At 53.3% G+C, this 285,033-nt stretch overlaps 3 protein-coding genes and 1 long non-coding RNA gene across 5 annotated transcripts; 1 reads left to right on the top strand and 3 right to left on the bottom strand.

Annotated features, from left to right (window-relative positions):
* Nucleotides 1-83,154: 83,154 nt before the first annotated feature.
* Nucleotides 83,155-163,444, bottom strand: SETD3 (SET domain containing 3, actin N3(tau)-histidine methyltransferase). The gene is made up of 13 exons (XM_086708838.1): nucleotides 163,294-163,444; nucleotides 148,211-148,320; nucleotides 146,067-146,159; nucleotides 143,423-143,571; nucleotides 140,840-140,912; nucleotides 140,298-140,554; nucleotides 100,164-100,222; nucleotides 99,109-99,223; nucleotides 94,086-94,160; nucleotides 92,939-93,105; nucleotides 92,005-92,090; nucleotides 85,431-85,591; nucleotides 83,155-84,514 (listed from the first exon to the last, which is right to left on the bottom strand). Exons 2-13 carry the CDS (start codon nucleotides 148,311-148,313, stop codon nucleotides 84,047-84,049), a joined length of 1,806 nt encoding a protein of 601 aa, XP_086564964.1. The 5' UTR covers nucleotides 148,314-148,320; nucleotides 163,294-163,444; the 3' UTR covers nucleotides 83,155-84,046.
* LOC147579714 (uncharacterized) lies at nucleotides 103,877-110,361 on the bottom strand. Its single transcript, XR_015252040.1, has 2 exons — nucleotides 109,473-110,361; nucleotides 103,877-104,055 (listed from the first exon to the last, which is right to left on the bottom strand). It is a non-coding gene; the product is annotated as an uncharacterized LOC147579714 (long non-coding RNA).
* Nucleotides 163,445-163,706: 262 nt separating the features above from the next.
* CCNK (cyclin K) lies at nucleotides 163,707-193,941 on the top strand. Its single transcript, XM_086708839.1, has 11 exons — nucleotides 163,707-164,015; nucleotides 176,132-176,380; nucleotides 176,833-176,914; nucleotides 178,442-178,573; nucleotides 183,676-183,781; nucleotides 184,473-184,530; nucleotides 185,252-185,421; nucleotides 185,744-186,015; nucleotides 186,605-186,638; nucleotides 189,752-189,823; nucleotides 192,582-193,941. The coding sequence occupies exons 2-11, from the start codon at nucleotides 176,184-176,186 to the stop codon at nucleotides 193,205-193,207; spliced, it is 1,749 nt and encodes a 582-aa protein (XP_086564965.1). The 5' UTR covers nucleotides 163,707-164,015; nucleotides 176,132-176,183; the 3' UTR covers nucleotides 193,208-193,941.
* A 495-nt stretch (nucleotides 193,942-194,436) lies between these two features.
* On the bottom strand, nucleotides 194,437-273,679 carry CCDC85C (coiled-coil domain containing 85C). 2 transcript variants are annotated; one of them, XM_086708840.1, is made up of 7 exons: nucleotides 272,570-273,679; nucleotides 213,517-213,566; nucleotides 207,438-207,476; nucleotides 203,953-204,060; nucleotides 199,467-199,562; nucleotides 198,490-198,588; nucleotides 194,437-197,695 (listed from the first exon to the last, which is right to left on the bottom strand). In XM_086708840.1, the coding sequence occupies exons 1-7, from the start codon at nucleotides 273,390-273,392 to the stop codon at nucleotides 197,606-197,608; spliced, it is 1,305 nt and encodes a 434-aa protein (XP_086564966.1). In that variant the 5' UTR covers nucleotides 273,393-273,679; the 3' UTR covers nucleotides 194,437-197,605. The 2 variants fall into 2 exon arrangements, with proteins under 2 accessions (XP_086564966.1, XP_086564967.1); XM_086708841.1 differs by lacking the exon at nucleotides 207,438-207,476 and having other exon boundaries at nucleotides 272,570-273,675.
* Between the last annotated feature and the right edge of the window lie 11,354 nt (nucleotides 273,680-285,033).

Below are 285,033 nucleotides of genomic sequence, written 5' to 3'. Positions count from 1 at the left end.
AAAATAGAAATGAGAAAATATTCTGAACGAAATGATACCAAAAATAGAACAAACCAAAACATGACATGGAACTGAAGTCTGAGGGAATATATGGTCTCACAGGCAGATACGACAAAAGAAGAAACACTGACAGACAGAAATAGGAAATAATTAAGAAGAGAGCAGAAATTAATGAAAGAGGGGAAAAACGTAATAGAAAAATCAGCAAAGTAAATAATATTCCTTTGAAAAATATGATTAAAATGGATAAACATTCAGAAAAATCAGGCAAGAAACAATGAATTCCCAACTTAGAAATGAAAAAAATGGGCATCACTACAGATTCCATGGACTCAATATGAACATTGTCCAAAGCATTTGAATATTTAGATAAATTGTCCAAAGTTGTAGAAAAATGAACGTGTTCAAAATTGACATGAGAAGGAATTTTAAATGTGACTACTATATAAATATGTTCAAATTATTTAGTAATTTAGGGGCGCCTGGGTGGCTCAATGGGTTAAATGTCCAACTTTGGCTCAGGTCATGATCTCATGGTTCGTGAGTTCGAGCCCCACGTTGGGGTCTGTGCTGACACCTCGGAGCCTGGAGCCTGCCTCGGATTCCGTGTCTCCCTCTCTCTCTGTCACCTCCCCTACTTGTGCTCTGTCTCTCTCTCTCTCTCTCAAAAATAAATAAACATTTGGGGCACCTGAGTGGCTCAATCAGTTGAGCATCTGACTTCGGCTCAGGTCATGATCTCACGGTGCCTGAGTTCAAGCCCCTCGTCTCGCTCTGGGCTGACAGCTCAGAGCCTGGAACCTGCTTCAGATTCTGTGTCTCCCTCTCTCTCTGCTCCTCCCCTGCTCACAGTCTGTCTTTCTCTCTCAAAAGTAAAATAAAAAAAAAAAATTTAATAAATATACATTTAAATAAATGAGTGAATGAATAAATGAATAAATGAATAAATAATTTAGTAATTTAAAATCTTCCCAAAAAGAAATGTCCTGGCACATACAGTTTCCCGGGTGAATTCTTCCAGGTATTCAAATGAGAAATAGTGTCCATATTACACACATTTTTCCAGAGAATAAAAAAAAAGAAGAAATACTTTCCAATTAATTTTACAAGACCGACATAATCTTGTTGTCGAAAGATGTGATAAGAATGAGAAATTACAGGTCAGTTCCTCTTTTGAAGATAGATGCCCAAATCCTAAACAAAGTGTAAGCAAATTGATTTTACAAATCAAATGATCTGTAAAAAGAATAACGCATCATGACCTTATATCATTTACTTCAGAGAGGCAAGGATGGTTTAATATTTGAAAATCAACCCATTTGATCCAGTACATTCTCAGAAAATGCAGGAAAAAATATCATTTGATAAAATTCAACATCCTTTCCTAGTTAAAAAAAAAGAAAAATCTTACCAAACACAGAATAGAACTAAACCTCCAAACACTGGTGAAGATTATATATTTTAAAATCTGTAATTATCATCATCCTTATCTTTTCCCATTAATATAGAAAAGAAGACAAGGATATCACTGCTACTATTTATATCAGAATGGTTCTGAAGATCCTAGATGGTGCGATAAAGAATGAAAAAGAAATAAAGGATGTAAGAATCATAAAAGATAAAGCTGTCATTCAGACACAAATATTAAAATTAATAAGGGAAGTTAGCAACATTGCCAACTACTAGCTCAACATAAAGATATCACTCTTATTTCTCTATAACGGCAGCAAACCATAAGATAACATTTTGAGGGGCGCCTGGGTGGTGCAGTCATTAAGTGTCTGACTTCGGCTCAGTTCGTGGTCTCATGGTTCATGAGTTCAAGCCCCACGTTGGGCTCTGTGCTGACAGCTGGGAGCCTGGAGCCTGCTTCAGATTCTGTGTCTCCCACTCTCTCTGCCCCTCCCCTGCCCATAATCTGTCTCTGTCTCTGTCTCTCTCAAAAATAAACATCAGAAAAAAAAAATTTAGGGGCGCCTGGGTGGCTCAATAGGTTAAGCATCTGACTTCGCCTCAGGTCATGATCTCACAGTTCGAGTGTTCCAGCCCCACATCAGACTCTGTGCTGACAGCCTGGAGCCTGCTTCGGATTCTGTGTCTCCCTCTCCCTCTGCCCCTCCCCCACTCACACTCTGGCTCTCTCTGGCTCTCAAAAATAAACAAAAATTCTCAAAGAAAAAAGAAAATAACACTTTGAAAATGCTGGGATCCATGCTGGGTGTGAAACCTATTTTAAAAACAAACAAACACAAACAAACAAACAAAAAATACCACTCTAGACTCTGCCCAAATCCCTGGCTGATAGCTAATTTTATATGCATGGAGGAGAAACCAAGGAGCCCAGCAAAAAAAGCAGGCAGAAATCAGAGAAGAGTCTGCCTTTAAAAGATAGAACTACACTGGAAAAGATTTGTAAGTTTGCTGTATTTTTTACTAAAGGTATTCCCCCACACGGAGTGCTCAGGCAGCAGAAAGTTGAATCCTTACTGGCTTGAGAGCTCAGAGCTCAGGAATGGCAGACAGCTAAAATTTTAAGAGAAAAACCAAAGGAACAAGGAAGTCAGAGACAGATTGAATGCCAAAATGTGGGCATAAACTCTGTTCAGATCCTTGGCCAACCACCAAACTATGCTGATGCAGCGGTGTGCCCAGGGAACCAAGCTGAAAATACAGCGAGAATTGGAAAAACTGAGGATGGAAGGGATGGTGTTTGAAGATTGAGTACCTGCCAGATCAACTGCCTTCTAGGACAAAAAACCAACAATCCTTAAAAAACGTAGCAGAGTCCAGAATCACTACAATGTATTGTCTATAAAGTCTAATTTTCAACAACAAAAAAAGTACTAGACAGGCAAATAAACAGGACAACGGGACACACATGCAGGAAAAATAATCAATCAATAGAAACTCCAAATGGGTACAGCCATCAGGTTAGCAAGCAAAGACTTAAAAGCAGCTATTATAGTTATTGAACATGTACAAAGGGAAACGTGGTATTTTAAAAGATTAAGCAAAAATGTCAACTTACTAAGTAACCAAACAGAATACATTAACAGAGAAGATTTTTTTTGACTTTTTGATTTTTTTGATTTATTTGACTTTTTATTAAAAAGTCAAATATTCTATGAAGGAAAAGTGCATAACTTAAAAATAAAAATGTAGTAGAGGTGCTTAGCAACATATTGGGGATGGCAGAAGGAAACATATCAGTGAACTTGAAAACAAATGAATAGATACTATCCAATCCAAAGCAGAGAGAAAAAATTGAGGGAAAATGAACATCAGAGAACTATGGAAACAATACCAAGAAATCCAACATATGTATAATTGGAGTTCAAAAAGAGCAATGACAGAGGAGGTCTGAGAAAAATATTTGAAGAAACAATGGTTTAAAAGTTCCCATACTTGGTGAAAAGTGTTAAGTTACAGAGCAAGGAGCCAAACAATCCCTAAACAGGATGAATACAAAGAAAATGACACCTAAGTATCCCATAATCAAAAGGCTAAAAGCCAAGATACAGAGATTCTTGAAAGCAGTCAAGAAAAATGGCATATTACATAGAGAGGAAAAAGAATAAAATTAAATGCTGACTTCTCATCAGAAACAGTGCGGACTAGGGGCATCTGGGTGGTTCAGTGAGTTAAGCATCTGACTCTTGATCTCACCTTAGGTTTTGATCTCAGGGTTGTGAGTTCAAGCCCTTTGTTGGGCTCCACACTGGGCTTGGAGCCTACTTTAAAAAAAAGAACAGTGAAGACTAAAATTCAAATTTTATTCAAATTTTATTCAAATTACATATTCAAAGTACTCAAAGAAAAATAAAACTCTCAACCAAAAAACTGTCCTTCAAAAATGACTGCAAAATAGAGATAAAAAATTATGTAATTAGTTCCACTTTACAAGAAATGCTAAATGAAACTGAAGGGAAATGACACCAGATGGTAATTTCAATCTATAGGAAAGAATAAAGTGCACCAGAAATGTCAAATATGTGGGTAAATTTTAGGATGTATATTTTTTCTTGTCTTAATGTCTTTAAAAGGCATATGATTGTTTAAAGCAAAAGTAACAACACTGCATTGTTGAGTTTATAATCAGTACAGAGGTAATATATATGATTATAACATTAAAACATTGTTTCAAGGGTTCTACATGTATCTGAAATTTTTCAATATAAATTCTAAGTAGATAAATAAAAGATGTCCATTGTAATCTCTAGGACATTAAAAATTAAAATGGTAATACATAGCCATGAAGCCATCAAATGAATTTATTTTTTCAACGTTTTTTTTTATTTATTTATTTTTGGGACAGAGAGAGACAGAGCATGAACGGGGGAGGGGCAGAGAGAGAGGGAGACACAGAATCGGAAACAGGCTCCAGGCTCTGAGCCATCAGCCCAGAGCCCGACGCGGGGCTCGAACTCACGGAGCGCGAGATCGTGACCTGGCTGAAGTCGGACGCTTAACCGACTGCGCCACCCAGGCGCCCCTCAAATGAATTTAAATAAAACATCAGAAAACTTTATTAACCCATAAGACAGAAAAAGGTAAACAAAAGAACAAAGAGGACACATATAGAAAACAAATATCAAAATGATAGACGTAAACCTTACCAAATTGGTAATTAGGGTAAATAAAAATGGATCACACACTAAAATGAAAAGGCAAAGACTGTCAGACTAGAAAAACAATGCAAAACCCTGCTAACTGCTATCTGCAATAGATATACATTAAATGTAAAGACATAGTTTGAAAATAGATGGTAAAGATTACTTTAAAAATTACAGTGATATAGGCACCTTGGTGGCTCAGATGGTTAAGCATCCAACTTTGGCTCAGGTCATAATCTCACGGTTTGTGGGTTCAAACCCCACATCGGGCTCTCTACTGTCAGGGGGGAGTCCACTTCAGATCCTCCATTCCCCTCCTCTCTCTCTGCCCCTCGCCCCACTGTCAAAAATAAGTAAACATTTTTTTAAAATTATGGTGCGTCTACACTATAAAATGTCACATAACCATTTTTTAAGGGTGTAACTTTCCATGTATGTACTAATTTGAAATGCCCTTGGGGCACTTGGGTGTCTCAGTCCATTAAGTCTCCGACTCTGGCTCAGGTCATGATCTTGCGGTTAATGGGTTTGAGCCCTACATTGGGCTCTGTGCTGACAGCTCGGAGCCTGGAGCCTGCTTTGGATTCTGGATTCTGTGTTTCCTTCTCTCTCTGCCCCTCCCCTGCTCATGCCCTGTCTCTCTCTGTCTCTCAAAAATAAATAAAAATTTAAAAATTTTAAATTAAAAAAAATTTTTAAATTAAAAAAAGAAAAAATAGGGGCGCCTGGGTGGCTCAGTCGGTTGAGCATCCGACTTCAGCTCAGGTCATGATCTCACAGTCTGTGAGTTCGAGCCCCGCGTCGGGCTCTGTGCTGACAGCTCAGAGCCTGGAGCCTGTTTCAGATTCTGTGTCTCCCCCTCTCTGCCCCTTCCCCACCATGCTCTGTCTCTCTCTGTCTCTCAAATATGAATAAACGTTAAAAAAAAATTGTTTTTAAAAAGAAAAAAGAAAATGTCCTTAACACACCTCAAAGGAAAATAACAACAACAACAAAAATCATATAGTATGATATTAAATTTCAGAATGATCTATTTATTATACATTTAAGTGTGTGTATGTATGTACACACACATTCATTTTAGATGGATGGATAGATGAAAAATAGTTTTGAATGAAGCACAAACATACAATAAATGTGAAATTCAAGAGTCCCAACCAATATGAAAATTTTCAAAGAAAATACCTAAGTCAATGGCATATCATGGCATATCAAGTGTAAGCTTATGAGTATGGTCTGCCCTGTGTATAGGCAATTATCTACAGATAATTTTAAAACAATAGTAAAACAAACAAAAAGTTGATCTGCTTGTTATTAACACCATGCATTTGTCATTCTAAATAATGACAATAATAAAATACTTCTTCTGGCAAAAACCCCAAAATTTTTGTTGGTCTAAACTCTAAATAATTGCTGCTATTACATTTGAGTTTTAATAATATGTAGACAAGTTTCAAATTAACACATTTTATTACTTACCCTTTATTGAATATTGCATCCTACAAGGAAGTTAATTCCAAGAACTTCTAGTTAAAAGACTTGTACACAATACACATGAACTCAGTTACATGTGTTCATTTGGAAAGTGAATGCATAATGGTTGGGAATTGTTCAGGCTTGCCAATTGAGAGGTTTAGCATTTTCATTTGATAAATGAAAATTTTAGTTCACAAATAAAATATTTTACTGAATTTAAAAGTATTTAATGTTGATATTTCTTTTTTAATTGTTTTAGAATGGAAAAACAATCAAGAAAACAGTAATTATTACTGATTATTGTACAATTGTTATTGAAAATAATTTTATTATATGGAGGATGTAAAGTGTTAAAAAATTACCTGCTTCAGGAGTTAAACACACTAGGTATGCTGCTACTGACCACTTCACAAGGGTACTATAAGAGTTCAATAAGAAAACGTATACAGGGGTGCCTGGGTGACTCAGTCGGTTTAGCATCCGACTTCGGCTCGGTCATGATCTCACGGTCCGTGAGTTCGAACCCCGCGTCAGACTCTGTGCTGACAGTTCAGAGCCTGGAGCCTGCTTCAGATTCTGGATTCTGTGTCTCCCTCTCTCTCTCTGCCCCTGCCCTGCTCACGCTCTGTCTCTCTCTCAAAAATAAATAAACATTTTTTAAAAATGTGTACAAAGTTCATGGCACAGTGCCTAGTATATAGCAGATACCCAATACATGGTCGCCTTCGTTGTTAATATGCACAACTGACTGGTCCCCTGTCCATCTTCCTCAACCTCTTATCCCTCTATTTCCAGACTTTGAGAAGTCGAGATTCAAATTGAGATCAAAGTTCCAACTATGCACCAAGCCTTGTGATTAGGGTTTTAATGATCTGATTGTTTCTCACATTATCTAATTTATTTCTCACAAAAAACGCTATGAGCACTATTTTTATCCCTATCTAATTTGTGACAAAACTACAGACGGTTCAATTTTTCTCAAACTTATTCAGCTCATTAATGGAAGTTTTATGATCAAGCCTAGTTTTTCTGATATCAATCCTGCACCCATTCTGTGTACCCACCCTACAAGCTGTATTCTTCATCATCGTCATCGTCATCGTCATTGTCATTGCAACCACTGATGAACACCTATTCTATACGTACATGCTGGTGCTCCTGGACTTTGTTTTCTATACCCCATATAAAGCCATTTCTACCCACATTTTACACTTACTTAGTTCTTCATTCCTTCCCTCACTTCATACCTTTCATCTGAGATCATTTCCTATCTGCTTAAAGTATATTTTTAAGAGTTCCCATAGTGAGGATCTACTGGTGGAAGATTTTCTGGGTTCTATTTCTCTAAAACTAACTGTATTTATTCCCATTGCTAAAAGATATTTCCACTGGGTATGGAATTGGCCGATGTTTTCCAGTACATTTACAAGGTCATTCCACTATGCCCTGACTCCAACTGTTTCTGTTGAGAAGTCACCTCTCAGCCTGTCCCTCTTTTATGTTAAATCTCTCCACTCTCCTGCTTACAAAATCTTTTCTTTGTTTTAGGTGCCCTACAGTTTCATTGCACTATGTTTTTCTTTGCATTATGCAATGATGTTTATGCATCATTGCATTGCATTATGTTTTTCTTTTAATTTAGCCTGCTTAGAATTTCTAGGGCTTCTGAGGATTGTTCTTTCCTCAGTTCTAGAAAGTTCTCAGCCATTATCTCTTCATATTATTGGCTTTGCCCCATTCCCTCCCCTCCCTCACCTCCAGTATTCCTCCTCCTCTCCCTTCTCTCCTCTCCTCTCCTTTGTTTTTGGAGTTGTAATTAGACTACATCTCACTCCTCACTCTATCTTTTAAGTCTCCTAGCCTCATGTTCATATTTTCATCTTTGTCTCCTTATCCGGGTTAATTATCAATAATTTTACTTTTCCATCTTCAAATTCACTACTTCTCTCTTAACCTTTGTCTAAACTCATATTAAATCTGTCCATTGAGTTTGTAACTCCAATGATTATATATATGTTTCATTTTTAGGAGTTCATTTTCTAATCTACTTTTTACTTACTCATTTTAAACCTTCTGCATTTTCTTGGGATGCCTGGGTGGCTCAATCAGTTAAGCACCAACTCTTGTTTTTGGCTCAGGTCATGATCTCATGATTCGTGGGTTTGAGTCCCAAGTCAGGCTCCACACGGTGTGGAGCCTGCTTGGGATTCTCTCTCTTTGGGATTCTCTCTTCCTCTCTCTCTACCCCTCCTCTTCTCTCTCTCTCTCTCTCTTTCTCTCTTTCTCAAAATAAATAAATAAATAAACTTAAAAAAAATTAGCCTCCTCTTATTTCTTAAATATATTAAATGTACTTTTTTCATTCATTGTATAATCCTAATATCTGAAGCTTTTCAGTTTGGTTGTCTGATTCTATGTTCTCTGTGTGTGTGTGTGTGTGTGTGTGTGTGTGTGTGTGTCCCGTTTCCTTGTATGTCTAGTGATTTTTATTTTTTTTATTCTTTTTTATAAATCTTTTTTTAATGTTTATTTATTTTAAGAGAGAATGAGAGAGCAGGAGAGGGGCACAGAGAGGGAGAGAGAGAATCCCAACCAGGCTCCCCCACTGTCAGCACAGAGCCCAACACAGGGCTCTATCTCACGAACTATGAGATCATGACCTAAGCTGAAATCACAAGTTGGATGCTTAACCGACTGAGCCACCCAGGCGCCACTGTCTAGTGATTTTTAAATCAGAGTTGCTCATTTTCATGGAGCTTTATAGAAAGTGCTTAAAGCCTAGGATGGACGTGGTTTCGTTTTGAGAGAATTTGTGTTCTCGCCTCTCAGGTGCCTGGGATCACTACCAGGATGGGGCCACTTTAAGCTAAAGTTTTGGCTTGAAGTTCTTTGGGTTCCCAGGTTGTGTTAATTCAGGCTACAAACTGTCCTTGGTGACAAATCCTCAGAAGAAGCTTCCTTTTCACTTCCACCCGGCCCCGGGTCCAAGACAGGCAGTGCTCTTTCTGGTCTCAGGAGGGGACATTGATTTCCAGTTCACTCTTACTTTTACTTCCTCATCTCAGAATATATGAAATCAATGTGCAATTGTACCTGGTTCAACAAATATCCTCAAGTCCGAGCTGGCTTCACCCTCTGCTCACCTTCCTGAGTCTCTGTCTTCACTTATTTCCTGGCTGAGTATACCTTATTTTCTTGCCAACTCATAAATGCATTTAGGGTTCTCTCAATCCAAGATTTTTAGTTGCTTCCAGTAAGAGAATCGTCCTTTTGGCCCACAGTGTTGCTGGAAATGGAAATTCTGGGGCCTCAGCTTTTCTATCTTCAAAATGGGCCACTATCCCTGCTCTCCAGGTTAGTTGGAGGACCAAATGGGCCAACAGTTTTGTAACTAAGCTGTAAACAAATGTTCCTGCTGTGAGAAAACAGGATGGAACACCTCAGAAAGCAATGGGGATGCACAGGAAGGCCCAGTGTCCAGGGCTTCACGGGAATCCAACCCCAAGAAAAGTCCGTCATTTCATGCCACAAAGACCCTTTGCATTGCTTGGTTGACTTCAGCATCTGATGCCACAACACTCTGTTCCCTACAAGCAAAGAGATGTGGGAACACAGGCTTCAGAGACAAGGTGGCCTAAGAGACAGGCTTTGAAGGGGCTTCAGAGAGGGTTAGGAAGAGACTGGGAGAGAGCATGTCAAGCAGAAGGAACAGCACAGACCAAAGCACAGAGGCCTGCAAAGGTAGAGTGATTGTGGGGAACCATGGGTCATCCCATGAGGGGAATGAGGGTGAAGTTAGAAGGGAAGGGGGGCACTGGATAGTTGATGCCTCAAATGCCTGGCTGAGTAATTTCCTCCCCACTCTTAGACACCAGGGAGCCCTGGCAGGTTTGTGAGCAGGAGAGTGTCACCATGAAGCAAACTGAGACAGCAGCTATGTCTGCTTCATTCATCAATTTATGTCCAGCACCTAGCACTTTGCAGGTACCCAACAAACATTTGATGAATGGCTGGCAGGCTGGCGGGCTGGATGGGTGAAGTCTTTGGCCTGACCTCTTTAAACTGAGGCCATACAATGCATCTTTGCTAGTTTCGTTTGGCTTTGGATGGGAGTTTAAATAATTTTTTTAATGTTTATTTATTTTTGAGAGAGAGTGCAAGCAGGGAGGGGTAGAGAGAGAGGGAGATAAAGGGTCTGAAGCGGGCTCTGCACTGTCAGCACGGAGCCCAATGCAGGGCTTGAACTCACAAACCAGGAGATCACGACCTGAGCCACCCAGGTGCCCCATGGGACATTAAATAATTTTAAATAATTTAAATTATTATTTTAATAATATATTTAATGATATATTAATTATATATTAATAATATATTTAATAACATAATAATTTTAATAAACATTTCTAAGCATGAATTCAGGGGCTCCCTGAGGGATCCATCCTATTATTGGTTACTCGCTGGCAGTTCCAGATTCCTCGTTGTCCTCAAAGAGCTTCTCTAGACATTCCCAGGCAATTCCCTGGACATCCAGACACTTTTCTGACTCCTCCCATTGTTACTGCCTTTTCAGCCTAGCACAGCTCCCCAGTTAGGTGTTTGGGAAACAGGTCTCACCTCCTAGCCACAGGGATGAGCTCACAGTCCAGGCTGAGTCCATTGGCCTCTGTAATTGGTCCACACATGGCCGTGGAATGAAAGATGGCTAGTTGGGTCCTTCTCCAGTGTGTTTTCTGGATGGAGCTTATGGAGAAAGGTCATCTTTCCTCTAGAGTCACTAAACGGGACAGGTGTGATTCTGGAACTGCCTGGGGTCATAACCTCCTCCCAGGTCTGTTTTGCACACACATGGAGGCAGCATGCAGAGCTGAATTGAGATTATAAAATGGAGAGAGAGAAAAAGATGGGGGGGGGTGGGTAGGAGGGAGCAGTGTTGTCCAAGCCCCCTACCTCCCATCTCTAAGGATTCTGTACCTGGGCCCTGGAGGACATTTGATCACATTAACTCTTTCCCCCTTAAGAAAATTTGAGTTGGAAGTATGTCATTTACAATCAAAAGGATTTCGAGGAATTCAGAAAACCGAGTGCTATGTTACTTTGACAATATCTGTGGACTTCTTTGTTTATTCAATCAATCGCAGTCGAAATGCACAGTTTTTCATTAATTTCCTCTGGCAACTAGTAGCACAGAATTTTTCCAGATACCACATCTACTTTCTTTCAGCTGCCTGTAACCCAGGACCTCAGGCCAGGTGCTCTGACCACCAAGCATTCTGTGTGTGTGTGTGTGTGTGTGTGTGTGTGTAGCCACTGAACTTTCCCAAGGCCACTCTGGCTCTGAACACCACACACACATGCACACCAGTCCCATCACCATCACCTCCACCCTCACTATGCACACACACACACACACACACACACACACACACACACTCCACCTAGGGGGTGGCAGCTCACCAAGAGGAGTTGCCTGGAGCTCCACCAAAGTGAGAGGCCTGCCCTCTCCAGGTGCATCTAGGATGCTTCCGCATCAAGGTGAACTTATCATGCCTTCTTCTCTCACTGCCCAGGCACCGAGACCGCCATCTTGCAGCTGAAAACACTGAGGCTCGGAGAGGTTCAGGTGCTCCAAATCCTTCCACCAGCAGGAGGTGGAGCTGGAAACCGAGCGTAGGTTTCCCAGTGTGTGTCCAGGATATTTTTTCTGGAGACTATGAGATTCATAGAAGAGGCTGAGGGCAGAAGGCCTGGATGCAGGGGGCACCCATTCTGCCGAGTTGACCTCAGGCAATTACCCAACCTCTCTGAGGCTCAACTGTGATCTCTTTGGGGCATGAGAAAGTGCTTGGTCAGTGCCTGGCACAGGTTTAGCTATTATTATTTATACACTATGAAGAACAGATTAGTAGGATGGAGGGAGCGGTGACAACAGAGGGGTGTGTGGAACTATGAAGGGTATCACGAGGAGGCTCCTTTGTTCTGAGGGAGAATTCTGTCTCTGATAATGGCGTTACTAATCTACCTGTGTGATAAAATGCCATAGGACTATACCAGAAACATGCCCCAAAGACCAGCGCACTCACACGCTGGTGAAATCTGAGTTAAATTCTCTAGTCTAGTTCATCGTATTGTGCCCACCAATTTCCTGCTTTTGATAATGCACATAATTATGTCAGATTTCACCATTGGACCAAGCTGGGTGATGGGTCAGTGGGACCCCTCTATGACTTTTGCAATTTCTTGTGAGTCTATACTTATTTCAAAATAAAATTGTTTTTCAAAGAAATCTAGGCAAAAAAAAAAAAAATATGGAAACTGCCTGCAACTTTGCCTTTGTAGATACCATCCAATGTAATTTTCACTCATCCCTACTTTGAAATTACAGTGGTTGATAGATGTAGTGGTTGGTTAGATCTTATTATTTAATGCATTCAGAACAAAGCACGTGCATTTCTATATCTCAAACTTGATTTTAAATATCTCGATAATTGTATTTCAATATAATCCATTTCTTTTCATTTTTTAAAGTTTATTTATTTATTTTGAAAGAGAGAGAGAGAGAGAGCATGTAAGAGTGGGGGAGGAGAAGACAGAGAGGGAGAGACAGAATCCCAAGCAGTTTCCGCACTGTCAGTGCAGAGACCGATGTGGAGCTTGAACCATGAGATCGTGACCTGAGCCGAAATCAATAGTTGGACAGTTAACCACCTGAGCCACCAGGCGCCCCTAATCAATTTCCTTTGTAATCTTCCGGTTTTATTTTATGCATTAAGAAAAAGTGGTTGTAGGAAGGGATCCTTTGGCTTCCACAGCACAGAAAAGCTGAAGAACCTTGCCTGGGGTATGGAGTGTAAGCTGACCACCATGGTCCAGATGAGGAAACTGAGGCCCAGACAGGGGCGTTAACAACACCTCGAGGTCTCTGGTTTTCAGACTCACGTGGAAGGAAATCTCTGTTCCAGGAGAAAAAAAGAAAGCTCCTCTCATTGCCACCGGCCACCTCTAGATGAGTGTTTACTCTGCCAGGTGGAGTCCATCTGGGTCCACTCAGGGGCCGCGCAGTGGCTTTTGAGACAGAGAACAATGCCACATTGTGGCCCTGGCTTCAGATGAAAGAGAAACTTGGCCTGATTGCCTGGGCAGCAGCGACTGTCCTCTTAATATTAATACAAGGAGGGTGTGCCCCTGGCCCACACCCTTGCCACTTTCACCGTTGTGGCGGTTGTATAGAATGTGATCCCACTGCCTTCTAATGGATGGTCAAAGGCCAGCATGCCGGGCACTTTTATTGTCAGTTGCCTCAATAATCTTTAACCTCCCACTGGCCAAAGGGCTGAAACCCAGAAAGACAAAACAAACATGGGTTGGGCACCAGAGTAGAATGACTCAAGAGAATCAGAACTGGAGGAAGATGGTGCACCCCCCCACCCCCGGCCATGCCCTCCCAACACCCCCATACCACAGAGCTGGTCTGAATACTGGGGAACAAGTACTGAGGCCCACGTCCTGGATGCCATCACCATGTGTCCCTTGCTGGTGGTGGAATGCAGGATCCTGAGTAGTGGCTATTCGCTTGTCACTGCAGGTTCAGGGAAAGAAGGCAGATGCCACCCCAGCCATGCTCACACCCCTAGCCTGTGGCCGAGATGCAAGGCTGGCTGGGCCTGCTCCAGGAGCAACACTTCTTCTGGGGTCAGTCAAGGGGGGGAGAGGGGCTGGGTGAGCAGTGGGAAGGGTGGACATCAGACAGGCCCAGCTGACCCAGGTCCACCATTCATCTGACCATCCTCCTGGAGCCTCAGTTTCCTCCCTGTCAAATGGGAACATTAACATCTCCTCTCAGCCTCGGCACTGGCCGCTGCCATTGCTGAGCAGTTACTATCACCAAGGACACACTGCTTCAATTCTCACAACACCCAAAAAGTAGGCCTCACTATCCCCATTTTGCAAATTGGAAAACATAGTGTAGAGAGCGGACTTGCCCAATGGCGATGCCGAGAGCTGAACCCAAGAGTCCGAGACTCAAAGCTGCCTTCTTTCGACCCCATTGCACATGACGAGCCCCCTCAGTAAACATGCACTGAGCTCTCTCATGGTGGCTGTGAGGTAGGGATCATGGGTCCATTTGGAGGATGAGGACCATGAAGCCCAGTTTCTGTGCAAGTGAACAGGTGTTCCAGTTGAATCCTGGGTCATTTGATTCCATGTCCTCTTACTTCCTATCAAACTGAGGCTGCCTACATCCAAGAGCAACTACTGTCACCATCATTAGAAGGTTTAGACACAGAACTGGGTCTGAATCTTTTTTAAGGTGCAAAGATGGAGACCCAGGACTCCCTGATGGGCCCTGGTAACATGGAGTTCTTATCCCAGGCCGCCACCTCACTCTCTGAACAGAGCCATTGTCACTGTGCAGGAGAAGGACAGACAAGTAGAACTGGGCTGAATCTAACCCCATGTCCCCTCCCCAAGGGGCAGGAGCTGATGACGGAGTGGGGGGCGAATACACTAGAGATAGACAGGACATCATTAGCCTGGACTTGATTCCTTAACCCCTTTATTTCTCAAAGCTGGGCAACTCCAGGTCTCTGCTGTGCCGGCATAACTCCCCCCTGTCACCATCCAGGGCTGGGGCCCCAGCCAAGCCCTCACCAGCCCTGCTAATAAAGTTACCTTCTGTGCCTGGGGCAGAAGGTCAGGAAAAGCCAGCAGCAATTTGAGGAAGGTTATGGTCTTGGGCTCTGCACCAGGGTGGGGCTTGGGGAGGAAGAAAGATAGGAGTGGGCAATAAAAGATAGGCAGAAAAAGACAGTGGGGGGGGGGCGCTGGCACAGGAGCATGGCCCCCAGGGGTGCCATCTCTTTATAACCCTCAAAGGGCACATAAACAGGCATTGGCAACAGCCGTATCTCCCCCTCTGATCTGTAAATGATCATCCAGAGTCCACCACTGGCCTCAGAAACACAGCGGTGGTGGCCACACGGTGAGTGCCAGGTTCCTGGACACAGGAAAGCCCAGGATGGAAGGGCTCTCCTAGGCTCTGCTGACAGGCTGGGAGGCCCTGGGCCACTCCACTTCCCTCCTGGGGCCTCAGAGCCTGTGGCTGGTCAGCAAGGGGACCTGGATGTTCCCAGTGGAATGTAGTGTCTCATAGGCCAGGGACGCCCCTGTGTGCGGGGTGGTCACAGTGGGGTGAATACTGGTTTTTTTTATGTTGATTTTGTTTTTGAGAGAGAGAGAGAGAGAGAGAGAGAGAGAGAGAGAGAGCACAATCAGGGGAGGGCAGAGAGAGAGGGAGATACAGAATCCAAATCAGGCTCCAGGCTCTGAGCTGTCAGCACAGAGCCCGACGCGGGGCTGGAACTCACGAACCGGGAGATCATGACCTGAGCCGAAGTCGGATGCTTAACCCGCTGAGCCATCCAGACTCCCTGAACTCACTCCCTTTGGATGGTGCAGATTGTCAGGGGTCACCCTTTGTAGCATAAAACGGGGCTGGACTGCAAGGGCTGGAAAGGGAAACTGATGCCTGCTATGTGGCCAGCACTTTGGGCATTTTTGCAAATAACTTAGCAGCATCCCAAACAGCCTGTAGCATACCACAGGCACACGCTAAATGAATACTGTTTTTACTCATTTAATCCTTGCTCCAGGCCTGTGAGATGTGCCTTACCATCTGGAGCCCATGAAAATGCACTGAGCAGGCCTCCAATCTCAGGGGGCTCCCTTGACCTACTCACCCCACCCCACCCCACCCCCGCCCACTGCGGTGCTCTGGAAAGCATCCTCAAGCATTTGCACCAAGGCCAAGGCCTGGCTTCCCACAGACGGCTCCCAGGTGAGGACTGAGCATGCAGGGTCCTCATACCCACCTCAGAGGCTTTCTCTCTCTCTCTGATCTCTCTAAAATACGTGGAAGGTCATGGATGTGGAGTGAGCCTTTTCGTGATGCCCTGGCCACCGGAGACCAGGTGACTGACCCTGCTGACCGTTCTCCACGTGCCACCACTTGCCCACCCCGCAAGTCAGACTCCGCCCTCCTCTGTCCTGCTCTGAGGCCCGGTGGCCGGCAGCCCGCACTTCCTGGGTGGCTCTGCCCGCCTGACTTCCTGTTGGGTGCAGCTCGTAGGAAGCCCCAGCTGGGGATGAGATGGGTAGTGGTTGAGGCCGGCGTATTCTTGGCTTTCTTAGCTTTGTCTTCGCACGACTGCAGCTTTATCAGGTGACATCCACCCCACCCCCACCCCTGAGCCGGGGCTCCCAGCCTCCCGCTGCTGCTGCTGGCGCCTGGTGCAGTGACGTTCCCGTTGGTTCCTTTAACCTGGCTCACACCTCCGCAGACCCTCTCGGTGCCACTTTCCCTTCCTGAGTGCAATTCTGCTTTACTGCAGGACCTGGGACGCCTGAGGACCAAAGCCCAACCTCAGGAAGGCTGACAGGCTGGTGGCCGCCCAGCTGTCCTTGGCCATCACCCCAGGCAGCAACAGGTGGTGACCCTGTCAGTCGTCTTTTTAGGCTGTGTGTTGGCTGCTGCTTCACCCGAGCCAGCCTGTCTGGGGAGGGAAGAGAGAACAAGAGGCAGCCAGTTTCTGGGGCGGGGGAAGCAGAAGCGGTACGGTTTGCTGTGCCAAAGCACACACGTGTCTCCCTAAGACCAAGAGGACCCAGAGCAAGGTGATGAGGTCTGAACTCACCCGAGACAGCCACCTTGGAGGAGGGGGGGGGTGCCTGCAGGCAGCCAGAGGCCACAGGAGCCTGGCCGCGGGCTGGACAAGGTTGAATAGAGCCGGCCCTGCCTTGCCAGCCACCCTGCGGTGGGGCAGTGCCTGCACTCACACATGCCCCCCCCCCCCCCATGAGAGCCAGCGTCTGGACAGGGCCGGCCGCTCAGGGGACCAAGGGGTCAGGGGTTAAAAGAGGGCAGGGGAGAGGTGACATGGTCCAGATGGGGCCAGAGAGCGGGGAAAAGGCAAGCCATGTTGCGTTTGGGCCCCGCCCAGTTGGGACTGGTCGGCAAATCTGGGACATCCACGTAAGGCCCACGTCCCTCAGGTTTGAAAACCCGAAGCCAAAATCATCCCGGCCGGCGAAGCGGGAATGGAACAGTGAGCGGGGTGCCTCCACCTGCTTCCCCGCGCCTCTTTCCCCTCTGTGTTCTGTCCCCTCCTGTGGACACAGTGTTGCACCACCATCCTGTGCCCAAGCAGCGACATTAGAGCCACATGCTTTCTTATCAGTGCTGCCAGTGCGTGACCACACAGATTCACGCGGTCTCGTTGCTGCGACATAGCCCGTGGTAAGGAGGGCGCCACGCAGGAACGAGAAAGGTTCGAACCTGAATGTCGGAAGACTTGGGGTATGAAGTAGCTGTGTACCTGTCTCCGATTCTTTTTTTTTTTTTTTAATTAATTTATTTATTTTGAGAGGAAGAGAGAGCGAGAGAGGGAGGGAGAGAGGCAGAGAAAGGAGAGGGAGGATCCCAAGCAAGCACCCCTACGTTGGCACAGAGCTCCATGCGGGGCTCAAATTCATGCACCGTGAGCCAAAATCAAAAGTCAGAGGCTTAACTGACTGAGCCACTGTCTCCAATTCTGACACATCTAATGCACACCCACCGTATGTCGGACACCTCCAAGCCCTTCCACACACGCGACCGCATTCAGCTCTCAAAGTGACCTGGTGCCTCCCCGCACTGAGGTGTCCTCGTCTCAGACGGAGCATTCGGGGGATCCGTGTCCAGAACACTTTGGAAATGGAGCTTCAGTGAATGGCCGTCTCCCTTGATGGGCTGTGCGCAGGCTGTGGCACAGACCTGGCCTCTTTATTTTGGTGCCCCAGCTCCGAGGAGAAAGCCCGACGTGGGGCGGGGGGGAGGGGGGAGCATGGGAAATATTTGCCGGGATCGTGAACACGCTTCCCGTGAACACGCTTTACTTTTTTGATCAATGATTTGGGGGGCTTATGCTTTTCAAATAAGAGGCTAACACAGCGTACAGGTGATTTGCATGTTATGGAAACCCAAATTGCATGCGGCCGCACCCCATGGCAGCGTGAATGAAGTCTGGGCGAAGGAACAAGACTGGAATTGAGGTAGCCTTCCCCTCCCGCCATCACCCATTTAAAAGCTCATCAAGGAATCAGGGAATTTCAGGGCGGAGGCAGCAGAGGTCGTGGTAGATGTGTTCCTGCTCTTGCCACAAGGGGGCACCCCTCTAGCTGGCAAACCCTTGTCCCGGCGCCAGGTCCCAGCTGCCCTTGCTGGTGGGAGGTCCAAGGACTGGCGACCCGTACAGAGAGCAGGTGGGGGTGCAGGGGGACTGAGGCGGGTGGAAGGCCCTCCTCTCGGAGGACCCCCTCCATGGGCTGGTTTGGACCGAGTGGGGAGGCAGACAAGCAGAAAATGGTCAGGCCCGCTGAGGTCAGGAGGTTTCTCAGGGGCCCTAAGGGAGGCCCAGGGCAGAGGCCCAGGGCAGCTGCAAGGTGTGGTCTGCACAACTGTCACACGAGCCCCAGCAAAGGAGCACCCCCTCCCCCAGTGCTGGGGGATTGTGTGGGGGGCCACAGGAGGGTGACCTTCCGGAGTGAGAGCCTGGGCCGGCTGGCTGACCACACAGATGGGCGGCCAGGCCGGGCCTTTGTGGAGGGGTGAGAAAACACCCCCGAGCTGAGCTGGGTTCTCACCTCCGCCCACCCGTGTGGCCTCTGCTTCTACTTCCTCCCTGGACTGTCCTCAGGCGGCGAGGCCCTGGCAGGTCATTCTGCTGGAGGCCCCGGGAGGACATCCAGGAGGAAGGACATGCTGGCCCTGACCAGGCACACTGTCCCCGTTCCGTCCGTCGGGGCTCACCGTGAGGTCATGTTGCGAGGACAGGACGCAGCCCCCTGCCAGCCCAGAGCGAGGAGGCTTCTCTGCTGCCCCGGGCCCTCTGCCAGGGTGATGCTGGGACCCTGGCCACCTCCTCAGGTGGCCGGAGAGTAGAGGCTGCAGGCCTCTCTTCTCGGGAGACGGGCCAGAGTACCCGAGGGTCAGCCGGCTGAGGGCACCTGGCTCTCCTCAGCCCCGGCGGATGCTACAGTCACAGGGCACTGCCACCAAATCCCAGGTGACTGGCTGCCCTCATGGTGTCCTCACCCACTCACAGGCGATCAGCAGATTCCAGGGCGCAAGCCCACCACCAAGACCCGGGCATACGGCCAAGTGCCTGGGGGGCCTCTACGCGCTCGGGGTCTGTGCCCAGACACGCTGAGTGTGCCACTGAGACTGGTCCACCCAAACCCTTCCTTTTGTGCATCGTGCACTGACCACTGCTTATTGAGGGCACTCCTGTGCACATGCACGCACTCACCTAGTCAGATATGCGTGTGCACACTCAGACACGCACGCACGCTCACACATGCATGCACACACACACTCAGGCTCACACATGCATGCACGCACGCTCAGGCCTGCACACACACACTTACACTCAGGAATGCACACACACACACACACACACACACACACACACACACCCCAGAGCACCGACAGCCTCAGGAAGAAACAGGCTGCAGGTTTCCACGTTGTACGACATGTCTGGAACCCCAGCTCTCTCCTTCTCCCACCCCCACCTCCCGCCTCGCTGGCCCAGCCCCCGAGACACAGGACGTCTCTTCTCTGTCCCAAGACCCACCCCTCCGTTCAGGTCCTGGTATGAGCAAGCCCCTCTTCTTCCCCAGCACCTCCCTGGGGCCCTGACCTGGTTCCTGGGAAGTCTCTTCAGGAATCGAAGGGGCTCCATGCACCCAGACACAGACCCTGGCTTCAGGCTGGCACTTGGGTTCAAATCCTGACCTCACCTACCCTTTGCTTCCTGTGTGAACACAACTCACCTCCCACTTCTGAGCCCCCACTTCTTTGCGTTTGTTTTGTATCTCAAGTACCTGCATAGGTGGAAACACGCCTGCAGCACCTCTTCCGCTCCAGCCTAATTCCAGCTGACTTCAACTGCTGCTTCCTCCGGGAAGCCCTCCTTGATCTCCCCGGTCAGCCAGTGACTTTGCCTTCCGGCCACATTGCCCCTGTCCCCTCCTGTTCCTATGTCTGTCTCTCCTTAGGCACTGTGACTACCCGAAGGCAGGGGCTCGTATGACTCTGGCACCCACTGTTAGAAGCCGCTCAAAGCCAGGCCCTAGAGACCCTGGTTATTGTCCCTGGAAGGCACTGGAGGGAACAGAAAGGAAACGGGACAGCAGGCTGTGGAGGGGTGCCTGCCTCTCCCGGCAATGTGGAAGACACGGCTTTTTCCATATGTTTCTCTCCCCTCCTCCTTCCTCCCCTCCCCTCGGCCCCCACTCCCCGCAGCATTTGCCTGAGGAGCGAACTTTGGGTTTGGCAGCGACCCCAGGACTCCGTGTTTCTCAGTTCCTTCCAAGGCTCCAGGAAGCATCTTCCTGCCCAACAAAGTTTGGATCGCGGGGACTCTGTGAAGGGGGCTCCCCTTTCCCAAGGTGGTTTTCCCTCCCAGGCACCCCCGTTTCCTGCCTCCTACTCTCCGGGGTATTGGAAACAAGGTCTGGGGAGCAGCCAGCTGGCCTGAGCCAAGAGCCCCCAGCCAGCCTTGCCCTGGGAGGCTGGCCCCACCCGAGGGTGCCTCCTGCCCTGCCTTCATCCCCTGTGTCCCAGCCCTCCTCCTCCCTGGGACTGGAGCCTGACCCCCAGCCCCTGGCCACTTGAGGCTCATGCTGCCTCTGTACCCCCTCAAAGCTCTCACCTGCTGCAGCTCTGACCCCAGACCCTGGCCTCAAAAACCACCCCGTTTCAGGGAAGAGAGCAGGCCACAAACTGAGACATTGAGGTTTGAGCTTGGCCTGTTATGTCACCGTGAGACAGGGGCCTCAGCGTTCTCATATGCAGAATGCGGACTGTGGCCCCGAGCCAGAGATTCAGGTGAGCTCGCGTGCCTGTTCCCATCCCTCCCACGCTGCTTCTGTTCCTCCCACAAGCCTCCACCCCGTCCACCCCTGCACCCTGAGGCTGGCCAGGCCCAGCCTGGACCCCCCCTCTCCCCTCCTTCCCCGTTCTGGTGTGTCCTTCTCCAGGAAGCCCTCCTGTTGTCCAGCCTCAGAGATGGTCCTCCCCTTGAGTCCCTCAACTTAGCATCAAGCCCCAAGCTTCCCCAAACTGCCTCCGAGAGGAGTTTCGCTCCACGCCCAGCAATGTGTGCTGCCCACAGGGGTTTGTTCAGGGTGTCTGAGGCCTCAGGGGGTCCAAGGAGCCCTGATTCCACCCCCCTTGGGGCTGCAAATCACTCCACCTCTCAAATCTCAGCTTCGGTTTCCTCCCCTGTACAATGGGTATAGAAAAGGTGCTTCCAGAGTGCAGGGAGGACTCAGGGAGGAAGGCACCAGGGTGCTGAGCCCGGCACCGGGCACCTGGCACTTAGAAAATAAAGCCCGAACCCCCAGGCCTGTCTCACTTCCACCTTAAAGAAAGGTCATCTGGTGGTCACCTCCTTGAATCCCCGTCCCAGGCCAGTCTGTTATGATAGACAACTCCAGCAGCCCACCTGCCTGTCCCCTCTTCTTGTGAACTTGAGCTCCCCCCCCCCCCACCCCCAGGGACCATCAGATACAGCCCCAAGATGGGCTCCTGTGGGTCTAAAGTTTGATCCAGACGCTCAGCGCTCACGAAGGAGCCCAGACGGCCAAGTCCAGGGCAGCAAGAAAGCCCCGCTGGCCAGGTTCAGCCCAGCGTCGCACGCAGAGGAGACCAGAGCATACGCACCGGGTCTGCCTTGGTGTCTGGCTGAAACCAGGGGACTGGCACGTGGGGAGGGAAGCGGGGGACAGGCCTGGCCACTCCTCCTCTGCTGCTCGGGGGCCACAACCGCTGGGGAAGACGCATCGCAAATACACGAAGGCGTGAGAAGATGTACCTATTAGCACAGAGAAGGGGCCACCCTGGGGTCTCTGCCTGGCTGCTCGGCCACAGCAAAACACCACCGAGTCGGGGGGCTTACCCAGCACACATGCATTTCCCGTGGCCTGGAGGCTGGAGTCCAAGATCAAGGTGGCTACAGAGTTGGTTTCTTCTGAGGCTCTCGTCTCGTCTCGTAGGTACCGTCTTGCCACGTGCCCGCGTGGCCTGTCTTCAGTGCGTGTGGCCAGAGGGAGAGCTTTCCAAGGCCTCTCTTTTTGAGGACACTAACCCTATTCAATCAGAGCCCCACCCTCATGACCTCACGTGACCCTAATTACCTCCTCGGAAGCCCCATCTCCAAATATGACCACATGGGGCCGTTAGAGCTTCAACGTAAGAGTTTGGGAAGAACACATGGGGCGCCTGGGTGGCTCAGTCGGTTAAGCATCCGACTTCAGCTCAGGTCATGATCTCGCGGTCCGTGAGTTCGAGCCCCGCGTCGGGCTCTGTGCTGACAGCTCAGAGCCTGGAGCCTGCTTCCGATTCTGTGTCTCCCTCTGTCTCTGCCCCTCCCCCGTTCATGCTCTGTCTCTCTCTGTCTCAAAAATAAACGTTAAAAAAAAATTGAAAAAAAAATTGAAAACAAGAATTGGGGTGGTACAAACATTCAGGCCATACTGCCTGGTGACAGTGGCAGAGTCACGCTGGCTCTAAACTCTGTGCCCAGCTCAGACACCAGGGTGCCTGCCCCATTGTCAGGAGAGTCAGAAGGTAACACGAGAGAGAACTGTCCCCCAGAGCGTCCTTAGTCAGCACCTCACTTGTCCCCTGGAATTGCAGCCCGGGGAGGGCAAGGGCTGACCACTTGGGTGCTCGGGATGTCCCCACAGGCCTCCTCCCAGGTACACACACAGGAATATCCTATGCACGCATACCCATGTTTGCACGGGGATATCCAGGCCTGTCCTTGAGGACACACGTGTTGTTTTGCGGTCATGTGGACACCGGAGATCACGTGTGAACACACACACCATCATCCCCTACGCTCTCCCCTACATTTGGCAGTTTTATGACAGCGTTTTCTGCCAACTTTGAAAACCTGTCCTTGTCCTACCGTTTCAAGATTCCTAGCTGGCTTTTAAGAACCCAAACTTGCAGAAGCAAACAGGAGCTTGAAAAGGAGTGTGTGCGGATGGTGTCTGAGTCATCAGGAACTTCGACATCAATCAGTTTAACTGGCAGGTTCAAGGGCCCAGCGAGCGTCTCATTATCAGAGTTGCCTAGAATGGCTCCCCAGGTGTCAAGACGGAGCCCTGGGGACAGGCAGGTTTTCCAGTGACCCAGAAACCCGGCGGCCCTGCCTGGGGAGGACTGGGAGCCCCATTAGTCCACCCTCTGTGCCCCGTCCCCGCTCCAAGACTAATACAGAACACAGCCGTGGCCCGACTGTCATTTGAGTCCAAGGTCCTCGTGTATTAGTCGTGTGGCCCACAGCGGATTACCTAACTCCTCTGAGCCTCAGTGTCCTCATCTGTAACGTGGGGATGATCGTGAAAATTACATGAAATAATGTAGCGAAGGTGCCTGGCGTGCAGACTAGATGTCAACGCTCATTATTGCTATTGCTGCTGTTGTCATTGCTATCAGCCTGGAGGTTTGGGGGGCTGGGCTCCCCAGACTCCATTTGCCTGAAAGATGAAGAAGACTCACAGGGAGGAACCATCTTGAGGAACAAGTGCAGGAGGCCCAGGGCTCAGCCCTGGAGAGGTGAGCGGAAGCACGGGGCCCGGGTCCCCCCACTGCTCCCTCATGGCTGCATCCTTGAGGTCCAGAGCTTTGCCTACACGTCGGGGACATTGGGGCGACAGTCCACGCCCGGGGTCACGTGGTGTAGGTGGCCCGGGCTCCAGCAGCCACAGGAGGCAATGTCTGAGGGTCTCCCGGGGGGACCAGACCCGGAGAGGAGGAGAATGACAGGCACTCAAGGACCGCTGGAATCCTCTAGAAGCCCTCTCAGTTGGGAGGGGGGGGGTCTTCTTCCGGCTACAGCAGGCGGAGCAGAACCATGGAAATACCGCCTGGCTCCTGGATCCTAACTCTGTGTCCCCTGATTTTGTGGAATGGAAAACATTTTTGTTTTTCCTTACTGGGGGGGGGGGGGGGAGTGAGTTGGGAAATCCAGTGTGAGCTCCCATGAGGACGATCCAACCACCTCCCACGCCTCTGTGTTCCCGAGGATGGTCGCTACAATGCCCCTCTTCCCGTATAGACCTGTAGGGAAGGATGATGTTCACTGGCTCAATAAATGTTTACTGCATACTCTGCACATGCCAGACCCTGGTGATTCTGCGTCGGGCAAGCTAGACCCCGTGGCCCTGCCCCAGGAGCTCACGGGGTACAAGGAAGTTATCGACGATGTTTTGGTTCTCGCGTTAGGCGGTGGACCCCGGGGTTTGTGACTTACAAGCATAAAACGTAAACACACTGGGCCAGTCGCGAGTGGGTGGCGTAAACCAAGGACCCTAATTATCTGGTCCTGTGTTCCCCAGGTCCTCACAAGAATTAAAACAGAACAAAATGCCGCCCGTAGGGAGCCTGGCTCCCAGGCAGCACTGGATGAATGCCTCCCCCATCTTCCTTCCTGCAAAATATGACATTTCCCTTGCTTCTACCAAGCAGAGTTGTGCCATCCTGGTGAATTTTAGAAGAGACAAGAAGCACGTCTCCCTGCTGAAGAATCCGCGTTTGCTCCGGAGCCCCTCAGTCCCCACACGGGCCGGAGACAAGAGTCTACTGCAGCAGTCCGTGCCGGGCCCGCCCAGCGCCTCGGTTGTCCCCGGCAAGGCCACTTGTGCCCAGCAAGCCCTCAGCACACCGACACGTGCGACCCCAGCCACAGGAAGCAGCTGCAGCTCCGGGGGGGTGACGAGGACAGGAGCTGGGACTCCCCATCACCGTGGCCACCGCACTAGTCAGGCTTCCCCCGGAAAGGCAGAGCCAGTATCTGTTGCTGAGGGATTTATTATAAGGAATGATTATTTATTGTATTATTTTATTATAAGAAATGATTACATGGGGCGCCTGGGTGGCTCAGTCGGTTGAGCGGCCGACTTCGGCTCAGGTCATGATCTCGCGGTCCGTGGGTTCGAGCCCTGTGTCGGGCTCTGTGCTGACAGCTCAGAGCCTGGAGCCTGTTTCGGATTCTGTGTCTCCCTCTCTCTGACCCTCCCCCATTCATGCTCTGTCTTTCTCTGTCTCAAAAATAAATAAATGTTAAAAAAAAAAATTAAAAAAAAAAAAAAACAAGAAATGATTACGGAGGCCGATAAGTCCTAAGCTCTGCAGTCAGCCAGCGGGACCCTCAGGAGAGCTGATATTCTGATACCAGTCCAAACCTGAGGCCTGGGACCCAGGAGAGCCAACTGGGGGGTTCCCATGTGGTCCAGTAGGCTCAAGGCCCAGGGAGAACTTATGTTTCAGTTCGAGTTCACAGACAGGAGGAAGCCAACGCCCCAGCGTAATGGCAGTCAGGAGGAAGAATTCCCTCTCACTCGGGGAAGGGTCTGCCTGTCTGTTCCAGTTAGGCCTTCAACTGATTGGATGTGGCCCACCCACACTGGGGAGAAAGATCAGCTTTGCTCAGTCTACAGACTTAAATGTTAATCTCATCCAAAAAAACGCCCTCACAGGAATACCCAGAATAACGTTTGACCAAGCATCTGGACATCCCATGACCCTATGGAGTTGACATATCAAATTAACCATCACAGCTGCCAAGAGCCCCTTCGGGAGCTCAGCATCAGAGCCCTGCTTGCCTGGACCCACAGCCTGGGCCTGGCAGGACTGCACTTGGCGTTATGGCCCCAGCCCACACCAAAGACGGTACGGGAAGCCGCCGTGACGGTCCTGGGTGGTGCGCTGAGGGTGCCGAAGGCTCCATCGTGCCCTCTCCTCTGGGAGTAGGTCGCCGCATTTGGCAAATAAAAACAGCAGTAAAGGTCAATTTCGGTACGTTTACTTAAAAGTACTTAAAATTGCTAAAATTAACTAAAATCACTTACAAGCAAATTTACCAGTAAAGGTAAATTTCAGGCGGAGGACGAGCAAGTATCTAGGCTCACGTATATAGCACTTGCTACACTCCTGACTTTGCTGCTGTTTTTCCTGTACTCTGATGCCCGTTCTCCTTCAGCTTTCGGGGATGAACAGAGAGACCAGGAATGGGGCCGGGATCCCCACCCTGCCCTACTCTGCACGAATCACCCTTACGGCGGCCCCACAGCGTAGGCAGGGCCCCCGTGCGGTTTCGTTTCCCACGTCAGCCTTCCCCCCGCCCCCCACCTCCCCCGGCAGAATTCTCTCTGTCTCTGTCTCTCCATCGACCTCTCTCGCCTCGGCCCTAGGTGCTTCGTTCCCTGGGCATTCAGCCCTCGGAATCAGACCGTGTTGGTGAACACAGGCTCATTGCTCCTGTCCCCTGGCCAGCAGCCTAAACAGCTCCGGTGAGTGCCCCTGGGGTGTCTCCTGCAGGTCAGATGCTCTGAGTGCAGAACATGAAGAGTCTGTGACAGAAATGTCAGTACCCTGATCACCCGTTAGGGGAGAGGCTTCTGTTTCGGGGACCTACACACCTCAAACTGTCAGGCAGACCAGCCCGGCCAGTGTCTGACCGGCCCTTACAGGTGAGTATCCTGGACCGAGAACTGGCAGAGCCTGCCCCACCCCTACCCCCACCCCCGGCCCAACCTCCTTCCCCAGAAGGTCCTGGCGCGACCTTGGGCAACCTACGTCACCCTTAAGCTCCTTTCCTCCTCCTCGGCGATGGCGAGAGTCCCGCCTGTCAATCAATCCAAAGTTTGTTCTTTACTCCCCGATTCTGCGATTCTGTATATGGGGAAGGCAGACAATCTGGCAGGGGTCAAGATTAGCAGGATGGAGAGACTCAACCAATATCCAATCTGCCTCGGAATAAACATGCATCCATTTGTTCAACAAATAGCAAAGGTTTGCTCATTGATGGTGCTTAGAACAAAATCACCCACACACTAGCAATGCTCGCAAATGCTGACTTTCAGGGATGCCAATTTCATGGTGAAAATACTGGAAAGGTGGTTTGGTCTTCTGAGATGAGATATTGATCGGCCGAGCGTCTCTGGCTACTGCCAGAAATGGCCGAAGGATCTTGACAGTGGATGGACCCACGTCTTGCCGTCTTATCTGTGTCGTGGGTAAAGGAACCGATGGCAGAGAGAAAGAGGGTCACAGAGAGAGAGGGGGATGAATAGAAACCACTGACCCTCTGCCTCCTGCCTGGACCCCATAGGACGTGAAGTGAATCCTTGCCGGGCAACAAGTGGGTGATTGATCAACTCCCCCACCTGCTGTGAAGTCCAGCACCACCTTGGTGCTGCCACATTTGCCCCCAAATTATCACCAAGCTCCCCGCAAGAATAGCTTCTAAGGTCTTCAGTCCCTCCACCGCGATAATAAAAGCCATTCGAACCCCCAAGAACCACTAACCTTCAAACTGAGAGAATTCTGTTTTTTAAAAAAAAATATTTTAAGCTTATTTATTTCTTTTGAGACAGAGAGAGAGAGAGCGTGCATGGGAGGGACAGAGAGAGAGGGAGAGGGAGAGAATCCCAAGCAGGCTCCGCACCGGCAGCACTGAGCCCGATGCGAGGCTCCGACTCACCAGCTGTGATAACATGCTGGTTATCACGGAGTCCAATGTTCAACTGAATGGGCCACCCAGGTGCCCCCAAACTGAGAGAATTCTAACAAATCACCGACACCCAGTATCTTAGCCCATAGGGTACAGATGGGGAAACTGAGGCTCGGGGAAGGAAAGCGCCCTGCCAGAATTGTGCAGGTGGGCGGTGTGGCTGAGAGAGGACCGCCTGCTACGGTCACTGGATGAAATAAAGAGATCTTTAAAGGACTCTCTGGCCCCATCACGTGACTCCTGCCCCCCAAAGCACCAAGAGCCCAGTTTGGACGGTGCAGAAAGCAATGACTCCATCACCACAGCCGGCAAAGCCATTTTCACCGGCCCTGCTTTGGGCCACCGGGGACTCTTAGGAGTCGCTACACCAGGAATTATTAATAGTATGGCTCCAGGAAACAAGACATCGATTTCAATGGGTCTCTCCCTCCACTTTTTAGATGGGGAGAGTTGGATGATGGAAAGTCTCTGCTGAGACCACACACACATGAAGCTGGCTTTGGCAGTGTCTGGGACCCAGGCTGCAGGTGGAACCCAGCTAGCCCCTCCATCAAGCCCTGGGTCTCTGTGCCTGATAAAAGCACGGCCCAAACGGACAGAGGAGACGAATTCCAGGAATTTGATCTTTCAACACCTAAGGAGCTGGAGCCTGGGGCAAGAAATTCTCTCCTGCCTCTTTAAATGCCTTCGGAGCTTCTAGGACTTGACATCTTTATGCCCCCTTCTGTGGGCCTAGGGATGGATGCGTCCAGAGAGGCGGGAAGCACCTGCTGTGTCTCAGGCTGGCAGCCCCTGGGGCCCCAGAACTCTCCTGGCCTCAGGACACTGTTCCTGCCCTCTCTTTCGGGGTGCACATCACCCCACCTTACACCTGGCCTTTGATGTGTCCGACTGCCCCACCAGACCACGATGTTCACGGGCAGAGACTAACACAGAATAGGGTCAAGTAAAGATGAGGTCATGAGGGTAGACACTAATCTAGCATGACCTTGTCCTTATCGAAGAGGAAAGTTGGACACAGACACCCAAACCGGGGCAAGGCCGAAATTAGCCTGCTGCGGCTGCAATCCAAGAGCACCAAAGATGGCCAGCAAACAGCCAGAAGTTCGGGGAGAGGCCAGGAACAGAGTCTCCCTCCCCGCCTCGGAAGGAGCCAGCTCAGCAGACACCTTGATCTTGGACTTCCAGCCCCCAGAGCCGTGGGGATATAACTTCCCGTTGTTTGAGCCTCCTCGAGCGTGGTTCTTTGCTACAACCGACCTAGCGGCTGCGTACCGATTTGGGGGGGAGTTTGGTGGGATTCGGCGCAGAGGGCAGTGAGGTACCTGCCCGCATCCTGCCTCGGAGGAAGGACGGGCTCCAGAGTTGGACGTCGACGCGAACATGGTCACCCGTTGAGCGCTGCCGGGCAGCAGCCACGCTTCAGCCCTTTCCGTGTTTCCTCACCTGCCCCTGCGAGGCAGGCCCTCGACTCGCCCTCCCCGTAGGGGTGAGAAAACGGGTCAGCGGCCGGCCGGGCTGGGGAGGAGGCGGGATTTGAACGCAGGCAGCTCAATCCAGAGGCCACCGTCCGGTGAGGCAGGCGGGCGGGTCCCCGTGCTGCCTCTTAGTGGCTGTGCTATTTGAGCAAGTAACGCACGTCTCTGAGTCTCGGGCTCGCCGTCCGCAAAAGGGGGCCGCCGCGGCCTTCCTCGGGAGGTGGTGAGGGGAGGACCCAGGTGCCCGGGACCCAGCCTGCGCAGGGGCTTCCTTGGGGAGTGAATAGGGCACGGGAGCCGATCATGATCGTTCCCGGACAAGGCGGGCACGCTCAGGGCCACCTGAGAGGCGCAGCGGGCGGCAGTGGACAGGGAGTGACGGGCAGGGCGCAGCGCCTGCAGGGGGAACACCTGGCAGGGGGGCTGCTATTTGCCCAGACCCTGCTGCCCACGCCCTGGCTCTCGATTCCAGGACACCTCTTGGCAAGCTCGTGGGAAAGGGTCTCTTGGTCCTTTGCCACATTCGGGAGAACTCGGTGCTTGGACGTGCGTCTTCTGACCTCAGCATGCCGGGTACCCCCTGTCCCGCCTCGGGGCCCCTGTGGAGGACGAAAGCGCCCATGCCTGCCCCCTCCCATTTCACCCGGGACCCGGCAAGGAGGGGCTGGCCCTCTCCCCGTGGCCATCTCTCTGGCCCCCGGGCATGTCCGAAGACAGCTTGGGAAGGAGAAGAGGGGGGATGTGGAGGGTGGCGGGGGGCCTCTGCCTCCCCTCGCACCTGCTGTCCCAGCCTTAAGCTTCTCCCTGCCCTCAGCACTCTCAGTAACCCTCTGCCCCATTGCTAATACGGATCGGGGGGGCCTCAGCAGGGAGGCTTGTGCCCCCACAGCACTCAAGTCCTCCTGGTGGCTTTGCTGCTGCAGGGACCCTCCGATCCCGGCAGAACGCATGGCTTCCCCCCCCCCCCCACACACACACACGGTCCTGCCCCTCACTGCCGTAGAAGCTGCCGTTTCTTCTGCCCAGGACACCCCTCCTGCCCCTCTTTACCTGCTGAAACTCCGCTCTCCCTCCATTCCCCCACCACCACCACGTGTGGCCTCTGCGAAGCCTCCCCAGAGCGCCAAGGGACGTCCCAGCTTGGGTCCCCCACCCCCAAAACTACTCGGCGCCAAGGAGAGGTCACGCAAAGTTCCCTAAAATGTGCCAAAGGGCGTGTGCCTCTCCTGCTCACAAACCATCTGTGGCTCCCACTGCTCACAGAAAGGCTCAAGTTCTCGCCTGGCCTGCCACCTTCCCGGGGCTGCCACCAGCCACCCCACCGCCCCTGCCCACGGCTTGGGCTTGCTCTACATCCCCTATGGGGCGGGATGCACCTGGGTTTAAATTTCTGCTCTGCATAACCTTGGACATGTCACTGAATGTCTGTCCCCAGCTCCAAGTGGGAAAGATTCAAGGCGTGAGATTCTGAAGTCCCTCACACTTCTATGCCTCCGATGCCGAGGGAGCCACCCGAGTCCCTTCACGGGGCCACCACGCACTCAGGACCAGAGCCTCCCTGGCCACCAGCAGCTACCGGGAACGTCTGTGAGGGGCTCGCATGTGTGACCCTGAGGTTTGAGCTGCAGAAACCACTAACCTTTGGAGTCTCAGAGAAGATTAAAATAGGAAGCTGTCTCTGCCTCCCACACGGGGTAGACAATTTTCACAGTTCACACGGCACTTTGGCTCAGAGAACCGCGGCTGCCGCTCCGGCATTTTCAGACGTGACAATCAATCCTCAAAATCGGATGAAAACGGAAAGGTGAGTGGTGGTGCCAGCAGGCTGTCTGCTTCCCAAAGACTCCACCTGCCTCCCAGAACATCCCCCCGCTTTGCCTCTGAGCAGCTCCGAGGGGCACCTGCACACACACGGGCAGACGCGCGCACCGCGAGCGTGCGTGCAAACGTACTCGCGGAGAAGCACGTGTAAACATGCACAGGCTCTCACGAACATCCCCAGACCCACAAACAGCCACACACGCACGCACGCACCCTCAGCCGCCCACAGGCACGCCCAGTGGCCAGGCACGTGGCAGGGTGCTGTGTGCACGCTCGTGCCTGGGGGCAGGGTGTGTGTATGTGTGTGTGTGCGCGTGCGTGTGCCTGGCCCCCGGGCACGAGCAGGCACACCCCTCTCCCCGGCAGTGCCCAGCCTGACCCTATGTCCATCCCCCAGAGCTCTCTCTCCTGAGTCTCATCTGCCTCTAACCAAATCTAGGGGGACAGCTGTCTACAAAGACACAAAGCAAACACACCCACACACCCTCTCGGTTAGCTAAGATACACACACACACACACACACACGTAAGCACACGCCGGCACGCAGATGCACGCTCATAAGCACCCGCTCCGCGGCGCACTTGCTGTGAAGTGTGCAGAGGTCAAGCTTCCGGGACCCCTTTAAGGCCCGGAAGGAGCAGAGGGCAGGTGGGCCCGGGGTGGGGGGCGGGGAGAGAGGGCCGCAGAAGTCACGGCTGGGGAAGCCGGGCCCGGCTAGGCTAGTTCCTAACCACGCCGAGAGCTCTCTGCCTTTGGGCACCCAGCCGGTGTCCCATCCTCCTGCGTCTGAAGAAACTGAGGCCCGGTGATGGGGTGCCAGCAGGTGGTGGGGAGGGCTCCAGGGCCCGGCCTCCAGTCCGCTCCAAATGCTGGAGCTCCGGGAGGGGTCCTGTGCTCGCTGGACACAGATACTGACTGAACCCCTCCTCCGTGCCGGAGTCCCGGGGTGTGGGAATCAAAGAGGCGATCCTTGGGGGTCCGGGTGGGGGGACAGGTGTGCGGGGAGGCGGCCGCCCGGCAGAGCAGAGCAGGGAAGAGGCGGGAGGGGCGTTCAGGAAGGGGATGCGGGAGGTGACGGGGACGGGGACGGGGACGGGGACGGGGCTGGGGAAGCTTTCCGAAGCTACAAGTGGTCTGGCGGCGAGAGCGCGGGGTGGGCGGGGCAGGCTGCTGGCACGGCTTGCCTGAGAGTCAGGGTGGGCTCCTGGCACCCAAAGCGTGTCTTCTGGGCTGCTGGCTCCGAGCACCCAGAGGAGGAACTTCCCTTGGTTCCTCGCCGACAGTTTGCTTTCTGGGCAACCTTTCCCATCTCTGAGTTACACGCCCGGAGATTTCAGGGTGTCGTGCCGACATTTCAACTCGTCCAAGCTGCTTGTCTCTTCCGCGTTTTCCTTCCACGCGGCGAATCAGAGGGTGGGTGTCTGGCCAGCCCCGGAGCCCGATGAACAGGTCTGGCCTTTTCTCGGGGAACATTTGAAAAGCTCTTTGGCAGGACCCCAAATACACATGGGAGGGGGCTGCCGGGCCCACTGGAAAAACTCCAGCGGGGGAGAGAAGAGAGTTCCAGAAACCAAGGGAACTTTCTGAGCCTGCAGTCTGAGGAAAGCACCTGCTGGCAGGCTCCCCCTGACCGTGGCTCAGTCAACCCGCGAAGCCCGCGAAAGGCGACCCCTGGCAGTCGCAGTGGGACGTAGGGCCGGTCCCCTCTGGAGCTGGGGGGGCGTTTGTCTGCCTGACGACGGCTCAACGCTTCGATCTCGTTCCGTCCAAAACTGGGCTAATGATCAATAGCTCAGGGGGGTCCCGCGCTTTGTGAAACATCCGTGCTTTCGAAGATGGAAAACACCATCTGTACATAAGGGATTATTGTTTTCATCAGTGACAGGACGAAGGAGGAACCTGAATCCCTGAGTCACTACGAGGAGCAGAGCCGCCCAGCAGACGAGACCCCCTGCAGCAAAGCGGGGGGAGGCCCCCTCCTGTCTTCACGACGTCACCGGATCGGGGGGCACCCTGTTTGCGCAGATCTCCGCTAGCTCGCGTGTGCGGGACTGTTAGTCACCCTTGCAGGGCAGCGCCTCCCGGGGGCTGGGCAGCGCAGGGTCATCTGGGAAACCGCTTCAGGGGAGCCCGAAACCAGCCTGGAGAGGGCCCGGGCTTGCGGCGTCAGAAAATAGAGAATGAACATAGACAAAGCTTTCGGGAAGTCTTCGCTGGGGAGAGTCACGCGGGGTCGAGATAAAATTGTGTAAAAGATCTCTGAAACATGGATGGGAAGGAGCCAGATTGGCAGGGGGGTGTGGGGGGTGGGGCACAGAACAGGTCAAAGTAGAGGAAAGGGGTAGAGACAAGGAGGCAGGGCCCGATGTGCCCGGTGTGGAACGGACCCATCTCAAGGTCACTGTGGATGTTTAACAACATGAACCCTGTTAGAACTCAGCCGGGGTGGTCAGCACATAGGGAAAACTATTCTTGTGTTAGATGATGCTATTTAAGAATGGGAATAAATGTTCATTTTGGCCAAATGCCTTTCAGGCATCAATCGAGATAATCATATATGGCTTTTCTCTCTCTCTCTCTCTCTCTCTCTCTCGTATAATCTATTGATGCGCCTTAAATATCCAAAATAACTTATACATAAAACTACCTGAACTGCACCTTCTTTTGAAAGTATTTTTATTAAAACTTCAATGTGTTCTATAATCATTGAAGTTTTTGATATTTTCACCAGATTTTTGGTAACTTATGGTGCTCCAGATAATTGTCTATTTTCATTGAGATTTCCCAACCATCAACGTAATTGTATATATTCTATATATATTCTATACAGAAAGTACACCACTTCCCTGCAATTATATCTTCCCGGCCATGTTGTATGTATTTTTTGTCTTTTTATTTAATTAGAGTCACCAGATTATTAAAGCTTTTTTTTTTTTTTTTCCAAATCAACTCACATTTCTCTGTCAGCTGTGTTTTTTACTGCATTACGTTTGGCTTTATATTTTTGTATTTTCTTGCGGTCACTTTTCCTCCTTTTCTGGATTATTGAATTGAATGCTTAAATCACACATGCTTTGGCTTTCTTTTTTGATAAATAACGCATTTAATACCGTGAATCTGTGAGATTTATGTTTTTTTGGAACACAATAGGATTTTTATGACCTCACATATCCTTGGATCTGGCCATGCTGAAAAATAAGGTGAATTCTTTATTTCTGTGTACAAAAGGAGACATTTTATTGTTATTATTATTATGAGAGTCTTTACCTTTTATTAGATGTTTTGCTCACTTGTGTTTGTTCTGGGGGTGGGGAGGAGAGGGATTACAGAAGGAATGTTTGGGGGTTATGGGTTCATCCACTATAGTGATGATCCCAGGTTATGATCCCAGGGTTGTGGGATCAAGCCCCTTGTCAGTCTCAGTGCTGAGTGTGTAATGTACTTGAGATTCTCTCTCACTCTCGCTCTGTCCTTCTCCCCTCCTTGTGCTCACTCTCTCTCTCTGTCTCAAATAAAAATAAAATAAAATAAAATAAAATAAAATAAAATAAAATAAGACAAGCAAACGCACACCCAAGCTTCTGTTTCTATATTTGCCAAAATCAAGAACAACATAACAAACCTGACTGCTTGCTATATACTTTTGGTCATTTGTCACATGCCCCCTTCCCTCTCTGTCCCCAAATCTTGGCTGTTTCAATTTGGGGTTAACAGATCCAGCCTTTTCTTCAGGTAGTTTTTAATTTTATAAATCTTTTTTTCGGGAAATTGTTGTGGCCTTTTTCATTCCACCGTATTGTTCTATTCAGAGCAGCATTTGTATCTAAACCCATATGTGTAGTTGGCCTCCACGCTTCTGGCCAGCCCCTTTAGACCTCTGATGTCCACCCTCGCGGGCTTTATTTTGATTCCCTCTCCCTTGGCTGTCCATCTTTTTTTTTTTTTTTAATTTTTTTTTCAACGTTTTTATTTATTTTTGGGATAGAGAGAGACAGAGCATGAACGGGGGAGGGGCAGAGAGAGAGGGAGACACAGAATCGGAAACAGGCTCCAGGCTCGAGCCATCAGCCCAGAGCCCGACGCGGGGCTCGAACTCACGGACCGCGAGATCGTGACCTGGCTGAAGTCGGACGCTTAACCGACTGCGCCACCCAGGTGCCCCTGTCCATCTTGGGGTAATTGTTTTCCAGGAAGGTAACAAGAGCCATACTTACCCTGTCTTTGCCTCCCTAAGGATATGCCCCCTGACATTCATTCATGAAAGACGCTTGGCTGGTACATGTCTCCTGGCCCACAAACTTTTCCACTCAAAGCTCTGAAAACAGCCTGTATTTCCTTCTAGCATATATTCAGGCTGGGAGTAGGGTTCAGACGTGAAATCCGGAACAAGCCCGTGTTGTCTGCCTTTGTAGGTAACCTGCTTTTAAATACCTCTCCGCTCAGTGAAGGAAACTTGAAAACCACAAAGGAAAATAACCGATCACCTATAATCATACCAAACGTGGATAATGAGATTGTTAACACTTTGATATAAGCCTTTTTGATCTTTTTCTCCTGCGGAAGACACAACCACGTATACAAAGCCGAACCGAGAACGAGAACTACAAACAAACAAAAAAAAAGTATAGGCAACGTGTGGTTAAACTTTTTCCAGCTATTTGGAAGAGAATTAGCAAGTGAATCTGTTTCTGAATGCAGTGTTTATTAATAGAAAACGACTTGCCCCTGGAGCTCATAAAATTAATTTTGAACAAATATTTAAGGAATACGCATGGGGGTGGGGAACAACAGTAATTACTAATTCGTATGTACTGACCACATGCCTCACTGTTGAGAAAAAAAGGCATCTGCTGTTTTGCGTGGCGATGCCAGCATCTGCCTGTGGCTGGAGTCAGAAACTTGAGAAGTCCGCCCTCTGACGTCCTCCTCCCTCGCGCCCGCCTACACCTGCTCAGTGGTGAAGTCCTGTCCTGTCCTGTCCACCTCCTCGAGGCCTCTTCAGCCAGCCCTCTTTCTGCCTCGTTCTAGCTGGTGCCACCCCGATCTCCCACTGGGACCGCTACGCGGTCTCGTCCGCTCTGCTCTCCTCCTGCTCACTCTCGGTACGTCGCACGCCTCACAGATCTCTGATGCCCCACCAGAGCCCCCGGGCCTTTGCATGTCATGTGCTTTTCCCTCTTCCAGAATGTTCTTGCCTTCCATGACCATCTCCTTGTCATCACCCCCTCTCCGGAGCCCCAGTTACCCCTAGAGAGCATCTCTCCGTCCCACTCCAGCAGGATTTCTATACCTTGCTCGAGGCCCACCTCCTCCAGGAAGTCTTCTTTGACTTCTTCTGGACCCCTCAGCACGTTCTCTTTCTCAGAAATGCATGCTGGTCTCGAGGATGGTTTTGAAAGGTGTTTTCTCAATGACGCGTACATTTGCCAAACCCGAACTCAGCGTGTGTGCTTTTTCCAGGACAAATATGCTTTGGGGAGGGGTGTGCAGAACGCAACCTTTAACGGACTTGAAGCGTTTCTGGAAAGTCTAGGATATGTCGTCTCCAGATTGTTCTTGCTCCACTAAGAGCAAGTATGACAAAATGGAACCAGCCAGACCTGCTTGACCACTTACCACCCAGGCAAGCCACGTCACCCCTACAGCCATAAGTTTATCATTGTAAAATGAGGATAATATTGTCACCGGGAGCACTTGCCTGGAGAAGGAGGGGCAGGAGTGTGTTTATAAAGAATGAAATCGGGCTTTGAAATTACCAACTCCGTGCGTACCGATAAAAAGTCCGCTATGATTGGCTCTATGATTGGTGTCCCTCCACCGCCAGTGTCCCTGCTATGGGACACTCAGGGAAAAACCCCTCCAACTCGGCCTGAGAATTTCAGACATTACCATGTAACCGTTTTCCCCTCTTATGGAAAACAGATGGGACTAACAGATTGTAACTATTGTCTCTTGTTCTTAAGCAAGGTACACAAGGATCTGCGTGTCCCCTCAGAGAAGACAGGAGCTGTAGCTGCTACAGGGAAGCAAACATGTGAGGTCTGCAAATACCCTCAGAGTTCCTCTTTGTTTAGAAATCAAGCTCGCTTGGTGTATCAGTTAGGATGCTGTTCAGCCACACGGGACTGAACACCCAAAATCACAGTGACTCAAATGCAAAGAGAAGTTTATTTCTCTTCCACCCGGAAGAGATCCGGAAGTGGAAAGTACAGAACTGCTATGAGGGACACAGGCCATCAAGAACCTGTGTGTTGATGGCACCACCGTCACTAAGGTGTGACCCTTGTGATCTAAAATGGCTGCTAGAGTGCCAACCATCACCTCTGTGTTCCAGACAGCAGGACAGAGAAAGGATCGAACAAGGGCATGCTTCTAACTTATTAAGTTAAATTCCTGGCAGCCCCACAGGACGCTTATGCTTACCCTTCGCTGGCCATCAGTTATTCGCTTCGCTGCAAGGGGAACTGGGAGGCAGTCTTTTGGATAGGTAGCAATATACAGGCTGAAAATCAAGGTGCTGAAATGGCCCTATTTAGGCCAGCTGGCAGAAAATTCCAGGAGGTCCTGAAGAGGAAAGCATGGTGAGGAACGAGAGATCTTGCAAGGCGACCTTTGGTTTCTTGAGAGGGGCAGGGGCTGCGGCCAGCTCGTGGTCTGGTTCGGCCATCCTGGCCCAAAGCGAACAGGTCAAAAGCCGGCGGGGGGTGGGGCCAGCCAACCTACTGGGACCATCCTTCTCCAGTGGCCGTGATGACGACCTCCGGCCTCAAGGGGGAGTGTCTGAGTCAGATTCCAGGGGTGACTCGGGGACCAAAGCCTGTGCTGAATCCGTGCCCGCTGTTCCCGCGACCAGAGGAGGCTTTAGGAAGAGAAGCCGCACGCGTCACTCCTGGAACCACAGGGATGATGGACTCACGTGATTACTGAAACACGACACGGCCGTGTGTTGATCTTCGTGGCCCGGGCTGCTGAAAGACACACGATCGTTTCCGGTTGGAAATGCGGAGCCTGGTCTGAACGTTCCCGGGACCTGAGCTCCTTCGGGTGGGGAGGCCTCCGCTATCAAGGCAGGAGGGTGTGACGGGGCCGCCGGGGACAGGCTGGCACGTGCCATACCATCAGCAGTAACACTTTGTCCCAGACACACCCAGAGCTTGTGCCGGGGAGCCTGGGGCTGAGGAGGGCACTCGCGGGCCACACGCGTGTGCACGCACACGCACGCAACCCGCACGCTCACGGACACACCACCCTCCTCAGACGGGGGAGGACTTGGCCGAGGTGGCACAGGCTGGAATCCGCGCTCAGGAGGAGAGGAGGAGGCAGAGAGTGCCTCAGAGTCACAAATGCGGGGGAACGAGCTCCGGCCACCGTTTGACCGGGAAGAGGGCGACCGGCGATTCTTCCTGGAGACAGATAAGCCAGTCCCCAGGGAAACGGGGCCCATCAAGGGCCTCCCTGATGACGGTCGCACGGTGGGGCTTGCCCCGACCCCTGGGGCCCAGATCGGAATTCAGCAGGTGAAATCTGCAGGGAGGCAAACGTGGCCAACCAGCTTCCAAGCTGAGGGAGGATGAAGTGAGACCACGTGTGACCACCGGGCACATTGGCCTGTCCCGAGAACGTGCCAGGTTCCTCCCTGTCTGTCCTGAGGGACCAGGCAAAGAGCAGGACGCGCAGGTCGGTGGAAAGAAGGCTGCGTCAGCACCCAAGGACCTGACCCTGGATGCTCAAGAATCTTGGGCAGGTCACATAATGTCCCCGAGACTCTGTGCCCTCGTCCGCCATGCAAGGCCTCTGGACCGACGGTCCCCAAGTGCAGTCACAGCTGAGAGTCCTGCTCTCTGCACGGAGGTCGGCGGGGACGGCATAAGCCCTAATGGGGGAAGCCAGGAGGGGGCAGGGCACAGAGAGGAGAGAAAAGGGAGGGAAGGAGGAAGCATCCAGGACATCTGTGCCTTTGACTCTAAATTTCAGTCTCCAAGTAGCCATTCCTCCCCCTCTGTGCCTGTTTCCTCATCAGCAGAATGAAATGAAAGTCCCTCCCTCGCAGGATTTTTGTCGGGTTGGAAGCATAATGCTTCGCCACCTGCCAGCCACTAAGCACCAGGCACAGGTGGGCCTTTCTAAAACTTTATTTTTAGTTAATCGGATGGAGAATGGAGAAACGCAGGCTCCGGTCTGGTGACCTTGGGTGAGCCCTTCTCTCTGGCCTTTGATCCTCACTCCTCCGGCCAGAGGCTGGCCCGCGGGATAGGCCCCAAGCCTCCCGGCATTCATGTCTCCTCTTCTGTGAACCGGGTTCTGCCTTGGAACCGGAGCCTCCAAGTCCTAGGAAGCAGGTGGCAGAGGGTACGCCCGGTGCGGGATCCCAGAGCGTGCACTGAACATGGGCACGTGTGATGTCACCCGCTCTCCCTGTCTGCCCTGCGTGGCGGTCGAGCAGGCAGGCGGGGGTTTGCCGATGTTGCGGTGTTTAGGATTGCCCGCTAGTTATTACATTTGTGTCTTATTTGACCCTAAGTGCCATGTTGATGAGTAAATGTTCCCAGAGGATGCATCTGTCTTGCTTATCCTGGCCTGAGCTCCTTTACGTGTCCATCTTGGCTCGCTCGAGTTGTAATCCACTTTAGGTAGATGGAAAGAAGTGAGTCCTGTGCCATCTGTCCATTCTGACTCCATCAGCCCCATTTTTTAAACCCCTGAGGGCCACCCTCCAGAGGGATAGAGCAAAACATTCTGTGGCATTCTGCCGGGGTTTCACAACGTGTGGTATCGTCGCATGGCATTTGATGGGGCGCTATGCAATGTTCTGGGTCACATTCGTGGGGGTCCCAGCCACCCTGCTGGAGCTCCGGTAAGGCTGGTGGGGGACCTCCCACCTCTTCACAAGATAGGAGAGAGATGCCACTTGGTCTCGGATGGGACCTGGGTAGGAAACCAAGAAGCCTCAATTTCGGGACGTGGTCGATGCAGAGAGCTTGAGATCCTAGGGGCCGGGGTCGGTCAAGCCAAGGCCAGTTACCTGAGGGAAGAGCCTGGGTGCCAAGAGCAGGACTGGGTCTACGAGTAGGATCGGTGAGGAGGGAAGGCCTTTCCAAAGAAGGGGTGCTGCCTTTGTGAGACTCCGACAGGCCAGGCCAGAGGCAGAGCACCAGGCCCCCCACTCTAGGTGGACACAGTTGGACAGAAGTCCCCAGAGGAGATCAGCCACCACGATAGGAAGTGACATTTAGAAAACGCACTTGGAGGGGCTCCCGGGTGGCTCAGTCGGTTAAACATCCAACTCTTGGTCTCGGCTCAGGTTCTGATCTCAGGGTTTGTGACATCAGGCCCCGAGTTGGGCTCTGTGCTGACAGTGCAGAGCCTGCTTGGGATTCTCTCTCTCTCTCTCTCTCTTTCTGTCCCTTCCTCTCTCTCTCTTTCTCTCTCTCTCTCTCTCTCTCTCAAATAAACCTAAAAAAAAATGTTAAAAAAGAAGAAAACATACTTGGAGCTGGATAGTTAACTACACAAAAAGGAAAAAATGTTTCGGAAACATTAATCTCCTAATACTGTTCTTCACTCTTATTCTTTCATCTGCACCCCCACCCCCATGACTCATGGACCGTCCCTCCCCGCCTCCAACTCCTCCCGCCCCAGGAGCTTGGCTCTGTGCACGGAGGCCTCGAGTGTCAGCCTGGCTGGCACCACCAGGACCAAGGAGCTGAATGGAAATTCAACTTTAACCCAAGTTCCAGCCTCTCGAGCAAACTAAAATAGCACACGGCCTTGCTTTTGGTGGACAGTCATCAATCTGGCCACGTCAGCACCCACTGGAGGTTTTGTATATCTTTGTTTAAAAAAAAAAAAAAACCCGGGGCGCCTGGGTGGCTCAGTCAGATGGGCGTCCGACTTCGACTCAGGTCACCATCTCACGGCTTGTGGGTTGGAGCCCCGCATCGGGCTCTGTGCTGACAGCTCGGAGCCTGGAGCCTGCTTCGGATTCTGTGTCTCCCCTCTCTCTCTGTCCCTCCCCTGCTCATGCTCTCTCTCCCTGTCAAAAATAAATAAATGTGAAAAATAATTTTTTTTGAAAACCCAAGAGCAAATCAAATATTAAAGTTGTGTGTGTGCAGTAACCTTTTACTTCCAAAACATGGGACACCGGTGGAGGAACAAGGGGTGAATGAAGCCAAAAGAGAACCACTGGCCTTTGTCCATGGTCCAACCCCTACTGAACCCCGGGGTCAGGCGAACAGGAGCCCCACCCCCACCCTGCCCGGCTCCAGACTGTGCTCGAAGGCTGGTAAGACTTCCACTGATATATTGGTTTAATGAACAAATGTGGGGCCCACATTTCACTGTTTTCTGCTCCTGCCGATTAATGTGGGCCCACGGCCCTGTGCAGCCACCCCACTACACGCACACATGCACACACACACATACATGCACGCACGCACACACACACCTGCTCAAGGATGTGGGGGACTGCCCCTGGAGGGGTCTCACCTAGGCTCGTACACAAGAACAGTAGCTGTGGGACAGGCATGTCGTGTGCCCATCTTTTTCCTCTGGCTCCAGCCCTCCCACCACCTTCGAGCCCACCTGCCTGGCATCAGCACATCCCGAAAGGCATCCGCCGCTTCTTCAGGTCGCCCCCGGGTCCCCTGGGCGCCACTGTCCTCTAAACCCCCGTGGCGGCATACCCTACATGCAGGTGTTAGGACTCTGACGGGCCAGGAGCATGAAACATTCTCCAGGCTTCTCAGGGGATTCTGGGAGAAGGTGAGACAAGAGAAAGGTTAGTATTAACTTTTCCCACCTGGAGGGAGGCTTGTGGACCCCAGCCCCATCTGCCCTTTCCGGTATCTGAGTGGTAAAGTCTCAGAATGAAGGAAATGTATACTTTTACTAGGTTACTCATCAGTAGTGTGCCGGCAGGAGGCAATAATGGCCATCCAAGCACTATCCGTCCACTCCCCGAATGGTTATCTATTGACCTACGTACATCATGCTAAGTGCTTTCCGGAGATGAATTAGGCACAAGTTTTAGAGCTTAATCAGGCAGAGGAATCAAACAGTGATGTGATTTGGATCAAGCAATGAAATAATACAGGAAAAGAACAAGGTTGGAGACAGGGAAATCACAGAGTTACTCACCGGTATTTATAAACAGGAGATAAGAAGGAGGAGTCTAGATCTTTTAGGATGTAACGCCATAAAATTCGCCAGTGACGTCATAGGCACGCAGGTTTCTCGGCTGGGTGACTGGGGGGGGTGGTGGTGGGGACCTTCACAGACATCAGAAAGCCAGGAGGAGAAGATCTGGGGAGAGGGGATGAGGTTTTGGGCTTGCTGAATTGTCGGCATCTGGAGACGTCGGGTGACGAGAAAGGCTTCTGGGCCCGGCGGGCTGGCAGCTGAGACCCCAGAAATCGCGTCACCGGCTGAGCCAGCCAGCGAGTGCCTCCCAGCCAACGCTCTAGTGGGGAGCTGTCTGGAGAGAGACCGGACCGTGGTATGGTGAGGAGGATGTCAAAAGCTACACCAGAGAACATGGATTTCGAGCAGGTGGAAGGTACGAGCCAGCAAGGGCAGACACGAAAGAGGTTTTGTCACCCATTCGTCAAGGGCCGTGGGGCAACGAGACCAGATGTGGCTGCACAAAAACGCAAAGAATTTGATAATTCATGCCACAGACAAGAAGAGTCTGTTAAGGCCCGGGGCAGGCAGCCCGGAGTTACAGGTCAGACAGGACTCTCAGGTGGGGTGGAGGGGTGGAGGGGACTGCCCCTCGCCAACCGACGGCAGGTGGGGTCAGACACATACCTACAGCGACGCCCTGCATCAGGAGCAAAGACGTCGCCAAGGAAAAGCCGCGGCGTCTGGGTCCAAGTGTCCCAAGCTGGGCTCCTGGGGGGATCCCTATGACCCAGACCCATTCTGAGTACCCACCCTGTGGTACACGTGTGACCCAAAACCCAGCGTTGCTATGGTCCTCCTCCTGGGGGCCAGGCCCATCCTATGCTGTGGAGTCCTCCCCCACAACCCAGGCCACCTGGACTGCTTTCATTTGCCTAGTGAGGAATCCAAGGGACAGAGAAGGAAGGGACTTGCCCAGTTCTCACTGCGGGGACCCAGCAGATGCTTTGGAGTTAGAAGCAGGGGGTGAAATGAGTTATTTCTTTAAAAAAAAAACTTTTAATGTTTATTTATCTATTTTGAGAGAGAGAGTGCGAGCCGGGAAGGGGCAGAGAGAGAGAATCCCAAGGAGGCTCTGTGCTGCCAGCTCAAAGCCTGATGCAAGGCTCGATCCCATGAACCATGAGATCATGACTGAGCCGGAAGCAAGAGTCAGATGCTTAGCCGACTGAGCCACCCAGGCGCCCCAATGAGTCATTATTTCTAAAGTGCTCACAGAACAAATATCTGGTCAATTAAAACTCAGTTGGGACTCCCAGACCCGAGTTTGCTGTGTTAAGTACGTGGGCTGGTTCCCACGTACTAGCAATGGTGTGTAAGAGGCACCTGGCTGTTTTCCACACATGGCATGGCCCGTTATTTCCCTGTGAATATGATGGAAACCACAGTCATGACGCCTACCATCCATCAGGGCAAATGTAAAATCAAGACCTCTCTGCTCGCAGGGCCCAGTCTAGTTGTGTCTGTGACCACGTGACGAGACCAAGGAGAGCAGTGGAAATCTCCACTGGCCCAAACTCCCAAAAACACATTAAAAGGATCGTACACCATATGACCAAGTGGGATTTCACCCCAGGGAGAAAGGATGATTCGACATCTATAATCAATCAACGTCACATGAATAGAATGGAGGGTAAAGACCATATGATCCTCTCAATAGACGCAGAAACAGCATTTGACAAAATACAAAATCCTTTCATGATAAAAGCCCTCAACAAACTGGGTATGGAAAGGATGTACCTCGATATAATAAAAGCCATGTATGACAAGCTCACAGCTGACCTCACACCCAGCAGCAAAAGGTCGGAAGCATTTATTCTAAGAGCAGGAAAGTCAGGATGCCCACTCTTGTCACTTCTATTCAACATGGTACTGGGAGTCCTAGACAGAGCAATCGGGCAGGACAAAGAAATAAAAGGCATCTAAATCGGAAAGGAAGAAGTAAAATCGTCTTTATTAGGAGATGATATGCTCTTATATATAGAAAATCCTAAAGTTACCACCACAAAACTGTTGGAACTAGCCAAAGAATTCAGTAAAGTTATAGGATATAAAAATCAATGTACAGAAATTGGTTGACATTCTATACACAAATGACAAAATATCTGAAAAAGAAGCAAGGAAAACTATTCCATTCAACACCAGAACAATAAAATACTTTGGAATAAATGTAACCAAGGAAGTGAAAGATCCTTTCTGTTCCATTGCAATACAATGAAAACTATATGACTGATGAAAGATATTGAAGAAGACGCAAATGGGAAGATAGCCCATGTTCATGGATCAGAAGAATTAATATCGTTAAAATGTCCATAGCAGGCAAAGGCATCCATAGACTCAATACAATTCCCATAAAAATTCCAGATGCCCCAAATTTCTCCTTGAAAGAGACCTCATGAAAAGTTACTGGCCCATCACAGACACCCTCCAGATGACCCTGAAGCCATGACTACTGCCCTGCTCGGCCCATGGAGAGCACTGTGGGGACAGCATCCAGAATACACTGCCCACATGGGGAGATGTCCACAGCAGTGGAGTCCCCAAGAGCAACAATGATGGGAGCAGGCCAGGGAGAAGGACACGTGAATGACTGTCTTTGGGCTGGAATGTCCCCTGCAGGGAAGGGACTGTGTCCCCTGCAGGCTCCTCTGAGCCTGCTCCTGGGCCTGGCAGGTGGCAGGTGCCCAGCAAGCATATGTGGTGGGGGTTGGAGGAAGGATTGGGTGGAGGAAGGTTTGCGGGGGGATTGGCGGGGCGGGGAGGCAAGGAATTTCGTAGAGAAGAGCAGATAGATTCCAGGCAAGAGGACCCAGATCTCTGGCATCGGAGGGTCCGGGGGTGGCTGCTTCTGTGACCCTTAGGGTGGGGAAGCCCCTGCCCAGTTTCGACATGGGGCTTGGTCTGACTCCCTCAGGCTGAGCCAGGTGGCTCTCCTGGCTCCCCTGGGCATCCTGTCCCACAACCCCAACCTCAAGGTGCTACTTTCCTGCTGGTTTTCTGCCTCCCCCGCCAGGCTGGGGCCGCCATGGGTGCAGGGGCACAGGGGTGGGCCCATGGGGTGGGGGTGGGGGCAGTTCAGTACCATTTGTGAGAGGAATGAATAGGTTTTCCCGGAAGTTAGGGGGATGGGGGCTTGGGGTGCGGCTGGATGAAGAGGGGGAAGGACTGGGGCTTCCTCCTTCTCTGCCCCCCACAGGCCTCCTGAGTCCCGAGTGTCTGGGTCCCAGCGAGGAAGCCAGCAGACAGCGATGACGTCCTGACTGCCGGGAGCTGTGACTCAGCCGCCATCTGTTATTGAATGGGAAGATGACAAACCGATTGGCGTGCTCCCGCCACCCTTCTCTTTAATATGGCAAATCGAAAAATGTGCCTTTCTTGATCTATATTTTAATGATTCTGACTTGCTCGCTCTTGCTTCTCTTAATTCAGCGGTAAATAAAGCTGTGATTGGCCCAGGACTCCCTACTGGGGCTTCTTTTGATTCTGCTCAGGGGGGTTGGGGCTTTTTTTTAGGGGGTAGGAGGGTTTGGCCAGGTTAGACCCCTCCTGACTGCCGCTGGGAGGGACCAGTTCAATCCCACAGTGGCTCTTTGAATCACCAAGAAACGGGGCCTGGGAAAGCCCTCTCCCACCCCAGCCCACTTCAAAGAGGACAGGCCACGGTGGCCGGTGACAAGCCAGCCCTGCAGCGTGAATGAAGCCGGAGGCTGCACTGTCCCAGGCTGGCTATTCCGCTGACCCTGCACAGCCCCCTCCTTCCCCGGGGCGGATCCCTGAGCTCACCTGCTGCGAGGTCCTGAGACTGGGGACTGCAGTCGGGGGGTCTCGTGCATAGATTTTCTAGCTGTGGGACACCATGTTCCGATGTTTAAGAGCAAATCCTGCCTCTGCCACTCACTCCTCATGTGACCTGAGCAGTTCCCCATGCGTGGACAGGCCTTCGGCTGGGGTCCTGAACGGGGAAGACAGCGCCCCCCCCCCTCCACCCCTTCCTCACAAAGCCCTGAGGAGCTCTGCCTGGGCCCCAGGGGAGGGAAGCGCCCAGGAGAGGCCAGCTGTGGCCCGGTATTGTCACACTCTTCCAGTTGTACACTCTTCCACTGGGCTCTGTGACCGGGAGAGCCCCTCCCGCGCTGGGCCCATCTCTGATCCCCGAGCCCCAAGCAAACTGCAGTAGCTTCCGGCTCGGGAGGCTACTGAGAACACGGGTTCAGAGTGTAACAAACCAGGGTGTGGATCCGTTTATCAGCTGCGTGACCTGGGGCGAGGCGGCCCTCCGAGACTCAGTTTCCCAATCTGTTCAGCCGGGCCGAACTACCCATTCACCACGGGCAGGAGTCGATGATACAATGCAGGGCTCAGCAAACCAAAAGTCAGTTAAGAGACTGCTGGGTTTTCCTCGTTGGTGACAAGTTTGGCCCAACTGCCCTGGGGCCCCACCCCGCTACACCTGTGGAGCCACCAGACCCCTGCCTGGACAGAGGGCTCATTGGGGCGGGGTGGGGGGGGTTGGGGGGGGGCTGAGATCTGGCCACGTGCTCTGCCTTAGTCCAAAAGCCACGCTCACGTGACCATCGGCAGTGGATTGATGAAATTAAGCACAGATGGCTACTTTGTTGTTGTTCTTTGAACTGACAGCTGCTGGTATAAAAATAAATTAAATTAAATTTCACATAAGTCAGACTTTTTTGTATTTTTTTTTAAATGATCTAAGTTTTTTTTTTTCTGTTGTTGTCGTTAAATTGTTTTCTTTCTTTTTACCATGCAGAGGCAGAGAAAACTCCAGGGCGACAGAAACAAGAATCACAAGGAGAGCGCTCCAGTGTGACCCCCCAGATTTGGAGAAAGGTCTCCTCTATCCTGCCCACAGCCCCACACCCTTCACAGCTTTAAAACCCACTGGAGCTGCAAGGTTAAAAAAAAAAAAAAAAAAAAAAAAAGTCTTGGCACCTTTGTCTTAAGAGCCACAGGCCAGGGAGTCAAACAGGACTGGGTTTGAATCCAGATTTAGCCACCTGCTATCCATGTGCCCTCGGGCAAGCCATTCAACTTCTCCGCACCCCCGTTCTCCCAATCCCATCCAGCTGAGGGGTAGTGACAATGCCTCCCAGGAAGGCACCTACGGCCTCAGCAGTTCTTGGCGTGTTATTAGTTGCACACGCTTGAGTAAATAGAAAATCTTTCCTCGTGGAAGGACTGTTGTGAAGAGAAAAGCCACCGTCCGTGGAAAGAAACCCCCCGCCCCACCTGTCTCCAGCTGGCGCTGGAAACCCACCAGCTCAACCCCTCCCTCTCCCTTCCCCACATCACATCCCTGTGCTTTGGGTGTGCGGGCACAGCCACGGGCCTGCACAGAAGTAGGGGGGCTTGGCCTGGGTCTGGAGCAGACGGCCCTCCATCCCAGGCTCTGGGGTCTCCCTTCTCCTTCCCGTGGCTTCCTTCTTGGACAGCCTGCTCCGGGCCCCCGCTGGCTGGTCCGGGGGTGAGCGTCTGGCCCAGGCAGACCGATCCCTGGGGCAGGCCTTTCCCCGGGGTTTTTCTACAAGAGGGAAGGTGGGGAGAATCGGAGTGTTGGCTGATAAGCCTTGAACCTTCGGCGAAGGTAGTCCGAAGACAGAGAGGATGAGAGATGGGGAGTCAATCCGGGGGGCCTTTCAACGTTTATTTATTTTTGGGACAGAGAGAGACAGAGCATGAACAGGGGAGGGGCAGAGAGAGAGGGAGACACAGAATCGGAAACAGGCTCCAGGCTCCGAGCCATCAGCCCAGAGCCTGACGCGGGGCTCGAACTCCCGGACCGCGAGATCGTGACCTGGCTGAAGTCGGACGCTTAACCGACTGCGCCACCCAGGCGCCCCCCGGGGGGCCTTTCAGACCCCGGGCCACTCTTTCCCGCTTCTCTACTGTATCCTGACCCTTCCCACAAGGCAGCTGGTCAACCGGGCTGTGGCCTCTTTCTGCCCGAGCAGCTGGGTGGCTGTCATTGGGACCAAAACGCCCCGTTCATCTTGCCCTGACCGGTGGAGGAGAGGATCTGCGTCGTCGATGAGAAGAGAAGGCAGAGCCCTGAAGGCCAGCGAAGGGCCGAGATGCTCGGAAGAGACCCATTATGACAGGGAGTATGACAGCTTCCTGGCAGAGGCAGTGCTAGAACTGAGGCGGGCAAGCCAGAGTGGCCTTGGACACGCACAGACAGGGAAGGGACTTCCATGCCGAAAGAGCCCGTGAGCAACAGTGGGGGGAGGGGGGCGGGGAGGCGGGGGTCGAGGGCAAGATAGGCACGGTGTCGTGTGCATGGTAGAGAAGAGGAACAGGGGAAATAGTGCTAGGGAGGTGGGCAGGGTCAGATCATAAAAGGCCTAAGTGCCACACTAAAGGATAATAAAGATTTGTCTATAATCAGGGATGGCAAGAATGTGCACACACACACACACACACACACACACACACTGCTCTTCCCTCTCAGCCCCTGGCAGGCACTTCTAACTGACCCCACTTTTCCTCCCCACTGAGGTGGGACATGGTAGCTTCAGAACCCTTCCGAAGGATTAATGCTCCCGGCTGACTAGACGTACAAATGGGGTAAAAACCCATTTGCCATCCCTGCTGCCCACGACGGGGAAGCTACCGCATGGTGCGCCCCCAGCCCAGACCCCCCAGGGCAGCGACGCGGTCCTATCTGGATGTGAGCAGGGCACCCCCGGCTGCTGGGGCGAGGATGGGGGGAAAGCCAGGGAAGAGACTGGAAGACCAGGCTACGGCAATAAACCAACGAACAGCGACCGTGGGTGTAGTGACAGAGACGGAGGAGAAGGCAGGCAGGACAGATGCTCACGGACTAGGCACCACCCGGCCGCAGGTGGACAGGAAGGGAAGAAGTGGTGGGCGCGTCCAAGTTCACGCCTGGGGCCTGGAGGCGGGACTGGGCTTGGGCAGATCACAGCTTTGCAGTGAACCTCTGACCCCTCCTGGGGCTGCCTCCCCACCCCCGCCCCGGAGCTAGGGCTCAAGCTCCGCACTTCCTGGGCAGGCTTCTCAGCTCCCCTCCAGGAGGGCCCCAGGGCTGCCCACAGAGTACACGAAAATGAGCACAGGAGGGCCTGAAGTTGGCAAGGAAGGCGAGGTCACCTGCTCCCAGGAAACACCTTTCTGAGAATCCAAAGGCACGGACAGGGCACACGAGCCGACCCTTTCGTTAGTCACTGCAGGCTTTGGACCAGACCCTGCCCTTCCCTGGGCCTCCGACCGCCGTCCAAAAAAAACAGAGGAAATTAACAAGACCAGTGACTTCTGTTTTTTTTTAACCAGCCCTTTACTCAAATTCCACACCCCCCCCCCTTTAGGTATATAGAAAGGGATCCCACTAAATGTTACACTCCATCTCTGTTCTAGTGACAGGTGACAACGAATCACCTTGGTTGTCAGTAGCTCCCTGTCCTGAGGGCAGAGCTGTGTCCCCGACGGTGGACAGAAAGAAATCAGTGAGGACTGCTGAGTCCCAAGGGTAGGTGATGGCCCAGCCCTATTCTGATGGAGCACCAAGGATCACGGGTCCCCTGGACTGTGGCCACCTGTGGGATTAAAGCGCTGAGCCCCCAATCCTGTGGCCCAAGCGTGGCCTGGGGAAGAGGCACAGGCCTCCTCCTCGGGCAGCAACAGACCCCCATCCTCCAGCGGATGGACAGCATGACACAGGCTACCCCAGGAGGGAGCACAGTGCTCAGAGCCACATCCTGTCCAACTGGGTGGGGAGCAACAACGAACCGGCACCCTTTCCGGATGCCTGCGCTCCGGGCTTGATCAGCTCTGCAGGGAGAGGAGCGGAGTCCAGGGGGGGACCCTGTAGACATCCGGTCGATGGGGCAGCGTATGCCATTTCGTTAGAAAATGACACCGCATGAGAATTTGTGGAGCGCTTCTTACCAGTTTCATGCAGAGCAGGAAACAGAAATCGCTCTTGCCGGAGAAATGTGAAAGAGTGTTCCTGAATCTCACGCCTGCCCACCTGCCCCGGCAAGGTGCCCTCCAGATCCCAAGTGCCCGATGGGAACCCACAGGCCCAGAGAATTTCTGAGAACTACCCTCCACATCCCAAAGTCCATTCTCAGGGCGCCCTCAAAAGAACCCCGGACTCAAAGCCAGAAAAACCAGGGTTCCTGGGCCCCGCGATGACGCATAATACGGTAGTTCCTTCTCAGCAGCCAGTCTGATAGAACTTTCTGCAGTATCGACTTATTCTACACTGTGCTGTCCAGGAGCATAGTCACTAGCCACAGGTGCCTGTTACACAGTGGCAAGGTGGCTAACACAACTGAGGACCTGAACTTTTTAAATTTTATGGAATTTTAATGGAAATAGACGCTTGGGGCTACCATAGTGGCAACCAAGCTTCAAATTCTGAGCCTCAGTTTTCTTTTTTTTTTTTTTTTAAGTTTATTTATTTTGAGAGGGAACATGAGTGAGGGACGGAGGGGCAGAGAGAGAGAGAGAGAGAGAGAGAGAGAGAGAGAGAGAGAATCCCAAGCAGGCTCCATGCTATCAGCTCAGAGCCCAATGCGGGGGCTTGAACTCACGAACCGTGAGATCATGACCTGAGCCGATGTTGGACACTCAACCGACTGGGCCACCCAGGTGCCCCCTGACCTCTGTTTTCTAATCTGTGAAACGGGACTAGGAGTCCCCACCTCCTGGGGGATTTGAGGGTTGAAATGAGATGTGTGGATATAAAGGGACTTCATGAGCTAAGAACCAGTGAAGAAACAAAGGATTCCATTCAGCAACCTTCGGTTCATTGCTTTTATCCTCACGAGTCCCTCTGAAGCCCCAGGCACTGGGCTGGAGCCCTGGGGGGTGCAGGGCATGAGCTCGCCACGCAGTGGGAGTCAGGCTCTGAAGGTACAGTCACCCCAGTGCATGCTGTGATGACGCTAAGGACAGTCTGGTCAGCCAGTGGCAAGCAAGAGCTCTTTCTCGAAGAGCTGCCCAGGTGGCCACAGGTAGACATCTTGGGTGGCACCTTTGCTCACCCCATGACATTAGCGCTGCCCCCGGGCTCCCAGCTGTGGACCACTGGGACCCAACTCTTGAGGCTTCTGCTGACGGAGCGCAGGGCTCTCCTGATTCTGATGACAGCACATCGTGCGGCAGGAATCGTCCCCAAATGGATCCCTTCCCTCGGGCAACTGACAGGTCAGATCACTTGCTTTCCAATGCAGGCGGTTTTATTTTTCCATTGATAAGGAGAGGACAGAAGGGTGGAGCAAAGTTCTGCCGACTCTCTGTGGATCCCAGGTTGAGCACCGGCTTCGCCCCCTCTCGACTTGGTTTCCCAATTTGAAAACGATGGAGGTTGGGCCAGGTGACCTTCGCGGTGTATGACAGCTGTGACTTTCCCCAATTCTGAAAAAAAAAAAAGTCCGTATAACGACAACGATGATGGTGGTGACGGTGAAGAGCCTCAGTCGCTACCAATTTAGGGACGTTTCCTTGTCGCGAGACGCTGGGCTAACGTGTCAATCTGTGTTAATCCCTCGTCGGTGAGGTGGGGATTATTACCTTCATTTTTTGCTTTTAACTTTTTGTAATTTTTTTTTTATTTTTAAGAGAGAGAGAGAGCACACAGGAGCAGGGAGGGGCAGAGAGAAAGAGGGAGACGCAGAATCTGAAGCGGGCTCCAGGCTCTGAGCTGCCAGCACAGAGACCAACGCAGGGCTCGAACTCACGAACCGCGAGATCATAACCTGAGCCCAAGTCGGACGCTTAACCGACTGAGCCACCCAGGCGCCCGGGATGATTACCTTCCTTTTGTGGATGATGCAGGCAAGGCTTGGAGAGGGAAGTGGCATGGCCCGAACTCACAGAGCCCACCGATGCGGAGCTGGTGTGACGACCCCAGACCCCTCTCCTGCACGGCTCACAGTCTGAGTACCTGAAACACCGTGTTCCTCCCTGCCTCACAGGGTTGGGAGACCCGGGAGCATATCACATCTGGGGTCTCAAACATCAAGCCTAAAGGCATCACGTGATCCGTCCCCTCACTTAAAAGGTGGGGACCACACCCTAGAGGACGGAAGGAACTGACTTGGGTCCCAGCGTGTGGTGGCACATCTTCCTGAGAGCTAGCTCCGAGAAGATCCGAGAAAGGTCTCTGCCACCTGTGAGGGGCTCCTTGCTGATGTGTGGAAGAAGACCCAGGAATGGACAGACGGACTGACCTAGACAGGCTGCCGCTAGCTAAGCAGACTTAGCCAAGGCTCTTCGGTGTTCTCCGTCTGGCTCCCATCTGAAGACGGGGTGACCACGGCCCCCTCCCGCCACGGGGACGGTGGATGTGCTGTTGGCACAGGAACACGGCTCCAGGCTCTGCTCTGGGTGCACAGTGGGTGCTCCGGGGCGCTGCATCCCAGGGACTCACAGCCCCGGTCCTCCCCGTGGAGCACAGGTGTTCTGGAAGCCTGCAAGTCCTGGTCAGGTGAGAGGGCCGTCCGGCCGCCAAAAAGCCAGGCCCTCGGGAAGGACACAGAGCTGGGGACGCAGCCCAGGCCCCTCCGTCCATAGGGTCCGTCCTCAGGGCTGAGTCCCCAGCCGCGTGGCCATCCAGGAGCCTGGCAGCCGCCCATCCCAGTAGCACCAAGAGAAGACGATTTCAAGTAAATTAAAAACAAGCATGTGTGTTTCTCCTTTGCCCATCTGCGGTGGTTTCTCGAAGCACCAGCTCGTGGAGTGGGGGGAAGGAACAAGGCGGAAGTAGAAAGGCTCTTGGAGGAGCTGGAAAAATTAGCAATTAGGAGGGAAAATCGTAATGAGAAAATTAGCCTTAATAAGGCAAACACAATACTGCGGCAGCTTTTCTCTTGCTCCCTCGCCGAAAACAAGCGGTGACTTCATGTCTGGGTTTCTCTGCTTTCCCGCGGCAGAGCCAACTGGGAAAGAGCCGGAGAAAAATGTCTCCATTGTCCCTAGACGGGGTCCCTGGCATCCAGGAGAGAGGAGGCTCGCCTAACTGTGATGATGAACAGGACAGTCCGTGGCGGCCTCTCGTGGGACACCTGCTCTGCTCTCGGCCCCTTGGCCGTGTGCACATGCTCCATTAAGTCAGGGCGGGCCGGGTTATGATGTGGGAACAGCCCAAGCCCTCAGTCGCTTAACTCAGCCAAATGGACTTATTCACTATCTGACACAGGTTGCCAGGGAGCTAGGTGAGCACAGTCCTCAGGGACGGAGACTAGCCAGAGGGTCCACCCGCCTGCGTGCCTCTGTGGTTGTCCTCATTGGGGGTGGGGGGAGAGAGTCCCTCCCTGGCTCTTCTAACAGTTTTCACTGGAAAGGACACTTATCACTTACACTCACATTTTATTAGCCAAGGCAATTCACTTGGCCACACCTGACTTCAAGGGGGCAGGGAACTACATTCCTAATCAACGCAAAGGAGGATCTAGAAAACCCATGACCGGCCCTCATGACTTCCACACACGTGTTCTCTAACCATGTCCCTGGCAGGGGGACAGTCTATACTAATGCTGGTATCCACACCTCACAGGTAAGGCAGCCCCGGAACAGGGTGTGTGCCCAGCTCACTCACTCACCCGTGTGTTCATCCAGCCTTGATCACTTACACATTCATTCAACAACCAATCAATCTTGGCTTGTTAGTTTCCTGTAGTTCATTCAACATTCAGCCAACATCGCTTGAGGACGAGCACAGCGCTGGGCACTGAATCAACAAAACACACAGACCCTGGGGCCCCCCAGGCGGCTCAGTCGGCTAAGCGTCTGACTCCTGATCTCGGCTCCAGTCACGTTCTCACGGTTGTGAGATCGAGCCCCTGCGTCGGGCTCTGCGATGACGGTGCGGAGCCTGCTCGGGATTCTCTCTCTCTCTCCCCCTCTCTCTCTGCCCCTCCCCACTGTCTCTCTCTCTCCCTCAAAATAAATAAATAAACACGTAAAGAAACACACACGCAGACGCGGGCGTCGTGGACCTCACATTCTCAGGGGAGACAGACAACCAAGAAAGCAGGTATGTAAACAAGAGAAAGATTCTGAAGCCGAAGGACATTATAAGAAGCGTGAGATCAGCCCGACGAATGAACGGGTGCACACGTGAGTGAAGCAATGTTCTCCAGCTGGACCTGTCCAGACCCGGCTTGAGGGCTGAAAGGCAATGAGAGAAGGACTTCGGAATCAGAAATCAGGTTGTGGGTTCCAGCCCGGTCATTTTCTGGAGGTAAGGTTTCGGGTAGATTACTTAATCTCTGTGGGCCTCGGTTTCCCCATCTTTACAAAGAGGATGAGGAAGCTTGCCATCGAGGGCCTCGCGTGTTTGGAGAGTTGCTATCAAGTGTCACGGGCAGTAAACGTGCCAGTGCACGTTCAGCAGATGGCGGCTGGTGCTAATAACGGCCACCCACAGAACGCAGGTCAGGGGAAAGGAGAGGGGTCGTGGGGTCACTCAGATGCAAAGAAAACCGCGCGCAGAAGCCTGGGGGAGTGGGGGTTGGGCTCGGCTCCTGCCCAGATGCCGTTTTCCGGCCTGCGAAGTGGGGAGTTTGGGTTTTCCTGGGTCTCAACTCCGCCATCTCTGGCCCATGAGTTAATACCGTTAAGGGCCAGCAGACAGACACCCTCAAAACGGAAACAGCTGTCTCTTTTATAAATATTGATGTTGATCACTATCATTGCCCCTTGCAGTGTGTAACTTCCCCGGTCTGTCTGCAGGTGCTGGAAGCCACCAGCAGTGACATCGTGGGAAGCTGTACATGGCTGGTGGCCCTGCTGTGGGTCTCTAATCACCTCCAGAGGCCTGGTCTAAGGACGCCCCGAGTTCTCACCTGGGGGCATCAGCACCATCTGGGAACTCGGTCCCAGGGCACCCGCAGGGCGCCTGAGCGCCTGGGAAGATCGGGAACGACGCCCACTCGTGGTGGGGAGTCCCACCCGGGGGCCGTCCTGGAGGAGGTGTGCTGGCGGCTCGTGAGGGCCTCCCTGAGCTTTTGTAGCGCGTCCAGGACGGGCGTTCCTACGGGACAGAGCCCGTGCCCGCCACCGCCCCCCTGTGGCTGTCTTTGGCTCCGTGTCCTCTGCCCCCACGCCCTGCTCCATATGCAGGCAGGTGATCGTGGGGCCCTCTCTTCAGGAGCGCAGGAGATGCCCACTCCAAGGCCAAGTGGCTAAGTCACTTCAGGTGCCACCGCCCCTCCCCCCCCCCCCCCGATGATCTTGGGCAAGTCACTTCCTCTCATCAGCAACATGGGGCGAGCGGACGGACAGATCCTACCGGCCCCGCCACCCCGGGGAGAGGTCAGGCTGGCCGTCACACGTGGGGGCTCGAGGACGCGAGTGGAGGAGAGAGAGGCGGGGAAGGCGAGCCCTGGAAGGCGGCCTGAAGCCCCCAGCCCCTCCGTACACGGTGGATGGGCAGCACCTGGGACACACTGTTTGGCCTCTGTGTGCCCGCTGCCTCTCCCATCTGGCTTTTCAAGCATCGGACCGGCTCGCAGGGCACCAGCACCAAACATGCTGCGGGTGGAAGGCTCCTCGCTGCCAACGATCACAAGGGGGGCGCATGAAGGCCCTGCGTCGCCGTGCGTTTCCGGCCCTCCCACAGCCAAGCCCGTCCTTCCAGCCCGGAAGGGCCAGAGCGAGGGAAACAGCTGGGCTGCCTGTGCGTGTGCCTTAATGGGAGTTATAATTTCTCCGGCTCTCCATCCAGAAACGGGAGCGATGTACATAATTTATGGGGGTCTGGGTCTGCGCAGCCGGGCTGGGCGCCCGCTTGCTCACAGTTGAACGGATGTAGGAGAATTGGAAAAGCACCCCGAGGGGGGCCTGCTGGGAGCTGCTGCCCTCACCTGACTCCTCAGCCCCGAAGCTGAGCATCGGGGGCTGAAGGAGAAACCCGGAGCTGACGCCTCCCTGGGCCCCAGGTTCTGGGCGCAGCAGGGGGAAAAGGGATCCGCGGGTTATATTATTGGGTGGCTTTTATAGCTCTGAGTCACAGCCCAGCTGAAGAGGGGGCGTGTCACGGGGTCCTCTCGTTTGCCCTCAGTCCTGATGCCAACCTGGATGTTTTTAATCCCAGCGGCTCCCACGGGAATAGCAGCAGCATGAGGGCAAGGGTCCCTGTCTGGCTGGTTAGCTGCTGTGGCCTCAGCATCTAGAATGGGGCTTGGCTCACAAGGGGTGCTCAGTACGTGGTTGTTGAATGCCCAAGTGAGCTCAGATCTCAGCAGACATGAGGGGTTGGTGTGGCCGAGTTGGTGAGAGACAGGTCTGAATTTGAATCCAAATTCTACCACTGACTTGCCGTGGGACCTTGCACAACTTAAATCTCCTCTTAAACCCTCTGTGCTTCCGTTTCCTTCCCTGCAAAATGGGGATGACGGGGTTATTCTCCTGGGACCCTCCTGGGGCATCTCCGAGTTGGGCACAGGGGCCAGGGGAGCAGCAGACGCGGCTGGCATGGCAACCATGAATCAACGCGGAGCTCGGGAACCGATCCCGTAGACCAGTGGTTCCCAACAGGAGGAGAGTTTACCCCGCCCCCCCCCCCGGGGACATTCGGCCACGTCTGGAGACGTTACACGCCGCTGGCATGTAATGGACCGAGGCCAGGGTTGCGGCTGAACCCTCTACAACGCACAAGGCAGCCCCCCACAAGAAAGGATTACCTGGTCCGAGATGTCCATAGTGCTGAGGTTGAGAGACCCCGGACTAGGCCAAGGGGGTGCTCAGAGCCTCAGATTTTCCACCTGAAGAGAGGGAGGAGGACGAGGGCATCGCAACGTGGGTCGACCCACACCAAGTAGGAGCCTTCCAAGGAGGCCCCCAACCCTGCCACGGCCCAGAGGGCAGGGGTAGGAAGAGGGAGCCAGGAGGCCTCGCAGGGGAGGTATGCTCCCTTGAGCTGCTGAGTGAGCAGTGGTGCTCCAGGATGGGGCTCCGCTCACATAAGCCCGCACAGGAAGGCAGGGACTCTGGCAGCCCTGACTGACCGCAAGTAACCGTGTCGCAGTTGAAGAACTTTCCGGCATTTCTCTGACGGCCAACCGCGGGCCTTCCCTCCTACCAGGTGCAAAACAAACCAGGTTTCCTTAGACGGACTCTGCCCCCAGAAGGCCCAGGAGGGAGCAGGTGAGCTCTGCACAATGTGACCGAGAGCTCGGGTATCGAGACTGAGCGGCACCAGCATCCAAAACCACCCCCCAGGGTTCTAGAGCCACCAACTCTGAGGTTCAGGAAATCGCCCCGAGGTTCCAGAACCGTCCACCAGGATTCTAGAGCCAATGGCTCTGGAGTCCCAGAACTGTCTGACGTGGTATTTTGGTTCTCAGAGCCATACCCAGGGGTTCAAGAGGGCAAAGACTCAGGAGCAACACATTCTGTGACTCTGGAAGCACGGGCTTTAGTGTTCCACCTCTTCTCGGGGACCCCGTCCACACTGCGCTGAACCATCACAGAGAACGAGGGTTTTCAAGCTGACGGCTCCGGCCGGCCTGCAGCCGCATGGCTGGCCCAGTGCTAAAAGCAGGGTGTCCTGAGTTCCTGGTCTTCTTGCTAGAGGCGACTCCCTGCAGGGACTGAGGGCAGGGGGTCTGCCACCGTGGTCTGCACAGGCCTGGCACAGTGGCCCAGCTCCCCCTGGGAGTGGATTCTTCGAGGCTCCTACCAGGGGAACGCAGCTGAGCTATTTGGTCCAGGAGTCTGGTTGGAAAGAGCCCTTGTGCTCAATAATGCATTCTCCCTAAATGGGGACATCCATCAGGTGGCGGAGGCAGCCTGCACCCCTGCCTGGGTCAGGCCCGGATGACAGATCTGTCCCAGAGCCCCGCAGCTTCCCCAGCCCCCGGGGCCTGATAGGCTCAGCTCCTCAACGCAACAGCCAGAATATTCCATGGGCTTGAATAATGCAGGCCTCCCGCATCCCAGCAAACCAACTGGGGCTGGTGGGAAACTGCAGACAGGAAGGCTGGTGGGCTCCCCGTTCGTTTCCCTGACCATTGAGAAGCAGGGGAGGTGCCCGCCGGACTGGGGACCAGGCCCGATACGGGTGGGGCAGGGCGGGGGGCAGTGGGCAGAGGGGTGCCAAGCCACCCCCAGCCTCCGTGGTGTGGGAAGCAGCTGTGAGTGGGAAGGGAAAGGGGGTTGGAGGCAGGCCAATTCAGGTTCTGATCCCAGCTCCCCCCGATTTACTGACGGCGGCCCCTACATAAGTCGCCTGAACTTGTGGAGCCTCAGTTTCCAAATCTGTACCCGGAAGCGATCGCCTTGGAACACCGCGTGAGGCTCCGTGGAGAAAGGAGCGTGTCGGCCAGAAATTTCAGCCTGAGTTGATCCCCCCTCCACCATCGCCACCGCCGACATCTTCACCGTCCTCACCGTCACCGGGTCGGTCTTCACTCCTAGGATACAAAACTATCGATTTGAAGGGGTACATGCACCCAGTGTTTATAGCAGCATTGTCAACAATAGCCAAGCTATGGGGAGAGCCCAAATGCCCAAATGACGAATGCATAAAGAAGATGTTGTGTTGGTATTTACAATGGAATGTTACTCAGCCATCCAAAGAACGCACCTCGCCATTTGCAGCAACGTGGATGGAGATAGAGTGTATCGTGCTAAGCGAAATTAGTCGGAAAGACAAATATCATATGATTTCACTCGTATGTGGAATTTCAGAAGCAAAACAAATGAACATATGGGAAAGGGAGAGGGGAACAGAGAGAGGGAAACAAACCGTAAGAGACTCTTTTTTGTTTTAATTTTCTTACATTTATTTATTTTGAGAGAGAGAGAGCACGCGTGGGGGAAGGGGCAGAGAGAGAGGGAGACACAGAATCCGAAGCAGGCTCCAGGCTCCGAGCTGTCAGCACAGAGCCCGACACGGGGCTCGAACTCATGAACCGAGAGATCATGACCTGAGCTGAAGTCGGACGCTTAACCCACTGAGCTGCCCAGGCGCCCCTAAAATTCAAATTGAAAAAAATCTTGTTTTATAAATGCAAAAAAAGGGGAGCATGCTCATTACAACGATCCGAAGAGTCAAAGCATATTTAAAAACCTAACATCCTCTCCCACCCCGTCCAACCCCATAAGATAACCAATGTCAGCAAAGTGAATTAAAATGAGATATAATTTCTATTTCCATGGTTACTCCCCATAGGTCCGCTAGGCCTGATACAAAGTACCACAAACTGAATGGGCTCAACAGAAATGTACTGTCTCGAGATTAACAAGGTGCCTGGGGGGCCATGTTTTCTCTGAGGGGCTGGAGAAGGTCCCTCCCCAATCCCTGGTGACTCCTCGGCTCAGGACAGCCTAACTCTGACCCGTGCCCGGTGGTCCCCGTGTACATGTTTGTGTCCACACTCCCCCTTTTTATAAGGACTCCAGTCATACTGGATTGGGGGCCCACGTTACCCCAGCATGACATCCTGACTAATTGCATGTGCAACAACCTTATTTCAAGTAAAGCTTCATTCTGAGATGCTGGGGGTTAAAACTTACATGTATAAATGCGGGGACAATAGAATCCAACCCATAACACTTTGCAACTTTCTTTCTTCACTTAAGTATTTATCTTAAAAATCTCTCTAAGCCAGTATAATCGTCCCAACCCATTCTTTAAAAACAAAAACAAAAACAAAAACAAAATAAAACACACACACACACACAGCTTTATTGAGATATAACTGACATACCATACAACTGACCCATTTAAAGCATCTAATTCAATGGTTTTAGTGTACTTGCAAATGTGTGCAAGCATCATCACCATCCATTTATTTCATTTTAGTTTTATTTTATTTTTTGGAGAGAGAGTGTGCAACTGGGGAGAGGGGTAGAGGGAGAGGGAGAGAGAGGGAGAGAGGGAGAGAATCTTAAGCAGGCTCTACACTTAGTGCAGAGCCCAATGTGGGGGCTCAATCCCATGACCCTGGGATCACTACCTGAGCTGAAATCAAAGAGTCAGATGCTCAACCCACTAAGCCACCAGGCGCCCCATCACTTACCCTTGCCATTTACCCTTAACCCTCCCATCCTCCCCAGCCCCCGCCAGCCACTACTCTATTGTCTTGTCTCTATAGATTTTCCCACTCTGGGTATTTCATACAACTGGAATCTTACACCGCGTGGTCTTTTGTGGCTAGCTTCTTTCACTTAGCATCATGTTTTCAAGGTTTATCCATGCGGCAGCCCGTGTCAGGTCTTTATTCCTTTTTCTGGTGGAGTAACATTCCGTTGTATGCATTTACCACATTTGGTTTATCCATTCATCAGTTAGTGGACATTTGAGCTCTTTCCACCTTTTGGCTGTTATAAATAACGATGCAATAAAAGTCCACGTGAAAAAGCATCTATATAAAGGGTTTTGCGTAGACAAATGTTTTTACTGCTCTTGGCACGTACATAGGAGTGGAATTGCTGGGTCATATGGTAACTTTATCCTTATCATTTGAGGAACTGTCAGACTGTTTTTTTAAGATTTTATTTTTAAGCAATCTCTGCGCTCATTGTGGGGCTTGGACTTAAACCCCAAGATCAAGGGTTGCGTGCTCTACTGACTGAGTGAGCCAGGTGCCCAGAATGAAATTTTTAGGGGTGGCTGCACAAATTTTACATTCCCAACAGCTATATACCATGGTCTTGGTTTTTTTGTATCCTCATCATCACTTGTTATTATCTGACTTTTTTAATCTGGCCATTTTAGTGAGGGGAAGTGGTATCTCACCGTGGTTTTCATTTGCATTTCCCTAATAATTAATGATGTTGAGCCTCTTTTCAGCTGCTTATTGGCCATTTGTATATCTTCTTCAGAGAAATGTCTATTCAAGTCCTTTGCCTGTTTTTTTTTAACGTTTATTTATTTTTGAAAGAGAGAAAAAGAGAGAGACAGAGTGAGAGTGGGGGAGGGGCAGAGAGAGAGGGAGACACATAATCTGAAGCAGGCTCCAGGCTCTGAGATGTCAGCACAGAGCATGACACAGGACTCGAACTCACGAACTACAAGATCATGACCTGAGCCGAAATTGGACGCTTAACCCACTGAGACCCCCAGCTGCACCCCCCCACCCCTTTGCCTGCTTTTAAACTGGATTATTTGTCTTTTTATTATTGAGTTTCATGAGTTCTTTGTATATTATAGCTACTACTCCTTTATCAGATATATAATTTGCAAATATTTTCTCCCATTCTGTAATGGGCTGTCTTTTCACTTGATTGATAATGTTCTTTAAAGCACAACCATTTTTAATTTTGATGAACCAATTGGTTTAGTCTTTCTTTTGTCGCTTATGCTTTTGATGTCATACCTAAGAATCCATTGCCAAAACTGAGGTCATGAAGGTATATCCTTGTGTTTTCGTCTACGAGTTTTACAGCTATGGTTTGCTTTGGATCACTAAGCCATTTTGAATTAATTTTTGTATATGGTGTGAGGTAAGGGTCCAACTTCACTCTTTTGCATGTGACTATTTGGTCGTCCCAGAACCCTTTGTTAAAAAGACTTTTCATCCCCCCCATTAAATGGTCTTGGCTCTGGGGTGCCTGGGTGGCACAGTCGGTTAAGCGTCCGACTTCAGCCAGGTCACGATCTCGCGGTCCGTGAGTTCGAGCCCCGCGTCAGGCTCTGGGCTGATGGCTCAGAGCCTGGAGCCTGTTTCCGATTCTGTGTCTCCCTCTCTCTCTGCCCCTCCCCCGTTCATGCTCTGTCTCTCTCTGTCCCAAAAATAAACAAAAAAACGTTGAAAAAAAATGGTCTTGGCTCCTTTGTAAAAAACAAAAACAAAAACAAAAACAAACCAAAAAACCAAGAAGTTCGCCATAGACACATGGGTTTATTTCTACACTCTTAATTCTATTCCACACATCTACATGTCTGTCTTTATGCCCATACCAGTCTTCATTATTGTTGCTTTGTATTAAGTTTAGAAAGCAGCAATATGAGTCCTCCAACTTTGTTTCTCTTTTTCAAGATTGTTGTAGCCATTCTGTGTCCCTTGAAATTCCATGTGCACATTAGAATCATCTTGACAGTTTCTACAGAGAAGTCAGCTGGGATTCTAATAGGGATTGCATTGATTCTATAGGTAATTTGGGGAGTATTGTCATCTTAAACAATACTAAGTCTTACAGTCTACAAGTATGGGATGTTTTTCCATTTATTGAGATCTTTAATTTTTTCAACAACGTTTTGTGGTTTTCAGAGTATAAGCTGTGTGCTTCTTTTTGAAAAGTTTATTCGTAAGCATTTTATTCTTTTTGATGCTATCATACCTGGAAGAGTTCAGATATTTTTTCAAATATTTTGGAAAAATATTTTTATTCCCATTGTGAATGTGGTTTTTCTGTTCCCATTTCTGTCTTTTGCTAATATAAAGAAAAGTTATTTTTTGTTGTTTATTTATCTAGTAACCAGCCACCTTAGTTTGTTGGTGGTGGTGGTGGTGGTGGTGGTACTGTTGAATTGCTTGAATTTTTTAAGATACATAACTATATAACCTGCAAACAAAGACAATGCTATCACTTCTTTTCTCATATTTACATTGTCTCTGTTCATTCTCCTTTCCCCTTACCTTAGTTAGAACAGAGTCGAATAACAGTGTAATAACAAGCACCTTCTCTTAGTCTTAATTTGAATGGCAGGGGCTTCAGAATTTATGTTTGCTATTCAGTTTGGGTTAAAGGACTTTACATGTCTGAGTACTTTTCTTAGAGCCACTTTACTTAGGAGAGTATAGTAGTTAGAAATGCGCATTCTAGAGTCAGACAACGTAAGTCTGAATCATGAGTTGCTAGATTTGTGACCTTATCCAATCTCTCTGTTTCCTTATCTGTAAAGCAGGGCTGATAATAGTACCGATGTGACAGGGTTGTTATGATGAATGCATTATTCTACTCTCTTATGACTTGTGGGGTGTCAAATGAGAAGTCTGATTTCAGTCTATATTCCCAGAGTAAGTTAACTTTTTTCTTTTACCTGGAATTTTGAAGGCTTTAAAAAAGTTTTCCCCGGAGTGTAGAAATTTCACCAGGCTGATCCTACCTTAAATCCGGTGTGCCCTTTTGATCTGAAAAATGGGAACCTCATACTGGCAGCAGTCTAAATTACCAAAGGCGTTTTTTCACATTATGTGATAACGTTGAGGGAATGAATACGCCACAACACAGTAGTTCTACCCGAGGCTGTGTCCCTTAGAGGGCTCTGGCCCATGGTCACCAGAAGACCGGGCTGGTACAAGCAGCCCTGATCGGATAGAAAAGAACTGGAAACTACCAAATTCCGTCGGAAGAAGAATGAATCCATAAACTGTGGTCTATCCAGAATGCTATGCAGTGGTGAAAAAGGACGAACTGCTGTTTGCATAACATGAATAATCTTGACAGCATCGTGTAGAGCGACAAAAGCAGAGAGCAGAAGGATCCACGCAAAATTACTCCATTACATGAGGATCAAAAAACACACGAAACTAAACCGTGTCACGTGTAGGGCCACGTGCATGTGGGGAAACAGCAAAGAACGCCGAGAGAACGACACATGAACGAAAAACAAGGAGTCTGCTCGCCGTGAGGGAAGGCGGGCAGCGATAGGAAGGGGAGGGTCCACAGAGGGCCTCAAAGCTGATGCATCGTCCGGTTTCTTAAGCCGGGTGGTGGGTAACAAGCATTCCTGCAGTGTTCCTCTTTTGACCTGATGTATTTTCACAAATACTCTTTTGTTGGTCTCGCTATTTAGCTCGGCAGACGTTTTATAAAGGATGTGGTTTATGAGGGGAAAGGCGCTTGCCATGAAAGGGAGTAGGAAAGCAGGCAGGTGCTGGGGGGCCGCGTGGGACCGAGGGGCCGCGGACCCCGGGCGGGAGCGGTAGGAGGGGCCCACCCAGGTGCATTGGTAGAGAATTCAAAACATAAGAAAACAGACTAAAAGGCAGTCTAATGGTTAGTAGCACCATGTGCCTGCAATTCTGTATAATGTCGGTGATAAAGAACCCTCCCTGGAAAAAATCTTCCATTAGTCTGAGTCCTAAGCAATTGTGGTAGTAACTGGTGGGTTTTAATGGCATACATGCAAGTGTCAGGTCGGCTTACCCTTTCATAAACATTGACGTCTACATGGAAATAAATTCCATTGGCCCTGGAAACGCATAGACCCAGCAACCCCCAGCAGACCCGCTGGTCTCCTCTCTGTCCCCAGCCGAAGGGACACACCCCAGGCCTCCCGTATCCAGTCCCTGGCATTCTACCTGGCGTCCCTGGGCACCCCTATATGGCTCAAATGACATCTGAACGGACCTTGACATGAACCGAAGGGGGTCTCCTCTCCAGCTGCCTTTCCCCTGACGCAGGCCACCCCCCGCTCGTCTCCTTTCCCGTCCACGCAGCTCGGGTGTGCGTGAAGCGTCCTCTCCCTGCATGGCCCCGTTCCCAGTGCTGCTCAGGAAACCTACCCATTCTGCAAAGCCCGCCTTTGGGCTGGCCCCTCCAAGAAGCAGCCACTGGTCCTTTCCTCGGGATCCCACACGCTGCTCCACGGGCAAGAGTGCGTGATCTGCCCCCTGCCTGGGTCACCTCTGCACCTGGACCTCTGGACACCTGCTGGCAGGCCCTCAGCATTGGTTGAGGGTAAGTGGCGTGGGAATCGGCCATTCCGGGGCAGAATTTCATATCCCAAGGAGGCCCCACAGGAGGAAGCCCCAGGGGCTCTGCATGACTCAGACCACACACTAGGCTCGTTCCTGGACCCCAGGACCAGAGCCACGCTCAGTGACCCAGCTAGCACAGGCGACCCACCTTCCACGGAAAAGCCCGGTCCTGACTGCACACGTTCTCTGGGCCCTATCATAATACTAAGAATTAATATTTTTTTCTCCATTTTAATCCCCCCAATAAATCTATAAATCCAACACAATCCTAATCAAAACCCAATCAAGATTTTAATAAGATTTGACAAGCTGATTCTAATATTCAGATAGAAGAGTAGATGTTCAAGAATAGCCAAGACAGCTTGAAAAAAGAAAAAACAAAGAGGGGAATTTTGCCCGACAAGATGTCAAAGCATATTATAAAGTAATTTTAATAAATATAATGTGATATTAGCACATGAATAGATAAATAGATCCTTGGAACAAAAACAGAGGATCAAAAAAATAGACCATGTATATACTGAAATCTAGTATGTGAACAAAGGTGGCATTTCAAATCACTGAGGAAAAGGCAGATTGTTCAATAAATAGGGGAACTTTTTACTACCTGGGAACAATTAAATTAAATTCCCTCTTCATGCCATTAACAAAAATTAATGGAATAAAGACATAAACTTTGTTTAAAAACCACACAGGAGTAATAGAAGAAAGCACTGGGGACTATATTTATGACCTTGAGGAATCTTAAGGAAGATTTAAAGAAAAGAAAAATTTCTAAATTTCACTGCTGATTTTAAACGTTTGTATGAAGAAAGATAATGTACAGTTAAAAGAGAAGTAGCAGTTAAGGCAAAAATATTTACACCATATGTAACGCACCAAGGATTAGTATCCAAAATATATAAAGAATTCCTTTATATATATATATATATATATATATATATATATGAAGAATTCCTTTAAATTTTTTAAATGTTTATTTATTTTTGAGAGCGAGAGAGAGAAAGAGAGAGAAAATCCAAAGCAGGCTCTGAGCTGTCAGCAGAGAGCCTGACCCTGGCTCGAACTCACAAGCCCTGTGATCATATCTGAGCTGAAGTCAGCCGCTTAACTGACTACGCCACCTGGACGCAGCAGAATTCCTTTAATAAGAGAAGAATATGAATAGACAAGCTGCAGAACAGAAATTAGAAAGGGTTAAGACGCATATTAACAGATGCTCAAGTTATTAGTAAAAAAAAAAAAGGGAAATGTAAATTAACTTGACATATTTTTTCCCCATCAATTCGCAAAAATTTAAATGTGTCAACATCAAGCTTTGGAGAGCATGTAGGGAAATAGTTCGCTCATCCACTGCTGGTGAGGTTGCAAATGGGTAAAGTCACTTTGGAAACTGATTTTGGCAACGGCTACTCAAATTTAATTTTTTTTTTTATTTAATGTTTATTTTTGAGACAGACAGAGCTTGAGCAGGGGAGGGTCAGAGAGAGGGAGACACAGAATCTGAAACAGGCTCCAGGCTCTGAGCGCTCAGCACAGAGCCCAACGCGGGGCTCGAACCCACCGACCGTGAGACCATGACCTGAGCCGAAGTCGGACGCCCAACCGACCGAGCCACCCAGGCGCCCCAACAGCTACTCAAATTTAATATGCGGCGCGCCTGCCGGCTTTTCTTCTAACATATTCAGACCACAAGCCGTTAGATAAGGCTGAGCAGGGTAGGTGCCACCCCCCACGCCGAAGGAGGAAAGGAGTGGGCAGCCCCGCATGGGCGTGGGAGACCAGATGGGCTCGAGCTGGGTGAGATCTTCCTCACGGAGGGCCCATATCCAAGATCCCGGTGGGCTGAGGGAGTGTCTAGGCAAACCAGCAGGTGTTTATCCCCTGATTTCTTGAGGAATAAGTCAGCGTTATGATTTGGGGCAAAATGCTATAACTCGGTTTCCGCTTTCTTGTTGGAAAAATAGAAACAGCGATAACAGAACTGGACGGGACAGTGCTTTGCTGCTACATGGAGGGAAGTGAAAGTCCCAGTCTCTGTCCGGGAGCCGGCCCCACCCGGAGCCCTGGACGACAGAGGCCCCTTCCCCCTCCACAGAGACCCAGTCCACGCTGACTCCTCTTTCCCCCAGGAAAGGCCCCAGGGCGTCAGCCTAGACCAGCCCGTGAGCTGGACACCGATGGACCAGCTTCAGGCTGGTCGGGGCAGCAGACGCATCAACAACCACGAGACGGCGGGGCACCTGCCTTGGGGGCCCCCGAGGGAGGAGGAGAGGAGGCCGACAGTTGCCTGGGGTCTGAAGAGCAGAACCTTGAGACTCGGCTCTGAAGCAGGGCCCGCCCACCCAGCTCGTCCCTGGGGCCCAGCACAAGCTGGGACATACCAAGTGACTGCGGCTCTGGCCACAGTGGGTGGGCTCCCAGCTCTGGGCTAAGCAGCCCACATAATGCATCCCGGGTAATCCATAAAGCAGCCTCGGGAAGTCGGTGCTGATAAAGGTGAGGCTCAGAGAGGGAGACTCACCTGCCCCAGCAGCTCTGATGCGGCCACAGGCGATCCTGTGTGTTCACACGTGTCACTGCCACCCGGGCCAGCGCCCGTCCGCCGGGGAGGCTCCTGAGAACCGAGGCGGGGCTCTGATGAACGCCTCGGTCCGGGAAGATTTACATTTTTTTATGAAAAATGTCACAGGAAGTCCACTCGAACATTTGAAGTCACTGCCGAGCATGTGCACGTTTGATATTAATTAAGGCAAAAGTTGACAGGCTCCAGGCAAAGGAATAATTTTCTTTTCTTGGATAAGTGACCTTTCCGGAGAGCTTGCTCTTTGTTTCTGGCTGGTCTTTCCAGAAATTACTGAGCATTGTCAAGAAGGCTGGGGTTACCGGCTCCCTTTGCAGTGTTAGGCCTCCTGGAAAGGGGAGGGGCCTCGTGCCTGCGAACCCTTGGCCGTGGGCTGCAGCCCCCCAAGCCACTGATGATGTCCGTGGCCAACCAAGGAATGGGGTCGGCTTGGAATTCAGTTCTCTGTCCCCAGGGGTCCCTGTAGCCACCTCGGGGACAAGTCCTCACCGAGCACCTGGGCTTCTCCGCCATGGGGCCTCATGCTGGCCACGGACTCACTGTCCACCTGGTCTGAGACCCACGGCCCCGGCCACACCTGACCTTCATCACCTCCCCCCAAAGCAGCTCCAGCTTGCCCCTCCCACCCTCCAGCACCCTCCCTTGTAGTCTGGGGCTCAGCCCAACACCCCGCCTCTCTAGCAGCCCCCCCCCCCACCTCTCAAGTGCTCCCCTGCTGCCTCCAAACCCCAAACCGCAGCTGGGGTTTGCCAAGTGGATTAAACTGCATTCTTCACTCCTGCGCAGGAGCAGCCGATGGCGGCCACAGAGAAGCGCGGGTTCCTTCTATCGGGTTTCACCTCAAACCCATGTGCCGGGCACACCGACCTCCCCGGCGTCGTGGCGCCCTGCTCCCCGAACCCCAAACGAGGAGCCTGCCTTATTTGTCACTACCCTTGTCCCCCAAATCCACCCACCTCCCCCACCTGGGCCCACACTCTCTACCCCCAGCTGGGCACGAAGTTCCAGAGGATACTTTCTGAATGAGTGAGGATCCCGGTGGGCCTTCAGGAATCTCCAGGACCCCCTCCCCCATAGCCAGGTTGGAACCCTGTGGATGCGGGCGCCCAGACCAGCTGGGGCTCCTGCTGGGGTCCGCCTCTCCGGACCTGCGTGCTTGTCCCTCTGCATGGGACAGCAGAGCAAGGTCGGGACAGCCAGACTCCAGCCCCTCCAGGCCGGTGCGGCCCGGCCCCAGTACTGGGATGAGGGCGGCCACCCGGGCGGCTCAGGGCCCCACGCCACCGCGTCTAGAGCCCGTGCCACACGTGCCCGTCCCTCCCGCACACCCACCCATCTGCCTCCACTCAGCTGGGCTGCCCGGCAGGCATCTCGAAGGCAATCTGGCCCAAATGGGACTCCTGACCCCCTCCTCCCGCCCCGCATTCTCCCCATCCCAGGAAACGGCTTCCACGCCACCCACCCGGCCGCTCAGCTGAAACCCGGTGCAACCAGCTCCCGGCTTTTCCTCACAGAGGATTCGTCACCGTGGCGCCACACCCCACTCACCCCACACCCCATGAGGCCACAGTGGCCTTTCTGTGCCTTGAGCCACCTCCCCACCCCCCACCCAGGTTCCTTCCCGCGCCAGGGCACTTCTGTGGGTCACCGTGTGGCTGGTGCGTCGCCTCCCTGAGGGGCCTCTGTCTCCAGCCACCAACCAACCTAGCAACATCCTTCCCTTCCCTTCCCTTCCCCCTCCCTTCCCCCTCCCTTCCCCCTCCCTTCCCTCCCCTCCCCTCCCCTCTCCTCCCTTCCCTCCCCTCTCCTCCCTTCCCCTTCCCTTCTCTTCCTTTCCCTTCCCTCCCCTCTCCTCCTGTCCCCTCCCCTTCCCTTCTCCTCTCCTCCCCTCCCCTCCCCTCTCCTCTCCTCCCTTCCCTCCCCTCCCCTCCCTTCCCCTTCCCTTCTCTTCCCTTCCCTTCCCTCCCCTCTCCTCCTGTCCCCTCCCCTTCCCTTCTCCTCTCCTCCCCTCCCCTCCCCTCTCCTCCCCTCCCCTCTCCTCCCCTCCCCTCCCCTCCTCTCCCCTCCCTCCTCTCCTCTCCTCTCCTCTCCTTTCCAGTACTTGTCATCCTCTGGAGTCATCTTACCTGTTACTGGTCTGTTGTAGGATTCTCCCTCCAGGATACGAGCCCCACAAGCACCTGGGGGTGACTGCAACCCTCCACTCTCCCTGGCGCAGGCACCACGTGGTCCAGGAGCTCCCCAAGGTCACAAAGGAACAGGCCCAGCCTGGCTCGGCAGGAGCCCCGATCCTGCAGCCCAGAACCAGCCCGCCTCTCTGAGCCTGTGTCCTCATCCACAAAATGGGCAGCCTCCCCCCACCCCCCCACCCCCACGTTGAGGTCAGATGGGACTTCCAGTGTCCCGGCCGTGAGGTTCCCCAATGAGCTAGCCTCGCCCTGGCCTCGCTCTGCGGAGCTGTTCGCGAAAGCCGAGAAATGCTCGGTGTGAACCACCTGTGCTCCTCGGGACTGTGGACTTCCAGAAGCATTCCTTCGTCCTGCTGCGTGAGGCCCCTTCCCTGGTCCCCAGCTGTCTGGGCACATCACAGATTCCAGCCCCAGCCCCGCGGACTCACTCCGATAACAGGCACTGAACCTCTTTTCTCCGATGGAGAGGAAGTGTCCTCACGACTACGATTTCTTTTTGCAAGAGAAATAGCTGACCGGAAAGTGATAGCACTTAATAGAATAGAGTCGAGGAAGGGGGTATTTTAATATAATCGGATGCAGCTACAGTTGGATGTGGGTGGTGAGAAATAGTTTGGTTTGTTTTTAAATAAGAAGAAAGAGAGGTGAGAATTTCATCCTGGTGGTAGAGCTCCCGAGGCAGACACGGGAGGGCAGACACCCAGGGCTGGAAGGACTTCCCGACACTGGCCACCGCGTCCGGGGAAGAGGACAGGGGCAGAGAACCACAGCATCTTCCCCTCAAATGGGAGGGAACGAGTTTGACCTCCAAGGCCTCAGTTGTCCACCTCCAGGAAATGGGGTGATAAAATCGTCCTCCTTCTTGGCGTAGATGTTGCGTCGTCCTTCTAGGGCGTGGGGGTGGATGGAGGGATCCTTACAATCCGAAGCAGGCCTGACGACAGGGTCCGAGTCGTGAGGACTCAGGAGCCACATTCCGTCTTCAGCCTCCCGGGTGGGTGGAGAAATGAACATCCTTCAGGGCGGGGCACTGGGTGTGCAGGACTCAGTTTAGAAATGTGGCCGCATCACAGCCGAACGTGAGGTGTCTCTGACTTTGAGGGGTTCACAGCTTGATGGCGGAGACGGACATGAGCACATGTGAAAGGCCTGCTGAGGAGGCCTGGGGGGGGTGGGGGGGGGGAGCCTACTGATTTTGAGGAAGCCCATCTGAGCGACACCCTGCAGGACCCATTGTCACAGCAAGATGCTTCTCTGTCCTTTCAGTGTGGCCAGAAGGGCTGCTCCTGAGCCACCCGAGGCCGCTTGGACCCGGGGCCGGCCACTTAGAGGGAAGCCGGCCTGGCCCTCCCTGACTGTGCCCCTGGGGAGGGGACGCAGGCCTCTCTGGGCCCAGTTCCTCGTCTGGAGAAAGCCGGTGATCACAGTGCGTGCTGCCTCGTCCAGCGAGGACACAGGGGCTGCAACCAGCCTCCCCAGGCCCCGGTCACACGGCCACACGCGTAAGACATTTGCACAAACACATACACACGCTCGTGTACCTGCACACGCACGTGCACTCACGTCACCAGGCCTCAGCTCCCTCGGCTGTCCAGCGAGACACTGGAATGTCCAAGGGGGGCTGGCGACACAAAGGCTGGCACTTGGGAATCGAATTCATTCTTCCTTCTGTCTCTGCGACTCACAGAGGGGACTCAGGGGACTCAGAGGGAGACCAAAAACTAGTTCCCATGAAATGTCCATGTTCTGGTGATCATGGGGGAGCGTGCAGCCTCCCAGGGGGAGGGATTTGGGTCCACCAGGTGGGGGAGGATATGGGGGGGGTCACCAGGTGGGTGGCAGGTCTGCAGGGTCAGAAAGGACGGATTTGTTAGGCACATTGTGGCAGGAAGGACATTCCAAGCCAGAGGGGGAGGCAGGGCAAGGCATTGGAGGAAGCCACCTTTGAGGTACTGCGATGACCCATCCTCCTTGGCCCGGTGGGGAGGCACGGGGGTGGGGAGGAGAGTGGAACCTGTTAGGGCCCCTGAAACCCACCAGACAGGTAAGTGCTCAGTGCCGGTTACTCCCCCTTCCCTGGAGATGAACTGCAGCATTGCTATTGGCTGAGCTTTTTATTTTTTATTTTTATTTTCTTTAATGTTTACTTGTGAGAGAAAGACAGAGCACAAGGGGGGAGGGGCACAGGGAGAGGGAGACACAGAGTCCGAAGCAGGCTCCAGGCTCCGAGCCATCAGCACAGAGCCCGACGCGGGGCTGGAACCCGCGAACCGTGAGATCATGACCTGAACCGAAGGTGGACACTCAACCGACTGAGCCACCCAGGCGCCCCTTGGCTGACTTTTTTCAATTGCCTTCACTGTGTGGTCGACCGGCCTCCCAGCATTTCATCTGAAAAACAAAAAAGCACCACTTGGACCCTTCTGTGCTGCTACAGATTTCTCTACTTCTCTCCGTACTTGTACAAAGAGAAACGGAAAACTGATTTTGTAGTCTCTCTGTGCAGCCTGGCAGCTGACTTCCCGGCGGCCCCCGGGGCCCGGGCGCCTTCCTGAGAGCTGTGTGCAGGCCCTGTCACCGCGACCCTGTCCACGCGGCCAGGCCTGGGACCCTGAGGCGCAGCCAAGTGGCAGGGCAGGTCCAAACCAGGCAGTCTTAGCCAGAACACAGGGCCCAGATTTTTGCTTCCTGACTTACAGAAGACTGTACGTTTCTGGTCAGCAAACTCGGGTTTTCCACTTGCGTCCTTTTCCGCCGCAGGACCCCATCGGGACCCCACGCTGCTTTAGCTGGGAGTCCCCGGCCGCTCCAGGCTCGAACACTTCCTGGGGCGTTCTTGTCTTTCACACCCCTGGCGCCGTGGGAGAGGGCTGAGTGGTTGGTCATTTTGTAGGATGTCCCTCAGTTTGGCTTTGTCTGAGGTTTCATCAGGAGTGGCCCAAAGGTGTGCATTCTGGGCAAGAACCCCACGGAGGTGATGTTGTGTCTTTGCTCAAGCTTCCTGTGGGGGGGGGGGTGTTCGTGGTGCCCCTGTCCTGTGATGCATGAGTTGGGACACTTTTTCTCTGTTTGATAACTTCGTGCGTGTGAATTGGCTTCTCATCTTTTCCCCATTTTTCTTTCAAGCGTTTGGTCCTTTGTATCTCGAGTTTTAGTTCTTTCTGTAATAGAGGTACTAGTCCTCTGTCCACAGTAAATGTTGCAAATGCTTTCTCCCAGTTTGTGGGGAGGAAATGTCTTTTGCCTTTGTTTATGGTGGAGTTTTCTTTTTTAAAAGAAATGTTTATTTATTTTGAGAGAGAACACACACACACACACACACACACACACATATACACAAGTGGGGGAGGGGCAGAGAGAGAGGGAGAGAGAGAATCTCAAGCAGTCTCCGCACTGTCAGTGCAGAGCCCAATGCAGGGTTCAAATTCCCAAACTGTGAGATCAGGATCTGAGCCCAAATCATGAGTCGATGATTTTTTTTTTAATTTTTTAACATGTATTCATTTTTGAGAGACACAGAGTGTGAGCAGGGGAGGAGCAGAGAGGGAGACACAGAATCCGAAGCAGGCTCCAGGCTCCGAGCTGTCAGCACAGAGCCCGACGCGGGGCTCGAACTCACAAACCATGAGATCATGACCTGAGTCGAAGTCGGACACTTAACCGACCCAGCCCCCCAGGCGCCCCGGTGGAATTGTCTTCCAGTCGATTAAAGAGAAATGAATGTAGTCCCATCTATCCATCTTGAATGCCCTGGGCTTTGCGGGATAGTGCCAGCCTCCTCCACGTGCCTGCAGGCCTTCCCCGTGGACCTGGGGCGGGGGGGGTGGGGTGGGGGGTGGGTGGGCAGAGCCAACAAAGGGAAGGTGCAGGCTTTCCCAGCAAAGGAAGGCACTTTAGATTTGGGTAGATTTGCCGAAATTGAGCGAAAGGCCCATGCTTCCCAAAGATGTAGCTGTGTTTCCTGCTGAGATAAGACAGCCAAGAGTCCCACGTCCCTCAGGCACATACATCCGGTGGTTCAGGTTGGTGCTCAAGCTTTCCCGCGTTCCTGGGTCTCCCGTCCTGCAGGTGGAGAAGCCCAAGTCAGTTAAAGGCCTGCCTCCATCAGAGACAGTGATAGAAGAGGGGGCCTGAGGCAACTCTCTGCCCTAGCCCCTCCCTCCCCCTCCCTCCACTGCTGCAGATACCTGGGCGTCTCCCCACACTAGTCTGGTCCCCCCAGGGCTGGGTGGGGCCCCACAGGAGCCTCATGGAAGTTCAGAGCACCCCTCCCTGGAGAAAAGCCAAGCTTCTTTTGCCTGGCGCGGAAAGCTGTGTGACAGGCCCCTCGGAGGCCCCTCCCTCCACTTGGCCCAGCCCCCGGCTCAGCCCCTGGGGCCCTAGGAGAGCCAGGCAGCACCCATCTCCCTGTCCACTGGGGCCAGGCTGCCCTGCCGTGTCCTCTGCACCACCAGCCCCCCCTCCCCCCCCCGCCACATGAGCACTTGTCCCTCTGATGTGCCCAGACCAGCCCTGAGCCCATGGTGGGGGGGGGGGGGGGGCTGGCTCCCTGTAAATCCCTAGCATTGTAAATCCCAACAAAATCTGCGAGGCAATCAACTGTGGAAACAGGAGCAGAGATGGGGTGGCAAAGAGGGAGCCAGGGAGGGTGGCGGGGGGACCGTGTGAGAGGTTGCCAAGGAGGTAGGGAGGCAAGACAGCGAGAGGGCAGGGGGCAGGTTCCCCGTGGGCGGTGGAGGTCGAAAGGAAGGAAAACAGAAGGCCACAGTCGTCTTTCCCGATTTCTTGGCTAGGTCACAACAGCCTCTGTTAGCACCAAGCCCCACAAAGGGCTCAGACATCAGGTGCGCTCAGATTTAACCCAGGTTTGCCACCTGCGGGGATATTTTGGGAACCGCAGACGCAGCTCCTCTCCCCTGCTTTTCCTTCCCATGGCATCCCGGGCAGGTGGCCCTCACGGCATGAAAAACAGTTCCTGAGGCCTTGCAGCCAACCAGAGTTTTGTAAACTGAGTCACCTCCTTGTCTCCCGATGACATCTCTGGGAAAAGTCTACGCATGCACACTGTCTGCTTGGCATAGACCCGTGGAATCGGTGGGAAGAGGGCACGAAGTCAGTCACCCTTCTTTTTATTTATTTTTGAGAGAGGAGGAGAGACAGAGTGCGCGAGGGGCAGAGAGAGAATCCCAAGCAGGCTCCGCACCGGCAGTGTGGAACCCAACACGGGGCTTGGACCCACAAACCATGAGATCATGACCTGAGCCGAAACCAAAATCCGGACATTCAACCTGCTGAGCCACCCAGGCACCCCCAAACGTACCCCCCCTAACAATTTCCCAAATGGTGTATTTTCGGAGAGACTATTTTTGTTGTTATTCAGTTTCAAGCCCCCTTGCTGAGCTAAACGGCTTGGCCTTCCTTTTTCTTTGGCATTTTCTGGGTACCTACTATGTGCGAGGCACAGGAAGCAGACAGAGATGCTAGGAGGACCCCGGATACAGCGGGCAGTTGCACCGTGCGGGGGAAGCCAGGCCTCGGCCCAAGAGTTTAAGCACGGAGAAGCAGGTGGGGGCGACGTCCAGGGCCGGACGGCCTGGGGCGGAAGACGTAGGGTGCCGGCTGCTTGCACATCGTTGTTGGATAAACAGATGTCATGTAAATATGGTTTTGATATATTGGTTCTTTAACGCTGGGCACATCTCGCGAGGGGCCTTTGTTTCTACAACACAACAGCAGCAGCAAACCCCACCCCTTGTAGAATCAGTCTCTTGGCTGGGTCTGGGCAGGGTACCTGCTCCCAAGGGTGTGTGAGTCATTTTTTATCCTGGGCAGCCTCCTGGCGGGCGGTTCGTCCCACGAGGCACTGCCACCAGGGGGCGCTGTCGGAGCAGGGCAATGGGGATTGCCCAGGTAGGAGCCCCCAGGAAGCTTGCCCTCCTGGGGAGTTGCCCCAACTGGAGGCTTTGATGAGAGCGGAAAGGGAAGTTTGGTCTGCCTTGTTTGGGTGGTAAAGGAGGGGTCTGTGGACTTTCTCTGCTGTTTGCCGGGCCATGAACCGGTGGTGAATTTCCCCTCCTCCCCCCTCATACACCTGCGCTGCCCGTTCTGGGGGCGCTGTCCGTTCTGGGGGCGCTGTCCGCGGTGGCGGTGTGAAGGAAGGGCCCTGGGGGCTCCGGCCCCGCCCACCCTCTGGGCGCGGTGAGGAGGCCGCCTCAGTTGCTGTTGACCCATCTGCGGGTTCATCTGAGGAATCCAGTCTAGCAGGTGACACTGGTTCTTTACTCACATTGCACTTGGCGCAAGTGTGCCGAAATTACTGCCTTTAAAATGTGCAGATTCAACGGCGGAAGCCTGAAGTCCACGTAACTGAATGACTGGAACCGGGAGATGATTTAACAAGGGCATGTACTCACAGCACCCTACTAACTGCACACAGCACTGGAGCTTAATTTTTCTACTTCCTGGGCTTGTAGTCTACTTTCCGTCAGATACACAGCAATCCTGTTCTTCCAGTATCGGCTGTTTTATAATCATCACCCTGACAGCGGAACCACATCCTTGTGTTCATTTAATAACTATTTATCATCCCCTATCTTCCCATTTTCAAAAAAGAATAAGTTAAGTGCTCCAGAAATTGGAAAAAAAATTGAAATTTGACCTTTATTAACTGGGTTAATTGTCAAAATCTCTGCTTGTAAAAAAAAAATTAATGACCAAAAAGTGTAAGTTTCGGAGTTTCAAAGATTAGGTTAATGTCCAAGGAAGTATAAACTTTGACCTTTTTGACACATGTCATAGTAACATCTATCGTAATAAATTGCTACCTGGGAGCAATTATAAAACTTTCCCTGTATCCAATCATGCAATTTAATTGCTGCTGGAAATCCTGACTTCTTTCGAGGTAGCCTGCAGAATTATCTGATGCCTACAGGAGTCGTTTAATATTTGTTTCAGGGAGGTATATTTGGACCATTCGCTGCACTGCAGCTTCCACGAGCAGAGCACCTGCCCGCTTGGCCCAGAGGCGGCTTGGGCAGGAAACACCAGGAGCCCCAGGAGCAAAGCGGAAACTGAGGACCAGCTTCCGTGCCTGACTCAGTCTATCACTGACCCTGGATCCCCTCCTTTCCTTGCTAGCTGTCCATTTAGGATAGGGTGTTGTTCGTGTCTGTGGCCCTGTGACTTTTCCTGTACTGGTAAACAATCAAGTCAACCCCAAACGGGATTAACAGGTGGTTTCTTTTTTTTTTCTTTAAAAAAAAAAATCTTTTTTAATGTTTATTTATTTTTGAGTCAGAGCATGAATGGGGGAGGGTCAGAGAGAGAGGAAGACACACAATCCGAAGCCGGCTCCAAGCCGTCAGCAAAGAGCCCGACGCGGGGCTCGAACTCACGGACCGTGAGATCATGACCTGAGCCGAAGTCGGAAGTTCAACCGACTGAGCCAGCCAGGAGCCCCGACAGGTGGTTTCTTAAATGACCTCATTTGGGGACAGGGCCTCTACCGACCGGTTTGAGCAAATGGGATGAATCCCCACTGCTGAGGCTCTCCCAGGCCAGCCACAAAGGACACAGGGATTTCACGGTCACTTACTGAGTCCCTTGAAAGCTGGGGTCCCCTCTTATAATCCCACTACCCATTCAGAACATCCCGGAATGTGAGAAGACCTGAAAATTAGTATCTAGGAACACGAAGATGACCCCAGCTCCCGGAGTGGGTTTTCAAAGCACTTCCAGGAAGGTGTGAAATCAGAATTAAATTCTCTGTTGTTTGACACCAACAATGAACCTGTTGGGGGAGGAAGGGGCAAAAGGTGGGCAGAGATGAGCATACGGGTAATCTCTAATCCTGTATACTGTGGAGTGAAAAGCCCTGGCCTCCTTTCTGGTGAGAAGGGAAAACGGGAAAGCAGGTGCAGCCGCGGGCTGAGCCGGGGTCGTCCTCGAGCTGTCCAACAGCGGGCCCCAGATCATGGGCTGTGTGTACCCGGAGCCTGGTGGCAGTGTCCAGCCGGCGCTTAGCGGACATCAAGTGATCCAAATCACAAGGCGGTGAGTCCCTGTCGCCCCAGGACCCTGGGGCGACAGCATCTCACTTTCCCGTCGGCTCAACATGGTAATCGGACCCACACTTTGCCGTCTGTGAAACCGGGCTTTAAGCACCTGCCCCTGCCACGTGGGTCAGCACCGAGAGCAGAGCCGGTGGGGGGCGGAATCCCCTTTCCCCCTTTTCTGCTACTACTTGGCCAAAACAGCCATTCTGGTTCCTTTTAAGATCCAAGGAGCGCTCGGACTGGATTTCCGGACTCTAGTCACACCGTAGTCTTAAGAGCGTGACACGTAACTCCTTAGAGAACGGAAGCCCGAAGCTGGCGATTTTGACGACTGCCGGTGACCAAAATAAAATTTTTCTTGCAATTCTTGCATGAAAGAGCAGTGTTTCCCCAGGTGCACGCCGGGACTCACCTGACAACGAGATCTGGGATCTGGCACCAGCTGAGGTCTGCCCGGGTGGACCTCGATGGCTCACTGTCCCCTCTCTTGTCCTCTGCACCTGTTTCGAGGTGCCTGTGAGATTTCCTTGAACACTGCAAGCCAAGACATTCAGAGGTGCCCGTTATAGGAGGCTGAGACACCTGCCAGGTTGGGAGAGCACCCGGCCTGCACGACGGTGGCCACAGAACGAGGTCCGTCTCCTGTGACCGCAGGGCTGACGGGCAGCCCTCTCATCCACGCAGGACCTGCTCCCTCAGGATCCAGAGCCTAGCGTCCTGCCGCTGGTTTAGTACACGGCCTCCCTGTCACGGTTCTAAGGCCAGGAGCTATTTCTTGAGAACCACGTCAGAACTCCCCCTCCCCACAGCCTCACGTGGTTATTCCGTTTTGCAGATAAGGGATTCGAGGCCTTGGGGCCCCCGGGTGGCTCAGTTGGTCAAGCGACTGACGACTTCGGCTCAGGTCATGATCTCGCGGTCTGTGAGTTCGAGCCCTGCGTCGGGCTCTGTGCTGACAGCTCGGAGCCTGGAGCCTGCTTCGGACTGTCTCCTTCTCTCTCTGCACCTTCCCCTCCCTGCCCCTCTCAAAAATAAAGAAACACTTAGAAAAATTTGTTTTAATTTAAACTTGGAAAAGAAGAGAAAATCAAGGCCTTGAGCATCAAGAAACCCGCCACGGGGCCCAGACCACAGCAGGAAACAGAGCGATGGGATCCACCTTACCTCTGCCTGGTATCAGAGCCGGACCCTGTTTTCTGGACTTCTTCTGGGGCTAAAACCTTGGTTGTAGGTCCAAATGCAAATACTCCGGAAGAATGGCAGAGTCTCTCCAGACATTTACACTTGAGTGGGAATTGGACCATCGCGTACTTTTCAGGAGTGCAGATTTGGCGTGGGTGAAGGGTGGAGTGTGTGAGTCTGGGGGGGTCGGGCGGAGGCCCCACACTCTGTGGAAAGGGAGCACAGGGCACCGAGCCCCACCCCACCCCCACCCCACCCGGGGTGTGCGGGCCCGAGAGCAGCCACTCATCCTAAAATTAGCTTCTCCAGAACCGTGTTTTAGGAGGGGAAAGGATGCTTTGAGGTGCAAGCCACAACGCGGTCCTCTTCTCCTGGGACACGCTGCAGGGGTCAGGGCACAACAAGGCAGGACAGCAAGAGGACAAGGGTGAGATTTCACGCCAGCCTGGTTCCGGGAGGGAGGGGGCGTCCCCTCAGTGGGGCAGCCGGCGAGGCCGTTCCCCGGGGCTCTCTGTTGCCTGGAGCTGAAGGTCCGAGCTTTGACGGAGTGCTATACGCACGTATATGTGCACATGTGTGTGTGCGCACACGTTTACACATATAAAACGTACTGACACACACTCTCACCCGCAGGTGTGTGGGAGTCGGAGCTGATCCGTGTGACAACCGGCGCCAACGTTCCCAACTCCACAAGTCCTGCTGAGGAGTCCACGAACACAGGCTTCTCTGCCTTTTTATCTTGTTTCTAAGGGAAACACCGACGGTGGCATTTGTGTCCAAGGGAGCTGGTGACCGCTCCATTTTCCGCCTAAAGAAGCTACTCGGTACAAGTCAGGTGGCCTCCCCTCCTTGAGTTCTCCTCGAGGGATCTGGGCACAGTGCCCAGGACTCCGTCTCCTGCAGGACCCCTCTCCAGGAGGCAGGGACTTGGGGCTCTCCTGGGCCCCCCGAAAGCCCCGCCAGAGGCCCATCCTCCCGCACCTCCCTTCCTCCAGTACTAGAGCACAGGGTCCCACCCCTCTAATGACCCATGGCGTGGTCTGCCCGGATTATTAGTTCAAGTGGCCGCCTCGTCACCTCGAGGGCAGCGAGGGTTTCTTAGGAAGCCAGAACGACCCACAGAACCTGGCACTGCACCAGGGTCGCAGCTGTCACTTGGCCCAGGTCCGCAGTTGCTCACTCAGTGCGCACTCCAAGCTGCCGGCCTGCGGAGCAGGGATCCTTTTGCTATCCCGGGTCCCAGGAACATTCTCTGCATCCTGAGAATGGCTGAGGCTTAGAGAATCCTAAGAACCAACATTTCCTGAATGCTTAGCATGCACAGACACGGTGCCAGAAGCTTGGAAATGCATGATCCCATTCGGCAGACCCGGAGCCTGTAGAGGTAGGAAGCACAGATATCCTGCAGGAAGGCACAAAAACGTCCAAGGAGCGGGCCCCATCCCGCGGCCAGGAGATCCCAGGTCTGTGTTCGGAACGCGAACACTTAGCCGCTGTGGGTGGCCTCCCCGCTCAGCTCTGTAAAGTGATTAAAAAAATCAAAGCACGCCGGACATTTAGAATACCCTCTACAACAGTCACCTGCTGGTGGCCGGCAGCCTGAGCAGGTCCTGGGCAGTGCTCGTGAGTCCTCCCTTGCAGACTGCGGCTGGCTAAAAAGTGCTCCCTCGCTCGGGGTTCATTGGGGGGACGGCTGCCTCCCGACCTGCTGGCCTGGCTGGGCCTCTGCCGAGACACAACTGGGCCCACCCCTCCTATGCTCCCGGACCTTGTGGACATTATGGCCTCCTCCCTCTCAGCCCAAACTCCCACCCTGGACCAGCACTGCAGTTTCATTTAAATAACAAATTTGCCAGTGCATTTGAATACAATTCCAGTTACTCAAATTCAATTTACACCGAGAATTTTAGGAATACATTATGTAAGGGGCTGCGGATTCAAATAGGAGGCTGACCCCTAATGAGCTGCCTGAAATTGACATTCAAATTCGAGTGAGCCCAAATCTTGGCTCAGGGCATCAGCTAGACCCGATTGAACACGCTCATTTCGCCAGATCAATAATACGAACATGGCATAATATATCACATAAAAAGCTTCTTCCCGTAGCCATGGTTACAGCACTTAAAGATCTGGGCTCTCTGAAACTCACCCCCCAAATCAGCCACCACTCCGACTCCTCATTTTCCTTATGGACAGTCCGATTTTAGTTCTAAGCTCAAGTCACAGGTACTTTCTTCGTTTTTATTTCTTTGTTTTTAATACCCTCACTCCAACATATACATATTAACCACCAAAAAATACAAGGAATGATTTGCAGAAAATTAATTCCCTGTTTTTAAAGGAAGCCTTAATTTAGCATAACCCAGTGTACTATATGGAGAACCTGAGAATATTTTTTTTTTTAACCTGAGAATATTTTTAATGCCTTACTCTATCAAAAAAAAAAAAAAAAAAATACATCTTTTAGTGAGCCCAGTCTAGAAACTATTGGGGGAAGTCACCTATCAATTGCCAGTTTGTGGGAAAAACTGGGTAGTTTTTCTAGGCTGGTGAAATCTAATTGCTAAGTGTTTACACAAATAACACACAAAGCTAAGAATCAGAAGCAAAGGCTGGCATTTTTCCAATGACTAGCCTGAACAGCCTCCGATCCGAAAGCATGAAGAAGAAAGTAAACTTTAAAATGATTTGAGAGAAAGGTCTATTTTCATGACAGATGGCAATGAGGGTTCTTCAATGCCAATTTAATCACTTTTCCTCAATTTTCAAATGCTTAGGATGTGGCTCTGACTGTTTGTGACCAGCACTGTGTCTGCTGAGCCGGAATGGGGCAGGACGGAGACTAATGTGTGCTGTGGTCTCCAGGCCACTCTAGGGCAAGGCCACCCAACTTAGGGCAGCGATGTTGTTCAACAGATAATCTTTCTTTCCACGTGGAAAAGTTCTGTTCTTACCAGCCCCATTTTTATGTCACAAAGGCAAAGACCGTTCTTGATTGGGGGCCTAATTTATATAATCACTTTTTGGTCTGATAACCTTAACAAATAGACCTGTTGATGGGGATTTAATTGACAGAATGAACAGTCTCCAAATTTTCAAGTAGGGACTTTTAATTTTTTAATGTTTATTTGAGAGACAGAGAGAAAGAGAGAGAGAGAGAGAGAGAGAGACAAAAACCCAAGTAGGCTCCAGGCCCTGAGCTGACAGCTCACAGCCTGACACGGGGCTCAAACCCACAAACCACGAGATCATGACCTGGGCTGAAGTCAGACGCTTAACAGACTGAGCCCCCCAGGCACCCCTTTAAGCAGGGACTTCTGATAATTACCTTCCAAGTAAGTGAAGAGAAGGGCCTGACACCCACCAGCAGTGCTGTGAGGGCCAGAACTTGAAGCCCGATTTCCACCCAGGGCTCTGTGAGCTCCATCTGGACTCGTATCTTTTCCAGGAAATATTCTGACAACTATCCTGTCTCACGACACTACTTTACATCTGAACCGTATGTAATTTTTCCAAGGAGATATTGGATACTAGACTTCACTTTTAAACCAATGAGAAAATGTATCTACAGACAAATTAGTCATTAAAGTTCTAATCTCTGGGACTTCCCTATCCAGAGTAGAAAATGCCTCGAATATACCACGGTGCTTCTTTGGGAAATATGTACGTTTTATAGGCTCTTCATACTTTTGGTAAAGTGTCTCAGATGCAAGGCTGATGGGGGAGTTCACCACCACAGGTGTGCTTATTAATAAGCTGGAGTTGAGTGCGTACCAACAACGCAGGAGAGTTCTAGGCGTCAGTGCTGATGAATGCTGCTAAGCACCTGTAAAGACGAAACCTGCCCCTCGCATTCAACAACCTCCTGAGCTCTGTAAGACTCCGGATCCTCGGTGCGGAATTAAGCAATTTATCTGCAGAGCCCTGTCTTCTCCAAGGAGAGACACAGACAATGTCCTTAAGACTACCTGTGCACAACAGCGTTTACCGAAGCGGCCGGGTTATTTACACAGCGTTTTCCAAAAGAACTCAATAGTCAGGACCCCGGAGACAGCGTGAAAACCCGTAGTGGAGGAAGGCTGGCAACCTGTAATCCGGGAGCCAGTGGCCTTCAGGGGACGCTAGCCTGAGACTTCACCTCCCCCACAACCTCAAGCGCTCCTTTGCTTGTGTCCGGCTCAGCCCCGGGTCAAGCAGAGCACTGGACATCGGGCACCGGGCAGCTTCCAAACAGCTCCGCGGATAAAGCAGGATGGTTTGCATCGGAGCTCAGTCCGAAGGGCCTGTCCCACTCCAAGGAAAGGAAGAGACAAAAGTATTAATCATGTTTTCCTTTTAATAAGGCTTTTTACTCAAAAGTGTAGCTTTGAAAATCTCTAGCTTGTGAAAACCGAAGAGCCGGGGAGCCGCCTCGCTGTGCACGCGGCCCCGGAGAGCTGAGGCCCCACCGCCGCCACAGACCCTCCGTGACTGACGTGGGAAATCAAATGCACCACGTTAAAATCAGAGCCAACATTTAAAATGAGGAGGAGGATGCATGTCCTACGGTGATTCAAGGAGAGGGAGCAAGTTCTTCATACGGTAAAACCAAACACAAAAGGTAAACAAATCTTTAGAAATCACTAGGGCTGTGTGTGGTGTGGGTGTGTGTGTGTGTGGGTGTGTGTATTTATATAATTAGGATTATCACCAACATTTAAAACTATTAAAAATAAGGTTGCCACCTTAACCTTTCTTTCAGTACCGGGGCGTTATTTTAGGGAAAAAAAAAAAGATGTCGCCCCGAACCTCCAGCTGCCAAACCTGGAGCCCGGCCTGCGCTGAGCATCCGGAGCGCGTCACCCCGTCCTGCTGGCAGGGGGCAGAGAGGCTGCCGCCGCGGCTGGCAGGGGGCCAGACCCGCCAGAGCACGGCTGACGGCCGACCTGCGTGCGTCCCCGGGTAGAAAACACGGGTGCCCACAGTGGGTCTACAGGGGCTGCCAAAGCACCCCTTGCCCGGTCTGCCGTCGAGGCCCGGCAACCTGTTTGTTTTGCCCAGAAGCAAGATGGCTATCTTAATCAAAAAGGGAAGCTAGATTTTTTTTAAATAACTTAAAAAAAAATCATTTTTATATAAAGCAGCAAAAACATATTTTCCTCTCTGCGGAAAGAAAAAACGTGAACAAGGGAGCACGGCGATGCAACTGGACGGTCCATGAACTTCCGCTCAGCTCAGCTCGGTGCAGACGGCACCTCCGCGGGGCTGCTGCTCCCTGGTGCCCTCCGTGCCGTCTGCACAAGATTCTTTGGTGCCCTCGGCCGCTCTTCGGCTTTCCTCCCGATTTAAATTTTCCTTCTCCGCCCCGGTCCCGTTGGGGATAGAGTTCTCGCCGTTCACGAGCCCATTCTCCACGGCCTTCGCCCCGCCCACGGCCTCGGCCAGGGTGAGGGCCTCGTGGGCGCCGGCCTCCTCCTCCAGGCTCCTCAAGGCCAAGGGCAGCCTGGCGCCCCCCGCGCCGCTCTCCTCGCACCGGGGCAGCGGGGCCCCCGCCTCCATCTGCTTGCGGTAGTACTTCCGGTTGGCGGCTGCGCTCTTCACCGCTTTCTCCAAAATCTCCTTTTCTCCTAAGCGCAGCTTGATGGCCATTGTTGCGCGCACAGAAAGGTTGTGGTTTTTCAAGAAGGCCTTGTCTTCCTGGCCAACGAAAAAGAGCGAGATTAATTCTGAGAAGTCTAAATCGGCAAAAGTGTGGCGACAGAAGGCAGATCAGTTGCTGCCAGGGATGGGGGCACGAGGGAGGTGTTAGGGGTGACAGAAGGTTCTGGAACTTGACTGTGGTGGTGGCTGCAGGATTTGTGGGCTTCTAGCAGAACGTCCACGTTAGAAGTGTGGATTTTATTGTATTTATTTATTTATTTTTAACATTTATTTATTTTTGAGACAATGTGACAGACAGAGCATGAGCCGCAGAGGGACAGACAGAGGGAGATACAGAATCCGAGGCGGGCTCCAGGCTCTGAGCTGTCAGCACAGAGCCTGACGTGGGGCTCAAACCCACGAACCGCGAGATCACGACCTGAGCCAAAGTCGGACGCTTAACCGACTGAGCCACCCAGGCGCCCCGATTTTATTGTATTTAAATTCCATCCCGGTAAAATGACCCTAAGATGAAAACGGTGAGCCTAAATCTCATGCCTGCTGCACCACATGTGACAGCGAGCTCGGCCGATTTTAGGTGTTGTCTGTCCTGTGCACTGATGGCCCAGGGGGCTTGACACCTGGTTGGGTGCATGTGAAATTAGGGACGCGAAGGTTAGCTTTAAAAGCACAAATGAAAACTCAGAATGACAGAAGAGTGGTGAAAAAAATTTTCAAATCTGTCTTCTTATCAACAGTGCCTCAATGCGATTCTTCTGGTCAGTGCCTCAATGCGATTCTTCTGGTCAGGTATACATACGGTAAGTAGAAAAACCTTAGTAAGCTGAGTGACAAAGATCAGATGCCCAATGCTCTTGCTAAAGAAAGTAATTGACATTTAGGAAGGAATCTCTTATCAGAAACCCTTAACAACATGACACAGCTCAACTCCTCATCTACGCAATCTAATTACCTCAATGGTTGTTTTGTAGGTTTTTAAAAGAAGCGAGGCTCGATCTTCAAGAAATGTCCAAAGTTTGACCTCATTGTCCCAGCTAACGGGATACTCGGAATTACCCAAGGTGAAGATTCTGTCTATAGCATTATCTCCCAGCAAATGTTCTTTCAATTCTTCTGCAAGAAACACAAACAGCCATCTGTTAGGGAAGAAACAGCACGGCTTCTCGGCTTCTCATTTAACAAGCAACCCACCTTGGAAAATATCTTCCCCAATGACATCGTCCTCCTGTGGCTGAAAGCTCTCCCTGATGGAGGGGGCCGGGCCGTGCTAGGCTCTCCAGGGTGAGTCAGGGCTAGGTTCAGGAGGGGTATGTGTGTGTGTGTTTGGGGGGGGGGGGGTCCTCCTGATCTGGAGTCCGGACCAAGCCTTGGGGCGGCACTGTCGCTCGTTTTTATGGGGGACGCCGAGAGCTTTTACACAGTCTCATGAGATACATTTGAAGGACAAACTCTAGGGACGCGGCCCTCATGCTGACGATACCCTTCTCACAAACCGTGAGCTCAGTCACACCCACGGGGTCAAAACGACATTTAGGTTGACGATGTAAATAGCAAAAACGCGTTAAACAGGACAACAATCCAGTGACCCTTCTCTGTGTCAGTCAGAACGACGCTCATGCCAGTAGTTGACCTGACAAAGCTGTTTACCTCCTAACACGCAAACCCCGAGCTGAGAGAAGCAAGAAAATGGACTATAAAAACCTTAGTTAATGAAAAATGTGCCTAGATCCCTCCCTTGTCAGGAATTAAACAGAAATTACAAGTAAACACAAGTGAACATCTCAATTACCTTCAAATATATGTAAGAGGAGGAAAGAATTCAGCAACTGCTCTGAGCATTTCATCTCCTGGCACATTATCTTCAAAAGACCCAAATATGCCCGTCCTAGTCACGCTCAAGAAATATCCCCGTACTTCTTATGTAATTATGAGACAGTATCTCTTTCAGAGCAAAATGCCCCACAGCTGTCACTCTTTACAATTCAAATTGGAGAACTTCTGCTGCCAGCAAACTGAACTTTTATTAGTATTAGTTAGAGGAATTCAAAGGATAATATAGCAATTGTCTTGACATGACAAGTTGTCTTTCTAGGACTAAAGAGAAACTACAGAGAATCATCGGACCTAAAATGACTCAAGCAGTTTGGTTTTTTGGTTTTTTTGAAGAAAATAGAAGTTAATCGAACATTCAAAAAAGAAATTTATGAAGTTGCATTTGTTAGCAAAAGGGCATGAGAAAATTCAGGGTTTTTAGATTTTGGATCCTCCAGTTTATATTTTGGGTAAAGTGCTGACCGTTTAAGACGCGCTTCCTTGGTGGTAGACGTTTCTTTTTGGAAGCTCCCCCCAGTCCTCAGGTCGCTAGTTTTGATTTGTTCCTAAGCGCACGCACGTTCTGCCCTCCAAGCTGGCAAGCTGACTGAGGGGCAGGAGCAGAGACTGGGGACTGCTGGCGACAGGACACCCCCAAGAGGGGACACACAACAGCGTCACCATGCGACCAAAGGCTTCAAGAGTAGGTTCCTCCCTATGCTTCCCTGCAGCCAACAAAGAATGCAGCCCTGACAGAGCCTCCGTGCCTTCCCCCAGCCACCACGGGAGTCACGTTAGGTCACCCCCGACAGAGATCGGTGCCCTCGCTCCTCAGCCTGGCTCCATGTCAACCGCGGGTTCCTCCAGACCCCTGGACAACTAGTGTCTCTTCCACGGATCGTGTTCTGTGCAAGCCAGCGGGAGTCACGTGGGATGCCCGGGGCGCAGGCCCTGCAGGGAGAAGAGCTGGTCCTGACTCGGGCCGCCGTCTGCCAGCTCAGGGCCACGTCACTCAATCCCTTGGAACCGGAGCTTCCACGTCAGTCAAGCGCGAAGCCCTACACCTCACAAGCCTGACGACAACTAACAGAATGTAGCATGGCGCCTGGCATACAGCAGGTGCTCACACATTACAGGGATCGGCATCACTGTCATTTTTCTCAGTCATAAGTCTCCTTGGGATCGGAATGGTGACCTTCACCTTTATACCTCTTTACTGTACATGGGACAGGCCCATGGGAAACCCTTCACTGGTGTTCGCTAAACTGACTGATGAGCCACCACCAAAGGAAAACCTCGCTGGAAGCTGGGCCTTCGACAGTGTGGCCACTTCTGAGGGACAAGCTCCATCCATCCACCGCCCCCCCCCCCCCCCCCCCCGCCTTGGGTCCTGTGGTTGGGTGTCGAAATCACCTGTTTGGGGCCTAAGTTTCTTCCACGTCTGTCCTGACGTCAAAGCCTGGACTGGGCATCCAGACGTGAAGACAGGGGGCCGAGGACAGCAGAGCCCAGCACACCCCACCACCGCGGGCCACGATTCACCTCTGCAGACCAGACTGCCCTCTCCCCAGTGCCCGGACAGCCTTCTTCAGAGGAATGCTTGTTTGTTTGCTCAGTTAGGTGCTAACTCTCTCACTCACTTCTTCCTACCCAATCTGTTTTGCACAGGATTTGAAGTCGTTTACAACAGCAGACACACACACACTCACACGCGCACACACACTTGCAAATGAAACTTCAGGGAAGGAAATAAGAAAGAGTAGAGCAAAAATAAATGATATAGAAGCGAAAAAAGAGCAGATCAATGAAACCAGAAGCTGGTTGTTTGAAAAAACAAATAAAATTGAAAACCACTAGCCAGACTTAGCCAAAATAAAAGAAAGGACCCAAGTAAGTGAAATCACAAAGGAGAGAGAGAAGAAATAACAAACCAACACCTTAAGAGAAATACAATCTTAAGAGAGTATCATGAAAAACTATATGCCAACAAAGTGGGCAATTTGGAAGAAACGGATAAATTCCTAGAAACATACAGATTAGTGAAACTAAAACAGAAAGAAATAGAAAATTTGAACAGACCCATAACCAGCAAAGAAACTGGGTCGGTAATCAAAAATCTCCCAACAAACAAGAGTCCAGGGCCAGACGGCTTCCCAGGCGAATTCTACCAAACATGTAATGAGTTAATACCTATTTTTCTCAAACTATTCAAAAAATACAATAGGAAGGAAAACTTTCAAATTACAGAGGCCAGCATTACTGATACCTAAACCAGATAAAGGCACCACAAAAAAAAGAACTACAGGCCAATATCCCTGATGAACTGGATGCAAAAATTCTTAATCAAATACTAGCAAACCGAATCCAACAGTTCACCCCGATCAAGTGGGATTTATTCCTGGGTTGCAGGGGCAGTTCCATATTTGCAAATCAATAACGTGGTGCACTGCATTACTAGAAGAAAGGAGAAGAACCACATGACCCTCTCAACAGATGCAGGAAAAACACTGGCAAAGTGCAATGGCCATTCAGGATAAAAACCCTCAACAAAGCAGGTTAGAGGAACCCAATAAAGTCCATATATGAAAACCCCACAGCCAGTATCATCCTCAATGGGGAAAAACTGAGATCTTTTCCTCTGCAGTCTGGAAGACAACGTGGATGTCCACTCTCGCCACTGCTCTTCCACAGAAGACTAGAAGTGCTAGCCTCAGCAATCAGACAACAAAAAGAAATAAAAGGCATCCAAATCAGCAAAGAAAAGGTGAAGCTTTCACTATTTTCAGATGACAGGATACTATATACAGAAAACCCAAAAGACTCCACTAAAAGCTATTAGAACTGATGCACGAATTCAGTTAAGTTGCAGGATACAAGATCAATGTGCAGAAATCAGATGCATTTTGGTACTCCAATAATGAAGCAGCACGGTGAGAAATGGAGGAATTCATCCCATTCACAACTGCACCAAAAACAATAAGATGCTTAGGAATAAACCTAACCAAAGAGGTGAAAGGTCTGTACTCTGAAAACTATAAAACACTGATGAAAGAAACTGAAGACGACACAAAGAAATGGAGAAACATTCCGTGCTCACGGAAGAATAAATATCGTTAAAATGTCCATACTACCCAAAGCAATCCACGCATTTAATGCAATCCCTATCAAAATACCAACAGCATTTTTCACAGAACTAGAACAAACAATCCCAAAATTCGTATGAAACCATAAAAGACCCCAAATAGCCAAAGTAATCTGGAAAAAGAAAAACAAAGCTGTAAGCATCACAATTCTGGACTTGAAGTTATATTACAAAGCTGTATTGATCAAAACAGTATGGTACTCACACAAATATAGATACATAGATCCATGGAATAGACTAGAAAACCCAGAAATGAATCCCTAACTATATGGTCAATTAGTCTTTGACAAAGCAGGAAAGGATATCCATGGGAAAAAAACAGTCTCTTCAACCAACGGTGCCGGGAAAACCGGACAGCAACATGCCAAAGAATGAACCTGGACCATGTTCTTACACCATACACAAAAATAAATTCAAAACAGGTGAAAGCCCTAACTGGGAGACCTGAAATCATTAAAATCTAAGAGAACACAAGCAGTAACCTCTTTGACATTGGCCATGGCAACTTCTTACTAGATATGTCTGCTGAGGCAAGGGAAATAAAAGCAAAAATAAACTATTGAGAATTCATAAAAATAAAAAGCTTCTGCACAGCAAAGGAAACCATCAACAAAGCTAAAAAGCAACCTATGGAATGGGAGAAGATATTTGCAAATGATATATCTGATAAGGGTCAGTATCCAAAATCTACAAAGAACTTAAAAAACTCAACACCCAAAAAACAAACGATCCGATTAAGAAATGGGTAGAGAACGTGAACAGACATTTCTCCAAAGAAGACATCCAGGTGGCCAACAGACACACAAAAAGTTGCTCAACATCGCTCATCATCAGAGAAATAAATATCAAAACTACAATGAGAGATCACCTTGCGCCTGTCGAAATGGCTAAAATCAACAACACAGGAAATAACAGGTGTCGGTGAGGCTGCAGAGAAAGGGGAATTCTCACGCACTGTTGGTGGGAATGCAAATTGGCGCCGCCACTCTGGAGGCCAGTATAGAGGTTCCTCAAGAAACAAAAAATAGACGTACCCTATGATCCAGCAATTGCACTACTAGGTATCTATCCAAAGAATACAAAAATACAGGGGCACCTGGATGGCTCGGTCAGCTGAGCGTCCAACTCTTGATTTTGGCTCAGGTCATCGTCTCACAGTCGGTCATGAGTTCAAGCCCCATGTCGGGCTCTGCACTGAGCATGGAGCCTGCCTGGGATTCTCTCTCTCTCGCTCATGCACACACACTCTCTCTCTCTCTCTCTCAAAAATAAATAAACAAACATTAAAAAGAAATTAAAAATACGACTTCAAAGGGATACATACACCCTGAGGTTTATAGCAGCACTATCAACAACAGGCAAATTATGGAGACAGCCCAAAAGCCCATCGACCGATGAATGGATAAAGATGTGGTGTACATATATATTTCAGGATATTACTCAGCCACAAGAAAGAATGAAATCCTGGCATTTGCAATGATGTGGATGGAACTAGAATGTATTATGCTAAGTGAAGTCAGTCAGTCAGAGAAAGGCAAATATCCTATGATCTCACTCATATGTGGAATTAAACAACAAAACAAAGGGGAAAAGGTGTGTGTGCAGGGGGAACCAGAAAACAGACTCTTAACAACAGAACTAAGAGGGTTGCTGGAGAGGAGGGGGGGGGGGGGGGGGGGATGGGCTAAATGGGGGATGGGCACTGAGGAAGGCACTTGTTGGGATGAGCACTGGGTGTTGCATGTACATGATGAATCACTGCATTCTACACCCTTAACTAGTATTAAACCGCTGGTTAACTAACTGGAATTTAAATAAAAACTAAAAACAAAACAACCAAAAACAGTAAAAGCGAAGCCTTAGGACCATGGGATTGGGCCTACTGGGGTGGGGGTGGGGGGACATTTTCAGACCAAACACGAAAACGCAAGCACAATCAGTCAGGATAAGAAAGGCCAAATGTCTGAGCTTAAGCAAACATAAAAGTAGATGCTGAATACGTGCATTTAACTCTTTCTCTGCCTGAAGGGAGAGGCTGCCGGACAAGACCATTTTGTGATGCAAACAGGGTCGTCTTCAGTGTTAACCTAACAGGATGCCTGACGTTAGGAAGCCTGCCAGCAATTTCGCATCTAGAAAGCAGAGTCTGCCAGCCAGGGAGGTCCCGTGGCCCACGAATGCCACGTTGACCACATGACTTCCGGGGGGACTCCCAGGTCCGTGCACGGTGCGGGGAATACGGCTGTCTGCGGAACGAGCACATCAAAAACTCCCCTCCACAAACACAGAATTCTGATGCAGTTACAGGATCCCAGATGTTTCTTCTTCCAATGCAGTAGAGAATTAGTTGTTTATTACAAATGAATATTGACAACACATCAAGGACTTAATAAAACATTTCCAGGGTAAAACGGATCAACTTCTTTCTCCAATGTTGCCCTCCCCCCTCCCCCGAGAAAGCGCTCTAGTTTTAAACAATTTTATCTTGAATCTGCATCACTATGCTTTACACTTGATGCATTTTTTAAAAAGTCAACATCTTTTTTTTTTTTTTCCTCCTGAAATGATTTACCTTCAGTCATGCAGAATACGCGGAGAAAAGCCAGGAGCTGGGCAGAGACGGGCGGCTCGGTAAAATGCAGCGCAAACACACTGGAACTGACAAAGGCAGAAGCATTAGTCGCCCTGCCCGGGCACCTGCTCTCACCAACTGAGAGCCCTTCACTTCACACTCGGGAAGGGCGGCCGCCCTCGAGGGGCGCTGACCCGCGTGACTCATCCCGACCCCTCACCCGAACCGCGCAAATGTTGCTTTCAGTGCCTGCAAAGTGCAGAAGGTAGGGCCTCTCTCGGAGGATGGCAGTTTCTAAAAGCCTTAATCTCAGGGTGCGTGTGACAACTAAGAGAATTAAGTGTGCCCACGGTTCTTAAAAAATGTTAATAATAATGTACGTTGAGTTCACATTTTAATCATTAATCAAATATTGACAAGTTCAATAAAAAAAGGCCTGGTTAATCCATTTTCATTAAGAATGGTTCCTCCATTCCCGGGAGAATAATAAATCATAATTCTTGGCTTCTTTATCATTTTGCACCTCAAATGCGAGAAAATCTTCAAGAATTTAACCAGAAATTCTTGAAATCACTAGGGATCATGACTTCATTACAGAAACTAATGGTGGCAAAGAATTAAATGAAACAAATTGATCCGGGTCATTAACCTTTTCAAGGTGAAAGACACTAATGATCCACAGTATTTATTTAACTTAATGAGGAGTTCAGGCCGTGTCCCCTGGAAGGGACCATGAGCGCCCTCAACGACGCTGACGTTTATCTGAAAACGCCCGTAAGTCTCCACGCGTCCCGGTCTAAATCTGCTGTGCTGCACGGATGCAGACATGGGGACAGACCACTCTAGAGAAGTTCTACTGACACACCAAGGAAACACTGTGCAAGTGGAAATGCTTCTAGGCGCGCAGGGGAGAGCCGGGAGTCTCTGTACGTACGTGGGGATGCCGGCGCGGGCCAGGACCTCGGCCTTCATGGCGTAGAGTCGGTCACTCTTACTCACTCCCAGCTTTATTTTCACTCTGTCGTGTGAATTATTGTCAAAGAAAAAACCACTGTGGATCACAAACTCTGCATTTGACCGAGTGCCATAAAAAATGTAAATCTGAGATGCAGTAAAGAAAAAAATAAAGGGATATAAAAGAAATTTAACATCATTCTCAATACAGAGCAGGGCAAAGGATCAGTTCTCACATGTTCAACTGGACGTCACACTCCACACACAAAACAGCCCTCGCGTGATCACGTGTCTCTCCTGCAGCCCCAGCAAGGCGTGCAGTTCCCCCTTCCCCAAACCGGCTGAGACGGGCCAGGAAGGGCGTCCGCTCCCGCCACCGCGCGGGCCTGCCTGGTTCACAGAGGAGCCCCGGCCGGGGTGCGCACTGCCCCTTCTCTGTCCCCAGGACGGCGAGACCGGCCGGCACGTTATGACTGCACGTGGCAGTTCGTCACGGTCCCCCCGCCTCCTTCCACTACAAGGGTCTCTTCTGGGACAAGAGTCTCAGGCCGTGTCCGTCAGAAACTCATTTCCAGTTCCTGTGGCAACTCTGCACCCCGCAGGGGGTCTCTAACTCTTCTGCGGGAAGGGCCGACCGGCACTTCGTTAGACTCGCATTGCTCATTTTGTCTCAGCTGGGGCGTCAACGGTCGACGTCAGTTCTGCTTTCTGGGGGTAACTGCTCGGTCCTGAGACCGAGGGGCGGAAAGCAGGCATTCAGGGATGCGTATTTTCAAACTCACCGAAAGGCTCACCCCTGCCCCCACCCAAATCATGAGATGAAATCTGCAGATTAAAGTGGAAAGACGTACGGTGCCCGAGTCCCTTGATTTTGCCACTTAAATAAATTGCAAATACGAGGTCAACTGTGCAAATAATTGCACTTAAATCTGTTTTCTCCGCGGACCCAAAGCACAGTACGTTTCTTACGGCTTCAGGTCTCGAGACGTACTCCCCAGACGGTCCTAAATCCAAATCGCTAATTTTGTGCCCGAGCTAAATCCCTTTTTAAACTTATCAACACAACGCGAGCTCTGTGCCCACCGGCCGGCCCCCGGTCCGCGAGCCGGTGCGTGAGCGCCGCCCACCTGCTCTCCAGCCCGGAAGTCCTGCAGGGCCACACACTCGCATCGGTCATCTTCCAGGTTGTAGCCGGTGGTGATCTAGGCGGGGTGGAGGGGGACAACTGTGAGCACGGAGGGGAGCGGTGCCCTCGCTCGCGAGGGTCTGGTTTGGCAGTCAGAAGACAGAAGGCAGCCGAAGGTACCTAAAAGGGCGCCTTCCGCATGCGCTACAAAACTGCAAACAACTTCTTGGTTATTGTAATCAGTTCTATTTACACCAGAAATTCTTACACAAGATTCCGCACGTGGAGCGAGGGAAGGACCTGACTCTTCGGAAAATACAGTGGACAGAGTGGCTCTCGTTGGTCTCAAGCAAGGTCACCATCTGTCCCAAAGCGAGCCCCACGGACGGAAGCAGGGTCTCCTGGAGAGCACGAGCTGACTCCAAATGACTCCAAATACCGTTGCTCTCACCTCTGGCCACTAAGAAACTAACGTGTGTCTTCCATCGGGTAAACAACCGGGGAAAAGGAAAGCCTGTTTCTAAACTATGTACTTACTTTACTCTGAAATTAGAGAAATTGAAACTTTCAGATAAGCAAAGGGAAAATCAAATAACTTAGCTGTGGTCTATCTTTCTGCTGAGCGCTGTATGTAAGCATCTCTGAGGCCATTACAAGTAAGTACCCCAGACCCGGTCCCAGGCCAGAAACCCACATCTCCCCCCACCCCAAGTCTGTCCTGTCCTGGGGGGCCAGGCCACTTCACGTCCTGACACACAGGCCACAGAGGTGTTCTGGTGCCGCTACAGGCCAGCACTTGAACTCCTAAATTAGCCTTCGGGTCCTTGCCTTCCTCATCACTCCCTGGCATGGCTGAGGTCCTAACCATCGGCAGCTGGCTTCAGATTCCAGCACTGTCCCTCCCGCATCCCTAGTGACACTACAGTGCCGGCCTCCTGTGTAAAACCTTTTGGTAGCGGGTGCCCGGGTGGCTCAGTCGGTGGAGCGTCCGACTTCGGCTCAGGTCATGAACTCGCGGTTTGTGGGTTTGAGCCCCAGGTCGGGCTCTGTGCTGACAGCTCGGAGCCTAGAGCCTGCTTTGAAATCTGGGTCTCCCTCTCTCCCTGCTCTTCCCTGACTTGTGCTCTGTCTCTCTATATCTCAAAAATAAACAAACGTTAAAAAACATTAAAAAAAAACCAAAAACCTTTTCGTGGCCATCCACCTTACCTACAGGCAGAAATCCAAATTCTTGAGCGAGGCCAGTTTACGGGGAGGCCCACGTCCCCCTGGGGCCCCTGACCTGCTACTCGCCTGCCACGCCCAGCCACTCTCCCATCTCCTTCGTGTCTGGAGCTACCTTTTGCTCCCGTTTTGCCTGAGCCCTGGCTTCTTTGGGGACAGCGCCCCTCACCCGACCCAACCCCCCTGTACTCCCAGAGTCCCTGTACTGGCACCCTCCCACCCCACACCCACCCCCAGGAGCAGTCTGGAAGCTCCCGTGTCAACCATGTCCCCCGACACTGTCTCTGACAGTACTCACGGATGCGTGAGCCACTGGGATAAGAACACGGCCCCCAATTTACACGAAAAGCTCCTTATCGGAAGTCTGTCCTTTAGAGCGGCCCCCCGATCTCTTAGACGGTCTGTAATTATTCATTAATTCCTTTGATCTCTTCATTTTGTCCTAGAGAATCAAAGTTCAAGACCACCGCAAGTGCCACTTACTGAAAAAGGCATCAACAGCGTGGACCCAAAAACTGACTTCTGAGTCCAGGGAATAACATCTTTAGGACGGAGGGCCACGTGACGACAATCTTTCAACCCAGGACCCCCAGAACCCGTGGTTTATGAACTGCATCATACTGCCACTCCGCAAAGACCAAGAGAAACATGAAAGCAACACGAAATGAATGCAGCCAAGGGATCTGGCACATTTGCCCTCACAGAACAGGTTCCACACTTGCTAAGATCAGCTCTATGAGGTTCCTGCCCAAAGTCACAATCACTTTTCTGACCTCACACGGGATTCTGAGAAGCATGGAGTAGGAACTGCCCACAGACCCCCAGCCCTGAAAGTCTGCGGCTCCATGGTATGGTTGCACAGGGACCTGGCAGGAGCATCACACAGCAGGAGGGAAGTCAGGGAAGCAGGAGGGATGGGGAAGGGCCAGCGATAAACTGAAATAAACAGGCAGAAATACAGGAGACAGATAACGGGACAGGAGGCGAGGCTCACAGAAGGGGGAGCGTGGCGATGCCACACAGGGGACCCAGGGCAGCCTTCCTTGAGGAAGTCTGTGAGTGGTCTTTGTAGACATCTGAGGAACATGTATTTCAGGCGGCGGGAAGAGCCCGTGCAAAGGCCCTGAGGTGGGCGTGTGCCAGTGTTTGAGGAAGCACAGGGGCCCAGACCTGAGTGTGGTGGGAGTGCAACGGGGACGCGGGGAGCGGGGAGCCTTGTCTGCTACTTACAAAAACCCAGGCTTTCACTTTGAGACCGGAAAAAAAGCCTTGTGTAAACCTGAACGTTTTAGAGGTTTCAATACTCAAACAGACCTTGGGAGAGAGCCTCTCTCGCTTCTGCTTAATTTCCCAAGGCCCTTCCATCCTGACCAGGAGAGGTACACGCTCAAATACAAGGGCTGCTTATTCCAACATGCTTCACCCGCTGGAACGGACAAACCACTTGTTAGTGTTCTCCACACAAACGGAATAACCTCGAGAAAGGAACATTGCTGCTTACGTGAGTTCTGAAGCAGTCGCCCAGAATTCAGAGCTACAGCATTTCTTCCAGTTTAACATGGTGTCCCATGAACTCGTCTAAACCTGTGTCTCCATGTGGCTAGGCAATCAGCCCATGCTTGCCACCACCTCAGGCCCGGGAACCCAGCCGGCCTTCTCTTTTCTCCCCCGTCTCCCTGCTGCTACCGCTTTGGAATTGCCGTCACGGGCTTGGCTCTCCCATCTCAGCTCCCACCATCAGGCTTTTGTCAGAAGCACAGAGCGTTGCTGGGTTACAGATGTCTACCTACTCCCTCGGCGAGCGTCAGAACAGACAGACAACGACCGTCAGGATAGACACACACACAGAAGGCAATCACCTGTCTGCGAAGCCAAAAGCCTTAATTTCGGGTCCCTTGCAACTTCACAGTGTTAAAACAGATTCTCACATTCTACCAGACCCAATTTCCCTTGAAGTCTTGTAACCGCAATTGAAAGCAGTTCAGCCAAGGTGTGGAGTGCGGGATGCAAGGAAAACGGCCACCGTAAGAAAAAGCACCACCACCCTGTCGGAACCCTCTAGAGGTTAGCCACGTATCGCCAGCTCTGTGATAGGACACGGACCTTATGAACTGCACTGGAGAAAACAGCGTTAGTGGTTGTCATCGACTCCTTATTTTTATCTTGAGATAAACGGACTTTTTTTTTTTTAAACTCTTGGAAAAAAGCGAATAGCTTAATCCCACTTATATGAAAACAACACAAAAACTAGTGTGCACGTGAATGTGTGAAGGGGCACAAATGCGCACCTGATGGAGGGAGAGATTCGCTCACAGACGGGCCCGGGGCCCGGGCTCTGGGCGCTGGCGGGGCAGGGAACCTCCACATTTCACGACTGCAAAGGCATCTCACTGGTTAACGGATTTTGTTTGCTTACGATAATGTGTGTACTTTTTCAAATTTTAGAAATGAGAAACCTCTAATGGTCAATCAAGTCTGAGAACGAATGACCTAACCCAGGGAAACAAAAAGGAGAACGCTACAGTCAAATATTAAAAGCGTTTTTGAAAACTTTGAAAACTTCAATCTTATAATCAGTTTAAAATAGCTCTGAAGGGGGGGGGGGACAGAAAAAGAATGAAAACTTTTATTCATTAATGAAAATAAAGTATGCTGTCCCTTAATCTGGCTAATTAAATCAAGCATGTCTAAATGAAGGCAGAAATGTAATTATAGGAGTGAAAGCATTCTTTCTGTACAATTTAAGAGTATTGCTTGCTGCTAGACCTTCCCAAGTGAGCACCGGGGCATTCCATCGTCAAGGATTTGGCTCGTGCTACATGTGTTCTGGCCATTTTGTGGAGCGAGGTGTGCGATACTCATTGACAGCATATTTTAAGCCTATTTATAATCCTGCTAATAATCACAGAGAAAGCAGACATTGAGGAAAGATAGACAAAAAAGTAAAACCAAGCCAGTGTGCTAGGGCCGTGCTGAAAAATTCAAAATATCCTCAAGTTGATCATATTTCCATATCCTGATACCAGGAAATGTTTCTCAGACAACCACCTCAGCACAGGGAGCGTGTCAGCCTCTGCTGTGGCTGGGGATCCAAAGAATGCGGACGGACAGGGAGCTGGCTTCCTGGGCTTCCTCCTTTCACGCGTCGCCATTAACAATCATCATAAAATTCCCCTGTTTTCTTAACGTCTCTTACCTGGGGCTTCCCAAGCCTGGCGATGCCTACACCACACTCAAGGCCAAGGGCCCGACGCCCCAGCACCAGGGAAACCAGGCCCTTCTCCCGGACAAAGCAGGTTAATAAGTGGGCCAGGGATGTGCCATCGTGTCAGGTGAAGGGAGAGGGAATCAGAGAAGGCCCGTAACAGGGACTATAGTCAGCAAGGAAAACAAGGACCGTAAAAGGAAAAACCAGAAGGAAGAAAGTTTTGGTTTTTTTCTTCAATAAATCGGCATTCTAAGAAGAGGAAGGAAAAGAAACCTTGGTTTGGTCTGTGGTTTAATAAGATAAGAACATGAGTGTTTAGGCTGGAATTATGGCTTCGCAAATCAATGCAGTTCGCTGTGGTTTCTGAAAGCGGAGTAAGATTCTTGTCCCTGGTTTTCAGGATTAAGCAAACACCCAGAGAGAAAAACTGCAGTTTTTCTCGGCGGGAGGTCGGGGGCGGGGACCGGCTGGTTCTGTTTGCTGCCTTTGGAGGGAGGCAGCAGGAAGCTGGGCTGGTTTGCCGGTGGAATGTCCACACCACAGCCCCCCCCCCCCAAACCCCACACGAAACACAACACAGAGGGGTCCTTACCAGGCCGTTGGTGTGATTGCACATATCCCACAAAGGAATCAGCGCCAGGGTCACCCGGGAACCGTCCTCCGTGGGAATCTGGTTTTGTCGCGTCATCACAGAAGAGACTGCCCACCTGTAACAACAGGAAGAGGTGGGTTACAGCAGGGACATCTCAGAGCCCGGTGCCATCGTAACTCAACCAGAAACTAAGGTTTGTCAGACTTCTCGCCAACCGTCAAAACTTTTTCCTGAGTATTACTGCAGGTGATGGCTGGCCTTCACCATCGTTTAAAATTAAATCTAAGGCTGAGGGGAGGAAGGGGGACCTAGAAGGGAAAAGGAGAGAGAGAGAGACAGACAGACAGACAGACAATCCAGGGGTGAGGACTGAGCGGGGGATGTTCCCGGGAGACAGAGTGTCTGGAAGGAGGGCCAGGGCCAGGAACAGAGATCTCCAGGCCTCTGGTCCTCGCAGTGGCCGAGACCCTTGCCCCCAGGCCCATGCCACCCTCTTTTTCCCGAACGCTGACTCTGCACCTGTATTAAGCCTCAGTGAGTGGCAAATGTAACTCCTTTCTGACCAGAAATCCTCCAGGAGATCGACAAAATGTGGCATGCTATTTTCTTATCACATGGCACAATTAAATCTTTTCGTTTTTCAAAAAAGTCCCCACTTTACGCCACAATAGTCTATTTAACACCGGGGTGGGGGGGACCCTCACGACCACCTCACACTACACGTTAATCTCCAGTATCACGTGGCCACCTCAGCTACTCCCCGACCGCCACAGGGTGAAGGCAACTTCCGCGTGGTTATTAAAATGCTGACCCTTACCCCAGCTGTCCATTAGAACCTCTGCAGGACGACCTGTCTGGGGGCCTGACACGGTCACAGCAGGTCACTTCTTAAGTACTTCCCACTTCCCAGATCCTCAGATCACTTAGGAACCACCCCCCAACACACACAGTACGCAACACACACCAAAGATGCGTACACGCAGTCCCCCCCCCCACATCCATTCCCCCGCCACACCCCAAAACACACACACAGGCACACACCCCACCCCACCAACCTGTAGTCCTCGTAAGTGAAAGCGTCCTTCAAGGGCAGTTTGTTGGCATGAGGATGGGTCTGGGAATTAGAAGTTTCAGAAAGCAGAGGTGAGAAGAGAAAAAGGGAAAACAGAAATCAGTCAGCAGAATTTCATTATTTAGCTGCCTAACAGATCCTAACAAGAGCCAAATGAAGCAGGAGGCGTCCAGCCGCGCTACTGAGGGATCATCATGCTATTATGCTCTCATACATCACTGTCAACTTAATTTCTTGTGCCCAGCAGCCGCCATAAATCTGCTTCTTCATATTTCGATACTAGAACCCACAGACACCACGCAAAAATAAAACTGAAGGTGGACCGACTTTACAGAGAGGAAGGTAGGCGCCCCCACGCATGGAGTGTCTGATCCAAAGGGACACCGGGGGCCTCCAGAGTTAGGCGTCTGTCCTGGCTTTCCTCGTTTTCTTCTCCCCGTGACACGCTGCACACCCCTGAGTGCAGCAAATCTCTTCTTATGTGGAGAAAAAGAACAATTAAAGGCACTCTAATAAATGGACGGTTCTTTCATTTGTCTCCGACTTAAATCATTTGGATGGAAATCAACTTATGTGCAAATGAATCATATACGTGGTAAGTGCGGCTCAAGTGCAGAAAAATCAAGAAAGGTAGTTTTGTGCGGTTCTAAATTTTACAAACAGGACAAAGATAAAAGAGAGGCTGGCCTACTGAAATCTGACTTTTTTTTTTTTTTTTTTCCTGGTCAGATGAACATTTGGTGAAAACATCCACCACTTGACGCTCAGGAGGACGTTTTATGCATCTCCTGATTCCTCATCCCAACGACCCCGCCTTGGACCCCGAGAGGGCTCAGCAACTTTGTCTCCATTAACAAATGAAAAGCTGCGACGGGATCATTTTAATCTCCGGTTTCAGTAACAGCCCGAGAGGCGGCCTGCAGTTCAGTGACCGAGGGAGCGCGCGGCGATCTCCGGTCGGGGAGCAGGGAGGCGCTGCTGGCGGGTCTCTGCAGCACTGTTAATGCGCGGAGCTCCGTGCAGCATGCGGTTTTTACTCTCGACGCATTAGCATGGCGAGTGCACGGCCATTTATCATCGCTCACTGTAATGTACTCGCTGGCACCGCGCGCAGGACAGTAAGGGATGAGGCAGAAGTGGCTCGAACCGTAAATCAATTAGAAAACAAAAGCTTGTGCTCCGTGCGCAATTTTAGGCAAATTATATATTACAAAAGGCTGCCAACTGGGCGTTAGCTCCCAGGTGCCTGCCTTCCCCTCGCGTTCTTAGCCCGCGGTTAACCCTTTGGAAGAAAAGTCAAAATAGGAAATTACACTCGTGTCATCTTGAAACGTTGCAGTAACAAAAGTGAAATTAAAGATGACGAATTTTAAGTCAGTGTATAAGAGCACACGTTGCCCAGAGGAATCTTCTAGCTGCTGGAGGCAGATCGGGATTTCCTATCTCTGTTAAAAAAAAAAACAAAAAACAAAAAACCCCCGAGGCAAGGCCGCGGTCAACTCCAGTGAAGAAAGATGCGCGAATCCCAGGGAAGGAAGCTTCTTCCTCCCTCTCCTTTGTAATGAATGGAGTGCAAGGCTACGTTGTAAGAGTCCTGAAGATGCTTTCCATTTACAACGATGAAACTTAACTACGACACCGACACCGCTCAGGTTTCTCCTTATAAAAGGACAAACTGAGCAGAGAACTGTCCCTCCACAAAACCCAAGCCGGTGTCCGCGTAAGAAGCACCCCAGCGGGGAGGACTCCGTGGCTGAGATTCCCGTTCACTTACAACACAAGGAAACCTCAGGGGGGATCTACCCCAAGGGCGCAGGACAGTGCCCAAGCCAGTGCTTTCCAAACTCTAAGCAGGTGGCAAGCACTGTTGTTTTTGTTATTTTAAAATATTTTAATTCATTTACACTGTGCAATGCAGGATGGTATTTAGAAAGCTGGTAAATTCCAACACTAAATCCCCTAGGTATTAAGAATTTGGTCCGCCATCCCAAGAAAGTCTGACTTACTGAATGAGAGAAAAGAGGACAATTTTCAAACACGGAATGCTCAATGTCAAGACGACTCGAAGCAAAAACCTTCCAACACTCCGAGACCCTGAAATGGCTTTCTATTCTGCACCCTTAGTCAAACAAGACATCCTCCGCAAGGACCAGACAGACGGAAAATTAACTCTCCAGAATGTCTCCCTTCCTCCTATTTACATACCTTTCTTCCCGAAAACAGAAGTTCGTGCTCATAGTCCTGATGAAGTCATAAAGACAACTCAGGAAAACACACACACACACACACACACACACACACACACACACACACACAACACACACAATGCTTTCTTCAGATTAATTTTGATGATTATTTTGGCTGTAGGGTTACATAACATTTGTTGAACTCTGTTAGAAATAATTGTTCTTATATTCTTAAAAATTAGGGTGTGCCGACCGTACGTACTTCTGGTATAAAAAGCTATTCTGCCACAGAACACATGCACTTAACAGTTATACTGAAGCAAAATTTAATTTGACACTATGGAGAAAGGCAAAATAACTTCCATTTCAACAGGGCTCTCACCACTGTGACACTATCGCCACCTACTGGCCTTATGGTAGAACAGGTTGGGGCCGCCAGGTTCTTGGGATTCTTTGCCTGGGTAAGCAAGGCCTTCACAGCAACTTACCCTAAATCCACACTGGGCTTATCTAGAAGAGCTACTGTTTCAGCCTGACTCCAGCAAAACCTGGTTTCTAAAAAATCCTAGTCTACTTCTTAAGTACTGTATAATATTTTTACAAGGATCCTGAAACATTCAAATATCGAAAATGATTTGCACATGAAAAACATTTAAGTTTGAAAAGAAGTATTTTCACATACCCTGAAAAAAATGAACAAGAGTAAGAAAAAGAAACTATTCCAAACACTCCTGAAGCTCTGGACAGAATTCTTTTTTCTTTCTGTAAACACCAAGTCTTTTTCCTGTTGGAGACCAAGTTGGGGCCTAAGAATACATCTTCAAAAATTACAGTGTTAGGGGCGCCTGGGTGGCGCAGTCGGTTGAGCGTCCGACTTCAGCCAGGTCACGATCTCGCGGTCCGTGAGTTCGAGCCCCGCGTCAGGCTCTGGGTTGATGGCTCAGAGCCTGGAGCCTGTTTCCGATTCTGTGTCTCCCTCTCTCTCTGCCCTTCCCCCGTTCATGCTCTGTCTCTCTCTGTCCCAAAAATAAATAAACGTTGAAAAAAAAAATTAAAAAAAAAAAAAAAATTACAGTGTTAACCCGACATTATTTATTTCGAAGTTCCTTAAAACGTTTTTAGATGAAAAGCCTCTAAGGTCATACTTTAAAGGAAGGATAACTGAACACTCCTCACCTCATAGGGAAAGCAAAATCAGAGAACGGTCTGGTTTATCGTGATGTATCTGCTGCAAGAGAAGACATTCCTAACTTGTACTATAAAAATAAAAGAGCGAAACAGAAAGCTTACTCCTGGTGGCCGGTTTTAGCTGTAACTCGCTCCCGAGGCAAACCTGGGTAGATACGCCTGGGATGGGTGGGGAGGGTTGTCGGGCAGGGTCGGTCAGAAGGCGACCCTGACAGGGTCTCCCGGGCACAGGGGCCCAACAGAGGCAAGCCGGGGGTCCTGCCAAAGTGCCGACTGCCTGCCCACCCCCAGCCCCCAAAAAGTCAGAGTCAGAAACCAGCCGCAGATTTCCTGCAGATTTCTTTAATGATTGGTATTTTCACCTTCTCGAGCACTCTAAATATTTGAGTTGCTGTAGCTCATGATCAGACTGGAGGCCCTCAAGAGCTTACTTTTCAAAGAGGATTCTTGTTTCTTTGTGGCCAACAGGCAACCCGGTGAGGCGTTCTTCCGTTCCCTTTTCTGCCAAAAGGAGGTATTCTAGATGAGACTCAGTAATATTGTATCTAGTACAAAATAATCACCGTGTTTGGGAAAGATTAATATCTAAAATCGTTTGTTTGGCTTCAATAAAAAGAAGTAATATTGCTAAATATGTAAGTATGACATTTTGAAGAATTTACCATATTGCCTGGGTCTGGTAGCTATGCTTAAGGAAATTAAAAACCACCACCGTCAGCATATTTGATCCTTATTAAAGTTCTGTCTTGAACGATCACTCACATAAAACAAAAATAAACCAAGAAGAAATTTAAATAAAACCTATGGATTACAAGAGTTTGAAGATGAAAAAATGAACAATATTCTGGCTTTAAAAAATTGATTTAGCATGCAGCTTCTCTTTATAGTCCCTTGATAAAAATGAAATCTCCCTAACAAACACTTAATAAAACCTGTCAATATCTCTGGGAAGAAAAATGACACGAATGCATTAAGTATTAAATACCCTTGGAAAAAGTCACATATTCCATGAATTTTTGATGCACTATCTTGACATTAATGTAAAACCTTGATATTTATAATTGACAGAGATTTAATAAAGCACAAAAGAAGATGGCTGAGGCATGGCACACGCATGGTCCGGGCTGATCAGAAATGAGAGCTCCCGGCATGTGCTTCCACTAAATAAACAGTTAATACGTGTGCCTCGGGTGAGCTGCAGTCTTATTTTAAGCTCACACAACAAACCTTTGTGGAGAACCCAAATAAGCAGATTTCGTTATTATGTGAACTCCTAATTCAGAAACATCTAGTATGCGAAACAGCTTTGGAACAGCTCGGCCTGGAACAAAACGCATTTGACTTAAAGTTTGTTTTCTTTTTAACATCTAACAGAAAGCATTTTTCACTTAAACCGGGGATAAATGCTCCCACCTACAGAGAGACAGGCATCTCTGAAAATAATTCTCAGAAGGAACATATTCAACCTGAGGAAAGATTCAAACCCCTCTACGGGGAAATAAAGGATTAGGACACGCAAATGGCCTCAAAGACACAAACAGCAAACACTTCTCAAAATCAGATCGTTACTTTTCTGAAGAGCACTCACTTCCACCTAGACCGACTTTTATGGGGAAATCAAGTTGAATACATTTAATAATCCTCTTCAAAGAGGCATTTAAATATACTAAAAGGACAGTGGCTCAGTTCATAAAAATGACTCCTAAATACTATATCTTGAAGAATTTATGGCCTGTTACAATATATAATTGTTAGTTTCAAAAATATATATGGTAGTTCAGTGACTTATTAATGGCTCTATAGTATCAGGAATGGCAAAATATGTAATTTAGAAGTTGGATCTCATTTATTCTGATCAAAAAACATAATAGCATGCAATTACAATTTTCCAACTAAAATATGGCTAAGACTGTATTTGGCTTTACTTCTTAAGTGTATATTAAAAGGGACTGGGGTGCCTGGGTGGCTCAGTCGGTTAAGCGTCCAACTCTTGGTTTCAGCTCAGGTCATGACCTCACGGTTGGTGAGTTCAAGCCCCGTGTCGGGCTCTGTGCTGACAGCACGGAACCCCCTTGGGATCCCCCCTCTCTCCCTGTCTCTCCCCGGCCCGTGCTTTCTCTCTCTCTCTCAAAGTAAATAAACTAACTTTTAAAAAAATAACTAAAAGGGACAGCAGGGTTAACTAGCTGTGGGTCCTTGCACCTAACTCCAGCGATGGCTCCATTTCTCTTATTCCTACAAGGATAAAGGCAGCCACAGAACCTCAGATTTGAACTATGTGGGTGCATGCAATTACACGTTTGGGAACTGGGGCCCCTGCTCACGTAAGCAAGAGCCCCTCGGTGTTTTCAATGCCACTGAGAGATTCCTCCACAAAACAGCCCCCCCGGCATCTTCCCTAAGCCCAGTGTGGATCGGGGTCTCCGCAAATGTTAGGTTCGGTGCAAGGTGAGGAGAAAAGACAGAGGCAAAAGGCAGCTTCATCCGCCGCCTCCCCCCCCCCCAAAGTCACAGGGGGAAGGGGGTCAGAGGGAGGTGGGAAGGAAAGAAGGATTTTCCCTGCAGGAAGCTGAATGAAGGAGACAGGGCAGAAGGGAAATAAAAGAAGGAGAGTGGGATACGGTCAGGATGGCAGAGGACAGCAGGAGAGAAACGGGGGGGGGGGGGGGGGGGGGGGGTGGAGCCAGGAGCGGGGTGGGGAGGGGGGAGCGGGAGGAAGGTTTGCTCGAAACACTGAAGCATCTCTCCGAGGAAGGCTGCGCAGGCTTCTGGAGCGCCAACCCACCCTGTGCTTTCTAAGTGCACATAACACAGCTTAACGGAATGACAAACTGCAAAACATCTACTGAATCTAAAATTTCGTTTTGATGACCATAAATCAGAATCGAAGCATGGTTCGTGTAGCTGACTCTTGAGAGAAAAAGATCAATTTTTAAGACTTTTATTTTTAAACACAGATTACATCCAACTCTTCAGGGAATATTGCATCGTAAAGTTCTTTGAATTCACTCAATATGATCAAATAAATACATCAATACACATTAAATTTAAGTTATTTGCTTTCCACTTATATATGCATATTTAATTTCTCTATAAAAATGTATATTACTTCATAGCGAAAATTTTTAAATAAAGAAAATGTGATTAGTGGAGAAGCACCCACATTGTTCAGTAAACTTATAAACTTACTTTAAGATGGAAGAATTGGGTTTTTCACTGGGAGACCCTGAAGTCTAAAACCTACACCCAGTTAAAATTGAGATTTGTTCAAACAGTGCAAAAGATTTGCCTCTTTAAAAACTTTACTAATTACCAATTATAAACCCTGAACACAGTCAACCATGAACCAAATATAATCATAATCACCATTTTTTGACTGTCAACCATTTATGCACTCACCAAATATTTATTGACTCGGAAAAAAAGCTGAAAACAGGTTAGGACTAGAAATTCGTTCACTCAACCAATGTCTTCTTTACTATCTGAAGCGAAAGGCACTCTGGCAGGTGCCGTGTGACAGGTGGACAAAAAGACATGGTAACACCCTCGGGGCGGGGGGTAGGGGGGTCTGCCTAGCTGCAGTCAGACGAGTCACTTAAAACAGGATGGGAGAGGTAACAGCTCGGACCCTTCTCCAGGGCCACCTTTGCCAATCACCCTGGGTTCCCTACCCTGCCTCCTCCTGGCCCCATTCCTTTATTTCCCAGGCCTCCCCCCAGCACACTCACTTGAGGCATGCTTCTCTCCCACAGTAGGGAACCTCAGTGAGGCAGGGACCACGCCTATTTTGACCACCAGAGAATCCCCAGTGGGTTGCATGGTGTTTCATTCAAGGACCTCTTCTTCCTCCAAGTGCAAAGGAAACACTGCCCTTTGCTGGGCGGCAGAGGAGAGCGTTGACCTTGTGGAATGAGATTTCCTCTCTACCGCTCCATAATGGCCTGAACAAGAGGCAAGAAAACAGGAGGGGACAACGTCCCAAACCACCATGACCCCACGGGTGGTAAGAGGCAGAGCCAGAGGACTAGGTAACGTGGCTGCAGTGCAGCTACGACCAGGGAAATGTGGACCCCACGCTCCTTTTCCGAGAGGCATTTCCACAGGCTTCTCTCCTCTCCTTTTCTTCTCCCTTCCATCTCTTATGATGAGGATATTCTCCCACCATCTAGGGGCCAGAAAATAGTCTCTTTTTCCAAATCTATCCTTAAGCAAATTTATTTGAGAAAGCTCTACTCTACCGTAATAATCCGAGAGGGAGCAAGCTAGACCAAGCACAGCAGCCCTCGGTACCGCACGGTCACCAAACTGCCCTCCACCGCGCTCCGCCTCACCCAGCAGCGTGCACCTTGGACAAGCTGAGCCCGTCACCTCCCATGTGACCGGGGCCCCGTGCCTCCATTTCTCCACCTGAAAAGGGGGTCGGACAAGTAACTTCCAGCTTCTTTTAAAGTTCGAAAATCCTTTGTTTCTTTGCCTTGTGACACCCCCCACCTAAGCATCTCAATCTGCTAACGGACCCAGAATCATGCTTCTCTGGTCTGCACGAAGACCATTTCGCCGCATAGTCAGTGCTTATTGATAAGGTACTTACACCTGCAGCTCCTCACCCTTATCAGTAAGCAAAGTGGAAACGCACAGAGTGGTGACAGCAGTCATTGTCTTAGAAGGACAGCCTGGCTTCAAAGAAGCAGGCTAGGATTACTTGTCATGGCTTCATCCCTCCGTCCTTTTCGTTTCAGCTGTTTCAGATTTCAGTGATTCAGGATAAAGACTTTGGACTCTGGTTAGATGAATCAATCCAGCATGATGAGAGCCACCAGTCATTTGTAGGAGGAGAGCATTATGACCACCAATGTGAAACCAATTTCCTTGATAAGGTGACTGACATTCAGAGCATGCATATAAAACTCTTGTCCTAGAAAAGGAAGTACCACACTTGGTACATGGGAGAGCTCTCTGCATGAAAGAGAAGAGAGAGAGACAAAGGGAGACACAGAGGGGGAGGGAGGGAGGCTGGTATCGACAACGGCCATTTGCTAAGCACGCCGTGCAAGGAACTCTGTTGAGAACTTTACACGTATTTGTATATAGCTGACCCTTGAACAATGCAGTCTGAACCACACAGGCCCACTTACGTACGGGTTTGCTACGGTTCAGTGGCGCGAAAGTACCTTCTCTTCTTAGGATTTTCTCAGTAACATTTTCTTTCCTCTACCTTACTTTATCGTAAGAACGCAGTACGTAACACATACACACAATACGTGTTAACCAACGGCGTACATTATCCGTAAGGCTTCTGGTCAACAGTAGGCTACTGGCAGTTCAGTTGTGGGGGAGTCAAAAGTTACAAGCAGATTTTCAACTGCACAGGGGGTGGTGGGGGTCAGTCCCCCAACCCCTGCATTGCCCGAGGATCAACTATAATTTAATTATCATGAAGCCAATGAAATAGGCACTATTATTAGCCCTCTCTTACTGATGCCATAACTGATGGACAAAGAAATTACCAGTATGTCCAAGGTTACCCTGTTTATAAGTGGTGGGGCTGGGAAAATGACTTAGGCCACTGTTTTTTAGAGATTACTTTATTTAAAAAAATTTTTTTTTACATTTATTTATTTTTGGGAGACAGAGTGAGACAAAGTGAGAGTGGGGGAGGGGCAGAGAGAGAGGGAGACACAGAATCCCAAGCAGCTCTAGGCTCCGAGCTGTCAGCACAGAGCCCGACGTGGGGCTCGAACCCACGAACGGTGAGATCATGACCTGAGCCAAAGTCAGACACTTAACCGACTGAGCCACTCAGGCGCCCCGAGATTACTTTAAGGCAAAAGACAATCAGTTGTTCTAATTTTATAAATAAAGCCTAAGTACTGATGTGGTAAACACAATTTTTTCTTAATGAAATTCTAGAAAAGTACCTGGCAGATACCGCTCTCATGTAAAATGCAGCATATTGGGGCATCTGGCCGGGTCAGTCAGAAGAGCATGGGACTGCAGATCTCGGGGCTGTGAGTTCGAGCCCTACGCTGAGTGTAGATATTTCTTGAATAAATTAATAAACAAACTTCAAGTTCCGTGTAAATGCACTGCCACACCTGGCAAGCCGGCACCCGGGGCCCCCCTGAGCACCCCTTGCGCTGGGGACCCAGCTCCACACACTGCAGGCCCTGCAACAGCAGCCAGGGCCTCGCGGCCACAGCCCGGCCGGTGGCAGTGTGCGTGCACCGACCACAACCCAGCCACCACAGAAGGGTGCCCACAGCCCACACGGGGGACCCCCCCGGGGCAGGTGGCGTGGGTGACCAGGGCGGTTCGTGCTACCCGGACCCAGAGGACACCTTCTGCATGAAGCAACTCCTTCAAGACCAGGAGACATAACTGATCTACAAACAGAGAGTCGGGCAAGTTGAGGGGAGAGAGGAATATGCTCCTAATAAAATAGGACAAAATCTTAGAAAAAGAACTAAATAAAACAGAGTTGAACCATCTACCAGATAGCGTTCAGAGTAGTGACCAGGAAGATGCTCGCCGAACTCAGGAGAAGAAGGGACAAACACAGTGAGAGCTTCAACAAAGAGATAAAAATATAAAAAAGAATCTGAGCTGAAGAATACAATAACTAAAATATAAAATACACTACAGGGAATCAACAGGAGATCGGAAGATGCAAAATGGAATAGCAAGCTGGAAGACAGGGTAGTGGAAATCACCCAGCTAAAACAGCAAGAAGAAAAAAGAATTTCTTTTCTTTTTTTTTGAGAGTGTGAGCAGGGGAGGGGCAGAGGGAGAGGGAGGGAGGGAGAGAGAGATAGGAAGGGGGAGGGGGAGGGGGGAGGAGAGGGGCGAGAAGGGGAGAAGGAGAGAGATAGAGAGAGAGAGAGGGAGAGAGAGAGAGAGGGAGAGAGAGAGAGAGAGGGAGAGGGAGGGTGAGAGGGAGGAATATCTTAAGCAGGTTCTACACCCAGCATGGAGCCCAATGCGGGGCTCAATCTAACCTGAGCCAAAATCAAGAGTCAGACGCTTAACTGACTGAGCCACCCAGGCACTCCCAAAAAAGAATCTTATTTTTATTTATTTTTATTTTTGAGAGACAGAGCTTGCACACTAGCAGGGGAGAGGGGCAGGGGGAGAGAGAGAATCCCAGGCAGGCTTCACACTTAGTGTGGAGTCCAATGTGGGGCTTGATCCCACAACTCTGGGATCATGACCTGAGCCGAAATCAAGAGTTGGACGCTCAACCGACGGAGCCACCCAGGACCCTCCCTGAAAAAAGAATTTAAAAAATGAGGCAGTTAAGGGGCCTCTGGAACAACACCAAGTGCACTAACATTCACAGGCTCCCAGAGGGAGAAGAAAGAGAGAAAGGGACAGAAAACCTACCTGAAGAAACAGTGGCCAAACATCTCTCTCACCTGGTGAAGAAACACGCGCCAAATCAGAGAAGCACAGAGAGTTCCAAATAAGATGAACCCCAAGAGACCCACAGCAAGACACAGTCTAATTACCGTTTCAACAGTTAAAGAGAGAATCGTAAAAGCAGCAGGAGATAAACAACTAGTTCTGTACAAGGGAGCCCCCACCTAACACTAGGAGATGATTTTTCAGTAGAAACTTTACAGGCCGGGGGCTCCTGGGTGCCTCAGTTGGTTGAGCAGCAGACTCTTGATTTTGGCTCAAGTCATGATCCCAGGCTCGTGGATTGAGCCCCATGCTGGGCTCTGTGTTAAGCGTGGAGCCTCTGCTTAAGATTCTCACCACCCCCTCTCCCATTTGTGTTGCCTCTCAGAAGAAAGAAAAGAAAAGGAAAAAAGGAAGGAAGAAAGAAAAAAGAGAAAAAAGAAAGGAAAGAAAAAAAGAAAAAGAAAGAAACTACAGGCCAGAATGGAAAGGAAAGGAAAGGAGAGGAGAGGAGAGGAGAGGAGAGGAGAGGAGAGGAGAGGAGAGGAGAGGAGAGGAGAGGAGAGGAGAGGAGAGGAGAGGAGAGGAGAGGAGAGGAAAGGAAAGGAAAGGAAAGGAAAGGAAAGGAAAGGAAAGGAAAGGAAAGGAAAGGAAAGGAATGGAAAGGAAAGGAAAAAAAAAAAGAAAAAGAAAGAAACTACAGGCCAGAAGGGTGTAGCACAATATGTTCATGGTCCTGAAGGCCAAAACTTAGAACCGAGAGTATTCTACCCAACCCAGCAAGGCTACCACTCAGAATTGAGAGAGAGATCAGGAGTTTCCCAGACAAGCAAAAGCTAAAGCAGAGCACCACCACCAAACCGGCTTTACAGGAAATGTTAGGTGGACTTCTTTAAACAGAAAAGTCCACAACTAGAGATTAAAAAAATACGCAAGAAAAACTTCACTGGTTAACATATAGTACACAGTTAGTACAAAGACTAAAAAACAAAGTAGTAAAATCATCTAGACCTACAATAATTCATCCAAGGATACACAAAACCGTAAGATGTGCAAAAATATGATGTCAAAACATGAAAGTCCATCAAAAAACCCTGTTGGTACTAATAAATGAATTCAGTACAGTCGTGAGATACAAATAATACACATAAATTGATTACCCACAAACCTGTTGCATTTCCATACTCTAATAATAAACCATCAGAAAGAGAAATTAAGAAAATAATCCTGGGGCACCTGGGTGGCTCAGTCGGTTAAGCATCCGATTTTGGCTCAGGTCATGATCTCGCAGTTCGGGAGTCGAGCCCCACGTCAGGCTCTGTGCCAACGGCTCAGAGCCTGGAGCCTGCTTCAGAGTCTGTGTCTCCCTCTCTCTCTGCCCCTCCCCCACTCAAGCTGTCTCTGTTTCTCTCTCAAAAATAAATATTTTTGAAAATCCCATTTACAAGTTCATCGAAAAGAATAAAGTCCCTAGGAATAAATTTCACTAAGGAGGTGAAAGACCTGTACTCTGAAAACTAAAACACTGATGAAAAAAATTCAAGATGACACAGATGAATGGAAAGATACACTGCGTTCATGGAGGAACAAGTAATTGTTAAAATGTCTACACTACCGCAAGCAATTTACAGATTTGATGCAATCCCTACCAAATACCAAGAGCTTTTTCTCACAGAACTAGAACAAATAGTCGTTAAGATTTGTGTGGAACCACAAAGGACCCCGAATAGCCAAAGCAATCCCGAGAAACAAGAACAAAGCTGGAGGCATCACCACCCAGGTTTCAAACTAGGCTACAAAGCTGTAGTGATCAAACAGTATGGCACTGGCAGAAAGACCAACAGAACAGAACACAGAGTCCAGAAATAAATCCACACTTCCACGGCCAAATTCTGACAAAGGAGGCGAGAATACACAATAGGGGAAAAAGACAGCCTCTTCAATTAATGGTGCTGGGAAAACTGGACCAGTTTCTGACATCACATACAAAAAAACTCAAATGGATTAAAGGCTTCAATGTGAGAGCGGAAACCATAAAACTGCTAGGAAAAAACAAAGGCAGTAAGCTCTTGGACACTAGTCTGAGCATTATTTTTCTGGATCTGTCTCCTCAAACAAGGGCAATAAAAGCAAAAATAAAATGGGACTGTATCAAACTAAAAAAACTTTTGTACAGTGAAGGAAACCATCAACAAACTAAAAGGCAATTTACTGAATGGGAGAAGATATTTGCAAATGATATAACCAATAAGGAGTTAATATATAAAATATATAAAAGAACTCATACAACTCAGTATCAAAAAAAAAAAAAAAGCCAAACAAGGGGCACCTGGGTGGCTCAGTCGGTTGAGCGTCCGACTTCAGCTCAGGCCATGATCTCACAGCTCGTGGGTTCGAGCCCCGCGTCGGGCACTGTGCTGACAGCTCGGAGCTTGGAGCCTGCTTTGGATTCTGTGTCTCCCTCTCTCTCTGCCCCTCCCCCACTCATGCACACGCTCTCTCTCTCTCTCTCTCTCTCTCTCTCTCTCTCTCTCTCAAAAATAAATAAACATTAAAAAAGTTTAAAAAAAAAAAAAGCCAAACAATCCAATTAAAAAATGGGCAGAGGACCTGAATACGTACTTTCCGGAGACACACAGATGGCCAACAGCCACATGAAAAGTCGCTCAACATCACTCAACATGGGGGAAACTACAAATCAAAACTACAAGCAGATGTCACCTCACACCTGCCAGAATGGGTAAGATCAAGCACACAGGAAACACCAGGTGTTGGTGGGGATGTGGAGAAATGGGAACCCTCCTGCCCTGCCGGTGGGAGTGCAAACTGGTGCAGCCACTCGGGACGACGGTATGGAGGTTCCTCAAGAAATTAAAAGCAGAACTACTGTAGGACGTAATAATTCCATTTCTTGGTATTTAACTGAAGAAAATGAAAACGCTAATTTGAAAAAACACATGTACTCCTATGTTCACTGCAGCATTATTGACAATAGCCAAGACATGGAAGCAACCTAATTGTCCATCAATAGATAAGTGGATAAAGATGTGGTGTGTGTGTGTGTACAATATATAACATATTACGATATAATTATATATTATGTCATACCTTACTGTGACATAATATTTTAATTATACGTACATAAAAAATATACACGATGGAACATTATGCAGCCATAAAAAAAGAATGAAATCTTGCCATTTGCAACAACATGGATGGACATAGAGGGTATTAAGTGAAATGAGCCAGAGAGAGAAAGACAAATACCATATGATTTCACTTATATGTGGAATCTAAAAAACGAAACAAAACAGAAACAGACTCAAATACAGAGAACACTCTGGTGGTTACCAGAGGTGAGAGGGGTGGGGATGGGTCAAACGGGGAGCAAGATTAAAAGGTATAAACTTCCAGTTATAAAATAAATAAGACGTGTGGACGCAACATACAGTTTAGGGAATATAGTTAATAATACCATGGAAACATTGAACCCGTATGTATCAGACCTGGGGTTCTGATAAAGACGGGGCAAATTCGGAATCAATCGATCCTAATGATGTAAGAGGATCCCCACAATCCAGGGGGTTGGTGAAACATCCACATTCTCAGGCACGCCCTAGGGGTCCACACATCATATGCTTTGTCACCAGCTGCCGTGAGTTTACTTTGGTCAATCCCAATGCAACCAAATCCCGAATCTAGGGCAAAGGGCCCTGCTGCACCTCAGCTGGGCTGAGAGCCCAGCTCCAAGGTGAAGTACACGTCCCCACGGCCCCTGCAGTCACTTCTATCCACAGAGAATCTGTGGACAGGTCAGTTGTGAATGAGCTGTCCCAATACTACTTCTCTGGGTCACTGGCGGTACAGCAAATTACAAAAGTTCCAACCAAGGGGGGCACCTGGGTGGTTCAGCTGGTTAAGCGACCGACTTCGGCTCAGGTCATGATCTCGCGGTTCGTGGGTTTGAGCCCTACGTGAGGCTCTGTGCTGACAGCTCAGAGCCTGGAGCCTGCTCCGGATTCTGTCTCCCTTTCTCTCTGCCCCTCCCTTGCTCGCGTGCTGTCTCTCTCAAAAATAAATAAAAATATTTTTTCAAAAATAAAAAAAATGATTCCCAACCAAGGGAAGAGAGGTGCAGAGAGGCCTGTTGTAACGTAGAGTCACTGATAAAAAGCTATAGCTTTGAAAAGTCTTAGTAACTTCTGTATCTCCTGAAAAGAGGACTTTGTAAAAGTGTTACCCTGAGATTTGATAAATACAACAAATATTTTAACCTTACTGGTAAAAATATTCCTATTAAGACTGCAACGAACTGAATTATAAAGTTACATTTATTAGAATCAAAATAGAACGTTGTCACGTGAAGTCAAGACGCTGACCCGACTAACCAAATGTAATTTCAAGTGTCCATCACTTTGGATAGAGTAGACGAGAAGCAAAGTGATTTTATATTCCCCTTTAGTTGATAAAAGCAATTTCCCTCCTTTCATTCAGAGTCCCAAATAGGCACCAGTCAAGCAGTGCTGCACCAAAGCCAGGATCAGGTACCAGGATGTCATCAGTACTTACTGGCTACTTCTCCATCCGTATTGACATTTCTTAGGGGGGAGAAAAACGAAGAGGAAGAAGTCGTAAAGAAAAATTCTTCTGTAAAGTGATATGAGAGTTAGATCTACCTCGAAACTGCACAGGGCGTGACACGGCAAAGAGGAGGAGGGCCGGGGCTAGGCTGGCCCAGGGGCCGCCCCGAGCCTCACCCGGCTCCGGTCTCCGGAGGACAAGCCCAGCGAGAGCCCAGGGAGTCAAGCAGTACGAGGCCGAAGATGCCTATCTGACTGCCCCCCTTGTCCATAAAGATCACGGCTTGCCTTATATTTTCTTAATTAAATGTTTTACTGATCAACAGTTATGTAATGGATTTCGATCTTTTTTTTTTCAGAGGAAATCCAATCTCATGTTCCAAGAATAATACTATTTTGGTGGAGCAGTTTCTGGAAACACTTACAATGGGATCGTTTTTTGTTTTTTTTTTTAGTTTTTTAGTTTTTTTTTTTTTTAGTGTTTATTTATTTTTGAGAGAGAGAGAGAGAGAGAGAAAGAGAGACAGTGAGTCCAAGTGGGGGAGGGGCAGAGAGAGAGGAAGACACACAATCCAAAGCAGCTCCAGGCTCTGAGCTGTCGGCATAGAGCCCCATGCGGGGCCCAAATTCAAGAACCACGAGATCATGACCTGAGCTGAAGCCAGACGCTTAACCGACTGAGCCACCTAGGCACCCCACCTTGTTTATTTGTAAAAAATTTTTTTAATCTTTATTTACTTTTGAGAGAGAGACAGCGTGTGAGTAGGGAGCAGAGAGAGAGGGAGACACAGAATCCGAAGCAGGCTCCAGGCTCTGAGCTGTCAGCACAGAGACTGACGTGGAGCTTGAACTCACGAACCATGAGATCATGACTTGAGCCAGTCGGATGCTCTACCGACTAAGCCACCCAGGCGCCCCTAAGTGGAATAGTTTAATCATTGCCTAATACCTAAGTACTACCGTTAGGACAGATATTAAATTGTTTACTTGGAACAGAGAGCAAGAAATCCAATACACTGACTTAAGTCATCTTTTGATTACAAGATGGTTTTTGATTATAGTCAAAGACTATATAGATCTGACTCCCAACCCAGAGTCCTGCAACCTGGAGAACGCAAGGAGACTGGACAGCAAGGACAGATATGGGAACCAGTGACTGGCGGTCCCAAGACGCACCAGAGGGCATGTCACGGCAGTGCAGTGGAGACGACCAAGGCTACAGGGGCTTGAAGAACTCTTGAGTGTGGAATATTTTTGATGAAAGTCATTAAAGACAGAAGATGGATAGGACATTATGTCAAACGACAGGGATGTTCTGTAAACCAAGGGAACAAAGCTAGACAAGCAGTGTCAGAGAGCTCCTGGCACGGGCCACAGGCTCGCCTTGGCATCTGGGGAGGGGAGGGGGTATCCTTTCTCAGAGGGACGCAAGGAGGTGAAGACACAGCTCCAACACGGAGACAAGAGGAAGAAGGACTAGTTCCTGGCCGTGGTCTGTTTTCTCAGAGAAGCAGGGACAAGGGCAGCCTGCAGAGTCTGTAACAGTTCCCAGGGGAATGAGACACAAGTTGGCAGGAGCTGAGAGAGCGGAGGGTAAGGACGTCAGAAATGCAGTAAAATCAGGATGGGAGACGCCAGGGAGTGCTTTGGGGTGCCCGGCGTGGAGCCCGGGAGTACGTCACCCCCGGGGAGGTGGGACGGACCACACGTTTGCTGCAAGGCCGGGTCTCCTCTCAATCCGCTCCCTGTCTTGAGATCAGGCGGCACCAGCCAAGAGGAAACACGACCGGCCATGACCTCCATGTGGACAGTTAACTGCTGCATCAGCACACGAAGTGACGCTCCTCCGGGTCTGGTGACAAGTCGGGCGCGGACTGCCTTTCCAAGGTGAGTGGTGGGCGCGCACAGTTCAGCGTGCTGGCGGCCCAGCCCCGGTCCCCACGGCCAGCGCTGCGCATGGATGGCCCGGGGCAGGTGCCCGTGGCTTCCGTGCACTCGCCGACTGTCCACAGTTAAGCTTTTTTCATCCCCCCACGTCCCCTCCACCCTTGCCGGTTGCGGGGGGCTCCTGGACCCCCAGGGTTTGGGGGGGGTTGCTGGCGGACACCCAGCCCCAGGCCTGCAGACGGGCCTGGGTTCGTAAAGAGCAATAGCCCCCTCCTCCCCTGAGGGGCGGCAAGCGGAGCTCAGACTTAGTGTCAAACTCCGCAGGCCAGGGAAGGTGTGGAAGAGAACCTCTTCCCGAACACTTAATGAATCTACTGCAAAAGGAAAAAAATCTGTTTTCCCATCTGCACTTCCAGACACATATAATAAAGTGACATTTTCCAGCATAGGTTTTTCTAGATCATTAGCTTTGTCAGTTACGACTCCATGCTTGGCAAAATGACCACTGTTTTTTTTTTATTCATCCTTTAATTTCTAAAAAAAAAAAAAAAAAAAAAAAGTGCCAAATCTGGAAGTAAGCTTATTTATCCTCGGTAAAACCTGACGTGGAAAATAAAAGTTGCCCCTTGAACGACACGGGGTTAGGGCACCAATGCCCACGCACAGTCGAAGACAATTAGATATAACTTCACTACTTAGGAGCCCGCTGCTGACCGGAAGCCTCACTGATGACGCGGCCAATTAGCTCATATTTTGTGCGCTGCATGTACCGTGTGCTGTATTCCCACCATCGAGCAAGCTACAGGAAAGAGCAGATCGCTGACAAAACCCCGAGGGAGAGAAAACACGTTTACAGCAACGGGCTGCATTTACCGACAAAAGTCCACACAGAAGCGGACCCACGTGGCTCAAATGTGCTCTTCAAGGGTCACCTGTGTTTTCACAACTAATATCTGATACTGCTTTCCCAATTAGGATAATTTACCCCCTTATGCTGATTCACCAATCCCAATACAGCTTAAGGTCTGTCCTCCTTCAAACTTCCACGTGCTCTCCTGACCTCTGGATTTCCAGCACACGCAGTCTGCAAAACGTCGCCCAGCGCTTGATTCCGTACCACACTGACCTATCGCGTGGCCCATGCGCTGCTTGAGGCACTCGTTCATTCTTTTGCTCGCTCAGCAAACATTTATGGGGTGCCCACTCCTAAGTGAGATGTGTGCCAGGACACGGAAAACCGTGAGCCGGACGGCCCTGGTTTCGGTCCCCACGTGGCTTCCTGCCCCGTGGGGCCCAGCAGGGGGAGCCCTGGGCTCTCCCACTGAACCTGTCAAACCCAAGGCGCAGATAAATCCGGACTGAGTCCAGGGTCACTGTTCCTGCTTCACGTTTTCCCTGTAAGTCATAAACTTAGTTTGGAGGAAAAGGGAGAGACCGCTCATCTTATAGTGACTACTGACCAAGGCAGAGATTTCTTTTTAAATTAGCTCTTTCTTTTTATAAAAAGGGGGTGGGCGGGGCATCTCCAAGCAGAAGCACATGTGACTCGGTACAGGAGCACTTCTGTGAGATTAGGAAAGGCAGCGATCTTGGGGTCAGGCCAGCCGCCTTGTGCCCACTGGCAGAGGCCACGGTTTTCATCTGGATGTGCCCCATCTTGCCGCCTCCCACACAACACGCTCCGGTACATGGCTCGGGTCTCCCGGTGCGGCGGGCAGGGCCGGTCAGTGCGAGGTGGGGGCACACCGGTTTGGAGCGCCTGGTTCTGAAACGGGGTCAATCTCAGGAGCCTGGTGGGCAGATGGGAGTGTCCTGGACCCCTTCCCAGCCTCCCTCCTGGAATAGTAGCTGTCGTTATTATTGTTACTGCTACTAAGACCATGTTACTTCTCATTATTATTATTGCTGCTGCTGCTGCTGCTGCCGCTACTATGCTAACGTCTCAAGTGTGATCATTTTGCAGATTAACCTTTCACTTTGAAAAATAAAGCTAAGTACTTCAAATTACTCCCAGTAACCTAAATGGGCACAGGATGCTGACAAGGAAAACATACCTTTGGAGAGAAAGACAACAACTTCCTCATTTGATTTGAGAATGCCCACTGACTTTTAGTAGAAATAAGGCACCAATTATAAGGATAGCCTAATTAATCACATCTTTTAGCTTCCTCACTATGCTTAAAATTTATGTCCATAAAAATAAAAATAGGACAGGGGCGCCTGGGTGGTTCAGTCAGTTGAGCGTCCGACTTCGGCTCAGGTCATGATGTCACAGTCCGTGAGTTCGATCCCCACATCGGGCTCTGTGCTGACAGCTCGGAGCCTGGAGCCTGTTTTGGATTCTGTGTCTCCCTCTCTCTCTGCCCCTCCCCTGCTCATGCTCTGTCTCTGTCTCAAAAATAAATAAAAACATTTAAAAAAATTAAAAAATAAATAAAAACAGGACATAATACGATAGATGTAGTATTGACCGTGATGCTCTGTGTCCTACAGGATAAAATGTATCTGCAGAAATGTAGGAAGGGGGGCAGTGTTAAGAAACTTAAAAAAAAAAAGGTTTTGATTGATCTGAGAAGTTACCGAAGTAGCTATTATTTCACATAAAATAATAATAAAGGGGTAAAGTCATAAAAGCCACACACTTTCATCCCAGACATGCTAAAGCGTATTTCTTCTGCACCTTCAACGCAGTCTGGCAAACCTTTGTCTATCAACGCATCGAACACTGCTGTCCGCTAAATGTAAGGCATCGTGTGGGGGGAACAATACTCACAAGAAGCTAACAGTGTCACTGCAGACAGTCCAGATGGGTAAAAGACGATGTGCCACACCAGAATAAACGACATGTTGGACTGACAGAGAAGAGGCTGCAGACGTTGCTGGAAAGAGAGAGATCTGGCAACGACTCGTGGAGGAGAGGCACGTGAGTTAGGTCTCTAAACTGGCGGGTAGCAGAGGAAGTAGAGAATGGGGGGAGGGGGCTGGCGAAGCTGGAGAATCTGATAAAAACCACGGGTCTCATACGTACGGCAAAGACCGAAAGCAGCCCCCGACCAACTGCCAGCAAGGAACCGAGGCCCCGAAACAGAAACTGGCCACCACCAGTCACGTGGTGAGCTTGGAAGCAGATCTTTTGGAGATGAGCCTTCGGATGAGACCCAGCCTGGGAGAGACTCTGAAACAGAGGGCCCAGCGAGACCACACCTGGATTCCTGCCCACAGGAACTGAGATAAGGAATGTGCGCTGTTTTAAGCCTCAAACAAACAAACAAACAAACAAACAAACAAATGTGGGCCAGGCCTGACTTCTGCAAAAAACTCACACAAGCGTATACACACTGTGTCAGTCAGGACAGGCTGGGATTCCCTGTAGTAGCAAATGTCTTTGAAATCTCAGTGGGTTAGAACAACCAAGTTTTATTCTCGCTCGCCGTACGTCCACCGTGGTTTGGCTGTGCCTCGGGTCCATGGCATCTTCACTCCGGGACCCAGGCACTCGGCAAATGTTAGTGACCTTTTAGGTAAAGAGAAATGAACACGTTTGCAGGGAAAACAGAAGCAGCCGCACAGGGTGGGGGGAGTAAGCAATGGAACGAAGACAAACAGGGCATGACACTCGCGTGGGCACGCGTGAAAGGGGTGGTCTGGACAAGGAGAGAAAAGTGAGGACAGAGAGGGTAAGCGCACGTAAGGGGAAATTTTGAGAAGGGCAGACAGAAGCCGAGGAAACTCCAGGAAGGACACATGTCCGTTCTCTTCAGTTCGGAGGGAGGAGACTTTGCTCACGATGAGGGGCATTTGGTCCGTAACGTTTCATCGTTAATGCTGTGATAGAATCTCTCATCCCCGTTGTTGACCCCGCCTATGCTCAGCGTCCACTCCGTCACCCGAGAACTAATACTCTATTTCAATCCCAAATGCATAGCTTTCGGAGAGATCCACGTTCTCCGAATCGCAGGTTGGCTGTTCTGAATAAAGACATGAGCAGCTAAAACGTGACAGACAGTTGCTTCTACGCCGATAGGCTTCGGCGGCACCAAATCCACAGACAAACCCTCTGAGTCTCTTCAATTTCCAAAGTGCTTATGAAAACCAGCCAATCTGAAGGCCTCCATAAGGCCTGCCTTCTAAGCCCATGAATTTATTTTAGTCTCTCTAGTCCCGTACGCCTGCTTCTTCCTCTGAAGCAGATGAAAATTGCGGAGCATAAAGAAGTTGCGAGATGCTCCAGACAGGCTCCAACAGTAAGCGCCCGGCTTCCGGAAGGCGCTTCCTGGAGGTCCCGCAGCCCAGGACACTGTGTTCCCGTGTGCTGCATCCGGGCCCTCAGTCGACACCTATGGGCCAGCGTGGAGGCCAGGAAGCACGGTCTGTGACGAGCCCCCCCAGGTGACTCATGCTCGAGCGGACTCCAGGACCCAGGTTTACTGCTGCTGCCACCGAGGGAGAGAGCAGGAAAGATCTCTGCTCTCTGATTAAACCTCTCCCTGCTCTGCGTGTGCATGTGCATGTGAATGATGGCAAAACCCAGTCTGGGAGAAGCTGCATTTCCCACTAGGCTTTCTGGCCCCAACTTTGTCCGGATCTGCCCGCTTGAGGCTTCTGGGTCACTGAAACCCCACCAACCACAATAAAGCTTTAATCTTCCTCCTTAAGCTGTGAAGCTAATGTTTTCTCTTATACCTATGTATGGTTCACAATTTTAAAAACAATTTCACTTAAAAAAAAAAGTCAAAAAGGTCTCTGACACCATGGCCAAAGACTCTCGCCACACTGCTTTCCCCTCAGGATCTCGAGTATAGTTTTGGACCTGACCTGCAAATAATGAAAACTTATTCAACAGACATTTACTAGAAGCCAAACATCAGGCTAGGAGCTGGGGAGACAAAACCAAAGGTGTTCTCAGCCCTCCAGGGGCTCTGAATGGCCCTGTTAAGGCGACTGGTAAGACTGAGCAGGTGACATCGATGGACAGTCCCATCCCTGAATGGGCTCCCCAGTGAGGAGGCAGGACAGGCTGTGTGTCTGGCTCACACGTCCATGACCCGTGACCTCCACTCACCTTCACAGTGCCGATGACCAAAACTTTGCATCTCGAGAGCTAATCGCCAGCCTGCAGCAGACCGGTCAGTATGCGCGGAAAAGTGCTACTGAGGCAGGACGCGCTTACCCAAATCAACTCTAACAGTCACAGTAACAATAATAACTAATGTTCATTGAGCACCCAGTATGTGCCAGGCACATCAGATGGCCTCGACGTTTTACAGCTAGAACCTCTCAGCACCGCAGTAACCCTGTAAGATAGGTACTGTCGGATTTTACAGATGTACTATGGCCCAGGCCCCCACCTAGGAAGAGGAGGAGCCTCTCGATCCATTCACCTGACCACCCCAAGTGCTGTCTCTCTACAGACACAATACATGCCTTAGTGAGAAATTTCTTAGAAAGTGGGTGGGCCCGCGGGTACCTTCCGTTACATGAAGATTTCTACCTCAGGAAGCGTTCCTCCGCTGCGCCTTTACTCTGCCCAGTCCCAACATAAGGCAGCGACTGGTGCCACCAGAACCAGACAGAGGAAACTGAGGCCGAGTGACTGTCGACTCTTGGGTTCCTCAGAGGCGGGGCTGTGACTGAGACCCAAGGGCACATTGTAAACCTCGCGCTTTCTAGCGCACGGCACACGCGAGTGTAGTAAAAGGGGAACGAGCGGTGTCTCCAAACAGCAACATGCGTTTTTAACGGTCGCTTTACTTAATTTTAGGCCGAGAGAGCACAAGCGGGGGCAAGGGGCAAGGGAGAAAGACAGAAGCTGAAGCAGGCTGCGTGCCCAGCAAGCGGCCCAACACGGGGCTCGATCTCGTGACTCTGGGACCATGCCCTGAGCCACGATCAAGAGCTGGATGCTCAACCGACTAAGCCACCCAGGAACCCCTATTTTTAAGGATTTTGAAGTAAGATCTGAGGCTCTAACCCTAGGTCAACCGACCCCTTGCCAGAGCCTGTTTCAACCACCGAGCGGTTACCATCCCACAACACATTCCGGACAAGGGGATCTGTCCCCATCTGACCACGCCACAGCCACATGTGCCTAAACGTTAGATTAATTTAGTGTCAGAATGCGATGAACGTAGCCGGCAGGACCATTAAGCACGGGCAGGGTTCTGCAGCCACCCTTCTGTCTCTGCCATCCTGTTCAAGAAGAGCTGTGCACACCATTTCGGAAAGTACTTTGTCTCCCGACCATCCTAAAACGTCTGTGCACCTATGTGCTCAGCTTATGGAAGATGTGATGAGGGGACATACAATGGAAGCACAGTGGGAACAAGTAACAAATCCCCTTCTGTCTGGCAAATGTCTAGTCGACCACGACACTTACATGCAAAGAACCAGGTATGGGTCGGATATAAACAGCACACTTTCAAGTCAAATTATTTTCTGAACGGCACCTTTTGTGTGGACTTTTCATTACAGCTGTAACCGGACAGTTAAAAAGTAACAACGACGACAAAGCTCGAATCAAGTTCTCACTAATCAGATCAGAAGGGGAAAATTTTTCCATTTTCTGCAGATGCCAGGCCATTACATTCATGCCCCCAGTACTGCTTTTGGGCCACCAACTACCAAAACTTTGGTTCCATATGTTCATATGTCTGTATAAAGCTCCTGATAACGTACTGAGTTCTGTTCTAAATCAAAGGCTAGGGTCACGGATGTGGAAGAATCTAGATTCCTCTCAAATTCTTTTCGCCACATACACAAGGGCTAAGGAGAGGTGGGCCCTGGGCTACATGTGACAGGTGACACCAGAAAGCTTCTGGAAGCACACGTACAGGAGCATCTGCATGGTGCCGTGCTAGCCAAGGTGCCCCCTGAAAGCAGCAGTGACCTCTCACGCCACATCATCCCTGGCTGTGGGCTGTCCTGGGCGTTGTGCAGATAGCAGCATCCCTGGCCCAGCGGTGACAGCCAAATTGTCTCTGTCCCCTGAGGGCGGGGAACCCCTGGGCTAGGCAAAGAGTTCATTAAGGGATGCAAAAAAAGCGTATTTGAAAACCTGATACACTTGACTTTGTTACAGTTAAGAACTCTGATCATCAAAGGCTTTTAAGAAAGGCACTGGGGGTGGGGTGAGGGGGAAATGCCTGGGTGGCTCAATCAGTTGGGCGTCGGACTTCGGCTCAGGTCACGATCTCGCAGTCCATGAGTTCGAGCCCCACACAGGGCTCTGTGCTGATGGCTTGGAGCCTGGAGCCTGCTTCGGATTCTGCGTCTCCCTCTCTCTCTGCCCCTCCCGCACTCACGGCCTCCCTCCCTCCCTACCTCTCTCTTTTTTTTTTTTAATTTTTTTTTTTCTCCACGTTTTTATTTATTTTTGGGACAGAGAGAGACAGAGCATGAACGGGGGAGGGGCAGAGAGAGAGGGAGACACAGAATCGGAAACAGGCTCTAGGCTCTGAGCCATCAGCCTGACGCAGGGCTCGAACTCACGGACTGCGAGATCGTGACCTGGCTGAAGTCGGACGCTTAACCGACTACGCCACCCAGGTGCCCCATACCTCTCTCTGTCTTAAAAAGTAAACCAACATTAAAAAAAACTTTTTTTAATTAAAAAAAAAAAAAAAAGGAAAGGGACTGCAGCTAAGCACTGCGAGGAGTCTCCCAGACATCACGCTGAGCAAAAGAGCCGTTCGACGCGACCTGTAGAGGCTTAACGGACACACCAACTCAGCTGTGGGGACAGAGTCGGACCAGCGTTGCCTCTGGAAGAGGGCGGGCGTGGGTGCCACCTGGGAAAGGACGCCAGGGGGCTTTCCTGCAAGCCAGACACCTGCCACAGCGCAGTCTCAGGTGTGGTCACTTAGGACAAAGCCTAACGGATATTTGATACACGTGCACCTTGCATGTGTAAGTTGAATCTCAATTAAATCTAGAATCAACAGAAAATTACCCAAACTACTTGTCTTAATACAAATGTCCCCATCCTTTTTTTCTATTCTGCTTTTTCTATCCTGATATATTTATTCTGTAATTAATGTCAGCCATTTACGAGAATAACCGATAGTCAAATGCCTACTCACGATTACAATAATTCAGCAATTCAGATACAGGTTAACTTTTACCTTCTTCTATTACTTGCCACGTACGATGTCTGAGAAGACCATACATAAATCTTATTTTAAAAAGTTTATAATGTTCAACGTGTGGAGCTATTATTGACTTTTACTGCCTTTAATGTGTGGTCATATTTTTGATGTGGTCAACTCTTCAATCACAAGAATCTTCCCTGCCTCTGAAGTTCTCTCAGCAACTTTCCCCTAGAATTTAGGTAACTGAGCCTATACCAACTAGCAAAATCCTTCTACTGCCATCAACTGTCGCTCTAATGTTGTATTGTCATTTAGCTTTCCCTACCTGTCTTATTTCCCCCACTAGCTTGTGAACTAGGGACCGAGGAGAGAACAGAGCTGAGTGTGTGCCTTCTGTGCCCGCGGGTGCCTCGAAGGGACAGTCACCCGAGGGTTCACTGCACTGGAAGAACCACCACAGGCCAGCAGCACGTTCCATACCTCACCTGAGACACACCTCGGGACCCAAAGGACAGTGACAGGGGAGCTTCTTGTCAAGAAATACCAATCTGTGGGGCACCCGAGTGGCTCAGTCTTAGATTAACATCAGATCTTAGCTGACTGAGCCACCCAGAGTACCCCTTTAAATTAAAAAGTCAGTAAGCTTGGCTTGGAATGCCTTTTTCTTGATGCAGATCCGATGTGGTCCATTGTCCTGTCTTACGATGCTTTAAAACCTAGAGCAACCTCTCCGAGAACACAGTGCCTACCCACACACTGGAGAGAAAACCCAGAATTATGTCGAAAGTGCTGACGCTGCAAACTCAGGGACTGCCTCCTCTTGGCCCCACACAGGAGCGGACTTCCCTCCCAGCAGCTGATGATGGAATTCTTCCCGTGTGACCCCACTCACTGGTCTGGTTACTTGAACAACAAGGGCCAAACCCTGCCTCTGTGGCGCTTCCATTTTAGCGGGGCTCCTGAGAACACCAACTGCTGCTTAAAACACTTCGACAGCTCCTGCTGAAATACAGGTCAGATTCACCAAGCAGCTGGTACTCAGGAAGAGTTTATGGGACAAATGACCATCTCCTGTGGTTATAAGGTGCAGCCAGCACGAAGAGTAGAGGAGATACTTCAAGTCGGACCTGAACCTCAGTTCTGGAGTGCCAGAATGCTTAAACTCGTAATCATGTATGAACTGAAGACCGAGGACAGACCCACCAGCAAATCGGCCTTGACTTCCTCCCCTGGCAAATGGGAACAGAAGCAAGCAGACCCAGCAGGGCTGTTGTGCGGGTCGCCTGGAGCTGTGCGTCATGCAGATGCCGAGGGCTGCCCCGCCCCCCCACTTCCAGCCTATCCCTCCACCTTCCCTTCCCTTCCCCCAGCACCTCACACTCCAGCGCGCCCAGTGGCTAGGCTGCGCCCTTGGCCTTCAACCCGGCAAACTCCTGGCCTGTCTTCAGGGTCAGGTGCCACCCCACCTCTGTGAAGCCTCTCCTGACCCCTCCCTGCCTTCTCCTGCTGTTTCCCTTGCCTCTGGCCCGCCCCCGCCCCCCAACTACTATTCATCAGTGTCCTGACCAGGTTTTCCACCAGGCCAGAAGCTCCTTGAAAGCAGAAACTGCGTCGTGAGCTCCGTATGGCCCAGGAGCACTAACAGGTGCTCCTGCGTCTCGGTGGCACCTGGTAACATGTGACAACTGCCGGAAAGAGAAGGCCCAGATCCGGAGAGACCTCTCGTGGGGGGAGAGGTGGTGCCCGTGCGAGGAGACCGACTTCCCGACAGATCTTCCTCGGCTGTGGAGTGCTGTCCGCGAGTCCCCGCTCCACGGCCACATTTACTGGAAACTTCGTCTGTCACCACTTTGCCCACGGTCAGGTGACGGTGTCAGTATTCAGACCCAGCAGCTAGCTCTACATGGTCTGTCAGGTAAGTCTACTCGCCCACGAACAGGAAGCTGATGTTCTACCGGTTCGAGAAACCACGGCTACTAATTCCCTTTAGATGAATGACGAGACCACAGAAGAGCAGCGACTTCAGAGCCGATGGTAGCGTTTCTGATGTAAACGCCGCCAAATAAAAACCGGCTTATTAATTTTAAATGACTTCACAGCATTTAAAGAAAAAACACGAGGCTGACACAAAGATTTTAAAACTCATTAGAATCGGTCTTGAAATCCCTGATATATTTAAATTGAAAGCTGCTGTTCTGACAGCTTTCCCTTCGGATATGCTGCTGCGTGTGGGCCCCCATGGTTAAGGTTGGGTGAGCAGTTCCATTAAAACCTTCACTTTCACGGCTTATAATTGCACAATAAAAATTTGCTCCAGGCTTGACTTCTGCATACAAAAGATTTCTGCTTGAAATACACATTCCAAAGGACAAAATAAACCCGTCTGGACAGAAAACTCGGATACAAGGTCACTTCTGGTGTGTCTTCGGCTCAAACGAGTTAAAAGAAGCTAGAAAATGTAGGATCAAACATGTCTTTCCTAAGCACAGAAGTTAGAAATAGAGAGAGGGGGGGGAGAGTCGGTCTAGGGGCGAGGGGGAGAAGGGACATCTAGAACCAGGGTATTCCATGATCGTCCGTAACGACCTGTCTCCCCACTCCCCACGCCCAGCGTGTCACCAGATGCCATCAATTCTTACCTCTAAATACTTCTCGCGTCCCTCAGGCCTCCCCGCTTCTCAAGTTCTCTTTCAGCAAGCGAGCAAACCCAGGCACGGCGGCGGTGGCCCCCAGCAGGTGAGGACACAAACCCCAAGGCCTGCCGATGGCCCTCAAGCCTGGCTCCTGCCACATCTCTGCCCTCGTGCTCTACCTCCTTCTGTCTCTCCCTACGCCTCTCTGCTGTGCCCTCCACCCCAGCTCCTGTGAACAGGCCTTTCTATTTCATCTTCTTGCCTGTTACACCCAGTGCAGGAAATTTCCTTCACGACATCCCTGAAGGGCGCTCAAGCCCAGCTCCTGCCTAATGACACCAATAGCAAGGCTTGCATTTTAAAAACCCACTTAAGGCTGCTGATACCTCAGCCACACCTACAAATCTGTGAGACAGGCTAGGCCATCATTGTGGAAACTGAGGCTCGGGGAGTTGGGGTGACTTGAGCAGGTGTGACATAAACAGACTTGCTAAAGCCAAGCCATCTCGTCTCACATTGGCCTGAGCCACAGGAGCTACAGACCTCGGGGAGATTCATGTGTCAGATTTCTGGGAGCTGGTCCCCACAAATCCACAGTGACTTCCCACCATTCCAGGGCTGTGGCCTCTGCAGGCTCGGGCTGTCTTCTCGGGCCCCTCTGCATATGCCCTGCTGGCCCCCAAAGCCCAGACCTTCTCTGACAGTATTTCCCTCAACCAGACAATTCTGCCTTTCGAGCCACAGCCACCTGACAGCCCCCAGGCACCCTAGAGCTCAGACAGCAGTCACTGCCTCAGTTTACTGTTTTGGTTTTTCAATGTTTCCCGCCAGTTGTGTCCCTCCTATCTCTACCATAAACTTTGAAAAGGCAAGGATCTCATATTACTTTTCTATCTCCTTACAGCACCTACCACTGAACTTGAGACCCAGGCATTCAGTAAAACTCCATTACGATCAACAAGTATTGCAAATAGGTATTTGACTTACTTAAAAAAAAAACTTAACTATTTTTTTTCCTGACAAGAGTCAACATAAAGATAAACACAGTATCTGTGCTGTTTTCGACTAACATTTAGAATGTTTTCTTTTAAGCTGAAAAGCATAAAGTTGAAAGGAAAACTAGCCAAATCAAAATGTGTGACCGAGCACGGCAACAAAAGAACCCGGCGGGGGGCCTAACGTAACCAGCTCTCCAAAGGTGTAACTCAGACCTAACGTGGCTGATCATCACCGGGCACCCTGCTATAGTCATATGTGAGTTGGGGGGGGGGGGGGGAGACGGACACCCGGTAACTTCCGGGGAGAAAACCCTCAGCAAGAGCGTCGGGAAGAACACACTGGTCTCAGCTGTCTCCACGCTAACGAGCGGACTGGAGGAGGAGGAATTCACTGGAGTAACACAGACAGCAAATGTGAGGCTCGGCGCGGCCCGGAGGCCCTGGCTGGAGAGACTCACCGGGGAACACAGCGGTGGGGGGGCTACATAAGCAAAGATCCAGTAAGAAGGGGAAGAAAAGGGGCCCAGTGTCTACCAGCAGAGAACCTGAGCCTAGTGGCCAGGAGGCGAGCGTCGGGTGAGGACGATAGGAAAACAGAAGCTGACGGTGTTGGGGGGTGTACTTACTTCACACTGCCCAATCTTCCAGGGAAGACAGAAAGTCCTTTTTTTTTTTTTTCTTAACAGAGAAAAATACAACCACCCAAAAGTATAAACCAGTTATCTGGAGAGCTGCTAGACTCAATCTGCTAAACGCAGAGGATCTAATAAGCCCTTCCTTCACTGCAAACTTCACCTCTTGGAAGCCAGAGAAAGAAAGGCTAGGAGGACACACACGGCCAGGACGTGCCTCAAGCAGCGTGAGGATCGTGGGGTTGTACTCGGGATCGGCACTTGGCCCGGTAGGGGCAAGACTGCCCGCCAGGGACCTCTGGGCAAACTAGAAAAGGCTGCCGCTGCGAGGATGATGCGGCTCCGCAGGCACACGGCTTGGGGAGAGAAGACAGGCTGAGGTATCGGCCCCTCACCGGCCCCCGGGGGCCCTGGCCACACGCGCCTGACACGTGGAGACCCGCCAAGGCAGGCAGGCGGCTCCCCTGCCCAGCGAGCCCTGCCCGAGACTCCTCTGTGGCGGGCACGGTGCTGACAGCAGTGCCACGCGGCGCCGGGGAGACAGAGGTCCCTCCCCGTGAGGCTCGTGGTCCAGAGGAAGACGCAAATACGAGAGCGAGCGCAGCCGGGGACAAGCGCCGTGAGAGAGACCGACAGCATGCTCACCGCGGTGGCTCATTTCACGTGACAGCTTGGCTGGGCCACGGTGCCCAGGTATTTGGTTATGCCGGATGCTTCTGTAAGGCTGTTTCTGGATGAGACTAACATGCAAATCGGCGGACTATGAGTAAAAACAGCAGAGTGCCCTTCCTAACACGGGTGGGCCTCATCCAATCAGCTGACGGCCGGAAGAGAACACAGGCTGACCGACCTTCCCCAAGCAAGAGGGAATCCCACAGCCTTTGGACTTGAGCTGCAGCATCGGCTCCTTGCAGGGTCTCCCCCTGCTGGTCCCTCCTGTCAATTCTGGAGTTGCCAGCCTCCATAACTACACGAGCCAGTTCCTCAAAATAAATCTCTTCCTCTACACACGTGCACACTCTACTGGCTCTGTTGTCTTCCTGGAGAGTAGATGACGGATACCAACAGCGGCCGTGCGGCGGCTGCGTCCCAAACCATTCCGATCGTCAGGAAATCACACACAGCACAGTCCTGCAGGGCAGGAATGGAGCCTGGGAGGGTGACGTCAACCCACAAGCGTGGTCACAACGTGTTCACTCCCCTGGGCACTTATCCCAGGTCAGAAACACGAGCAAGTCCCGTCTTGCAGCACGCAGAAGAGAAAGCCCCAAAATCCTGTCCCAGAGGTTAGGGAATTTACAAATACAGACCTTGGGGGGCTGGGAAGAAAAAGCAGCTTTCAAGAAAGATTTTTTTTTTTTTTTTTTTTTTTTTTGTTGTTGAGGCTTGTTTTTAAACTTGGGCGGATTTCACGAAGTTCTACTGATCCAACTAGTGGGAAGAGCCAGGGCTGGTAAAGCGGGCTGGTGAGGGAAGGACAGGGCTGCAGTGACAGAGGGAAGTAGGACAGCCCCTAGGGTGGGGTGCACTGAGGCCTCAATCCGGGTTCGCCATCAGCAGGTCCGGCCAGCTTCCTCACTCCCAGCCTGCCTCCTCCCCTGGAAAATGGCACGATGCCCAGCTATGGGGTAACAATGAGGACTGGGGGAGCCTCGACAAGCCCCGTGGCCCACCACCGGCACACAGCAGTGTGGGCTCAATGAACACCACCTTAAGAGCAAGGCCCTGTCTCTAACCTCTCAGGCTTTAACCTCTCCAGACACGAATTTAACCACAGTGACCTGGGCCTGGTATCGGGGGAGTGTGTCCTAAACCTAGCCTGGTTAATTCTGTCTCAGATTCTTATGGGAAGACAGTAGCTCCTGAGAATAACAGGAGAGAAAGTTCTCTTCCCGGTGCTTGACACACAGCAGGCAACGCCACAAATGCTGATTCTCCTTCCTTCTGGAGTCCACCAGGGATGGGTATGTAAGGTCCTGCCTGTGGCTCTGTCTGCCTTACCCGTGCAGGTGCCTCTATGAACACGCTGATGCCTGGGTGACGTGTCAAGTAGGAGACAGGGACAATCCACGTGCTTCTTTTGTTGGATGCCTGTTCCTAACCGATCAGCAACTGTGAAAGATCTCCGAAGGGGCCCAGAGTCAGGCAAGCAGATGAGAAAGGGGAGGGAGGCTGTGGTTCCAGAGGAGGGCTGCCAGTGAGAAGTGTCAGCGGGGACAGGCAAGGGCAGGACAGGATGACACTAGCACACAGGGCAGATGGGGGATGCCAAATTCGTACCCGAGAACTTCTACAGGAGGATGCGGGGCCTGGGGCTGCCACGCCTCCTCCTGAACAGACACAGCATGAAATGCTCCCAGCGACAAGACAGGAGCGCCCTCCCCAATTAGAGCCATGAGCAGAGAGAAAAGCACTGCATTTCTCAAGTTCCCCAAAGGCTGCTGAAACTCAAGCTGGAAAAAACAGGAAACAAGGACCACTGGATTCTGGAAGGTGCGGTCCACATCTACCTGCACTGCTCTAACGGTATGCAAAACAAGTGAACGCAGGTAAAAACAAATTGGATTTTTAAATGATTTAGATTTGCAGCCTCTATTTATGAAAATGATGAAAATGTTTAATACGGATAATTTACAAAACAGAAACCTTACATGAGGAACGCAATAAGGACAACACTCTTGCACACGTGACACAAATTATTCGTGGTCAAGGTCAGCCAAGGTCAGCTACTGGGAACCAGCAAGGATACAGGTCAGGACGTTTCAGCAAGACAGCTAGAGGCTCTAAGAAAGACTATAATGGCACTGGAAAGTCTCCAGAGATGATGCAAACCTGGACGGATTTCCTAAGCTCCAGTGTTTTCACATTTTTTAATATCTTTAAAAAACGAATTCGTAAAGGGGCATCTGGGTTGCTCTGTTGGTTGAGCGTCCGACTTCAGCTCAGGTCATGATCTTACGGTTCATGAGTTCAAGCCCCGCGCTAAGCTCTGTTCCCCTCTCTCTGTGCTCCTAACCTGCTCATGCTCTCTTTCTCTCTCTCAAAAATAAACAAACATTATGAATAAATAAATTAAACAAACACTGAATCGGTCAAGACAACAATAAAGAAAGGACCGCCAGCTTCCTCACAGCTTGCAGGGAAAGCCGTGGGCAGAGGTGTCGGTTCCTCTGAGAGTGAGCATCTCCCACCTCTCTGTACAGCGTGAGGTGGGCAGGGCAGGAGGGGCATTTCTTTCCACAGCTGGAAAAAACTGCCAGCAGGTGAGCCCTGTGTAGGCCCCACATGGGCCTGACCAGCAGGGGCCTCGAAATCAGCAGGCCTTACTCAGCTTTCTGTAAAATAGCCCAAGGGAGATTTTAAACAAGACTGCTCTGCCCTTAAAAACAGACCACTTCTAGGGCACCTGGGTGGCTCAGTCAGTTAACCATCCAACTTCAGCTCAGGTCATGATCTCGCGGTTTGCAAATTCAAGCCCCACGTCGGGCTCTGCACAGACTGCAAAGCCTGCTTCAGATCCTGCCTCCCCTACTCTCTGCCCCCCCGCTCAAAATTAAATTCACATAAAAAAATAAACAACTGCTTCTTTGTTCCAAAATTAAGACCAGAAACTTCAGAGATCCAAGGACATGGGCGTGGGGCTAGCAGATCTGCTCCGACCCCAGCCCAGGGTGCAGGGCCCTCAGCATCCGGCCAGCTGCCCCACATCTGGATTCTCCACCTGCAAAGGGAGAGTGACCAGCCACCTCCCAGGTAACTGGAAGGACAACAGCCCCGGAGGGGAGAGCAGGTGAGACCAGCTGGGCTCAGGGTTTCCTGCCACGTGTTCAGGAGCCACTCGGCCCGGCCCCACCTCTGTCCTGCCTCCCCAGACCAGTCCCACAAGGCACACAGCACAGAAACCACCTACCTGAAGGGAAAAGGCCCCAGCCAACTCACATGAGCACCCTTCGAACGGAAATCATCCTCTCCCTCCGTGTCCCATGGCCTCTACCCAGTCTGTTACCATGGCAGCCAAGGAATAAATACGGACTCACTGCTCCCGCCTCTGACACCTCCAAACCTGTCAAACGGCCCCCTCTGTTCCCACCGTCACCTCTGACTCGCTTCCTTCCCTCTTCACTTCTGCAGCTATCCACGCGGGTGGCTTCGCCACGAAGGCGGCTAAGGACAAAAACGTCCCATCTGGCACACGTTAGCCTCCGAGGAAAATCACGTACGTGGGAACGAGGTCAGGAGGACGGTATCCAGGAAGCAGCGTCTGTCCGTCCATCCGTGGCCACACTTTCAACTTTGCGCTTTGCATGCAACTTTTCTGTAAGCGTGAAAGTTCATTCATTTTGACAACATTAGAAAACAAAACATTTAGAAAGAAAAGTCGTTTAAATCCCCAGGGAGCCCAGTCCCCATCCGGTGCGCCAGCTCCCACACCGGAGAGACACGTTCATTAGCTGAAAAATGGAACAATCGAGAGGACACGCGGGTTCAAAACAAAAGCCGGGGCAGCGACTCCAAGGTCAGGAGGCGGCGGACGGGCCCGTGAAGGAAGGCTCGTACACAGGTTTCCAGGCGGAGGGGCAGGACCGACGGTGGGGGAAGCGGACCACGCAGAGCCCCGCATCGCCTGCGAGCCCCAAGCTGTGCACGACCCGGGAAGCGCCGGCTCACAGCCTCGGCCTCCAGAGGACACACTTCCAGGAACCCACGTGCGTGTGCTCCCTCACCACGCTGCTCAAGCACACGCATCCACACCGAGGTCTGCAAGCAGCTCTGTGCGCTGACAGATGTCACCCGAGCGTCTCTGGACATCGGGGTCCTCAGAGTAAACTACTGCTCACTCCACTCAGACGCTCCTCCCCGACGGCCCCGTGTGGGATCCGCTTCCAAGCGTAGAGGAGAGCTTTAGGAGAACACGGGCTACGCCTGTCTGGCAACTCACACCTCGTGCAATTCTCGTGTGCCTCCGTCAGAGACAAGGTAGAACCGTGAGCAACGGGAGAAGCAACTGTGTGTGTTTTAGCCGCAAGAGCCACGAGAGGCCAAGAACCGAATGGGACGTCTTCCTCTGCGGCTTGGTGGGCTCTGTTTCCTGCCAGGTCGTGAGGAGGACTGCTAGAATCTTCTGCCACTGCGGCCCCCGGTGAGGTAGGGGAAGCGGGCTATTCAAGGGAGAGAGCCAACTCAAGACTGCCTGACTCCGTCCCGAGGCCTTAAGGCCGACACAGGGGAAGCTTGCTGCACCGAAGTACAGTTCGTGGCAGTTAGCACACACGGGAGTCTCTCCATCTCCATCCCTGCCCCTGAGCTGCTCAAACTGGTCTACACAAAAGACAAGACCCAGGTGAGGTGGGACAAATCGCACAGGTTAGGGGATCGATGGAAAACAGTCATTTTATAGATAAAACCTCTATTCTATTAAACCCTCCACAGTTGCATCTCCTTGAACGAACACCGTATCTGAGCTCGGCAACACAGGAAAACGTGCGGGTCCCGAGACAGCAACCTTAGGAGAAGCTGGCACCCCGCACTGCGGTGCCGGGTCTGTTGGATGGGATTGCCAATTAAACCAACTCTTCAGGGGCGCCTGGGTGGCGCAGTCGGTTAAGCGTCCGACTTCAGCCAGGTCACGATCTCGCGGTCCGTGAGTTCGAGCCCCGCGTCAGGCTCTGGGCTGATGGCTCAGAGCCTGGAGCCTGTTTCCGATCCTGTGTCTCCCTCTCTCTCTGCCCCTCCCCCGTTCATGCTCTGTCTCTCTCTGTCCCAAAAATAAATAAACGTTGAAAAAAAAAAAATTTTTTTTAAAAAATAAAAATAAAAAAAATAAACCAACTCTTCATTCAGAGCATCTGTTCGGTTCTTCTTCACTGGCATGGGTCAGCAACGCACGTGGACGATCGTTCATCTGTGTTAAGTCCGGCAGATCGGATAGGCTCTCTTCACCTTCACACAATTACACTGCGTCAGAGCTGGTTGTAAGCCAAACCCTCCCTTTCCAGTGATTTCTATCACAAAACCGGTCCCATAGTTCCATGCAGAAATCTCAACTTGGAGCCGAACTCTGGAAAGCCCCGGTCTGCTGGGTGTATTCTTATAGGTTTAAAACCTCTGCAACAGTTTTGGGGCGCCTGGGTGGCTCACTCGGGTAAGTGTCTGACTTGGGCTCAGGTCACCATCTCGTGATTTTGTGGCTGGGCACTGACAGTGCGGGGCCTGCTTAGGATTCTCTCTCTCCCTCTCTCTCTGCCCCTTCCCAACTTGTGCACATGCGCTCTCTCTCTCTCAAGATAAATAAGCTTTAAAATTAAAAAAAAAAAAAATCATAAAAATAAGCTTCAAAATAAATAAAAACCCTGCAATGGCTTAAAATCCCAAGTTCTGCCTTCTACCACTAATCTTCTCTTCTTCACTGGTCCCCGTTTCACAAACTGACAGAAATTTCACCAGTGCTCAGGGGTGTCAATCCACACAAGCCCCTTCCGGTGTCTGGCTGAGCCACGGGTCCTACCTTAGCTCCCTGAGGCTGGGTAGACATTTCTCAACCACCGAGCTGCAGTGTTAAGGCCTCACCAGCAGGCCTCCCACCTTCACACAAGGTCTGCTCTCACAACTCCTGGAGTCTGAGGCTTCTGGTTACACACTACCACCTGCTGAACACCTAAAGAAAACCCTGTGTGCTGAACATCTCATCTCAAGAATACGATGTAAGTATAATGTAAAAAAACCTAGAAAACCCAAACCCCGACTCTGCAGAGGAGAACCAGCAGAGGCTCAGAAAGACTTCTGAACAAACCCTGTTAAAGCAAGTTAAAGACAGAAAGTAATCTGAACAACTGGTCGCTGTGAAAAACCCTTGACCGAGAAAATACGCTGCGAGAAAAGAGCATGGGAAGTTATTTTTCTGACTTTTAGTCAACAACAACCAAGGAGACAGAGAGACAAACACTAAAATAAAAACTGCAATAGAGAAATCTACCTAAAAGAATTTATAATTACCAGAAGTTAGTACCAGTGCTGCTTTTCTTTCAGAATTAACATCCTAGAGCCTGAAGCAAGACATGCTACTGAAGCGACTGTCAACACTTTTCTGGGCCCTTCCCCCCAGGGACCGGGGGTCATCAGCAGAGACACACAGGACCATGTCATGCCTGCACTCACGCTGCTGGTGCACCCGGAGACAGCGGCCAAGAACTGTGGCCTGCAGACCTTCAAGCCAGCAGTCAGCTCAGAAGAAAAATAACGAGTTTCAGGGTCAATGCCCAGCCGCAGGAAAATAACTTTAAGTGGGAAGCCATAACTAAAACCTGCAAACCAGGTTCTGGAAAATCTGGACACCCTCAATCGGTACACGAGCGTTTGTGATATAGAACATATCGAAACATGTATGTTCTATATCTATATGTTCTATAGAACATATAGAAACATACGTTTCTCTGGGAAGAGGGTTCTCCCATGACCCAGAAAAGGTTAAGAGCCACAGTGCCCAACAAAACAAAACCAAGGACACGTCACTGTAACGAAAATGTTAACAACGGTGGGGCGCCTGGGTGGCTCAGTCGGTTAAGCGACCGACTTCGGGCTCAGGTCATGATCTCGAGGTCTGAGAGTTTGAGCCCCACTGTCGGGCTGTGTGCTGACAGCACAGAGCCTGGGGGCCTGTTTCGGATTCTGTGTCTCCTCCTCTCTCTGCCCCTCCCCTGCTCATGCTGTGTCTCTCTCTCAAAAACAAACATTAAAAAAAAAAAATGTTAACAATGAACTGATGTAACACACTCCTCGCTCCCTCTCCCCGAGTGCCAACGCACTGATGAAGTGATCTCCTAAAACGGAGCAAAAGCCCCACACCTGACCCTGGAACAGCAGGAGGAAGACACACGGTTTGCCGCTGGGGTGAGAAAACCCGACCTAACAAAATCACGGCAGTCCGACATGAGCGTGTGTGTTTCCTGTGGATCCCGAAGACTGCCGTGAGCAGCGAGAACCTTCTACAGCCAGAAAAGCGGCTAGACTCGCGGCGTCACTTTTTAAAAGACAGCTACGCAAACACCCTCCGCCCCGCAGCTGGACCCTCCCGGCTGTCACAGCGGCTCGCCCCCCTTTCACGCCGCCTGTGCTATTCCAACCAGCACTGAAGGAAAACCACTCGCTGGGAACTGTCCCACCAAATCGCATCGGGATGCAGTTCCACTTTGTGGTGACTCCCTTCTACTGTCTGGTTTACTAACGTGAAGTGAGTGTCCCGCGACTGACCGCGGGGTCGGGAGGACAGTGTTCGCCACACGCGAAGCCGTCCTCCTCCCGCTGGAACAGGCACACGCGGCAGCCCGGAGGGTCCCAGGACAAACTGGGCCGTTTTCCTGCGGCGCCAGCCTGACTCGACGGTACGTCACTTAACACGGGTTTTAAACTGGAGCCAACACACAGACGTCTGGGTCAACTGTTGGTGTTTCACAACGAGAAAGCACAGTCATCAACAATGACGACAAAAGCATGAGACTCCGAAAATCAATTTTGAGCTTGCAATGGGTCACTGTGAGTGCAGTCCCTGGTCTTGAGGGAATACTCATATCCGTGGCCGCTAGGGCTGCTTCGGACAGAAGGTTAAGAAGAACTAACAGAAGGAACGGCAGGCAGGTGTGGGGGAGAAGCAATTTAGAACAATAAAAAACGGAAACAACTGAGCGACGCGGCCTGAAGGAACGAGATGCAAAATAGACACAAATGGAGGGAGAATTTCTGCAGCCAACGCTGCTGGGTCAAGGGCCGCACACGGATCAGCGCGTGTGGTTGGTTCCGCAACCCTGCAGTCGGGCGCGGCACTATCCCGTTTTACAGATGAGGAAACAGGAGCACAGACACACGCCCCAAAGAGCACCACCCCGGAGCACACCTCCCCGATTAGCACGCTGCACCGGATGCGGGGGCTTCAACCGAGATGTCCTTGGTGCTCCCCCCAGACGAGACTGTGCTCCTAAGGCCTCAGGCACCGAGGCCCGGCGCCGCACGCGTGCTCTGGCAGAAGCCCGACCTCGGCTGGCTGACACCAGTTACCCTGAGAAACGGGGCTCGTGCTTCTATCCTACAGATGCAGAAACAAAGAGGGGCAAAGCACCTATGGCTGACCCCCAAACGATGCAGGCGATGGGGTGCTGACCCTCACCCAGGCGAAAATCGACACAGAACTTTTGACTCCCCCCCGAAACTGAACCGCTAACAGCCTACGGTTGGCAGGAAGTCCCACTGATAAGAACAGGTGATTAACATATATTTTGCAGGTTACACATTATTTGTACATATATAAATATACGTGTATGTATACACACATACATACGTACACACACACACAGCGTTGTCACAATAAAGCTGGAGCAAAGGAAACGTTACTAACAGAATCCTGAGAGAAAATACAGACACAACACCGTGCTGTATTTATCAAAAAGAACTGTGTATGAGTGGACCCACGCCGTTCAAACTGCGCTGTTCAAAGGCTCGCTGTATGTCCAAAGTATATTTAAATAGCAAGTGAGATACGGAATCTGGGTTTCAGCTCAAGTTCATCTCACTAAAAAGCTGGAGCTGTTTCTGTTCAGGCAGGCCCCAGGCATCCAGTCATTAGTCAGGAATGATGGTGAACTCTGGTATCATGCAGGTACTTGAGATGCTTTGTTCTATATATAAACACAAAGCAAGATTTCTCGACCGTAGCACTACTGACATTTGGGGTCAGAAAAGTCCTTGTTTGGGGGCTGCCCTCGTACAACATAGGAAGTTGAGCGGCATCCCCACTGGCCACGTATCAGGTACTGCGGGCCAGGGGCTAATTCTTAAGCTACAGACAAAGGGGAAACTTGGGGCCAGAGTCACTCCCTCGTCTCAGCTCCAGAGGGAACCACGACACCGACTCTGACCTGTCGGACGGCCGTTCGACGGGAAACGAAAGATAACGCCAGCCGAAATGCCAAAACTAAGAAAGGAGTAACCAGGTGTAATTCAAATGTTCACAACCTTACACACCTTTTTATAGAACGCTTTCACTTAGAACTAATTAAAATTAATATAATATATGGCACACTTTGAAAGACACCAAAAACTCAGCTTTATGAATTAGTAAATTAACTGCCACTATGATTTAGTAAAATACATGTGAACATATACACGGAGAACCCACAAAGAGCCTTTCCTTTTCTGGGAAAATTGACACACGGAGCAGCTTTTCGTATTAGATACATTTTAAAGCTTCTCAAGTTCCACTGTAACCTTTCCTTTTCAGAAAAGTTTGGTGACTTTCCTGATTCAGGAACAAGCACTGCTTATATCCACACCGGCCACTGATGAAGTCAGATCCACTCAAACCGTACTTCAGTGATATTCTGAACAAAGAGAGACAGTGGACTAGAATTGCAACGCCTTTTAACTTAAAACGCGCAATGTTTACGCATCCGTAATAAAATGTGAAGTAAACACTTCTGCTATCGATTTCCCTTTCCTTCTCACTCTTCAACGTACATTTAAGCGGTAACCAGCCACTCACCTGGATGACCTTATAGAAGTAGGCGTACTGCCGGGCTGTGTTCTTATACTGGCTGAAGACATCATGGATGGCTTGTGTGGACTGAAGGTCCCGAACTTCATCCTCTTCAAAGTAGAGAGGAGTGTCATATTCGCTGGGGAGGGTCTGAATGTAGGGCTGCCAGAAAGAGTTAGGGTCGGCTCGCTCACACAGCAGATGAAAGGCCAGTGTGATATTTCCCATAGCTTGAAGAATCCGGTCTTGAGAATATAAGGGCCCTGAATTAACCCAGACGTTAACAGCGTTAAGTTCCACAGAGTACCTTAAAAGGTATTCATTCAAAATATATATTCAAGGTACAGAAATAACCGGAAAGCCTTGTAATATTTAAGTTAACATGCACCTTTCTTCCGAAGATTAAAAGCATGGAAAACAGTATGAATTTGGTGGACTATTTCGCTAGTTTGAGAAAACATCCAAATACGGTGCTTAGAACTACAAAATAAAATCTCGTATTTTTATCGTTTGTACTTTGCCTTGAACGAGTCAGAAATTATTCTCACCCAACACTGAATTTTTAGCAGATTCAACGGTCATTAGTAATTTTCGTGGAACCCACAAAAATAATTCTTCTGCCTAGGAGGAAAAAAAATACGAAAATCATAGAATCATCAAAACATGTAACAATCGTCAGCCCAAACTTCATCTATGGTCAGAAACCCAATTACACAGGAAATACTATTGAAGGCTGCATATTAGCACTTCATCTTTAATCATCAAATATATTTAAAAAAATTTTTTTTTCTCAACGTTTATTTATTTTGGGAACAGAGAGAGACAGAGCATGAACGGGGGAGGGGCAGAGAGAGAGGGAGACACAGAATCGGAAACAGGCTCCAGGCTCTGAGCCATCAGCCCAGAGCCCGATGTGGGGCTCGAACTCACGGACCGCGAGATCGTGACCTGGCTGAAGTCGGATGCTTAACCGACTGCGCCACCCAGGCGCCCCTCGAATATATTTTTAAACGTAAGCATTTATGGTGCAAACAAACAGAAGCAGGGTTTAAAATCCTACTTCCAACAGAAACACTGACTATACATACTGAGAAAACAAATAAAAAATGGGACTTTCAACTTTACAGCAAACATAGCGATTTGGGGTGGCGCACAAAACTCTTAATTCTTTGCTGTACTTTTAAGTTCTAAAAACAAAACAAAATTTCTCTCTCCAACAAAAACTTGACTCTGTCAATATGAACTGTTCTTGCCATTGAATTTCTGAGGCCAGAGTAACATTCCTTTCTCTGCATGCTTGTCTTTAAGAAGCACAATGAGGGGCGCCTGGGTGGCTCAGTCAATGTAGCATCTGACTTCAGTTCAGGTCATGATCTCACAGTTCGTTGGGTCAAGCCCTGCGTCGGGCTCTGTGCTGACAGCTCAGAGTCTGGAGCCTGCTTCGGATTCTGTGTCTCCCTCTTTCTCTGCCCCTACCCTGCTCACGCTCCATCTCTCTCTCAAAAATGAATAAATGTTAAAAAAAAAATAATAATAATAATAATAAAGCACAATGATAACCAGCAAACACACAAGTCCCTAAGACATGTTTTGGTTTACTGAGTTTCTTCTCCAAAGTGTTACCTCATCTTTTGCCAACACGTGAGGTCTCTTTTTGGTACGTTCTGCATACGTATCTATGTTGCTTAAAACGTGCACATAGCAGTGCCCTGACTGTGGTAATGACATGGGTGTATGCTTATGCCCAACCCATCAAAATGTAAGCATTAGATACGTGCAGTTTTTTTAATCAATTAGACCTCAATAAAACTTAAAAAAATGCACACAGTGAAAACAGACCACAGCTGAGATACTCGGGGTGGCATCTATACAAATGATGCTTCTCCTCTGATACAAGAGAAGACCGTGTGACACCCTGGTTACAAGGGGCCTCCTCCCAATGTCAACCATTTAACTATGTTTCCGTGTGTCTCCTTCCTTACTATAGATTATAAGCATCATGAAGGAAGAGACCTTGGGATTTTTTTTTTTCCTTTGGAAGGCTGGTATGGTAACGAGCAAGGGAGGATTCACATACTACACATTTAATAGTGTCAAATAAACCAATCTACGTTGTATCACTGTATCAATGAAAGGCTAAGTACAACTTGACCAAAAATGTTGCCTGAGGTTTGAGGGGCCCGAATAAGTAACAGTCACTTCCTCCATGCACGTTCTGAACCCACTGAGAGAGACACAAGACTACAACAGATGGTCACCCAAAATATCACCTACTGAATCCCAGAATTAGACAGACTCCCCCACCTAGTTCCAGGCAGAACTGGAGCCCCACGGGCCTCCCCACGTGCCGCCTGCCCCTGTAAAGCTTATAGAGCAGAGAGAGCACAGCGGAAGGGATGCACGTGGGCAAGCAGCTCCCACCAAGAAAGAGGCCACGGCCAGCTCCTTCGCCCCAAGTCATCAGATTAAGCTATGCCTCCTGAGAGAGGCGAGTGAGGGGCAGAGAGAGGCGAGTGAGGGGCAGAGAGAGGCTGGGAATGTTGGGGTGCAGCTGCCGCCTTCATCTGGAAAGAATGACCCAGAGCAGAGGAAAAGCATTTGTCCCTTTGAGCAGATTGTACTGCCCTTCCTCCTTCCCGTTCAGCTCTCGCCGTGAGGCTTCAGCAGGTGGCACCACCAAGCACTCAGTCACCTTCGCCAGAAAACCAGTAAGCACCCGACACTGCCCGCCCTCTGCCCCACAGCCACTCTATCGTAGGCCCTGTGGGCTCCCCCTCCTAACCAACCTGAGCCCACATCCTTCCGTTCAAGTCTTGAATCCTTTGAGGCTTGTTCTGTGACCTCCTAACAGAGGCTCTGAAACATGAACTGACTTGCCCCAGGTCACTGGTTAGCAGCGCGGCTCCCAGGGAGGACGGACAGGAAGGGGCTGCCTCGAACACGGGCAAGGCTCTTCCAGGCCCCCGGTCAGCCTGGAGACCCCGCAGCAGGTCACAGTGTGCTGGCTGTAGGCTGCCTGTTCGCCTAAGAGGTCAGGGCAAGCCCAGACACCTGACTGCACGTCCCGTCCCCACACGGCAGCACAATCCAAGCACACGGAGGGCCCCCCGGACGAAGGGATCAAAACTCACCTTGATGTCTCTTGTTGCTCTCAAACCAAAGCCCTCTTCTTTGAAGTTGACCATTTCAAAACCCTCGACAGAGGCTCCATTTTCAGAGGCCCACTTCATTAGGTCGGGAAAGTAATCTTCTCTTTTTCCATCAAAAGTAACAGACAGACCTGTATCAATTCCATGTGTTAGAAAACAAGAGCTACGTTTAGGATCTATGGTTTTTCCTTCTGCTCTCGGAAACGAAAAAAAACACACACTGGAAATAGTGATAACGCTCCAATCTTGAAATCAAAACTCATCACCAGAGACAGGTGGTCACCGCACCTACAGAGGCGACCATTTTGTGATGTACGGAATATCCAATCCCTATGTCATACGCCTGACACTAATACAATATCACGTCAGTTATGCTTTAGTGAAAAACTTTAAAAAGAAAAGCTTAATAAATAGACAAATTGGCTTAAAAATTTTTAAGTACAGTAAATTGGAAAAGGCGGAATTCATACAATGTTCTCTGATTACAGCACAATCAAATTGGAAATCAACAAAAGGAAAAGATCTCGAAAATCCCCAAATAGTTGGAAGTTAAATGGGACACTTCTAAATAACACACGGGCAAAAGGAGAAATCGCAAGGAAAGAAAAACAGAACAAACCTAATCACCGAACAGTCCCAGTACATAACCTAACCAGTGACAAAGAGGCGCGTTACGCGCCTAGACCCCTGGCGGTTACAGGGATGCGCTTGCTGTCACAGGACTGCTGACTGAGGAGCTGCAGGAGGCGAGGCACTGGCAGGGGGCGCAGGGGCTTCACCACCTCAGTCGTAAGAGCAGCCCCCCCCAACCCGAGTGCAGCGTGCCAGGTCTCATCCACAGCTCTGCTTTAGCAAAATCCCCAGGGAGACAGAAACCGGCAGCTGGCACGGGCACAGGAGGCGCGTGCGGGGCTGGGCGCTACAGGCCTGGTCCTCAGAACGCAGGACCAGACGGTCTTGCACAATTCTGTCCAATGATCTGCATGAGGTGGACCATACGTATCACCGCAAATAAAACAAATGTGACACCGTGTTTCTAAAAATTCAAGCGGCCTGATACCATTTGTGCAAATTTTGAAGATACCACTTACGACCATGTATTTTTATGGGGTTATGCGTGAAGTGGAAACATATTCTCAGCAAAGAGCAACTCCAGAGGGCAAGAAGGGAAGGCGACAGAAGCATGGGGCTTCAGCTCTGACTGCAGCGTGTATTTCTCAAAAACAATGAAAACAACACACGGGATGGAGGGAGGGACAGGGTCAGACCAGCAGGTGGCAAGGGGGGGAACCCGGCTTGGGGGACTGATCCAGTCCGGGTGGGAGATTCTTCGGCGCTGTTGTGTTATTTTTTGGCCTTTTCAGCGTGTTTGAAATATTCAAAGACCTGAAGAGCCATGCTTTTTTCCAAAGCCGGGAAGAACCACATTTGGTGAATGAAGGGAGAGCAACGGGAGCTTCGAAACGTCAGGCGCAAAAGGCGCGGAGTCCAGCCCAGGCGCCCGCACTCACGCCACCGGGACACGGTCAATGGTCCCCTGGGTCTGTGAAGCAGGACGGCCAGGGGCCGTGCTGCACCACGGTGGACACGCAGGAGACTCAACTGTGTACGGACGCTCTCAGACAGAAGTCCCTCTTCACCGAGAACCCAGAATGCTCTCACCTTCGTGTCGGTCGTAGTTAGCAGGTTCTGCCGACAACAGACACTCAGGACGTACAAAGCTTGTTCAGCTATCCACTGGGTGAACTGGGATCAGCACAGTCTACCACTTGGTGCAAATAAACACATCGTAAAGGAACCTGTCACCATCTGGGGCCCGAGACCATCTAACCTAAAGCCCGGAGGTTCGCGGAATTACACAGGACAGCAATAAAACTACCACTACGGAGAGCAAATAAAAAAACAAACCCTCTTGTGATTCACCTTCAGGGCAATGTACAAAAACGGGGTCTAAGAAGGTTCTTCTCACCCTTTAAAACGCAGGCTCCTTGTGTTTTTCCCTGCTACCTCCCATGTGGCCCTGCATACCAATCTTTTATTTTTTGTGCTTTATAGAACTAAGACAATAGGCATATTGAATAGGCTTTTTCAAACTGACACTTGGCCCTGTCGCCGGCCCGGCTGAGAATCATTAAGACACCTGCTGAACACACCCTGTAAAAACACTGCTTTGGATATACAACTTCGCCTCTTATTTAACCAAGATTTGTTTGAGTTCATTGTTTGACTTTGATTAGTGCGTATTTGTGTGTTGATCACTCATGGCATTGTGTACCGACCTCAAACCCTAAAGGAAACACACTACAGAAAAACAAACGGCTCTCAACAGAGATTTCATAAAATACAGACAAACAAAAGTCGTGTCATCTTAGCCCCTGCATATGAACACTTTTCCCCTACAGCCGAACATTCTCCCTCCTTCCAAAGCCGGCAGCCACACCTCAGAATTGGGACAGGTCCTGGGACAGCTGCCCAGCGCATCTCTCCCTAACTCCGGGCCCCTTCGCAGTGACCTTCCGCAGGCAGGAATGACGCCGGGTCCTTCACTGCCCTCATAAGCTTTCTGACCTGTGCCAAGTCCCTCCGTGATTTTATTCAAATACAATTACCGTTCTAGAAAATGTACCTTTTTGTTTTTTCCGTATTTTCTCGACGAGAGACCGGATCTGCACGTACTCCTCCCATTCCTTCCCCGGGCCGGGTGCGGGGCTACTGCACCCTGGAACACAAACGTCACGGCACTCAAACACTGTTTGCTTTCAACTTACCGGTCAGGCTTCAGCACAAAGAAGATTTGGGTTTTGCTGCCACTGCTGCTTTACTTTTAATTTTTTTTTTAAGTTTATTCATTTGTTTTGAGAGACAACTGAGAGAGAGGCAGAGAGGGAGTGCAGGGGAGGGGCAAAGGGGGGGGGAGGGAGAGAGAGAGAATCCCAAGCAGGCTCCATGCTGCCAGTGCAGAACCCAACGTGGGGCTCAAACCCATTAACTGTGAGATCGTGACCTGAGCTGGAACCAAGAGCTGGACACTTAACTGACACCCACGTGTCCCTACCATTTTTTTAAAGTAGGCTTCATGCCCACCGTGAGGCTCGAACTCACGTCCTCGAGGTCAAGAGTCGCACACTGCCCCCCAACTGAGCCAGTCAGGCACCCCCCTGCTGGTTCACTTTTAAAGGACAAAGGTACCACAGCCACGATGATAAACGTGACAGGTATAAATCAGGCGTACTTTTCAAAGCATATAAACCCTCTGAAACCGTCCACATGCTTATTAACCTGGGGCCCCGAACCTAAGTGTGAGCACTGAACTTGCACTGACGGATGGTCCCCAGAATACACCTGTACGTGGGGAAATCTAAAAAGCTAGGCTATGATGCAAAACATTTCCCTTTCCCTAAAAACTCTTCTAGGGGATTAAAAAAAAAAAAAAAAAGGCAACCTTAAAAGTCAACGTTTCTTTCTAGTTAAGCCCTAGAACAGTGGCTGTCTGAAGGAACCAGTTAAATCGGACATAAGGACAATTACTCAACAAACATTTCACACCCGTGTGTAAGGCTCTATATTAAGCACGCTCTGGAGGAGTCACAAAAGACACAGCACAGTCGCTGCTGAAAAGGAAGCTGAGACTCTGCTGGAGGGGCCAGAAGCGAAAGGCAGCACTCAGACCGGTGCCGGGCGTTTCTGGAGGCTGTGCTCTGGGCACCCGGCCTGTCAGCGAGCTCTTTCCTCTTCGAACAACTGTAGGAGTTTAAAGGGAGCGCACTCTTCCCACGGCCACCCTCGTCTTCTGAGGAAAGAGTGTCTGTGGTGAATAACACCACCCAGCCCTAACCACGTGGACTCCTAACTCTTACGGCTAACCAGTCACTCTTCCATCGGCAAACACCGACGGAGGCCCCGGAATACAAGACAGGGCCTGTCCACAAGCTGCCCGCCGTCCGGTGGGGGACAGAGGAGGCAACGGGTCAGCACATCAGGGCTCTGCGGGGGCCCACGCTGTCCACAGGAGCACCCAGGGTGGGACCTGACCCGACTCGCTTGCTACCTGCTGCTGGCAAAGGAGAGACAGTTAAGCGTGCGTTTGGGGTTTGGCCTGTCACATCATCTGAACATACAAGGAAAAGGAGGCAAACGTAGGTAGTTAATACAGGGACCCCAGCCAAGTTTGAAACCTACATAGCACCAATTTAAACTCACAGCGAAAAAAGGAATTTACCGATTTATACTAACTTACTAAAGCAAGTACAGGCACTTAATAGATACTTAATGTCCTTGAACCAAGAAATCGGAAAACTATGACCAAATCCCTAAAACTAAAGGGGAGCCATTCTGACGAGGGAGCAGAGTTCCAACGGTTTGCTCTCCGGGAGGCCCGCTGCACTCGCCTCGCACTGCTGTGGACCCCGAGGCTCACAGGGCTTACGCGGCCTGTCCACGGTGGTCGAGCTGGTCCCTGCCCACCGGGACCCAGGGGAGCCCCTGTTGTGGGCGGCTGCGCTAGAGAAGCTTCAGGTACACGGTTTCACCAGGGCCTCATTCCTCCCTACCCGCTGTCAATATCCCAGGTTTATTACAGCAGGGGAGAGTGGGGGTCAGAGCAGTTCCAAAAGTTGCCCAGCTCACGTGGCTAATAAGCCAGGATTTGAACCCCAGCCTGTCCCACTTCCCGCCTCGCCAGCCCAGAGACTGACCCGTGTGGCCTGAGCATGCAGAGCGGAGAAGCCTCGCAGCCCCGCGTGAGGGCGGGGAGGCCTGGGGGGAACTTACTCTGTAACAGCTCACTGGTCAGGTTCAAGGTTTCCTTCGGCGACACACTTGCTGTGGCACCAGTGCCCGATTTCTGCGTTTTCACTCGACTCTTCTTACCCATTTTCTGACTACAGAGAAGACAGAGAAAAGGCAAAATGCATTACGTTTCCAAAGAATCAAATCAAATAATGAAACATGGCACAGCAGCGGCTTAGCCTCGAGATGCTAACATTTTACTTCATGTGCGTCACATCCTCCAGTTTCCTTCCAGAAAAAGAGATGTGTGACAAGTATGAATATTTGGAGGCTCTCAAACAAACAAACAAACGAAAAAATCACTTTACTTTCTGGAAGAAAAGTTCCTTCCTTTTCACCTACAAAAACCATAGTAGAAGCAAATGTTACTCCGGAACTTTTTCAAGTGACACATTTTACCGTGCACGCTCCAATGCTTACCCCCTGACACTACACAGAGAAAGATTTTGTATCCACACGTGTAGCACGAACCACCATACGGGCGCAAAAACCTATATTCTCTCCCACTTTGCTTTAGAAGAATCATCGCCCGTTGGCAGCAACTGTATCATGAGCAGTAGATTACGGACAAATGCTGAAGACATTTGAGAGCTCAAAGACGCTTCGGAGAGGTACTCTAACACTGCCATTCTGTCTCGCTGGAGAAGTCAAGGCCGGGGTTTCATCCCAGGAAAGCGACGGCAGCCCCCCGCTGGAACAAGGTCTCCCCGCGCCTCCCCCCACGAGCCTGGTAGCCTCTCACAGGTAGGAGACGTGACAACAGTCCACAGCAGGTGACACAGTGGGACACAAAAGCACCAACAGCATGCTGGGCACAGACTGTGAGAGGATGCTCGTCTGAAAACGCTTTAAATTTTTTTTTAATGTGTATTTTTGAGAGAGAGAGAGAGAGAGAGAGAGAGAGAGACAGAGCATGAGTGGGGGAGGAGCAGAGAGAGAGGGAGACACAGAATCTGAAGCAGGCTCTAGGCTCTGAGCTGTCAGCACAGAGCCCGGTGTGGGGCTCGAACCCACAAGCTGTGAGATCATGAAGTCAGACGCTTACCTGACTAAGCCACCCAGGCGCCCCTGAAAATGCTTTATAACAAGGAGCCTCAAGATGTGCCTTGAAGAAAGTAAGGGATTGGGATGGGTGGGGCAATCCCAGGCAAGAGCAGGAATGAGGGAAGTACGAGGGGGCCCCGGGGGGGAACATGCCTGGCTGGAGTGGTGGCTCCCTGTGATCTTAGCACCCGCCCCCACTTCCCCCCCTTCCCCCCCCCCCCCCCCACCGTGAGTCGGCCACCTGAAGGAGGCTACAAGCGCCCTGAGGAGTCTGGCCCGGGCGTTCCTCCTCCAGAGAGCAGCACTTCAGGATGACAGCCCAGCAAGATGGAGAGTGCTCAGCCAAGAAGCTACTGCAGACATCCGAGCACCGATCAATGACCGACACTGCAACGCTGCTCCACGGAGCCCTCCCGAGTTACATTTAACCCAAAAGGGAACCAGAAGGCATGCTCTGCCCCATTTATTTTTACAAAAGGAAAGGACTCTTGTAGTGTGGAGATGAGGGATGGGATAAAAGGTTGCAACGTCACACTCTCCCACCGCAGAGATGATCCCTGACCTCATCTGAATGGAAGCCAGGCAAATATGGCCCATGTGCTGAAATAATAGAAAATCGCACACCCTGACTAGGATAGGTTTCTTCTCTTATGTATCTAACACGTGGGTATAATGTGTAACTTTATGTATCTAATAAGTCTTCTTAAACAGTGTGCCCTACACAGTGTATGCCATCCTGGAATCAGAAGGAACAGGTAAAAATACCTAAAACTTTTGCAGCAAGGAATTAGTTGCTTTGAGATCAAAAGCAGAAAAACAAAACAAAACAAACAAACAAAAAACTGGGTGGGGGGGGAGGACGGAAGCAGGAAGAGCTTAAGCCCCTTTTCCTGAACTTAAGGACTAGCTTCTGAAAGGAGAGAGACGCTCCCCACGTGCCCATGTCACTTGCTCACGGCCAAGCCGAAGGCACAGCCTGATTGGAGCACCTCCCATTCATTCTTCTCTGCATCTCGGGCTCTCTGTCCACTGAGAGCATGTCTGGCAGGAACCACTGAACCTGACCACAAATAACTAAAACTACCCAGGAGTCTAGAAAGATTTCTTTTACGGTGGTGATTTTTTGTATTCTTTTCTTCCTTTTTTTTTTTTTTAATTGAAGTGCAGCTGACATACAATATTATATTAATTTCAGGTGTGCAATTTAGCGATTCAACATTCGAATACATGGCAAAGTGATCGCCCTAATTCTAGCTGCCACCTGCCACGGTGCAAAGTTGTTACAGTATTAACAACTCTATTCCCGATGCTGTAGTTACATCTCTGTAACTTACTTGTTCTATAACCAGAAGTCTGTCCCTTTTAATCCCCTTCCTCTATTTTACCCATCCCCCTGCCCCCAAAGGACTTTAATGACACTTCTAAATACAGCTCCGTGGGAAGAACCATAGGAACCAACCCCCGTGAGTGGTGGGCTTGTTCGGCCTCTCCCTTCAGTCCTGCTGGCAAGCCTCTCGTGTATCAGGCTCCAAACAACTTAAGAACATCACTTTGGGGGTGCCAGGGTGGCTCAGTCAGTTAAGCATCTGAGTTCTGCTCAGGTCATGGTCTCACAGATCGTGAGTTCGAGCCCTGCATCAGGCTCTCTGCAGTCAACGCAGAGCCTGCTCCAGATCCTCTGTCCATCCTCTCTCTCTACCCCTCCCTTGCTCGTTCGTTTTCTCTCTCTCTCTCAAAAACAAATAAACATAAAAAATTAAAAAAAAAAAAAAAAAAAAGAACATCACTTTGATGAGGCGCCCCAGGCCCTCCCCTTCTCCTAGCAGACCTGGGGAACATGAGCTGGAGACAGCCATGCTCTCATGCACCGGCCCTCACCGTGTGCGGACCCACCACCAAGCAGGCCTCTTCATTCTGCCCGCAGCCCCTTACCTCCTGCAGATCCTCCTGCAGGGACCCCCCCCAACTGCCATCACTCCCAGCATGGAGATACCTGTCTGATACGCTGATCATTAATTAAAAGAGCAGCACTGACCCTTACGTGCAGTACTTACACTCTGCAGGTGCTGGGCTAAGACAGACCTCCTCATTTGATCTCCCTAGACCCCTCTATCATCCTCATCTTTAAAAACACTTTTTTTAATGTTTATTCATTTTTGAGAGAGAGAGAGAGAGAGAGAGAGACAGAGAGACATGGCGTGAGCATGGGAGGAACAGAGAGAGACACACAGAATCCGAAGCAGGCTCCAGGTTCCGAGCTGTCAGCACAGAGCCCGAAGCGGGGCTCGAACCCACAAACCGTGAGATCATGACCTGAGCCGAAGTCGGACGCTTTACCAACTGAGCCACCCAGCACCCCTCATCCGCATCGTTTAGATGACATTCTCAGAAAGGTGAAGTCCTTCAGCTTTGTCCAAGGTCACACATCGGGTAAGACGTGCAGCCAGAATAGAACTCAGATCTGCCTGGCTCCCGAGCTGGGCCACTGCCCTGCTGCTGTTGAAACGCAGAGCAAAAGCACAGGGCACTGCAGGGGGCAGGAGGGCTAAGAGGTCTTTCCAGACCCGACGCCCAACAACACCCTGCCAAGCGCCCACACCCCTGGATGTGGCCTACTGCCACCGGCTCCCGCCCACCTCCTGAATTCACCTCTCGCTTACATTCTGACACTAGCCTTTTACATGTCTGGGCCCAAGGCCATCCCTAACACGCAAATCCGCCCCGTGCTGCCATCCCTGCCGCAGCACTTCAGGCTCCAGCAACAACAAGGACACCCAGTCCCTCGTAGGGGTGTCATCGCATACCTCTATGCCCTGTCCCGCTATCTCGCCCACCTCACCCCTTGCCGCCAATACTTGAGTGGCCTGTGCAGTAACTCACTTCCTCTAAAAGCCCTGCCCAGGCATCACCTCCAAAGCCTTCGTGATCCTGAGCTGCAACAGCCCCTCCTCTGTGCCACTTCTCCCACTACTGGCTCTCACTGCACTGGAAGTCTTGCTCACACGCCAGCTTTCCTCCTGGACAACGGGCTCCTTGAGGCACCATGTCCTATTTCCGTTTGTGTCCCCGACACCCAGCCCAGAACCCAGCCCAGAGCAGGCTGTCTGCATATGGTGCTCATGAGCTCCCAGGAAAAAGAATTCTCTCCTTGGGCAGTTCTTAGGTCAAAATCAGTATTGCTGAAGCTCCCACCCGAGTTTCTGTCTCCTCAGAACGTTAAGATGACGTCTAATTTCTCCTGCAGGTGAGAGACCACTAAATATCTGGTCACAGTGATTTGAAAACACAATAGATTCCTTTGGCAATAATACTCTACGGTGGAATACTTAAAACTCAATTGTTCTCATGATTTCTTTCCCTTACGCCAAAAAACTGCCGGCTTTTAGAAATGAGTCATAGGTGTAGGGATACAACGCAGGTCAAATTTCCAAACACATCCGTCAATTAGCACCAGGAAGAACAGGTACCTGGAACATACTCTGCAGAGGCCAGGGTGGGGGGCGGAGCTATGTTTACAGAAGCAGTCACTGAAGCCCAAACCACTTAAGACCTTCACCTCCAGTTCCTCCCATCCTTACGGCTTCATCTCCCTGCCTCCAATCTCCTTCCCCGGCACACGTGGACAGCTAGCCTTTACAGATGGAGGCATCAAGTGCCTGATAAGTGCTCGGCCACTGCCGGGAGGTATCGACACAGCCAGCACTCACGGAGCCTCCCTCGTGCGTTCCCAGTCCTAGCTGTCCCCAGCAAGGGACCAGCATTTCGACTCTAGTATCACACCTTGTTTTGTCTGTTCCCGAACTTCCCATAACAAATACGTAGACTTCTTTTGCTCGACACTAGGTCTTTACACAGCTCACAGGGTGGTCCCACCTCCCCAGCACAGCCCTCAAGGTCCATCACACCTCATCTCATCTCATCCGGCTGCCTTCACTCTACCCCTCACCTCTTCACACGGCACACTCCAGGGATATGCTCATTCTCCCCGTTTTCTAGAAAGAAGCTATCCTCCACTACCCCTTTCTCACCTCCTGGCAAAATGTTTCACAAACTTCAAGACTCAGCCCAAATACCCCTGAGGTCCTTGAGGAAAGTCTAGGCTCCTCCATTAATTTCATAGACTTGAAGCCATGAATGTCAGCAAGAATGAGTCAAGTTCAAGGTGACGACCAGACGCTAAAGTCCTGGATTACCTTGAGATTCAGTCTTTTGTGACTCTTTTTGGAGTGTTTCCCTCCCACAGAGATAGAGACCCTCATGGAGAGAAAGCTGCTCGCTCAGGAGAGGCAGTAAGAACCTTACATACAGGCATCCACTCACTTCATCTTAATTAAAGTGGGAGGGTTGTCTGTCCTTGTCTCCAGGGACCATACCTACTTAGGGCACAGGGTCACAGATCCAGGCCAGGGTTTAATCTGTCCTCCTGGAAAATAGGTTTGCACCGACCCCCTCTTGGAAAGCTCCCCGGCTGACCTGGACTTGCTCTGCCTGGGAGCCCCCACTGCTCTGGGGCCCCTGTGCCCTTAATCAGAGGTGGTTATGGCCTTGTTGCCGAGCCTGCAGTTTGCGTGAGGAGCTCAAGATTCTTTTTTTTTTTTTTTTTTAAGTTTATTTATTTATTGGGGGTGGGGGGAGGGAGGATGGAGGAGAGAGGCAGAGAGAGCGGAGGAGACAGACAGAATCCCAAGCAGGCTCCGCGTTGTCAGCGTGAAGCCCGATGCAGGGCTCAAACTTGTGAACCATGAGACCAAGAGTGAAAATCAAGAGTCGAATTCAAGTCAGAGGCTTAACGGACAGAACCACCCAAGCGTCCCAGGAACTCAAGACTGTGAAGGGTGGGGTTCTCGGCACCCGGTTCTACGGCCCAGCAGCCAATCGTCTGAACTCGTACGGCCATCGGTGTCTGTGACATCTGTTTACTTCTAGGTCAGATATGGCTTAGCGCCAGTTCTAATCTCTGTAGGAAGCCCCTAACTCACGGTATACCTGGACGGCACAAGTCCCACATTTACTTCTTTTCACCCCAAAGACCATCAGGCTCTCTCCCCGTTTGCCAGCCCCCTGCACACTGCCCTCCCTCAGCCCCTGGCCTGGCGGTCATTCCCTGATCCACACTCTGTCCTCCATCACCGAGGCCTACGGGCCTTTACCCCATGGTGGCCGTGTGTCTGAGTCTTGGCTAAGACCCCACCTCGCCTGTGGTCGCCCTCCCTGCACTGCCAGGGCCCAGCTCTGGAGCCTCCGTGGCCTCACCCACCGCAGCCTACGTTACCTTCGCACCCGTTTTATGCACCGTCTCGTGGCAGAAATACAACAAACCTTCCATCTCTGAATTACCTGTAGGTGTAGTATCGTGTCATGGACACAGATGAGGGTCAAGTATCTGTTCAATGAAAGAAAATCTTTGGATATCATTTTGGATGTGTTAGTATTGCCCGTGGGTAAGACTTACTTCCCATCACAGCAGTACGATTTTTCGTCAAAGCACCATTTCCGTATATTCCCCCACCAGTGAATAAAACATCAGTCAAAATGCAACACTGAATAAATATTTATCTACTACTAAAGAACTAAGACGAGGGGCGCCCGGGTGGCTCAGTCGGTTGGGCGTCCGACTCTTGATCTCAGCTCGGGTCACGATCTCATGGTTCATGAGTTCAAGTCCAGCATCGGGCGTGAAGCCTGCTTGGGATTCTGTCTCTCCTTCTCTCTCTGCCCCTCCCCTGCTCGGGTGCACATGGCACGCATGCACGCGTGCACTCTCTCTCCCCCTTTCAAAACAAATAACTGAAAAAAAAAAAAAAAGAAAAAGAACTAAGAAGACTCTTAAAAGTAAATATATAAATTTTTATATATGCATAAAATATATGGAATTCACACTTGAAGTTAAAAGTTTCTTTCAGGAGTCCATGGTTTATCATTAGAAAAGCTTTAGTGTATTTTTCACAACAGAAACTCCCTGATAAACACAAATGCAAAAGTTTTTAAATGTTTTTGGTCTCTCAGAAAGCAACAAAGCAGCGACGAGTCCACTTCCAACAGAAAAAGAGAAAGAAAAAGAAAAAAAAAGGGGGTTATGGCCCAAGCACAGCTTGAAGCTCTGTGAGCTATTGTGACCAGGGGCGCAAGTGTCCGCATGGGGCCCTGCCCTGGTCAGACACATCCCTGCCACAGCCGGCAGAGAGCGCGCTGACGACAGCCATGCCATGTCAGGGAGCTTAAACACGGCTGTGACTTGGGCAAGAGCCCACAGCCATCAAACCGTGGACCCACAGCTTCCAACCCAAATGTGTATCACTCCCAACACTGAGGCAGGCTCTGGACATAGATGCAGCCAATGAACCACCTGTCCTGCATCTGCGTGCCCAGGACTATGCCAGCTGCGGGGGAACACAAAATGAAGGCAGGCCAGACGTGCGGGCCTCAAGGACGATGCGGTGCAGAAACAAGACCCAGCATGCACAAGTCCTCAAAGACCTAGGAGAAGGAGCTAGAGAGGGTCAAGGAGCGAAGTACAATTAAAGGAGGACTACGCTTCAAGATGCAATTTGAGAAGATGCTAGAATCCAGTCTGAGTGGTTTCCTAAATTCAACCCCTTCTGCCTTTTTTAGCTAACAATGTTGATTTCCTCCACCTCAGGGATTGGAAATAAGTACTTACCCTTTCCATTTATGATTCAAGAATGTGTTACACACAATGAGTAATTTTCATTGTGGTTCAGCTGATCTGGGGCTAGAGTCCAAGTTTCAACAAATGAACAAATAGGTAGCCTGAACATCCTTTGTGCCCCTAGCGGATAAAAACCACCTACCAGAAATTCAGCAAGTTCCTACGGAGACCAAATATTTATCTCCAATATTTATTTCAAAAATTTATATTAGAAAGATATAAAGAGGTCTAAATTAAGTATGTGTACACACATTTACACACATACAGATATTCAAGACAAATTCCAATTATTACCCTGAAGGTACAACACCAATTGAAAGGTTTTTTTTTTCCTCCCAAAGTTTAGACTGAAAACTGGTATCATTTATAAATTCTTATGGAATTACCTGGAGACAAACCAAAGTAAACAGTCCAAAAAGAATTCAAACAATACTTAAGACAAAAGAAACTAAGTGGGAAAGCAATACAGGATTGATAGACAAAGCCATTCTACAAACAATTATACATACAGTCGTTCAAAGGAAGGGGCATCTGTAAGAAGGAACAACAGCAAGCCAGGAGTTTCACTCCTATCTATGCTTCTTCACCGTGCAGATATTTTAACCATCTATAGAATCCTCAAAATGCAGCCCTTTAAGACGCCATAAACTATTTAGTAAAACCACCAACAACCTCTCCACTTAGTAGATAAAACTGACCTTAGTAAAGTATAAAATAAATGGTATATTCAATTATTTTAATTGCTAACTAACATGCGTCTGGTATCTGTACTCAACAACCACTCCTGACCAAGCAAGCGATTTTTCTATATATAATCTGTGCGGTGGAATAAAAAGTCAGGTTGAGGCACCTGGGTGGCTCGGTCGGTTGAGCATCCGACTTGATCTCAGAACCCGTGGGTTCGAGCCCCACGTCGGGCTCTGTGCTGACAGCTTGGAGCCTGGAGCCTGCTTCAGATTCTGTGTCTCCTTCTCTCTCTCTCTCTCTCTCTCTCTCTCTGTGTGTGTGTGTGTGTGTCCTTCCCCTGCTCACTCTCTTTCTCTCTCAAAAAAAATTTTAAAAAATAGTCAGGAGAAATTAGACAAAGCACATTTAGACAACTTGGCTGATAGGAGGGGGGCAGTGAGGAAGGGTGCTAGGCACTTTATACCCACTATTACAAAGTCTAGCTTGAGTACACGGAACAGAGACAGGATTCAGCTGGGTGGTTTTTGAGGGGTTTTTTTCCTAATTCTAAGTGAGAAGTATAGATAAATGTGTATCTTTCCTGAGTTGCTTTCAGGTAAATACAAATATAATAAACATTTCTGATTACATTTTTTGGCAATCTATCCAGAAAGTTTGGGCTCTAACCCAGCATCTCCTGAACCTACCCAACTTTACAGCTGGACTGACTGCAGCAGAGAACTGTCCAATGCTTCCTCCTACCTCAGGCACCCGGCTGGCTGTAAATGTACTTGAAGGGAGTGAGAGAGCCCGTCTGATCTCTGTGCAGGAAGAAAAGAAGCTCACGAAAAGATCTGGCAGGCCATTAGGATCAGATTACTACATTCTGAATTAAATACACAAATTATAGGATGATGGCTTAGGAAAATGAAAGCACTCTCAAACTGGAAAGTATTGAACTGTGCAATGTTTTCTCTCCTCCAGAAACTGATGATGAACACGCGGTCCCTGCACCACATGCTACCGGGTTAACTGAAACTAACACGTATGGGAAACATGTGCTCTCTCCCTACAGTGGCAGGGCCTATTAGCAGGTTCAAGCCACACGAACCCTACCGGTTTAAGGAGATACCTGGCACCCATCATTCCAGTGCCTATCGAAGGAGGTACCGATGTGCCACAACTCCGAAGTACCAAGAGGTCAAGGCAAGCAGGCAGGCAAGAAGGGGAAGCCTCCTTCAAGCCAAGTTTCAAGCCAGTAGCTCCTTAAGTAGCAGGATGAACGCAGCCCTGTAAATTGCACGTAAGTAAAATCTCAATCTCTGTACAGAACCATTTACAATCTATAAGCAGACAGGGGCAGGTAGATACACACACATTTGAGATTTAACAAAATACACACGTTTCTTGCTTTCTACAGTGTTTTCTGCTAATTTCCCACTAATTTACACAGTAATTTTAGAAATGCTTAAACCATTTCTGATTGACTTTTCAATATATAATAGTTTCAGTTTTAAACTGCTGTTGAATTAAACTGTAAATACACTTAAAATGAGGCTCCTATTTAAAGGAAGCTGAAAAAAAAAAACCTCTCAGAAAGCAAAGAATCATTTGGTATCATGAATAATCATTTCTTTCATGTCTTTCTAAAAGAAAAAAGAAAAACGTTAAGTGAAGAAACAGCTGTAATCCGTCAAGAAATTACCTTCGAACCACCCACATTCCTCCCCTAAGATTTGAGATTCTAGAACTGTGGAATATGGGGCTTGGAAGAGACTTTTGGGGTTATCTGTGTTAATCCTCAGCCCCGCACATGTTTAAAAGAACCCCACCCAGGGTCATGAAGCAATGACAGTCGTCAAAGTGCGTCGCTATCCACCGCCATGAGTTCAGGTCTGAAAACGCTGGAGAGGCAGGGTGGAGAGTGTTGTGACTAAGAAACGCACTACTTGAGGCTTGCTGCTGCTAAGGGCAGGGACAGAGCGAGGGACAGAGCGGAGGTTCTGCGGGCACTCCTGTGCTTCCCAGGGCTGGAGCTGCTAACCGCCCACTGCCGCGTGTGCATTTCCAGGTTGTGAGCCACTCCAGCACTACGTTGTTGGAAAGGTCATCATCTCCTCTGACCTGTCCCCCACTTCTGCCTTTCAAAGAGAAATGACTACCCTTCAAATTTTTGAAGACCGCACTCTGTTCCCCCACAAAGCCTTCTCTTCTCCCGGTTTAACATACTCCTTCTCAAAAGTGGACAAAACTCACTTAGGTATGTTCAATGAAGTTTTTTCTCCAGGCAACAAAACCCTTCTGATGAGCTCTGAGAGGGACACAGTTCAGTGGGGATTGTCTTCCTGGAACTCGAATCAAGGGGATCTTAGGATTACGCCTGAGACTGCCCGGGCTTTTCTACGAGTCAAGTAAACAAAGGAGTGCATTCATTTGTTCAGTGCACATTTCTCGAGTATCTAATCTGAAAGGCACAGATGAGTGACACACAGTCCCACAGCCTTGAGGACAAAATGACAATCAACTGAAACCTTTGTTACACAAACGGATTTTCAGCAAGACAAGACGTGCTGTATCAAGTGAGTGTCTGAACCGAAATGCAATTTTCATGCTGTCATTGTTTGTTTCCAGGCCACTGTCACCATCACCCCTGCCACACACAATGTCCTACGGCAGGTCCCCAACGTGACTGTCTTCATCATGACTGCATCATTTGGGCACTTACTTTATCAGAAACTGAGGGAGGCATTTCACACAATAGAAAGAGATAGAATCATACCCACTTTACAGATGAGAAGGTTGAAATTGAGAGAGGTTAAGAAACTCCACACAAGATGAAGGCTCAGTTGGTAGCACAGCCTCACCAGCACACCCTGGTGGCAAACTTTACTGACACTCAATAGTGTTTCACAGATTCAGCTCAAAACCAACCCACTTGCGAAGGCTTGGAAGGCTGGTCATCGCCTCCAAAGTTCAAAATAACAGTATTCCCTTACAGTAGCAAAACGTACCACGTAAAGGTTTTACCTCTTCGGCCTTTTTCAGGTAGAGAGCCGTTTTGCTAGCCTTGTCCAAACAAATGGGAGTTGCCTCAGCTTCGATGGGAAACTTCCAAATAAGCCTCTGCCCAGTCCCGCATATCCCACATTGATCTCTGCAATGCCACACGCATGTCAAGAAACTGCAGAAACCACTTAGAAACATGTAGCAGTGCTAAGCCATTACAATCAACACACGGATAACTTCGTTAATCATTAGCCAATATGGCAAAAGCAACTTTAATGAGTATCTTTCAACACGAACCCTTCCTTTCTTTTAACTGTGCTCGCTGGAAAATTATTGATAGTGAAGAGTCAGGCCTGTTTACTGAGACTGAAAGCTTTAAGTCACTCAGTCATGTGACTGTTTGCACCTTGCTAAATCCTAACGAATTGTGTCCTAAAAACGTGAAGAGTGAAACTCAGGATCGTAGATAGGCGATGAGCCTAAAACACAGCACATTTATTAAGAGTTCTATGTAGACACCCTGATTACACTCTCTGGACAATGTTTAGTCCTTCTAGAAAAGAGTGAAAGCATTTCCTCCTGTTCTCTTTTCCCTGCCCGCCCTCCACACATCCCCACCACTGAAGCTAACGCACGTAGCAGGTTATGATCTCACTCGGCTTGGCAATCAGCATCACTCAGATTCTTCTCAAAATCTTAACTTCAGGGTCGGGCTCGTCTTCCACGGTCAGCCAAAAGTGTTTGGGCTTGTCTTGATTACTAATTAACTTCTACTTAGAAAGTACTAGAATAAGAAAGAACTTCAAAGTCTTAACGTTGGTATTTGACTTCCATAATCATTTAGAGTCATTTTTCTTCCACTCAAATTTATTTCAGTTGCAAACTGTCAATACTTGGGCTCGTACCTCTTGATTTACACCTGTTCCTTTCTAAAACCTAGAGGAAATAAGAGTCTACACAGCTAATCTCTGGCTTGAGTTATTGGATGGATTTAACAACAAAAGTAGGACTTCTAATCTGGCCAATTCCGCTAACTAAGCTTTCTTTACATAATACTATCATTATGTTAAATAGGACTCAGAACGAACTGATATCCAAGATAAACATGTCTACGACCGCAGCAAGAGAAAAAGGATGCACAGCAAATCAAAATGTTCGTCAACGATAAGATGGGCCCAAATATAACGTGAGCAATTTGAGAAAACAACTGGCCACAGGCGACTTGCAAAGTGACCTAAGAATAAAGACATATTCACTGCTCTGTTAAAAAATGTTGAGTGCCACAGTAGTAAGTGACTCCGGTTCCTCTAATGGGGGAACAAGATCATGGCTCCATTCCCAGGACTTAGGTACAAAGAGAGGAGACGCACTGGAAGCTCTTCCTCCCCACCCCCGCCAGAAGCACCATGCACTGGCCAGCAAATCAGTCTCTATGGGGAAAAAAAAAAAAAAAAAAAACAACAAAAACCTGCCAGTGAAAGATAGTCATCAAACTACACACACAAAAAAGATCTACTATTATTAGCTGTGTTTCTAAAAGTTACTTCAGACTTGAGATAAGAAAAAAAAGGAGACTATGTAATTCAAACATTGAAGGAACTGGAAAGCCTCAAAGTGAACCGACAGCCAGTAAAAAAAAAAAAAAAGAATCCAGAGTAAGTCTCAGCTAGCAGGTAAGATTTCTGCTCCCAGGCCTGCTCACATTCCACAGGCCACAAACTGTGTACCTGGTTTTACTGAATTCTGTAACTGCCTACTAAATCCTTCCGCTACCAGCAGGCCTTGGTTGTACTCAGGCTGGCACTTCCCTCCAGCTGTCACCCGTCAGGCTCTTCTAGACGCGAAAGCATCAAGTTTTAAGGAGGCTGTTGTGAGCGCTCCTAACAAAACAGTTTTCCGGTGGTTGAACTTAAGGAGGGAAGAATGTTTCAGCACAACCTTTACATTTTCCTCATTTTCCAGCGGCTCTTCAAAGATTTAACCATTTAAAATGTGGCCTAAATGCTTGCCATAGGGAAGAGAAGATCAGTTAAGCGTTACTTTCTTACTGACAATCTTACTGCACTTACTGACAGAACTGAACAGAAACTTTCATTTCCACTGCGAAAATGTTTCAAGCTTCAAGTCCAACATCAATGCCACTGCCAGGAACAAAAGCACCAAGAGAGGTCAGCAAACTGAGGAAGAGAAGGAAAGCAGCAACCATTTCACCCTCTCAGGATGGACTAGCATTTCAGACGTTAGCTTACAATTTTGAACAGGCTGAAGGGCTAAAAACTGAGGTTTGGAATTCCAATAAAGAGGTTGTTCTGTATTTGAGAACTTGGCTTTGCAAACTCCTTTCTGGGGCCAGAGAAAAACACTCCTCCTTAAATTGTTGGAACCTGACCAGAATATCAATCACAGCAGCCCCTGGGACTAATTTGGTAAAAGGCGGGACTGCACACACAGTAGCCTGCATAGGCACAATTTATCATGGTTCAAGCCAGTCTTGCCAAACTTTAACAGTGTAAAGCTGCTTTTATTTTGCTATATTCTTGAGTTAAATGCATTCACTTAAAATGGTAAGAAAAACCTCTCCAAGATTATTACTGGCTATTTCCATTTTGAAATACCAGCGGGGTCAACTGAGAAGAAACACAGGGAAGGGAGAGGTATCGTTTATACATGATAAAATTCACTTTTCAGTGTCCGGTTCTACGAGTTGGGACAAACGCATATAGCTGTGGAACCAACACCCACAATCACGCTAGGAGCAGGTTCATCGCTAAACAGTGAACTCGGAAGGTCTTGGAAGCAAAAGTCACCTGTCAACACACTTTAAAAGTACTTTCGCTTTTGAAATGACACGTCCCTCATCTGGAATCGCCAAGCAACACCCTGCAAGCGATCCTACACGTGCGGCTACGCGGCGGGGGTGAGGCCGCGCGGCGAGTGGCGCCCGCTACCCGGCGGCTCCCGTGCCCCGACGACAAGCGGGGCGAAGGCGGAGTCGCGGCGCCCGGCCGGAGCCGAGAGGAGGAAGAGTTTAAGGGCCGGAATGACAAACTCCAAAGCACCGAATTCTTCTCCCTAGTAGGGCGCCGAGCGTGTGGACCACGGCCAGGGCGCGTGGGAAGACAGATGACCTATTTTCAACGCCTGTTTTTATAGCTGGAAAGTGAGAGAGAGAAGCAGGGGCTGGTCCCCGGGCGCACCTGACGTTTGGGGAGCGGAACACAGAAGCCACACAGCCTTCACCCGGGCGGCGACGGGGAGGGAAGGAAGGAAGGAAGGAAGGGAGCGCGGGCCGGCCGCACGCACAGCCCAGCCGCCCAGCGCGAGCCGGAGCCGCCCGGGCCCCACCCGGCGGGCGCCCAGCGACCGGCGCTCCCTGCACCTGCCGCCGCCTCCGGGCCGGCCGGACGCCCCCGAGGGGCTGCGGGCCGGGGAGGGGGGACAGAGGCCGAACGGCGCCCCCAACCCCGACCCGCCGGCGCCCCGCATCCGGCCTTCCCGCCTGGCCCTAGGGGCGCACACCGCCGCCCGCACCTCGGGCGCCGGCCGACCGGCGGGGCGCGCGCAGAACCTGGGCCGAGGGGCGCCGGCCGGGGCGGGGGACGTCCTCACCGCGCTCGGGGGCGGCGGCGAGAGTCTGCCCGCGAGCCGCGCGCGCCGGGGAACCGCCGCCCGCACTCACCTGCCCGCTTGCCCCTTCGCGCAGCGGCGGCGGCGCCACACTCGGGCCCGGACCCACCGTCCGCCTCAACCAAGCCCCAGGCGGCGGCGGCGGCGGCGGCGGCGGCCGGACGGGAGGGGCGGGACGGCGGCCTGAGACGGCCCCGCCGCCGCGGCCCAACCCGGCTCCGCCCGCCCCCGGGCCCCGCCCCCGGGCCGCCGCCACCGCCGCCCATTGGCCCGCGGCTCCCACGCACGTCAGCCAATCAGAAGAAAGTAGAGCTCTCCCAAGACGAAAGTGTCGCCAGTCTCTTCCCGGCCCCTCCCCACGGGTCAGCCGTCGCTGCGGGCAGGAGGAGGAGCCAGCCCGGGGGCGTTCTATTTCGGCAGTCCCGCCCCCCCCGGGGCGAGACGGAATTCGGGAGCAACCGAACGTGCTAACGGAACTTGGACGCGGGAGGCGGGGCCCGAGGCGCCCTTTCTCCAATCAGCGCCTGGCGTGGGCGCAGCCCAGCCAATTGTGGCGCCGAAGCTGGCGGGGCCGAGGCCGTTCTGGCCCGCAAGCCCAATGGCTGGAGAGGAGGCCGTGCAGTACGGTTAGGGGTGGCTGGGCGGGGCCGCGCCCGGTCGCTGGTTTTTCGTCGCGGACGCAGCGAGATGACGTCGCTTCCCCGACATTCCACGTCCAAGATGGCCGCGGTTGGCGAGGAGAGACGTCGCTAAGGGGCTTGCCTGAGGCGAGGGGTGAGTGACCGACGGACCGCCGCTCACCTCCACTTCCCTGGAGGTCGGAGTAGGGTATAGCCATTTATCTGCGGCCATTGGCGGAGTCTCTTTTTCGGGATTCCGCCTCGCTTCGCTATCCCTGGTGCAAATCGAAGTTAGCGGGCGACGGCGGGGCTGCGGGTTGGGCTTCGAGAGAGTGTATGAGACACAGGAGCGGGGCAGGGAGGCCGACGCGGACCCTAAAACAGACAGCAGCCCTCGAAGTGAGGGGCGGCTAGGATTCGGGGACTTTCTAGCAGATGGGGAGAAGGGGCGGGGGGGGGCGCGTGCTCTTAAACGCGCGCGCAGCCTCTGAGCCGCACAATCGCAGTGTACCTCTATCTTCCCAGTTTATTTCGCAGTGTTCTGGTCCCTGTCGAGGTTAGGCCTGAGACTTACTCTACTCTACGTCTGAGGTACTCCGACTTTGGAGTCTGAAGAACCATGTAACAGGGTGGGACTAGAAATAAGGAAAAGGAACTTCCGCGATTAGGTTCGTTCTTGCCGAGACGTCGTCTTTACCGATCCTCTTCTGGACTGTTTGGTTTGTTATTAAAGCAGTTGTTCTTAAGAAAATTGAGGCGTAAGTCTGAGGTTGTCTGAAAGTACTTGGACTGTTACCAGCACCGAACACGGTTGGTAACGCTCCCTAAACTTGGACTGCCAGTTAAACCGAGCTTTCGCGAAATCATCTGACGTTAGGCGCGACTTCTGAGAGCAGTTACTTGAGGGTGATCTCTTGTGGTTTTAAAGTAAACTTGATAGTGATTATGTATCTCGTTCTAAATCGCTCTTTAGATGTATCTAGTATGGTGCTTTTTATTTGTAGGCGCTCATTAAGGGTTTGTTTGAATGATGTTGCTAGAATGAAAACTCCATGAGGGGCTTTGTATCCTCAGCACCTAGAACACTGGGTGACGTATTGTAAGCTTTCTAGATTGTTGAATGAACAATGGATGGATGATGGTAGTAATGGTGGTATTGGTAGACATTTTGGTTAAGATTGTTAGCGGCTTTAGATTGCTTGCTTGTTAAATAATCTTGACGGTAAATGTAAGAGCTATCCAGGATTATTTTATTTTATTCACAGTAACCACTCTTAGTGTCTAATTTTCAGGGGTTTTTTTTTCCTTTTGTCTCATTGTATTGTAATGCATCATTCAACCTTATTTGTTGATTCTTGCATAAAACATAATGGGTGTTTCGTTTGGAAAATGTAGTTTGCACCAACAAGCAATAAGGAAACATTCTAATTACTAAAGAGGTCCTTACATTTTCAATGCCACTTCTGAAATTGAATGTCGTAAAGAAAAAATGGTTTTAGCCTACCTTACCTAGGGAGATAATGTTTGAAAGCAGTGAGTTCGCTGAAGAAGAAAAATGGTTTGTTTGCTGTCTCTAAGAATTGGGTGAGGACCAACAAAATGAAAAGGAAGTTCAAGGTAATGGAGGAGATCATAAAGAACTTCAAGTTGGATTAAATTCATTTCATATCTTTAGGGTCAGATAAATGATATACCGGCATACTTGCAGGTAAAATTGTAAAACCACTGCTCATAGCTTTTGAGGAATCTGAAAACAACAGTTAATGGTGTAAGACTGGAATCTGGTAAATATCTCAGATTTTGCAGAGAGCAGTTAGGTTGATGGCTCTTGGATGCTAGAACTTGTTACTCTATTTTAGAGCCTTGGTTTTGTGTTGTTTTTTTTTTTTAATTTTTAAATGTTTTTATTCATTTTTGAGATACAGATACAGAGTGCAAACAGGGGAGGGGCAGAGAGAGAGGGAGACACAGAATCCGAAGCAGCTCCAGACTCTGAGCTGTCAGCACAGAGCCCAATGTGGGGCTCGAACCCACAAACCACGAGATCATGATCTGAGCTGAAGTCGGACACTGAACCAGCTGAGCCACTTTGGTGCCCTGTGTTTTGAGCCTTGTTGGGAGAGCAGAAAGAGTTTGTGAGTACTTGGGAAAGGAGAGCTCATTCCCTCAAACTTCAGAGTTTCAACTAAAAAAAAAAGCCAGCCCGATGACATATGTCTAATTACTTGTCCCTCGAAGTTTGCTACCTTGGTGGTGAATGAGGGATTGCTAGGCATGGGTCCATTTAGGTTTCCTGAGGACACTGAATGTATCTCTCTTCCTGTCCTAGTAGACACAAGAGACACATGTACACTGGCTAAGGTCTGCTTGGGTGGATTTATGTCCATTGAAATTACCAAACCTCAGGGGCGCCTGGGTGGCGCAGTTGGTTAAGCGTCCGACTTCAGCCAGGTCACGATCTCACGGTCCGGGAGTTCGAGCCCCGCGTCAGGCTCTGGGCTGATGGCTCAGAGCCTGGAGCCTGTTTCCGATTCTGTGTCTCCCTCTCTCTCTGCCCCTCCCCTGTTCATGCTCTGTCTCTCTCTGTCCCAAAAATAAATAAACGTTGAAAAAAAAATTAAAAAAAAAAAAAAAAAGAAATTACCAAACCCCAAATGATTAATGGGTTGATGTCAGCCCGAAGACAGGTGTTTAGAGATGAGCTATAGGGCTCTGGTCTTGCCCCTATTCTGGTTAGCACCTTTTTTTTTTTTTATTGCCAACTTTAAATATATGAGGCATACTCCTCACATTAATAAGTGTACTCAAAACCTGTAGCTATAAAGAATTTTTAAAGGTTGAAACAATAGGTCAAAATTAACAAGATGTAAATTTGCCAGGTCAAATCTACAAAAGTTCATTATGCATATTTGAGACGAGGAAGACCAGATTTGGGGGAAAAAAAGGGGGGGGGTGTGGATTGTAGGATGTAATGTTCCATCTGTGGAAGCAAAGTGGAGAATCTTCCCCAGATTGAGGGAAAGCGATATTTTCATCTAACGACAAATTGTGGCTCTGCCATTTACGACCTTTGTGAATTAGGCAGGCTGTTTCATGCCTCTTTGGTTCTGGTTTCTGCACAATAAATTGTGAGAATAATAAAATACAGCTTGCAGGCATGCTGTGTCTCAGTGGACGCACAATGGACATGTTGCTGAGTATTGGTAATCTCCCTTCCCCCACTTACTATGAAGATCGTGTAAACAGCGTTTTCCATTTTGGTTGCTAATGTTTAGGGGTTATCTTGAAACACTAAAAACCATGTTGAGAAAATAGAGATGTTTGTTTACCCTGGAGAAGAGAAGGGAATGGGAAAATTGTCTTCACATTTGAGAGGCAATCAGTAGACAAGGGAAAGGTAAGGATTCAGAGAGTTGTTGAAAGGCGGAAAAGTCAACGTTAAGACTAATACAAAAATAAAGGTGAACACTAGTTAGTGATACCCAGCAATGCCATAGGTAAACTATTAATGTTTTGTAATACTAATTTGTAAACTATTAATGTTCATTAATGAAAGTGGCCGAATGAAGGTTAGTGAGTGACTAAGTATTACTTAGAGGGAATTTCTGTACTAGGTCAGAAAATTGAGTAATGACCTTCACTATTGCTTCCAACATGTGGGTGTCCAAATTCTAAACTTGAAAATGCATTTCTTCTTTCATCATTTAAAATGCTATATCTTGGGGCGCCTGGGTGGTGCAGTCGGTTAAGCGTCCGACTTCAGCCAGGTCACGATCTCACGATCCGTGAGTTCGAGCCCCGCGTCAGGCTCTGGGCTGATGGCTCGGAGCCTGGAGCCTGTTTCCGATTCTGTGTCTCCCTCTCTCTCTGCCCCTCCCCCGTTCATGCTCTGTCTCTGTCTGTCCCATAAATAAATAAAAACGTTGAAAAAAAAAAATTAAAATGCTATATCTAAAGCACATTCCTGGAAGATGTTGCTGAAAAGCTTTGACATGCCGCTTGTTTATTGAGAGATTTTTACTTGTGGTGCTTGTAACCCTGAGCCATTTTCACAGTAATCATGAGCTGCTAATGAGAAAACCTGTAACTTTAGGGTCTTGTGAAAAAATCAATAAAGGGTAATAGGAACAGGGGTGTAGAACTGAGGTATGGACTTTTTCAGGGGAGTGAGGACTGTTTTGATTCTATTTATGCACATTTATTTTCACTTTCGTGTATTGTTTATTTGGCCCCGGAGTCTAAAGGCTCTCTCTCTCTCTCTGTGTCAAAAATAAACATTTTACAAAAATTAAAAAATAAAAAGGGGGGGTGCCTGGGTTGGTTGAGCGTCCAACTTCAACTCAGGTCATGATCTCATGGTCCATGAGTTCAAACCCTGTGTCGGGCTCTGTGCTGACAGCTCAGAGCCTGGAGCCTGCTTCGGATTCTGTGTCTCTCTCTCTGTCTCAAAAAAAAAAAAAAAAAAAAAAAACATGAAAAATAATAATCTAAAGGCACTATGCTGGATTATTAGCATGGGCTTTGGCCCCTGGCAGCAAGGTAAAGCAGGCAGAGTATATCTGTGGTTTAATAAAACCATGTAGGGAGCTGGAGCTTGTTTTCCACTCCTATGTCCCCCCCACTGGGTCCCGTCCCTTTTCCTCACTCCTCCCCTTTCCTCTCAGCACAGGCCTTCATACTCTATGGGAAGGGGGTAGCATTTATTTCCTCCCCCTTAAGTGACTTTTTTTTTGGTTATCTTCCTCAAACTTTTCTTTCCCTCCTGTTTCAGAGGAAGAGCTTCCTCCCTGAGGTTAACTTTTTTACTATGCGTTTTATTATCCCTTGGCCATTTAACCCCTCAGTGGCTTGTTCGGCCTCCTCTAGTGGCTCCTTCCCTTCTTGCCTCAGACATCTTTCACTCTCCTCTCCGCTGAGTAAACAAGAACCCTGTTTCATAGCCTGTTCATTCCTTTTCACAGTCTCCCTTCTGCCCCACCGTACTTGTGCAAAGGTTCTGCTATTTACGTACGTGTGTTTCTGCTTTACAGAGACAGTTCACATACCACACAAATCACCGATTTAAAATAGCGTACAAGCCAGCAGTCTTCAGTACAGAGTTGTGCAAACATTCCTATAGTCAACTTTCAGTGACTCTGAGAACTCCCCACCAAAGTAACCTTTCCTTAATTCTTTGTTCTTTAAATTTTCTTCAGTGTTTGTCACTGTTAACTGCCACATCTGTCTCACAGCCCGTGTCCTTTGGTTTCTCTTGCAGTTGAAGTTACAAGTTTCCCACCTCTTGGACCATCCCTTCCCTTTCTTTCCTTTGGAGATTTTTCTGCTTTCTCAAGTTCAGTCTCCAGACCTCTTTTTTCACTTTCCATCCCTCCGCCTGCCACCATGACTTCAGTTGTCAGTTCTGTATGGAGGAATCCCAGATAGATATGTTCTTCCAGACTTCAGTCCTGTTTCTAGGTCTGATAGGTATTTCCATACAGATGTTTAGTGGGTTCTTCAAACCTAATATTTTTGGAACCCAAATTCTCCCTGCCCCAGGCCCCACCATCAAAACTACCTCCTTCCCCATTTTTCTTTTTAGTATTACCCTCTCTGTCAGGCAGACAAGCTTGAAATCATCTCTTGCCTTTATTTATTTATTTGCATCACAGCCCAATGTGGTTCTTGCTTCTTGTCTCAGCATCATCTTGAGGGAGGGGGACAAGCCCTCATCAGGCGGTACTTGAACAGCTACTTTAGTCTCCTAACTTGGTCATCTCCAAACAGCCCCTGCCTCATTCTCTGCCCCCTTACCATGCCTTCTTGTTTTTCATGGCACTTGCCACTCCCTGATAAATAGTAACATATTTGTTTCTCTTTGTCTCTGCTGCTAGGACATGAGCTTCCTAGAACATAAGCTTCAGGTAGGGCAAAGACCTTGCATCTCCGTTCCTGCTGTGTCATTGAGGCCTGGCTCATAGTAAATACTCAGCAAATATTTGAATGAGTAACTACATGCACAACTGTTGGGTCGATATATCTTAAAGTAGATGTTCCCAGCTAGTGTGCTGTGAATACATTACAGAGATTTTGAGATGATGATTCCCTCAACCAGTTGGCCAGTTGCTTTCTGCTCCACCAGAATGTGCATGGATGTTTGTTACTATTATTAAAAATGAAAAACTGGAAATATCTCAAATGTCCGTTCACAGTAGAGTGGATAAGTAAATTATGTTTTATTCATAGAGCACTGTACAACAGAGTTTCTCAACTTCAACACCGTCAACATTTTGGAACAGTTACTTCCTTGTGGAGAGTCGTTCTGTCGTTCTGCACCTTGTAGATGTTCGGCAACATTCCTGGCCTCTACCCACTAGATGCCCAGCAGCAGCTCCCTAGTTATGATAGCCCAAAATGTCTGTAGACATTGCAAAGTGTTCCTGAGGGACAAATTCGCCCCTGGTTGAAAACCAGTGCCATACGGTAATGAGAATGAACGGGTACTGCTCTGTGCAGCAAGGATGAACCCCACAGACATAATGTGGAGCAGAAGAAAGCCATTGTCAAAGAGTGATATTCTACCATTCCAGGGTCCTTCAGAACCCTGCGAGACTCGTTGCTGGGACTAGAGGTCAAGGTAGCAGTTACCTCTGGGGGAATCGTGGTTACAAGAGGAAAGAGGAGAGAGTCCGGGATGTCTGTAGAATTCTGTTTCACAGCTGGATGGTGTCACAAAAGCGTGTTCACTTTGTGAAAATTAGTAAACCATGCAGTTAAAGTTAGCGTGCTTTTCTTTTTGTGTGCTGTAATGCACTTACACATCGTGTTAATTTATAAAATCACTACTCATGCATAAGCAAGCATTCTTTGGCTGCTGAGAGAGACTGACCCAGAGGGAATAAGGGAGACCCGGTCAAATAAGTGGTCTTACTTGAGTTTCCCCCACATTTTATAAAGTGAAAGAAGGGTACAAGGACTACTTGTTTATCTGTGGCCTAGACTGGTCACATGTTAACATTTTACCACTTTACTGTGTGAACCTGTGTTTTAGATAAGCCATTTGAAAAAAGTTGCAGACATGATACTTTACCCGGAAGTACTTCATTCAGCCTGAGAATAGTCATTTTTGTATATAATCACAGTATCATCACTGTTACCCCTAAGAAAATTAATAGGCCCTAATAGCCTCTAGTATACAGGCCATATTAAAATTTCTCTAATTGTTCGAAATTTCTTTTATAGTTTTTTTTTTGTTTTTGTTTTTGTTTTATGAGGATCCAATCAAGATTCATACATTAGTTTGAGCATTATGCCTCTGTAGTCTTTTGAAATCTGGGACAGTTCCTCCCATCTTCTGTATTTTTCATGACATGGACTTCCTTGAAGAGACCAGGTCAGTTGTCTGGTGGAGGGTCACATTTCTGGATGTGACTAAAAGTTTCCTTGTGCCATTTGACTTGTTCTTCTACTCCCAGTATTTACTGTAAAGTGGAAGTTAGGTTTAAAGTCTCGGTTGAATTTAGCTTTTTAGAGGGAAGAATACTACATAGGTGGTTGATACTTCTTTCTATTGCATCATATCAGGAGGCCACATAATAGCAGGTTTTCACCCTATTAGTGATGCCAGGATTGATTGCTTTTGTTAAGGTAAAGGTACTTTTCTTCCACATTAATTAACACCAGTGCTAGCAAAGTAGACTTTGCTATATATATACATAAATTACGGACTCATGGATTGTTCATTCACTCTTTTACAGTCATTGTTATTTTTCTTTTTAATATTCAAATTCCCTGAATTTGTCCAGTGAGAGTCCACGCTGGCTCCTGTGTCTTTTTAGAAGCTTCCATTACTCTTAGCACATCTCAGGCAGACCCCTATCCCAGACTGGAAAGGAGAAAGGAGACCGGTTTTTTTTTTTGTAGAGGGTAACTAAGATTTGGACACTGATGTGTTCCTGACTATAGGAATGTCGTCGCTCCTAGATACTTGCGGTGGACAGAGCTGGGATGTATGTGTATACATATTTTAACCATGATTTTTGTGTTTTCCATTAAAATTTAACATTACAGGTTTTCCTTAACCTTTGATCTTATGCATATGTTTACTTTGAACTGAAAATCTTGATTCCTAACGACATCAACATTTGTATCTCTTTGCTTTATCCTACGGTACACATACACAAACGGGTTGACAGTGAACAATAGTAATGCCAGTACCAACAAAGTATTACTGAAGAAGTTTAAGATTTCCTTGCAGTTCTTTTGTGCTTCGAATATATTTCGCTCAGGATGGAACGAGATCGGGAATTACTTGTAATGGTTTTCCGTGTTTCATGTTTGGTATACACTGGGTTTATTCTGAGTTTTAGGGTTTGCTTTTTTCTTTTTAGTGTTAAATATTTACATGATTCAGAAGTCAGAGTTGCAGAAGGACTCGCGAGCCAACCCAAAAGAGCCGCTTCCAATGGCTATATCTGGAATAGTTTGGGCAACGAAGTAAATGACGGTAGTATTGGCTTATGATTCAAAGAATGAAACAAACACCGATGAGTCCATACTAATATAAATAAGTGATTGAATAAATACATGAATGAGGGTGAAGAAACAGATCTTTCTTACAAAAGAACAACTAATGTTGAAGAAAGGAAGGAAGGAAATAGAAAGTCACCATTAGAACACCACAGTAATCGGGTCGCCTGGGTGGTCAGTCGGTTGGGAATCTGACTTCGGCTCAGGTCATGATCTCATGGCTCGTGAGTTCGAGCCCCGCGCTGGGCTCTGTGCTGACAGCTCAGCGCCTGAAGCCTCCTTCCCATTTTGTGTCTCCTTCTCTCTCTGCCCTCCCCCTCTCGTGTTCTGTCTCTCTCTCTCTCTCTCAAAAATAAATAAACGTTGAAAAAAAATTTTTTTTACAATAAAGAACACCACAAGAATTGTTACAGGCAAGATCCTCAGATGAATGCTAAAATTAATGGGCGAAACTTGAAGGAGAAAAGGGGATGATTTGCTTAGTATTTTGCATTGCAAAATATTTTCCCCCAAATGCTCACTAATTACTGTGGTAGTTAGAACATCTGTCCTCACCTTCATTGATACTTCTCCTTCCAGGAGATGTCGCTTAATTCCCTGCCCTTGAGGGTAGGCTAGGCCTTGTGATTCATTTCTAAGGAATAGAGAATGGAAAGGAAAAAATAGTAACTTACAGTGAGAAACCTGGCAAGACCCCATCTTAACCAAGTGGTCATGGTTTACATGGACAGTAGGTTCTGTTATCTGATGTGGTGAGATGAGATAAGGGCACTTCACCTCTGTGGCATTCTTCCCCAAAACTCCAGTCTGTTCTTGGGGAAACATTAGACAAACCTAAATCAGAGACATTTCATTCTGCCTGGTACTCTTTAAAACTGGCAAGCTCATGAAAAAACCAGGAAACGCTGAGAAACTGTTACTAGAAGATACTAAGGAAATAAGGCCCCTAAATGCAGTGTCGCATCCTGGATTAGATCCAGAACAGAAAAGGATTTTTGGAGAAACTCAAAATTTGAGTCAAGGCTGTAGTTCAGTTGTACCAAAATTAATGTCTTCATTTTCGTAAACATACCATGGTTGTATAAGACGTTAACGTTGGAGGAAGCAGAGTGAAGGGTATATGAGAATTCCCTCCTGCCTTTACAACTCTTCTGTAAATCTGCAATTATTTTCAAATAAAAGGCTTCTTAAGTCAAAGCTGTGGGGGTGATTGGGTGGCTCAGTTAATTGGGCATTGACTCTTGATTTTGGCTCAGGTTATGATCTCATGGTTCTTGAGATCTACTTGGGATTCTCTCTCCCTCTCTTTCTCTCTCTGCCTCTCCCCTGCTCACGTTCTCTCTTCCTCCCTCTCTCAAAATAAAAACACATTTAAAAAAAAGTCGAAGCTGTGTAAAAAGAGATCCCCAAAGTATTGCTCCCATTCCTGTCCCTTCCATTCTGTTCTTCCCTGTTCCCTATTGGTAACCTTTTTATTATTATTATTATTATTATTAGTTTAAAAAACAAATTCAGATGTCTATTATTTCTCCTCTCACACGGATACTAACGTACCACGTACACTATCCTGCATGCAGCTGATCCTGGAACTGTCTCCTTACCAGGACTTAAAGGGTTTTTTTAGTCTTTTTTTTAATACCAGCATGGTACACCATTAATGTTCATGTTAGCCATATTTTCTTCAGCCAGTGCCCCATTGAGGGACATTTGGGTTGTTCACAGTTTTTGCTGTTATAAGTGACATTTTCATGAATGATCTTGTGGATACGCTGTTTCATACTTGTAATGGTATTTTCAGAGTAGTTTCTCTGAAGTGGGATTACTAAGTAAAACAGCAAATGCATATGTAATTTTGTTAGATATTGCCAAATTCCCCTCTGTGAGAGTTGTTCCATTTTGTGTTCCCACCAGCACTATATGAGATCGCCTGCTTCTCCCTGGCCTTGCCAACAGAGGATATAGTCACACTTTTAGAGCTTCTGCCAGCCGAGAGTTGAGAAATGTATCCCAGTATGACATCCAACTCTGAACTCTTCATATTTACTGAGCATCTGATTGTGCACTTTCCATGTTTACTTAGGCTTTAGGTAACTGACCTCCCCAACCTCCAGTCATTGCCCAGTTCTGTCACACACACAATTACAAATCAGTTGAAGAAGATTACTTTTTTCCTGGTACTTAATTTCTTCCTGGTGGAGGAAAGATCCATTTGTAGGGCTTCCAGGTGCGAGGAGGAGGAGGGGTGCATTCAGCCCTGCCAAATCCCCTTTCCCACTAGAAATGAGGCAGCACACAGAAAAGGTTAGGCTTCCAGATTCACTGATGCCTCTGGCCCGGAACTGAGCTAGTGAACCGCTCTTTCCTTGCCGACAAGACCCACCTGCTTCTAGCTGCCTCTTTAAAGTACTTCTGCGACCTATTTGAGAATTGCTCTTCTCTGATGAGTTTACAGACGGTTTACATATTCCAGTGGCCTCCAGATGAGAGTCCTTGTTTTCTGTTTTCTTTGCTCAACATGATGCTTTTAGAAAACCTCTTTATTCTGAATGAAAAAGAAGAGGATGATGGGGTGCCTGGGTGGCTCAGTTGGTTAAGCATCCGACTTCGGCTCAGGTCATGATCTCACGGTCCTGCTTCAGATTCTGTGTCTCCTCTCTCTGCCCCTCCCCTGCTCGCCCTCTGTCTCTCTCTTTCTCAGAAATAAAAAATTAAACACTAAAAAAAAATTTTTAAAAAGGAAAAGAAGAGGATGAGAAAAATTTGTTTTTAATGTTCATTTATTTTTGAGAGAGAAACAGAGAGTGAGTGGGGGAGGAGTAGAGACACAAGGAGACACGCAATCCAAAGCAGGCTCCAGGCTCCGAGCTGTCAGCACAGAGCCCGACACAGGGCTCGAACTCACGAGCCATGAGATCATGACCTGAGCCGAAGTCGGAAGCTTAACCGATGGAGCCAGCCAGGCGCCCCTTGAACATCTTAAAGGAACTTCTTTCTTCCCTTGTGGACCACCTCCTTCTACCCACAGCCCCAGAATCACTGCACCCAGACATCTGATTTTTATTGCTCAGTTCAGTGACTTGTGCAGATTTGAATTCAGCCAATCTGGTGGCTCTTCTAAGTGAAATGAAGTAAACTGAAAAAGGGAAATTCTGATTGGGTGCTGAGTGGAAGAGATGGATAATTTTGGAGCATAAATCTTTTTAGGGGGTTAAGACAGGCCTGGATTTTACTAAAGAACGGAATCTAGACCAGCATGAAGGGATTGAGTCTACTGAAGAAAGGCAGAAAGGAAAGTGAGACGGAAATGCCCTTCCTTTTCAGCTGCAATGAAATTTGGGATTTATTATACCGTGGGTCACTTATGTGTTATATTGGCTTTGGGGCTGAGTCTGAGCTTGTAATGGTCAATCAGTAGTGTTGCTTCTCCGGGAAATTTTTTTAAAGTTTGTTTATTTATTTACTTTGAGAGGGAGTGCGCAAGCAGGGGAGGGGCAGAGAGAGAGGGAGAGAGAAGCCCAAGCAGACTCCGAGCCCTGTAAACATGGAGCCTGACATGGGGCTCGATCTCACAAACCGTGATACCATGACCTGAACTGAAATCAAGAGTCAGACGCTTAACTGACTGAGCCACCCAGGTGCCGCTCTGGGAAATTTTGATCCAGAATCATATATAATCAGTGATTGCACACTGTCTTTGATGATCCGGATTGTTTGATGTGGAGTATTCCTTTCCAACTTCACTGCTCCTTCTCTTTCTCTTAGGATTCTAACATTTTCAGAAAATCTTTTGGAAAGAACAAGTCTACTTCAATAAATGAAGGAGAATAAAGAAAACTCAAGCCCTTCAGTAACCTCAGCAAACCTGGACCACACAAAACCATGTTGGTACTGGGATAAGAAAGACTTGGCTCATACACCCTCGCAGCTCGAAGGACTCGATCCAGCCACTGAAGCCCGGTACCGCCGAGAGGGGGCTCGGTTCATCTTTGATGTGGGCACACGTTTGGGACTGTATCCTAAGTCTCCTTGGAATCTGTTATAGATAGGCTCCCCACCTGGATACTAAAAACAAAATAGGTAGCACTGTGTCCGTACTGAAATGGCTCTTAAGTATTTCTATTTCAATTTTTTCTGACTAACTTGGCTCCTCAGGGGTTTTCTGTTTCCTGTTTATCCTTTAAACGTGTAGACTCAGCCATTGGGTGAGTGGCCACCAGGAGGCATGCCCGGTGGTCACCGTTGAGGTGTACCTAGAGGTTGGGGAAGCCCTGCCTTGTTAGAAGTAGGAACTTCAACTTGCTAACGTCAACTTGTCAGAGTCCTGAAACCCTGAGATCCCCATGCTTTGCCACCAGAGTGTTTAAACGCTGATTTTGCTGTTATTGTTTGCCTTTATGTTTCCACATTTAACTAAGAGCATAACTTCCAAAAATTCTTGGTCAAGTCCTTAACCAGATCAACAGACACTATGATACCCTGGCAACTGGAATAATTTATTTTCATCGCTTCTATATGTTTCATTCCTTCAAGCAATTCCCAAGATATGTAAGTGTTTGAATTTTACTATAATTCGCTAACACACACGTTACTCTTTTCACACAGTTTAGTGGACTGTTTATAGTCTCTTCTTATTCTGTTTTCCAGAAAGTATTTATTTCCGTGTAGTACGTGGTGTCCATAAATAATCAAGTTTGAACTTTTATTTTTTTCAACTAACTATATTTAAATCTTATTTAAGCCAGGGTGGACCACGATCGTATTGCACTTTGTGTGGACTTTACTTCCTTCTCACATTTCACAAGATGAATTTGGGCTTCTAAGGAAGACCCCAAAAAAAGGGCAAGATGGAAGAGAAGTTCTTTATGCCATATCACTCACTCTTTAGCTACTCCTTAAACATGCAGAGTCCGACAGGAAACCTGCCGTGAGTAGCCAGGATAGGTGGTATGACATGTACAAAACACATGGTCCATAGTAAAGCCGTAGGAGAGGTGAGGAAGGAGGGCTGGAGCATCCAAAGGAGTGGTTAATTACATCTTAGAGGGCTCAGGGAAGATGCCAGGGAGGAGTTGCCGGCAGTTAAGCCTTGACTGGAAGTAGGGCTTAGAGGTGCTGAGATGGGACGGAGCAGTTGGTCCAACAGGAACTGGCATGAGTAGAGACACCGGGCAGCGTACTATTCTGTGTCGCCCGGCCAGGGAGGTCCGTGTGGCAGGAAGGGAATGGCGGGGCCACGGGTGGAAAGGTAAGCTGTATCGGACCATAGTGAGCCTCGGTCTTCGGACCAGGGAAATCTGACTTTAGTAGGCAGACTGAAGTTGTGGAAGGGTTTTTAGGAGGAAGATGACAGAAGATTTACTAGGAAATTAACGTGTTGGGGATCCTTCCTCTTGCTCAGGTTTTTCCCAGTTTTGTACACATGTCTTCCTCACTGGTCTGTAAAGCTCTAGAGGAAGGAGCCTGTGGCAGAGTCAGCTTTGTGCCTGCCACAGCATCTGACACCTGCCGTGCTTGGGGTCCCGTGGAGGAGGGGCACGGGGGGGGGGGGGGCGTGGGAGGTGGGGGCTGGCGCAGGCAGAGAATAGCCGGAGGCCAGGCTGTGAGAGCGCTGCAGTGGGGTAGGGACCGCCTGTGGATCCAGGCGGCTGGGGCAGGGAGAGAAAGCGTGGGCGGTGGTATATGGATGGGTTCCACGGGAAATGTGTTTAATTGTGCTCTTTTTCTGCAGCAAAGCTCACTGTTCCGGGAGCCATTATCTTTAAGACTGCAATGTAAAAAGAAAGTTTGTTCCTATGATTCTTTTCCTTTCTGGCATCTATTTTGTTTACATGCCATTTTCTTTGGAAAATTCAATTTGAAATAACTTACGAAGCCAAATTGGGAGTGGGTGTGTGTACGTATACGAAATATCCTTCAAGCTCTTTGAGCGTCAGAGTATTTGTGAACGAGTAAAAGGAAGAGAGGAAGATAGGAGAATAAGGGGACCGGGTTATTGCGAAGGCCAGAACTCCTTGCTGCTTTCTCCTGTGAGCTTTGTTAACAGTATCTCAAGAGCTCTTACCTCCCTTGCAGGTGACAGGAGCTTGTTGTCTCTTTCTGGCTGGGAAAGTAGAAGAAACGCCCAAAAAATGTAAGGATATCATCAAAACGGCTCGTAGTTTATTAAACGATGTACAATTTGGCCAGTTTGGAGACGACCCAAAGGTAAGAATCTTAACTTCCTGCCTTCAGATCTTGGTTCCTCGTGGTAGTGTTGTGATAAGGTTCCTCGTGTGGCCCCCGTAGCTGCCAGTCCCTCCCCCCCCCCCCCCCCCGAGACCTGAGAGGGCTTTGTGCAGAAGGTCCTCCTTCTCGCCTCTGTCAGAGAGGAGGGAAGATGAAACGGCCTGCGCGTAGGGAGCACCTGCTGGCGCGCACGCCTCACCCTGAGGACCTGGAGGCAGTGGCACACGGGACGTGAGCAGAAACCCGCTTGCTCCCGTTAGCACTCCTGGACCCGGACGCAGCTCAGCCTCGTCGGCCCGACCGTGATGGGAGGGCCGCGTCTCCAGCCAGCTCCTGAATAGGCGGAAAGCACAGGCAATAGACGGACATGTGCCCGTGTCTGCTTACGCTGTGTGTCTTTCCACTTCCTGAGAGTGTTGGGAAGTATTAACATGGGCAGCTATTTTCAGACACCCAGAGGTTGCTGTTGGACGCGCCGTCCGTTCTGGCCCTTCCCCACAATCCCTGCCTCTGTCAGGAGTCGGTATTGGAACAGTTGTAGAGCTGCTTTTAATATGTTTATTATGTTCGAAAAAGACCACTCTCGGAGCCCCGTAGTGGCTTTCCTCCACCCCTGACTCCTGTCAGGTTCCCCCCACCCCGTTGTAACCCTGATGGCACCTGTTCGCTGTGCTTCACAACACTTAGTGCAACTGCCGATTGGATTTTTTTTTAATCTATTTGTTTCGAGAGAGAGAGGGAGGGAGAGAGAGAACTCTGAGAAGCCTCTGCTCTGTCAGCACGGAGTCCGACACGGGGCTCAACCTAATGAACCGTGATTCGTGACCTGCGCTGAAGTCGAGTTGGACGTCTAACCAGCTGAGCCACCCAGGCGCCCAAAGGTGGTTGGATTTTAATCAGATAATCGCACAGAAGAACTCTCCTCCGCTGTAAGATCTCTGACAGCAGAGACCATGTCATCTGTTGTGCCAGGTGCCTGGTACAGTGGCTGGACAGAATAGGCACCCAGTAGATACCTGTCGGAGAAATGACAAGCTCCAGAGCACAGGTAAAGCCAGGCTCACCAGGATGAGGAACTGGGCACCATTCAGTCTTACTTTTCCTCGCTAGCTGCTGTCGCCCGCCACACAGTTACCCTCTGTCTACCAATGAGTATTTAGGTTGGTGTTTGTAAAATGTGTTCGTTTTCCTTCCTGCTTTGAGGAGTTAACAGGCCCAGAATGCTTTTGCATATATTGTAGTTGTCATTAATACTAATAGTTTGTAAGTACTGTCAACATGGGTAACTGTCCCTTGAAATGATTTATAAACCTGTTCACCTGTTTATAAGAATGTGCATCTATTAGGAATTCTTACTAACAACGATCAAAAGGGAATTTAAGGGGCGCCTGGGTGGCTCAGTCGGTTGAGCGGCCGACTTCGGCTCAGGTCATGATCTCACGGTCCGTGAGTTCGAGCCCCGCGTCGGGCTTTGTGCTGACAGCTCGGAGCCTGGAGCCTGTTTCAGATTCTGGGTGTCCCTCTCTCTGACCCTCCCCTGTTCATGCTCTGTCTCTCCCTGTCTCAAAAATAAATAAAATGTTAAAAAAAAAATTTTTTTTTTAAAAGGGAATTTAATAGAAGTAATGTAACTATCAGATACCTGTGGGTATCAGATTCTTACAGAGTAGGAGACAGTTGTAGGAACACGTCGTGGGCATGTGGCAGCACCTTGGCGTGTGTTACCCTCGGGTGCCTTTGGGGAAGTGCCCTTTTACCTCCAGCTTCTACCCGCTCTACCTTCAGATCAGGAAACGAGACTTGATCAGGCACGGTGAGGTAGGAGTTCTGCAGCTCCATTGCCCCAGAAGAGAGGAAGAGGGAAAGGGTCACGCTATCCATAGGAGGCGAAGGGGCTTTGAAACCCGCCCCCGTGAGGAGGAGAAGGGGCTTTGACCTTCACCCGCCTCTCCTTTCTATCATGTGCGGTCTTCCCAGAGATGATCTGGGGGTGCAGGAGCCAGAGGAAAGCACCCCGCCTCTGGGAGTAGTGAAGACATTGTAGACACGACCCCCTCTCCAGAGAGGAGAGCAGGGCCGTTCGTTGGAGGGAGGTGTCATAAGCAGGAAAAAGAAGGTCACGAATCACGTGGGACTTTTCTACCTTAATTAGCTTGGCTTCAACCGTCTGGTTTCCCCCATTGTATTAATTTCTCACGTGTTCAACAAATATTTGTTCCAGCCACAGCGTTAGGCACTAGACCCAAAACAGGTGGCAAAGTAGACGTGGCCTTTTCTATTCTCGTGGATTTTATATTGAGTTGGGATAGATTTTAATCAAATAATCCTATGACCAGCTGATTATGAGCTGTGACGAATACTATAAAAAAGTCACTTAAAGTCGAGATGAGGGCGTTCAACTTGGGAACCTGGACAAGTCCCCCAGACAAGTGTTACGGGGCTGAAGGAAGGTTCCCTGAGGAACGATGTTTGCACACAGACCTGTAATTACCCCATTACTTGAATGTTTGAAACGCAAAAGGAGGCCAGGCCGCAGGCTATCCTATAATACCAAATGGGCCACGGCCTCAAAACCTGTAGGTGCACTTGGTGAAAGGCTGTTTCTAAATTCAGAAGACACGAGGAAATTTCTGGGAAGCAGGTGGTAACGAAACCAGGCAAAAACACCAGCATCAGCGGGATGTCTCCAATTGTGGGAAAGTTTCAGAGTTTGTAGAAAGCTTTCCTCAGAGAATGCTTGCAGCGCTAGGGTAGACGAACCTTAGTCCTGCCACACCGTTTGGAATAACTAACCGTGAGAGAATGGTCTGCGTTGTCTGAGGGGAGGCCATACGTCAGCGCAAAAGCCAGCCCCCCGCCCCCCCCCCCCCCCCCCCCCCCCGTCTGCTGTTTCTGGGATTGATGGGCTCGTGCGCCTGTTGGTGGGATCTGAGCCCCGTGGCAAGCCCTCCCTGTGCGAACGAGTGACCCTCTGCTCCTCTGCCGGCACAGACCGCCCTGGCCGCGGTGCACGCTGTCTGAAAGTGCTGTGCAGCCAGGCTGTGCAGAAGCGCCTGTCTGTAGGGGCGCCTGGGTGTCTCCGTGGTTCAGTGTCCGACTTGGGCTTAGGTCACGATCTCACACTTGGTGAGTTCGAGCCCCGCATCGGGCTGTCAGTGCAGAGCCTGCTTGGGATTTTCTGTCCCCTTCTCTCTGCCTCTTCCTGCTCATTCTCTCTCTCTCTCTCTCTCTCTCTCTCTCTCTCTCGATAGTAAACATTAAAAAAAAAACTTTTTAAAAAATTGCCTGTCGGGGCGCCTGGGTGGCGCAGTCGGTTAAGCGTCCGACTTCAGCCAGGTCACGATCTCACGGTCCGTGAGTTCGAGCCCCGCGTCGGGCTCTGGGCTGATGGCTCGGAGCCTGGAGCCTGTTTCCGATTCTGTGTCTCCCTCTCTCTCTGCCCCTCCCCCGTTCATGCTCTGTCTCTCTCTGTCCCAAAAATAAAGAAAAACGTTGAAAAAAAAATTAAAAAAAAAAATTGCCTGTCTATGGACGTTGACTGGTTTGAGAGCACAGTGACAGGGGAGAGTCCATGTACAACAGCAGCAGTAAAATAAAATGTCCAGGATTAGGCCTGGTAAAAAAAAACTGTGGAAACCATGGCAGGTTGGGGAAGGAATTGAAAACTGCTGTGAAGGGAATGAGAGGATTTCAGTGAATAAATACACGTTTGATAGGAAAAGTCGGTGTAGTTAAGAAATCCCCATTTTCCCTAAATTGTCCTCTGACTGAGTCCCCAGTCAGAACATCAGTAGCTTCCTTTTCTTCTGGACTGGTGCTAAGAAAAAGGGTACTAAAATGAGGCAAGGGGGTCTCCCGCGGGACATCGCTTCCAAAATGAGCAGCAGCAGAAGGAACAATGTGCCAGAAAGCGCCATGACCATGGGCAGCTTCCTCACTATGCCAGCTGCACCTGTCGTGTGCCCGAGGACAAGGCCATCAAGAAGTTCACGACTGGAAGCACAGTAGAGGCGCCACCATCAGGGACATTTCCACAGCGAGTGATTTCGATGCTCGTGTGCTTCCCGTGCTGTATGTGAAGCTACTTTCCTACTTGAGTTGTGCCGGTCAAGGCCAGGCAGGCAGGCTCCGTTCGTGTGGAGCCTGGAAGGACCATGTCCTCAAGGGCCAGCGCCCCACGTCGACCTGCAGGTGCTGCCCCTCAGGCTCCACGAAAAGCCCACGTAAGGAGCAGAGTCCTTGAGACTGAAGAAAAAGTGTCCCGTGGAAACAAAGTAAAATGGAAATTACACTTAAAAACAAAAACGAGGTGGGGGGGGAGATGTACAAAAACAAGAACAAGAGGACTCGTGATTGAACTGCTCTCCCAGCTGTTCATCCCTTGGATCCTGGGACAGAAATAGACAATCAGATCAGTGAACGGGAAAGCTGGTGTGTGTGGATAGGTCAGAATGTGGTTTAGTGACAGGAAATGAGGGTTTATGCTGTAGATGACGGTGGGATAGCTTATTTCAGGCAGATGATAGATTCACACACGTGCTTTATATGGATATGCCTGTCGAGCAGGTACAGAGTTTGAATCGGCCATCGTCGTCCTCGCTTATTTGCTTGACGTTTTCAGTGGAAATTCCCGAAGGATTGTGGCTTTGTTGATGGAGGTCTGGAAAGAAGCTACAGTTAGATAAATTATCTATAAAGCAAAGGTCCGTTTTGTAAAGGGGTGGCTCATGTATCGAGAGAAATGACGTATCTGGGGTGCTGGGCCGGCTCAGGGGAGCCTGCAACTCTTGATCTCGGGGTTGTAAGTTCGAGCCCCCACACCGGGTGTGGCGCCTACTTACGTTTCTAAGAATGTGTATTTTGTTTCCACTGTTTGTAAAAACTCAATCGGATTGGTTCGTCTCCCCCCCTTTTAGTTCTTTTCAGAGTTCCTCCTCGCCTCTGAACAAAGTGAAAGCCTAGGCGGGGCAGAGGGGAGGAGGAAGAGAGCTTGAAGAGAGGAAATGGGAAAGCCCGCCATCTAACGGGGCTTCAGACCTGCGGTTGAAATCATTTTCTGACATTTGTTATTTTATTTTTAGGAAGAAGTGATGGTTCTGGAGAGAATCCTGCTCCAGACCATAAAGTTTGATTTACAGGTAGAACATCCATACCAGTTCCTCCTCAAGTATGCAAAACAACTCAAAGGTAAGGAGGCAAGGTTTTTTTTACAGGACTTTTCGCTGGAAAGCAAGTCTTTGTAACGATTTGATGGCCTTCGGATTACGCTTCTCAAAAGAGGAGAACAGAAGAAAGGGTTCAGCGTGTGAGTGTGCCCAGATGGTCCAGTTTTGCAGCTGTGACTACCACTTCCCGTCAGGTTTAGACAGATTCTACCACCAAGTCGGCAAGTGACAGGAGGCAGGAAAATGACTCAGATTTTTCTTTTCTTTTCTTTTCTTTTTTCTTTTTGAGAGCGAGAGAGAACACACACGCGTGAGCTAGGGAGAGGAGGTAGAGGGAGAGAGGTTCCACGCTCAGTGTGGAGCCCATCGTGGGGCTCGATCCCGTGACCCCAAAATCATGACCTGAGCCACAATCAGAGTCAGATCCTTGAATGACTGAGCCACCCAGGCACCCTGAGTCAGCATTTTTTAACAGCCTGGTAGAATCCACCTTGGAGCAGGCTTCCCATGGACGGTGGTTGAGCACAGGTCTTGTGGGAAGAGAACACAGGTGGGACTCGGACCCACCCGTTTGCCCTCGGTTCCCAGGCGGTGGCTCTTTGCGTGTGTTGGGATGGTGCAGAGCACGCAGTGTGGGCTTGAAATAAGTGATTTTTCTGCACTCTTTTATTATTATTGTCACTTCTAATTGGCTTTTTTCTTCCCATTTCTAGGTGATAAAAATAAAATTCAAAAGTTGGTTCAAATGGCCTGGACATTTGTAAATGACAGGTGCGTGTGTTCAAACGTTGATCTAATTATAGTTTTAAAAACAGGCAGGGACTTAATGGGTCATTGAATCCAGACTCCGTATTTTGTATCTCGGACTCTGACTCACCCAGCTCGAGAGCCAGCTAATGGCAGAGATGGGGCTGACGTCCAGGAAGTCTGCTTCCCGGCAGAGGGATGCCTGGCCGTGTCTCAGTGTAAGAAGTTAAAGGGCATCTCCAGTTTGAAACATAGTCCAAAACAATACGCTGGACAGTTTTGACAGCTAAATCCTTAGAACCCATTTGGTTCTGCACAAACATACTTCCTTGTAATGGTCCTAGAGCCTTGCTGTACTTAGAACCTGGGACCTAATGACGTGTACCGTGGGGACGGAAGGCCTGTGTGTGGAGCTGCGGTCACTTGAAAACACAGTACAGTGGCTCAAATTTCAGCAGTTTGAAGAACATGAGCTACGTTCATTTGTGTATCGTGACATAACCAATTTTTGAATGTGCTGTCGTTCCGATTCTAAACCAAGGAACAGATTAGTAACTGTGGTTAAAGTAAACCTATTTTGGTGCCTTTGGCAGACTTAAAACTTGCTTCTTTTATTTCTAATTCCTTATCTGGTCATTTAGGGAATGTTAAGCAAACTGACATTTAGATGTGGCATCTGATCTCCATGCATTGGGTAACATAGCTTTGCTCCAAGTCACGTCACCCCTTTTTCTCGTTGAACTAGTCTCTGCACGACCTTGTCACTGCAGTGGGAACCAGAGATCATAGCAGTGGCAGTGATGTATCTCGCAGGACGTTTGTGCAAATTTGAAATACAGGAATGGACCTCCAAACCCATGTACAGGCGATGGTGGGAGCAGTTTGTGCAGGATGTCCCTGTGGACGTTCTGGAAGGTACTGCTGGCATGCTGGGCTTCCCCAAGAGTGTTCCAACTTCAGGTCACTCTTCCCTGTAAACCTGGAGTCCCGAGAATGGACTTTCCCGCACACATAAACGTAAACCATTCTTCAGAAGCATCTTTAATCCAGCTCTCTAATAGTGTCCACTCTGAGCAAGCCGTGCGCGACAGAGTTTGGGTAAATTGCACGTACGATCCCTGTTCACTGGTCCCTGTAGGGGAATCATAGCTGAAAGGGAGCGGGGCTGGTCTTTTCCTAGGCACGTTTTACTTAAAGTATCAATTTGTGATAAATGTAATTGTTGCCTGTCGTTCAGACATCTGCCACCAGATCCTGGATCTTTACTCACAAGGAAAACAACAGATGCCTCATCACACGCCCCACCAGCTGCAGCAGCCCCCGTCTCTCCAGTCCACACCACAAGTGCCACAGGTGCCACCGCCCCAGCCGTCTCAAGGCTCCGACCCGCCCCAGCCGCAGCAGAAGGACTCGCAGCCGCCAGCGCCGCAGCCCCCGCCGCAGCCGGCCCCGCAGCCCAAGAAGCCGTCCCCGCAGCCTAGTCCTCCCCGCCCAGCAAAGCGGGCTGTGGTGAGTGGGCCACCTCTCCGGAGTGGGGGAGGCACAGTCCCTCGTCTGAGGGCTCATATGGGATGCCGAGCAGGGGGACACCTGGCCTCGCCGTCGGACAAGCGTCCGCGGAGAGCCTCAGAACTACCGTGGTCACAGGAGGAGGGCCCCGAGAGCTGGGAGGGCTCCGTCCTCCTCCTCCAGCCGCCGCTGCCCAAGTCTCCGGCCTCTCTGGCTTTTTTGTGTTTGGTGCTTTGAGTGACGCGGGGTGTTTGTGAGTTTCTCCCCACGGCAACAAGCTGGCCGGTGGAGGAAACCCATGTGGGATAAACGCGTGTTGGCCAACACCGCTCATTGAATGCAGGCCACCATGTCAGAGGGCCTGAAACTTAGTGTCATCAAGGACCCACTATTGAAAATCCACAGTGGTCCTCATGTCTGACCTGGGAGAGGGAAAGAGGAGGGGGCAGAGATGGTCTGTTAGGTTCCCAGTATGCCCTGAGCTAGGAGCTGTGTCTTGTCGCCCGGACTCCATTAGTTCCTGGATAATCCGTTTTTCTCACTATGCCCGGGGTCTTGGTTAACGATTACATATTTTCTTTTGTAACAGGTTGTTTCTCCCAAAGAAGAGAACAAAGCCGCAGGTAAGTTCCTGTTCTAAGGGTTGTTTTTTTTTTAACTTTGTATCAAAACTTTAAATTCTTGGTCAACACTATTTCCACAAGATCTAGCTTGGTCTTAGAATTTAACCTTATATCCCGTCAAAAACTTGACCCTGCCTGCCAGAAAAAGTGCCCTGAGTGTGTATTTTTAGATCATATTCTGACAACGGTTACCAAAAAACATGAGCAGCGGTGAAAGTGTACTCACTAGCACATATACAAATGTGATCACGAACATAGGACAAGGGTTACGGCAATGTTCCTTTCTAGAGGTTCAGTTAAGCCCACCACAGTAGACTGTAGGGAGAATTCCCACCCTAAACCCCAAGTAGCAGAGGGTGGTGGGCAGACAGGGTGGCAGTGATGGGCAGTGCTGTTGTCCAGAGAACCACCATATATCCTGACCCCTCTCGCTGATGTGGGCCGGACTCCTCCAAACACTGTTTGGGTTTTGTTTGGGTTTTTTTTTTGTAGAGCCCAAAGTTGGTTAATTTGTTTCTTTATTGGAAACAAATGTAAAGTGTGAATAAAATCTGAGAGACTGGGGGGGCCTAGGTGACTCAGTTAAGCGTCTGACTCTTGATTTCGGCTCAGGTCATGATCTCAGGGTCATGGGATGAAGCCCCACGTGGAGCCTGTTTGAGATTTTCTCTCCCTCCCTCTCCCTCCCTCTCCCTCCCTCTCCCTCCCTCTCCCTCCCTCTCCCTCCCTCTCCCTCCCTCTCCCTCCCTCTCCCTCTCCTTCCCCCTCCCTCTCCCTCTCCTTCCCCCTCCCTCCCCCTCCCTCCCCCTCCCTCCCCCTCTCCCCTCTTCTCCCTCTCCCCTCTCCCACCCTCTCCCTTCCCCCTCCCTCTCCCCCCTCCCCCCTCCCTCCCTCTCCCTCTCCTGCTCCTGTTCTTTCTCTCTAAAATTAAATTAAAAATCTGGAAGATCACAGAACAGAAACTTAGAAGCATTTTGTCTCTGTGTTGTGGGCTTCGATGTACTGAACTCTTTGAAGATAAAACCATGTTTACTCATTTCTGTTTCTCTGTGGCTAAGTTCCAGGGTAGGAACTCAGTGAATGATTTATTGAACGATTGTGAGACCTTCCAGTTGCAACAAAGCTGCATTTTCTTAGGGTCTTTGGGGGAAATGATGGGTTCAGTACAGGTGAATATTTTTTTTCTGCTCCAACTGGGCACCAAAAAGTAAGTGTGAGACCTAAGTGTGGGGCTGTGCCTCTCCACCCTGTGGGTACACAGTTGAGCTGAGCTGGTGTGCTAGGCCTATTACATCCGTACACGGCAGAAACGAGCCAGTGGCGACCTTGGAGGAGGACTTGAGTCTGAGCGCCCGGAGCCCCACCCAGGGTTTCGGCCTGTAGGTGGAAGGGGGCAGAGGAGCTGGGGGCAGGTGGAGAGGGCTCTTACTGGACTACTAGCTGTGAAGCGGTGAAAAGAAGCTTCTGCTGGGACCAAACGTGTGGTTGGAACCAGACAGAGTCGACCTGCCGGAATGTGGGTGTTTGCATAGGCAGTGGGAGCCACTGAAGATCTGTGAGCAGGAGAATGGTGGAATCTGAGTTCATTTTAGAAGTGCCCTGGCAGCAGTAATGGGACACAGAGGGTTGCGAACGGGGAGGAGCTTACAAGCATCTGGGTGAGAGGCAGTGAAGGGGGGAGTGGTGGCCTCAGGCCCAGAGAGGGAGGGTGCAGACAGCCTGCAGGTGGGACCTTGACCTGGCTGTGTGCTAAGTGCCACTAGCTACAGGGGGCTTTCGAGCACTCACTGAAAGTGCAGCCAACCCAAATCGTCATGTGTCCTCAGTGCAGAATACATACCAGATTTCCAAGCATTACTAAGAGAAAAGAATGTAAAAAATCTCATTGATAAATTTTTATGTTGATTACACATTGAAATGGTCAAACTTTTTATGTATCACATTGAGTTCATCTCTTTTGAAGGTGACTACCAGAAAAGTTAAAATCATACATATAGCTCTTCTGTCTGTGGGCAGCACTGACCTAGACCGGCTTCATCTGGGCAGTGGGGTGGGCCGTAGGTGGGTGTCCGAGGTGAGAGTGTGACAGCGGTCGCGGGCCGGGAAGGAGTCACGTGAGCTGCGGCTGCTGGGTCTGGGAAGGGAGCTTGAAAGTCAGGTCCAGGGCTTTAGTGGGGAGAGAGCGGCTGGAGGCACATGTGGACAGTTCATCCACCTAGAAAGAGGGGACTTGGTCTTCCAGGAAGAGAATACAGACAGACCCATCCCTGGACCGTGAATTCGGCCTGTTTGGGACAGGAAACCAGGAAAAGTTCAGCAACACTAAAGTAGGATTAAATCAGAGCTGAGTATAAGCCAGAATCAAGTGAGTTTCTGGAAGGAGGAGTCAAGCCACGCAAGCAACCGCAGAGATGGGGGTTCTTTTCCGATCATGTGTGCACCCTCCCTGCTCTCGTGAAACACAAGACACTGGGCTTGCTGTAGCCTGTCGTGGCTACTTAGCACCATCAGGGTGGATGCTGGTTACCCACAGCCACCGGACCCTGAGGGGCAGGCTGTGTGCCCCGCCCCAAGTGTCCTGTTCGGTTTGCTCCTGGCTTGTCAGCCCCTTGATCTGTCCTGAAGTCCGTTCATGTCCTGTTGCCGATGTGCTGCCAGAGGAAGTAAATATTCATAAGGGAGAAAATAAACTTAAAATGTGCCTAAGAATACGAAGGTGGCAGTTTGTCCTGTGAGCCCTCGGGGCTGGGTGTCCGAACATTCTGTGGACGAGTGGGGGCGCCCATACCCGGCTGCTCTCGTGTCTTTGGAAGGCTTGTCTGGGACGGTCGGCAAGGAAGCTGGGTGGATGTGGAAAGGGCTGTAAAGGGCCAGCGGGCTGTGTTATTTGGGGGTACGGGGCGGTGTGTGGCCTGTTCGGTTCCTGCAAAAGGACTAGCACCTGGTTTAGTTGAGGCTCCCTCAGGTTCCTGAAGCTTTTCCCATATATCCGTTCTTTTTCCCCAAAGACGTTCCTGAGCAGCACATTTTCCTCCGCCTCTCTTTTCCTTCCATGGTCTCTTGATTCGCAGGGAGAGGTCTGAGTCGCTTTTCCATCCACTTTTCCTCTTTAGAACCACCGCCACCTAAAATCCCCAAGATCGAGACCACTCACCCTCCACTGCCTCCGGCCCACCCACCTCCAGGTAAGTGTCCGCTGAAAGCAGCTTGCGAGTGCCAGCTTTTGGCTTGGCTTTCTTGAAGGGCACACTTGGGAAGGCCTGGGGACGAGTTTGTGGAGGGGAAACTTGCTAGCCAAAATTTAAAAAGAAGGTGATGTCCAAGGATCTTTCAAAAATTATGCTTTTCACAAAGCAGACATTTTGAGGAAGTCGTAAATTTTAAGTATATCTGGATATTCTCTGACCTCCCACGTGCAGAGCTGCCGGACTCCGCAGGCTAAACAACGTAGGATCAGTTTTAGGAAAGCAAAGCCTGCTGATGTACGAACATCGACCCAGCGGGATTGCCGTAGATCTGAGCCCCCTGTCCCTCACACGCCTGCCTCCTGGTGGCAGGGTAGCCTCTCCGAACGTTTTGAAGATAAGCAGTAGCTCAGAGCCCAGCAGAGAATAAATTAAAGCCTGGCACATTTTCGACAGGCACACGGTGAACTGGGAAGCTTCCTTGGCACCACTTAAAACTGGAGAAGTGTTGTAAGGAATCTAGCATTATTCCTTGGGGCATTATTCCTTAGCATTATCTCCCTGGGGCAGCGGTCCGGAAGACAAAGCAGGAAACAAGGGAGGGCAGCAGTTGTGTGTGTGAGTCAAGGGGGGCTGGGTGCTCCGCGGCGGGGTCCGCGCTCTCACTGGGCTGCACTCTCCGCTTGCCAGTGCCTGCCGTGCCCTTGGGCCCCTCGCGCCCGCGTGTCTGTGGTAGGGGTGCTGCCGATGGCATTTCTTTCTACGTGTGGCCAGTCCCAGCACTTTACGAGCTTTGGGGAAACCGGGGCACCATTTTCTGCTGTGGGACAACTCTCTCAGTCCCTGGTTCAGTATGAAGCTTGCTGAAAAATACCTGCCATGGGTCATTCAGTGTTCATGTTACGTCTCTCCGCCAGCGAAGGGCCTCCCTTCCTGTGCCCGGGGGTGCAGCTGAGGACAGGGTTGGTGTCCCGGGTTTGCCCAGGGCAGGGAGAGAGCCGCACTCTGCGGAGGAGCTCCCACGGTGGGCCGCGGGCAGGGAGGGTGAGGGCAGGGGTGGCGGGTGGTGGGAACTGACTCTGCAGCCGGGAGGGAAGGGTGGGCCGGGCTGCAGGAGCTCACTCCGGCAGGGTCCCGTCCCCACTTCGTAGGGGCCTGTGGCAGATGGGAGGCAGGTAGGCGGAAGGCTCGGAGGAGGAGCGGGAGTCCGGTTCAGGAGCAGCTAGAACCACAGTTGCCGTGAGGCGCGGGACGTGGCGAGCCACTTAGGTCACCAGGTGTCTCAGAGGGCAGCTGGTGGTGGTGGGTGTCGGCAGGGAAGAAGAGTAGCGCAGGTGCCTGGAGAGACCGCGTGTTCCGGGTGCGGTCACAGAGGACAGGCGGATGCGCCGGGGACGTGGGGAGGCGGCAGAGCTGTGGGTCACAGGAAGCGAGGTCTCGGGGATGGGAGAGCACGTTCGTGGGCCCGGGCGGCCGTGGCCGGCGTACGGGGCCATCCGAGGCGGCCGGCACTTGGGTCCACAGGCCTCAGGTTCATGCTCTGCGTCTTCCGGTCAGCTTCTGGCACCAGCGGGGCCCCGGCCCCACCCTGGAGCGCAAGCAGATTTCTCTACAGGCACGTCTGGCTTCGGATTTGGGCGGGCACGCCGCTTAGCTCAGGCCCAGTCCCGGGGACGTGGCTCTTGCTGAGGATGTCCTGGCCGAGCCGAGATTGTGCTCTCGTTCACTTGGAGAAAGCAGTGAGGGAACCGCAGCCGCCGGCGCCCCCCTGGGCACTCGGCACGTCCGTGTCCGCAGTCAGGGCTGGCGGGAGCTCCAGGGAGCACGCGGGGCAGGGGGCCAGGAGACTGGAGGCCCCCTTCGCGGCCTTCACTTTTTTGTGTTCTCTGGACCCAGAGATCTCGGCTCCTGTGATTGGCCCTGGACTCTGGGTTGCCTTAGGAAGAGACCCACTTGTCAGTGATGGGCCTCCCCTGGTGGGGTGTCCGGTGTTCTCTTCCAGGTGTGTGACCAGGAATGCGGGGGTTGGGGGGTGGCAGGTGAAAACGGGTGAGACGAGACCGTGGGTGAAGGGAGTGGAGGGCCATGGCCGGAAGGCACCACGGCACGGTGCTTTCTGAGAGGACGCGGTGGGGTCCCATCTCTGTTTTCTTCTGTCAGCTAGAAGCAGAATTGCTACTTTGGTGGCTACATGGGGAATATCAGACGCTTGTTATTTTTTTAAACATTGCCTCGTTCACTTGACCACCTCTCAGGCTTTGTGTTTGATGCCCGTGCTGCAGACAGTGAGGTGACGTGGCCCTGGCCTCGCAGTCTCGGGAGGCAGAGACAGGCAGGAAGAAGGGGCCCCCACTCGGGGCTGTGCTGGCAGGACGGGCACGCAGCCGGAGGCAGACGGGGCTTCGTGCACTGCAGGCACCTCCTTGGCTGGTGTGCCGAGGACCGAGGGAGGGAGACCCAGCCGTGCCGGGGCAGGGACCTCTGTGACAGATATGGCACAAGCGGACGGCGTCGGGTGCCGACTGCCACAGTGACGGCTGCTCCCTGTTCCTCTGTGAAGATGGCCCTGGGGACAGGGCAGCAGCCCCGCCAGGGCTGTACTGGAGGCCAGAAATCGGGGTGGTTAGGGTGGCCGTGGGAACTGCCGTGGGAGACCCTGGCTCAGGCCTTCCCCACCCTGAGGGGGTCCCCGGATGCGTCCCTGCACGGGCCACCCTGGGAGCCCGGGGCCGGGCAGTAACTTGTCTCTCCCCTGCAGACCGGAAGCCTCCCATCTCGGCTCCCTTAGGCGAGGCTGAGCCTCCAGGCCCTGTGGATGCCAGTGACCTCCCCAAAGTGCAGATTCCTCCTCCGGCCCACCCGGCCCCTGTGCACCAGCCGCCACCGCTGCCACACCGGCCACCGCCGCCACCGCCCTCCAGCTACATGACCGGGATGTCGACCACCAGCTCCTACATGTCCGGAGAGGGCTACCAGAGCCTGCAGTCCATGATGAAGACCGAGGGCCCCTCCTACGGTGCCCTGCCCCCCGCCTACGGCCCACCAGCCCACCTGCCCTACCACCCGCACGTCTACCCCCCCAACCCGCCCCCTCCGCCTGTGCCCCCTCCCCCGGCCTCCTTCCCCCCACCTGCCATTCCTCCCCCTACTCCCGGCTACCCTCCTCCTCCCCCCACCTACAACCCCAATTTCCCACCCCCACCCCCACGCCTGCCCCCCACCCACGCCGTCCCCCCTCACCCTCCTCCAGGCCTGGGCTTGCCACCGGCTAGCTACCCGCCTCCGGCTGTTCCCCCTGGAGGACAGCCACCCGTGCCCCCGCCCATCCCCCCACCCGGCATGCCTCCCGTGGGGGGACTGGGGCGGGCCACCTGGATGAGATAACGCGATGCCTTTTCTTCCCCCCTTTGTTTTTTTTAAGAAAAGTTTTTCTAATCAACTTGAAGAGTAGTTTAAGTGGGTAAGCAGCAGGGTACCTTACATAATGCTAGACAGTTGCAGCATGGGAAGAAACGGACGGGGCCCATGAGATACAGTTGGGGTGGTCCTCACATCTGGAGAATGGGGACAGCAGTTTGAGAGTAGCCTGGGCAGCACCAGTCTCCATCTGACTGCGCTGGGTGGTCGGCTGGTGTCGTGTGAGCATCCTGCACCGGGTCACGGGTACTAGTGAAACATTAACCAGCCATATTGGCTCAATAAATAGCTTCAGTAAGGAGTGAAGTTCCTTCTAGAAATCAGTGCCTATTTTTCCTGGAAACTCAATTTTAAATAGTCCAGTTCCATCTGAAGTCAAGCTGTCGTCATCGCTTTTGTTCCGTGATGTTCTCTCCCAGCACCCAGTAGGTCAGATGAACCACTGTTTTGATTGAGAGATATTTACATCCTTTGTATTAAACTTATTTTGAAGGGATTGCCTTGATGGATGGCTTTTTTCTTTTTCCTCCAGAGAGAAGGGGAGAATTGTACTTGGAAAGTAACGTATGTTTACATCAATTTGCAAATTCCTGTACATAGAGATATATTTTTTAAGTGTGAATGTAACAACATACTGTGAATTCCATCTTGGTTACAGACATGACTCCTTCAGTTATCCAAATAAAACCGTGCTGAAACTATCCTTTTGTTTCTTACGCACAGAAGGTGGGGCCTCCAGGCCTTGCGCAGCCCCAGACCGGGAAGTCTAGAGGCGGCCCTTCTCCTGCCCCCGGGGGCCAAGGGGCAGGCAGCGGAGGAGCGCTGGCCGAGAGAGGCCTGGCGCTGGCTGCTCTCGCAGCCCCCAGACCTGGCCCTGCCGTCTCGCGGGGCAGCGCCGCTGTGGGTCTGTCCTTGCGGGCCAGCCCCCCACACCCCGTGCCCACATTGGCTTCGGTAGGAGGACCCCGGTGAGTTCCGAACCAGCTCGGGACCGTCGGGTGCGCCTGCTCGGAGCTCTGGTTCCTAGGTCACACCAGGGCTTGGGTCTGAGATTCCTCCCACCCGGGCCTGAAACTAGACAGAGGCCCTCCGAGTGGCTGTCAGTGCCGTCCAGCACCTGAGGTGCTCCCGGGGGCCGTGGCCCTCCAGCGGCGACCCCCGCCCCCACCCGAGACAAACACTGCGCACCAACCGTGGAGGCTTGCAAAGAGCCTTTATTTATCTAGCGCAAAGTAGACACTATCACAATCTTCTGTTACTTTTACTAAAATAGTTCAAATCAATGTTTTTACCACACTATCAAAAGTTCTATTTCTTTTTTCTCTCCAAATCAAAGTGGTTCAGTGGAAGGTAGAAACGGGCACAGGGGTCTCCAGCTCCCAGCTCCGCCTGGAGCCAGGCCAAGGGCTGGCCCGGTTTCTCACGGCGGTCACATACTACAGAAAATAGAGCATGGCTGACGGCCCAGGGACAGGAACCAGACGTTCCAGCCCGATTCCAGAAAGCAGCACAAATACTTCCCCCCACGGTATGAAAAATATACACCTCTACCGCTCTGCAGTCATGCGCTCAGCTTGTTTCTTTAAAAAAAAAAAAAAAAAATCAGTAGTATGTATTTTGTTTCCTCTCAAGTTTTCAAGAAAAAGAAAATGAAAGGTCACTTTTTTCTCTTTAAACACTGATGTGTAGCTAATAACTTTTGGATAAAAATGTGCCACCCTAAAAAAATGTGCTCAGCAGATTCTGCTCCCAGGATGGGCGAGGCCACCTGGGGTGAGGCTGGAAGGGTGACCTCCATCACAGTGGGAACTGAAGCCACAGGACAGATGTCACACTGGGCTTCAAGATGTAGACTCAGAGTGAAACGTAAAGGGACCTTTATGAAAGGCCACCCGAGCTCAGCAACACCCCTACCCCCACCATGAGCTGCTACAGCGAAGGCTCCGGAGGAGAGGAGGGGGCCCCCCACGTCACCCGACACACCCCGGGTTGGTGGCAGGGCTGAGGCTCCTCTGACCCTCCCCAGCCTGTGGGCTCCCACTGAACCTGCCCACCACCTAGGGTGTGGGCTCAGACGGAGGTGCTGCTGGCTTTTAAACAGCTTATCACATTAGGTGACTGTCACAGACACGGTTCTGTCCTTGAAAGCCATCCCCGTGCACTGTTGGCTCAGGACCGCGAGCAGCGGTGGGAAGGAGATGCCCGCACCTGGCTTCCACGGCCTCCGTGGCACACAGGAGGGCTCGGGCAGAAACGCTCCGCTCCGCCTGACCCCTGGATGCCACGGCAGCACCTGGGGGGGGGGGGGGAGGCCCCTCCAAGGCGGTTCTTCCCTGGGTAGGTCTGCAGACGTGCAGCTACCGGGAGCCCTTACTTATTGCTTATTTTCAGTGGTGGCCGAGCCAACCTGATCCAAACATGAAAAATGGGCTCCCAGCTGTGGCTTCCACCCAAAATGGACCCCTCCCCCCTCCCCCCGGGCTGCTCTGCGGTTCTTTGGACTCCCAAGATCCAGAAGGGGCCTCTGCCCCCCAGCTCACTGCCCACAAGGGCAGGGATTGCCCGGTACCATGACCAAGGGTATCCCCCCCCCCCCCCCCAGCTCCAAACACCTAACCCCTGGTGACAGGCAAGATCCCTCCAGGAGGAGCCCAGAGCTCCCTGTAACCCCCCAGGGCAAGAGGAAAATGCCTGTGGCTGTCACCAGCACCCACTTAGCACTCCCTGGGCACAACGAGGGCCGCGAGCCTTTCCCCTGAGAGCGTACGACCCAAGGGCACAATGACCAACAGGCCAACGCAGAGTCCCCGCTGGGGACAGGAACAGGGCGGCCTCCCCATCCACTGGCCCTGTCCCCGTGCCTCACGGGGGCCTGGACGAGGCCCACCTACTGCAGAGACGGCCTCCCGGGCTCAAGTGCTGGCGGGCGCCCTGCTGAGCACCGCCGCCGAATGAAGGCGACGTGAGGGGTGGGCGGCCAGGTGCCCAGTGGACACCAGGGCCCGTGCCGACAGCATTCGCGGCGGCCTGTCCCACCTCCCAGCATCTGGGGTCTCGTCTGGAACGTGCCACAGCTCGCTCACCCTCTGGGCCTCGCTTTCCTCACCAACCTCCACGTTTCTGTATCGCGCTCTACGGCCGGCATGGGGTCATTCACACTGAAGCTCTGTTTGATGTCGAGCCCTGCATGGAGGGCCCGATGCTGTCCCTTCTCCAGCAGAGGACACTGAGGCTCAGAGAGGGGAGGGGACAGCACCTGTGAGCAGGCAGCAAGGCAGAACTCAGCTCGGTCCCCGGCTCCGACCAGCCCAGCCCAGCCCAGCCCAGCCCAGCCAGCAGCGGCCTCTGCGGCAGGCGGGCCCCATGGGCTCGCAGGCCGCGACTGAGGGCACCGGCTGAATAAAGCTGGTGGCCTTGGGTGGTGAGCACGGCCGAAAGAACCTGAGACCTCGTTTTCCCACCGGGGGCCCAGAGAAGCTGATTGACTTGCTGAAGGTCACGCAGCAAATTAAAGCCAGAGCCAGGTCAGGCTCCTTCCTTCTACAGAGGGCAGAACTCTCCCCCTCGGCCGCCCACGCAGCTCCGTCGACAGTGACTCTGGCTGGGGGCCAGGCTCTGGGGGATACCAGAGGCCCAGCCCGGCCCAGCGCCACCCATCTGGAGAGAGCGGGGCAGGGGGCTCAACCAGAGACTCTGCACGTGGCCTCCCACCTCCCTGGCCCATCATGTGAAGCACAGGAGTGCAGATGCCTCGGGCACCAGGCAGGAGGGACCCAGAGAGGGCACGACCCGGCGCGGGGTTGGGGGACTGTGTGTGTGTGTGTTTGGGGCTGGGGGCCTGAACCCTGAAACCGAGCAGCAGCGTGCAGCAGGGAGCTGCACATGAGGGGGGGTGCCAGAGGAAGGGCCTCGGAGCCTCCAGCCACAGACACGGAGCTTCCTGGTTGGGGACTCGGGACCCAGTGCTCGGCGGGCTGGCGTTCAGGCCACAGCAGATGGGTGAGGAGTGGGGCCCCCCGCGTTAGGTCCAGCCACCGGGGGCCTCTGTCTGGTGTGGGTGGAAGGCTTGACGAGGCGCCCCTCCGCCAAGGCCGGCCTTCGGCCCCTCACCGATGGGGCCCCAGGGCAGGGACGAGGCTGTCCAGGCCACCCTGCTGCACAGAACGGCCGGCAGCCTCGCGTCTTCCCGGTTTGCTGGTGTGTGAGGAGGGAGGTGGGGGCCCGGCCGTCCGTGTGCTGGACCCACGGCAGCCGGGTCACGGCGGGCAGCGTCCTATGTACAAGTCGCCACAGAAAAAGAAGACGGGGGCCTGCGGCTCCCCAGGACACCCCGCAGGGCCAGTCCACATCCACGGGGGAGCAGCCCTACAAGGGTCCCTTGAACTGGTTCCCAGACAGGTGTTGCCGGATGGAGGGCTTGGAGCTGGCCGCATCCCCCAGTTTTCTCCAGACCACCTGCGGACGGGGGCGAGCTGTGAGTGGAAAGCCCACCCCGAGCCCACCCCCTGGCCTGTATGCACAGACCGCCTCACTGCCCCTCCAAACCACCCACGTCCCCAGAGCCACGGGGCCAGGAGGGGAAACTGAGGCTGTGTGAGGCCCAGAGACACTCAGACCAGATCTTTGCACGTCCCCCCCCCTCACGGCCACGCCTGCCATCCTGAGCACGTCACTGCCGGGGCGCAGGCGTGGCCTCGCGGCTGTCCAGTGGGACCCAGAGGTACAGGAGGCAGCATGGGAGGGGTGGGGGTCAGAACACCACCCCCCCCCCCCACCAGCCCCGTGAGGCCCGGGCCAGCCCCTGCCGGGTCCTGTAAGGATCCAGGGATGACACACTGGTCAGTGGGGTCACGGGTTAGGTTCCACCTCCTGGACAACCAGAGAAACGGCCCAGCTTCCAGAAACCAATGCAGCCCCAGTCACGGAGGGCCCCACCCACATGTCCAGTCTGAACACCACCGGCAGCCACCAGGGGCACCAGACACCTGCGGTCTGGGGCTGGGGCCCAAGGGATGGGACGTGGGGTGAACACGACCCGTCCCGGGAGGTTGGGGGGTGCTCTGGGGATGGACAGACCCCAGAGGTCAGGGACCCCATTCTCGGGGAGAAGTGGGTTAGGCAGCGGGGTGAGGACAGGCCCCGGGCTCTCCGGGTGCCTCCCCCTCCAGGTCACCGGCCCCTCCCACCAGGGGACCGCTGGGGCCCTCCCTGCTCCCACGCCCAGGCCGCGCCCCGGGGAAGCGCCTCACGTTGCACATCTCGCGGACGATGGCCTTCTCCTTCTCGCTCAGGCCTTCCTCACAGCCGTCCTGGAGCCGCCGGTCCAGGTTCTCGTGCACTTCCAGGACCTGCGGGAACAGGCCCCGGGGCCGGAGGTGAGGCCAGGGTCCCGAGGTTGGGGCAGGAAGAGACCGGAGGGGCGGGTCCTCATCCTCACTTTTTGGTCCTCTTCCCTCCCCCTAGTGGCTCTGCAGAAGCCACACCCCCACATCAAGAGAGGCGGGGCAAGCTGGGGACGCCTCACCTGGAAGCAGGGAGGACAGGCTGGGCGGGACTACCCGCGGGCAGGTGGCCTCGTGCTAGGCCAGGGCCCCCAGCTCGTGATTAGAGGGACAGGGGCAGCACCTGCTCACACACGGGGTGAGTGGGCGTGTCCAGTCACTGCTGCGTGCGCTGTATCCGCGCAGACGCAGACCGGCCCCCAAACCCGGGGGACGGCGCGCCTGTGTCCGTGCACGCGTGGGGCGTCCACGGGTGCGCGCACAGGTGGGATGTGAGGTCCGGGTGAGCGAGCTCCCCCAGAAGCAGTGAGAGCCTCAGCGGGACCTACCCCTGAGCAGAGAGGCAGGTGTGCCTGGAGGCGAGGCTGGGCCTTGGGGTGCTGGGGCTTTAGTGCTACCGCAGCCCTGCCCCCGACTCTCAGGCTTTGGGGGAGCGCCGGCTCTTCCCCTACCGCACCCGGGCCTCAGTTTCCCCAGCTGCAGGGATGGCAGACAGGTGACACGCTTGCTCCAGCCAACTGACACCTCCATTTCCAAGGTGTTTGTGGTCACCCCGACCCCCCCAACCCCTGCACAAGGACGAAAGCCCCCACCCTGCTGCTCAGATGCCCATGGGCTCAGAGCACATGTGACGTCCAAGGTCCCAGGTCCTGCGCTGCACCAGGGATCTGGGGGCTCCTGAGGGGGCAGGAACTGGGTGAGGGTGGGCAGGGCCTGGCCCTCACCTTCATCGCGTGCACGACAGCCTCTGGCTTCTGTCCCGCGGAGCTGTAGCCGGCGGAGGGGGGCGAGGACAGCTCGGGGACCGGGCAGGCTGGGCCCTGTGGGAGGGAATCACGCTGTCGCAGCTTGCCCAGAAGGGCTCCCAGCTGGTGGCCACGAGTGCGGCCGGCAGCAGACAGAAGTCCCTGCTTCTGTGGGCCAGGGCCCAGGCAGGAGGAAACGGGGCCCGGCTGATGAGGGAGAGGAGGCAGGGAGGACAGAGGGGCAGCACCTGGCCCCCACCCCGTCCCGCGGGCTCCTCCTCACAGCCCGTGGGGAAGGCCTGCTGTTTCCCGGAGGAAGTGAGTCCAGCTCAGAGATGGCAGGGACTGGCAAGGAGCAAACCGCGGGGGGCTGCCTCCAAAGCTGCCACCCTCCCCGCCGACACCAGGTGAGTGGGCTAAACCAGGCTTCACCCCATCCCCCACCCCCAGGGACACTCTTCCAGCCCTGCCCGGCCACCGCATGCCACCGCAGTCGGCCGACACCTGAAACGGCAACCAGGTGCCCAACTCGGCACAGCCTGGGGTGCGGGGGCTGAGGCTGGGCAAGGAGGGGGGTCCAGCCCCCAGATGTCGGGCCCACCGATGTCAGAGGCTGCAGGTGCGCCCGGCATCCCCAGCTTCTTCTCCACAGGGATTACTGGTATGGGCAGGGTGCAGGGCCCGGCCTGCAGGGAGGCCCCATAGGAGGAGGGCCCCCAGACAAGGAGGACTCAGGATGGAGCTCTCCAGGCCAAGAGACACCAGAAGACACTGGGAGTGAGCCTAACGGGCTCAGCAAACACCAACAGCCAGATAGAAAACACCAAGGGTCCCAGGCGGGGAGGCCAGGGAGCTGGGGTTCCCGGCACAGCTGTCCCTTCTCTGGGTCCTGGTTTCTTTCCCAGTCACCGACCCCAGTGACCAGGCAGGCTTGGTGAGCAGGCTCATGGGGCCATCACCCTGGGATCCTGCCCAGCGAGGCAACGCTGTGCAGAGACTCTCGGGGCCCAGAACTTTCTGCTGTGGGCCAGCCCCTCTGTACTCTCCCCATCTGCCCACCCCACCTGGACCTTCTCCTGGCTCCACCCAGAGGCCGGGTCCCGTAACCTTGGGGCCAGAAAAGCAGACTTGGGCAAAGCTCTCCTGGCTGTGACCTGAGGCAGGGCCCAACCCACTCTGTGCCTCGGTTTCCTAATCTGGACAATGGAAGGGTCCCTGTGTCCCAGAGTGTGTGCAGAGCCCTGGGGTGCCGTCTAGTGGCCCAGGCTGCCTGGTCTCTGGGGCCCAGGCCAGATCTGTCGTGTGGAGAGATCAAAAACGGATCCAAGGGCTCTGGGGAGGCAGGTGGAAGGCAGAACACAAGCATGTGCCCGGCAGGCTGCGCTCCCCACATCGGCCAGCAGGGGGCAGTAGCCACACACATTCAGCCCTTAAGAGGCACAGGGACCTCTGGCCTCCAGTCCTATCTGTACCTGGGGCTCCCTGAACAGCCGGCTCTATAGGCAGGGCAGGGGACGATTGCTGCTCCAGGGGGCTGCTTCCTGGAGCAAAGGCAGGAAGGGAGCCAGGAGTGGCCAGGGCAGGCCGTGCAATCCAGCCTTTCCCTGACCGACCTCACCAGGCTGCCAATGAGCGTGCCACTGCGGGTCCTGGGAAGGAAGCTGAGCTGGACGTGTAGCACGTGTTAAGGAGTAAATGCCACCGGGACTGGTACTCCCGGGGCTCTCCCCACACACAGCTCTCCCAGCGCTGGGAGGGCCGGCACCCACCTGAGCCGCCCAGCACACCGAGTGCTTGCAACCCTCAGATGTTATCTTTCTACATCCCCATTTTACAGATGGGGAGAGTGGGTCTGAGAGAAGGCCAAGACCAAACAGCCAGCCCCAGTGGGGCTCGAACTGGGTCTGTAGCTCCAGAGCTGGCGCCGGAGGCGGGGAGGCCAGCGTGTACCCGGGAGAACTGAAGCCACACGTCCACACACACACACACACTTGTCTGGAATGTTCAGGGCAGCACTATTCACAGCAGGCAAAGCACGGGAACAGCCCCAGATGCCCAGCAGCTGATGGTCGCATCAGCAAAACGTGACACATCCACGCCCCGGAGTCTCACTCGACAGTGAAAAGGAGCAAGGTGCTGACAGGCTGCGACAAAGCCTCCATCGCGGGGCGCTACGCGGAAGCAGCCAGTCACAGAGGATCGCACGCTACAAGTTTCCGTTGCGAGGAAATGTCCAGAATAGGGAAATCTACGGAGACACAAGCACATCCGTGGTCTCCAGGGGCTGAGGCAGGGGAGAGTGGGGAAGGTTGCTACAGGGCACAGAGTTTCCTCGTGGGGTAATGAGATGGGGTGATGATTACACAAATCTGCAAATATGCACAAAACAAAACAGGGAAACTGCATGCTCAAAAATAAAGTCGACCAAAAAAAAAAAAAGGCAGGGGGACCAGTCTCCCCCAGGGACCTGTCAAAAGACTTGATCCTGCTCTCGGCTGGAGAATGCCAGAAAGCCACTGCCAGCTCCTTCCATGGGGCCCTGAGTCCCAGGTGTGGCTGGGCCCCCGGGCACCCTGCCCCATGGCCACCTGGGCCAGTGACCCTCGTGGGGAGCAGCTGGGGAGCCCTGCACAGACCTGCAGCCTCTGACTCACGTGGACAGGGAGAGGGGAATATGGATAGGGACAGAGGTGGGGCGGGGGGGGACAGCCAGCCTGGCAAGGAAAGGGTGTCCCCACCCTACAGGGTCACCTGTTTCACCTCGGGGCCCTCTGGCATGTGGGCGACCTTCCCTCACCACCCCCCCCCTCCCTGGACCTACAGGCACCTTACAGAAGACGGGCCAGCTGTGGCAGAGCCTGTGTCCCCAGCGTCATCGGGCACAGAGGGCCCACCCCATACAAGCCCTCACTCGCCCCGTGGACCCACGTGCCAGACACAGGCCATCCACTGCTGCCTCCGCAGCCTTTGTGGCTGAGCCTCCCCTAAAACACCCTACCTTCTCTGTGCACCTCGGAGACCTGCCCCCGGCCTTGAAGGAGGTTCACCCTGGCCCTGGCCTCTAGGCCCACGTGGGCTCGGTGCCAGCACGCAGGATGCATTGCCCTTCCCGGTCCCCAGATCGCCACGGCTCCAGCACACAGCGCTCCACAGCCACGGGATGAACACAGGTGGGGTGCTGGTGGGGGGCCGGGGGGCGACGGAGTGAAGGAGCAAGGAGCCAGCCCCCACTGGGGCACCCTGGGCTTCTCAGCGCCCTTCTGCACAAAGCACTTGGGAGCCCAACCCGGCCACAGCCTCCTGGATGAATATTTGGATTATCTGCCTGGTCGGCCTCAGCAGCTACATTCCTGGAGGTGTGAGGGCCTCGAAAGAAAACACAGCACCTGGATGGCAGCCAGCAGCGCCCCCAGCCTGCTTCTGCCGGCACCGAGGCCCAGCGAGGCCTGGCAGGGGCACCCCGGGGTCACCCTTGCTGGCCGGGGTCATGGGGAGAGAACAGCGGCCACCTGGAAGAGTGACCTCAGGCCAGCCGGGCTCCTCGCCCGTTCCCTGCGGATGGCCAGGGTCCCCGCCCGGCTGCACAGAGCACTGAAGCCGCTCCAGTCACGGTCACCCGCCCAGCTCGTGCGGCAAGGGGTCCGCGGGCAGCGTTTTTGGGCATGTTCACAGATTTACGCAATCATCCCAATAGAACACTTCCTCACCCCGAAAAGAAACCCCATACTCATCAGCAATCCCCATGGCCCTCTTCCCAGCCCTGGCCAACCAGTGAGCTCTGCCTCCCCGGACCGTGCACTCTGGACACGTCGCACAGGGATGACAGACACGTTGGCCCACAGGGAGCAGTCCCGACTAGCCATCCGCGTCCCAGAGAGCTGGCCCCACACCGCGCCCCCCTCACGCACTCGGGGCAGCCCAGAGCCCAGGACCGCCCCGGAGGTCCTCCCCGACGCTCGGTCACAAAGCCTGGGTAGCGAGTACGCATCGCATGCACTGCCGCCCCGGCCCAAGCCCCGGCCAGGCACCCTTCCCCGCCCGCCGGAGCCGAGCAGTGACAGGTGCCCTGCACCCGGGGCCTGGGCAGCCGCTCGTGGGGCCTCCAGACGCAGCCCCTCGCCGCCCCAACAGCGCTCGGGCTTGGCCGCCATCTCTAACCGCCTCGCGGGGTCCGCACAAGCCTCCGAGGGCCACGAGCCCAGACCCCCGGCTGGCAGAGGGCGGGGGGAAGGAAGGGGATGGAGGGCCACTCAGGCAGAGCCCCAGCTCTGACCCATCGCCCTCGCCTGACCTGGATGCCGCTCAGGCCGGAGACGAGGGTCCCAGTCCCAGGTGCGGTCACGGACCGTCCACTGGCCCGGGCAGGTCGGCAGACAGGCAGAGCCTCACCCCCGCACTGGAACGTGGATTCTGGAGGCACCGGGTCCACACGTGAAAAGTGCGACTCCAGGGAAGGGGCACTTACGTTCTGCAGGGAGTCCTGGTAGGAAGGCGGCAGGCTCGCCAGCTGGGATTCCGAGTGGTACGGGGAGAAGCCCTTCCGCAGAGTCCGGAACTCTCCAGAGCCTGCCTGCTGTGGGGGGGAGGGGGACAGGTTAGAGGGGCCCAAGGACTGTGCCTCGTGAAGACTTGGCCCTCCTGCCCCCACACAGTGGTCTGCACCCTCCCTCCCCTCTCCCTGCCTCACTGCCATCAGCGGGAGCCCTTGTCACCCGCCTCCCTGCTCACGTGTTGGGGCCACGAGGCAGGGGGCTCCGTGTCGCTCCCCAGGTCATGCTGTATCAATGCGGCTTGAACAGAATAAATGAGGAAATGAGTGCGTGGCACCCCCCACCCCCGGCCCTCCTTCCTCTGCTCCAGCCTCCTGCACTTGCCCAGCCCAGCCTGGGGAACACCGTCTCTGGCCCTTGGGGCCCGCATCCACCGGAAGGCCCTCCCACCTCCCACACGTGAGCCTGTCACTCTGCTCCGCTCAGTGCTCGCCCTCAGCCTCTGCTATAGGACAGGAGCTCCCAAATGTAGTTCCTGCATCTCACCCCTCTGTATCCACAGGAATCGGTGCATGCTTGGGAAGGAGGGAGGGAGAGGTGGAGGAGTGAGTGAGTGAGTGAGTGAATGAATGAACACATATTTGGCCTTAGGTGATTTTCCTCAAGGCCAAGCAAATGCCCCCCAGAGGCTGGGGGCTGTGATCTGCAGAGGGAGGGGATCCGGGGGTCCCGCTCAATCCCACACAGGCCCTCTCTGGTCCAGCTGAGCACAAGCCCCTCCATCACTAAGAGCCTGGGCTGGTGTTTCTGGCCCAGACACCTGTTTCTACTCCAAAGGAACTGAGAGCACGCTGTTGGGCAGATAAAACAGAGAATGTCCCGTAAATCAACAGGGTGCCGAGTTACCCAAACAGATCCTGGAGGGGAGGAGGCCAGAGCAGGGGCAGGTGAGCCAGACGGCCTAGAACCACATCTGGGGGTCCCTCCTTCTGCTCACCAGCCCCCCTCTGCTGGTTCGGGAGGGACCCACATGCAGCCTGCTCCCCTCCTGCCAATTGCTGGACACAGACCGCAATTCTCATGGGTCTCCAGCCTCACCAGCTCCATGTTCCGCCCTCCCATCCCCATCAGATCCCCCAGGTCAGACCCCCCAGGTCTCAGGGGGCCAGCTCAGGGGCACACAGCAGTGTCTTGTAAGCGTCTGTGGGACTAGAATAAAAACCCACTTAAGGCAGATGCCCCGCGGAGGCCGCTAGAGCAAACATCAGAAAGCAGATCTGAGCAGTCACCCACCAGATTACCATCACCCACCCCAGGCACCTTGGCCAGGAGGAGAGACAACTATTCCCATGGCCTCCAGGAAGACCTCAGTGTAAACAAAGGTTACCAAGAGGCACAGAGGGGAGAGAAGTGGTGGCCCACCCTCCCATGGTGGCCCCTGAAGTGTAACAGGGTGTCACCAGAACCCTTAAAATGTGACTGCCACGTCCCCTGATTATGGCCAACCCTGGGCTGAACCAGAGGTGGGTGGCCCAGCGAGGGGTCCCCTCTGCCACCTGACACCAAAATGACAAAGACCCTGCCCCCTTGCCCAGCACCCCCTCGCCCCCCCAGCAGGGGGACCCCCCCCTCATCAGGGCACCTGCGCCTCTCGGGCTCGCCCACCCTGGGCAGGGGGGTCCACCTTCACTCAAAGGCAAAACTCCCAACCAATTATTTTCCTGGCCAGGTGACAGTTACCAACTCGTCTCCAATGGACAGTACGTTCTAACCCCAGTCACGCTGAACACCACACCAGTGCCACCAGGCTCTCACCAGGCCCCCTGCCACCATTCTGCAGGAGCACGCCCCGCCCGCCTGGACAGGCTGCTGAAAGGGCCCAGGCGTAAGACTCAGCGCAGCTCACACACTGACATTTATTTGGCCACACGGCCAGGGATGTGAGCCACCGCTCTCTCCCAGCAGTCCCTGGGACCAGGACGGCTGGACGCTGCCTGTCCTTCCCCAAAGGACCGTCTAGAACCTCATCCGGGCCTCGTCTCCCCCTCGTCCACACCTCCTCTGGTGCTGGACCAAATGGGTTCAGAAGGAACTCCCGTGTTGGTACTGAGAACACCGGTTTATGTAGCCCCCTCCCTCCCCCTGGATCATTTCCTCGGAAGGACATGTATGTACAAGGGGGTGGGAGGGAGTGTTTTTAATTAGCACATGCAATTCCCACGCCTGCCTTCAGTGATCATCTATAAATATTTGTGTGCCCACAGAACTTTATTAGCGACCCACCAAGCTGGCGGGGGAAAGACACACGATCTCTCGTTAGGGGCAACGGGACTAATGACACATCAAAATGAGGGACCATAACGGCACTTCAATCCAAATGAAAAATCCTGGGATGTGCCTGTTGGTGCCCAAGAATGAAATCCTTAGGTTTTCATCGCCGAGGGGATGTGGAGCTGAAATGGCCTTGTGGGTTGGCTGGGCCTGCTCAGGGTGGTTCAGGAAGCGGGGACAGGATGCCTGCCCTCCTATGGGATAGGATCCCAAACGAAGGTCCCTCAGGACCCAGGGAGAAAGGATCTGCCACACAGAGTGGGCGGGGCTCCCACATCCTTAAAGGACACATGGAGTGCAAACAGGTTTGCCCCTTCCAGCCAGGGGGGACACCCGGGAGGCCACGCCCCTGCCCCCCTCCCTCCCTCCACCCCCCCTGCCGAGTCCGCTGTTAAGGACACGGGCCTCAGTCCCTTGCGTCGCTGCCTGGCTCGGAGCTGGCGTGAACTCGGGCTGCCCCAGCCCCTCTGGGCCCCCGCGGGCATGCAGCGAGCTCCCCGGCCATTGCCCGCCGGGGGGCTCCAGGGAGCACCGTCAGAGGGCTCCTCCTGGAGCAGAAAAGGGCCACAGCAGGATGCAAAGGGAGGACCCTGCCCACGTGCCCCTCCCTGGGCAGCAGCTGTGGACGGGCTCGCTCAGAGCAGCTGTCACCCCTCCCACCTGCTGCCCAAAGGACTCCGGTCCCCGAGGGACCGTCTGCTGCAGCACCTACTGCGTGCACCCGGCAGGGACGCAGCGTCTACCGTGCGAAGCCAGGACCGGGAGGTGGGGCCTCAAGGGTGAACGCTGACAAAGGGGCGTCCGGAGAGCACTCGGACTACAAAGGCCAGCTGGGTGGATGCGGTGGCAGCTCAGTGAGCACGGCCTGCGTGGGGCACCGCGGAGGCCGCTGCCCCGTGGCTCTCTGCTGCCGTTCGGCAAAGCTGGACTCCAATGCCAGCTCGGGAAGGGCAGACCCCAGGAAGAATCTAGAAGCAGAACCGGGGCACCTGGGGGTGCTGAGCTCCCAGGAAGTGCCAGGAGGGTGCCAGGGCCGGGGGAGACCCGGAGGAGACAGGACAGCACACAGCACTCAAAACAGCCCCCACCACAGACACCACTGCAAACACGTCCCGCCAGGCGGTTCTACCTGAAACCAGCTTCTCGGGCGGCCGCAGGGGCGGGGCGGCTGCAAGGGAAGAGGAGCGGTGTCACCCAGGAAATGCCAGCCACGGCCCCCCTCGGCCCCCCTCCCCAGGTCCCTCGGTAGCCCAAAGGTGCCGGGGCCTCGGCCGGGCCGGGGTGGGCACCTCGGAGCCCCCACGTTTTTGGAAAGCCCCATGTTTACAAGGGCTGCCCGAGCGCCCGGCCCGCTCCCAGCCCTCTCGGGGCTCACACCAGGCCCCTGCACTGGCCTAGAGGCGCCCCGAGATGCCAGCCCGCCGGCTGGGAGGGGCGGGGGGGTGACCGGCGAGGACCCTCACACGGGCATGCTGGTACAACCGTCCGGCCACACTTGTCTTCTCGGTTTCCCCTTTGATTTCAAGAGAACTCACTTGCAGGCCGTTAAGAAGAGAGCGGCGGCTTCGTGGCTGGGGGCCCAGACGGTTCTTCCTAATTGGTGCTCAGATCAGGCAGCAGAGGCCCCACGCGGGGCGAATGTACGGTTACTATTACTCACCCACTGCTGGCACCGCGTCCCTACTCCCCATGCAATGTCAGACCCCAAATCCCAGGTTTCAAACTCGAGCGTGTGGCTGATGGCAGAACACCCAGACGGTCTCATCCACCACAGTGACCATCGGCCCCTTACAGGTCCCCTCGGCAATAAGGTGAGTGAGAGGGAGGGACAGGCCTCGGGATCTCCCCAGGAAGGGGTGGGGGGCTTTGGGGAGGGGAACAGATTTGCAAAATCCAAATCCCACCGCGGCTGGGTGACTCTGAGCAGCCCATCAGTGTTCCAGGTCTCTGCTGCTTGCAGGTAAATCGGGGTCATGGAGGGCACTCGGCTGCTGGATGGCCCACTACTCTTTCCACTGGCCAGCCCTAGTCCTCAGTGCTTTGCGGGATTCGCCCTTTAATCCTGGGGCGGCCACCATCAGTGTCCCCATTTTACAGATGAGAAAACTGAGGCACAGAGAGGTTAAGCCCCTGGCCCAACGCCCCCCAGCTGGTAAGCGGCACTTTGGCGACTTGAACCAGGCCCTCTAGCCCTAGAGTCCTGGGCTTGGCCTTGACGGTCACCCAGCATGTGGCTCACAGCGGACAGCGATTAGGCCTCAGGCATAGAGGGGACAGAGGTGGTATTCCTAGCCTCCTTCTGCCCATATGGCTAGACAGACCATCTGCTCAGATGCTAGAAAGGTTTCCTCCCTGGTTGGAGGCGAGGTTCAAGGACCGGTTCTGAGGTTCTGCTAAAGACGTAGCTAAAGCCCTCCAGAGATCCAGAAAGCACACCATTCACAAGGGAGGGTGCAGGACGTGACCCCTATGCCTCAAGCAGGGACAGCCCAGGGCCCGTCAACCAGCAGCGACCTGTCCCAGAAGGCACCACCAAAGAAACACTGGAGGCCAGCGTCTCTGGGCAGCTTGGGCAAGGGAACGGGCCACTCAGGGCGACAGGTCTTCCCCGGGGACTCAGAACACAGCACTGAGGCCTCGGCACAGGCTTAGAGGGTGGCAGACTATTCCGCCGTCCCCCGGCCCGTATGGTTCAAAACTCAGACAAAGGCCGGAAAGGAGCAGTTCATACGGGGACGGGCCAGGCCCAGGCAGGTGGGCGCAAGTCTCCCACAGACCTCGAACATCCCAGGTCCCTGAGAGCAGGAAAAAGAGAGAAGGGCAGGCAGTGCCCGGCAGGCAGCGGGCATCACCGTCATCCCTGCCTCACAGGTAAGGAACCCGAAGCATCAGGACGTAACGCATCATGCCTAAAGCCACAGAGCAGGTGAGTGCTGGCACATCATTTGAACTCCAATCCCTCTAGAGCCCAAACCCACTTCTTCATACCATCAGGCCAATGACGCCATTGCTGCAGGCTAGATTGTGTCCCCCCAGGTTCATACGTTGACCCCGTGGCCCCTAGAACCATGAGACAGCACACTTGTGTTGCTGAAGCTACCCGGTCTATGCCTCTTTGTTACAGCGGCCCCAGGACACTGATACAGTCACTCAGGCCCGGATGCCCTCCTCCACCCAGGCCTCAGCTTCCCCATCTGCGCTTGGTGTAAATCCTGGGGTCACTTCTAACCTGAGTGGTTCAGGCGACCCTGTGTGGCGTGGCAGGATAAAGAAAGGGCAGGCACAGGGGTGAGGAGGAGGGAGGCGGGCCTGGACCACAGCCTCCATCCCCAGGATGGCTGCCCACTTGCCCCGTGTGACATCAGCCCAAACGTCACTGGCTCTTTTGTAAAGCTGGCTTCTGGGTGAAAGCGGAGCCTTACATTTATCAGCCCAGCAGGGGGATTAAGCGAGGGAACCAAGAGCCGAGGCCCCGGCGTCAATGACAGCCGCCCCCACCCCCAGCCCGGCCGGGCACAGAATCCACAGGAAAAGGAATCATGTGTACGGGGGCTCGAGATGAATCATCGCAGAGGAGGCAGCTGTGTTGACGGAATTTTAAAGCCGACACGAGAAAGAAAATACGAACTGCAATACGGTAATTTAGTCTGTGAACACTCTGGCACATTTTTAATTAAAGCTATTTTGGAGTTAAATAGAGGCCATGAGGGGAGGGGAGGGGAGGGGAGAGGCGGGGGCAGTGGGAAGCGGAGGCCGCAGAGGCCCAGACCCCGGAGCCACGTCCCCTTAAGATGGTTCAAAGAGGAACAGCACTTTCTCCTGCTTTTCGCCGAAACGGCAGGTCCGGACTTTCCTGCGGTTCCCGTGCGGTTTGATCTCAACGACAAGGCTTAAGTGCCAGAATCATAAAATCTGACAAGCCCGAGCTCACGAGACCCAGGCCAGAAGCCCACCCGTGGCAGGAAGGAATCTCTCTCTCCAAGATTCCCAAATGTGGGCATCCATCACGTGACTGCCTCCAAAGATGACCAGCTCACTACACCTCATGAAGCAGCTGGTCCTTGGTTCGGCAAGAGCCAGCCTCAGCCTCCCCTCTTGCCCCAGGACTCTGGGTGGGTGGGTGGCCAGGGGCTCCCCGAGATGTATCCACCTAGTCCAGCTGAGCTAGGCCCTGGAGATGCAGATGTGACCGGTCGGACCCAGCAGCCAGTCCCTGAGACGCCGACAGCCCAGCAGGGGTGGGGGGCAGGCTCCCCAAGGGAGGATCGCGACAGCCTAGCAGCAAGGGAGGGCAACTCACAGGGCTGAGAGCTCAGACTAAGGACCGAGCCCCCTGGGGGTGGTTGGGGAGGGGGGCTGTCGGGAGGGGGCCATGCCTGAACCCTTTCTTCCCTGGACTCTCTTAGAACGAGGCCAGTACACCCATCGTGGGCCTTGTCCCACCTGGGGGGCTCTCCTTGCCTCTGCCGTCCTCCGGCAGCCTCCTCATGCACATGAGTCCTGCTAGCTGAACAAGGAGGTGGTCAGGCCCGTGCCTCGTCACCCCCGAACCCCTAGGGCCATGCACAGCAGGTCACCAACTATACACGAACTATACACGAAGCCCATTTTACAGGTGAGCAAACCGAATGGTGCCATCTGAGCTGCCCCAGGAATCCAAAAGCAAGTGAGGTGTGAGTTGCCACTAGGAAGCTGACAGCAGGCCGGGGTGGGGGGGGGGGGTGGCTGTCTCACTGTCTCTGTCTCTCATCTGTCCTGCAAGGCTCAGAACAGCAGTGCCCTCCTCTGCAGTCAGATGACCAACCCACCCTCGGGGCCAAGCTCTGGTGACAGCAGGTGGGAGGGCAGCAGGAGCCCCGGCCATGACCCTGGAGACATTCTGCCAGTGGCTCCTGGGTGTCGTTGCTGACCGTAGGTTGAGGCCCAACCGTTTTGCTACAATAAGGGGTCAAGGATGCACAGCGCACTGGCGGAGGAGGGCCGAGGCCCCAGCACCACGTGGCTGACGCCGGGTGCTTGGGACGCCGGATGCTGAGTCCCCGGAACTGTCCCTCTACTCGCAGTAGGCCAGGCAAAGCTCATTCTTGTCCCTAAATCTCAGTCTAACCGCCTGCAGCCAGCGAGCCTGGATCCCAGCGAGGGTCTGCAAGCCCCCATCTTTGGGTATCTCTGCTTGGCCCAGGCGTGGGCACCAGTGGAGGACGGACAGAGCCCTACTGCTGCTGCCTCCAGACCAAGGCCCCAGGTATGACCCCTGGGAGCAGGTCCGAGCAGGCTTGGGGGTGGGAGAGTGGGGGGCGGGCAGAGCCAACCACTGCTCAGGCGTCTGCTGTCCCCCTGCTGCCCAGACACAGGGCCCCTGACAACCTCCAACTCTGCACATGTGGGCACGGGGCCAGCGCGCACAGCCATCCGGGGCCTCCCTTGTGACAGCAGGGGCGCCCCCAGGGAGGAAGGACTAGAAGGGACCCCTACTTCAGGTCCTGAGTGTGTGCACATCTCCCCCAAGTCCACAGCCAGACCCACCACTGGGAATCGGGGTATATTCTTCCAGTGGGACAATGTGGCCCGGGGTCGGGGACACTCCTGTGTTTGTGGGAAAGGGACCACAAGCTATGCCCGGTTGGACCACAGAACCACAAGGCAAACAGCATCCTGAATTCGGGGCCTGGGCTCTCAACATGTTCTTCCAAGGGAACAATGAAACAAAGGACAGTCAGGCTGGGACAGACTCACGAGGCCACTGACCCGAAGCTTCGGGTCCAGATCGTGGTCCCGGCCTTCATTCTGCCGTCCATTGGGCACCTGCCCACGGCAAAGGTCCCCGAGCCTTAAATCTGCCCCTCCCCAACCCCCAGTTCTCCCAGTATCACTTCTGCCTACAGCTCCTGCAGCCCAGGCCACATACCCTCCTTATCAACCCCCACATCAGGCCCACTCAGAATGCAAGGTGCCCCAGCAACCCCCCCCCACCCCCCGGGCCAGGTGAGACCCGAGCCCCGCCCCACCCAAGGAGGCAAAGAAGCCAACAGGTCTTGTGGCCAAGCCCTTCTGCCACACAGCACCTTAACCATATAGAGAGTTACCAAACCAGCCCTGCAATTCAGTGCCTGGTGACATACCACAGCATGGGTGCGGTGGCCCTGGCGGTGTGGACAAGTGAGTCCTGCTAGGCTGTGGGACTGCCCACACAGCCCACGTGGGGGTGAGGCGTGGCATGGCCGTGGTGGGAGCTGTCCTGCGTGCCGGGGCCGTGAGCCTCCCAGCAGCCACCCAACGGGCAGAGAGGGGGCCTCGGGCTTCCCGAGCGGGACAGTGGCACCAAGCCTGCTGGTCGCCTAGCAACGGGGCCCGGCAGCTGAGCCCTCCCCGGGATTGGTTCCCAGAGAAACGCTCTGGGCATTCTGGCCAACACTTACGGGCTGGGGGCATGGCAGGGGAGGGGGAGGGGAGAGTAAGCCAAGGATGGGGACAAGGGAGAGAGAGGCTGGAGCGGCTGCCCAAGCCAGGTGGCCCCCAGGACCCCACACGGGGCCGACCACAGCCTCCCGTCCCTGTCCCCACCCACGGCAGAGAAGGCCCCCGTCCTGGCAGTCACCACCCTGCTCCGCTCCAGCCGTCTTCAGCAGGAGCAGAGCCGTGTGCACCCCTGCACTGGCTGTCACCCTGCCCAGCCTCCCCGCTGTGCTGTCCTCATCCTCCAGCCTCTAACCTGCCCTCCCTGTGCCGGGGACGAGCCGGTGATAAGACAGCCTCATCTGCCTGTGGGCGGAGGGCGGACCCCGGCCGGGAAAGGAATAAGGGCGGCAGGAGCAGGGAGGTTTCCATGCGGGAGAGAGTGGGGATGTGCCTGCCCCCTCTCCGGCCTCGATCTGCCCATCCGAGGGGCAAAGCGGCCCCTTCTTCAGCAATTGCACAGTGCACACCATCTCTGGGACAGGCCTAGGGCTGACCCGAGGAGCTCACAGACTCCTGGGGACAGCAGGGAGAGGCTGTGATGGGAGACACCCCAAAGGCCGTGGCGCAAGGGTTAGGTCCGTGACCCCCAAGTTCCAGGGGGTGACTCCGGACGGCAGTGGGGGCAGGTGGGTGGCTATAAGCCCCAGGTAGGCTGGGACATGGGTGGGCACTGGAGCGGTGGGGTGGGGGCTCGCACCGGCCCCTCGAGTGCAGTGCCCCCCGCTGTCTACCACCCCCAGTCAGCTTACCTGTGCGAGGGCCTTGGTCTCCAGCTGCCTGATGTAGGTGGACGAGGGATCTGTAACGACACAAGTAGGGAGCATCTTAGTCATCAGACTCGGTCTCCAGTGAGAGTCACACCCCCGATCAGAGGCCCTGATGGGACCCTCACAGCCAAGGGGCAGCACACAGCGGGGTATGGGGTCCAGGGAGCCCCGTCCCCGGCACGGTGGGGAAACTGAGTCCCCGGAGGCGTCCGGGACTCCTCCGCTCCACCCTGCCTGGCACACAGGAACTTCGGGAGGCACATGTACTGTGGGCGAGCCACCAGCTTTCCTGGAGGACTCTGCCGACGAGAGCAGTCAGCGGCCGCGCCCTGGGCCAAGTCAGGGACACGCTCCCCAACCGTGCACCCCCAGTTTCCGAAAGCGGCAGGGGGGGAAAGCCACCCTCCCTCACCACCCTCCCATGTTTTGCAATCACATCAGAAAGGCAGATAAATTGCCCAGTCCTGCCTCCCAGAGCCCTGGTCCTGCCTCCCCATCAGGCTAGAAATCAGCCCCACCAGCAGAGGACAGAAGCGCTAACCGAGTCACCCCGGGCCAGGCTGGGGTGAGGGAGCCTGCCGATGGTGGAAGCCGAGGGCAACCCAGAGCACAGGGGCGAGGAGCGGGCTGCGGGACACACGGCAGGGAGGGTCAGGGCAGGGCAGGCAAGGGGACGCCACCATCACGGCAGGTGTGGCTGTGCAGGTGGAAAGACAGGTCACCCAGTAAGGGACAGGCTCCGTGCTTCCTGTCCACATGAGCACCGCACCGGGGTTCACGCGGCCCGGACACCAGCCTACACCCCGTCCACCGGGCCAGTCACTCACTGCTCCTCCTGCCCTCAACAGGACACCCGGGCTCCCCAGCCCTTTATCTCAGAAGTCACCATGGGGCGCCTGGGTGGCTCAGCCGGTTAAGCATCCGACTTCAGCTCAGGTCGTGATCTCATAGTTCGTGGGTTCGAGCCCCAAGTCGGGCTCTGTGACGACAGCTCAGAGCCTGGATCCTGCTTCAGATTCTGTGTCTCCCTCTAATCTCTGCCCCTCCCCTGCTCATTCTCTCTCTCTCTCTCTCTCTCTCTCTCTCTCTCTCTCTCTTTCTCTCAAAAATAAATAATAAAGATTTAAAGAATAAAAAATAAATTAAAAAAAAAAAGCCACCAGAGAAGCCACCAGACCCTCGGCCAAAGCCACCTCTCTATAGCACTGCCTTGGGAGGTGGACCCCGCGGGACTCATAACACACCTGTGCTGTGGGACAAGCTGGACCATTGGGCCACCTAGGGAAAATGAAGCATCTGCCCCCCGCACACAGCCGGCGCTACCCGATGAGCCCCTGGGTGATATGGATATAATGCCCGCCCCCCCCCCACTCATGCTCAGCTGGCGGTCCCCTCCCCAGAAGGCCAGAACCTCCCTCCGCTGGGGCTGGGGCTGGGGCTGGGGCTCGGCCCAGGCCTCAAGAGCTCCAGCCCATCCATCAGCAAGGCCACCAAGGCCACACTCTGAGGCTACCCCCAGCTACGGGACGCAGTCTGCACACAGAGGTGCCCCCTCTGCCCAGTGACCTGCCTGCTGGGGGGCACTATGGGCAGGGCCTTCGGGAGCTCCGCCCACCCAGCCCTAGCCTGGGCCCAGGAGCATCAGCCCAGCCCGGGAGCAGGAATGGGGGGGGACGGCCGGGCCCACCCACTAACCCCTGAGAAATGACACAACAGGCCCCTCCCGCCCCGAGTCAGCACCACTCAGCTCCCAGGAATGCGGGGCCTGCTGGAGAGGGAGGAGGGCCGCTCCCCCGCAGGCCTGCCGCCCTCACCCTCAGGGATGGCACTGGGGAGCCCCCATGTGGGGGGCTGCCCCCCACAACACCTCACCACCCCCCAGCCCTGCAGAGCTCCTTGACGGCCAGGAAATGAAGGCTCTGAGTTGAAGTGGTTTGTTCACAGCACAACTCAGGGCAGCAGCGGAGGTGGGACGGGAGCCCGGGGCGGAGGGTGACCCCAAGGGCCTCCTCGTTAGGACCCCGTGTGCATGCCCTGTGCCCGCCCCCAAGCCTCAGTTTATTCTCAGTCAGCCAGGACGGACAGGCACTTCCCACATCACACCCACGCAAACAGGCCTGACGGGAAAGGCCTCAGGGTGTGCCAGAGCCCTCTGGGCATAGGGAGGCAGAGGGTTCCCTGGGACACCAGCCGGGGAATCAGTGGACACATGCTGCAGAGATCTCCCAGCTCTCTCGTCTCGCTCTTTAAGACAAGGAGGCCCAAATAACTAGCCGAGCCCTGTGTGGCCTCCCTCTGGGTGGGGTCGGTGGGGGAGGGAAGACCCACCCCGGGGGTGCCACCCGGCAGCCCCAGCATCTGGCGAGGGTCCAACAGGCATCCTCCCCACTTTGCAGATTCGGAGGCCGAGAGGAGCGGCGTCCCCCGCTGCAGGCGGGTGAGCAGGGGAGCCCAGGGCCCAGGCTGCCAGACCCTCTCCCCGCCGCCCGGGGCCCACGACCCCAAGCGTCTGGCTGCTGTGACCTGAGAGCACAGCACCGTGAGGAGGAGCTGGCATGCGTCCCAGAAAGAAGACGTGATTCTTGGTCAAGCCTCTCTCCTGGACCCTCCGGGACCGCCTGATTCTCGGGCACGACGGCGAGCCGGCCCCCCACCCCCCACCCCGCTCACCGCGGCCCCCACCGGGGGCAGCACTGCCAGGCACAGCCCTGAACTCAGGAGGGGACCAGTCACCTGCACGCCACCAGGGGCCTGCCCTGCCCTCCACGAGCCATCGGGAAGTGGGCACATTTCCGCCCCGGTTTCCTGGTATGGGGGTGGTTCTGTCTCCCTCTGCCAATTTCTAGGGGTCCACCAGGAGCTCCTAGCATTTCCTTTTTTTTTTTTTAAGTTTATTCATCTTTTTTGAGAGAGAGAGAGCATGCGCGAGCGAGCGGGGGCGGGACAGAGAGGGAGAGAATCCCAAGCAGGCTCCACGCTGTCAGCGCACAGCCCGATGCGGGGCTCGAACTCACGAACCCTGAGATCGTGACCTGAGCCGAAAGCAAGAAGCCGGCGTGAACGACGGAGCCACCCAGGTGCCCCTAGCACTGCCCCTCTTGGTCAGACCACAGCCGGAGTCACGGACTGGGAAGGAGTCAGCAGATGTGCCGACCGAGCCTCAGCGCCCTCTCTGGACTGCGGGCGGGCCGGACACACACCACTGTTCCCGCCCGAGCAAGCCAATCCCTCGGCCACGGCCGGGTCCAGCCCGCGCCTCCCAGGATGGCAGCGAGGAAAAGAGAGCGGGGACAGAGCCGGCACCAGGAGAAGGGACACAGGCGAGGCCACAAATGACCCAACAACGCCCCAGCCCCCCCCCGCCACCCGCTGCTGCCAGGAGCACACCTCAGGGCCCACGGGCCACAGCACACAGGCCACACGGGGGCACAGACCCGGCGCTGACCCCACTCAACCCACCGTTACGGTTTGCCCCAAACCCCACGCAGCTGCAGAGAACACAGTATCCTTCAGACCACCAGGGTCTGCTGGGCTTTTCCTTCTCATTCCTAGAGCCCAACAGGGGAGGTCTCAAAACATTTTAAAATCATCTGGTGCGTCCGATGGAATCTATCCTCAAGAGTTCGTTCTCATCATGAGGAATGCAGACCGTGTGTGACAGTGGCCAGAAATGGAAACAACCATTTGTCCAATGACAGCAGAGAGCCACGCCCTGTCATTCAAACGACGCTGAAGAAGGATGTCCCTCCTCGACAGTATGGAAAACCCTTCACCACCCCCCCACCCCGGGGAAAGAACTGGACGTAAAAAGGTGCACACAGTTGGTCTTGTGCGTAACAATATCGATGCAAGGAAACAAATTCAGGAGGGAGGTACGTGGGGACATCGACGGTGGTGCTCACATACGGGGACAAGTGACTATTTATCCGCACCACTCGTTAATTTTCAAATAATCTACTTCCAGAAGAGGGAGAAATCTTTCTTTTATTAAAAAAAAGAGAGAGAGGATTAAATTCTCACACCAGCATCTTGCAGAGCCACCCACGGACATCCCAGAAGCAGAAGGGTGGCCAGGAGGATGGCCAATCAGCGCCCCCTCTGCCCACCTCTCCCAGCTCTGGTCTGGGGGCCGTTCCTGAGGCCTGAGTCTGCCCCTTCCCCCACCCCACCCCACCCCCGAGTTTAAGAGGATTCGAGGCTGCCTCGGCCACATTCAATCCCATCCCCACACTCAGCTCCCCAGACCAGGCTCTGCTCCCTGCCAGGGGCCCAGGAGCCAGACATCTGGTTGCCCATGGGTCAGAGCAGGTGTCCTGCAGCAGGAAGAGTGGCAGCAAGGTGGACCTTCTGGAACAGGGGAGGGAGACCCCGGAGGGCCGGGCTCCCTGGGAGGATGATCCTTCCCAGCAGCCTCGGGCAACTCGTGATCCCGCTGGGCGCCTCTGAGCCCCAGCCTCTCGGAGATGAGTGTGTAATTAAATTAATCCCAGGGTTTGCAGTGGTGAGAAACAGAGCCCCAAGGGAGGGATGCGTCATTTCCCGGCTCGGCTGTTTATGGGGAAAATGAGAGGTGACTACTGAAGGGACCCCTGGGGCTGGGCTGGCCAGTGTGTCCCCTCAGACCCTCCGCAGGCTGCTCCCAGGCCTCACCGGACCAATTCTGGAGGATTCACAATGCAGCTTCTATCTGGGGGCCGGGGGGGCGGCGGCAACGGAGAGGGGTCTGCGATATTCTTGCTTCTGAGAGCTAGAGCATTGGCCCTCGCCCCGGCCTCCTTGCAGATCCTGTGTTCCCGGGAGAACATGGAGGGCCATGCAGCCCACGGACGGGAGGGTCTCATGGAGCCCACAGGGTCTGCAAGATCCCCTCACGGGTACAGACCACGAGTCCACCCCTGCCTTCTCAGAGGGTAGGTCTGGCAACACATCACATCCCCCCCTCCCGGCCAGGTACCCTCCCCAGCCTCACCTCTAGTCCGAATGGTAAAAATCTGAGGGGCACCGGGGTGGCTCAGTCGGTTGAGCATCCCACTTTGGCTCAGGTCATGATCTCACGGTTCGTGGGTTCGAGATCCGCCTCGGGCTCTGTGCTGAGAGCTCGGAGCCTGCAGCCTGCTTCAGATTCTCTCTCTCCCTCTCTCTCTGCCCCTACCCTGCTTGCACTCGGTCTCGCAAAATAAATAAACATTAAAAAAATTAAAAAAAAAAAAAAAAAGAAGAAGAATTTGGGAGCCAGAAGCCACATCCAATCATCCCTGTAAGCCCTCGTCACCAACTCAGCCCTAGGCACATAGCAGGCCCTCGGGAAAAGTCTAAACACCTGCCAGATGGTCAGTTCTCCACCCTACAAGGTCCCAGTGGCAGAAGCTCCAATGAAAAGCACTCAGCCTGAGACCATGTGTGACACAGCACCCCCACCCCACACAGGACACCCCAGAAAGACCCAGAAGCAGAGCATCCAAGGTGCTAAGAGCAGGTGTCCCTCCGAATCTCATCCAACAGCAACGGCCAGCCACACCGCGAGCTTACGTCTGAGTGTGGGTGCAGTGGGGGTTCAAGTACACGCGGGGTGTGTGGGAGGTGATCCCAGGGAGCCCAGGTACGGGAGTCGGGAGGTGAGGCGGGGAACAGAAGGAGCCGATGAAGCTGGTGTCAATCTGCCCGGGAGGGTCTCAGAGTTACCCCCTGCCCCAGGGCTCGCTGCTGGGGGCAGCTCGCGGGGAACAGGTGCTAATGCCCCAGCGTTGCCCACCCGGAGAGCTACAGGCACTAGCAGGTGAAGTGGGCGGTGGACACGGAAGCAGTAAGTGCCACGGGGATCTGGGCAGGATCCAACAGTGTCTGTCACAGCTCAGGAGAAAGTACGATCTTCCCCCTCTGCATAGGAAGGAGTGGGGGCGGGGGGGTGTACAATGACACACAGTGACACATGGGGCCTGACTCTCCAGCTGCTTCCCCTCCCGACCCTGCCCCCCTCCCAGCCGCCTCCCACGAAGCGGGGTCCCCACGAGGTCTCGGGGACAGGCAGGCTTGGTGGCAGGCCATTCGTTCGCAGGAGACCGGGCCGCACCCGCCTTGGGCCTCCTCCGTGGGGGTGGCTGACATTTCCACACCGCCGCTCAGTTGATGACATTCCTTTCTCCTTCCACTTCATTAAGATGGGCCGGCACCGGGGCCTGTGGCTCCATCGGGGCAGAAGGGCCTCATCAAACGCCAGCACATCGTCGTTCCGGGCGTCCGGCCCTCTGCCCCAGAGGGTGGACCCGGCTCCCGAGAGCACATCTGCTCTCCCGTGGACCTGGCTTCTCGGCTTCTCTCCCTTCTCCCCAGCCAGGACTCCGCCCCAAGGGACAGCAAGTGCCTACCACTACCTGTAGGTCGGGGCTTGGAAATCAAAACCAGGGGGGGCCAGGCCTGGGAGATGCCCCCAACGTGCAGATGAGGTAACTGAGGCTCAGGGAGGTGAAGCGAGATTCGTAGACCACGCACGGGCGGAGCGGCCTCCTCCGGTTCAGTGCAGCCCCGGGCTCTAGACGGAAGCCACCCTTCCTGCAGCGCCCGGCCCCCGCTGGCCAGTGCTCAGTCCCCAAGGGGACTCTGCCCCACCCTGTCCCGCCCACAGGCCAGATCAGCAGGTCTTGGAGCTGCACGGCCCTGCCGCCCTCACGTCTGACACATCGCACTCCCGGTCCCCTCCAGCAGCACCTGGAAATGGTCCATCTTCTTAAGGGACCCGGGGGATGTTCTAACCCCAGGCTCACCTACTTCCTGAACGCTGGGCCTCTGCTGGACAGAAGCCTCTGGAATGTTGAAGGCTCCCGACGTAGGTGAGGAGACACGAGAAGCTGTTTCCTGACCTCAGTGCAGTGCGCCCACTCAAACCCTCCCAGGGACCCTGCCAGGAGGGCAGCAGAAAGCCTGTCCTATAGAGGAGAAGAAGGATGCTCACAGAGTGACCGGGTCTGCCCAAGCTCACAAAGCCAGGCACCAGCAGGACCAACAGCCACGCATGCTCGTCCAAGGGCATGGTCCCCTTCTCAGAGGGTCCCCCAGCCTAACGAAGGGGGCAAAGACTGAACAGGTATATACAGCCTGGGGGGTAGAGGGCAGGGAGAAATCAGGGGCTCCTTCCTGAAGGAGGCGGCATCTGAGCTGAGCCCTGGACTGAGATGAAAGCAAGCAGAGCTGATAGGCAGGCAAGTGGAGTGGGGATGGAAGGCAAGTCTGAGCAGGGCACAGCGTGAGCAAAGGCACAGAAGCGAGACCATGGCAGGCAGGTTGGGGAGCACCTGAGCTGCTCGAAGGCCATCAGTATCTGCTTCCTGGCACACACCGCAGCCCGGAGAGGCGCGGGCTGAATGTGAGACAGGTATTACTTATGGATGAAGGCGAGAGGACTGAGGGAGGCATATCGGGGGGAACATCGGGTTCCCGTGAGGACGCCTCTGAGCCGTGGCGGCACTGAGCCAGGCTGGGCACCTTGGCCCCTGCCGCTCCCTCCTCTGCCTGGTTGCCCACCTGAGCTGCCGGGCAGGTGCACAGGGGGGCCCGGGCCAAAGCCACTAGCCACAAGCTCAGCAGTGACTCCCAGAGCCCCAGGGGTGGGACAGGGTTCTCACATCCACGCAGGGCATTGAGAACTGCACCTGCTTCCCATTCACACACTGAACTTCTACTAGGTTAGGGCAGGTGCCGGGCAAAACCCCCAGCGTCACCCCATGTGATCCTCATGCCAAGCTGATGAGACGGGTCCTGTCATCACTAGCCCTGTTTAGTGGAGAGGAGCCTGAGCCTCAGAGAGGTTAAGTATCAAGTCCAAAGTCACACAGTGAGAACACTGCCCCACAGCCTCTGTGCCAACAGGCTGGCACCCAGCCCCTCCCACTCCACCTCCATGCCAAGACAGGCAGGATCACGGAAACCTTAACTCAAGAGATGAAACGGAATGGCCACAATCGGAGCCCCACCCTCTCCATCCTGAGCCCACAGAGGAAAGAAAATTAACTGGTGCTGAGAAAAACAAATAATTGCGTTAATGAAAACTGGGACCTGTCCCTGCTGGCCATTCAGCCTCTCCCAAGACACATGGCTGCCCTGTTGCTCACTGTCTGCCCCTCTGCGCGCTCTTGCACAGCTCTGGGGACCCTTGTGGATCAGCACTCTGTCTATCCAGGGCCTCAAGGGTGCCTGGCGTTTAATTCCAGAAAAGCCACATGGCTTCCAGACCCGGACTGCAATCTCGAGGGAGCAGCCAAACAGGAAGCTGTGTCCAAGTTGGCTGATTCAGAACGTGCCCGGCTTGGATCCGCCTGGTCGCCTCTGGTATTCTCAAACCAAACACTCAGACTCGTTTCTCCATCTACTACTTAGGAAGCCTGGCAGGTCCATTTGAAACGGTGTCATTGTTTCCAGCCAGAGGAGAAGAGGAAAAAGAGAATTCCCCTCCTGTTAATTTCACGCCCAGAAATTAACCTGTATGTGCAGGTGTGGGTGAGGGCACTGTCCAAGTCTCTCGCCCCACCAACCTTGACTTCACTGTGAATGACTGGAAATTATCCATAAAAGCCAAGAACCAAGGTCTACCCGGCTGCCTGGCAAGGACACCTAGCCACACCGGGGCCAGTGGCTCTCAGCATGGCTGCATGGACACTCCCCAGGGACTCTTTAACATCTGCTATCTTCCTCCGTGAGATCAACTGCATTGAACTCTAGGGCAGGTCCCTGGACGTCCACATGCATTTTAGATGTCCTCCAGGTGATTTTAACACATATGCGAGGCTGGGAACCCCTGATCTATGCTGAGCAGTGACTGTTCCAACCATCCGCCTCCCCGGCTCCACCTGTGAGGAGCCCCTAGCCCATCCAGCCGAAGTGCAGGGATTTTGCTGAGGCTGAGGTATGCAGGACTTAGGTCTGAAATGGGGCTGGGGTGGGGAAAGATAACATTTACTGAGCCCCGAAACATATGTGGCAAGCCCCCTTGGTAGCAAAAAGGGGGGACGTAGACTACTTTCGGGAGAAAGGAGGGGGGTTGTTTTTTTTCATTAGATGTCAGTCAGGTCTCTATTGAGCGCCAGGCCCTGCATAATGGAACCAACCGTCCTTCAGAAGACACAGGAACAGCGGGGAGGCATTGGCGGGGGCAGGACACCAGGAGACTCCAGCCATGTGCAGAGGTGGGAACGTGTGGCCAAAGAAGCAGGCTCAGGAAAGTGGGAAAACCTAGGTGTGGTGGGGCCATCAGACCCAGGGGATCCCTGTTCCCAGACACACGGGAGCCAGAGGTGAGGCAAAGAGGTCTGACGTCTCAGCAAGCACTTCACCCTACACATGAGAAGCAGTGGTGGGGCTCAAAGGCTCGGGAGGCAGCATCACGTCTGCACAGGCTTCACTGACTCAGTGAAAACAAGAATAAATTATCATGAACCAGGTGGTGGGATTGCTAGGGTGGTGAGAGCCCAGAGACGAGAGCTCCGTGTGGAACGGACTCCACAGAAAGATACCAAAGCCACGTGGAGGGGGCAGACTGGGACCCAGAGAAGCTTGCACACCTGGCATGTGGCCCACGTGGCATCCTGTGCCTGTGGGGTAGAGACAGAGTATTTTGTGAACAGAGTTGCAGCAGCTGACTGGCCATCGTCTAGAACAAAATTTGATCCCAACCTCACACCGCACACAGAAAGCAGTTCCAACGGGGACAGAGCGTTCTACGTGAAAAGGCAAACTTGAAATCGAGGCTCTTCTGAAACGTGCTACAACATGAATGACCCTTACAACTTCATGCCACAGGAAAGAAGCCTTCACAAAAGACCACATACTGTAGGCTCGCGTTTGTACGAAACACCCAGAACAGGCAAATTTATAGAGACGGAAAGTGGATCAGCGGTTGCCAGGGGCCAAGGGGAAGAAAGATTGGGGAGTGACAACTCATGGGCACAGCCTCTTTCCAGGGTGATGAAAAGGCTCTGGAATCCATTTTCATAGTTGTGCAACTCTGTGAATATACTCAAAAACACACTACACCGATTTACATATAAACCATGAGAATTTTGTCTCAATGCAGCAGTTATAAAAATGAACCACCTCAGCTTTCAGGTACAAAGGCTTTCTCACTCAAGAAACAAAAAGAGGGGCGCCCGGGTGGCTCAGTCAATTAAGCGTCCGACTTCGGCTCAGGCCATGATCTCACAGCTTGTGAGTTCAAGCCCTGCATCAGGCTCTGTGCTGACAGCTGGGAACCTGGAGCCTGCTTCGGATTCTCTGTGTCCCTTTCTCCGCCCTTCCCCTGCTCATGCTCTCGCCCGCTCTCTCTCTCTCTCTCTCCCTCAAAAATAAATAAACACAATGGGGCGCCTGGGTGGCTCAGTCGGTTAAGCGTCCGACTTTGGCTCAGGTCACGATCTCACGGTTCGTGAGTTCAAGCCCCACGTCGGGCTCTGTGCTGATGGCTCAGAGCCTGGAGCCTGTTTCAGATTCTGTGTCTCCCTCTCTCTCTGCCCCTCCCCCGTTCATGCTCTGTCTCTCTCTGTCTCAAAAATAAATAAACGTTTAAAAAAAAAAATTAAAAAATAAATAATAAAATAAATAAACACTAAAAAAAAATTTTTTTTTAAAGAAAAGAAAGAAAAAAGAACAAACCATAAAGGGAAAGCCTGTCAAACCCCGTTGTGTGAACATTACAACCTTGCCCAACAGCAAACAACAGATCTGTGGGCACAGTTAGAAGACCGGCTGCCATTGGGGAAGCGCCGTGCTCAAGTCCCGCCCCGGAATGCACAGAGGGTCACACGGAATACACACAGGACTCCTATAAATCAATAAGGAAATACGTGAGTACGGGCACAGGCTCCATGGAAGGTGAGTCACAGACGGAAATGGGCAAGAAGACGCCCGCTGCGTGCGTAATCAGGGAAATGCAAATTAAGACAATGAGATGCCATTTCAGTTACTGGACTGGCAGAAAGTGTGAAGGGGTAAGTTGGCGTGATGGCAAGTGCGCAAGAACCGGGGAGCGCGGGGTGCCCACTGGGGCACCTGGCGCAGCTTCCTGCCCTACAGAAGGTGCGCACGCCCTCAAGGAGCCCAGGCACAGCCGTGCGAGGAGACACGTACAAGAATGCGTCCGCAGCACTGGCCACGGCAGCAAAAAATAGGACACCACCACAACATCCCCTTGGAAGACAGGACAGTCTGTAGTTTTGACCAAACAACGAAATAGGAGAGGTAGAAATGAAAAGAGATAACTAAACGTCCTCAGATGACTGGGGACAGGTCTCAAAAACACAGCGGGCGCAGGTAGCTGGTGGACACACACAGATACAATGTCGTGCAGACAAAGGGGCATCATCACACGTCGCTTCCGGATATACGACCTACCAGAGAAGCAAAACGCTATGCAGGAGAATGATGAGCACCGAGTTCCAGGCTGAAGGTCTCTAGGGGTGGGGGTCGGCAGGGTGGGGGGGTTGGGTGGAGACACGGCGCACCCCATCTCTACCTGTAACACTTTATTACGTAAGAGGAAAGGCCCTGAGCCTAACGTGCGTTATCGTTGACGATCTGATGAGAGTAGGCAGCGGAATAAATAGTTGTTTCCTTACTGTCCAAGCTTGTTGCTTTTTATAGAATTCCTAACAAAAAAATAATGCTTTTTACGTAAAAGGAAAAGAAGAACAGCACAACGCACCCTCCAGAAGAGACACTGGAGACTCCTGATGGCAGAAGGCCCCCTCCCTGGCCCCCGGGTACCAGGCTGCCCGTGGCAGACGTACAATGAATGGGCAGTGGACTCCTTGGGGCCACCCTCTCCCGACGGGTGCAGTCCAACCGCAGCGGGTCAAGAGCCCCCCGAGGAGAGGAGGGGTCCACAGGATGGAGAGGCTGCCAGAGGCGAGGTCACCTTCCTGCCAACAGCTAGGGGACAAGAGCAAGCCCCTTCCTGCCCCACCTGCTCTGTGACCTTGGACAAGCCCCTTCCTTGGGGAACGGAGAAGTGGGGGTGGGAGTCCCAAATGACCCAGACAGCTCTGAGGGCAGGACAGGGACGCTGGAACCCCAGCAAGATAGCGTCCCTGCAATTAGGTGGGGCAGTGAGGACCCGCCCAGTTAGAAATGACAGACTTGGTGTGGGGACAGCAAAGTAAACTTCCTGTTTCACGTAAAACCCACAGCACAGTGACTACGGGCCAAAGGATCACCCACAAGGCCCAAGGCCTGCTTAAAGGCGCCACCGCCCCCCAAAAGTCCTCGGGAGGGCGCACTCCCCCGGCCGCAGGAGGGCCCAGCCCCTTCCCCGCCCAGGGATCTCCAGGCAAGAGGACAGACCTGGCGGTGGCAATGCCAACAACAGAAGCCACCAGCGCATGGCAGCCGTCGAGGTTCCTGCGGGAAGGGGCAGTGTGGGGTAGAGAAGGAATGTTGTCAAGGGCCCCAGCAGCACTGTCCATGTAACCAGAAGCCTCAGTTTCCCCACATGGCGTCACAAGCGACTTGTTCTGGATGAAGATCTCAGCCTCGGCTAGTGCAAGGCACTCAGCAGACTACCGGCCCCACAAAGGTGCCCACACCTTAAACCCCAGAGCCTGCGAACACACGATCTCACACGGCTGCAGGGACGAAGGAGGAACACAAGAAGGGGGTCAGCTCGGACCGTCCAGGTGGGCCCAACCTGATCTCGCCAGTCCAGTGTTTAACATCGGAGAGCCTGGGGGCGCCTGGGTGGCCCAATCGGTTAAGCCCCTGACTCTTGGTTTCAAGTCATGATCTCATGGTTTGTGGGTTCAAGCCCCATGTGGGGTTCTGCGCTGAGAGTGTGGAGCCTGCTCGGGATTCTCTCTCTCTGTCTCTCACCGTCTAACCCTCCCCAGCATGCTTGTGCGCACTCTCTCTCTCTCTCCGTCTCTCAAAAATAAGTAAACATTAAAAAAAAAAAAGTGATAGAAACCAACCTTTGGGAAGCTGCCGTGAGGTCTAAGAAAGGCAGCAGCTCTGAAAGCCCCAGGCACTTAGTAGACACTCAGTAAAACCACCCATCCCCCCACTGCCCACCATCTAATGGCATGACCTTGATGGGAAGGAATGGCCCGCCAAGGGCACGCCCACGTCTGCGCTGAGCCCGAGGAGACAGCGGCGCACGCCGGGCCTGTGATGTCAGGCCACACTCCCCTCCACTGGCTCACCCGGGCCCCCAGCACCTGCCTTCTTTTCACTCTCCAGCACAGGCCGGTGCATCACCACCGACTTTAAAAAGCGGAGTTATGAATCCCGTTTAGCCACGTGATGCTTGCAGGTTGTTTGAAGCAAACACGAATCCCCTTTGGTTGTAAAGTAAACACCTCCTCGATCTCAAGTTGAGATTTTTGCAGGATGTGGAGTCTAGGGGCCGCTAAGTGGTGGTGACGTGGGGACGAGCTGGTTCCACGTGCGTGTTCTCAGAGAAGCCCTCCCAACCATCAGCTCAGGGGCTAGACAGACCCCAGTGACCAACAGCCAACCAACACAGACACAGAGCAGGGGCTTATGGGGAGGCTGGGAGGGGCAGGCGAGCGAGCAGGTGACTACAGGCTGAGACCAGAGCCCCCGCCAAGTCCAAGCTCAGTCTCCCCGCAAACTGCGCTCCCGGTTCAAAGCCCCCAGGGAACAAGGCCCAAGGCAAATCCAGGCAGAAGAGTGAGCCCAGCAAAGAAGAGAGGAACGTGGCAAGAGGAGGAATGAGCCAAGCCATCACTAACCCCAGCCCCAGGCCCACAGAGGGGAACCCTGGGCTGAGGGGGAGGCCAGGGAGGATGCCTGTAGTCACAGATCACCTGGAGGTCTCATGTGACTGTCGCCAGGCTGGGGGAGTCCCAGTGTGAGGCTCACGGAAGAAAGATAAGGCTCTTCCAGGCCAGGCCCCCAGCCCCCTGCACCATCAGCCCGAGACCCCCACCCCCACCCCACCCAGGCTGCCCCGGCCGAGCCAGGTAGCAGAGAGGGCCGCTCTCCTGGGACACAGGGTAGATGGGCAGGGCCCGGGCTGCTGCGATCCTGCCACATGACCCAACCACTCGGGAAGCTAATACCCCTGTGTGCCTGCCCGAGGTCAGTGTGGGGGCCAGGCTGGCTCCAGAAGGCCTGGACTGCCCCGGCCCGGGCTGGGCCCTCACTGCAGTTCCAGGAGGAGGTATCCCTACCACCCTGTGAGGCATGCCTGGGCGTGGAGTCAGCAGGTGCGGGCTGGCTGTGTGCTAGGCAAGAGCGTCCATCCCCGAGCCTCAACGTCCCCTTGGTACAGCGGAGGGACATCGGGCACCCGGAGCCTCCGGAAGGAAAGGGCTGGTACTGCTGGTGTTGGTGCCGATGCTGGGCCCAGGGTGTCTGCGGTGCAGGGGACCCCCCACTCCAGCTGTCACCCGTCTGTGTTCTTCTCCCACCATCACCTGTGGGCCTGGATCTCCCAATGACCCTCAGGCCCAGGGTACCTCTCACCCAGGAAACTCAGCTGAAATTTCCCTTTGAACCCATATTTCTCCCCACATGGGAGGGGGTGCATAAGCTTCTGGGGTTCAAAGGTCACCTGCTCACCCTGCACAGGACTTGGAAAACCTTCCACTTCCCACCATGACATCGGGTAACCCAAAATAGGACTGACAGGCCAGGAGCCCACTGTCCTGCTGGCCAGGCACCTGTTACCCCAGGCCGCTGAGGACGGGCCGGGGGCCGTGATCCTCAATGAGAGAGTGACCTCCCCTGACAGAGCCAGAATCAAAGGTCAGGAGAGAGGTGGAGGGTCAGCTAGGCCTCTGTAATCACAGCTGTGTGACCTTGCACTAGTGAATCAACGTCTCTGAGCCTCTGCATCCTCATCTGTAAAGGAAGGAGTGATGCCCCCTCACAGGGCTGCCAGGAGGATTCTGGAATACCCAGGCTCAGGAATTTGGGGAGGGGGGGTGGGTGGCGAACAATCTTCTCGCTGGTCCTCCCACGGCCTTTACAAGCACAAGCCTGGAGTTCGAATCCCCTCACGGCACTTGAGCAAAGGACTCCTCCTGAGGTCTAGGCGTTGCCATCTGAGACGGAGGCCTCCTTCTCAGAGCTATCTTCTGGAGGAAGCCCACGTTGGGCGCCTCACCCAGGCCGGCACCTGGAGACTCTGTGCCGACCCCGCCTCCCCGCCACCTGCGGCCACGGGAGCGGTGTTGTTCCAGTTACTCCATGAAGCTCTGCCCACTGCTTTGCTGCTTAAACTCCCCAGGGATGCTCCTCCCCTAGGGTGCTCCTCCCCCAGTGCTGCTCCCCCCAGGGGTGCCTCTCCCCAGGGATGTTCCCCGCAGCGGTGCTCCCCCCCACACAGGTGCTCCCCCATACTCGGGTGCTCCCCCCAGTGCTGCTCCTCCCTAGGGTGCTCGTCCCCACTAGTACTCCCCCACAGGTGCTCCTCCCCACAGGCGCCCCCCCCCATACACAGGTGCTCCCCTCACTGCTGTTCCCAGGGGTGCTCTCCCCAGTGCCGTTCCTCCCTAGGGTGCTCCTCTCCATTGATGCTCCCCGCATGGGTGCTCCCCCCAGTGCTGTTCCTCCCCATAGATGCTCCCCAGGGGTGCTCCCCCCCAGGGATGCTCCCCACCCCTCCGAAGGAGCTGTGGTTGCCCCCCCACCCAAGTTCTTCCACAGCGCCCCTGGCAGAGCCTACACTACTGGGAAGACGCCCCCCAGCCCCTGCCAGCCTCAGTAGGCCAGGCGCCCCCCGAGTGTGCGGGGCCCAGGCCTGAGTCCTTCCCCACGGGACCACGCACACCCCTCTGCGGTTCCAGCGGAATGGCATCACACACCAAGCCTGGCGCCTGGAGAAGGTTAGCACCCCTCACGCCCTTGCACCTTGCTCTCGATCCTCGAAGCCCCGCCCTGGGACCGAGCGGGAACCAGGAGCCTTCTCCACAGGCTCAAACCCCCACCCGGGGCTGAGAGACGTGACCAGAGAAGCTCGTCACCATAAACAGTGCACACGGGCACCCGGGCACCTGCAGTGAGGGCAGCACTGTGTGCACCAGGGGCCTGAGCTCAAGTTCTGGCCATGCCACCGCGTGCTGTGTGACCCCGGGCAGGCTGCCGCCCTCTCTGGGACCCCAGAATGCCCCTCTGTACAACGCGGAAGCGGAAAGCCTCTAAGGGCCCTTCCGGCACAGGTAGACCGGCACACCACCTGCCCACGCAGCTGTTTCTTCAAGGAAGATATGAAGGAGAACAGACGCGAAGCTGCAGAGGGCCGGCGCTAGGATGAGGTCAATGTTTGGTTACTACCTAGAATAAACAGGCCTCAGTCCTTCAGAGGAAGCTCCACCCCCTCCCCCACCCCCCCAGCTGGCCAAGTGCCAAGAGGAAGGGAGGGAGCGGGTGGGGCACAAAGGAGTGTGTCACTGCTGCCACAGGTGACAGGTGACAGCTGGGCGCCAGGAACTGCCCCACAGCCAACCCAGCTCTCCGCAGAACCACCACACGAGGCGTGGCAGGGGACCCCGAGGGGAGCTCGGGGTCAGGACAAAGGGGCCTTTAAGGGCAGCCGGTCCCAACCTCTCCTTGTAACATCAGGGCGAACCAGGGACCCCAAGGTGTTCGCCAACCTGTCTGAGGTCACAGGCCGTCAGTGGCAGGGCCGGGGCGAGAGCGGGCCCCTGGGCCCCCGGGCTCCACGGTGACCCTGTAAGGACACGTCAAATTCCACCTCCCTTCTCCTCTCTGGCCCACAGCCAGCTGTTTATCCCAGGCAAGGTGACCATGACAATCACAATGACAGCTGGGGACTACAATCACGTTGGATAAAATAAGAATCCTGTGTCCACACTGATAAAAGCCACGTGCACACACAGGCCGCTGCGGGAGAAGGGGAAGGCCCTCCCGGCAGAAGGCCAACCACGGAGAGTAGACGGAATGAGGGAGCCAGAAGTCACCATCCACGGGCCAGAGGGACGACCCATGGATGCCAACCTGGCAGGTGAGGGTCCGGTGAGGATCGGGACACCGCGGTCTCAAAGCGGCCCCACGGGGGATCTATCAATGACAAAGATCACTTCGCTCGCCCCACAGTGAGGAAAACTTCGAGAAACCTCAGAGACCAATGGATCCAAGGCTGCTGGGACCCAAGATGACACACTCTGGGTGCCTCCCGACAGGATGGGCGAGCACTCAGCATATCGCCAACGGCGGTTCCCACCCAAGACCCTCCGACTCGAATCACGAGGCAACGTGAGACTGAGCCAAACATGTGGTGGGTCCCCACTCCACGAAAACTCCGATGGACTGTCACAGGACGGCTGCGTAGGCAGGGACGCTAAAGACTGTGCAGTGCGTGGCCCGGACCAGAGCCCGATCAGCAGAGACCCGCCACAGGGCTTCGCAGCCAGCTTCCTCACGCTGACCCCCGTGCGGGGGTGACGCGACTGAGCCCAAGTATTTGGTTCGGCAAGAACCGCAGAAACAAGGCAGAAACGGACAGCAAGAATGATAAACATCCCCTCTGCTTGTAGACGTTTTAAAAACGGGAAAATGCTGAGCCAATGCCAGTCACACTGCGTCAACCTCCGACACTGCCATCCTGAGCGCCGTTTAGCCGCATTCCCCAGAGTGGCTTCCACGGGGGGTCGCACGGAGCCCCCGCCACAGCCGAACGCCAGCCGCACCTGCGACTGGCCAGGGGCGACCGTCATCCAGAACCACTGCTGTGCATCAAAGGGGCTGCCCCAGTCCAGCAGGAAACCATCTACGTTTGTCCAACAACAGGCAAGGGTTACATAAATTCTGGTTAACCCCCCCGAAGGGATGTTTTGCAGACACTGACAAGGTTTACGAAGAGAGAGAAAAGCATCTGACGCAACGTTGAGTGAAGAAAGCCAGATTCCACATTAAACACGTGGCAAGATAATCAGCAGCCAAAACAGTCGTGCGCGGAGGAGAAAATAAACAGTTCGACCAGAGAGGAGAAATCTTCAGAGCAGGGTCTGGGGGACTGGGCTAAATGGGTGCTTTGGGTTTCTTTCTACTTGTCCAAATCCACCCCCCACCCCGTCCCTGACAAATGCATACCCCTCTTAGAAGTAAATAAGTGCCTCCCCCCCTCCACTGCACACAGCAGGGATCGCTTCCTCTTGCAGGAGCTGCTCAAGCCAGCTGCCTCCTTGGGCGGATGTGTGCTGGGTACCGGGGATGGGGCCCCAGGAGCTCTCGGCAAAGCGCTGCCTCTCCGTGGATGTGACGCGGCCCTCGCACCTGCCCACGCGTGCAGCGTGGGGGGATCTTAGCTCAGACGTGCAGCCAGGGTCACGCGTCCGTGGAGAACGGGCAGGTGTGAGGGGGCTGTGCTAGGAGACCCCCGGATGGCTCATGAACCCGCTGAGTCTCTGCTTTCCCATCTGTGAAATAGTGATGATCGCATGCGTGCGTATGTGTGTGTGCGCGCGCGCGCGCACACACACACACACACAGAGCAGGATTACTGTAAGGAACGAAGGCCCGCAAAACCACCCTGCATAAAACCACAGGGCAGGAAGGGGAACGGTAAATGCCACGCATAACAATTCCAGAGCCTTCCATCAACCAGCTGCCAGACAGGCCCGCACCACTCCTAATTCTGACTCTCAAGGACAATCCAGTGGGTCCAGCCCACTCCTTCCACATGGACATTTGAGCCCATCAGAGGAGGGTGCAAAGAAGAAGCGTTCTTAGAAGGCCCTGGAGGGAGGCTCCTCGATTCAAAGCATGCCTCCACCCTGCCACCCGGCCCCACAGCCCGGAGAAAGGGCCATGCCGGTCACACACCCCACAAGGGCTCAGTCTGGTTAATCAACAGCCACAGCCCAGCTCTGTCCCAACACTGGAGCCCATGGGAACCTCAGAAATGCCTTCTACAGAAAGAAACCAAGGTCTGGAGAGGGGCTGAGCCTCCCTGGGAGTCATAAAGCCAGGAGGAGAAATCAAGCCCCCACCCAGCCCAGGGCCTGCCTGCGTTCACTGCGGCCCCAGAGGGATTCTAGCTGCACTGAGCGGTTCAAACAGCTCCCCGGGAGCCCAGGGGCCAAAGAGCTGATCAGGGAGACAGCCATGCTCTGACAGAGCTACCCCCGGCTCAGCCAGGGCCACATCCTGCCGCAGCCACAGGACAGCCCTCTGTCCAGCTGGGACATCTCACTCACCAGCATGAACCATCAGACGTGGCACCGCCCCTGGACACCGCCATGTTGGAACATCCTTGGCCTCTCATGCTACGCCGGGCTGAGAGCTGGGCTGGCACGCCACATCATATGGCCCCAGCCTGTCCAGAGGGCTGGGCCAGGCGACCTCTGTAGAGTTCCCCACTCCCGGCCAGGTCCTCCTCCCACAAGGCCCAAACACAGCCTGGCCCAGGTAGGGCAGCCCACACCTGGGCTGGGGACCAGGACAGAGTCCCCGGCCCTTCTTACCTGTTTCCCCAAGGGCATGCTGCCTTTGGGGTGGGGGTTGGGGGGGGGGCTCTGCCTCTCTTTTCAATGGAGCCCAAGCATCCCTCTTGGTGCTGAGGTCCTGCTCCAGGCAACAAATGACGAGGTTGACCTCGACCAAGGCACTGAGGAGGAGGCCAGAAATGGGCAGTCACCTCCCCACAGGCCGACCACTCTGGTCTCCTGGGACCCAAGGCCAGAAGAGCCTCTAAATGGGCAGATGTGAAAAGACCCCACCCCAGGCCTGAAGCTGAGGCGGGAGACCCGTGTTCCTGACCTACAGGCCTTGGGGGGACCGGCAGGGATCTCATCCCTCCCGGAGACAAGCCGGTGGCCCGGGTGTGGCTCAGCGGGTGGCCGGGGGCCTCCCTGGTGGCACGGCACCTGGCCCACGCTTGTTTCCCCCTCCCCAGGGGACACTCACAGGGCCGCCGGGCCCCTCCCACTGGAGAATGAGGGCATCACTAAGCTTCGATGCTCACCCTGGACCCGGAAGTTGGGGCACCTCGGCTGCTACTCAATGTGCCTTCCCTACAAGCAGGTAGATCCTAAAGTCGTCGGGTTGTACACGAGGAAACGGCCCCCAGAGGCGTGTCACAGTCACCCCAGTCAACCGGGTGTGAGGGGACCTCTGCTCTCAGCACCCCCCTCCCCTACCTCAGGGTCAGGGGCCCCAGGGGCAGCCACACTATGGTGTCCTTAATTGGTCGCTTTAAGACGTAGCCCATATCCACTCTGTATGGAAGCCAGCGGACCCCGTGTTGGGATGTGTTTGGCTCCTGGGGTCCCCTCTCTGGGAACCAGAAGCACAAGTCCTACACTCTGGAGCTGAGGAAGCCAGGGAGAGGCTGGCTCGAGGCGGGATCCCCCAAGGTCACAGACCAACAGCCTTGAGAGTGTCCTAGCCTCTGCCCTGCTGTCTGTCACCACACTAGGGGCTTCTGGGGGCCCGCCCCCAGCCAACAGCTCACCCCCAAACCCTGCCTGGGCCTGAGCCCACCCAACCACAGGAGAGATCAGGCAGCACCAGCCTTTCTCCGGGGCTCAGAGGGAAGAGAAGGAAGGCTTATTTTTCACCTCCTGGCACTGGCCGTCTTCCTATATCCTCAGGATAATGCACTGGGGCCCAGCCCCCCACCGCCCACTTCTACGTCCAGCCTCTAAAATTCAGAGATCACACAGACTGGGGAGAGGGGGCCAGGCAGCAGCAAGTCCACAGGGAGCCACCGTGGAAAGAGGGCCTGACCAAGCCAGCCCTACACCCCAATCTCCCTCCCGGACCTGCAGGTGTCTCCCTTCCTCCCACAGGAGGCAGGACCCAAGCCTGCAAGTCTGTGGGGAGGGGGGCTCACCAGGCAGCATTGGAAGGCTGCGCCTGTCCAGAGTAACTGTTCCCCGGAGCCCCAGGGTCCTTCGGTAAACCAGAGCACCCGAGGGTAACTTTCTCACGGCTGCCACTGATGTGATAGGCAAAATTAAGCCCCTACATGTCTGGATACGTGCACTGGGACAGCATGAGCTTAGGCACGTTACTCTGGCAACCGACTCACACTGGCATTCCTCCATTTACCCAGCCTGAAAAGACACTCGCTGGGGGAAAATGCACTGGGGGCCAGCCAAGGGCTCCTAGAGAGGCAGGGCCAGGAGGAGGCGAGGTCGGGGGGTGGGGACCCACAGCTGTCTCACGGACAGGCAGACCCAGACCCAGATGCTCAAGGACGCCTCCTCCGTGCTGGGCCCTGGGGTCACACACCCCGAGGACAAGGGTCTGCCCCAGGAGCTCACAGCAGCAAAGGGGTGGGGGCCGGGCTGATGCACCCACAGGAACAGGGGTAGGGAGGACGGAGGGTGCAAGGCCAGGGGGCAGGGGGTGGGGGTGGGGGTGTCGAGAACAGAGGGCAAAAGAGAGAGAGATTGACACCCAGCCTCGCCTCGTGACCTTGGCACCTGAAGGTCCCTAAATTGCTGCTTTCTCAGCTGTGGGCCTCTGCGGCAATGGTGAGATTAAATTAAATCTGAAGAGCCTAGTACGATGCCTGAGCCCCAACAATATGTGTCTCTGCCGCTCACAACTTTGTCCTGCTCATAGCATCCCTACCAGTCACTCAGGCCTCAAGGGCAGTGGGGGCCCGGGTCATCCCTCTGCCTCCGTGAGCTGTCACCCCGGGCCCGCACAGAATCGGAGCTCCACACCTCTCAATCCGAGACTGAGCCTCCATGGGGGCAGGGGGGGCAGCCTGGCCACAGCCACAGCCACATGGCACCACAACTGGGTTGAATCAGGGCCGCCCCGTCCACAGGAGACCGCATCCAAAACCCAGCCAGGGTCAGCCTGCCTTGCGGGCGGACGGAAGGCTTATTCAGGACAGGCCACTGCCCGCCCCGGGTTATGTGTGTGCCACGAGAGCTGTCCTGGGACCCAGGGAGCATAAAGGAGCCACTTCCCCGAACCCCCTGCACACCTCACACTCGTGCATGCACACATGCGCACACACACATTCATTCACACCCACGCACACACATGTATGCACGCACACACACATACACACACACGCATATATACTCACGTGTGCATGCTCACGGCCACGCACGACACTCCTGCACATCTATGTACGCACATTGCACTTATGCACACACAGGCGTGCACAACCTTACACACACGCACAGGTACGCACCACTGCACTCACACCCACGTGTGCGCTCAGACACAGGTACACGCATGCCCACACGTTCCTGCCCTGTCTCTCTCTGGGGTCTCGACACTGAGGGAAAACACTATCGAGCCGGGAGCAGCCAAGGGGTCATTTATTTTAATTATTAAAACAGCAGCCACTTACTCTCGAGCCGTCTATAATGCCACTTAATTACCTAGTACATAAAACCGCCTTTGCATCTTAGCAGGGCAATAAATCAGCTCAGAACCAGAGTTGCTTAAAGCATTCTTGCTAAAGACGCAGGGGGGGTGCGGCGTCATTCGTCACCCCCCCCCCCAGGAAGTCATAAACTAGATCCCTGCTCTGAAGCGGTGGCCGCCAATGGGGCCGGCCCCTGCCGCCGGTGGGTGCCGGGAGGCTGGCGTCCCCCTCCCCCGCGTCCCGTCCACTCCCGTCCGGCCCCTGCCCCGGTGCGCGCTCTGTCCTTTGTGTGGTCCACAATAGCCCCGCCAGATGGCGCGGCGTGGCGAGCGGCCTCTTCAAGCCGATCGCTCATCCTGTCGGGACCCGGCGGGGCTGTGGGCAGGACACCTGGGCACCGGCCCAAGCCGCATCCCACACCCCACTCACCCTGCCGTGCCTCCCGGTCCCCGGCCCGCAGGCGTCGCTGGCTTCGGGCACAGCTGGGCCGTCGGGGGCACCTCGGGTGAGGGGAGCAGGCGGAAGCGCGAGGCGATCCGGGGGTCGCTCTGCAGCTGCGAGACAACCGGGGTGAAACGAGGAGGGCACGAGGGCAGGCGGGGCCATGCCAGCCGCCATCCTCCCCCTGTAATGGCAGAGGCAGATGTCAATCACCCCCTGCCAAGGGCCGCCCAGCCTCCAGGGGCCAGCATCCCCATCGAACTTCCCTGAGGGTAAGGGGTGCTTACACGAGGGTGCAGGTGGGCGGTGCTGCTCCTGGGCGTGAGCCAGACCGGGCTGGCAGAGTCCCGCCTTCCCTTTGAGGCTGGCCCCCAGAGCGGATGGCGGGTGGCGGGCACTGGGTCTGGACAGGGACCCCTCGGCCGGCCCCAGACTCGCTGCGGTGAGTGGCCCCCCGGCTTGCCATTCACACGTGTGCCAGTTCACCTGGAGGAGAAATCCCCAGCAGCGGGACGGCTGGGCCAAAGGGGACAAGCCTTCGCACTTTTCCAGAAATTACCAAATTCACGCTCCCACTAGCGCTCAAGACCGCATCCGGCTCCCATGAGCATGTAATGAGAAAAGTTTCCCGTTTTGTTCCTTCTTCTTTGCAGAGGAGGAGTCAGCCAGTTGGGAGGTCTTTTAGCTCTGCACGTTGCCTCTCAATGCTGTCTGGTCCTCTTACCCAGGAAGTACCTCTTCTGTCCCTTGTCCCCCACCACCCACAGTATGGCCGGAGTGGGGCAGGACAGGGGGAGCAGGACTCAGCTGACCCCAGGACATACCCACCTGTGGCTGGGCAGGCGCGTCAGGCTCAGCAGGACAGAGTTATTAGTGTTCCTCTGAGACCCCTCCTCCACGGAGCCTTCCAGGATTGCCCCAAGGGGCTGTGTGCCTCTCTGCCTACCTGCCCTCTGCAGTGCCCTAAGCTTTTTTTTTTTTTTTTTTTTTTTCCCTCGGATTCTCGTCTCTTCCTGTAACCTTTTTCCCTAGTCAGCCTCCTCCAGCTGACCGTGAGCTCCCTGAGAGCAGGGACTCTTCTCATGGGTGTGGGAATTCCCTGGGTCTGGCTCGGTGCGTGGCATGGGTCCTCACGGCGGGAAGTGTCTGCTTGAGACCGTTAGGGAGCCGAAGCGGGGGCTGGTTGCTGGTTCATCCAGGCCCATCTCACGACACCAGGAACAATGTCCAGTCTGTTAAGTCCCCTCGGTGACCGTCCAAATTAAATCATCCTTACAGAAAGATGGGCACCCAGCCAGCCCGAGACCTTCTGGACAGACTGGGCTGGCTCGGGGTGGGGGGAGGGGAGCCGGTGCAGAGTGGGGGAGGGGAGCAGATGCAGGAGAAAACAGGCGGGAACGTGTGCTCGTCCACGAAGGCTCTGGAACTGCCAGGAACCTGGGCAACAGCGGTGACCACCGGGGCCAACCAGTCCCTTTCCAAAGGGGAACCAGACCCTCCCCGGTGGCCTCCGGCCTCTGAGCACGCAGCCAAGCGGCTGCACTTGGGCTTAGTCACAGGCCACTGATCACACTGTCCCCCCCCAGCTGGCTGGCTTTGCCAACGACAGCCAGCTCCACCTCAACTAAAGCACAGCCACTCGGGGATCCCATTCCCGGGTCCCTGGTCCCCGTGCGCTACATTAACTACCGCCGCCCTGCCCCCCCCCCCCCCCCCCCCCCCCCGCCTCCAGCCCAGCCGGCCACAGCCCTGGGGTCACTCAGGCTGAGAAGCTGCCCGCCTAGCCCCTCGGGACCACATTGCACGAAGGTGGCCCAAATGAGCTCCACGCCTCCATCGAGAGCATTACACCGCCCCGTACAGACACCCGCTTGCCACCTGGGGCAGACAGCACCATAAAACAGGGGGCAGGGGCCACACGAAGACGTCGAGCCCACACGGCGTGACAGGGCATGGCCCTGGAGTCAAACAACAGGGGTGGTCCCAAGAAAACCCCAGCCCCGAGGCCGGCTACGAGGCCAGCGTCCCTGGCACACGGGGACAGAACAGCCCCGCGGGCAGGAGGAAATTGAGGGAGAAAAGGCAGCTGAGTCCTGCCGTAGGGCGGAGCCGGGGCTCCCTCTGTATTCCCAGACCTTCTGGTGAGTGGGCACCGATCGTTCTGAAGTATCAGCCAAGAAGGGCCGCACCAGGCACCAGGGGCCTCAGGAGCCTCGGGAAGAAGCGTAACAACAATCAGTCCCCACGCCAGCCAGCCAGCACTCCGGCCCCTCCGCCCGGTCGTGTGCTTTGAGGCGCTGTCCCCTTCCTTGTGCTGCCTCTCCTCCACGGCCACCACAGCCCGGGACACAGGCTCTAAGATGATCTCCCAGGTCATGGAGCACTCTCGGGCTGGGAATCCCCGACCCCTGGGGGAGCAGGGGGCACTGTGCCTGGCACCTCCCTGACATACAGTGTCCCACACTGTGCTGAGACGGGGGAACGCAGAGAAGGGACTTCAATCCCTCCACAGAAGTCGGACAACCTAGGACCCTCTACAAGGGATGATCCAAAACCTGAGTAATACCAACCCGGGACAAATACAAGTTCTAGCAAAACCGAAGGCCTCAAGCTCAGACTGCTGAGCACAGTCCGTGCTCACTGACCCAGGGGCACTGTGCGTCCCGTGACTCATGCGGCCGCAGGACCAGGCTGTGCGTGCGCAGGCCCCGGCTGGGAGCTGGCCAGACTGTACCGGGCAGCTGGAGAAAGCTGCCTCCTCCTTCTCCTCCTCCTCCTCCCCCTTCTCCTCTTCCCGCCTCCTCCACCTCCTCCTCCAACCATGGGGTGGACGTGGGAGCCCAGTGGGACGCCAGCACCCGCCCACCAGCCCCTGCTGCTTAATGACCTATTGTCTGGCTCTTCCATTAACACAGGAGTCTACTCTGGGTATCCCAGCTCAAATAGAAAAAGACACCAGGACGGCCACAAACATAAGCAGGCATCCGCCAGGACGGGGCAGGGCAGGGCGGACCTCAAAGTCAAGGCAAATGATACACGAGGGGCACGCGGGGCAGTCTGCCCCAGGACAAGGAAAGGCAGCTGCACTTGGCCGAGGACGACCCCAGGAGACAATAGTGCGACAGCAGACAGGTCCCAAGAGAGCGAGACAGAAAGCGCAAGGGACTCCTCACTCCCCTGGCTGTGCGTCCGAGCGGAGCGCTGCCTTAAAAGGAAGCTGGTCTTTCCTGAGCACCAAGCTTGCTCGCACCCATCACCACCACTGCCAAAGTCCCCTCGACACCGCCAGGTGCCAGGCACTCTGCCAACCATCTCAGGCCCCCGAGGCGCGCACTGGGGGTGCTCCGTGGTACGGATGCGGAAATGGAGGCTCTGCCCACACCGCCCGGCACGGTAGCCGGTAGAGCTAAGATTCCAAATCTAGGACTGACCCACTCAGAGCCAGGCTCCCGAGCACAGACCCACGCCTACTGCCTCACCTCTCTCTCCGCCAGTCCAGGGCGGTGGCACCTCCTGCTTACACTCTTCTGAAGAGGGAGCAAGGTGCCAAGGTCCCTCAGCTCCCCAAGACACAAACGCCCTTTCCCCTGCCTGACCCAAGGAACTCCGTACCCATTTACAGCAGGGGAGCCGCAAGGGATCGGCGTCCAGGCAGGGGCCCGCCTCCAGCCACGCGTCTACTGCCCGAAAAGGCCTCGGAGCAAACGCTGCCCCACGCCCAAGGGCTCCCTTGGCCCCTGGACACAAGTCCCTTCCAGTGAGGTGCCTGCCTCCCGCAGGTGGCAGTGGGCTCTTGGGGGCCAAGGCCTTGGTCACTTCACCACTGAAGGGAAGGGCCCAGATAGCCCCAGTCCCCGAGGCAGCAGAGGCAGAAGACAAGCTCCCACTCCATCCACCACGCCCTGGGCCTCCCAAGGTCAGGGTGCTGCTGGACCGTGCGACAGCCAGAAGGTTACAAGGCAGGGGGAGGCCACACTGACAGCTGTCCACGTCTGGCTACCCGTCTAGCTCGGCCCCTGGGACTTTGGCTCCCTGGTCCCTCCTCAGGCAGAGGCAGGAGGGGACCGAGGCAGCTCAGTGCCCAGATTTGGGCAAATCTCTGGGCCTCTACTTGGCCCCGTCCTCTGAGAAATGGGGATGGGAGCTGTGCCCCAGTGCCTGGTCCAGGCTGACATAAGGAGGAAATTATGGGAGCGGCAGGGGGGTATTAGGGAAAGTACACCTGCTCCCCACACACTCACAGTCCTGCCAGGGGCCACTCTGGGCACACCAGAGCACGGTGCAGGGACCGCTAAGGGTCCCGCATGGGGGAACGTGGCTAAGTGGACATCAGTTCATCCCGGGGAGTCCCAGCAACAACAAAAGGTCTCCAGGCGGAGAAGGAGGGGCTGGCGACCAGGAGAGAAACCCCCTGCGCTAAGGCCCTGGAAGGCACCTGGGATTTCCAGGGGAGCTCCGTGAGGACCCTCCTTTCTGCAGTGGAAGGGACCCCTGGCTGGGGACACGAAGGCAGAAGCTCATTTAGGACAGGGGCGGGCAGCCTCAAGGGCTTGTGTCTGTGACCTTTCTCTGCTGCCCACAAGCCTGGGACGAAGCCTGCGCAGGGCCACCGGACCAGATTTGCCCAAATCAGGGCACCGAGCTGCCTCGGTCCCCTCCTGCCTCTGCCTGAGGAGGGCCGGCTGGGGACCAGGGAGCCAAAGTCCCATCACCTGGTCCTGCTTCTGCACTTGGGTGCTGTTAGCCATTTTCTGCTGGAAGCGGAGGGCCCGTCTTCTGTATCTGGGAATGTCCCCGGCTAATCAACTGAGTGGCTGCAGGAAAGGCCTGCGGCTTGGTCGCTGTGACACAGCACACGCAGTGATCTGGGTCTCCGGCCAGGTGTGTGCATGGCCAAGGGGCTGGGCCCCGGCCTCCTGCACCTCCTCGGAGCTTCTCCAACCTCCTCTGCCCCTCCTCACACTAGAACCTCCACCGGAGGCATCTCAAGGCACATCCTGCCTCCCCAGCTTCCCGGTGCGGCGGGGGGCAAGCCGCAGGGGCGCGCTCCATGAACCCCTGGTCACCTGCAAACGCTCAGAAGACGGCACCCTGCCGATGGGCTGCCAGGTGCGCCAGTCAAGGACATGAGGACACTGCTCAGGAGAGAAGTGGCCTCTGGACCCTGTCCCAACACCGAGGGGACACAGAGCAACTGACCAGGGCGCAGGGCGAGGCCCTCGGGGAGGATGAAACCAGGTCTTCCTGGGGCCGGAGACAGGGCCGGCCAGGCCACACATCCCACAAATGGAAGGATTACCGTGAGGTGCGTTATTAGTGGTTTGGCCAAAAGCCAAACACAGGCTCCGAGGAAAGGACAGATAAAACATGACTTCAGTCAGGTTGTCAACAAAGGGAGGATTACCCCGTCGTCGACAGAACTGGAAACCACATGGGGGTGGGGAGGGCTCCCGTGGGGCTTCTTCAGGGCTCCTACCCCATTCCACCCCGAACACGGTCCTGGAAGGCACACAGGCTCCTGTCTCTGCAAAGGCAGGTGCCTGGCGTAGAAGCAGGAACACGGGCCTCAGAAACAGGGGCGGGCTGACGGAGGAGACTGAGCGTCTCAGGGATTCCAGGAGGGGGCGGCTGCAGGGGGGCTGGTACTGGGAGGCCGGGGGCACACACACAGAAAGTCGGATCCCAACGCTTGGCGTGACCGTCCAGCCCCTGCCCCCAAATCCAACCACAAAACGTCCATCTTTAACAAAGACCTATTCATGCCCATCCATGAAGGAAGATCCAATTCTAACTCCCAGGGATGGCCTTACTGCAAGGAGGCTAAAACCAGGAACCTGGGAATCCCACAACACAGGGCTCTGGTTTCTGAAGTGTTCCTGTCCTCGAGCACACAGGCTGCTTGGCCAGTGGGGTGTTTGCTGAGCTATCCCAGGAGAGCTTCTGAAATGGTGCATGGGGACAGCATACCTCTACTGCCCGGTGCCTGTAAGCAATTGCAGGCCGGCCCCTGGTGCCGGGGCCAACCTGCAGCCATGGAGACGGAAGCTGCCTAGCTAGAGGAGTTCCCCCAAAACGAGGGACAGTGACCCAGCTGTCCAAGTCCAGAAAGCCAGGACACTCCAGAGCCAACACCTGAATTCGGGCACATCCGGCCTCAAATCGGGATCCCGCACCACCCCAGGCAGCCTCGTTACAGCCTGAGACAATCCATCAGCTCTCCACATATCCGAGGGGTCACACAGAGAGTGCCGAGCCCGGCATCTGCACACAGAAGAGGTGACAACAGTCACCATTAAGGTTACCGTCCCAGGCCAGGGCTCCAAACCCATAAGCAGCCTCATTTAGACTTCTGCTAACACTGCAGCCCGTTAGAGCAATCCTGAGCTAATGGCTGGCCTTAACCTGGAGGCTCACAGGTGCACAGGAGGTGGGGCCCGCTCCAAAGAGGGAATTTTTGATCTGGGGCTGGAAATGTGCCTTCCGGAGACCCAGTCATCCCTGAAGAGCGACATCCACGTACAACTGTCACGGCCTCGCTCCTTACACACTTCATCCCATCCAGCCTGAACACAACCCTGCAGTCAGGAAGCTTCTAGCGTTCCCCTACTTGACCCCTGAGGAAAGAGGCCCAGAGAGGTCAACCAGCAAGCCCAAGGCCACACAGCAACCAACAGTGGAGCCTGCTGAGGACCTAGGTTGGGCCCCTGGACTGAGCTTCCTCCCACCAGGCTCGGGATGGGCAGAAAAGTGGGGGCTTCTGCGTCCCTGGCCCCTTACCATACACAGACCCTGTGATGCTGTGCTCTAAGCAACCCCACTTTACAGATGAGGAACCGGAAAAGGGACCAGAGTGGCCCAGGCAGAGGCCAGGGCGGCAGGGGAGGGGGCCTGGGTTCTTTATGTTCCCTTTTTTGGCAGGGATCGGGGGTTGGGGATGGTCATACCAGACTGAGGCTTCGAAGGTGATGACAGGCCAGGAGGGGAAGTCAGAGGAGTGCACTGGGCTATAACCCACCAAGCCGGTCGGGAAAAACAAAACGCATTCCAGGGCCTCAAGATACAGCCTGCAGGGCCCCCCCTCCCCGGGGAATGAGGCCCCTGGGAATGAACAGTCCTCCCAGACCCAGATGCGCCTTATCTAGATGTTAATCTTCCCAGGCACGGACCACAGGAAACACAGACCTTATGGCCATTGGCAGCTTTGGAGTAGAAAGACCCAGCCCCGAATACAAACGGAGAGCAGAAGCAAAAAGGGTTAGTTAAGGGCTGGGCACAGAGGCCCAGCTGGGTAGGCATGTGGTTCAAGAGAACACACGGGGGTCTCCTCCCCTCCTGCCTCCCAGACTCCAATGAGCAACGCCAGACTGGAAGGTTCCCACCAGCACCCCGCCCACTGTCCACCCAGCCCTGGTGCCCCAACCTGTGCCCAGGCAGCCCCACCTGCCAGGGGCATGCCCCCTCCAGCAAAGCACCCCGCCGAGACCGCAACGGCACAGGAAGGTAGGAACGAGGACAGAGGAAGCCCAGCCACAGAGGCCACCAGAGGTGTGGACACAGGGACGAGGCTGGGGGAATCAAAGACCAGCCTGTCTGGTCAAATCGGACCAGATTCTGGTCTGGTCTGGTCTGGTCTGGTCTGGTCGACCAGCCTTTCTATGCCCGAATGCCCAACCTCTCCCTGCCCCGGGACATCCTACTGTGGCCAGGGGCTACTATGGCAACCGGTCACAGTGGTGACAACACCACCCGATAACAATCATGGCCACGAATTTAGAACAAAAACACCCCAGCTCCAACTGCTGCGATGAGCGAGTGCCTTTTGCACACACGCAGTGCCAAATTTGCACAACAGAGCTGCACCCTCAGCCCATCTGATCAGCAGCAGCTCAGAGAAGGGGAGACGGAGGCAGTGAGGCAGTGGTAACAGGGCGTCCCTGGGCAGAGAAGCGTGGAGGGGAGGGGCCTGCGGCCTCCACCTTCCGGGAGGATCCGACCCAGTTGTGGATGCTGGAATGCTCTCCAGCCCCTGGGATTCTTTCCTTCCCCAGCACTTGCAGCAAGATTTACGATGCCAGGAACTCCTGGGAGAGAAAGGTGAACGGGAAATTGAATCACAGCACAGGGTAATTTGTGGCCTGTCCGGGGCCTGACAAATGTAAATATTTCGGGCTGGCAGGGGCCGGATTCCAAGCCCCTGCAACTGTTTTCGTGAGCCCGGCTCCACCAGGCTGATGAGAACGACAAGTCCCGCCCCCCCTCCTGTCCTGCCTTTAGACACACAGCTGAATAGCAGCGTCACACCTGCCCAGCTGCCTCCTCCTTTATCTTGGCCCGGAGTCACTTGGAGAGGGGCTGCAGGGAAGAGGGGCTGGAAACTGCTGGGCAGGGGCATCTTACCCTCAGAAGGGCGTCTCCAGAGGCGAGAAGTCCAGAGCCACCCCCCATAGCGTCCTACAGCTAACCCTAACCCTAACCCAGCCCCTGGAAGTGTCAGGAAGTCGGCAACATGGGTCAGATCCCCCACATCCCCTGCTAAGCCCGCTGGCTCACATTCACAGGGCTGGGGGCCACGCAGGAACTGCAGGGTGGGCTTCCACGCGCCGTGCCTGGAGGGGCCCCAGCCACGTCTGTGAATGGCCACGCTGCGGCCCTCCCTGGGGATTCGTCCATTCCCAGGGGACGGCTGCGTCTCTTCCTCACAGATTGTCACAGAGGGGCTGAGCACCGCGCCTTTGTCACCAGGATGCCACGGGGCCTCCAATCAGGCACTGCACACCCCACCCCACCCCACCCCAGGGCCATGCTCCACTGGGAAACCAGAGAGCCCCGAGAAGTGCGAACAGGGTGGTGTCACCTTGCCTGGCTCGGAAAGGGATCCAATCCCCACAGCCCCGCCCACTCTGTCCTCTCGGTCACCAGACTCCAGCCACAATGACCCCCATCCCCCTGTCCTTATCCCTCCTCCCCCACCAGACACCTCCAGGGGTGCATATCAGTGCTCACCGGTATATGACGCCATCCCTCCACTGACGTGGACAGTTCATCTGTCTCCCCAACAAGACCCCTGTCCGTCTTGCTCCTGGCAGTGTCCCCGGAGCACGGAAATGCGCCCAATGTGAGACGCGTGCTCGATAAACGGCAAAGAGTGCACACCCCCAAAACCGTGCAGAGTGAGGCCCAGGAGGCCGGGGGTTCAATCCCTTTTCTCTCGTGGTATTGGGACCACCCTGACCAGGCTACAGGACCTCTGAGCCCCCACTGTACAAGATGCTATGATGGTGACCTCAGAGCTAGGGTGTCATGGCAACCACGGGAGACAGGACACGTAAAGGCCAAGGGCGGAGCCTGGTGCCGAAGGGGACAAGTGAAGCCGCCACCGTTTCTGGGGGCGCCCAGAGACCGGGCAGAGATGGCCGCTGCCCACACACCACCTAAGGTGTCCAGGAGCCCCCAGTGTCCTCATCTCGGCCCTGCTGCTGCCACCGTCTGGCATGCCCCTGGCTCAGTCCGTCACCCAGAACAAACACCAGAAGTGCAGAGACCAGGACGGATGATGGGATGCCCTGGGGGCTCCCTTCTGGGTAAGGAGGCCAAGACTCCATAAAGAGAGGGTGCCCCCGGGAGCTGGTTTGTGGGTTTGGGGTTGCTCTGGTCTGAATGTCTGTGTTCCCACAAAATCCATATGTTGAAACGCCCGTTGAGGTGACGGGAGCAGGAGATGGGGGTGCTCAAGCCGTGAGGGTGGAACCCATGAGTGGCAGCAGTGCTCTTACAACAGAGGCTCCGGAGAGCTCTCCGGCCCCTCCCACCATGTGGACACAGCGAGAAGGCACCGGCCATGAACCAGGAAGCACAACCTCACTAGAAGTCAACCATGGTGGCGCCTTGATCTTGGACTTCCAGCCTACGGAACTGTGATCTATAAATTTCCGATCCTCGCGGGGCGCCCGGGGGGCTCAGTTGGTTGAGCGGCCGACTTCGGCTCAGGTCACGATCTCGCGGTTCGTGGGTTCGAGCCCCGCGTCGGGCTCTGTGCTGGCAGCTCAGAGCCTGGAGCCTGCTTGGGATTCCGTGTCTCCCTCTCTCTCTGCTCCTCCCCTGCTTGTGCTCTATCTGTCTCCATCTCCCAAAAATAAATAAATGGTAAAAAAAAGAAAAAATTTCCATTCCTCATAAGCCCACCAGTCTGTGCTGTTCCATCACAGCGGCCCAAACGGACTAAGGAGGGGGTGCTGCCTCCAAGGCCCCACCTCAAGGAGGTTTGTTTTGAGCCCCATTGCAGGGCATTCGGTCTCACACAAAGCAGCCCGGGACCCCCAGCTGTCAGGGATGACAGCCCCGAATCCTAACCACCAGACCACCAGGGAGTGTCAGCTGTCACCAACGTGCCAGCAGCAGCTGAGGCCACAGCCTCAAGGTCAGTCGCCCCTCCCCAGGTCTGGGCCCATTTCCCCATGGAGGAGTGGGCTGAACAGGGCCCTGCTGGCAGCAGATGGCCGGTGACGAGACCCCGTGGCCTGGCTGCTCTGGCTCCAAGGATGGGGCACAGCAGCATCTGCCTCCTGGTGATGCCAACCTCGCTGTCCTGAACAGGCCTGGGGACACCGTGCTCCTACTATCCTGTTACTTCTACTCTCTGCCCTCCACGACGGCCTGACAGGTGCACTGCTGCGGCTGGGGAGGGGTGGGCAGCCTTCCAGGGAACTTGGTTTTTACCACCGCTGTCCCCTAAAGCACCCCTCGCCACAACCCCCACCCAAGACCCTCTGCGCCCCCTCCATGGAAGGAAGGGTGGAGGGTGGAGGCAGGCGAGCCTGGACGGGGCCCACTGCACCTGCAGGGTGACTGAACAGGGCTCTCTGTGTCTCTGAGCCTCAGATTTTTGGAAATGCTCACGCCTGCCGACCTGCAGAGCATCCTCGGCCGCCACAAGTTCTGTAGAGCTGACGCGCAAATGAGGGGCTGTCCCAGATCCTGTCTTGCTGGGACTCCGCTCCTCACCCTGGTTTAGGAAGGACAGATGGGGATCGCCACATTTAGGCGCCGTCACTGGAACCCCAGATCTTGACCGGACGCCCTCCCTGAGAGAGGACACGCTCAGCTGCCAGCTTTGTGCAGGAGTCCAATCCTCAGACAAGTTCTAAGTTAACTAGTGCTCACTCTTCCTTGGCCTGACTGCGCTCTCTGACCACCCCCCACCCCACCTGGCAGCCACAGCAGAGGACGAGGGGAACCCTGCCCCCAGGGCGGCTCAATGAAGTGAAATTGCTCTGGGAATTTCTCTGGGTGCTCAGCCGCGCAAACAGGTAGCCCTCGATAGGAATCTTTCCTGGATCCGGAGGCAGAGGTGCTGGCTCTGACATGCGCCGGGCACACTGTCCCCGCCCCTCCAGGGCTGAGCCCAGAGAACAGTGCAAAGTTCAATCCAGACACAGGCAGTGGGGGGATAAAGACGAAGGAGACCCGGCAGGGGTGGGGGGGGAGGGGGGGAGCTCACCTGGCAGGTACAGGGGGCGTGAGGGAGGCGGGCAGGAATTTGGGAAAGGAGGCATCATCCGGTGTGCCAGGCTGGGTACCAAGCACAGGGTGGGGGCCTTGTCTACTTGAAGTGATTTGCTTGGTCCTCACACCTGCCCCGCTGGCAGGCTGGGGGTCGGTCGGCCTGCTGGCCCCGCCACTCACAGCTCTGTGACCTGGGCATGTTCTGAAACCTGTTTCCACTTCTACTTCTGCAAAGCAGGACCCACAGAGGGCCTGCCGCGGGGGAATCTGGAGGTTAAGGGGATCACGGGTCAGGTGCTCCCCCAGGGAAGGGCCGTGGAAGCTGCTCAGTGGGCACTGGCCATCCCGTGGCTCATCCCATTTTTACACACAGATCCCCTTCCATCCCACCACCCACCACCCTCCCCCGAGAAGCGGGTGCCTGCCAAGGTCATTTAGCAAATGGCTTCGACTAGCAACAGGGAGGAAAGCTTCCTGGAGGGAGGGGACTGCAGCCAGAGAGTGGCTCTTTGGATCTCACCCGGAATGGGGCCAGGTCCCAGCCTCTGCAGGGACGGTCGGTGCCTCCTCCTTCCTGTTTAACTGGCACCACCCCAGGATCCGGCCTGTTCTGCCCCATTTCCCTGACTCAGGAGCTGTGGGGTGGGGCCTGCTTCCTGACCCAGCACTGGGCCAGCACCGGGGATTAGGGTGCTCAGCAGGCATTAGTCGGCTGTGTGAGGGGAGTGGCAAAGACCTCGGGAGACGCAGAGAGGCCTCGTGACTCAGGAGCACGGATCCTGGGCCCCTCTCTGCCATCAGGGGCCCACTGGTGCGCCGCTTACCACGCAGGGCCCCAGCCACCCCTTTCTGGTCACCACGCGTGCAGGGCTCAGCAGGCACCGGCACCTAGAAATCACTCAGCAGTGCTCACAGCACCACAAAAATGCCTGCTGGCAACATGAGAGGAAACCATCCACAAACGCTTGTCCAGCAAGCCTTCTTCCCCTTACATGGACAACAAAGCAGCAGAAACGCATGCTGCACCTGCTTCAGGCCCTCTGAGCCATGCCCCACGCAAACACCCCTGCTACAGGCCCTGCAGCAGGCTGCCAGGGATGTGCCCAAGACTCTGCCCCACACCAGGCTTCCCCTGGCCCTGCCTCGGGTGGCCGGGACATTCGCAGACTTTCAGAGAGGAAGCAGAACCGATGGGAAGGCAGCTTCTGGAAGAAAGAGCCCGCCCTGGGACACCCCAGACTGATGGCCGGCATGTTAGCACACAGGCTGACCCTCACAGTCTGTGTTTCGTGGCTGCTGGCCGGGGGCCCGGGGTAGACATCAGGAACGTGAGCCCACCCTCTGGGCCCCGTCAGATACCTGTGAGCGGAGATGATCCCCCCATTCCCGTCCAGAAGCGAAGCAGCAACAGAAAACCAGCTCCATCTACCACTCACCCCACAAACCTCCCCTGTCCGTGCGCCCCTCACGGGGACATCTAGACTGACGGCCACATCTCCCTCCATCCCCCAACAGAAACCACAACCCCACAAAGGGGGCCGAGGGCACGTCGAAGGGGCTGAAGGATCACAAAGTGACACTGCGACATTCGGTGGGGATTCCTAGCTGCCTCGGTACAAACCAGAGTGTGGCTACTAAGTAAGTCTTCCCCGCTGAACACATCTTAAAACCCGGGACCAGCAGCCCAGAGACGGCAAACACAGCCAGAGGGCACACAGCAGCCCTTCCTGCTCTGAACAGGACCAAGGTGGCCCAGGAGAAGTAACCCCCAGGAGGTTCACACCCCACCTCTGCCTGGTAACGCGCTGGCCCTGGGACAGGATGGAGCCACAAACCTCCCGGGTGGGACCTGCCTCTCCGGCCCGACAGCCTCACCTCCAAGAACCTGCGAGATCCAGGAGTATTAAAAGGAAGCCAACGGGCGCCTGGGTGGCTCAGTCGGTGAAGAGTCCAACTCTTGAGTTCGGCTCAGGTCACCATCCCAGGGTCATGGAGCCTGCTTGGGATTCTCTCTCCCTCCCTCTCTCTCTCCGCCCCTCCCCCACGTACGCTCTTACTCTCTCAAAATAGATAAATAAACTGTAAAACATAATCGTACAAAACATATCAAAGGTGGGGCGCCTGGGTGGCGCAGTCGGTTAAGCGTCCGACTTCAGCCGGGTCACGATCTCGCGGTCCGTGAGTTCGAGCCCCGCGTCGGGCTCTGGGCTGATGGCTCAGAGACTGGAGCCTGTTTCCGATTCTGTGTCTCCCTCTCTCTCTGCCCCTCCCCCGTTCATGCTCTGTCTCTCTCTGTCCCAAAAATAAATAAACGTTTGAAAAAAAAAAAAATATATCAAAGGAAGCCAAGCCCACGTCGACCTGGGGATGCAGGGGCATGTGAGGTGCAATGGTCACAGGGCTTGTGTGCAACTGCCTGCAGTCATAGTCACCCCCCCACCCATTCCCACCCAACCTGATAAGAGCAGAGCTCCCAACGTGGGCTGCCCAGAAGGCGCCAAACATTTGCATGGCCTCTGCCAGATTTACAATCTTCTCACCCCACAACACCTTGGGGACCCAGGGGTGGGACCCTGTCAGTCACTCTGCAGGGAATCAGGGCTCAGAGAGGGTAGGACACACACCCGAGGTAACACAGCAAGGCAGCAACTCTTTCCATGCCACCCTCCCCACCCCACCACCCCAGATGCCTCCATCAGAGCACCTACCCGCACCCACGGGTGAGCCCCCCCGGCCACCCAGGCTGCCCGGGTACAAAGGGGAACACCAATGACCATACACCCCAGGGACTCTGCTCCCCCATCAGCTCTGCAGCCGGAGGCCTCAGTGTCAGAGGAAGACCTCGACGGGGGGGAGTGGTTGCACCTGCACCAGCTGGGCTGGATCCCACCTCCCCAGAGACAACACCCCTGGCCTGTCTCCTCTGTGGTTCCGAGTCTGCATCTTGCTCGTCACTCCTGCGCAGGGCACTTAATAAACACTGATGAATGAACAGCCACCGTCTGAGAACCGGCTGCACGTGGGTGGTGCATCCCCGGCACACGGCACCACCTGAGTGTCCCTGAGCCCACCTGAGAGCGGAGTAGACTGAGGCCAGCAGCTGAGACAATCCACCCAGACTGCGGGTGGCAGGACCGGAGGCCACCCTGGCCTCCCCTCCACGCCCCCAGGGTGCCTCCTCCTCCACCGGCCAAGCGGGTCCAGGCTCGTGCCCCAGGGAAGCTGTGGCGGGGACGCTGGCCACCACGGTGGGCGCCCACACCCCCCGGGCCTCCATCTCGTTAGTCCAGCGTCCCCCGGACACCATCCCAGGGTGGAAACACACACACTGGAACCCAGGGACACCTCGGGGCTCAGGGCTCCCCGGGCGCGACCTGGGCAGCTCCCTCCATGCTCCGGGCCTCAGTTTCCTCACCTACAATGAGGGCTTCATAAGCACTAGAGAGGGAGGGGCTATGTGCTCTGGGAGCCGCTCCCAACACCTGCCCGGGCACTGGGGGGGGGGGGGGGGTCACCCTCCACACACTCAGTGGGGACTGATGGACGGGACAGGGGGTGCCTTGAGCACATGTCACCTAGAACCTTCCATGGGTACAGTCAAACCGCCCAGCAGAGTGTTAAATACCCTGGGAAAGAGCTTAGGGAAGCTGGCTCTGCTCTCAGGAGGAGCTGAGGGAAGGAGCGGGGATATTAAAAGAAACGAAAAGTGTCCCCTCTCCAAATTACACGTGCTCAACGCCACGTCACTCCAGAGGCCCCGCGGTTGTGACTGTTCCACTGAAGGGAAAAACATAAATAGAAGCCGTGGGGAGGGAGGCTTCTAAGCCATCGAACGTGGCCAAAGGGAGCGGGTACAGGCTGTGCAGGCTGTGAAGACACACACACACGCACACACACACACACACACACACTCTCGCAGACGCTCATGCACACACACACAGACACGTACACCCACTCTCACGAAACTCATATAGACTGTGTGTGTGTGTGTGTGTGTGTGTGTGTCTCTCTCACACACACACACACACGTTCCTCACTCTTGCCCCACTCCGGGCACTGGGCACAGGGCAGGACGGAGAGCGCCTGGGGCCCTGTTCTCGGGGAGCCTGGTCAGAGGCCACGCACCCCTCGCCTCAGCCTCCCGTATCACGTCGGCAGCTCGGTTCATCTGAGAAGCTGGTGGCCGGCTCCACGGTTGAGAACTGGGGCTTGGGGCAGGAAGGAGAGCCCCCCCCCACCCCAGGCTCCTGCCGACTCACCCCCCAGGACCCACAGGGTCACCCACAAAGAGCCCAGGGTGCTCCAGAGGTCCGGGGGCAGCGACATCCCCTTCATCCTCTGAATCTTCCCGGAACCCAGCCCCAAACAGCCCAGGCAAGAAACACAGGCCAGTGCCGGCCCGAAGGGCAAGGGTGCCTGTTTGGGATCGCTGAAGGCAGGCCAGGGTGGACGGGGGGTCACTGCCTGGCGACTCTCGGGCCTTGCCCACGCCCCACCCCACGGAGGGCCCGTGAGCACGGGGCAGCTAAGGAGGGGCTCACACACCAGCCTGCACCTACTGTCACCTCCCCTGACCTCACCATCTTTATGTTTGTAATGAGGACACTGAGGCACAGAGGGTTTCAGACTGTCTGCCTCGAAATGGCCTGAGGCCAGACACCCGCCCCACCTCCCCCACCCCCCCGCACCCCCCATGCATCCCCATCCAGCTTGGTCCCACAGCCTGGGGGATCTCAGCCTGGGGCCAGGGGTATGAGACGGAGTGGGGCTTGGGGTGTGACCCCAGCAGCACCCCCTGGGTAAAAACCACATGCACTCAGAGCGAGTCCCTGGGGTGGGCCCGCCTCTCATCCTGGCCTCACGATCCGGGGCCTCCACCGGAGGGTCACACTTCCAGGAACTCAGCCACCCAGGTGGCCAGGGCCAGGGGGTGGGGAAGCAACAGGCTTGGCCCCCTGGGTCCCAGAGGAAGGAGGTGCAGGCAGCTCGGGTGTGGCCCTTGGGCCAACAGCCACCGAGTGCCTGACCAAGGACAGCGAGGGAACAGCACCGACCCTGGAATGCGCAGCAGAGGCTGGTGTTGAAACAGTCCCAGCCTGGACAGAACGAAATACATCTCAGATCCATACTCAGCACGGAGGGCGAAGGCAAGAGGGACTGTTTGGACTCTGGGGGAGGGGAAGTGTGAAAAGGGGGTGGCATTTCAGCCGGAGCTTGAAAACAAGCAGGAGTTTTTCAGGCGAGGAGAGAGCAAGGAAGGGGAAGGGAACTGGAGGTCAGGAAGAAGACAACCACGTCCAAGCACAGGGTGTGGAAATGCCTGGACGGTATTCAGGGACTGCTACTGGCCTGGGGTCACAGAAGCTTCCGGAAGAGATGGGAGAGGGTGTGGTAAAGGAGTCCAGGTCGGAGCCCAGAGCACCTCCAACTTAGTTCCTCAGGAGCCCGAACTCCACGCTGAGGCAAGGGTCCCTGCAGGGGTGGGGGCAGGGCGGAGGCTATGTTTCAAGAACATTCCAGAAGGGCAGAGTGAGCGGTGGAGGGGACAATCCTGGAGGTGGGGAGGCCAGCTGGGAGGCTGGCTCCAGGAAGTGGAGCAGAGGGTGGGCGTGGGAGGGCGAAAGTCTGGCCCCGAGACGCACAGACAGAGTGAAGCCAGTACTAAGCACAGTACTGAGAGACACACGGGCACAGGCTTACCCCCCAACCACCGAGCTCTGCGGAGTGAAGACCGGGGCAAGGTGGGTGGACAGAGCCCCATGGGCAGGCTGCACCAGAAGTTACCTGTTTGTGGCGGCCCAGTGGGTGGGCAGCAAATCAATGACCTGCCCAGTGGTCTGCCCGCCCTGGCCCAGGGCATCCAGTGACCCTGCCCAGACGGCCCCAACAATTGTGCCTTTTGTTTCATGGTCCCCATTGTCTTCGATTCTCTCGCCTCCCTGCCCCAGAGCCAAAGGAGGATTTCCAGAGGGATTTCTCAATGGGCTTGCAGAGAAACATCCTGTCGGCAGGACCTGCTGTTGGCGGCCTGGCCCTGAAAGGCCACCGAGGGGCGGGGTCAACGACCCCTTGGAAATGGCCCCAGATTCGAGTTATTCTTAACCAAGCAATGTGTGGGCTGTATGGTGGGTCACAGGAGCAGGTCAGAGAAAAGGCTGTTTAGTCTCGAAATCTAAAATCTGTAGTCTCAGGGCACCTGAGCGGCTCCTGTCGGTTGAGCATCCCACCTTTGATCTTGGCTCAGGTCATGCTCTCACGGTTCGTGGGTTCAAGCTGACAGTGCAGAGCCTGCTTGGGATTCTCTCTCTCCCTTTCTCCGCCCCACCTCACTCATGCGCGCGCTCCCTCTCTCTCTCTCTCAAAGATAAATAAACACTTAAAAAATAATAAAAAATCAAATCAAATCTGTGTTCTCAACCATTACTGGTCATCAGTAGTGAAGAGTAACTCACTTACTCTGGCCTCACCGGACACGTCACTGCACTTTGCAAACAAACCCTCTCTCCTTGCTTCTCTCGCGAGGCCGTGAAGGACATCTGAGTGTGCCCGGTTTCCCCAGGGGAAACTGAGGCTCACAGAGGTGGTAGGACTCAGCCAAGATCACGGGGCCTCCCCCGTGCCTCCCCCGGCCTCCCCAGTGCCCAGAGCCGTGTGCTATAACCTCTTCCTCCGCCCTACCCCACCCCACTGCCACACTCTGCCCCCCCGTGTGACCTCGTCCGGTCTGTCACAGACACACGCCCTCATGTTCACGAAGGTTCAGCTGTCCCAGGTGATCCGTCGCAGAAGGCAAGCACAGGACCAGCTGTGGGGCCGCTGGGAGAGGCTTGTATGCCTCTGCCAAAGCTGTCCCCTCCTCACACGGAGGACTGTGCCAGGCCGGGCCCTAGGACCACCCTGTCAGGACAGACCGACGTGCCCAAAAAAGCCATGATAGACCACAGCATCCCTTCCCACGTTCCCCGCCCCGGGCAGGCAGGAGTTGGGGGGGGGGGGGGTTCGTCCATGTAACAGAAGGAGCAAGCAAAGACATGTTCAAAGAACAGTCCATGATGCAATAAGACAGAATCAATATCTCCTGCAGAAAAAGGTGAGATTACCAATTGCAGGGATATTACGTGGCAAATTGTGTTTTTTGTAAATTTTTTTTAACATTTATTCACTTTTGAGAGACAAAGAGAGACAGGGCGTGAGCGGGGGAGGGGCGGAGAGAGGGGGAGACACAACCCCAAGCAGGCTCCAGGCTCCGAGCCGTCAGCACAGAGCCCGACGCGGGGCTCGAACTCACAGATGGCGAGCTCGCAACCTGAGCCAAAGTCGGACGCCCAACCGACCGAGCCACCCAGGTGCCTCTGCGGCAAATTGTTTTTTAAAAATTATGTCTTGGATAAGGATCCTGCATAGAAGAAGGACGTGACATAAAAGCTCAGGAAACCTAGTTAATACTAATGGATCAGTATCGATTCGTTGCTTGCAACAAAGGGGCAACAGTACTGCGGGAAGCTCACAAGGGAGGGGAAACTGGTCACACACACACACACAGGTCACGGAACTTCATCTGTCTCCTCAATGATTCTGAAAAACTAAAAATGGTTCCAGATAGCAAAGTGTATTTTCAAAATTTTTTTTTTCAACATTTATTTATTTTTGGGACAGAGAGAGACAGAGCATGAACGGGGGAGGGGCAGAGAGAGAGGGAGACACAGAATCGGAAACAGGCTCCAGGCTCCGAGCCATCAGCCCAGAGCCCGACGCGGGGCTCGAACTCACGGACCGCGAGATCGTGACCTGGCTGAAGTCGGACGCCCAACCGACTGCGCCACCCAGGCGCCCCACAAAGTGTATTTTTAAAAGAGCACGACAACTCTACACATGCGATAAAATCTCACAAAACTCTACACACGCAGAGAAAAAGGAGTGCAGGTAAAAACAGGTGCCATCTGAGTCAAGATCTGTGTCTCGCCACCACGTTGTGCGGAGGTCACGGTCCCGCTTCGATAGCATACTGTACTAAAATGTCACCACTGGGGGAAGCGGGGGGGGGGGGGGGGGGAGGGGAGCCCTCTCTACCGCTTTGGCAACTTCTTGTGAGGCTGTAACCATTTCAAAATACAAAGCTAGGGGCGCCTGGGTGGCGCAGTCGGTTAAGCGTCCGACTTCAGCCAGGTCACGATCTCGCGGTCCGTGAGTTCGAGCCCCGCGTCAGGCTCTGGGCTGATAGCTCAGAGCCTGGAGCCTGTTTCCGATTCTGTGTCTCCCTCTCTCTCTGCCCCTCCCCCGTTCATGCTCTGTCGCTCTCTGTCCCAAAAATAAATAAACGTTGAAAAAAAAAATTAAAAAAAAAAAAAATACAAAGCTAAAGAAAGAGGTGTACGGAGCTCTCCTTAGACCCAGCGTTTCCTGATCTAGGAAACAGAGCAAAATGCTAATGTCAGTTCTCTCCAGAGGACAGGATTATAGACGATTTTTAAATTTCAATTTTGCGATTCCTGGTGTCTTCCAAGCTTTCCACAATGAGCTATGGATTATTCAGGGGAGAATGATGCTCCTTATCTCCACCAGTGATAAATCGGGGGGAGGGCGGGAGGGTGGGAGCCCGTGGGAGCCCGCAGCCTGGAAGGACCAGGTGAGCCCGCAGCTGCAGAGGTTTGTCGGGGAAGGCGGGAGAGATGCCTGGAGCACGCGAGCATCCTGGTCCCCCCTGCCTGCACACAGTCCCTCCCGGCCCCGGTGGGGCTCACACATCAGCAGACATCCCGGCCTCCCCGTCAGGGGATTCCGGGATAAATTAGGAGGCTGTGCATCTCAGGGCAAACCGAAGGCAGAGACGACATCTGGGGTGCACGACGCACCAGGAGAAATCTGTAACGTGGGAAAAGTAAATCCCGCGTGGCTCTGGAGCCAGTACTCCACCTTCAAGAGCACGCAACTGCCCCAGTGCCCACGGAGAGGGGAAAAACCGCACCAGAAACTAGAATGTCCTGACTGTCTCCTTAACAAGCCCATTGAACCAGCCGGTTCTCCCATGGGAGGTGACGAAACACGCCAATTACTGATACTATCCCCACTGGCCACATCCCCGGGGTTCCCAGAGGCCGCCTGGGTGCTGAGGCCCAAGGGGACCATTCTTCTAAGTTCTCTATAGCAAATGGGGGAAAGTTATTGACGGGGTCGTGGTTGGGAACGCAGCCCCAGAGCCAGAGGGCTGTGAGTCCAATCCCAGCCCAGCCCCTTTCTACACTGGACCTCAGGCTACTTAGACCTGCTGTGACTCAGTTTCCTCCTCTGGTCAAATGGAGGGACAAAGTGCCCTGGCTTCTGGGGAATCATGGGAGTGAATGTGCAGAAGGCACGGGGTTCCGGGTGAGCGGCTGCAGCCACCACACACGCGCACCAGTGTGCCGTCCCCAACAGCCGTGGATGGAACAGACGGGTCACCCTGTCTAGCAGAGGCCGAGAGCTGAGGCATCGGGGTTTGCTCAACTCGTCTAGGATCACAGAGGTGGACCCACGGCCAGAGCTCGGGCGTGAGGACCGTTTCTCGGGACCCTCTCAGGTGGCACAGACCCTCAGGGGCCAGGTAACTGAACCACCACCTCACCTGGGTGAGGGACGCGCTGGCGAATAACCCTTTGCCGAACACAGCTCAGGCCTGCTGGAGGCCTCGTATCACCCCCGGCATCAGAAGGATACAATCAGGGGGCACCCGGATGAATCGGTCGGTTAAGCGTCCGACTCGTGATTTCGGTTCAGGTCATGGTCTCACGGTTTGTGGGTTCGAGCCCCACATCAGGCTCTGCGCTGATGGTGCAGAGCTTGCTTGGGATTCTCTCTCTTTCCCTCTCTCTTTGTCTTTCTCTCTCTCTCTCTCAAAATAAATAAATAAACTTTAGGGGAAAAAAGGATACAACCTGCGGACAGGAATAAAGGGCACTGGGGCATGTGATCGGACACAATCACCAGCTTCGGGACAGACCTGTGTCTCGGGACTCCGTCAGCCCCGACACCCCTGCTGCGGCCAGTCGCTCCCTTCCAAGCCCATCTTTCATCCCATCCTCTATAAATCATGACCAAAACTAGCTGCAGTGTGTGATGTTAACGGTCAGAACTAAGTCCCATTCGAGGCCTCTGACAGAGGCTGTGTTTGCTACTTTCCTTATCTATTAGAAAGGAAAAATCGGAAACCAGCATGGATGTGCCCGGACTTATTCCGACCCTATGAGGTGCCACCCCCGTTTCCCTGCCATTGCAGTGGGCTGACCCCACCTCCCTGAAGGCTCATTGCCAGGTGCAGAAGGACACGGCAACAGGCAGTCACTCCTGCCAGGAGCCCCAGGCTACGGGCTGCCTCAGAAACGTCTGCTACACAAACAAGCAAAGCCCTGTCATACTCGTGGCTCCTGGCGAGCCTCAGCTTCCTCATCTGCAGGGAGAACCCCGCGAGCCCAACCCAGTACCCCTTCGACCTCCCCTCGGGCCTCCCTGCCCACCTGGTCACCCCTCCCCTGAGGGGTGGCTTCCCAGGCTTCCCAGATGCGTCCAGCCATGGGGACCCTCCTTCCTGCTTCTTCCAGCTGACAGTCAGCAAACCAGGGAGGGGCAGGTAGGGATGATGTAGGGGAGACAGGTGTCTCAGATGGATACGGGACTCCCTCCTCCCCACAAAGCCACTCCACACCACTGGTACCCAGGATGCGGAAAGCACCGGCCAGCATGCGAGTAAATGAACACCTTTCAAAGTCAGACGTCCTTGGCTGGGTCAGTCCAGTGCCCCAATCACCCCCTCCTCACTCCTGGGCCTCCCTGGATGCTTCCCAGCTGCCATGTTCATCAAGGCAAGTAAGACACCAATGCAAGTATATTTAGCCAGGGAAAAAGGGAGCCTGCAGACCTATTCAAAAGTCACCAGAGGCCTGGTCTGTAGGAGGAGGGAGGAGGGATCAAGGTTGCAACTGAAAAGAAGAAAATTAGAAGACTTTCCTGTTTTTATTCTGCTCCTGCTGGCAAGGGCTGCTGTGCCTGGAGGCCTCGGGGACGCGGCAGGTGAGACCTATAGGGGGACGGGCTGGCAAATGATCTCCCTATAGGGGGAGAGTGGCAAACGATCCCTCCTGGCTGCCACCTCCTGATTCTGGGTCAGATCATTCCCCCACCTGGGCAAGCACTCGCACAGTGAGGGCCAGAGGCTAGAAACTGGGCCACTATGGGTCCTCAAGGCCCCAGAGCAGCAAAAACCAGGCAAACAAACAAACCAACCAAGTGGCACTGGTTTGGCCGCATGGGAAGGGGCCAGGTTGACGCCCGGAGATGACCCAGGCACCTAGAACTTCACCAAGTCCTTCCAGGATCTCTGAGTCTCTGAAGACCTGGTCCAACTGCCTCATCGTACAGGTGGGTAAACTGAGGCTCAGGCAGAAATCAAGGCAGAAAGGAAACCACGAGGAGGGAGAAGTCCAGGAAGCCAAAAAGATTTACATGAAAACACCTGCACGATCCTAACACATAAACACAAACCGCTTCAGGAAGAAGGTGTAAGTGGTGACCTCTAAAGACGGAGGGCGGCCAGGGGCGGGCACAGAGCTTGCCATCCAAACCTGCCAGATGACGGACACAAGCCGAGACTGTTGGGTGTCCGGGACGCCCGGTCAGCTGAGGAAGACCTTTCCATCTCCGCCGACACTGCTGTGTCCTGTGTGCAGCTGCCTGATCATGAACAAGCATTATGTTCACCTTGTGGTTCTTGTTATCGTTGAAGGCTTCATGGAGGAACTTCACGAACTCTCCTACTGTGGTTATCGGTCTTTCCTGGGGCTGTGGACCACTCTAAAAGCTATGGGTCACGTCCCAGGAAAAATGCACGAGTACACAGTCATTTCAGGGGCCCCGGGGGTTCCTGAACCCTGCCGTGGACCCTGGTGAATGCACCTGCGGACGGGTCAGCACAGGGGAGAGGGCAAAGCTGATCCTGAAGGCAGTGGGGGCTGCTGAGGGGCCAGAAGAGACATCTTCCTCCTAAAATAAAGTCCCAGGCCAGGAGGTTCCAGGGTGCCTGCTTGGGCCAAAGTTTCAGGGGAGAAGGCGGCAGAGCCAGGGGGGCCGGCTGCTCCCCCTCTGCCCTCCCTCATGCTCAGACTTTGGGTTGCACCAGAAACAAGGGGTCTTTCCGTCGGCGTTTCCCACAGCACGTCGGCACCACACACTGGGGAGCGGATCACGCCGTCCACAACCTGGCTGGCACTCACAGGAGCAAGGTCTTAACTCCGCAGAAAGGGATTAAGGTCTCTGTGGAGGGAAGGGCAAGATGAAAGGCGCCAGGCTCAGACCACCCTCAGGGTGGGGAGGGCAGGGAGCACTACCAGGGCATCCTGATCACTCTCCGGGAGCCGCCCTCTGCCCTGAGCAGGACCCAGGCTCACAGGACATGCCCTCAGGGGGTAGGGAAGGCAGCAGCAGATCATAGGGGAACCTCCAGGTTACTGACATCAGGGATCCTCCACCTGCCCTAACTCCTACGTCCACACTGTCTGCATTACCGGAGTAGGACGGCTTACTAGGAGCTCTCCTCTGAGCCTCCCGGCCCCCAAGGTCAGAGAAGGGAGAACATCAGCCCCTCGTTCCAGGGTGAGGCCCTCGCAGGGGACAAGAGAGAGAGCTCCACCCGGCTGTGATCGCACCAGTATCACCCCGACCACTGCCACCCCCGCTTACACACACACCAGCGGGGGTGTGGACCAGGACAAGTGTGGCAAGGGCACGAGGAGGCACAGCGAGCCACGGGGCCAACCCCAGAGCCCGAGGTGTGGCACCCGTGGTCTCACCTGCCAGGGACTGGCCACAGGAATGACCCACAGCTGGACACAGGCAGCTCATTTAAGCTCAAGAGTTGAGGTGATGAGGCGGCCTGCTACCTGCCACGGCCACGGCCATGGCCACAGTCGTGGGAATCAACGGCTCAAATTTGGTTAACCAAGCCCGGGCAGGTGAGCAGCCTCTCCAGAAAGCTCCCTAGATGGAGGGGAGGGGACAGGAGGGAACAGCGGCTGGCCTAAGTCCATTCCACACTGCCACCCTGCCCGGCCCCGCCCCACTCCACTCCACTGTTTTAAAAGCCATTTTCTTTGTTTTCTGATCCTGCAGGCCTCTTGGCCTCATTTTGAGGATAAGAAGCTGGTGGCTGGGCTCTGCAGGGAGACCTCTAGAGCCTCCTGGAGCCGTGTGGCCTCTCGGAGCTTGGGTTTCCTGCACACGCATGTGAACCCATGCATAAGGCCACCAGCTGCAGTGGCTTCCAGGGCCGTAGGGCCACCACCAGGATCCTGGCTCAAGGATTCCAAGTAGACAAGAGCAGCTGGTCACACATCCCATGACTGGCCACCTCCGGGGGCTGCCCCAAGCCTCAGAGGAAGGGCAGGATTTGGGCGGGTACAGGAGGTAGGAAAGAGCGATCCTGCCAGCGGCAGCCCTGAGGGCCCACTGTATCCCTGAAGGATGCAGAGGGGGGACAGGAGGGAGCCCCAACACCATGCTCAAGCATCAGTGCTTCCTTCTGGGGCCAAGTGAAAAGTCGGCCCAGCGAGGAGCTGTCTCAATCAGCACCGCCCAAGAGAACTCTCTAGAATGACAGAAAGATTCCTTTTCTGCACTGTCAAGAGGTGCAAGGCACTTGCAAGGGGGCTAATGTGACTCAGGAACTGAAACTTTCCACGGTACTTAATCTTAATTAAATGGAACTGAAGCGGTCACTTGTGGCCAGTGCAGCTCGGGGCTCGAGCCAGGAAACCTTGGAGCAGGGTGGCCACCGGTGAGGCAGAGGCTACGGGCACACAAGGGAGGAAGGGACCCAAACCCAAAGAACAGAGTCGATGGGATGGTGACTGGTAGGCCACTGGAAGCCCGGGCTCAAGGCAGCAGCAAGAGGTGACAGAGAGACTAGGGGGCTTAGCGCAGCACAGGTGGGGTCGGAGAGCCAGAAGCTCCTATCAGAGAAGATGGAGGTAACCAGCCCACCCTGTTCTAGAAAACAAGCCCAGAGTGGGCATCAAACACCACCCACACGTCGGGACAAGAGGCCACTGGGCAAAGCCAGGGTCACCTTTCCAGGGCAGGCCTGCCGGGGACCAAGAAGCAGCCAGTGGGGGGTGGGGAGGAGGCAGGCCGGCCTGGGGCTGGGGTGGAGGGGGGGCGGGCAGGATGACAGAAGGGAGAGGATTTTGTTCACTGCTTTGGACTAGGAAACATGAGCCTGTTTGCAGGGGAAGGAGCACAAGAGGAAGGAGACAATGGTGCAGGGAGGTCCCACAGGAGGGGCTGGGAAAGGAGGGAGAGAGGAGGGCGTCCCGGCCAGCCAGGACAGACGGCGCTGAGACGGGGACAAAGTCACTGTTCAGTTTGCTGTCCAGGTATAAAAGTGGGGTGTGCACACTCCAGAAAATACGGAAAAGACAGAAAAAAGGAGAAAGGGCAGGCGGGGAGCGTCCCATTGTCCCCGCAGCTACGAGGGACGCTGGGCAGCCGGGAAACGGAGCCTTCTGAGAGCTCTGGCACAGGCAGCCGGAACCCACCACAAAGGGCCACTCCCAGAGCGGGCTCATTAGGCAGAGGAGCCGGTGCCGCGCTCGCTCGGTGACAGGCGGGCACATTCAGGGCCCGTACACAATCAGGCCCTTGTGGGGGGCGGGGGGCGGGTGCTCCGGGAGCCTCTGATTCCAAGACAAGAGCATGCCTCCTTATTGCCTTACAGCCCGGGAGACGGAAAGACTGATTTGGGGAGACAAAGAGACGCTTCCCCTGACAGGGGATGGGCTATTTTTGGAAATGGGTCGACGCTTCTCCATAGAGGTGGTGTCAGTGCCACAAGGCCTTGCCTGCATCTGTCCCCTTGAATGCAGCCTAAAAAGGCCCCCAAGCCCATCGGGGGTGGGCCAGCACCCCACAGTGGGGGTGCTGAAGGCCACGCCTGGCAGCCCGATACAGGAGGAGGGGAGCAAGTCTAATGCATCCAGGGCTGGAAATGCACATCCAGCTTCAAACCCAGTTTCCCGCTCCTGCCAGGCAGCTCCCCCCCACCCCCACCCCCTGCCGCCACCCAGGGCATCCACACAGCAAAGGTCAGCAAGGGGAGACACACACAGGCCTCTCTCTCCCTTCCTGCTAACAGGAGCTGACACCAGCCTCCCCGCCCCAATCAGCCAGGCTCTGCGATGCCCCAGCCGCCCCAGCATGGGGCAGCGGCTGCCCCCTGCCCACCTGCTGACAGGCCATCTTAAGCTTGGGCGGCCCCAGCAGGCCCAGTGGCTTTTCTCCTGAGCTTCCCACAGGGCTCCGGCTGCCCAGCAGAATGCCCAGGGAAGCCTGCCCAACCACCGAAGCCTCCAGAACCAACTGGGCCCATCCCTGGGGGCAGGTCCAGGCACGGGCATTGTTTAAAGTTCCCCGAGCGATACCTAATACGCAGCCACGGTTAGGAACCACCGGTAAAAGCGTGTATTTTTTGGTAATTTGTTAAGGGAGACAGGGAAGGGAGAGTATTCGAGCCCCCACCCTCAGGGGGGAGGGTTGATTTTCTTTTGTTTTTTCTAAAGTAACTGAAGGCCATTTGGTGCCAAATGGAGCAAATGGGGAGGTCGGGGGGAGGGGCAGGTGGCCAAAGTACATTTAAAGCAACAAGAGGGTCACATCCTGAGATGCCTCCCCCCACCCCCAGTCCTCTCCCGAGGTACACGGAGCACCCACGGCATGCCAGTGGGGGGAGGAGGCTGTGGGCCAGGCAGAGACAGGACTGCCCCACAAGGAAACCTCACCTTGTCCCGAGCCAACCCCACACCGGGGCACTGGGACCCAGCATGGTCTCCCAGCGCCAAACCCGTTACCTAGCCTCAGAAGAGGAGATCAGATGGCAAAGGGAGGTAATCCCATCGGCCCTGCACGAAAACAGGCTGGCCGGGCAGGAGTCTCAGCCTCAACCAGTGCTGGACAGGGCACCTCTGTCACCCCAGGTGCTCAACTATGAGACTTGCCCCAAGCTGAGCACCAACCACCGGACCTGGCACAAAACCACCAAGACGACCGAAGACAGGCAGGAGGCCCTTCCCTTGTGCCTCTGTCCATTGTAGAAACTGAGTCAGGGGGCTGGAGAAGGCTAGGGTCTCTGGGACCCTCAGCACAGTCCACCCAAGCCCCCCATCTTTCAAATGAGAAAATGAGGGCCTGGAGAGAAGGCTGTCACTTGCACACAGTGGGGTCAGAAGTGGGCGGAAGCCGCTGATTGTGTCTGTGTGGTCCGAGGCACAGAACGGTGCTGGGTGGCACATTGTGCCCCCAAATCCCCAGATGTGGGGAGCACGTCAGCTGACGGGGCCACTGATGACGGGGGTCTGTGGCCCTTTCCTTCCAGCTTCCCCAACAGCCGGAGGCCTTTGCCATTTGCTGTTTCCTGAACTCAAAGACAAGCACCTTCCCGTTTCTGTTACAATGTGGGGTGCTTCCTAGAACGAATGTGTGCGTTCACTGTAGGGTCTTCCCCTCCCTACAAAAGCCGTTGTTAAGTGCACAGGGCATCTGCGACTGATGGTATCTCAGGGCGGAGGAAATGCCGTGCCTGGGAAAGCCGGAAACCTCCGACAAACTGCCGGGAGTCCTAAGGCACTGGCAGAGAGCTGGAAGGGAAAGGGGACCCGCCCCAGGGCTCGGCCACACAGAGCTGGGGCCCCCAGTCCATCATCTATCTCAGAGCCTGCGTGGTCAGGACCCTGGTCCTCTTGACTCACAGCCTTGGCACAGAGGGGCAGGTTCCAAAACTGTCTTTTGAGTGGAACTTAAACACGCCTGGCATGGTGCTAAGAGCCTCCCGGCTCCCACAGCAAGGAGAAGGCCTGCTGGGCCCCACTGGGAACCCAGCTTTGCTGAGGAAAAGGCTCAGAGGGGGTGTGGCAAGTCATACGGGGTCAGGTGTGGGCGTGGGGGGGGGGGGGCGGGCAGGAGCTCCAGTCCACAAGGCCTTGGAACCTGCCCAGCCACACGTGCCCAGGTGGCCCTCTCTGCCTGATGTGATTTTTTCATCATGCCCCTTTCAGTCCCAGAAGCACCTGGGCTTTCAACCCCTTCGGGGTGCTAGCAGCTCAGCAGAGGGGGTGGCTAAGATCAGGAGCTAAGCTGAGCCCCAAAGGTGCAGCAGGTTAGTACAAGCAGAAGAGACCAGGGAAGAGTCTAGGCTTGGCAGAAGGAACACCTGGAGCCCAGGCACATCTGGTTCAGGGGGGTGGAGGGTGACTGGGGAGGGCAGGGCTGGGGGTTGGGTAGTGGACAAGCTGGGGCAGGTGGGATCTGTGAAGCCCCTCCCACTGCACCTGCACTCCCCTCCCCAAGTCCCTGGGTTGGGTTTTTCTTCAGGCTGTAGGCAATTCCAGCTGTGACCTTTTCTGATGGGCTTTCCCTAGGGGACCCAGAGTTATGTTAGTGGTCCACTTAACAAACCTTTACAGAGCAACATCCCCTCCCTTTCTCCTGCTCCCCACTTAAAGAATACACAGGGGCGCCTGGGTGGCTCAGTCGGTTAAGCGTCTGACTTCAGCTCAGGTCATGATCTCGCAGTTGGTGGGTTCGAGCCCCACGCGGGGCTCTGTGCTGACAGCTCGGAGCCTGGAGCCTGCTTGGGCATCTGTGTCTCCCTCTCTGCTCCTCCCCCACTCTCAGTCTCTCTCTCTCTCCCCAAAGTAAGTAAACATTAAAAAAAAAAATTGGGAGGGCACCTGGGTGGCTCAGTCAGTTAAGCGTCCAACTTCGGCTCAGGTCATGATCTCACGGTTCATGGGTTCGAGCCCCGCATCGGGCGCTGTGCTGACAGCTCAGAGCCTGGAGCCTGCTTCGGATTCTGGGTCTCCCTCTCTCTCTGCCCCTCCCCCACTCACACTCCATCTCTCTCTCTCTCTCTCTCTCTCAAAAATAAACATTAAAAAAAAAGCTTTTAATAAAAACACTTTAAAAATTTTTTGAATAGTTTAATAGATAAAAAATAGAGAATCCACAGTGCTCCACACCCCCTGTTCAAACACCACGCACAGGGTGAGCCCAAGAACATTTACAGGCAAATCAATAAAACTCCTGAGCTTTCTGCCCTGCTCCCTGGAGAGCTGGAGACCATTACAGGGACTCGTTCAAGAGCAGGCAACCACCACTACTGGGTGACCCAGCTCCAAACCTGCCCCAGAGCCCTCCACCCACCCGCCCCTGCCAACCCACGCGGGCACGGGACAGTAGCAGGGGAATGCGTGACAGCAGCAAGTTCTAGGTGCTTACCAGGAGGGGGACCATTCCTGACTTTTCACCATCAAAGGAGCATCCCATCCCTTTAGCAGACAAGCTTGTTCTGTCACCAAGCCTTTGGGGATGGCACCTGGGCGCCCTTGTCACCCAGCTCCAGGAAGACGGAACTGCCTGCTTCCCAGCTCTGAAATGCCAGAATCATCCCTGCACGGCTCCTGGGCACCCAGGTTGTAGGCGTGGGCAGAGAGTGGCAGTGGGCTGTGCCTATTCCGTGAGCGGATTCGGAACAAGGCCACAGCCAAGAGAGGGCAAGCCCCCACCAGCTCAGGACTGCCTGACCCTAGAAGTCACAAGGAGGAAGACAGGGGCTGGGCCAAAGCCTTGCTTTGGAGCAGACCCGCCCGGTCTGAGAACCTGCAGGGAAGGTTCTCTCCTGTGGCCACTATCACCACGGCCACCTCGGAGGCTCCAGGCTTCCTCCCTTGCTGTCCCCAGCCCGGCCATGACAGCCACCGGATGAACGCGACGGAATCGCCACGCCCCGAGCCAGCCCACATGAATCACCGTGTGCGTGGCACCCCTAACCCAGAGTAACCACCCAATAAACGTGTGCCCGTGTCGTCCTTCCTGCTTGAAGGGCAAACTCTCTCAACAACCCGGCCCCGCCCTTCTGCCATCCAAATATTCTCCACTCTTCTCTACCCGCCGTTCTCCACTCACACAACCGCATCCCCAGAGCTGTCGGGGGTATCCCGCTGCAGTGGGGTCAGGAGTGCCCTTTACCCGGTTTCCAGGCTGTGGCCCGCACACCTCCCCCGCTGGGGAGCCGCCCACCTCCAGAGCCACCGGGGTCCTCCTGGACCTCTCGGTCCTTTTCTCTGTGGGCGCCAAAGGCTGGATGGCTGCAACCGTGGGGCTCCCTCCCCCAGAGGCTGGACACAGCACCCCCCCTGGGCTGACAGCCCTCCGTGCCTTAGAGCAGCAGCAACCCGGCCCCAAGGCTTTTCTTCTCTGGGCTCCACATTTCAGTTCTTTCAGTTCACCGGAGGAGGCGTCCAGGCCCAGGGCTACCCCAGCTCCTCCCGGGCTATCGGCATCGGTGGTCAGACCCACCTGCGGACCTCATGCTGCCGTATTCCTGCTGAAATGCTGTCTCCCTTGTGTCCGACTAGGCAAGGGACCACTTGGCTCTGACAAGAGGCGGGTACAAGGCTGTCCTCACAAGCACGTGGCAGGGGTCCCCCGTCCCCACCCCGAGGCGGCAAATCTGCAGGGGTCCAGGTGACAGTGGAAGGCCGCCGAACCTACCCTTGGAGGCCCAGCTCTGGGACCAGGGTGTTACCATCCTCAGGACGGGTGAGGAAACTGAGGCTTAGGGGCTCAGTGAGCAGGTGGCAAGGCGAGGCTTCACCCGGCACTGAGCGCTCCAGCCGGGGGATGGGGGGGGGAGGAGAACTAACCAGTGGAAGACGGTCATGTCACACAGTTCACACGCCTCACTGTGCCCCCCGCTCCCGTCAACCCAAAGGCTGGTAACAGCCTCCCACTTTGCAGATGAGAAAACAGAGGCCCACAAAGGTTCCGGAACTCGCCTAAGGTCCCAGGCGTCCAGTTCTCTGTGCTGATGACACCGACAAGCGTGGGGTGGAAAATCCCCATGGGTGGAAAGGGCAGATTACGAGCAGCAGAGGATTTCCTCGCTAATCATGCTGCTCTGGGGACAATATTATAACCCAAGTTGTGTGCCAGGGGCTCAGAGGCCGGGCCACGGTGAGGGGGTCTGGTGGTGTCACCACGGCAGAGGGGAAGCCAGCCTGGGAGAGACGCGAGGGAATGAAAACACAAGAAGCGAGGAAGGACTCCCCGCGAAGAGAAGCCTGCACTGTGCCCACACCCCCCGTTTTATGGATCTCCATGAGCCGTGATGGCTCACACAGGCACACAGGAGAGCAGGGATGAGGCACCGGGTCTGGCTTCCCCAGAAGAGGTGCCACACCTTTGCTACACAGGTCTAGGCTCTGGAGCTGCCCCTGGCCCTGTGTCCATCTGCCAGGGACCAAGCTCTTGGAGGCCTTCCATTGCTGGTGGGGCCTCCCATGGGAGTGTCTCCTAGCCCGACAGAGACAGAACATCCTGGGCCAAGGGACAGCACACACAGAGTGGCAGGCCCAGACTCTGACACAGGAGACCCAACATGGACCCTAGGTCCCCCAAGCGGTCGCGTGGGACCTGGAGCAAGTCACCGTTCCTTTCCAAGCCTCAGTTTCCCCATCTACAATATGGGACCATTTGGGGGCTCTGAGCATAATGGAGTCAGGGCTGGGAAGGTCTTTCTGGTAAACTGTAAAGCGCTGGGGACGCCCTGGCCTACCCCAGGGTCACCTACCAATAAGCCTCTTAAGGTCAGCCTTCCTTTAGTGCCTGGCCCGACACCCCAAGGCCCTGGATGGAAGGTCAGGGTCAGGTTGGGGAGGGAGGGGGAAAGGCTAATCTAACCCACCCCATTGTCTTCGCTGACCTTTGCTCCCAGACCTAGCTGGGTTGAGGAAAAGCCGTCTTCTTAGTGATCCTGCCCAGGAGGTACTGAGCTGGGAGGCCCCTAATAAAAGACCTATTCAGGGCCTTTTTTCAAGGTCCAGACCACCCTCACTCCATCCTCCCTCGAAATCAACAAAAAACACAAGCAGGAGAATAAATCCATCTTATTCTGAGAAGCTGAAATTTTTCACCCAAACTTTTAAAAGTAAACAGGGCCCATACAAAGGCTGCCGGAGGTCCTGATTTCCCTAGGTTAGTTAAAGGGGAATGGGCAAAGGTGTGCCTGGGGAGGGCAGGATGTGGATACAGGGACTTGGGGGGAGGGGGGGGAAGCAAGGGTGGGGGAGGGGTGCGAGGGAAACTGTTGAAAATGCTTTTGTCTGAGGGCGCCTGGGTGGCTCAGTCTGACTTCAGCCTAGGTCATGATCTAGCTGTTCCCGAGTTCAAGGCCCTCATGGGGCTCTGTGCCGACAGCTCAGAGCCTGGAGCCTGTTTCAGATTCTGTCTGTCTCTCTGCCCCTCCCCCCACTCACTCTCTGTCTCTCTCTCTCTGTCTCCCTCTCAAAAATAAACATTGAAAAAATTCTTTTAAAGAAAAAAGAAAATGCTTTTGCTTGAAAGTTATCAGTTCAAGGGGGCAAATGTGACTTTCTTGAGTTTGGGGTTCTCCTGCCTCATTTGTCCCGCATGAGTACAGCAAAGAGCATTCCAGTCCGGACTTCAATCAGCACAGCCCAGACCTTGGTCAAAAACAACCTGGGAAAAAGGCCCGTTTGCATATGCATTCTGGGCTGCCAGGCCCCACCCAGCCAAGGGCAGCCGGGAATCAGATGGGCCACAGCAGCCTTCCTGGGCATCCCCCCCCGACCCCCCCCCCCCCCGACCCCGGCTGCAGGCACCCGGCTACTTCCAAGGTAACTACAGGGCCACAGTCCCCATCTGAGCAGGTGCTATGGTCTCAAAGGTCCAGGCGAGCTGTCTAAACAGCAGAGTTTTGAAGAGAACACCAAAGTCTGCCTGGCAGGCCCCTTTGCAAAGGGGTCCCTTTTGTTTTTTCATGAGGAGCCTGGGAAGAAATACGCAGCACAAGGATTCGGACAACTGCAGAGACTCACTGTGTGCAGATCCTGACCTCCCTCGACCTCGGTGGATAAAGGGGATGCTCTGGGTTTTGCCCCGCTTTGCAGAAAAGCAGAGAGAGGCTCAGAGAAGTTAAGTAACTTGTCCCAGAGACCAGGAGGAGGCAGATTCGAATGAAGACAGTCTGACCCCTCCGGGTAATAGGGTTATCAACCATCTGCTCTGTGGTCACCGATAAGGAAGTGACACTTCCCAGAATGTCAAACAAGAGCAAACCAGGGTCTCGAGTCAACAATGTCTGTTAAGAGTCCTGGCAGGACGGCCCTCACTCAGCCTGAGCCATGGACGAGCCCCCGCGGCCCCCGGATGACCCCCGCCCGGCAACCCACAGCTCCCCCTGCAGCTTCCCCCCACCAGGTAACTGGTGCTAAGACACTTCCAATCTCCACTGCTTTCCCAGACAATGCTCAGAACCTCTCTCAGCCTCCACTTGCTCGTCTGAAAATGGGGCTAATACTGCTTCCCAGGGTTCTCGTGAGGATGAACAGAGACCAAGTATGTAAGGCAGAAGCCCAGTCTCCACCGCACTGTCTCCACCACCCAGACTGAGGCTTTTTATCTTTCCCATCTCCTCCAGCACCCCCCCCCCCACGTAAAACTACAGATCCGAGCACAGAAAGGCAGCTTATCTTTATTTATTTTTAGAGAGAGATAGAGAGCGAGCAGGGGAGGAGCAGAGAGAGAGAGAGAGAGAGAGAGAGAAAGAGAATCCCAAGCAGGCTCCACTCTGCCAGCAAAGAGCCTGACAGCCTCAATCTCACAATGCTGAGATCATGACCTGAGCCGAAATTAAGAGTCGGATGCTCAACCAGCTGAGCCACCCAGGCGCCCCCAGAAAAGTAGTTTTTAAGAGAAGGGACTTTCCTTGTTTCCAGGCATCCTATTCACATTGTTGGGAGAATTTATCTCAAGGCCACGCAGAACTTCAAGAGACAAAAGTAAACACCAACCTGTCTGCAACTGAAGTCAGTGAAAGTATTGCTGAATTTGTGTTTCACCCAACACAGAGCCCGGCCACAAGGTCTGTGGCTCGCCTGTTCCCAGAGAGCTTGGGACTTGGGGGCTGGGGGGGGGGGGGGGGGGGGGACTCTGCAGGAAACTCTACACCTCAGCTCCCACGCACCCCCTGGTCCCCGGCTCAGGCATCATCCACCGCTATGGTTGAACACTGAGCCAGGCAGGGGCTGCGTCTCTGTGTCCAAAGCAGGACAGAACTTCCCTGTGAGCACACAGCAGCACCCAGCACTTCGGTGCAGTGTGCTCAGGGCCACTCTCTCCCAAGTGTCATTGATGACGCAGCTGAAAACCAGAAACGTTTCATTTTCCAGCCACACGGCTGCAGCGATCCCTCCCTGCACTTGGGAGAAACTGAGGCCCAGAAATCTGCCCCTCCCAAGGCGCCCAAGGCGGCAAGGCCAGAGAGGCTGGGACTCCTGAGTCCCTAGACCCAAGAAACCGCGACAAATTAAACCACCCACTGGCCTTAAGCAGCAGGCTGGGGTGGTAAATGGGGGTGGGTACAGAGTTACAAAGGGAAACCTGAGTTGCTAATCAGTAACAAAATATCCCTCCAACCCAGTCCTGCTCTGAACTGGCAGACTCCGAAGGTAAATAAAGGAAAAACTGTGCTGTGCTAGCTCTCCCCACCTCCATGTGGCCAGTGCCCACCCAAACACCCCACAGAGGCCACTTGGCCCCCATCAAACCGGAGAGGCAGCGTCCCTCCTCCGCTCAGGCGTTACTCTGGGGAAGGACAATCATTTAGAGCCCAGACACATTTTCTCTGAACTAGGAAAGCCTTCAAAGAAAACCAGAAAGGGCTGTTTAATCTCCACCTTAAGGCAAATAGTTCAGGCAGCACAATGCCACCACAACTGGGAGCCAAGCCACCAAAAATGTGGAAGAACGAGGAGACAGGGAGAGCCACGGATCAGAGCGCTGGGAACAGAAGCCGCTGCTCAAGCTGGGGGCCCAGCAGCCACCGGGCCACCGTGGAAGACAGTAGCTGAGCTTTCCTGAGGCCAAAGGTCCTCCACCCACACCCGGGCCACCTACCACTACTACACTTCCTGCACGGCGACCCACAGTTTACAAATCCCTTGGGGGAGCTTTATCTCCACCTCAGATCCACAAGACGGAGGAAAACTCCATTCCACAGATAAAGGCACAGAGGTAGGCAGAGGAGAAAAGCCAGGATCCATTCCAAGCACATATCCCTCTGGAAAGCCTTAGAGTCTCGGTTCAGAAAGGTCCCTCCTCCTTGAGTCCAGGACTGACGGCACACCAGAAAGGCTCTCAGCCCCGGGGGGCCCCTGGCCCAGCTGCCTGGGAGTCGCATCGCACTGCCCGGCTCTTTCTCAGCCACCAAGGCAGCGAGAGGAGCCCAGCTGCAATTCCGGTGGGCACGCACGTGGACGCTGCCCAGGTCTGGGGTTGCCTGCTGCCCCAAATAAGACGGGAAATTCAGCTGTACTGGAAGAGGCTTTTTCTTTCTCCCCGCCCCCCCCAAACTTCCCTCTCCTGGACAAGGATTTCCAGGCTGGGATGAGGCGTCCCTAGCCAGCCTTGCAGCGCCATGCACCAACACTGACAGTTTCACAGGAGGGAAACTTTTCTGGGGTCCGCTGGGACCCCGGCCCGGCCCGGCCGCGCATTCGGAAGCTGGGCAGGGCCACGCCTCCATCCCGTGTCCAGAAAAACACCACCCAAAGCCCCAATGCGCGTGGGTGCGGCATCCCCCCAGCCCAGAGTATGGATACCAGCCGGAGGAGGAGTCTGAAGTGGCGACCCACCCTGGGGGTAGGGGCCGTGGGCCTGAGACCCGCGCTACCAGACCCGCGCGGTCCTTACCGTGCAGGCCGTTGGGGATGCTTCGGTGGTGCGGTGGTGCGGACAGGTCGTCCAGGGACCTGCGCGTGGCTACTGCCTTGCAGTCGGGAGCCTTGTGCGGCCCGGGGGGCAGCAGCGGGGGCGGGACGTGGTGGTGGTGGTCCGGGCTGCCTCCGCTGCCCGCGCTGGACGTGCTGCTGCCGTCGCCCACGTCGCGGGCCCCCGCGCCCGCCGCGCCGCCCGCCAGCGGCCCGCTCAGGCTGGCCTGGCTGTCGATGGAGCTTCGGGAGCCCGCGCCGCCGCCGCCGCCGCCGCCGCCGCCCGCGCCGCCCGCGCCGCCCGCACCCCCCGCCAGCGCCGCGCGCTCCTCGTCCAGCATCAGCACCAGCTCCTTGAGCTCCAGGTTCTCACGCAGCAGGGCCTCCTGGCGCGCCTCGAGCTCGCGCAGTTTCTGCTGCGAGCGGGCCACCTCGTGCCACACGGCGCCGGCCGCGTGGCGCCCGAAGCGCTGCCACTCGCGCGCCAGCTTGCGCCCCTTCTGCCGGTCGTCGTCGAGGAAACAGCAGAGCTCGCGGAGCTCCTGGTTGTCGTCCTGCAGCCGCTGGTTCACGTCCTTGAGGCCGCGGATCTCCAGCAGGTGCTGCTGCAGCCGCCGGTTCACGTCGCGCATCAGGCCGCCGTGCTCCAGCATGAGGCCCACCTTCTCGCCCTCCGCGCGCCGCAGCCGCCGCGCCAGCTCCTCCTTGCTCCAGCGCAGCAGCTCCTCGTCCGGCACCTGGCTCAGCTCCTCCGACGCCGCCGCCGCCGCCGCCGCCGCCGCCGCCGCCGCCGGGGGCTTCGCCATGGCGGGGCCGTCACCGCGGCATCGCCCGCGCCCTCGCCCGGCCGGCGCTCCCCGCGCCGGGGCTGCGCTGGGCCGGTCCGCTCACGGGCAGGGGGCGGCCGGGGGCGCGTGCGGGCCGCCCCGCGCCACCTCGCGCGCCCTCACGCAGCGTCCGCCCGGGCCGCCCGTGAACCGCGGGGGCTCGGGGCTCGGCGAGCTGGGACCGCTGCTGCGTCGGCGGCCGCCGTGCCGGGCGCTCTCCGGGTTCGGGCGAAGCAGGCGGAGGCCCGCCCCCGGCCCAGCTCCCGGAGCCCCGGCCGCCCCGCCCACTCCGGGCGGGGAGGGGGCGGGGCCCCCTGTCGGCCCCGCCTCCGCGGGGAGCGAGGGGACGGGCCGAGGCGCGCCCGGCCCCCGACGTCCCCCCGCGCCGTGCGCCCGCCCGCCCGGCGCCCTGCCAGAGGCGCGTTCGAGCCGCGGTCCCGCCCTCCCGCCCATCCGATTGGGCCTCCCCGGGGGTGTGTGGGAGGGGCGGGGCGCACGCGGGGGACGCCGAGGAGATGGTACAGTCCAGCCACCCGGCTTCCACCACCCCCCCTCCCCTCCCGGAGGTTCAAGTTTCTGCGCCCGGAGGACGCGGCCTCGGCCAATCCCCGGGCTACAGGGCGCTTTTAAAATGCAGGTACGGCTGCGGGGAGGGGAACGGTGGGAAAGGTAGGGCAGGGCTTTCCTTAAAGGAGACGCGCGGAAATGGACGCCGAGCCCCCTCCCAAGCCCGCGTCCTCCGCCCGGCCTCCCCCGCCCCAAATAAACAAATGCCCGAGAGGCGGAGGGCAGCTCCGCTTCTCCCTCCCGGGGGCACCAGAGTCCAGCGTAGTCGGAGACACGACGAACAATGGGACTCTGACTCGGAGGTCGCTCTCCCCCGAGGCCGGGCGGCTCTTTGTCCCCTTCCGAGCCCCCGACTCCTCCGCCCCCATCTCCACCCCTGTCCCCTGCTGGAGCCTGCAGAGGCTGCGTTTCCACTCCAGCCCAGGGCTGTGGCTCCTGCGTCTGAGCCCCAAGAGGGCCGGGGCCTCGCCGGCCGTGCCTCGGAGCACGGTCTGTACCCCCTTCGGTGCCCCGAGGGGGCGAGGGCACCGGGAACCTGCCCCCCGGCCGGAGACGCGCTCAGAGCACCACTCCCCCGCCCACCCGATCGCTAGACCCCGGGCTTCAGGGCAGAGTCCGTAATTCCCGAGGTGGAAACCAGTGAGAGGATAGAGGAAGATCTCCCAATGGGGCCTTAACGCCAGGGCGGGGGGGTCGCCGAGCCTGCCACAGAACCCCCTCCCCACCGGTAGCCTCGCCCGACACCCGGGTGTTCCGCCAGCCCGTGAGTCTGTCTCTTTATCCTCGCGTCCCCGTAGCGTGTTTACGGCGCGCCTGCTGCTAGCTGGTCGGAGGGGGGCGTCCCTCCCCCGGGACCCGCGACGAGATAAAACCCGCGCACTCGACTGTGAGCCGCCAAGGCCTGCGGCGCGCGCCCGCGCAGCAGCTGATGTCCCCATTTCCAGTTGCTCAACCCTTCGTTGGACGACTGCGCACCCAGCACCTTCTCTACACCAGTCCTGTTTCAGACGCCCTCCCTGCCCGCCCCCCCCCCCCCCCCCCCCCCGCCCCAGCCGCGGGGAGGTGGTTCTTCGGGGCACGACAGCAGAGGTCACTGCCCTCTGGGGGGAAGTTGCACTCTGTGGGGAGGACTAGAGAGCAGATAATAAACACTAGATAACCATGAGATTGTAATAAGCGCTGTGTAGGGATTAGGACCAGCTGCTGTCACAGAAAGTGGTAATCAGTTACTTTAGATCCCGTGGTCAAGGAGGACCTCTCCGGAGGTGCATCTAAGCCGGGACCTGAGCAGAAAGGACAAAGATAAGGGGGAAGGGCACTCCAGGCAGAGGGATCAGTAGTGCAGAGGCCCTAGGGTTGGCCTGTTACTGGCCTGTCCAAGCAAGGCCAGTGGGCCTGGGAATGGGCCAGGGAAGGGGTGAGGGATGAGGTCAGAGGGGCCAGATCATGCGTGATTCTAGGGCAGCTGGGAAAGCAGTGGGGGGTTAGCACCAGGCAACATGACCTGATTTACCTTTTAAGAGGCTCACTCTAGCCCACATGTGGAGAAGGGAAGGGGGGAGGTGCTTGGAGAGGTCCAGATTCAGTCCTTTATTCCCCACCCATCCACCCCTCTCTCCAGGTAGATATTCAGGAGGGGGTGGTGGGGAGAGGATGACTCCAAGGAGCATAGCTTTGAGCTATGCTTTTGCTGAGTGAATGCACGACCCGTCAGCACATGACCAATTGAATCTGAGCCCCTCATTTTGAAGATAAGGAAACTGAGCCCCAGAAGAGAAATGACTTCCCCAAGGCCACTTTTTGTTCATTGATTCACTGAACACACATAGAATAATTAGGTAAGAATTTATACACAAAAGCATGTGTATATGCAATCATCTACACAACCCTGGGTTAGGCTCTACGGAATGAGCCAACTAGGCCCCCTGAGTCGAATCTTGAAGAGTGAGTAGGAGTTTGCCAGATTTTGGAGGAGGGAGGAGAGGGGTTGGGATAGTCCCAGGGGAGGGAACAACATAAGTCAGGACCCCAGAAGTAGGTGATGGTGAGCTGCGAAAGGGGAAGTGTCAGAGGGAGGTGAGGCTAGGAGCCAGGGTTCGGAGGGCTCTGTGAGCTGCGGGGAGAAGCGTGTGTGGCCTCTCCCTGGGGCTGATAGTTAGCAACAGCAACAACAGGAATAATACCACCACCGGCCACTTACCCTGTACTCAGTATGAGCCAGGACTCTAGGCCAGCCCTCCTGTGATGATCATAACCACTCTATAAGAGGGGGTCATTAGCTCTTTGAGGATTTAATGTCAGTTCCTGTCGGCTTGCTTGTCTCCACGAAGCTCGGATCACCGCGTGAATTCATGGGCGGAGTACGGAGGCGTGTAGACACCCGAGGACTCCGGGACAGCCAGGGGAAGGTTGTGTGGCAGCTGAGTGTTTCTGCAGGCCAGCACAAGTGATGGTGGCTGATGGGTCTGGGGCCGGACTCTGGGGTTTCTTCTCTGCCCACCCTGGGGGACCCCAAAACAGGGGAAGGCACCACGTAGGGCTGAAAGGCCACCATGCCTAAGAAATCAGGGCCCATGGAAAAATGACCGTAATTATTATCAATAAAGTGAGCACTTTTTTTTTTAATGTTTTATTTATTTTTGAGAGAGAGAGATAGAGCATGAGCAGGGGAGGGGCAGAGAGAGAGGGAGACACAGAATCCAAAGCAGACTCCAGGCTCTGAGCTGTCAGCACAAAGCTCAACGCGGGGCTCGAACTCATGGACTGTGAGATCATGACCTGAGCTGGAGTCAGACACTTAACCGACTGAGCCACCCGGGCGCCCCTAGTGAGCACTTTCCATGTACCAGCACTGCTAGGGCTGTACGTGGATTGTAGTCCTAACTGCAGCCCTGTTATGTGGGAGCCCGCATTCCCATTTTACAAGAGGGGAAACTGAGGCTCACGTAGGTGAAGTCACTTGTCCCAGGTCACACAGCTGGCAAGCAAATGAGCTGGGATTTGAACCCAAGACCATCTGAGTCCAAGAGGGCCCCGTATCCAGCAGACTACTGCCCTCAGTTGCCCCTTCTCGGAGAGGAGAGCAGACCAGACCAGATGCTTCGGGCATCCTTTTCACTGTGGCGCTGGTCCTAGCATGCGGAGGGCCTGCCCTGTGCCAGGACCACGTCCACCATGGCGCTTCCTCCCGCTGCAGGCCTTCCACAAGTCACAGAGACTCCCCAAGCCTCTGGACGGCAGCCAGGGTCAGAGCCGTCCAGCTGTTCCTGCCGACAGGTCACTGCAGATTGTTAGCTCCACGTCCCAGCGCCTCCGTTGCTGACTTGCTGGGTGACCTCAGGCCATTCTTTTACCTTCTTTGAGCCGCAGTTTTCTCCCCCAAGCCCTTCCCCACAGGACGAGTGTCAGGCACTTAGCAGAACTCTTGCAAAAGCTCTGGAAAGGTGAGCTATGCCTCCTCTCCCTATACGTTCTTCCCATCCTCTGGACGAGCACAGTCTTCTGATAAGGACATTTGCACCCATTTTTCAGAGGCCAACACTGAGGTACAATAAAACAAGGGCTGTCCAGGAACCTAGCGCTTGTCCCTGGCAAACTGGGTCACAAAGGATGCTGGGTGTGGCCCTGGGTGGCCACCAGCTTCCTTTGAGGATGGGAGCCGCACAGAAAATGCGGAACCTCAGGAACATGAGAGTTTAGTGATGCAGTGTCTCAACTCCCGCATTTACAAGTGAGGCAACGGCACAGAAGCTGGGACCACCAGTCAGAGTGCTTGGATACTGGCCTCTGGAGGGCGGCTGTGGGAGGTCTGGGTGAGGGGAACGTGGCCTCATTCACCTTGCTCCGGAGCAGGAAGCCAGTGGTGCAGGGACAGCTGCCTAGAACCTCTGATGTCTCTGTGGGACGGGTGGAGCTGAAACCCAGGGGGCCTCATGTCCAGGCAAAAGCCTCAAGGTTACCCTGAGGGCCGTGGGAGGCCCAGAAGGCGTGGAGCAGAGGAGAGACATGGCCAGACTTTTGTTTGATAGAGAGCCTGTGACAGAAGGCGTCGAGGGAGGCGCGGATCAGAGAGGGTCAGCAGAGGCTGGGAAGCTGCAAAACCAGGCCAGCCAGAGACCGGGGCAGATGGATCCCCATCGGTCCCCAGGGTGAAGGTCCCTTTAGAGACCAATTGGGAAGTGTCTGCATCCGCACCCCTCCCTTCCCAGCCAGAGCCACTGAAATTCCCTTCCCCACCCCCCCCCAAGCACCTGGCATCCTCTCACACCATTGACCTGAGGAGTGACGCAGGAAGGGAGGCTCAGCCATCAGGGAAACTGAGTCAGGGGAGCTGGACTACCTCTCACCTCAACACACTTAAAAATATTATTCTTGGGGCGCCTCAGTCGGTTAAGCATCTGACTTTCACGGTTCATGAGTTCGAACCCCATGTCGGGCTCTGTGCTGACAGCTCAGAGCCTGGAGCGTGTTTCGGATCCTGTGTCTCCCTCTCTCTCTCTGCCCCTCCCCTGCTCATGCTCTGTCTCTCTCTCTCTCTTTCTCAAAAATAAATAAACATTGGGGCGCCTGGGTGGCTCAGTCGGTTAAGCGGCCGACTTCAGCTCAGGTCATGATCTCGCGGTCCGTGAGTTCGAGCCCCGCGTCGGGCTCTGTGCTGACCGCTCGGAGCCTGGAGCCTGTTTCAGATTCTGTGTCTCCCTCTCTCTCTGACCCTCCCCCGTTCATGCTCTGTCTCTCTCTGTCTCAAAAATAAATAAACGTTTAAAAAAATTAAAAATAAATAAATAAACATTGAGAACAAATTTAACAAAGTCTTTTTTTAAAAGGTTACAAAAAAGGGAACTATTTTATATTACAACAGGGACACAGAAGACACGTGGCAGCCCACTGCCCAGCTTTGGAAGTTACTGACAATTTGTAAATGTTTATTTATTTATTTAGAGAGGGGGGGGAGGGAGGGAGGGGCAGAGAGAGAAGGAGAGAGAGAATCGCAAGCAGGCTGCTTGCTGTCAGTGCAGAACCTGACACGGGACTCAAACTCACGAACCGTGAGATCATGACCTGAGCCAAAACCGAGAGTCGGACGCTTCACCGACAGAGCCACCCCGGCGCCACCTCCCCCCGCCCCCGGCCACTTTTGAAGGCCCCCAGGGCCCCTCTTGGTCACAGGCTGCTGCCTGCCTGAGCCCACAATTCTGAATGTCGCGTTGATTATTCCTGTGCCTTCAGCGCGCTATGCCTCCCCCTTACAATAGCCTGCCTGATTTTCATGAGTGTGGACCTTATCGAAACCGTGTTGCACTTCGTGGGTTTTCTAGCAGTGCATGCTTCTCCCTCATGGTTTCCTTGACCCGTGTAGCCCTCGCTCACTCACTCGCATGGCCGTGGAGCAAACTTTCTCAGCCACAGCGGAGGTGACTCCTTGGACTGGATGTCTTTGTTGTGGGGGCAGAGAAGGGCTGTCTTGTACATCGTAGGACCTTTACCAGCTTCCCTGGTCTCTATCCATTGCACCCCCAGCCCTAGCTGTGAAAGCCCAAAGTACCCCCAGACGTTGCCAAATGGCTCCTGGGGGCAAAATCACCCCGAGCTGAGAGTCTCTTCCGTCCAATATTCAGTGCATGAGTATATATATCACTTTTACTTTTCTCTTGAAGGACATTTGCTTCTAGTTTTCTGCTAGAACCCACAATGCTGCCATAGACATTCTTGCACATGTGTCCCGATGCATGTGAACATGAACTCCGTTTGGGTCTATACCAAGACCCCACATGGCTGGGTCATACGGCATACCCAGCTTCGGCTTGGCTAGGTGATACCACACTGCTTTCCAAAGAAATGGTGCTAGGGGCACCTGGGTGGCTCAGTCGGTTGACCGTCCGACTTCGGCTCAGGTCACGATCTCACGGTTTGTGGGTTAAAGCCCCGCGTTGGGCTCTGTGCGGACCGCTCGGAGCCTGGAGCCTGCTTCGGATTCTGTGTCTCCCTCTCTCTCTGCCCCTCCCCTGCTCATGTTCTGTCTCCGTCTCTCAAAAAAAAAAAAAAAAAAAAAAAGTTAAAAAAAATGCAAAGAGGTGGTGCTAACTCACAATCCAGCCAGCAGGGTATATAGAATGTTATCACTCTGGTGGGTGAAACTTCGTGCACTTTCCACACCTACTTTCTTGGGTTCTCGGAGCCCAAGAGAAACCCAGGCCAAATTTCATACTCTAGGTGCCCAGTATATTAGGAGAAAAAAAATAGAAGAGGAAACAGTATAGCAGGTTGACACACTGGTGACTTATTTGAAATGTTTCTGTTTATCAAACTGATGCTTTCACACACGTGCACAGGTACAATGCAACATTGTAGGATAATTCAGGGTTTACTGCAGGTGATACGTTTCAGGCCCCAGACGCTTGGTCGCTTGGTCGTTGAGCCCGGCTGTGTATCCCTGTGACCATCACCCCTGTTCTCTGGGAAGGCTGGTGGCCCCACCTGTGATGGGTCGTTTCTGTCTGCTTCCCTCAAGTGGACACTTGTTGAGAACAAACCTCTTTCTTCTCTGGGACCCTCAGGGCATGGTGTTCTTTGGGTGTCTGCAGCTGACCCATCCATGTCAGAGACCTCTGGGTACACCTGCCCAGCCCCCACAACCCCCCAGTGCCCGCAGGCCAGGTCTTGGGTGCTGCCCTTGCCCGGGGTCTACAAACAGCAATGCTCCTCACTGTAGAGATCAGGGACCAATCTCCTTGGTGCCTGAATATTTCATGTGCTGAATGTGGAATAAAAGTCAGGACCTTAATTGTTAATGTGGCTTCTGCTGCTGCAGGTTGGACCTCCCAGCCCCCTCCAGCGTGCCTTTCCTGTCTGGTACAATACCAGCAATAAGAGTAACTCCCCCCGCCCCCACCCCCAGTTGAGCCCACTGTCAAGAAGATGTGACGTGAGTAAGTCTAACAACCGTACCATCGGGTCCACCATTTTGATCACGGATATTCTCAGGGCCCCCTTGGCCTAGAGCCTAGGAGCTCAGTAAGTGTTGAATGAATGGATGATGATGGAGAAAGTTGGGTTAAGTAGAAAAGCCCAGACTTAGAGTCTGTATCTCAGAGCAGATAGCTCTGAGCAAGTCACAGCCCTCTCTGAGTCTCTGGATCTCACCTGGGGATGGAATCCTTTCAAATGCACAAGACAAGTTTGGCTAAGAACCCTAAGCCCCCAGTGAGGTAGGCGGGATGCTGCTTTGCTGGGGAAAGAGCGGAAAGGTCTGGGAATACCCCAGAGTCCAGACGGGATGGGAATCTTGAGACTCTGAAAAGCTAGCAGAAGCGATGCCCTCTCTCCAGAAGAGGCTCAGCCTGGGGGCGTCTGGGGGGCTAAGCCGGTTAAGCATCCGACTCTTGGTTTCAGCTCAGGTCATGATCTCACAGTTCGTGAGATCGAGCCCCATGTTGGTCTCTGCTCTGACAGCACAGAGCCTCCTTGGGATTCTCTCTTTCTCCCTCTCTCTCTGCCCCTCTCCTCCGCTCGTGTTCTCTCTCTCTCTTTCAAAAAATAAAACACGTTTAAAAAAGAAGAAGGAGAGGCTCAGCCTGGCTAAGACCCAACACCAGGACACGTCTTTACAACAAAGAATCATCGTCGCAAAATCCTGAGATTTCAGAGCCCCTGCAAGAAGTCAGAGTCCTAATGAGACAGCTGGTCAGCCTCTATAAAACAAGACCAGTGGGGGGGCGCCTGGGTGGCTTGGTCGGTTGAGAGGCTGACTTCGGCTCAGGTCATGATCTCGCGGTCCATGAGTTCGAGCCCCACGTCGGGCTCTGTGCTGACCGCTCGGAGCCTGGAGCCTGTTTCAGATTCTGTGTCTCCCTCTCTCTGACCCTCCCCCGTTCATGCTCTATCTCTCTCTGTCTCAAAAATAAATGTTAAAAAAAAATTAAAAAAAAACAAAAAAAACCAAGACCAGTGGGTAGCCCAGTGGTTCTCAGTCCTGGGCACTTGTTAAATCACTTAGAAGCTGGCAAAATGCAGGTGCTCAGACCCCACCTCCCACCAATTCGATTGGAATACGGGGAGCCTAATAGGCAGGGCTGTGGAGCTCTGGGTTAGATCAAGGTTTTGCTCATTGCCATTAGGCCGTGCCAGATGGAGATACCCCCCATTTCTGGGGGGCACGCCCCTCCACCAAGTGTCTGAATCTAGAGATATTTCTCTGAGATTATCCAAATTCCCCCACATAACCCTCAAATGTGCTGTCTCCAACAGGGAAGGGGGCTAGAGATTCTGCAGTCTTTGTCGTGCTCACTTCACATCCATACTTTGTGCCCCATAGCTAATGGGATAGAATGGAGGGAAGGAAAGCATTAGAGACATAATACCAAACAATTTTGTGGGACTGCTGGACACAAAAGGCCAGCATAGAATTAAAAAAAAAAAAAAAAAAAAAAAAAAGACCATACTGGGCACATGGTTGTAAAGTTTCAGGACACCAAGATTGAGGAGATCCTAAAAGCATCCAGAAAGAGACAGACAGAGGAGGCCACGTACAAAAGATCAGGAATCATAATAGCATTGACATTCTCAAGGCAACTCCAGAAGCTAGAAGACCACAGAGCAAAGCCTCAATGTTCCGAAGGAAAATACTTCAGTACCTAAACCATCAAGTGTGAGGGTAGGGTATGACATTTTCAGATTAAAAAAAAAGAAGGAGGAAAGAAAGAAAGAAAGAAAGAAAGGAAAGAAAGAAAGAAAGAAAGAAAGAAAGAAAGAAAGAAAGAAAGAAAGAAAGGAAGGAAGGAAGAAAGGAAGGAAGAAAGGAAGGAAGGAAGGAAGGAAGGAAAAAAAGCTTCCCAGACAACCTTTCTCTAAAACTAGGGATGAAACCAAGAAGTAAAAAGACACGTAGACATGAAGTTAAGAAACGGGAATCCCAAAGTGACGGTGCGGGGGAAGAGGTGGGGGCTTGGGAGCCAGGAGCAGTCAGTGCAGATTGGAACAGAGAACGAGGACCCCTGGAGAAGCTGGCCAAGCAAGGGGACCCAGCTCACAGATTCCCTGGGGGTTTGGCTGTCTTACAAGGAGTATTAGAGCTCTTGTCAGAGGTTGGTGGTGTATTAGTGATAAGCACAAAGAAAACCAAGCAAGTTGAACAAGGAGGCAATTATTAATCCCCAGGAAAACCCAGAAGTCCTACAAGGAAGGAAACGCAGTCATAGGACATAGGTGGCTCCATTGGCCATAACGTTTATGTACGTAGTGAACTACATAAGCAATATTGATTAACCGAAACCTGTGATATAGCCACACTAGAAGGACAGGGGAGGGAATGTCAACTGCATACGTGGGCTCAACCCTCCTGGTCCCTAAAAGGAAGGCAGCAATAACACTGATCCTGGAGAGCCACCAAAGAGCGGTGTGTGGTGTTTGCAAATTTGGAGATGAGTCACAGAAGAATCTAGTTGCATCCAGAAAGCACAAATCAGGAGTGGAGACACGAGGCAGGGGACTAGGTTATTTTGGTTTTTGTTTTTTTTCTTTAGAAGCTTATAATTTGACTTGATTTTTGAAACTCTGGGCATGTGTTCTTAAGGTAATAAAATATTTTAAAAGCCTGACATTGGATTTCTCATTGGAAATGCTGAAAGCTAGAAGGCCACGGAGAAATCAGTTGCCTTAAAACTCCGAGGGAAAAGGATTTCCTGCCTGGATTCAATGCCCACAGAGAGAATCAGCCAAGTATGAGACTGGAATATAAACTTTTTCAGAAATGCAAGGTTGCAAAAAAAAAAAAAAAAAGCTGCTATGCACCTTCCAGGAAGTTTTTGGAGCACATGCCTGAGAACAGACCCTGGGACAGGACAGATACCCCAGGAGGGAGGGTCCTTCCCAAGGCTGGCTGGGCTCCAGCCCCCAGCTATCAGAGGCCCCAGAGCAGAGAAAGGAGTGCTCCCCCTGGAAGAGCCGGGGGCAAAGACTAGATAAGACATCCACGAGCATTTGCCTCCAGGGTCTCTAGGAACAGAGTGAAGCAGCTGGAAAAATTAAGAAGATACATTTAAATACCTTGCAAGTTTCTTTTTTCTTCCTTCCTTCCTTCCTTCCTTCCTTCCTTCCTTCCTTCCTTCCTTCCTTCCTTCCTTCCTCCCTTCCTCTCTTTCTTTTCTTTCTTTCTTTTAATGCACTAACTCCAGGGCACAAACAAAACTGTAAGAAAAGAGGCTCTCACTGACCACTTGGTGACTTTCACGGACTAACATTTGCACAATCCTAATAAAACCCTTGCCGGGCGGTTAAGGAAGAGGTGGATGGAGCCCTCCCCGGGATGCAAGGGAGAGGAGGGGGCGTGGGATCGCTGTAGAGAGCTAAGCCTCCTTTGTCCTGACCGGAAGGCAACAGAAATGTCTAGAATTGAAAAACTGAGAGGCAGCCACAGACGCATCTTACTGAGAAACACGGAGGCCAAACCCAGAGGGAACATGTACACGTAAAAACTGGTTGTTCCAGGGAGAAAGAAAGGAGAGGAAGGGCTAGGGAGCTGTTTCATTTCCTTCTGAACGTTTGAATTTTTAAAAGTTTATTTATTTACTCTTTTTTTTTTTAATTTTTTTAACATTTATTTATTTTTGAGAGACACAGCACGAGCCGGGGAGGGGCAGAGAGAGAAAGGGAGACACAGAATCGGAAGCAGGCTCCAGGCTCTGAGCTGTCAGCACAGAGCCCGACGCGGGGCTCGAACCCGCCACCCGTGAGATCATGACCTGATCTGAAGTTGGACACTCAACCGACTGAGTCACCCAGGCGCCCCTATTTATTTACTTTTGAGAGAGAAACAGAGAGAGTGAGCGGGGGAGGGGCAGAGAGAGACAGAATCCCAGACAGGCTCTGAGCTCTCAGCACAGAGAGGGACTCGGGGCTGGAATTCACGAACCACGAGATCGTGACCTGAGCCATAACAAAATGTTGGACGCTTAACCGACTGAGCCAGCTGAGTGCCCCTCAGTGCCACTCAGAGCCACCTGAGTGCCGTTCCTTCTGAACGTTTTAATGTTATATGATTTATTTTTTTACCTAA

This window comes from Puma concolor, chromosome B3, assembly GCF_028749965.1.
Source record: "Puma concolor isolate L17-30 chromosome B3, mPumCon1.1.hap2, whole genome shotgun sequence".
Classification (NCBI taxonomy): Eukaryota; Metazoa; Chordata; class Mammalia; order Carnivora; family Felidae; genus Puma; species Puma concolor.
This window is presented reverse-complemented; position numbering and strand designations above follow the sequence as displayed.

Coding starts and splice junctions, on each gene's coding strand:
- CCDC85C (XM_086708840.1), bottom strand. CDS start 273,392: ATGGCGAAGCCCCCGGCGGCGGCGGCGGCGGCGGCGGCGGCGGCGGCG. Junction 204,061..207,437: donor GCCCGAGAAGCTGGTTTCAG/GTAGAACCGCCT, acceptor TCCCCCCCACAG/CAGGCAGGCTCTGGAGAGTT. Junction 197,696..198,489: donor TCGTCCGCGAGATGTGCAAC/GTGAGGCGCTTC, acceptor CCCCGTCCGCAG/GTGGTCTGGAGAAAACTGGG.
- CCNK (XM_086708839.1), top strand. CDS start 176,184: ATGAAGGAGAATAAAGAAAACTCAAGCCCTTCAGTAACCTCAGCAAAC. Junction 176,915..178,441: donor TCAAGCAATTCCCAAGATAT/GTAAGTGTTTGA, acceptor CCTCCCTTGCAG/GTGACAGGAGCTTGTTGTCT. Junction 186,639..189,751: donor AGAAGAGAACAAAGCCGCAG/GTAAGTTCCTGT, acceptor TTTCCTCTTTAG/AACCACCGCCACCTAAAATC.
- SETD3 (XM_086708838.1), bottom strand. CDS start 148,313: ATGGGTAAGAAGAGTCGAGTGAAAACGCAGAAATCGGGCACTGGTGCC. Junction 92,091..92,938: donor GCCCGCGCCGGCATCCCCAC/GTACGTACAGAG, acceptor TGCCTTTGTCAG/TTCCAGTGTGTTTGCGCTGC. Junction 84,515..85,430: donor CCTACAAAACAACCATTGAG/GTAATTAGATTG, acceptor TTCGTTGGCCAG/GAAGACAAGGCCTTCTTGAA.